The sequence below is a fragment of the Vulpes vulpes genome, chromosome 12, assembly GCF_048418805.1.
Source record: "Vulpes vulpes isolate BD-2025 chromosome 12, VulVul3, whole genome shotgun sequence".
NCBI classification, from domain to species: domain Eukaryota; kingdom Metazoa; phylum Chordata; class Mammalia; order Carnivora; family Canidae; genus Vulpes; species Vulpes vulpes.
In genome coordinates, this window is record NC_132791.1 from 134,515,140 (window position 1) to 134,764,536 (window position 249,397).

The following is a 249,397-nucleotide window of genomic DNA, read 5'->3' on the forward strand; positions in this document are numbered from 1 at the left end:
ACAGATCAGTAAACTGACAGATGCAGAAGCTATAGGCTATAGGCAGGTTCACAGGCCCATGGTCTTCTCTGTGTCAACTGGAGCCCCAAACCTGTGTTCTTCACCCCATGTATCACTGCCTCCACAGAGTAAACCAACTCGGTGGGATTCAAACTCACATCCCAAATCTGAAAGGCTTTTTCCCTGGGGAGAGCTTCTGGGGTCTGAGGTCTAGAAGCCACTACCATCAGGCTGCCCCCAGGGGTCTCTGAATCATTTACCTGTAACTTAAAAGGGAGGTTAGAAAAAAAATTCAGATTGTGGGGTCCCTGGCTGGCTCTTAGGACTGGGGCTGCCACGGTGGGCCCCTCCCCCACTTGACACTCCCCCCTTCCCCCCTCCCCCTCCCCTGGGGTCGGGAATATTCCATGGCAGTTACAGCCCCTGTCCTACTGAGTGGGGCTTTCCCAGATGCCAGGCCCTGCGATGCAAAGTGCTCTGCTAGAGAAAAATATTTAAAAGATGAGGGACCACTGTGCCCGGCGGGGGAGGGGGGAGATGGGGTGGAGGAGACAAGGGGAGATGGTGGGTGTTCAGGATGCGGGCTGCGGACTTTAGGGGCGAGCTCCCTGGGATGGGGGGCGAAGAAAGGATGAGCAACAGAGACCTGGAAAAGAAGCGGGGGGCTGGGAAGCAGGACAAGGAGGAGTGGAGTCTAGAGCAGGAGGTGAAGGTGCAGAACCGGCTGTCGGGCCCGGACCACAACGGGCAGGCGTGCGGGGAGCACTGCTCCGAGCCACGGAGGATCTCTGTGCTGCCCATGTGGTGGAGGATCACGCACAGCTCCCGCTGGATAGCGCAGGTGGGCGCCTCGGAGCTCAGCCTCCTGGCCTTCGCCCTGCTGCTGGTCATGGTCTTCTCCAAGAGGTGGCTGCACCCCTCCCGGAGCCGCTTCTACCAGCGCTGGCCGCGCAACGTCAGCACCGGCATCTACACGTCGGCCCACGTCATGTCCATGGGGCTCCTGCAGATCTGCAGGCTGAAGAGCTGTTTCCCCTCGGAGAACGGGAAAGGTGGGCCCCTCTGCGCCCCCCACCCCACCCCAGGGCCCGGCTGTCAGGGGGAATTTCCATCCTCTAGGCTTGCAGGGCGCCAGAGCTTGGGGAGGAGTCCGCAGGCTGCTCTACCCTCCCTGGCCCTGGCCCTGGTGCCAGCCTGCTTTCCCCCTCTGCCGCAGTCTCTGCTGCTCTGGGCCAGCTCTGGGTTTCCTTGTCTTTCCTTCCCAGCATCCTGTGGCCTTTCACTGCCGGTTCTAGTCCCGGCTCCCAGCCTGCTTTCTCAGCTCTTGCGCCAAAGCAGAGCTTTGGGTCTCTGTTCCAGGTCTTCTTGCTCTTAACATTAAAAAAAGAAGAAGAAGAAAGAAGAAAGAAAAAAAGATTCTTGTTTGGAGACAAACATCTATCATATTATTATTATTTTTTAAGATTTTATTTATTTATTCATGAGAGACATACACACACACACAGGCAGAGACACAGGCAGAGGGAGAAGCAGGGTCCCTGCCGGGAGCCCGATGTGGGACTCGATTCCAGGACCCCGGGTCATGCCCTGAGCTGAAGGCAGGTGCTCAATCACTGAGCCACCCAGGTGTCCCTATCATATTTTTAAAAAAATATTTATTTATTTATTAGAGAGAGAGAATCTCAAACAGGCTCCATGCTGAGTGCAGAGCCTGACTTGGGGCTTAATCTCACCACCCTGAGATCATGACCTGATCCCAAACCAAGAGTCGGATGCCTACCCAACTGTGCCTCCCAGATGCACCCCCATATCCTTTTTATTTATTTTTTATATTTTATTTATTCATGAGAGACACAAGGAGAGAGAGGCAGAGACGCAGGCAGAGGGAGAAGCAGGCTCCACGCAGGGAGCCGGATGCGGGACTCAATCCCGGGACGCCAGGATCATGCCCTGGGCTGAAGGCAGATGCTCAACTGCTGAGCCACCCAGGCATCCCCCCCATATCCTTTTCAAATGAACACACAATGATCCAACGTATGGGTACAGTATATTTAACAAGTCTCTCCTTGGACATATAAGTATCTGTGTAAAGAAGATCCCTGAACACAGATTTTAGTGCCACTTTTGGATTATTTCCTTACCATAAAATCCAAGAAGCATTGTTGAGTCAAGTGGCCTTAACCATTTACATTATTTCTGATATTTTGTGCCAGATGACTCATCAGAAACACTGCCCTGTGGTAGTGTGTGAGAGCACCTCTTCTCTCTAAATCTTTTCCTATACCAGGTATCGTCAATTTTGTCTCCATCTTTGCTTATTTGATAGATTACCAAGTCACATTTACTTTGCGATTCTTTGTATGGAGCTTCATGGGTATATCGGACTTTTGTATTTCTTCTTTTGAGAATTATAGTTCAAGTCCTCTGTCCGTTTTCCATTTTTGTATGGTTGGGATTATCAAACAATCTCCATATCAAGAATCCTGGCCTAAATAATGAGTGAAAGTGATATTCCATTGTTATCTCACATGCACATTTCTGGGATGCCCGGGTGGCTCAGTCGGTTAAGCGTCTGACTCTTGATTTCAGCTCAGCTCCTGATCTCAGGGTCTCGAGATTGAGCCCCATGTCAGGCTCTGCGCTCAGTGAGGAGTCTGCTAGAATCTCTCTCTCCCTCCGCCCCTCCCTCTGCAAGCTCTCTCAAAGAAATAGATAAATCTTTAAGAAAAATGTGCATTTCTTCAGTTAACTTTTTCTCATGTTCACCAGATGACTTTTTTTCCTCTGTGAATCCTAAGTTCGTTCTATTTTCTTGTTTTCTACAGATAGTTTTAAGCTGTGGACGAATCACCCAGTCTTTGGGGTGGCCATTATAACCTTCTGCCTGGCTCTGGGGCTGGGCTTTGTCTTCACCATCTGGCTGCACCTGCCGTACCTACCTGGTCTTCAGAGACTGCCTTTCTTTAGCTGGATTGGGACAATCATGAGCTTCTTTGAAGGTATCCCCTGGCTCTGGAAATGGTCCTTAGTTTCTCCCAAACCACATATTCCTGGTCACTTCTCCCTCTTCCTTTCTTTAGGGGTGCAGAAGGGGTTTGAGGGGTGATGGCTGAACAGAACTGGTAGTCATGGAGAACTGAGTTCCATCATTTCCCAGTCCTTGGAGAGGTGGGGTTGGAGGGGTTGATGGTGGTTTGTGGCTGCGGCCCAACAAGTGAGGGAGAATCCCTGTGGGATCTTTAGGTAAGGATAAGATCTCTCTGGTTCTTGTCTCCTAGTTATCCTTATTTTCTTCACCCTCCTGTTGTTCCCTATTAACCTCTGGATCTTTGAGTTGAAGAAGAATTTATCAATCCCCATCGGCTGGAGCTATTTCATAGGCTGGCTGGTGTTTTTCCTCTATGTCACCTGTGGTGAGTGGCCTGAGGGCCCTGGGAGCAGGGGACTCGGGTGATTAATGGCAGAGGAAGTGCGCAGGGACGGGGCTGGCGATGCCCAGGGACAGGGTCTTGGGGATTTATCTTCCCTTTGGCTTCACCTCACTGGCCACTTTCCTCCTGTTCTTCAAATTTCCTCTTCCCCATCCCTTTGTGCTTTTCCAGCTGCCCTTTGCTACTTCAACCATAAACATTTCTGGAGTGTGATTATGAACCATCCCTGTGGCACCGTGTTTTGCAGCAACAGCTCCAGCCCCAAACAAAACCTTCTGAAGAAGCTGATGGTCTCAAACACCTCGATTAAGCAGGGGGAAATCCTGAATCCTGAGCAAAAGAATCGATCTCTGTAGCCTTTTTGGAAATCCTGGCACCATGTTGTGCCCATTCACCTGAATCCCTGTCCTCATCCTTTCTCACAGCCTTGGGGGGATTGGATTTCATCACTGCAAGGAACTAGAGAGGGAGGACATTAGGTCATCTTTGTGCTTCTCCTCCTTGTTCTGGCCTCCTTACAGCATGTGTGATGTGGAATAAATTGTCTCTTGTTTATCACGTCTGGCTGTTGTTGAGACAACAACTCAAAGAAGGAGAGGAAGGGAGAAAGAACAACTTTGTTTCCCAATTGTTACTGCCTAGGAGCCCCTTGGTTCTTAGACTTGCCCAATTTCTACCATAGCACACTTGTAAACAGATGTTTCAAGAGCTAAGCCTCTTTTAACTTTGCTCCCTCTATCTCAACATTTGTTAATAGGGGGACTGATCAGGAGAGAGATATCACTATTATTTTTTTTTTATTTTAAAATTTATTTAGATAGTCACACAGAGAGAGAGAGAGAGGCAGAGACACAGGCAGAGGGAGAAGCAGGCTCCATGCACCAGGAGCCCGACGTGGGATTCGATCCCGGTCTCCAGGATCGCGCCCTGGGCCAAAGGCAGGCGCCAAACCGCTGCGCCACCCAGGGATCCCTTATTTTTTTAATAATGATTTTATTTATTCCTGAGAGACACAGAGAGGCAGAGACACAGGTAGATGGAGAAGCAGGATTCACGCTAGGAGCCTGATGTGGGACTCGATCCTGGGACCCTGGGATCATGCCCTGAGCTGAAGGCAGACAATCAACCACTGGGCCACCCAGGTGTCCCGAGAGATGACTTATGAACTAGTTGGTTTATTCATAGTGAACAACTCAAGAGCAAACCGGCTCCGAGGTAAGAGGCAGGTACCTGGGGTGTGGCTGTACTGTATGCGTTGGGCAGCAATCCCACCTTCTGTGTCCTGATCGGGTGACTGAGAAGTCCCAGAGCTCTGTACCTGGGTGCCACCTCCACCATACCCATCTCCATCACCCCTTCACCATCACTACCACCTCCATTACTACTACCTCTGCTCTGGCTACAGCTCTCTACCCAAGCCTCCCAAGTTCTCCATCCTGTAACAGCAGTAATAAAACATGACAAGAAGGAAAATATTAAGAGTTAAGACCTAAGCTCAAGAGACAAATTGCACCTTTGGGTTATAAACTCAGTTTCATGAACACAGGCAGCGCCTGTCTCAGGCAGCGCTGGCAGTGACTGTTGGGATTCAGACATCCTGTACAGAAAGGCTGGCCTCCCAAGACAGCAGCTATAACTGATCTTTGTCAGATGGAGCCATCATGCCAGCCAGTTGGAGGAGGGAAGGGACAAATTATGAGTGGATTGGATATGTATTATTAGGTTGAACCATATGATACTGCTGTTCTAGGAGTTAAATGCTGGTGATTTAATATGGTTCAACCTAATATGTATGGCTGATTTCTATTTGGTTCTGAGGCTCTTTTTAAGATTATTTTTACTACACCTGACCTGCAGTAGTGGAATTCCTTTTTTTTTTTTTTAAGATTTTATTTATTCATCACACACACACACACACACACACAGAGGCAGAGGGAAGCAGGCTCCATGCAGGGAGCCCGACATGGGACTCGATCCCGGGTCTTCAGGATCAGGCCCTGGGCCAAAGGCGGTGCTAAACCGCTGAGCCACCAGGGCTGCCCAGTAGTGGAATTCCTAACTTAGTTTCAAGCAAACGGTCTGAGCGAAGAATCAAATATATGGGCTTGAAATTTGGGCAGAATAGGCATTCCACAAATCCCCATTCATGATCCACCTTATACTCCTTCCCCCTGGTAGCAAGGATTTATGGAAGGACTTATTGAATTAATCATCCTGGGGGAAGGGACATCAAACAAAGTGATGTCATGACCTCTGCTATATATACAAAATTGGAGAAGGGATTTTGTAATTTGGAAGAAGCCATAAACTCAAATGCCTACAGAGACTAGGCAGGTAGCCTAAATAGATAAAGGGGGCTATGCTTCCAATCTGTATATAATTTCCCTCCTCTGATAAAGACATGATATATTATCTATTGCTGGATAACAAATTACCCTGAACTTAATGGCCTAAAATAATAAATATTACATTATCTGACATAGTTTCTGGGATCAGGAATCCGGGAACAGCCTAGCTGAATGGTTCTTGCTCAGGGTCTCACATGAGGTTATAGTCAAAATGGCAGATGGGGCTGCAGATATCCGAAGGCTTGACTGGGGCTGGAGGACCTACTTCCATTGTGGTTCACTCATATGATTGTTGGCAGTTCCTTGCCACAAGGGTCTCTTCATGGGCTACTAGATTGTTGAGAGCTAATATCCCCCAAAGTGGTGATCTAAGTGAGAGCAAGGGAGGAGGAAGGAAGAAGAGGAAGCGCCAGTGCCCTTTATGACCAAGTCTTGGAAGAAATATAGTTACTTTCACCATGTTCTGTTTGTTGGAAGCCAGTCATTACATCCACTCTGCACTCAAGAGGAGGGGAATTTTCACCTCTCCAGGGGAAGAATACCAAGAATCTGTGGATATATTTTAAAACTACCACATTCTGCCTTCTGGTCACAAATTATTTACATTTCTCCTACATGTAAGACACATTCACCTCTCTCAAGGTTCTGAAAATCTTTATCCCAGTAGAGTGTCAACCAGCAAAAAGTTCAGAATTTGGGGTGCCTGGGTGGCTCAGTGGTTGAGTGTCTGTCTTTGGTTCAGGTCGTGATCCCAGGGTCCTGGGATCAAGTCCCAAGACCCTTGGGATTGTAGTCCTGGAGGCCTGGGATCGAGTCCTGGGATGGTTCTCCCTCTGCCTCTCTCTGTGTCCCTTATGAATAAATAAAATCTTTTAAAAAGTTCAGAATTCTATTGTGTTGTAAATGAGGAACTAAGTCCTTCTCATAGGGTCTTTAAGGATTATTCCAACAAAGCTGTGGAAGTTGCACTCACAGAGGTATATAAAAGTGGAGGACTCATTATATCCACAGGTCCTAGAACAGGGAGGCATGATGTTCCACATGGAGACCACATAGGAGGAGTGCCCAGAGATCAGACTCAACCACACAGATGCGGAGCTGAGAGAGTGAGGACCCATGGCCAAGTGCCTTTATTGGGACCAGAGTGGAGCATACAAGCAAATGTATGAGGGAATTTCACTAGTGCATTTGAATGTTACTAGGTTTTAGCCAAGGGAGGGCAAGAAGGAGAACTTGTGGCAGGAACCAGCCTCATCACACTGGTGCACCTGCCTATCTGGTGAGGTGTTAACAGCCTAATTGTGGAGATGTTGAGGCATCAGGCAAATATGAGGTTTTAAGAATTTATGATATACTAGCCATCTGCTATGGGCTCAATTGTGTCTCTTCCCAAATTCGGATGTTGAAGCCCTAACCCCCAGTACCTCAAAACATAACTATTTGGAGATGGGATATTTAAGGATGGGATTAAGATGGGTGACTGGCCTTCATTTAACCTGAGTGGTGTCCTTATGAGAAAAGGAGATTAGGAACATAAAAGGACACCAGGTATATGCATGCACACAGGAAGGATCAAGAGCACTACTAAGAAGGTGCTCATCTGCAAGCCAGGTCAGAGAGGTTTCAAAAGAAACCAAGCACTTGATCTTGGACTTCCAGCCTCTGGAACTGTGAGAAAATAAATTTCTGTTGTTTAAACCACCTAGTCTCTGGTACTTTGTTATGGCAGCCTCAGCAAACCAATACACCACCTAAATTAGGTCCAGGTACACATGAGGCTCTTTGGATGTAATGCCTCAAGTTCAGTTGCTCTCAATCTGAATATCTGTGACCTACGGAGACATGTGACCATCCCCCACATATCCAGAAAACAATGGCAGGACAGTCAAGGGGTAACTTTTACAGACGTTACTGCTTAAAAAGGGGGACAGTGACATATAACGAACATTGAGTAGTGTATAGAATTATCAAATCACTATGTTGTACACTTGAAGCTAATATAACACTGAGGGGGCAGAGGAGGGATGAGGAGCACACAGGGGTCACTGGTCCATAGCAGTTTTGAAATCCAGCTGGGGGAAAAATGTTGAAATTTCCTTGATTAAGACTCAGTCCTATTTCTGCCCAGCTGTGTCTCCATGTTTTTTTTAAATTGTTTTTTGTTTTTAGACATAACAAGCATGCCATAAAATTTACCATTTTAAAGTATATGAATTCAGTGGTTTTAGTATATTCATAATGGGCAACCATCACCACTATAATTCCAGAACATTTCACTGATCTTTCCCCATTTCCCATTCTTTTCAGCCCCTGGACAATACTAGTCTACTTTCTGTTCCTATGCATTTGCTTATTCTGGACATTTCATATAAATGGAATCATACAATATGCAGCCTTTTGTGTCTGTCTTTTTTTTGCTTAGCATAATGTTTTTAAGGTTCATTCATGTTGTAAAATGTATCAGTACTTCATTCCATTTTATTGCTGAATAATATCTCATTGTTTGGATATGCCATACTGAAAAAATCCATTTGTGGGGCTCCCTGGGTGGCTCAATGGTTGAGTGCCTGCTTTCGGCCCAGGGCATGATCCTGGAGTCCCGGGATCGAGTCCCACATCAGGCTTCCTGCATGGAGCCTGCTTCTCTTGCTGCCTATGTCTTTGCCTCACTCTCTCTCTCTCTTTGTCTTTCATGAATAAATAAAATCTTAAAAAAAAATCCATTTGTAAGTGGATGGACATTTGGGTTGTTTCTATCTTTGGGCTATTATGAATAATGCTGTTATGAACATTGCTGTACATGTTTTCAATTCTCCAGTGTATCAAACCGGGAGTGGTAGCTCTATGTTAAACTTCTCGAGGAGCCTGTTTCTCATGGCAGCTGTACCACTTTACCTTCCCACCAGTAATACACAAGGATTCCACTCTCTCTATACCCTGGCCAACAGTTTTTTTTTTTATCCATTTTTTAAATTTTTGCCATCTTAGTAGAGTCATTGTGGTTTTGATTTGAATTCTCCTAACACATTTTCCCAAGATACATCTCCTGTGCCTATTGGGCATTTGTATATCCTCCACTGCTCCACCTGTGAGGCCTTTGGTGCTACTTTCTGAGTCATCCTTCTTTCCATGAAAGGCAGCTTGTATTTGCAGCTGTGAAATTTTCCCAGTCTACATCCTGCTAGTAGAATTTTTAGGGTCCAAAGCCTCTCTTTCTTTTTGTACTGTCTCTATCATTTGCAGACCATGCTGGTGGTATTTCGGCCAAACTTCTGTGAAACATTCTGTGGCCTCTTGAGACTCTTATTGAGATTCACTCCACTAGACAAAAATGGCTTCCAGGCAAAGATCAGGGTCAGAAATGTGAGAGCTGCATAGCTGGTTAGTTCCAGCTCAGCATCTCTCATGAATTTGCAGTCAAAGGGTTGGCAGGAGCTACACTTGTCTCCCTCTCAGGAGACTCACCCAGATAGGATTGTTTGCTGGAGGCCTACATTTCTAGCCATGTGGACCAAAGGGCTGCTTAAGAATCCTCATGACATAGCAACTGGAACTGTCAAGAGCAAAAAGTCTACAAGAGAAAGAGATCTACAATCTTTAATGATCTAGTGTCAAAAATCATACATCATCACTTCTACTGTATTCTGTTTGTTAGAAGAGTCACTAACCCCAGCCCACACTCAAGAAGAGGGAAATTAAGCCCTTCTTGAAGGGGGAGTATTAAAGAATTTGTGAAGGTAATACTATTAAATTTATAACTGCATGATTGGAAATGGCAGGGGACTATGTCAGTCCATGTACACATTACTGCTTATTTGCTGGCTCACCTGGTTGGCCTGGGGCAGCCCGCGACCCAATGTTCTTCCAATTCCTGCCAAATTCTCCTTCCACCTCTCCAATTCCTGGGCCAAAATTATGTTCAACTCCATGATGACAGACAGGCCCCTCTCATTGTCAAAGTTGGAAGCTTAGAGGCAGTAGGAGACCAACATAGGTCTCAGCCCATCCTCAGGAGTTCTGTCTCTGCATTGTAGGTTCCAGTTTATTTTTTTCCACTCCCCTTTCACATCTTCCCTTCCTGACAGCCTAGTCTGACAACTTCAGGTTCCAGAATTAGGCACAGAAACATCAGCCTTATATAGATGATCTAACTGGCTCCCCACTTGCAAAAAAGTCCCTTCGTGGTTCTACTTCTTTGGTTGAGTCTTGATTGATATACCACTAACACCATCTGGGCCTGCTATTCAGCCCATCCTCTGAGTTTTTATTTCAGTTATTGTATTTTTCAGTTTTATTTATTTTTAAAAACTTAATTTATTTATTCATGAGAGACACTGAGAGAGAGGCAGAGACACAGGCGGAGGGAGACACAGGTTCCATGCCGGAAGCCCAAGATGGGACTCGATCCCAGAAGTCCGGGATCACACCCTGAGCCAAAGGCATAAGCTCAACTGCTGAGCCACCCAGGTGTCCCTATTTTTCAGTTTTAAAATCTCCATTTAGTCCATGTATCTTCAATTTCTTTGTGGAGGCTTTCCTTTTATTTTTTAATTTTTTTGCTTAAGCATGGTCAGCATTGCTTTGTTGAAACATTTTTGTGATGCTCCTTAAAATCCTTGTTGGAAGATCCCAAAGTCTGTGTCATCTCAGAGTTGGCGTCTCCTGGGTGTCTTTTGTCATTCAACTTGCGATTTTCTGGGTTCTTGGTATGATGCATGATTTTGTATTGTATCCTGAACATTTTGGTATTACATTACAAGACTCTGGATATTATTTAAATCTTCTGTTTTAGCAGGCCCTCTCTGGCATTGTGCCTTGGAGGAAAGGAATGTTTCCTTACTACAGCCGGGTGAGAGTAAGGGTCCAAGTTCTCCACTCAGCCTGTGGACACCCCGGCAGGGGGAGGGGTACTTCATCACTGCTGGTCAGAGGTGGGATTTCCCCAGGCTTCCTTAGGTGGGAGGGGGAAATGTACTTTAATACTGCTCCCCATGTGGCCTCTATTTGGGGTGGGAGCTTTTTTTTTTTTTGACCACTGGATGATACTGAAAGTTCCAGCTTCCCACTCAGCCTCTTCTGAGAGAGGAGGAGAAAGGCCGCCTCATTACCAGGGGGTGGGGGGGAAGTCCAGGATTCCCATGTGGTCTCCACTCTTAACTGTGTGTTTGTAGGGGCTTTGTTACCACCTGGTTGGAATGTAAGTCTTGGTTGCTCACTAGGTCTTATCTGCTACCACTCAGCTAGAGGTAGGGGAAGCAGGAGTGGTAAAAGAGCCTGTCAAGAGTAGAAGTCCAGGCTCCCTGACTCAGGCTCTGCTGATGAGGCTGGCAGAGGGGCCATGGTTTTCTCCATGGTGTTTGGCTGGAATAAGGTAGGTATTTTCTACAAGTTTTCTGTCTTGCTAGGTTGCCTCTTTCCTGGTCCTTTGGCTTAGAGAGAGCAAACTTTATTTTTTAGTTTCTTCTCATTGGCATTTCCAAGTTGCTGGCTTGGCCACCACCCAGTCTGTGATACTCTGAAGGCAAAAAGAAAACCTGGCAAGCTCACTGCATGTTGTTCTTAGGATCCAAGATCCCTAGCCAGACTTTCTTGACTCCACCTTTCAGAGCCAACTTGTATTTGTTTTATATATAACAATCAGGGTTTAAGCTGTAAAAGAAATCTGTCTGTTGCATCCTGGTCTGGGCCAGAAGTTCAGTTATTTCCCCCCCTTTATACTAGTTCCTTTTTCTAACCTCTTAAAATGGGAATTTAGATGATTGATTTTACATGTTTTTAAAAATTTGAATTAAAAAATATAAATATAAATTTCTTATAAGAACTAATCTACAAATTCTCTCCAAGCACTGATTTCCCTGCATCACACAAATTTTGATATATTGTGCTTGTTTTATTCAGTTCAAAATGTTTTCTAATTTCCCTTGTGATTTTTTTTCTCCCTTGACTCATGGGTTATTTAGAAGTGTGTTCTCTGATTTTAAAGTACCGGGGGATTTTCTAGATGCTTTACTATTGACTTCTAATTCAATACTGTTGTGGTCAAAGAATATATTTTGTATGATAATAATCTGTTTAAATTTATTGAGACTTGCTTTATGGCCCAGCGTATGGTTTATTTTGATAAATGTTCATGTGCACTTAGAAAGAATGTGTATTTGTAGTTGCTGGATACAGTGTTAAGAGTCAATTAAGCCAAATTAGTTGATGGTGTTGTTTGTTTTTTATTTTTTTTAAGATTTTTATTTATATATTTGGGGGAGAGATAGAGAACGAGTGGTGGGGAAAGGCAGAGAGAGAATCAGACCCCCTGCTGAGCAGGAAGTCCAATGAAGAGCTCAGTTCCAGAACCCTGAGATCATGACCTGAGCTGAAAGCAGACACTTAACCAACTGAGCCACATAGGCCCCTGACAGTGTTGTTTGAATCTGTATCTCTGGGTATGCAAGCTGGTGCAGCCACTCTGGAAAACAGCGCAGTTTCCTCAAAGAGTTGAAAATAGAGCTACCCTATGACACAGCAATTGCACTACTAGGTGCAAAGATACAGATGTAGTGAAATGAAGGGGCACCTGCACTCCAGTGTTCATAGCAGCAATGTCCACAATAGCCGGACTGTGGAAGGAGCCACGATGTCCATTGATAGATGACTGGATAAAGAAGATGTGGGATATACATACAATGGAATACCACTCAGCCATCAAAAAAAAAAAATCTTGCCATTTGCAATGACATGAATGGAACAAGAGGGTATTTTCCTGAGCAAAATAAGTCAATCAGAGAAAGGCAATTATCATATGATCTCACTCATGTGTGGAATTTAAGAAACAAAAGAGAGGATCACAAGGGAAGGGAGGGAAGAATAAAATGATGAAAACGGAGAGGGAGACAAACCATAAGAGATGCTTAATCATAGGAAACAAACTGAGTGTTGCTGGAGGGAGGGGGTGGGGGGCGACGGGGTCACTGGGGGGATGGGGATTAAAGAGGGCACGTGATGCAATGAGCAATGGGTATTATATGAGACTGATGAATCACTGACCTCGACTTCTAAAACTAATAATACAGTATATGTTAATTAGTGGAATTTAAATTTAAAAAAATCAAAAATCAAAAAAGGAGAGAAAAATCTATATCTGTACTGATTTTTGGGGGGAGGCTACTTGTTCTATCAATTTTTGAGAAGGGTGTTAAAATCTCTAAATTTATTTATTAATTTATTATTGTAGATTTATTTGCTTCTCTGGTTCTGTCAATTTTTGCCTTAAGCATTTTGAAGCTCTATTGTTATGTATATACACATTAAAATTATTTTTATTTATTTTTATTTTTTAAATATTTTGTTTATTTATTCATGAGACACACACACACACACACACACACACACACACACAGAGGCAGAGACACAGGCAGAGGGAGAAGCAGGCTCCATGCAGGGAACCTGATGTGGGACTCGATCCCGGGTCTCCAGGACCACACCCTGGGCTGAAGGCGGCGCTATTACTGTGGAGCCATCTGGTGTGCCCTAAAAATTTTTTAAATTTAAATTAAGTTTAGTTCAATATAGTGTATTATTAGTTTCAGGGGTAGAATTTAGTGTGTATATACACATTTTTAAAAAAGATTTTATTTATTTGAGAGAGAGGGAAGGAGAGAGAATAAGTAGGGGAAGAGCAGAAGGGGAGGGAAAGGTATGAGCTGACTCCAAGCTGAGCACAGAGCCTGACCTGGGGCTTGATCTTACAACCCTTAGATCATGACCTGAGCTGATATCAAGAGTCAGACACTTAACTGGCTGTACCACTCAGGCACCCCAAGAATTCCATTTTTTTAAAGGCTGAATAATATTCCATTGTATGAGTATATCTCATTATGTTTATCCATTCTTCTATTGAGGGGCAGGTGGCTTGTTTCCACCTTTTGGTGACTGTGAATCCTGTTGCTGTGAATCAATCTCATTTATGTGATTTTAAGCCAAAGAGTCTGCTGGATTCAGTAATAGCCATATATTTTCTTTCCTATGAGGGTCATTAATTTTGTTCACCAAATATTTCTAGCTCTTTGCCTTCTGAGGGTATGCTAAGATTACATCTTCTAGCTCCCCTGTTATCAGATGGGGTCCTGCGACTAGTTCTGGCCAACAGATTGTAGCACACCCTTCTACTTCTGGACCAGAGCCTTTAACTGCCAGCGGGAAACCCTCTAGGGATCTCATTGCCTTGGCCATCGTCAAGATGCTGGCTGACCTGTCACCCTGGATGCTAGAATGAGGAGACATGGAAGCTGAGCCTCTAGCTGACCTTTGGTAGATATGTAGTGTTATGGACTGAATTGTGTCCCCCCAGATTCATAGGTTGAAGTCCTAACCCCAGTGTGGCTCCTTCTGGAGATGGAGCTTTGGGGAAGTAATTAAGGTTAAATGAGGTCATACAAGTGGGGCCCTGATCGGATAGGATTGATGTCATTAAAGAAGAGATGCCATAGAGCTGCTCTCTCGCTTCATCTCTGTACACATGCACCTGAGGGCAGAGCTGGATGGAAGCTGCTTGCAAGGCCAGGAACACAGCTCCCACCAGAAACCCAACTGGCTGGCATCTTGATTTTAAACGTCTAGACTGGAGCACTGTGAGAAAGTAAATGTCTGTCGTTTAAGCTTCCAGTCTGTGGAATCTTGTTATGGAGGCCTGAAGACTAAGGTAGGTCGTGTGAGTGAGTGTTACCTTGGTTGTTACAAGATTGTAGGATTTTAAGATTTTAGGGTTCTTCATCCTCTCAGCATAGCTGAGACTATCTTGATTGGCACGATCCCTTTGGCTGAAAGGAAAAGAGAATGATACAGTGAGGCCGAAGCTGCTCTACCTTTAGAAAGGCAACTGCAAATCCAACAGAAGTGGATTTTTGGACCTTGGTTCAATTGACCAAGGTCTGATGGCAAGGCCTGAAGAAGCTGCTGCGATTGCACAAGAGATACCAATACATGTGTGACGTCAGAATGACTAAAGAAACTTTTTAAAAAAGGTTTTATTTTTCAGTAATCGCTATGCCCCAGGTGGAGCTTGAACTCACAACACTGAGGTCAAGAGTCTCGTGCTTCACCAAATGAGCCATCCAGGTGCCTTGCTAAAGAAATTTTTATAAATAATTTTTTAAAAAAAGATTTATATATTTATTTGAGAGAGAGTGAGAGCAAGAGAGCAAGAGAGAGAGAGAGAGAGCAAGTGAGCAGGGGGGAGGAACAGAGGGAGAGGGAGAGAGAGCCCCAAGCGGACTCGATACTAAACATGGAGCCCGATGCAGGGCTCAATCTCACAACCTTGAGATCATGACCTGAGCCAAAACCAAGAGCCAGTCACTTAATTTACTGAGCCACCCAAGCACCCCCTATAAATAATCTTGACAGAAAAATAATGAAAAAAGTTTTTATCACACATGTATACATTTGATTTTGGGGCCCTTTTTCCTCAATGTAGGTTAGGATTTACATTCTTTGTATCTTCAGTCTAAGGTCTTAAAAAATATTCTGCAGTTATTATAGTTTTCTAAACTAACTCACTGCTGGGGCACTTGGCCTGGTCAGTATGTAGAGCATGTGACTCTTCGTCTCAGGGTTGTGATTTTGAGCCTCACGTTGGATGTAGAGATTATTTTAAAAAAATAAATGAACTTGGCGGCACTTGGGGGGCTCAGCAGTTGAGTGGCTGCCTTGGGCTCAGGGCGTGATCCTGGGGTCCCAGGATCGAGTCCCGCATTGGGCTCTCTGCAGGGAGCCTGCGTCTCTGCCTCTCTCTGTGTCTCTCATGAATAAATAAATAAAATCTTAAAAAAAAATGAACTCACTGCTTAGTATGCTGCTTTTCATAGCACTTGAGTAAATAAACTTTTATCATGAAGAGAATCCAGTTGGGTTTTTTTTTTGTTTTTGTTTTTTTTAACCCCTAGGGCTGCTGTTAAGCTTGTAGTCTCAGGCTGTAGGATTGGCAAACCTGCAGTGAAACAGGGAGATATAAATAAGGTGAATAAAAACCAAGTGCCTCCAGAGAATGTGAAAAGAAGCCACAGACTAAGTAAAAAACATTTGCAGAAAATCTATTGATAAAGGACTCTTATCCAAAATATACACGTAACTCTTAAAAATCAACGAGAAAAGAGCAATCTTATTTAAAAATAGGCAAACAATCTGAATACAGATTGCCAAAGGTGACACACAGATAGCATATAAACATAGGAAAAGACGCTCAAGGTCACATGACATGAAGGGATTGCAAATCAAAGCAAGGAGAGGCCACTGCACACCCATTCGCATGGCTAAAATCCAGAACAAGAGCAAATGCTGGCAGTGATGTGGAGACAGGAACTCTCATTCATTGTTGGTACGAGTGCAAAATGGTGCCTTTGAAAGATAGTTTGTCAGTTTGTTACAAAACATACCCTTGCCTTATGATCTGGCAATTGTACTCCTAGGTATTTACCCAGAGAATCAAATATTTATACCCATACAAAAAGCTGCATGTGATTATAGCACCTTTATTCATAATTTTCCCAAATTGGAAGCAACGTAAATGTTCTTCAACAGATGAATGGATAAACTGTGGTCTGTCCATACAATGGAATAGTAGTCAGTGATAAAGAGTAGTGATCTATCAAGCCACAAAAAGACATGGAGGAAACGTAAATGCATATTGGTAGGTGAAAGGGGCCAGTCTGCAAAGGCTCCCTACTGTATTGTTCCAACCATATGACATTCTAGAAAAGGCAAAACCATGGCAACAGTGAAATGACCTGTGGTTCCCAGGCATTTGGAAAGGGGGGGGGGGGAAGAATAGGGAGAGTGCAGGGGACTTCTAGGACAGTGAAACTATTCTGTGACACTATAAAGGTGGATACATGTCTTTTTTTTTATTTTATTTATGATAGTCACATAGAGAGAGAGAGAGGCAGAGACACAGGCAGAGGGAGAAGCAGGTTCCATGCACCGGGAGCCCGACGTGGGATTCAATTCCGGGTCTCCAGGATCGCGCCCTGGGCCAAAGGCAGGCGCCAAACCACTGCGATCAAACCCAGGGATCCCAGGTGGATACATGTTATTTTACATTTGTCGAAATTCATAGGATGGATAACACCAAGAGTGAACCCTAATGTAAACTATGGACTTTGGGAGATAATGATGCATCTTGTTGGCTTATTGACTGTCACAAGCATACCACACTGGCACCAGATGCTGGTGTCGGGGAGATGGTTATGTGTGTGTGGGTCTGTGTGTTGGGGTACCTGGGGGCTGTGTGTACTTTGTGCCTGGTTTCACTGTGAGTCTAAAACTGCATTCAAATATTGTCTATCGGGATCCCTGGGTGGCGCAGTGGTTTGGCGCCTGCCTTTGGCCCAGGGCGCGATCCTGGAGACCCGGGATCAAATCCCACGTCGGGCTCCTGGTGCATGGAGCCTGCTTCTCCCTCTGCCTATGTCTCTGCCTCTCTCTCTCTCTCTCTCTCTCTCTCTCTCTCTGTGACTATCATAAATAAAAATTTAAAAAACAAAAAACAAATATTGTCTATCATTAAACAAACGCACAAAAATTAAACACTCCACCAAGTGCCAACACAGAGAGAATATAGAGTTTAATTTTCTACAATGGAGAAAACACAAGCCTTATAATTTTCTGCCTCCACAGATCATTCGACAGAAACAGGCTAAGAACCCCTGTTTTGCAGAAAGGATTCAGCTAACGAAGGACTACTGTTTGAGGGAGAAGCTGATTGATGAGATAGAAACTGCAGGCACCTGTGAGAAGTCTGGCTCTGTGTAGCTGACTAGGGATTTGTCAGACACTGTATTCTACTAAATCCTTGGAATTCCCAGGCACCCAGGACCCACCAATTGTTTAAAAAACATTTAAAAAAATATTTATTTATTTTAGAGAGACAGAGGGAGATCATGTGGCAAAGGGGCCGCGGGAGAAAATCTCAAGCAGACTCCTTTGCTGAATGAGGAGCGGGACATGGGGCTTGATGCCATGACTCTGAGGTCACGACCAAGAGTCGGATGCTTAACAGACTGAACCACCCCATGCACTCCTAAAAAAATTGTTTTAGACATTGCAGACTTATAGAATACTAGTTGCAAGAACGGTATAAAGAATTCTTTTATACTCTTCACCCAGATTTCCCCAAATGTTAACATGGTTACATTTGCTTTGCTTTATCTCCCCTGGCCTCTATCTCTACACACACACACACACACACAGACTTTCTCTACTACCATTTGAGAATAAATTAAACACGATACCCCTTTCCCCTCAGAGACTCCTCTGTGTATTTCCTAGGAACTCCTACATAACCACAGTACAATTATCAAGGTCAGGAAATTAACATTGATAAAACAATGCTGTAACCTGCAGGTAATACTCGGATTTTGCCAATTGTCCCAGCGATGTCCATTACAACAAAAGAAAAGTCCCGGACCATGCACTGTATCCAGTTGTCATGTCTTGTTGGCCTCCTTTACCTGGGACAGGTCCTTAGTCTTTCTTTTATTTCCTTCAGTCTTTGTCTTCCACACCTTCGATCTTTTTGAAAAGCACAGGCCAGCTGTTTTGCAGGATGGGCCTCAATCTGGGCTTTTCTCTCATTTATTTATTTATTTATTTATTTTTAAATCTTTATTTATTTATGATAGTCACAGAGAGAGAGAGAGAGGCAGAGACACAGGCAGAGGGAGAAGCAGGCTCCATGCAGGGAAGCCCGACATGGGATTCGATCCCGGATCTCCAGGATCGCGCCCTGGGCCAAAGGCAGGCGCTAAACCGCTGCGCCACCCAGGGATCCCCTCTCATTTCTTTATAATTAGATTCAGGTAATGCACTGTGGGTAGAAACGTCACAGAAGTGCTGTGTTGTACAAATGCTGGGGATGTTAATTTAATCACTGGGTTAAGGTGGTGTCGGCTAGGGTTTTCTGGTGACCATCCCGCCAAGCTTATTTCCCCCGAGAGCAGTCCTCTGGTACAAAGTAGGCAGAATGGAGGATGTTCACAGATGAACTGCAAACAATCTTTCAACACTCAGCTTGAGCAGCCTTCATGTGGGGCCATCACTGAACCTTCACTCCCCTTTATTTTTATTTTTATTTTTATTTTTATTTTTTTCACTCCCCTTTATAGACTGGGAAGTCTTTGCCGTGTCCTGAGTCAGCACTTAGCATGCTACCACCGTCACTTCCCTGGTGGTGTCCAAAGACCAGCATGACTGGCACACAGTTGGTGTCTATAGACACTGAATGGATGGATGGAAGTGGGGGTGTGAGGAGAGAGAGAAGAGGAAAAGTCCAGCCTGACGACAGATTTTGGGGAGATTTTTCCTGATACAGAAAGTGTCTGCAACTGGAGAGGAAGCTACCGTGTCCAGCCTGGCCTAACTCTAGTTTAGGCAGAGGGGCAGTGTTTCGGGACTGGGTTAACATTGGTGATCTGGGTAACATGTGGAGGGAAGACCTTAGTGGTCCCTACATTTAAGGCAGCCATTTCCGGATTGCTGCCTTGCAGAAAGGCAGAAAGAGGTGATATCCTTCAAAGAACAGCACACTTGGTGCTGAGGTGGAGGAGAGAAGCAACTTCTGGTCATTGAATGACTCACCAAGGTCAGGAGTGACCCATCTGTGTGAAACTCCAAGAGGCAAGGCTCACGAGAGCTCACGCACACTGTCATGTCAAGGGAAGTGCCTAAAAGTGAGAAGAAATCTGAGGCCAAAGTTTCAGGTGTGGAGAAGCTATTCCGAGCAAGGAGCTAGTCAACAGAGAGGCTGTCACAGTTCAAATTCAATAGAGCAGTGGATTCTATGAAGGAGACTCAGGGAAGAAAAAGGCAAAATATTAGGACTAAATTTTAAATGGGAAAAGGTAAGATCTAATTAGATCCAAATGAAAAAATCTTTAATCAGTTATTAATAGAAAAGGTAGACATAAAATAAGCAAGCTTCTAAAAGGCAAAGTCTCATACTAAAACGGAAGGCCAATTTGCTCAGGAAACTCATATTTCCTGCCCACTTTGTTTGCTTGGAAAACACAGGAGAGCAGACCATCTGGGGTAATTAATTCTGGGGTAGAAATGTCAGAACCTGGGTAAACAGAGATTAGCGCCAAGATAAAAACAATAAAAGGAACCAGGAACTAAAAGAGAAACCACATTTCAATAAATTCAAAGGGGTAGAATTCTGGACAAAACTCAGAAGAAGATTCCAGGGATAAACCTATTTTGCCATTGGTTAACTTTTTGAACAAAAAAAAGTCCTGGTGAGGACTCTTGCTCTTTCATATTTAAATCATCTCAGGTTTTCAATCAATTTCTGTAAAATGTCCACAAGTCAAGAAGAAAGGTGTGTAAATACCATTTAAAAACAAACTCCCGGGCAGCCCGGGTGGCTCAGGGGTTTAGCGCCGCCTTTAGCGTGATCCTGGAGACCCGGGATCGAGTCCCACGTCCAGCTCCCTGCATGGAGCCTGCTTCTCCCTCTGCCTGTGTCTCTGCCTCACTCTCTGTGTCTCTCATGAATAAATAAGTAAAATCTTAAAAAAAACACAAACTCCTCAGAACCTTCCCTTTCAAATACTACAACTCAAAGCCACAGAACTGGAAGAGGTTAAGGTTAAGTGGGCAGAGGTGATTAGCCTCCACGGTGATTGAACTTGGCTTTGGCAAACCGTGCTTTAATGGTCTGTTGCTCTAATGTCCAAATAGCATGCAACATAATTGGGAAGCAAGTGTGTCAGTCAGGTTCTCAGGCAACTTTCTTTGCTCCTCTCAGTGCTAACTAGGGACACTCCAGAGCTTGGCCTCATGAAGCCACTGGGAACAGCATTTCAGAGATAACAGAAGAAGGTGTTCCTTCTAGAACTGCAGAAAAGCATTTATTTCACAACAGAGAGCTAGTTCTGACAAAGTGGTAGGTGGAGAACATTTGCTAGAGCATCTATCTCTGAGTCTCTCATCTTCTCTCACCTTCTTGGAAGCAGAGACATGAGCCCTGATGGGAACCTCAGGCGCTGGGGTTCTCAGAGAGGCAGGAAGTACAAAAGTACAAGAGGACAGTTTCCACATTACACAGAGAGCAGGAAGAGAGCTCTAATCTGGGCTGGTTCAATCATCTGTTTTTGGTTGAGGGAACCAGGTCCTGGCAAGTGTAAGTGACTACAGTGGGAGCCTAGACTGGCTGACAGCCTGACTTTCTCCCTCCTGCCCCCATAAGACAAGCACAATGGAAAGATTCAACATGCCTGGACTTGAGGCCTCACACAGAACCAAATCTGCACATTGTGCACGTGTCATGACCACATTGTGTGCCACATGAGTAACAGGTGCTACTAGAAATTCATGAGCAAGGTCAAGAAGTGACCTTGGACTTAGAAAGACTTGGGTTCGAATCTTGGTATAGATGCCCTTTCTGAGCATCACTTCCTCCACTGTAAAAGAGAGAAGTTAAGTCAAGTGACTTTGCTACTTAAACTTATTCAGCTTCAAACTACTTTGTGGAATTGTTAAGGATTAAATAACATAATTCAAAGCACCTTAGCATTTTAGATAAATCGGCATTCGGTGGTGCTTACTATTGTGAGCAGAGCTTTACTACCAGATTCATGAGGCAGATTGTCTCTCAGTTGAAGCAAGGTAATGGGGGCCTGACTTGGGGAATTGGAGAGAAGGCAACAGATTTAAGAGACATTTCAGAGTTATTATATCAGTTATCTATTACTCCATAGCAAACCACCCCCAAGCTTAGTAGCTTAAAACTACAATCATGTATTTTTCACAAATTCACATCTGCAATTTGGCCAGGGCTTGTCTCTGTTTCATACAGCATCATCTGAGGAAGATCAACCAGGAGCTGGAGGGTCCTCTTTCCAAGATGGCTTACTCACATGGTTGGTAAGTTGTTTCTGGATGTTGGCTAAGAGCTTAGCCAGGGCTGAGGGCTGGAGGCATTGGTTCCTTTCCAAGTGAGCCTCTCCACAGGGAAAGCCTGGGCTTCCTGATAGCATGGTGGTTGGTTCCAAGAATGAGCATTCCAAAAACAGTGAGATGGTATTTGTGATTTCATCTCTAAAGACAAATATCACTACTTCTTCTGTACTCTACTGGTCCAGGCAGGAATGCAGGTCTATCTAAGTTCAAGGAGATGACAAAACCCATCTCTTGATGGGAGTCTAGAAGGGCATGCATCATAGAAGTCGCATCCATGCCTGGAAAACATAGCCTGCCATTGGTAGGGAATGACATGGTCTGCCAATGATTGACTACAGGCAGTGAGGAAGAATGAGTTATTGAGGATTACTGAGGTTTCTGCCTTAGGTGACCCCGTGGTGCCATTAACAGAATTTGGGAACACAGAGGGTATTGTTAAAGTATTCAAACAAGGAGGCCATTAAATTGGGGTGGTGCTAAAACCATAATAGCCTCCATAAGCAAACCAAAACTTAGGCCAGAGCCAAAGAACTCAAATCCAGGCAAGTGAAACTTTAGAACCCATCACAAGCAGCCAACTAGGCTTTCTAAGTAAGGTGACTGCTTAAGTATAACCAATCACATAATTGTCTTGCTTTGCTTCAGTGACTTCCCTGTGAAACCTTGCCCCAGCTCCTATCAGGTGAGCACTCCTAACCACTTTTGGGTCAGCACTGCTCAATTAAAATTGATATTTGTGCCAACAAGCTCTTCCAAAAGCTAATGTGCTTCAGTTTATCTTTTCCAGCATGTCTGGGGTGATTACTGGCCCTGAGAAGACCATAAGTAATGTGAAGACTGGAGCTTGGAAGGGGTTAAGGGAGTTTGGCACACACAAATCTTTTAGCTGATATAGACTAGAAAAAATGGTTGAGGAGGAGGAAAGGGAACAAAAACCCAGATTCTTGGAACACAGTATCTCAGTGGAAGGAGGAATGAACAAGTGGACCTACGTAGGACAAAACCCATTAGATTTCAGTTTCATGGAAGCTAAAAAGAAGGTGAGTTAAGAATTGAAGTGGATTGGGGATCGCTGGGTGGCTCAGCGGTTTACCGCCTGCCTTCGGCCCAGGGCATGATCTTGGAGACCTAGGATCAAGTCCCACATCAGGCTTCCTGCATGGAGCCTGCTTCTCCCTCTGCCTCTCTCTCTCTCTGTGTGTGTCTCTCATGAATAAATAAATAAAAATCTTAAAAAAAATAATTGAACTGGATTTAACATCCCAAAGAAGTTCAAGATGGATTAGGGTTGAGTAAGAGGCTGTGGGCTAGGAAGTGAGGGTACCCTGGTGACCTTTGGGAAAGTAATTCATAGCATGTACCATTTTTTTTTAAGATTTTATTATTTATTTATTCATCGAGATGCAGAGAGAGAGAGACAGAGACACAAGTAGAGGGAGAAGCAGGCTCCATGCAGAGAGCCTGACGTGGGACTCGATCCAGGGTCTCCAGATCACGCCCTGGGCTGCAGGTAGTGCTAAACCACTGCGCCACTGGGGCTGCCCAGCATGTACCATTATATAGCCCTTTCTAGTGTTAAAAAAAACTGCAACACAAGGCTGGAATGCCTTGCTGGAAAATAAGCCACTCCTCGCCTCCCTCCCTCCCCCCGTTAATAGCAAAAGTGAATAGATTAAATACCTAAATGTTCAGACCCAGAACTATAACACTTCTAGAAGAACACACAGGAGAAAAGCTTCATGGCATTGGTCTTGGCAGTGATTTCCTGGGGATGACATCAAAAACACAGACAACAAAAGCAAAAATAGACAAGTGGGACCATATCAAACTACAAAGTGTCTACACACTCAAGGACAGAGTGAAAAGACACACTATGGGAGGAAATATTTGCAAATCATTTATCTGACAAAGGGTTGATATCCAAAAAATATAAGGAACTCCTTCAACTCAAAGCAAAAAACCCCCAAATAGCCCAATTTAAAAATAGGCCAAGGACTTGGGCACCTGGGTGGCTTAGTGGTTGAGCATCTGCCTGTGGCTCAGGGTGTGATCCTGGAGTCCTGGGATCAAGTCCCACACTGGGCTCCCCGCAGGGAGCCTGCTTCTCCCTCTGCCTGTGTCTCTGCCTTTCTCTCTCCATGCCTCTCATGAATAAATAAAATCTTAAAAAAAAAATAGGCCAAGGACTTGAATAGACATTTCTCCACAGAAGACATTCAAATGGTCAACAGGTACATGACAAGATGCTCAACATAATTAGTCATTTCCCTAAACGCAAATGAAAGCCACAGTGAGATACCACATCATACTTGTTAGGAATGTACTATCAGTAAGACACAAAAGGTAACAAGTGTTAGAGAGAATATGGAGAAATGGGAACTCTGGCCTACTGCTGGGGCAAATGGAAAATGGTGCAGCCACTGTGGAAAACAATATGGAGGTTCCTAAAAAAATTCAATATAGATATATCATATAATCCAGCAGTCCCACGTCTACACATGTATCTAAAAGAGGTGAAATCAGGATCTTGAGATGGTATTTGCACTCCCATGCTCACAGCAACATTAGTCACAACAGCCAGGGTGGCAACAGCTCACATGTCCATTAACAGATGAGCAGATAAAGAAAATGTACTATATGCCCCCAAATGGTTTATTGAACCTCAAAAAAGAAAGAAACCCTGCCAAATATGACAATGTGGATGAGCCTTGAGGGCATTATGTAAATAAGCCAGTCATACAGGACAAACACTGCAGGATTCTGCTCCTATGAGGTACCAAAAATATTCAGAATACAGAGAAGCAGAGAGCAGAATGGTGGTTGCTAGGGATTAGGGGGAGGGGAAACGGGGGGCCGCTATTCAATGGGTATAGAGTTTCAATTACGCAAGATGATTAAATTCTAGACATCGGTGTGTTTGCCTGTAGTTAACAATACTGTACTGTATACTTAAAAATTTGTTAAGACGGAGATCTCATGTGAGATATTCTTACTGCCCAAAACCAAACAAGGATCGTCCCTCCCTCAAAAAAAAAAAAAAAAAAAAAAAAACTCTAAAAACCCACACAAAGAAAGCAGAAGTGTATTTGAGCTCCACTGTGTATTTGACTAGCTCCACTGCAACTTCTGAACAGCGAGGGTAGGCCAACGGCCGCGGTGCGCTCAAACTTGAAGGCCTAAACGTGTCCCGACCCAGTGCTCCAGGGCCAGCTGGGCTGAGAACATGCTGTGCGTGTGAACACGCAGAGGGGACGACGGCACGAGGGCACGGAGCCCTGTGCTGACCCATGCCTGTACAGATGCTCCCTCTCTCAAACCTCATAGTGGCTCTGTGATGTGGGGATTATTACTCAACGAAAGCCTTTTTGGTTGAAGTGTAATCAACATACAACACTACACTGGTTTCGGGTGTACATTGTACTGCTTCAACAATTCTATGCCTTTCTTGGTGGTCACCATGGAAGTACCATGTGGGGTCACCACCTGAGGTTGGGGTTATCATCAGCTCCATTTCATGGACGAACTTGGAATTCAGGGGATGGTTAAGGTGGCAGGTGCAGGGTACGTGCAGAGGCAGCACCTGAGCTCCATGGAAGGATGCTATAGAATCCTTCCTTCACTGTTGAGGGGATCATTTTCAGCCTGCTCTCCATTGTATTCTAGGAAAACTGAACTCCACGGGCCTCCTCCCAGAATTCTAGAGATTAGCCCTAAAAGTGCAAGTCTTCATATGTCACAGAGGAAGTCTTGGAAAGATGTGGAGGTAGAAGCCATTCTGCATTATGAAACTGCCTTCCGCTCAGGGCGTGATCCTGGGATCTGGGATCAAGTCCCGCATCGGGTTCCCTGCAGGGAGCCTGCTTCTCCCTGTGTCTCTGCCCCTCTGTGTCTCACAAATAAAGATCTTAAAAAAAAGGGGGGGGGGGAAGTATCAATCTGCTGGGCATCTGGGTGGCTCAGTCAGTTGAGTTGTGGAGATAAGTCTGCCTTCAGCTCAGGTCATGATCTCAGGGTGCCTGGGATCAAGCCCTGCGTCCGGGTCCCCGCTTGGTGGGGGGTGGGGTGGGGAGCCTTCTCCCTCTTTCTCTCTCCCCCTGCTTGTGCTTTCTCTCTCCCTCTTAAGTAAAGAAAATCTTAAAAAAAAAATAGCAATTTGCTGTGCAAAACGAAGATCTGTATGATTTTAATGGTTACTTTTTGTTTTCTATTAGTATAATCTGCTCTTGCAAGTGTTATTTGAATACTGAGATTTGTAAGTAACCCACGACTTTAGAAATTGTTGCTGCACCTCATAAAAATTACCTCTGAAAGAAACTGTCCTTCTAATTGTTGCTATGGGTTCAACAGCAGCCCCCACCTCCACCCCTCCAAAAAGGATGCTGAAGGCATACCTACCCGTACTTTTGAATGTGACCTTACTTCCAAAAAAGGATGCAGATGAACAAGTTAAAGTGACATCACTAGGGTGGGCCCTAATCCAACACAATGGGCTCCTTATAAGAAGGGAACCCTTGGTCATGGAGAGACATACACAGGAACTTCACCTGAGGCTACCCAAAGCTGGAAGAGGCACGGAAGTCTCCCCAAAGCTCTGACAAGGAGCCAACCTTGCTGACATCTCAGACTTCTGGTTTCCACAGCTGTGATAGGAGACAATTCTCTTGCTTTGGCCCCCAGTTTATTGGGGGCAGCCCCAGGAAACTCATACAGCGGTCTAGAAAATAACGTAGCACAATCACTGTATCTCATCAGTAAGGTTTGTTCACTCAAGACAGGATCACCAGCACGTTTCTCCTCTCCCGCATGCACAATGGAAACATTAAAACTCTTGCCCAGCTCGAATGTGTTTCGTAGAAAAGGACGGCCCTGCTCTGATGACAAGCGTTCTTCCTCCACACCGCCGCTGCACACAGGCACATAGGGTGTTAACTACCCGGTTCTTTTTCTTCTGTGGCTAGCCTCTGCTCGCTCTCTACTGGCTGCTCTTTTCATCGTCCCCTTTTAAAAATTAGTAGGTTTTAGATGCCGCAAATATTTTTCATGTATCTTTGCTTTTTATTTTAAGATTTTATTTATTCATGAGAGACACACAGAGGCAGAGACACAGGCAGAGGGAGAAGCAGGCTCCCTGCGGGGAACCCGATGTGGTACTCGATCCCAGGACCCCAGGGTCACACCCTGAGCCAAAGGCAGAAGCTCAACTGCTGAGCCACCCAGGCGCCTCATTCGCTCACTTTTTAAAACAATACCTAAAATTCCATATGTATTTGAGATTTTCACGAGGGCAAATATATGGACTTTTTCTTTTATGCCTTTTGAATTTTCTGTAGTGCTCAGGAAGGCTTTCTCCATTCTGAGATCATGACAATTCCATCTTTCACCCAGTGTTTTTATAGTTTCATTTCTTGTTTAGGAATTAGGCTTCATGTTTTCCCTGATGAACAGCTAGTTGATCTAGCACCACTGACTGGCAGATACCACCCCTCCCGCTGATGTGGAATGCCACTTTTAACATAAATCCTTAAAGGCACAGAGGTCAGTTTCTGGCATTGGTTCGTATTCTGACTCCACGTGCCTTTCTTCAGCAACAGGCACAGAAATACAGGTGCGGCATTCTGCACAGCCAGATGGTGGCCCCTGGAGGACACACATGCAGACTGCCCCCTGGGGGCTACCACTGAGCTCCAGTTCTTCGCTGCCATGCAAAGATGCAGGCCTGGTGTTGCCAGCTCTTCTAAGTTTTCAAGAGGTATATGTGAAATCTCATTTTTTTGTAACTAAAGATTTATTCATTTATTCATGAGAGACACAGAGAGAGGCAGAGACACAGGCAGAGGGAGGTGCAGGCTCCCCGAACGGAAGCCTGATGTGGAGACTTGATCCCAGGACCCCAGGGTCATGTCCTGAGCCAAAGGCAGATGCTCAACCGCTGAGCCACCCAGGCGTCCCTGTGAAATCTCATTTTGAGAGTGATGGCAATAATTTTTCTAAGTTGCACACAAAAGCTGAAAGCAGTTGGTGGTGCACAGGTAGGCCTCTGAACAGATGCTGACAGGGAGGGTTAAGGCCACACTGGATCTTGGTGCCCACCACTCTCTCCCACCACCAAAACTAAGAAGTAAAAGGGGAAGGAAGAGTGGCAACAGCGCAGCTCGGGAAACCTGGGTTATTTGTTGCCCCCTCCCTGGGGAAGACAGGGATGCTGTGCCCCATCTTACCTCTCACCCGCAAGGGTCAATGATGGGCTTCCTGGTTGGCCTGGCAACTAGGAGATGCTAGGTCAGCATGAGGGTAACATGGGTCAAGCCAGGCCTCCCAGACCCTGCCAGGGTGAGTGACAAAGGAGCAATGCCAGGAGTGAGGTCCTGGCCAAGTATGGAGCAAGATTCTGCCCCCCCGAAACAAGCTGGAAAGTGCATGCCTCCTTTCTAACAATAATGCAGCCTTCCTGGATACCCAACTTAACAGTTTAACCAGCAAAGGAAGGAGCGAGGCCTTCTGCTTTCACGTGTGTGTGTGTGTGTGTGTGGGGGGGGGGATGGGATTTGCTGGTAGCAAAGACAACTCACATGATAGAACTTGAGTTTAGAGAAGCTCCTCCACACACATTCCCTCATTGGTCTCACAATGCTGTGAGGCAGGCAGTGTCTCCCCTTCTGCAGGTAGGGGTAGGTACTGCCCATTACGGAGGAGGAAACCAGCTCTAGGGGCAATTCGGATGGGCTCCGGATAGTTCCAGAATATGCAGGAAAGGTACATGGAGAACACAGACTGCAGGCCCCTCTCCTTCCCGGTGTCCTCCTCTGCAGACTCATTCCCACAACAAATCCTTACTGAACACCTCTGATGGATTAGGCATTCATCTGGGCCTTGGGAGCACAGCAGTACACAGATGCAAGGCATTAGCCTTCTCCTTGGCTAGGTCAGTTTTCCTCACTCTGAACCATGACCCTGACTGGCCCTTGCTCTGTTCTTCTCTGGCCAATGTTTGCACTTTGCTCCACAGTCCCTGGCTACTGGTCATTTCCTGGAATGTACTGACTTGTTCCAGAAAGACATGCTTTTCTATTCTTGAGGCAGAGACACCTGGCAGACTCAGACCCAAATCCCATCCCTGACTTCATTCTGATCAACTTTTCAAATATGTTTCAGGCAAGTCCCACAATTCCCTATCCATGCCGTTCTGAGAGCATGGAGGGCACACATGTTTTTCCTTGAAGCAGGAAATAGAGCTGAGATGCTGAGGTGGCCAGTCTCCAGGGTATTTGGAGCAACCTCTTTTCTCATTACTTGTTCTTCATCTACATCTTTTGCCCTGATGCCCCCATCTTCTGGGACATTGTCAGAGAAGCACACTTAAAACCCCATTGGTTCATGTTCTGCAGGCAAACATACACTTCTTACCTGCAGTTGGTAGAACTCTGTCCCCCAGAAAGCTACATCCAAGTCCAAACCCCCAATACCTGTGAATCTGACCTCACTTGGAAAAAGGGTCTTTGCAAATATAATTAAGGTGAGGCTCTCGAGATGAGATCATCCTTGATTGAGGTGGGCCTTAAACCCAGTGACACAGATTTGGTATCCAACGGTGTCCTTGTAAAAGACACAGGAGAACACACACAGTCAAGGAAGGGAGGCCATGTAAAGACCCACACAAAGATGAGGCAGAGACTGGACTTATTTTACAAGCTAAGGTACACCAAGGGTTGCCGGGAGCCACCAGAGAAAGGAGAGACGCATCGAACAGAATCTTCCTCAGAGCCTCCAGAAGGAAGAGACCCTGCTGATACACTGATTCTGAACTTTTGGCCTCTAGAATGGTGTGAGAGAATAAATTCCTATTGTTTTAAGTTGCCAAGTTTGTGATCATTTGTTATGGAGGCCCGAGGTCCTAGACCTGACCTGGTTTTCCCCTTTGAGCAAGGACTGCCATGGACAATATGACCAACCAGAGGGCAGCCTTCATATCCCTTTCCCTGGGGAGTATGGCACCAGTTCCCACATGGCTGTGCAGGGCCCACGGATGCCATGGGTGCCCACTCAGCAGGTGCCCTCTCACCAGCAGAAGAGACCCGGGGCCCCCTGTGAGGTGCTGGGTTCTGCAGCTTCTGGAGCAGTGGGGTCGAGGTCCTCATCCATATCAGATCGGTCTGCCCCAACCTCAGCCCTTTCTTCCTGCCTGATCCAAAGGCTACTTTCTAGCTGTTCTTCAGCAAGTTCCAGCTCTTCCTCTGTTTGTAAAACGGCCACAGTTTCCTGGGGTAAGTGTGAAGAATACAGCCCAAGTTTGGCCTTAAAACCAAACATCGCTTCATATGGACTCTGCTGTAAGGAAACGTCAAACAGCTGATTCTTCACCATCTGCATGAATCTCAGGCCTTCGGCCCAGCGACGTGAGCGGTTACTCTGCATCCAGGCATTTACCATGTTCTTAACATCATGGCTTGCTCGCTCCAGGGAGCTTGGGCCTTGGCCAGGGTGGTGCTTACCACAGACAATCTTTAGGTCCGGCCATACATCATTGAGCTCATTAACAACCTGGTTTGTGAACTCTACGCCACTGCCAGATTCTAACATCCTAGGTGTACCAAGAATTGTGAAGATATCCAATAGGACACTGACCACCTCATGGGCCTGTTTCGCTTTTAGTGGCCGTAAAATAATAAACTTGGTCAAGTGGTCCTGGTAATATAAAATAAACTTGAACTCACCATCAGCATTTGACTGCATGTCAAGTACTTCAATCTGGCATCTGGAGTCAATGTCCTTAAAAGTCATGGGCTTGGGGGCAAGACCTCTCTTAGGTGCTGGGTTCTTCTGGTGACATTGTTTACACAGTGTCAGATACAAGACAATGACTTCTTTGGTGACATTGCCATATTTTCCTTGTAGCTCCTTGAGCATGCGTGTCCGCCCTCCATGTCCAATACTGAGATGCGTATCATGGAGAATATCAAACAACTCTTCCTTATGCACGTAATATCGTATTCGATCATGTTCTCCATGAGTAGCTTCTATTAGTCTCTCTGTGCCTTGCACGGAGATCACGTCGTATTTTGCTGCACGGCGGTAGTCACGTGATGACTTCTTCCCCTTCTCCTTAGCTTCTTTGACTTCCTTTATTGTTTGAAAGTACTTTTCTTTGGAAAATACCTTGCTGTTGTAACTTTTGCTTTCTACTAACTTTGTCACGCTTATGAGAAACTTTTCTCTCATGTTATGTATCTCCATTTCCGTATCACTTGCATTGGAAATGCCAGAGGGGTTACTTCCAGCTTTCTGGGGCATCAAGGAGAACTGCAAGAAGGAGTCTAAGAAGAGGAGAGAGAAACCACATTAAAAATCACTGCTATGCCATATGGAAGACTTTCCCTACAAAGTGCCTCACTCTTCCATCTGATTATTGAAGATTACTACATAAAAGAAAGATAACAGAGTAACAGTACAAGGCAGTAACAGAAAGCAACTAGAAAGCCAGCTAAGATCACCCAAACCAGAGCATGTCAAAAGAATTTTAAATCAGCAAGATACATATACAAAGATGCAGTAATTTTAGACTTTAGGCAAATGGAATAAATCAAACTGTTAGCTCATAAAGCAAAGACTAACTGGTCTTTATTAACTGAATAGGAGAGAGGATAAATGGAAATGCTTAAGATAGTAGACTAATATCCTCCTTCAGTAACTTTTAAAATATAAATGGGAGAATGTTGCTGGAAGGAACACATGATAACAGCAAACTCTGAACTTGAAGTTAGCACCAGGGAGGGCTTTTTAGCCTTCCCACAATTAACATAACCATTTCTTGTGGCTGAAGAGTCTGTCCCCATTTTAGGAGAATCAAGGAGAAAAGTGGTAGGAAATTTTTGAATGATGGTTTTCCCTGTTGACTGTACAGAGGATTAGTGAATGAAGATTCTGAGTCCTTACCCTCAGGGACCACGTTCTCATAACTGTCTAACATCTTCCCCTGCAGTAGTCTTTCCCAGAGGCCTCTGAATACTTCCAATCTTTGGTCATATCCTCAAATGTCACTACCTCTTGAGATGACACCAGCTGCTGCCACAGGAACCATTCTTGGGGCCTGGGCTACAGAACAGCTAGCTACAGCAGGACTTGGGGCGAGACAGTGGAAGGTACCAGGAATGGAGGCATGCCAGCATAAACGGCTCAGAATATGAGTCATGGGAATATTATAAGGAAGATAATAGAAGTAAAGAAATGCTCTCCAATCCAACAGATGAGTCTAGCTTTGTGGGTGAGGAAAACAAGTTTTGGCCTCTGGGAGATCTACAGGCCTAGACTGTTTTGACACTGCCTGAGCTAAGGCCCACATATTTCCGGAACAAAGCAGAGAGTCCAAGTGAACTTGGGTATTCCAAGACTGGGAGACACTTTTGGGTACAGGCTTGATGGCTCTGAAGAGAGGCAGCAGGGTTTGTTTCCAGAAATGGAAAAATTGCACCTATGTGCAGAGAGATTTGTCAGCAGAGTATCATGCCAAAAAGAGGTATGCCAAATGGCCCACACTCCACCATGATTGGAGAATTCTGCAGGGAGAGAATCTGACACTCAACTGAGATTTCTTGGAACTCCCGGTTATAGGATGGTGATGCGGCCCCAGGAAGAATTCACATGACGAAAACAGGAGTTAACAACAATCTGAGGAAAACAAGATCCCTGGGATCCCAGCCATTAAATGTAGAGCCGAGGGGCAGAGCAGAATCCTGAAAAGCAGAGAAAGATGAAAAGGTTTCAAAGCTCTGAGTCTTAGTTAAGCTGGGGTCCTGAAGGTTCTCCACTAAAAAGGCTTCAAACTCCTTTGCTCACCATCACTAGTTGACCATAGAATATTCCTGATTCTAAGACATTATTGACTATAAAACCATTGACTTACTGATGACTTTGAGGGGAAAAAACAGAGAATCTATATTAAACGAACACATCCAAATTACTATATGAAGGCAACATACATTTTAGTATTAAAGAAATAGAATGTTTGCAAATGCTGTTTAAGTCTGAGCTTAAGATCCTCAGTGCAGGGGCACCAGAGTGGCTCAGTGGTTGAGCGGCTGCCTTCAGCTCAGGTCGTGACCAGGGAATCCTGGGATCGGGTCCGCATCGCTTCTCCCTTTGCTTGGGTCTCTGCCTTTCTCTGTGTCTCCCATGAATAAATAAAATCAAATCTCAAAAAAAAAAAAAAAAAAAAAAGAGAGAGAGAGAGAGAGAGAGAGAAAGAACTGCAGTGAGCTTACTAGTGCGATCTGTGACGTGGGGTAACTGATAAGTGACCTTGGTTGGAGGAAACTGGAAACATCTCAGTTCCTCACCTACCTGTGAGTCCTCGCTTCAGCGTCCCAGACCTGTAATGTCCTTCATTGATCTTGCGAATCCCTGCCCAGCTCAACTCAGCCGCCTTCCTGATGCAATCAGCGGCTGGAGCTGACTGCCACCTCTCCCTCCTCCGGAGAGCCCGAGCCACCCACTGGAGCGCTCTGCTTTGCATTTGCAGTCTACTGGTTCAGGTGGACACAACCCAGCAGGTAGGGGCTGAGCCATTTACCCAGCCGTATTCCCTCAGAGGGCCGAGGGGTTCAGAGCTGAGACAGAAGATGCTCAGAGGATGTGAGGCAGGCACTTTCCGTACAGGTGCGTACAGGTGCAGCGCGCCAGGCCGTGCGCGGGGACGACTGAGTGGCGGCTTGGGAATTCCACTTCCGACTCTAGTACGGACTGCGTGCCTGCCTCGGGCAGCTTCTGAGGCTTCAGCTCCCTAACCACAACAGGGGGAGGTACCGGTCGCCTGATGAAGAAGCGAGGAAAAGGCAGATGAAGCACTTAGCACCTGCCGACAGATACTCCGCCAGCTCCCGGAGACCTGCTGCGGGCGCCACCTCCCCTGCTTAGCCTTCCTCCCTGCACCCCCGCGGGGCGCGGCCACACCCCTTCTCCTGCGAGGGCCTCCAGCTCCGAGGCCGGGAGTAGGCAAGGAGGGTCGGCGGCCCCCGAACCCGGGCCGGTCGGCAGTCGGACGAGGGAGGCCCAGGCAGTGAGGGTAGGTGCGCCGGGGGCCGCAGCGTCGGGGCCTGTCCCCCGCCACCACCCGCGGGCCCGCGACCAGCCGCCGCCACACCTCCCGCCGGCGCCGGCGCTCCCAGGCAGCTCGCACCGGAAGCCGCTCGGCGTCGGCCGGAAGCCCCGCCCCCGACGCCGCGGGCCGCCAGGCGCCCTGTCCTGCTCCGGGACGGGTCGCGCGCGGGCCCTGCCCCGCCTGTCGTTTGGCGGTCTGGGATACCAGCGGCCGGTCTGCGTGACCTGGGCAGGGCGAGCCACCAAGCCCGGACCCCCGCGGCAGGACCAGTGATCCCCCGTCGTTGTGGCAAAGCCTACAGCCTGGAAAATAGGAAAGTAAGCTGCATTCGTCATTCTGCACCTAGAAGCTTCACCAAGCTAAGGCAGAAGCGCACGTGCCGTCCGTTTAAAATGAACATTCCTGGGCAGCCCCGGTGGCCCAGCGGTTAAGCGCCACCTTTGGCCCGGGGTGTGATCCTGAATACCCAGGATAGAGTCCCACGTCAAGCTCCCTGCATGGAGCCTGCTTCTGCCTCTGTCTCTCTGTCATGAGTAAATAAAATCTTAAAAAATAAATAAAACGAACATTCCTTTCAAGTGCAATCTCAGCACTTCTTCTGAGACTGCCACTCCTCGGAGCAGCACAGGCACAAACAAGACGGTAAGGGGGCCGGGGCAGTGGTCCAGGCGCTCCTGGAAATCAGCAGCTCCTGTTCCACACAAGCCTTAGCCCACCGGCAAGACTGAACATACACACTGTATGCACATCTAGTTGCAGCCCAGCAGCAGTGAGACAGAACCCGTTCAGGAGACACAGGACCCCACAGGGCTTTTTCTCTGGGGGCCACAGTGCCCCCCAAATACTACCTGCTTCGAAAGGGGGAAACCCCCACTACCTATCAGTCCTGATTCCAGGACTGTGTTAATCTCGATTATTCAAGAGCTGGTGCTCAAATGGAAAACCCACTCTACTTGATCAAGCCACAGGACAGGGTGGCCTGCCTCCAGGTGGCAAACCCACTCACTGGGAGGGAGGATTCTTCCCCAAGCACCACACAGAAAGCAAAGGCTCTTCATTTTAAGTTTTTATTTAAAGTTACATATAAGGTTACTTTACTCCTGCATCTTCTCAATGGTTTCTTCCTTATATTTGCCCTTTTCCTTTCCTACTTGGCGAGATTTGGCTTTACGCTCAAGGATCTTTTTGCGGTCTTTGTCCAGTTTTAGTCTAGTGATAACCACCTGCAGAAAAATAAAACACGTCTAGGCTTTCAACAGTTACCAGCTTCTCGAGCTAACCAAGTCAGACACACGTTTGTTTCTATTGCAATTTGAGGATCATTAAGTTGGAACAGAGATTTAGCTTCAACCCATAAAACCACAGTACAGATGTTGTGACAAATCTGTTAGAGGCCTCCAGATGATGGTAAATTCAGGTCTTCTGAAGGAAGGTGAGGAAAAGGGTAAGGGGGCTCTGAACCAATACAGGTCTGGGAACCTGAACCGAAAGGAAAATCTCTGCCGTCAGAGAGCTTGTATTTCCGCAAACCAATCCAGTGGATGCACACCAGACTTTGATATTCAGAAAAACAGGGCAATATGGGGACACTAAGGACTGCTGCCAAGCAGGGGCTAAATCCTATAGGGTATCAAACGAGGCCCTACTGACAAGGCTACATACAGACACCTGAAACCTTGAACACAGGATAGTGAGAGACATCAGACCATAAGTACTGTATGATGTCACTAATAGGTGGAAATTATAAAGTCAAACTTGTGAAAACAAGAATATGGTCAGCAAGAGATGGGGAACAGGACAGATGTTAAGGGTATATGAACTTACAGTACAGTTGCGATACATACACAATATTGTATCATAATCACCAAGCTTGCTAAGATACTTATATAGCACATTAGAAGTATGAATTATCCCTACAATGGCAATCCTTTTATATACAAATCTATTGAACATCTTACACACCTTTAATTTACACATTATGTCAAATGTATTTCTGTAATAGGAAACATGGGGCACTTGGGTGGCTCTGTTTAAATGTCTGCCTTTGGCTCAGGTCATGATCTTTCTGGGTCCTAGGATGGAGCTCCATGTCTGGCTCCCTGCTCAGCGGGGAGTCTGCTCCTCCCTCTACCAAAGACATAAATAAATCTTAAAAAAAAAAAAAAAAAAAAAGGAAACAATAAAGACAAATACCTGAAAAGAAAGGAATACCTAAAGAAAGTGAAGAGTTGCTTTGGTAAAAGTTACAGCAAGTACAAAGGTGCAGGGCAGAACAACTTGGAAGTTTTACAGGTTGTGTTTCTTAACTTTAAGTGTGCCTAAGAATCAGAGAGCTTCTTAACATAGATCCCTGGACCCTGCCCCCTGTCCCCAGTAAAGCTGGGAACAGAATGTGGAATCTACCAGGTGGGCCAGGTGATACTGCTAACAGAGGACACACCACGATTAGCATGGCTGGAGGAGGAGCCAGGAGGCCAGTAGACCAATCACGAAAAGAGGACATCTACAAGTGGTTGGTGAGGGGATCAAGTAAGACCTTGCAGGCCACTTTGATGGGAACAGATGGGATTCTGGATATAACCTGACAGCAGCTAAGGGGGTGGGGATGAGTGGAGACAAGCTGCCATACAAGGTGAGCATGGCAAATAGTGAACAAATTCAGAAGTCTGAACATATTAGGTTTGCGGTTATCAATTAGAAATCCAAGAAGGCAAAATAAGCAATTGGGTATTGATATTTGGGTTGGAGTCATCAGCCTTTAGAGGTCTGAAGTCCTCAGAATGAAATATAACAGATGAGGACTGAGCCACAGTGAAGGGATGGTATATCCTACACCGTGCTGTCTTAAAAAGACGATGAATGGACTTGGACTGGTGACCAGGACAACAGCCTATCTACTGGTGGACCAAATAGAAGACTGGCGATGCCAAGAAAACGGCCCAATTCCTTGCTCTCAGGAGACACACACTAGAAGAATTAAAGGGAAGGGTCATCACGCCTGTAATCCTTTGGGGATAGGGCAGGGGGGTAAGGAACGTGGGAAATGCTAGTAGTGAATTCCAGCTCAAAGAGATGCAGGAATTTTGCTCCATCAACCCTTCAACTTTTCTGTAGTTTGAAAAAACAGATTTATGGCAGCACCAGAAGATCTTTTAAAAATTGTTAGAAAAAAACCTAAGAGACTGCAATATCAGAGAATTCACATTCAAGCCTCAGACAGGCACCTACTATGGCAGACCAGAATCTCTATCCTTGCTCAAACACTACCACTATCGACGAGATCTTAGCTTCTGGGCTTTGGTTTTCCCATTTGTAATGGCTTAATTCTTTGCAGGGTTATAAAGTTGCCATACTACTTACTTGGCTTTATTTATTTATTTTTAAAATATTTGTTTTAGGAGGGGAGGGAGGGAAAAAGGAATCTCAATCTGACTGTGCCAAGCAGGGAGCCCCACAGGGAGGCTCAATCCCAGAATCCTGAGATCATGACCTGAGCCAAAACCAAGAGTCGAACGTTTAACCCACTGAGCCACCCAGGCACCCCTGCTTACTCAACAGGGTATCAGCTCCATTTACTAGAAAAATTACTGTATTTCCGAGATTTTAAGATTTGTTCACTGTGACTTTTGAGGAAAAAATACATAAAATATATACGATGACTGTTAAAGACCTCTTGATTTGAAAAAATTTCCAGAACTCCATTCAAATACTGTATGTTTAAGACTAGTTCCTAGCATGGCAAGCCGTGCCCACGTTGGGATGTTGGCTGGACAGGGTCCGGTGTGGAGAACCCCTCTTACCAAAAACCGCTTGGTCAGAAAAGGGGCTACCCCCTTGCCTGTCAAGCAACACAGGGTCATGGAGAACCTGGTCCTAAACCACTCAGACATCCAGCTTCTGGGTTGGGGTCTTGAATGTAGCAGAGTGGCTCCCTTCCTGCGATCTACTGAAAGTCCGCCCTTGACACAAGGGTTTGTAAAAGATAAAAAGAAAAAAAAAATATTGCGTTCTAGAACCTCTAAAATCAGGGATTCTATTTCTTTGGGAAGGTTCTGCAAACAAGCTATCACATTTGCTAACACTTCCAGGAACTTCCTTCTCTACCCTCGAGCATTCTCAATAATACCTACCTTGCTAGGGTGAATGCCCACGTGGACAGTTGTGCCATTTGCCTTCTCTCGCTGTACTCGTTCAATGTAGATGACATACTTCTTCCTGTAAACCTGGACTACTTTGCCGATTTGCTGACCTTTGTAGTGTCCCCGCACAACCTAAATTAAAAAAAAAAAAACAACAAAAAACCCCCAGAAATATTAAGATTAACCTTGTGAACCAAGAAAGCTACAAATCACATAAACATCAGATCTGCAAGACCTTTCAATCTTGAAAGACTTAACAGTTAACGGAAACGTGCCAGTAATTCTCTCTGGCTTTAACCTGCAAATAAACCAAAGTATAGTGATGGACAGCGCATCCATCAACTGGTGGTCAATAAGCAGCAGTGGGCTTGGTAAAAGGTTAAAAACGAGCACACTTCAGCTTTTAATAGCAGGTTGACAAGGAGCTTTTACTTCATCTCGAAGGAAGCAAGAGGCTGTAAGATTAAATCCACAACCCATTCAAGCGTCCATCTCAGTGCCAGACCGGCAGCAGCAAATACGCATGGGAACCAATTCTTTCCCAGTTTCAGTTTCCTACCCAGGAGTCCTAGTGATCACATTTCTCAGGCACAAGCACATCTGTGCTTCTGCACAGGTAGTTCTTTACAGCTGCAGATTTCCTCGCATTAAGAGATCTGGAAAACAGAGACTACCTCCTGCATCCACTGGCAATCCTGGCACCAGCACAGTAGCAACCAGTGGCTGTTCTCAACCCAAACCACTATCTGAGGACGTTTTTTTTTATTTATTTATTTAAATAGGCCTTAACCTCATCCAATAATACTGGGGACAGGCAAGCTGCTTTAGAGACTTGCCTGAATCTTATCAACAGCGGCTGCAGGTTACAGCTAAGAAAACAGAGATCTTCACTTAAATGGATTTGATGACTTATTTACTAGGTAAATGTAATACCACCACGTAAAACTATGGTTCAGTTAGGGCTTCTGCATCTGGGTTCTGATTCAGACTTCTGTATATTGTCCTCAAATGCATCTTTGGTGACCAACCACACCAAGAAAAAGCTCATCACAAAGTAATGTCCTGGGGCAGGCCGCCTGCGTGGCTCAGTGGTTGAGTGTTGGCTTTTGGCTTCAGGCATGATCCCAGAATCGAGTCCCACACTGGTCTCCTTGCATGGAGGCTGCTTCTCCCTCTATATCCCCGGCTCTCTCACGAGTAAAATCTTAAAAAAAAAGGGGGGGGGGCAATGCCCTGGCTCTGAATCATCTCTCCTCTTCTGATTAATTATGTCCACATTGTGATGTTTGGAACAATCAATACTTTTTCCTGTTAGATTTTCTAAGATTTTATTTATTTAAGAGCGCCAGTGAGACAGTACAAGCAGGGTGAGGGTCAGAGGGAGAAGCGGACTCCCAGATGAGCAGGGTGTAGGACATAAGCCTCGATCCCAGGACCCGGAAATCATGACCTGAGCTGGAAGGCAGACACTTCATCGACTGAGCCACCTGGGCGCCCCCCACCTCCCGTTTCATTTTTCAGTTTCCTGTTGCAACCCTGCTCTGGTGCATCATTCCCCGAACACAATCCCTCTTCCAGGCCAGATGTGCAGGACATCCGCCAGGATGACCTGTATCACTGCACCCACTTGCACTTCGTCATCCTTCCGGATGGGCATGGACCGCACGTTGTACTTCTGCCTCAACTCTTTGGAAAGCGGGGAAGACATGATCTTCCTGCGAATGTGGGAAGGCGCATTGAAATGCCGCTTACGATTCTTGCTCCGGTCAGAAGTCACAAACGGATTGAACTTCATGTTGGCTGCAGAGAAAAAGCAAAAGACGCGTTAAAAACCCTTAAAATGATTGCACGATGTCGTCCGGTTTCCAGACAGGTCACGGCAACAACGTCACCTTGAGAGGGTGAGCAAGCCCAGGACACGGTCACGTTCTCCCGGGATGCTTCCTCCACAAACATACCCGTTCTAGGTCACACCCTCCGAACCTCCGAAATCCCGGCGGAGGAAGTGAAGACAATTCGCACCTCCATGCGTGAGAGCAAACCGGACCCACAAACTCAGTCACTCAACTAGCACGTCACGCTTTGCAAAAACCAACAACGTCCACACGCTGTGAACTCGAGTGAGAGGACACCGAGCTCCCGACAAAGTGCAGCGTTTCCTCCGTCCCCAAACCTGGGAAATCCAGGGTCCCAAAAGCCGCCTCTCGGGCAAGCGCGGCCTGGAAGGCCCCCCGGCTTCAACAGAAAGCTATTTCGAGACCATTCTTTAAGGAACGACGCCGACTAGACTTCTCTCCATCCGCACAGAGCCCTTCCCCTCCAGGCGCCGATGCCGAGTTCTCAAATCCCCTCTCCCCGTCCCTTCCCGAGTCCGGCGGCCCTCAAGCTAGCGGGAAAACAGGTCCAGATCATCTTAGCCGCTCTCCCTGGGTGCTCTTCGTTCGCCGGAAGAGTATCGAGCCTCTGGGGTCAAAAGACACCGCGCCCGCGAAAGGATGGCCGCGGATTGCTCGCGCTCTCATCGCCAAAACTCACCTGCAAGCGCCCCAGCGATGGCCGCAGAAGGGAAGAGAGCCACACGCTACTTCCGGTTCTGTAAGTTTATGAGAAATCTCGCGAGACTGATCATCGCCAGGAGCGAGAGAGGCGCGGGATTTGAATGACAAGAGGAAGCTGGGAAAGAAATGGATGACTAGTGCCTCCCGCGGCCTGGAGGGGAACTGCAAGGAGCTGCGAAACCGCGTCTTTCAGACCCTGGTGCCTCCCTGGGCAGGTCCGGGAAGGGTCGTTCCCGGGCAGGTGGCAGGAGCTGCTCAGAGCGTGACTGTCCCCCCGTGCGTGGTGAGGGAGCGGGCGCCCCCTTCTCCGAGAAAGGGCAGGTTGTAGTAGCGGCCGCCAGGTGACGCTGGGCCTGCGGCCGCGGGTCACCTGGGTTCCGTGGACACCGAGCTCGCCAGCCCTTCGATGAGGGGCCATGGGGTGGGGGTGGGGCCCGCCCCCGCCCCCGCCCCCGCCCCAGATTCGGCTGCAGCCACACACCCGCCTTGCGAGGCTGGGGACCCGCGATCCTTCCCTCGCCCCAAACCCCGCGCCGGGAGGCCTGAACCTGCATTTCTAACGAGCTCGCAGGTGTCGGATGCCCAGGGTGCAGGTCCGAGACCACACTTGGAAAGAGCCTTTGCAAGGGGAGAACTGTGCCCCTTTCTGAGTGTTACTGTCCGCTGTCATTCAGTTCAAGGTCTGGTGGAAGCAGGGCAAGGGGGTGTGGTGCCTGCAAACCGCTTCTGGGCAGGCGGCAGTGCTTGGGGTTAACTCCTGCAGCTTGCCTGGCGGTGCAGCCGGTGGGGGATCCGTTTCCTTCGAATGAATAAAGCATTATCATTGAATGAATGATGCAGTGTCAAACTGATGGAAGACACGCATTTCATGGTCATAATAGGACGTAGTGAGCTTGCTGAGTCCTGGAGACACTTTTCCACTCACTCTACATTTCTAACTCATATATATATATATATATATATATATATATATATATATATAGGAGTTAGAAAAATAGAAAAAATATATATAGAAAAAATATATATATTTTTAAAGATTTTATTTATTCATTCATGAGAAACAGAAAGAGAGAGAGGCAGACATAGACGGAGGGAGAAGCAGGCTCCTCACAGGGAGCCAGATGCAGGGCTGGATCCCAGGATCCCCCCAGGATCACAATGGGCCAAAGGCAGACACTCAACCCCTGAGCCACCCTAGCATCCCTTTTAACTCCTTTACTCCACCAAATAGCCTTGTGAAGCTGGTACAGTATTATCATTCCCACTGTACAGATGGGATCATTGAGTCACAGAGAAGTGAGAGGAACTTGTACCAATTAAGTTGAACCCATAGGTTATAGATGAACCCATGTAAGCTCTTTCCAGTCCCTTCCTGATTCGATCCTAATTTCTAGGACTCCATTAGGTCAAGTCAAAGAGTAAGGAACTTGGGGATGCCTGGGTGGCTCAGTGGTTTAGCACCTGCCTTCGCCCCAGGGCGTGATCCTGGAGTCCCAGGATGGAGTCCCACATCAGGGTCCCCGCAGGGAGCCTGCTTCTCCCTCTGCCTGTGTCTCTGTCTCTCTGTGTGTCTCTCATGAATAAATAATTAAAATTAAAAAAAAAAAAGAGTGAGGAAACATGTCTTTGAGGAGCCAGAGTTAAGTCAGTAAAGAGCACAGGGTTTTCGTGATTTAAAAAAGTTGTGTTTTAAATATACTGTCAACAGCCCCAGATTTTATTCTTAACTGAAAAATTCAGTGAGACTACCTCTATTGCAATTCTTTTTTTAAAAAAAATTTTTTTAAATGTAAACTCTACACCCAACATGGGGTTTAAACTCACTATGCCAAGATCAAGAGCCATATGCTCCAGGACTGAGCCAGCCAGGTGCCTCTGCAATTATTTCCAACAAATGTTTATGGAGCGTCTTTTGCATGCTATCCCTAAACTCGACACTGGACTTAAAAAATGAAATTAGTTAGAGCTTCTGCTTGCAGGAAGCTCATTGTCTAAGAGGAGAGATAAACAGTGAAACTAGCATTCATGGGACCCCAGGAAAAGTGCTTTATGAGCTGGCTGCCCTTGGTGGGGTTTTTTTCTTCTTTTTGAAAGAGAGCACAGGGGGAGAGAGAGGAAGAGAATCTTAAGCAGGTTCCATGCTAAGCCCATTGCTGGGCTGGTTCTCATCATCCTGACATTATGACCCTGAGCTCATGACCTGGGCCGAAATGGAGAAGTGGTTGCTTAATGGACTGAGCCACCCAGGCGCCCCGCTTTTACTAGTTCTGTGCTTCAGGAATAGGAGAGCATTCTGGGGTCAGGGAAGACTTCTGGGGTGAGATCACCCGTGGCTGAGTTTTGAAGAATGTTAAAGTTAGCTTCATGAGGCAGTAGGAGTAGCTCTCAGGAAGGCTTGGAGCTGTGAAGCAGCATGACGTGTTGTCTCCCGGAGCTAGGTCCTTGTGGCTGGAGTGAGCAGCCTTCAGAGAAAAGCCCATGAGGCTCCCACCTGATCTGAATTTCATTTGGCAGCTGAAAGTTACAGGGAGATGCTCAAGGCTCCTGCCTTCCTACCTTGTCTTCCTCTCTGGTCTTCACAGATTCATCCTCTCTCTTTTTGTTCTTATTAGATTCCCTAACCCCCTCTTTTCTTTCTTCCTTTTTAAGTGTTATTTATTTAAGTAATCTCTATGCCCAGTGTGGGACTCGAACTCACAACCCCAAGATCAAGCATTGCATGCTCTTCTGATGGAGCCAGCTGGTTGCCCATTCACCTCCACTTCTTCGGGTCCCCCCTAGCCTCTTCCTCTCTTCCCACAAAGGCCCTCTCTGTTCTCTCATCATCCTCATCATTCTCTGCTGTTGCCCTCCCCTCTGGAGGCCTCCTTAGCTCCCTCTCCCCATGCAACACTGAGTCATTGAAATTAAACCTTCAGGCCACTATTTGGACAGCACAGCCACTGTGCAGTGCGAAGATTGCCAGGGTACAAATTGCATGCACAGATGCAAATTACTGGTGGCCTTGTTGTGAAGTCTGTTTACCTGCATAAATGTCTTGGCTCAGCCCTGCATGATCCTCTGGCCACCTAGCCTGGCTGCCCCTCCACTTCCTTACATGTCTCTTACATGATTTGACAAAGGTCCTTTTATTTGTTTTTTTAAAAATTTTATTTGTTTATTAGAGAGAGAGAGAGAGAGAGAGAGCACAAGCAGGGGGAGAGGGAGAAGCAGGCTCCCCGCTGAGCAGGGAGCCCAATGCGGGACTCCCTCCCAGGACCCCGGGATCATTACCTGAGCCGAAGGCAGACGTTTAACCCACTGAGCCACCCAGGTAATGGTGGTGGCTTTTAAATGGACTCTGTCAGGTTGTTTCGAGGCTGGTCTTTGCGAAGCCCTAAGACAAACTGGCTATTCAGATTCTACATCTACATCCCTTGGACTAAACTTTTTTTTTTCTAGACACCAAACCATCCCATTTCTTCCTTCCTTTCTCCCTGCTTGCCTGCCTTCACTCATGCATTCTTCAAAGATCTCTCCAACTCTTACTCTTTACCAAATCCTATGCCATGCAAGCTTCATATACAAAGACCAGTAAGATACAAAGACCAGTGAGACCTAGCCTCCCTCGAAGGGGCACGGTGTCTAGAAGGAAGAAATGGCCCTGTCAACAAATGGGCATAACACAGCGTCCCTGGGAAGATGACTGGATGCAGTCCATTTTTTATATTAAAAATTATTTATTTATCTATTCATTCATTCATTCATTCATTCATTCATTCATTCATTCATGAGAGGCACACAGAGAGAGGCAGAGGGAGAAGCAGGCTTCCTGCAGGGAGCGTGATGTGGGACTCAATCCCAGGACCCCAGGGATCACACCCTGAGGCAAAGGCAGATGCTCAACCACTGAGCCACCCAGGTGCCCCAGGATGCAGCCAATTCTAACTGAAGTTGGATGTGGTGAAATTTTTACAGGCGAACCCTTAAACTGTTTCTGAAAGCTAGGTGAGAGTTTTTCAGGTAGACAAGAGGGGAAATATGTTCCAGGTAGAGGGAGCCACCCAAGCAAAGGCCTCGAGTCCTACACCAACAGAACTTGTTGGATCTACAAATAGTTTGTGTTGCGAATCAGTTTGTCCCAGGTAAGAGGAGGATGAGGGAAGTTGTGAGGACGAGGCCAGGTTATTCTGCCCGCCCCCCCACAAAAAAAAGGGTATCTGGACTGATGAGGGTGTCAAAGGGAGAAGTGAAGAGACTCACAGGGCTGCCTGAGTCATTGCAGGCTTTGCTGAGGGTGGAGGTCATGGGATGGTATCTGAGGGGCACAGAGATTCCTGGGAACCCTGGTCCAGGGCTCACCAGAAATGTATGGATCCTTACATTTAGCTCGGTAGGCTTATACTGTGCAAGTACGTATTAAAAGTAAAGGTTAGGGACGCATGGGTGGCTCGGTGGTTGAGCAACTGCCTTCGTCTCAGGGCATAATCCAGGGGTCCTGGGATCGAGTCCCGCATCGGGCTCCCCGCAGGGAGCCTGTTTCTCCCTCTGCCTCTCTCTCTGTGTCTCTCATGAATAAATAAAATCTTTTTTTTAAATTTATTTTTTATTGGTGTTCAATTTACCAATGAATAAATAAAATCTTAAAAAAATTAAATTAAATTAAAGATTATTGTGAGAGGAGGTAGCAAAATGTGTGTGCGTAATACCAGGCATTCATCCACCCGTCTATCTATTTATCTAATGGCATCTTTCTGGAGTGTCCTGACCTCAGGGTGGTTGCTTAAAGCAAAAGCTTATACTTGACAAAGGAAAAGAAGGCAGAGAAAAATCCAAACGGGCACATTAAATGATCCGGCCCAAAGATGTCCATAGGAACTGAGAAACACTGAGTCAAATATGAAGCTTTTTTTTTTTTACCTTCCTTCCTGTTAAGCAGGAGATGTCACACCTCTAACCAGACAAACCAGCCCTGCCAAACTGGTCGGTAGCTGACACTCTTGAGCTGCAGGACAGGTAGTCAGGGGCAGTTCTTGAATGTTCTTGGGGCCAGCACCTCACGGAGCAACAAGTGTGGATGCTGAAAATATCCCTAGCATCGGATAGCATTTTTCAATTTAATTTTTGAATAAGTAGTACCTTTGCTTGTTTCAGAAAATATCAAAGCAGGGGCGCCTGGGTGGCTCAGTGGGTTAGGCATCTGCCTCAGCTCAGATCATGGTCTCGGGGTCCTGGGATCGAGACCTGCATCTGGCTCCCTGCTCGGTGGACCGTCTGCTTCTCCCTCTCTGCCTCTCCCCCTGCTCATGTTCTCTCTCTCTCCAAAGAATTTTTTTTCTCCAAAGAATTTTTTTAAAAAAGTATCAAAGGGAAGGAAATTCCCCATCCTGTCCCATCAGTTATCATCCCCTTGCACAGTTAATCACTGTGACTAGTTTTTTTGTGCGATCTTCTCAATTTCTTGATGCATAAATAAGCACATAGGAATGTGAGGGGCACCTGGGTGGCTCAGGGGTTGAGCATCTGTCTTTGGCTCAGGTTGTGATCCTGGGATCCTGGGATTGAGTCCCACATCGGGCTCCTCACAGGGATCTTGCTTCTCCCTTTGCCTGTGTCTCTGCCTCTTTCTCTGTGTCTCTCATGAATAGATAAATAATATTTTTTAAAAAGCACACATAGGAATGTGAATTCTTACTCCCCCCACCCTTCCACAATGTTCCACACTGTATTTTTCCCACTGGCCACCGTATCTTGGAGATATTCTGTGGCAATATCCACAAGTTGATCTAGAGGATACATTTCTAGGATAGGACTTTCTGGGTCAAAAGGTGGAAATGTTGATAGCTAATGTCAAATTTCCCTTCCCAGGGGTTTTACCCATATACATCCCACCACCGAACCTGCTTTCCTTCCTTTGGCGGCAGAGTGGGTTTTGAGTCCTTCAGGGTTTGACAGGCTAACAGGTGAAAGTTGGGACACCTGTAGAAGTTTTAATTTGCATGTCTTTCACAAGTGTCACCGACTAGATGCTTAAGATCCATTTGCATTAGTCTTTTCTGAGCTGTCTCTTTCATCTAATGTGGATTATCCGGAAAGTCCAAGCTCAGCGCTTTGCACGTGCATCGGTGATGTCTCTGCAATCTTTGAGAAAATATACATATACCTTTATTTATAAAATAGCCATGCGACATTTTCTGAAAATAAAAGAAGTGCCGTCTGGGAGTCGCCCCTGAACAATATGAAAACACTACGGGTATTTTGAAATCAACTTTTGGCAAATGCAACGGAATCTGAGAATCACATCCCCAGAAATTCATGATGTTGTTTAAAGCAGCCTGGCTGAGGTTAAAACAAGACTAATTGGAGTCTTTGTAAATTTAGCATTTTTAGTCCTATAATAAATATATTTCCCATGAACCCACCTGTATCCCTCCCCAAATAGCACCTATGTGCTTCTCTAGTCTTGAAAAGAGCATAAAGAAGACCATAAGTGTTTTCAATCAGCTCTCCATGTGTCCCAAATATCCCCTCTGGGGGGGAACCCCATTCCCCAGGGGTCCCCAAATAGACACCACTCTGGGGACTTGGGAACCAGATAAAAGGCAGGGTGCTGTTTCTTTCCCCACCGATAGCGACCTTTGCCGAGGGAGGAATAGGTTGCAGGGGGACTTAGCTGCTGGCAAGCCTGGCCTGTGAACAACCACCTGTTTGAGAGAGGATCTGGAAGTTTTTGTTGTTTTTAATTCAAAAATAAAGATCATGGCCCTTACTAAATAGAAAACAGCTGTCTGCAAGTGACTTGCCCCACAGGCAAGACCCAGTCTGAGGCTTCTTGAGTGGCCGTCCCCACGGAGCCCTAGCACAGCCCAGGGTGGGGTTGGCAGGAGCTGGGGTTCAGCGTTTGTTGAGACAGTGGCGTCCCTGACAAGCACAGCTGTTTTCTTCCCCACCCATCCTTGCCCAGCTGGGAATCCGCCCAGGGAAACTGGCCCAGCTGGTGTGGCCTCTAATAAGTGGTTGGGTCATGAGGAGGAGGAGGAGGACCTGGGCTAGGAAGGAGTCGGGGGAGCCCCTAGGGGTTAATTTGCCCGCATAGCTCTCCGCTGACTCAAGTCTCGGCCTTCAGGCTCCCCCTGTGCTCCCGGCCCACCGGTCCATCCTTGGGAACTCCAGGATTCAAACTTTGGACCACTCCTTGGGCTTGGGAGGCTTGCAGAGACCTCTAGCCTCCACTCCTGTGCCTTGATGTTGCCACATTCCCCGGGACGATGCTTTCCTGTCATGTCCCCCAGAGATCCTAGGCCACAGCCTCTGAGATCAGCTTTTCCACCAGCGAAGACCTTACAGGCTGGTGATTTGGGGGCAGGAAGGCATATGCTTGCCCAGCTGTAGGCTCATGGGTGGTTGCTGAGATCCTGGGAAAGGTGCTTTGACCCCTGAGCCACTCCTTCTGTTTGTTCCTGCGAGCCAGCTAGAGAAGCCTGGGTGGGAACTCTGACCTGGACGAGTCCTGCCTTGGAGCCCCCATCCAGCCACTATAGGGCCCCATCTGGCCCCACCTGACTTCAGGTGGGTCACCTGGCAGATAGGGACCACACCTCAGGGCTGGTGACCCCATAGTACGAGGGGGACCACCTGTCTTCCCACCTTGCTCAGTTCCAGCCCGGAGGAGGGGGAAGTATCTGTTGAGGATAGCCCCCCATCCAGGGGGGGACATAGCTGTTGCTCCCAGAAAGGGTAGGCACCCCATTTTGTACCCTGGCCTGGAACATGGAGTTTGGGTTTGGGCCCAGAGCTCAGCTCCAGCCGCAGAGATCATCAGCCCCCAGCCGCCCCCAATGAAGCAGGTGGTGTGGGAGGTGGGGACGCCATCCAGGGTCCAGACTGCTGGCCCTGGGGTCTCGCCCCATCCAGGCTCCCCCCTCCCCCACCAGCCACGCTCAGCCCAGGGTGGCGCTCAGGCCTGCTTCCTCACCAGCAGCACCCAGGGCAGGATGGCGGCCACCACAGCCACCACGGCGACGAGCGTGATGAGCAGCAGGGCCCGCGAGCGGCAGCAGAAGGCCCGGCCTGCGCTGGGGGCCGGTGATGCCTCAGACAGCTCGGCCAGGCTGCGGCGGGGCAACACGCTGTCCTGCTCCCCCAGGGGCATCCCGTGGCGGCTGATGACAAAGACCTGGGGCTCCCGGACCAGGCCGGGTGGCAGGTCTGAGGGGGGCTGGGCGCCCTGGCTGGGGGCCGGCCTCCACACCTGGGGGTTCGTGTGGCCCAGGGCGTCGGGCAGGCCCACGGGCACGGCCAGGGTCTGCGAGCTCCGGTCCAGCACCGAGGGCCAGCGGGAGCTCTTCTTGCTGAGGAAGGTGACGTAGCGGCAGATGGGGCAGACGATAGTCCTCTGGACCTGGCCGTCCACGCGGGTGGAGAGCAGGTACTTGACCAGGCAGTCGTGGCAAAACACGTGGCCGCAGCTCAGCGTGCGGCTGGCACCCTCTAGGTCGCGGAACTTCTCGTAGCACACGGGGCACTCGCTGCCCGAGCTGTCTTTGCTCTCTCCTTCGGACATGGCCACTCTGCCAAGGCAGGGCCTTAGCTGCGGGAGGGAAGGGCCGGGAGCCACCAGCCCTCTCCCTCCTTCCCAACTCCCTCCCACCTGCCTTCTGCCCCCCTCTCTCTTGTCCTCCTCTGCTGCCCCTCCCCAGGTGTCTACTTGGCTTACACTGAGACTAGGACCTAGGGCCCAGGCCCCTTAGGAGGAGATGAGGGGGGCACCTCTACAAGGGGCTTTGGGAGACCCATAAGGAGCAACTCCAGCCCCGGGAAACTGGTTCGAGGTACATGGAATGTGTTGAAGTCTGACCTCCCTGATACCTCACCTGGGGACACTGACTTGGTGAGGTCATCACCTCACCTCTTCCTGCTTGGATGCCTGCAATGAAGGCAGCAGGATCCAGTTCCTAGGGGAAGCAGGCAGCTAAGCCAATGCTCCCCCCGACTCAGCCCGGTCTCCAGTATGGCTGTCCCCAGAGTGGTCATTTCCCAGAAGATCCTCTGCTGCTCCTCTATCTCCCTGCTCAGGGATTGGCTGATCCATTGGATTGCATCCAGCCATTGGATTGCATTCCTCTGTGCTAAGCGTGGCTATAAAGCAATGACTGTTTTGAAAATAAAGCTCAGAACTTACACATCCAAATGCCTGCTGGCCCTCTGTGTAGTCACGGCAGGGAGCTGTGGGCTCGTACCTCCGCCTGCCACAGCTCACTCATTCTTCACATTCTTACTGCGCTGCCTGAGGCAGTGAGAGAGAACCTCCTGGTTAACCTTGGCAAAGGCAGATTTTCATCCTTTGAGGATGTGTCTGATATGTTGGAAATGGCCAAAGTCACTGGGATCGAAGCCTGGTGAGAAAGTACAGGAGTGATCAATGGCATGATACTGTTTTAAATTGAATATACGGAGTCACCATAAAGTAATTAGGTGGGTTTTAAACATAATCTGAGACCCCAAAGGTGTTCTCAGCAACAGCAGAATTGTTGGATTAAGTACACAGCTCCTCAAGATGCTGGCTTTGAAGGCAGACACCAGCTTGGTATGTCCAAGTGTCCTCACTTAAGAGTCCCCCATATCAGGGCACCTGGGTGGCTCAGTGGTTGAACATCCTGGGATCAAGTCCCGCATCAGGCTCATCTCAGGGAGCCTGCTTCTCCCTCTGCCTGTGTCTTTGCCTCTCTGTCTTTCATGAATAAAGAAACAGAATCTTAAAAAAAGTCCCCTGTATCATAACTGTGTAGAATAAACTCATCTAGGTTAGCCTCTTTAGAAGGAATTGTGATCACCTGTCTTTGACATTTTCTTCCATCAAGGATGTAGACAAAAGACACCTGAACACACTGACAAATAGAACTCTGTGCCAGCCCCTAGACCCAAGAGATGACATAATGGGAACCAGATCAGTTACTAGAAAAAACTGTAGTTTCTCAAATCATAAATATTTTGGCATCTCTCTCCTCTCTTGGCTTGGTCCTAAGTGCATTTTGCCAAGTTGAAAATGCCCCATAAGGAATAAGGAGCAAAAATATGTAAAGGTGGGGATGGGGGAACTGGGACCTTGAAGACAGCTCCAAAACCTTTTCAAGCTTTGGTCTCTGGGTGATCAGTGTGGCCCCCAGGCTGGGGGTGAGGGTTTCAAGTGTTCAGACTCTGGAACTGAGTTCAAATCCTTGATATACCTATTATTGTCTGTATGACCTCAAGCAAATTGTTTAACCTGAGCCTGTTCCCCATCTCTAAGATGGGGGTAATAGTATTGTTTTCCTCTCAGAGTTGTTCAGAGTAATTTTTTTTGAGATTTCATTTATTTGAGAGAGACAGCGAGCATGAGCAGGGGGAGTAGTAGCAGGAAAGGGAGAAGCATACTCTCCGCTGAGCAGAGAGTCCAATGTGGGTCTCGATCCCAGGGCCCCAGGATCATGACTCGAACCAAAGGCAGATGCTTCACCTACTGAGCCACCCAGGTGCACCTGGAGTTGTTCAGAGTATTAAGTAAGCTAATGTGAGTGAAGAGTTTGGCGCACAGTACATGCTCAACAAATGGTAGATGTCATTGTTAAGGCCAGCCAAATCCTCTAGCATCTATCTTCTTCTTCTTTCCAGTTGTTCTTATTATGTAGACGATTAAAAAAAAAAATAACACACATCTCTGACAGAGGGAAGCCCCCGTCAAATTAGAGTAACTATACAAGATGATGAAGACCTGTGGCTCCCGGGGCAGACGGGGCAACAGGTCCAAGGAGGGATTAGATAAATGATGGGCAGTAGATAACAATCAAGATGGTGAATCCAATGTTTCTGTCATTTCTGTTTCATAACACACTTGCAGATGCCTAAACTAAACTGGGGTTTTCTCAAGGATGACCATGATTCTCTTAAGCCAACTTCTAATATGTCCCCCTGTATCTCACAGTGCCCCACAGGCATATGGCAGCAGTTCCATCCATCCACTGATCCGTTGATCCCTCCATTCTCCCACCCACCCATCCACTCATCCATCCAATTATTCAATAAATAGTTATTGCGCTCCTGCTGTGTGCTAGGCACTGACCTTTGGCATTGAAGATAAGCAGGTTCAAGAAGGTCCTTCATGAAACTTTAGAGTAGTGGATATGTATAACTGGTTTTGAAAAAGAGATTTTTTAAAAAAAGATTTTATTTATTTATTCATGAGAGACACACACAGAGAGAGAGAGAGAGAGAGAGAGGGAGGGAGAGAGAGAAAGAGAGAGAGGGACAGGCAGAGGGAGAAGCAGGCTCCAGACAGGGAGCCTGATGTGGGACTTGATCCTGGGTCTCCAGGACCAGGCCCTGGTCTGAAGGTGACGTTAAACCGCTGAGCCACCTCAGGTGCCCAAGATTTTTTTTTTTTTAAAGAAGGAATGGTGATAGGCAGCTGAAGTTGTTTGAGTAACTGAGAAGTAGGTATCAAGGTAGGCAAGAGAATTAAAGCAGATAGTTAAGAGAATGCTAGGGGAAGGAAGGGCTTTTGAGGTCATTTAGTCAAATCTAGTCTTATAGGGGAGCAGACGTAGGTCCAGAGAGGAGGAAATGACTTGGGTGAAGTCACTTGGGGAAGGTGACAGAGAGGGAGAAGGCTGAGAGAGAGAGAGAGAGAAGGACGCAGAGAGGAAATTCTATAGATGACATAGAGAACATTAGAGGAGTTCTATAGCTATATAGCTGAGTCAGGAAGCACTATCCTCTTCAGGAGGAGCAGGGGAGGGGGGAGGAGAGCCTCTAATAGTCATTGGAGTTTGAAGAAAAGTAAAAGGGATCCAGGGATACAGAAGACATTCCAGGTCCCCACTGGTGGCCTCCCTGGGCAATCCTTTCTTCTTCCTAGGCTTCAGAAGAGGCACGTCACTCATGCCTGGACAGTGCCACCCATCCCCACCTTCTACTGACCTCTCTTTCTCAGTCTTTCCCTGCCCACTCCCTCTCTTTCTCTTGATTCCACTCATTTTTGCTCCTTGAGTTCTTTTCCTGGGCATGCCTCTGTCTTGGGTGCTGGGGCCAGGGTTAAGGCAACAGAAGAAATGCAAGGACCATGCTCTAGTTTGGGTGCACTCTAGCTCAAATACAACATGAGATGTTCTATGCCAAAAGGCAACCCCACTGGTGCTTTAGGAAATGGTGGGAGAGGAGGGCTGGAAAGTCTTTCTAGGTGAGGTGGGACCAGTGTCGAGCTAGTAATAAATAATTATAACAGCGACCATTTATTGAACACTAATTATGTGCTTCGCATGTCGCATCCCTTCCTCATGCAATCCTGACAACAATTCTGGGAGGTAGATATTATCCTCATTTTACAGATGAGGAAACTGAGGCCCAGGGCTTAAGTAACTTCTTCAAAGTCACATGGCTGGGGCAGGATAGACCCAGGGCGCTAGGGATTGCCAGCTCTAGTGGGGGTTTGGATGTGCCTCCAAAGGAGAGCAGAGTGATGGAACAGGAGGTCCCAGCCCTCATACCTGTGCAGAAATACTGATTTAACAAATATCCACAGGGGGCACCTGGGTGGCTCAGTGGTTGAGTGTCTGCCTTCACCTCAGGTTGTGATCCCAGGGTCCTGGGATCGAGTCCTGCATAGGGATCCCCGCAGGGAGCATGCTTCTCCCTCTTGCCTATGTCTCTGCCTCTCTCTCATGAATAAATAAATAATTTTTTTTAATCCACAGATGAAAATACCTTCTGGGAGCTCCAGAATCCAGCTTTTTTTGTGTCTAGCATATCTTGTAAAGTGGTTTAAAAAAAAAAAAAAGAAAAAGAGGAAAAGATTAAACTTGCTTCACCTTGGTAAAGTCCCTCCTGAGAGTGACTCTAAACAAGGTTGTCACTCCAGCCACCTGTGAGGCAGGGTTTGGGCCAGCCAAGGGGCGCTGACCTCATGAAGCCCCAGTGCCCCACTTCACCCAGAGCAGCAGCCTATCGAGAGGGCTGTTTGGGGGAATCATCAGCCCAGGAGATTCCTGCCTCCCCACTTCGGGACTGTGAGCCCCTGAGGCAGAGAGATGCTTCTGGGCTTCCCTCCTGGATTTCCAAAGCAAGGCCCTGTGGCTTCGGCTGTGACCACTCCCTAGATACCACACACACACACACACACACACACACACACACTCCCACACCCCTGTGTTATTCCAGTTTCAGTCCAGAACCTCGCCACGCTCTGGCTGGATCCCACTCCTTCCCCGCCCCCAGCCAGGCCCCCAGACTCACTTTGCTGGGATCAGCATCCACCTCTCCACCACGTCCTCCACGGAGCAGATCTGAGCCACCCACAGGTGCTGGGCAGACAGCACGTCTTCCTGCTGCTGTTACTGTGACAGCCGCCGCTGAGGCATTTCCTAATGACTGAGCAGGTCTGGAGGACAGCGGAGGGAAGTGAATGTCGCCCAACCCGTTTGAGGCCAGGAGGCTCTTGGCGTTGCCCAGGGCTTTGGCAGCTGCTGGAGTCAGGTGATCTTGACCGGGATGTTCGGAGAGGAGCCCCCGATCTAAGGGGGAGCCCAGGGATGAGTCTCCCAGTGGAGGCAGTGACCCAGGACCCAGGGTGGGCTCCCTATGGGTGGGTCTCCCGATTCCAACAATAAGAAATTTATCCTCATGGTCCTTCACCCTCCCGGACCCATTTCAGTGATCCTCTTCCCAAACCCCTGCTCCGTTGCCATGCACTGGATGGGGCGGGGGGTCACAACAGCCTCAGGGAGGCCACAACACCCAACATCATATACAAATATCTGGGTGGTGTGTCCATATGCATTTGCCATTCATCGAGCACTCAAAGGGACTCAGAGCTCCCAAGACCAAACACCATGGTGGTAAAGAATGAGGCAGAGTAGGGGATCCCTGGGTGGCTCAGCGGTTTAGCGCCTGCCTTTGGCCCAGGGCGCGATCCTAGAGTCCCGGGATTGAGTCCCACGTCGGGCTCCCGGCATGGAGCGTGCTTCTCCCTCCTCCTGTGTCTCTGCCTCTCTCTCTCTCTATGTCTATCATAAATAAATCTTAAAAAAAAAAAAAAGAAGAATGAGGCAGAGTAAACCAATGAATTAGAAACATGAACCTGCCTGGAAAGAAATCCCTGACATCATGGGGAATAGGGATAAATTTCCAAACAATTTGTAAAATATGATTCTATTTATGGAAATTATATATTTTTATAGCAAAAAAATCTGGAATATGATATATCAACCTTGAAAGTAGTTATCTCTGGAGGGACTTTCTAACTTATGCATTTCTGTGGTATTTGAATTTTCATCCTGCTTATTTTGTGATGAGAAATAATCAAGAATAAGGCAGGAACAAAGAGGGTGACAGAGAACAACTGGATACCATTTGAGGGATTCTCTCCCAGTTTTCTCAGGGCTGGAGGCCCAGTCCTCAAAAAATTGGTTTTCTTCTGAAAAAGGAGCTTCCTGGATCCAAGGCATAGTGTGCGACTTGCGTGAGTGTGACTCAATACGGTGCCCCAGGATGGCCCCTCCTGACCTGTCCCATCATGGTCTGTCTCCACAGGGACCCAGAGGCCGGTTGGGTAGGGTAGTCAAGGCGGTGCACCCAGCCACCTCGCCCAGGGACATGGGGATGGCTGAGTGCCAACTGTCACGACAGTCTCTTATGTTCTTTCTCCAAGAGCTGAAGGGGAGGAGTTTCAGGCAGTCCTAGATTTAGCAAATAAAAATGCAGACTGCCTTGGGGAAATGTGTATTTCAGACAAACAACAAATACTTCTTTTAAGTATGAGCATCCTCAGTTCAGTAATTGGGACCTACTTATACTAAAAAATTATTCGTTCTTTATCTAAAATTCAAATTTCACTGGACAATTTTGTATGTTTCATTCTGCATCTTCTCTCGTCTGAGAGGGCTCCCCAAATTTCTGTCCTTCCATCAGCACTACCAGGGGTCCCTTCAATAGTGGGGCAATAGTTTGGCTTATGACTCTGCCTAGGGCTTCTGGGAGAAAAGGAGACTTATCCTCTGTGCCCTGTATGTCCCTGGGGGAGGGGACTGATCCAGGCTGGCCTGTCTTTAGATTAATGTGATGTGACCCTGGGGTGACAGGAAGTTCCTGGAGCCCCCAAATCTCTTCTACTAGCTCTGCCATGAAGCTTGACTTTGAAGATAACTTCGAATGAATACTTATTACCATAGTCTGTTATGGTTTTGTGTTCCAAAATAAGAATTTAACTTTGGAATTTATATATATATGTATGTATAAATAAACATGTGCACATGTGTGTGTGCACATGTACCCCTCCCGCCCGAGACAGGAAATACATCAGGTGGAGAAACCTTAGCTTTACTTTGTCAGGTTGGCTCTATCATCTTGCCCCCGAGAAGGTGGGACATAGGACTATTAGGTTTTGACAGGCAAAGGGGAATTAGCCATCAGGGAAGGTTGAGATCACAGGTAAGTTAGCCAGAAGTACACTTGCTCTGTGTTTATATAAAGAGAATGTGCCATGTTCCTTTGGGTAAGTTACTTAATCCTTTTGTGTCTCAGTTGCTTCATCTGAAAAATGGGGATAATATTACCTACTCTCTAGGATCATGGTGATTCAATGAATGGGTGCAAATAATGTGCCTGAAACCACGCCTCTTATATGTTAAGGGCTTGGTCAACCTTACCCCCTACAATCATCATTGTCATCATCACAGCAAAAAGAGAAGGCTGAAGAGCGATAAGAGGACTTGAACAATTTTTACTTCGAGGGTCTGAGCCGATCAGTCCTGCCAATCTCACCACCCCAATTTATAGTGTCCTGTCTTTCTCAGCAGAGAGGACAAATGGACGCTGAAGGGTGGAAGGCTAGTTTTCAGCTCAGGGAGGGATGGGACCAGTGGCTTTTGCTCTGGTCGGGCCACATTGGAGAGTTGTGTCCAGTTTTGGGGACACATTAGGGGTGGTGTTGCTGGGGGACCAATGTGTGTTCTGGGGAAGAAGCCAGCTAGGTTAGGGATGGGTCTGGGGACCATTGCGACCCCATAAGACCTTCCTTGGAGAGACCTCTCTGAGCATAGGGAGCCTCCAGACAAGAATAGAATCCTGACTGAGGCTGGCTGACTTGACAAATGACTGGAAGTATAGTTTGTGCATGCAATGAATGGCTGGATCAGGACAGAGGTTCTCAAATATCAGAATCATCTAGAGAACTGATGAAAGATACGGATTCTGAGGTCCTACCTCAGGACCTAGCAGACCTTGGGAGAGGCCTAGGAAACTATATTTTATATTAATTTTTTAATTGGATGGACAAATGAGTGGATGGATATAATGTAAGAATACTGCATGCTAGTGGAATCTGAGTATTGCATGTATGGGTTCTCCATAAAATTCTTTGAACTTTGCTGTATGTTTGGAAATAACAATAAATGCTGGAAAAATGATTTAATTTCTTGAATAAGTAATGTATCCAGATGATTTTTAAAATGTGGGGCGCCTGGGTGGCTCAGTTGGTCAAAGCATCTAACTCTTGGTTTCAGCTCAGGTCATGATCTAATGGGTCTTGGGATCGAGACTTGTGTCAGACTCTGTGCTTGAGGATTCTCTCCCTCTGCCCCCCTCCGCTCCCCCGTATTTGCTTGCTCTCTCTCACACATTCTCTCTCTAGAATAAAGAAATCTTTAAAAAAATTTTTTTAAAAAGAAAGAACAAGTGATAGAAGTCCTGCAGTAGAGATTCTCTCCCCTTCTTTTTCCTTCCTTGTCTGCCCATTTTCTGTGTGTCCCAAAAAGTCACCACTAACTCACACCCAACAGGGTGGCTATTATAAAAAACAAAGAAAACAAAATACCCAGAAAGAACCAATATTGGCAGGAACGTGGAGAAATTCAAACCTTTTGGCACTGCTGGTGACAATGTAATATGGTGCAGCCACTGTGGGAGACATTGTGATGGTTTCTCAAAAAAACTAAATGTAGAGTTACCATATGCTCCAGCAACCCTACTTGTGAATCTATACCCAAAAGAACTGAAAGCAGGGATGCAAACAGATATTTGCATACCCGTGTTTATAGTTCACAACAGCTGGAAGGTGAAAGCAACCGACGTCCATTCACCAACAGGTGAATAGGTAAATAGCACGTGGCATATGCGTGTAATGGAATAGTACTCAGCTTTAAACAAGACGAACATTCTGACACAAGCTCCCACATGGATGAATTTTGAGGACACTATGCTGAGTGAAATAAGCCAGCCATGAAAGGACAAATACTGTATGATTCCATTTACATGATGTTCCTAGAGGACTCTGATTTATAGGCACAGAAAGGGGAATGGTGGTGGCCAGGGACTGGAGGAGGGGGTATGGGGCATCATTTCTTAATGGGTCCAGAGTTTCAGTTTGGGAAGAAGAAAAATGTTCTGGAGATGGATGGTGGTGGCCGTGCAGCAATGTGAATGTGCTGAATGCCACTAAACATGGTTAAGATAGTAAATTTCATATTGTACGTGTTTTGTCACAATTCTTAGAAGAGATAACCACTGTCATTAGTGGTTATTCTTGTGTATCTTCTTTATATCTGCAGAGAAAATACAGATCTTGATTTGTATTCCTTTCTCACTTTTTTTTTTTTCGCCAAAAGATAGCGCTCCACATGCACGCTTCTGCATCTTGCATATCCTACTTGAACTGACATCTTGGAGCTTTCTCCATGATCACACATGTACAGTGCGGTTTTGGAATCCAAGATTTTAGCAACTTCTCCAAGTAACGTCAAGGGGTGGCCTGTCTGGGAACCTCTCCCAGGCCAGAGGTTGGGGTTGGGGTCCTGGGTAGCTTGGACCTCCATCCTCACTCCTTCCTCTAGGATGGGTAGAGGAGGACCAGAAGCTGAGGTGGCTCTTTCAGACAGAGGCATCCCTCTGTAGCATCCCCCAGGGAGATGGGATTCCCTGCAGATCTTGGCTCTCTTGCTCCCCTGGAGAGACTCCAGATGTGTGGTAGCAGGGGCACACTACACCCTCTGCTCCACCTTCTCTCCACCTGCTGTGGGGATGGGTGGGGCTGCTAGGCAGGGGCTGCCCTAAGAGAATGGAGTCACTCCTGCCATTCAGAACCTTATGCCAGGGCCAATCATTTAAGGAGAATAGTAAAGTGGGTCACCCTAAGTATTGAAGGCTAAAAAGGATGGAGGGGCCAAGGGGAGGAGACCTGGAGCTAGAGGCAGTGGAGGGTGGAGGGGGTAAGAGAGGAGAAGGAAGAATGGGATGAAGGTTAAGGCCGACCTCTGCTAGAACAGAGGCTCTTGGTCTTTAGATCACTGCCATCCGTGAACAGACACCTGACAATGATCTTCCCCAGCTGAACATGCAGCTGTGGGCACACCTGGAGCAAGGACTGGGACCTGATCAGGGGTACCGAGGGCTGTGTTTGGTTAGGAGGCAGGAGACCATTGCCCTGACTGTCCATATTCCGGCAGTGGAGGTTTGCTCCATCCTGGCTCTGGATGAGGCTGGAGTCATATAAAGGGGGGCAGGGTAGGAGATGGGGGGCAATTTGTCTGTGTCCCTGTGCATGCTCACAGTGGTTGTAATTAAATGATGCCTGTGTGGCAGGAGGTGGGTGTCTCCTTGCCGTGCTTGAGCGTGTGTGCGTGTGTGTATGTGTGTGTGTACATGACCCTCGACCCCCCTCCTGCTCTGCCTCCACTCGTCAGCTTCTTGATTGGCCTGAGGAATGTGGGCAGATGGGAAAGGCAAACCCAGGAGGGCAGAGGACCCCAAAGTATGGAGCAGAGGAGCCTCTGGTTCCCAGGGAAGCCCATGCAGAGACTAAGGCTTTAGTCATCCCTGAAGATCCTCTCCGGCACCAGCCAGCATAGTCCAGCCACTTGGACCTCCTTGGTGAGGCCACACACACCACCCCTGCCCAGTGTGGCCAGAGGAGGACCCAGAATTAGGTGCAGCCCTGGTGGTCTCCCCATCCCCGTGCATCCGTTGGACCCTGGCCCTGCTTCGTGCCAGCTAACTCTGGGACCTGCTTTGGGGTTTCAGTCATTCACACTCCTATAAACTTCCTGGGCTCACCTCCTCCCCAAAGGCTGCCCAGGCCTCTGAAATCTCTGCCTTCCCTGTTCCCTTCATTCTACCTCCTTGGGCTCTCCTCATTTATGACATAGCCTAGGGCTGCTGGTAGCACAGGTGAAACCAGGGGCCTTTGGACAGAAAACAAAGATGCCCCTTGTCTGGGTTGAAAGCAGCCCTGCCCAGGCACACGGCTTGGTAGGCAGAATAAGGGCCTCTTTTCATTCCTAACTACCCCCTTGGCCCTCAGCCTTCTTAGCCCAACTGTACCATGGTATGCAGCAGCCACAGAGCATTTTCACCGGTGTCTCCCCTTCCCTCCCTCCCTCCAAGGACTTCTGTGGCTCCCTACAGCCCTCCGTGCAAAGCCCACACTCAGCCAGCCCACAAGGCTCTCATCACCCTCCCCTTGGGTGCCTCATACCACACACTGTGGCCACAGAGATGGCTCTCAGTTCATCACCTGCCCCTCCCACCTGCATCTCTACCTTTTAAGACCTTCAAGGAGGGGTGCAGGACAGTGGCCAGGTATCCTTAGAGACCAATAAATCAATGTTTTTTAAATGAATAGATCTACCTTCACAAGCCTAGTTCAAGTGTGTGGGGCTAGGGGCTGGCGTGGTGTGCAAGGCAAGCCCGGGAAACATGGTTGTTCAACTCTCTGTTGGACACCCCTTTGGAATCTACATGAAAGTTCCCTCCTCAAAGTCATAATAGACTTGAGAACCTCCAATGTGGCTGGACACAGGAGAATGAGCCCACCTTCTGGTCAGAGCCTTACGTTAGCCTTCTTCCTTCACTAATGTTGTCTTTGAAAAGGCATGGTCCTTCTACAGGAGGTGAGTGTGGGAAGGGGAGGGATGATGGTCTGGGGAAGAGGGAGGAATGCCCCACTACCTAGCGGTGTGTCTTCAGTGATTTTTGCAGTATCAAAATGCCATGTGTACAATTGTTTACTTGATTTGTCTTTTTAAAAAAAGATTTTACTTTTTTATTCATGAGAGACACACACAGAGAGAGGCAGATATATTGGAAGAGGGAGAAGCAGGCTCCCTGTGGGGAGCCTGATGTGGGACTCGATCCCAGGACCCTGAGCTGAAGGTGTCAGACCCTCAACCACTGAGCCACCCAGGTGCCCCACTTGATTTGTCTTGAAAAAAGAAATAGAATCACATTTTAAACTTAAGTATGTATTCTGACCTCCGAAGCACCTATACCTTTGAAATCACACTTCTGATACTCTAATTATACTTTTTTTTAAAAAAAGATTTTATTTTATTATTTTTTTATGATAGTCATACAGAGAGAGAGAGAGAGAGAGAGGCAGAGACACAGGCAGAGGGAGAAGCAGGCTCCACGCACCGGGAGCCCGACGTGGGATTCGATCCCGGGTCTCCAGGATCGCGCCCTGGGCCAAAGGCAGGCGCCAAACCACTGCGCCACCCAGGGATCCCTAAAAAAAGATTTTAAAAAAGAGTAAGTTCTATACCAAGCGTGCAGCTCAAAGTCATAACCCAGAGATCAAGAGTGGTAGGCTCCACCGACTGAGTCAGCCAGGCGCCCCCAATTCTATTTTTAATAAGTAGCACATTTAATACCTACTGTTGAATAGGAAAAAAAAAAAAAAAACTAAAACAAAACAAAAGCAAGGTTTTCCAAGAGCCCTTTGGCCCGGAAGCGCAGAAGCCACAGAGTACGATCAAAGTAGAGAAGTCCTCCTGAAAGGAGACAGCTTGGGGGATCCCTGGGTGGTGCAGCGGTTTAGCGCCTGTCTTTGGCCCAGGGCGCGATCCTGGAGACCCGGGATCGAATCCCACGTCGGGCTCCCGGTGCATGGAGCCTGCTTCTCTCTCTGCCTCCCTCTCTCCCTCTATCATAAATAAAAAATAAAAACTTAAAAAAAAAGGACGTGAGGCTGAGATTGGCAAGGACCGGGGTGCGGGGTGTGGGCGGAGGCAGAGAAGCAGGAGTGGGGGCAGCGGGCGCGGCGAGCAGGAAGGCTGGGAGGAATGCCCCAGCCCGCGGGTCTGCCCACCTGCCGCTCACCTGCTCCGCGAGAGCTCCCGCCCCCTTGCCTCTGAAACTCACTGGCCTTGCGGGTCTCTAACCCCAGGTCCTGAAGCGCTCTGAGACAGGTGCGGAATGGGAGCCCGAAGAAGCAGGCAGGGAAGTTTGATTTCAGGGCTCTTAAGTAGAAGAGAGACCTCTCCCCACTTCCTGGTGGTGGTGGCAGGAGAAAGAGAGCTGGGAAACAAAACAAAACAAATAACAACTGAGGCTTTGATGGAGGATTTACTTGAGTCTTCGCTCTTTATCCCAGAACTGAAAACCTCCCTGACAATTGAGAGTCCTCAGTGCTTGAGACGGGTGAGGCCAGAGTCAGGGGCAGACTCGGGAGTGAAAGAAAATTATATTTTTTTCTGATTATAAAACGAGAACTGCCCTTGGAGAGAAAATGTAGAAAATTCATAAAAGCACAAACGAAGAAGAAAACACATAAGCTCTACACCATCTCTCCAGGTAGCTTCCATAAATATTTTGGCGTTTATTCTTCCAGCCTACTTGGATATAATGATATATTTACCATAATTATATATTATATAATATATGATTATAATAAGATAATAAGTGGGAAGGATCGCATTGTGTAAATACTTTTAGGACCTGATTTTTTTCAGTTGTTGTCTTGTGGTCCCCAATAAACAGTCTTTTACGCCCTCATTTTTTTTTAAGAGAGAGAGAGAGAGAGAGAGAGAGAGAGAATCTTAGGCAGATTCCAAGCCCAGTGTAGAGCCGGAGGAGGGGCTTGAACTCACCAACCTGACAGAAAACAAAAGTTGGTACTTACCTGACTGAGCCACCGAAGCACCTCTATGCCCTCATTTTTAATAGATGTAGTCACTTATTTAATCTATTGATTGATACTTGTTTTCAATTTCCCCTACTATAAAAAATTGTTGCAGGAAGTGTTTTTTTTTAAGGACTTATTTGAGAGAGAGTGTATGTGAGTGGGGTGGGGTAGAGAGAAAGGGAGAAGGGGAAACAGACTCGCTGTGGAGAAAATGATATTAGTATTATTGTACACAGACTCTACTGTATTCAAGAAAGTAAAAGGATAACTAGAAATAGTTTTCAAAAAATTTTTTAAAGGTTTTGGTTTTCCAATTTATTTATTTATTTTGAATGAGAGAGAGAGGCAGAGGGAGAGGGAGAGGGAGAGAATTCCAAGCAGTCTCCATGCCCAGTATGGTGCCTGATGTGGAGCCCAATCTCCTGACCCTAAGACCGTGACCTGGGCTGAAATCAAGAATCAGATGCTCAACCATATGAGCCATCCAGGTGTCCCTAATTAATTTTTAAATTTGAGTATTGTTGACACACAATGCTACATTAATTTTAGATGTACAACATAATGATTCAACTTCTTTATATGTCGTGCTACTCTTCACAAGTGTAGCTATCACCTGTCACCATACAATGCTAATACAATATCATTGACTATATATTCCCTATGCTATGCTATTTTCCCCATGACTTATTCACTCTATAACTGAAAGCCTGCACTTGCCATCCCCTTCACCCATTTTGCCCATCCTCTATCCATAGAAACAATTTTTAAAGAGAACCAAATAGAGGGATGCCTGAGTGGCTCCCCCATTGAGCATCTGTGTGCCTTCAGCTCAGGGTGTGATCCTGGGATACTGGGATCAAGTTCTACATTGGGCTCCCTGCAGGGAGCCTGCTTCTCCTTTTACCTGTGTCTCTGCCTCTGTCTGTGTGTCTCTCATGAATGAATAAATAAAATGAATAAATAAAATCTTTTAAAAAATAAAGAGAACCAAATAGAAATTCTAAAACTGAAAAATACAATTACTGAAAAAAAAAACCCCACTATAGATGGGTTTAAGGTTAGATACAACAGAAGAGAAAATTAGTAAACTGAAAGATAGTTCAGTAGCAAATAGACAAGCTGAAGCATGGAGTGGGGAAAAAAGGGGGGCAAAACATGGAGGGGGGAAAAGCACGGACAATATGTACATCAGAGAATATGGAATGTGGTGTAAAGATCTAGATACATTTAACTGGAAGCATTCAAGTAAAGGAGTGTTAGTGATCAGTTTAGAAGCAGTGGTTGAAGAGTTACTGATCACAAATGCTACAATGTTAATGAAGATGTTAAACCACAAGTTCAACAAATGACAAATCTCAAGCAAAATAAAAAAAAAAATTCCCGCATAGGCACATTGTAGTAAAACTTCTGAAAACCAAAGACAAAGAGAATCTTTGAAAACTGGCTGAGAGAAAAAAAAAAAAGACAAGAAAAAGAAAATTGGCTGAGAGAAAAAAGACACCTTACTTTTAGGGGAGCAGTAACAATATTGACGGCTGATTTGTAAAATAAATGATGGGATTCAGGAGACAGTGGAAGTCAAGGCTATGTTTTATAATCTTTAAATGAGGGATCCCTGGGTGGCTCATTGGTTTGGCGCCTGCCTTTGGCCCAGGGCACGATCCTGAAGACCCAGGATCGGGTCCCACGTCGGGCTCCCGGCATGGAGCCTGCTTCTCCCTCCTCCTGTGTTCTGCCTCTCTCTCTCTCTCTCTCTCTCTCTCTCTCTCTCTCTCTATGTCTATGGTAAATAAATCTTTAAAAAATATATAATCTTTAAATGACTGAAAGAAAACAACTGCCAATCTAGAATTTTATATGGAGAAAAATAGTTTTCAAAAAATGAAGGTGAAACAAAGAGGCTTACAAATGAAAGCAAAGAGTATTCATTGAGAAGAGAACTATGCTAAAAATACTAAAGGATTTAGTATTTAGGCTCTTTAGGCTGAATGAAAATGATCCCAATGGGAGCAAAGAATGAATGAATGAATGAATGAAGAAGGTACATGTGTAGGAAAAATATATGAATATTGGCTGCACAGAAAAAAAATCTTAAGAGTTTAAAAATATGTGAAACATTAAAATACTCTACATTAATAACATAAAGCAGGCAGGGGATAGATAGAATTAAACTGTAAGATTCTCGAATTATTTGGGGAGTGGGAAAAGTATAACTTCTAATGGATTAATAATTCAAAGATGCACATAGTTTCTTGATAACCATTAAAAGAATAGTAAAAGAATGTACAATTCATTATGAAGCTAATAGTGGAAAAAGAGAAATAATTTTAAAAATCAAATTTAAAAGAACGTAAGAAAAGCTTGGGGGCACCTGGCTGGCTCAGTCAGAAAAGCCTATGACTTTTGATCTTGGGATCATGATTTTGAGCCCCACACTGGATGTAGAGATGACTTAAATAAGCAAATAAGCTAAAAAAATAGAATATAAAAAGGTTTAAAATAGGGACATTTCTTAAAAATGCCCTTGCTATTTGATTTTCTTCTGCCATGAACTTACTATATCTTTTGTTCAGCTTTCTAGCTGGTTGCTTTCCTTTTCTTTTTTCTTTTCAGTATTAGTAGTGCTTTATTTCTTTACATTACTCTTTACTGGAATTTATATTAGTGTAAGTGGATGAGAATTTCAATTAAATTGTTTTGCCAAATAGCTAATGTTTTTTTTTTTTTTTTATTGGAGTTCAATTTGCCAACATATAGCATAACACCCAGTGCTCATCCCGCCAAGTGGGCTTTCCTTTTCTTATTGATTTTAGATGGATGTAAATAGAGGTAAATAGAGATATGTGGGTGTGAATGTTGTAAATACCTTCTGGTAGAGATCAGTTTTAAATTCTGATGCCTTAGCTCGAACACTATGCTCCTGCTTTGACCACTCGCTCTGATGTCAGTGAGAAGAGGAATGAAGTCGGTTGAAGTCTTATGTTCTGCATCCAGTAGGAGCTCAAGAAATGGCTATTGAAATGAACTGAATTGAGAAGGTCATTATGCTCATCCACTACCGGGCCCCGCATTGTTATCACGTATAGAGGAAGGAGTTATCTGAACCAGTGACAAGAATAGTGGAGAGTGGATGTGGAAGGCAGGAGCAGAAGTCAACCAGGTTGGCAAGAACTGAGAGAACCCCTGAGAGACAGCTCAGCCAGCCCCAGACACTGACCTGGGGCTCTCACTCAGGAGGGGATGCCTGGAGCAGAAATGTATGGTGCATACCTAAGCAAAATCAGCAGGTGGCACTCTAAAGACGTGCCGTTGCCATCCAGGCTTGGAGGGGGCCAAAATCTTGGTTGAGCACCTAGGGAATAGAAACTGAGGCACGAGGAGTCTTGAGCCCTAACTTTTTGGCTCTGTGCTTCCTCCAGAGGTGAGACCCCCAAGATCAAGAGCCCTGTAGAGGTTTTCCCCCTATATTCCTCTCCCCCATATCCCCTATGTTCCCCTGTGGGTACCTGTAGAGCACCATCTGTTCAATTTAATTTGGAACAACATGGGTCCAGATGAGCAAGCCAATCACCTACGTGGTTCTTTTGTGAAAATGCAAATTCTGGGACGTGGGTGGCTCAGTGGTTGAGTGCCTGCCTTGGGCTCAGGTTGTGATCCCAGGGTCCTGGGATCGAGTCCTGCATCGGGGTCCCCACAGGGAACCTGCTTTTCCCTCTGCCTGTGTCTCTGCCTCTCTCTGTGTACCTTTCATGAATGAATGAATAAATAAAATCTTGAGAGAAAAAAAAGAGAAAATGCTCGTTCTGATTCAGTAGCCCTAGGGTGGGGCTGAGATCTGCATTTCCAACTCCCTGGTGATGACTCATGCTCAGTAGCTCTGACATCTAGAACACACTGCCCATAAGGTCTCATTTCTGTGCACTACAGGAGGTGGAAGAGGGCTCTGCCCTTGGGGCTTGCAGCTTTCTGGAGTAAAATATCACTGAAATGTCTCCCATATGGGTTAAGGTGTGAGTCCACTTGCTGGGTGAGTTTGGGCAAGCTGTGTGACCTCTTAGGGTCTCAGTTTCCTGATCTGTAAAATGGGAAGAGGGGCGCCTGGCTAGCTCAGTTGGAAGAGTATGTGACTTTTGATCTCGGGGTTGTGAGTTCAAGCCCCACATTGGGTGTAGACATTCCTTAAAAAATAACAAATTAAAAAAAAATGGGGAGATTAACAGCCCATTCCTTAGAGAGTGGTTTGAAAGTTAAAGCAGGATGTCCTATGGTAAGACACTTAGTACTGTGCCTGGCACATAGTAAGCCTCAGCAAGGCTTGGGGTGCACTAAAAGAAGAAGCTAGGCACCCACCCTGGGGGAGTGGTAAATTGGAGGGAATAATCTTTTTTTTTTTTTTTTTTTTTAAAGATTTTAGGGATTTGTGAGTGGTGCTAAGAGGAGCCAAAGCTCACCCTGGCCCTGCCCTCATGCAAGGCTTTGCCTTGGCCTCTATAGCCTCACTCCACTGCTGTGGGGTCCCCAGCCCAGGCTCCTGAGTTTGCCTGCGTGCATTAAATAGGGTGGTGTTTCCACAGCATCTCAAAGGCTCACGGACATTTATGGACTGACTTCCAGTGCTCTGCTAGATGTTCTGGGGGAATCAGAGACAGATCCACACAGCCTCTACCCTCACTGGGTGTCCCTAGGGAGGTAACCCATCACTATGGAAAAGGAATGGTCAGCCAGTGCAGGGTCTCAGTAGCAGTTCTTAGAAACAGTGCTTCTTCGGGGCGCCCATGTGGCTCAGTCAGTTGAGCATATCAGATCATGACCTCATGGGATCCAGCCCCACATCAGGCTCCCTGCTTGGCGGGGAGTCTGCTTCTCCCTCTGCCCCTCCCATTGCTTGTGCTCTCTCTCTCAAATAAAATAAAATAAAATAAAACAAAATAATGTAAAGTAAAATAAAATAAAATAAAATAAAATAAAATAAAATAAAATAAAATAAGGGATGTCTGCATGGCTCAGTGGTTTAGTGTCTGCTTTCAGCCTAGGGCGTGATCCTGGGATCAAGTCCTACACCGGGCTCCCTGCGTGGAGCCTGCTTCTCCCTCTGCTTGTGTCTCTGCCTTTCTCTCTCTCTCCGAGTCTCTCATGAATAAATAAATAAAATACTTTAAAAAGTAAAATAAAAAAGAAGCAGTGCTCTTCCTACATAGGGAGACTAAATGATAGCTGCTGTTTGGGGTGAGTCTCCAGACCAGAACCAGACCAAGGTTGTCCAATCTGATATAGATTGAGGAGTGGGCCAGATTCGCAGAGGCAGAAGGGAGGAGGGACAGATAGGGACTCATGGGACCTGTGTGAAGCCTGTTACACACATTATGTCATTCAAGTGTAAACAGACCTGTGTGTACCGGTGCTAGAATTACCTCCATTTCACAGATGTGGAAAGTGAGACTCAGACCCCAAGAGCTCGTTCAGGCCTCCCAGCTATAAAAGTGATGACGGCCCTCTGCCTTCAGTTCATCCTCTTCTATGCCACATATGTGCTATGCCAGGTGCTGCGCAGCTCCTACCTTTAGCGAGTGACAGCTTTTCCCTCATTCTTCTCCAGATACAGGGACCAGAGCATACAGGCATGTTGCGACAGGGAGCCTTGAACGCCTGGCTGAGGGTGAGGATCTGATCTCTCTCTCCCCTTCCTCCGGACCATGGAAGGAAGTGTTGCTCGACTCCAGCTCAGTGAGGAGGCTGACAGGATTGCCTCACTTCCAGATGACAGGCCCCAGCCTTCGCGGGCTGAACCCACTTCCTGTCCTTGTGCCTCTTTTGTCATACGGTGATTTCTCATGCTTCCTGTTGACTTCTGCTTGGTTTTCAGCTGGTTCAGCGCTAGGAACCGTGTTCTGCTGGTGGTCTGATTGGTGAGGCACAGGACACAGGACCAGGTACGGTGGGGTGGTGAGGAGCAGGGGACCGGGGAGCTCTGACTGGAGGAGGTCTGGGCCAGGTGGGGGCCAGCATGAGACACCCCAACATGGGGGACGCCTGGTGGCCTGCGGACCTTCTCTCCAACCACGTAGTAGGAGGGACTGTCAAAGGCTGAGGTCAGCTTGTCAAGCTGGTTATGCCTCTGTGGGAGTGACACCAGCCACTTGTTTTGGTGGCGTCCCAACACTGTGTTGTCTGTCCACATCTCCCTAAGATCCCATTGCCTTGTTGTTTCTTTTTGCTTCCTGGGCTGCCTCGATGGTATTTTCTAGGCTTGCAGAGAATTTCCTGGGTTCAGACAGGTTTATCTGGTGCTGCCTGAGATATACATAGTCCATGTGATGCTTAACATCACACTGAGCTGACCAAGTTAGGAGATTGCCAGGAGTCCGGGCTCCTTGTTTCACTCATGGCCAAGTTACTTCCCTCTGAACGTGTTTTCTTGTCTACTAAATGGCAATGGCACAGTGTCTCTGTTTTGTGGGATTTTTGCGATGCTTAAGCAGGACAATGATTATGAAAGTGTTTCATAAACTGTAAGATGATATCCTTAAAGGAGTTGAGGTTACTTTTATTTCATTTTCTAAATGGAACTCAACTTTTTTTTTTTCTTGGCTCAATAGTCGATATAAACCCCCACAATACAGAAAAGTGAAAGGTTTTTTGTTTTGTTTTGTTTTTCATGATTTTTGGACTTAAAAATGTATTGTGGTAAAATATACATAACATAAAATGTACCATTTTTAGGTACACAGTTTAGCATCAAGGGCATTCACATTGTTGTGCACCCATCATCATCATCCGTCTCCAGAATTCTAATCATCTTGCAAAATTGAAACTCTGTCCCCACTAAACACCACCTCCTCACTCTCTTTTTCCCCAGCTTCTGGAAACCACCATTCTGCTTTCTGTTTTTGTGAGTTTGACGACTCTAGGAACCTCATATAAATAGAATCATACAGTATTTGTCCTTTTGTGACTGGCTTATTTCACTTAGCCTAATGCTCTCAAGGTTCACCCTTATCGTAGTATGTGTCACAACTGCCGTCCCTTCTCAGGCTGAGTATGATCCTATTGTATGTATAGACACCATTCAGTTAAGTCATTCGTATGTTCATAGACACTTAGGTTGCTTCCACCTCTGGCTATTGTGAATAATTCTGCTAGGACTATGAGTTCACAAATATCTGTTTGAGTCTCTGCTTTCCATTCTCTTGAGTATATGCCCACAATTGGAATTGCTGGGATCATATGGCAGTTTTATTTTTAATTTTTTGAGGAATCGTGTTACTTCATACATAGTGGCTGCGTTGCTTTATAATCCTACCAGTGGCGCACAAGGGTTCCAATTTCTCCACATTCTTTCTGACACTTGCCACCTTCTGTGTTTTTGATAGTAGCCATCCTATTGAATGTGCAGTGGTATCTTACTGCAATTTTGATTTGCATTTCCGTAGTAATCAGTGATGAGGAGCATCATTCCATGTGCTTGTTGGCCATTTGTATACTTCTTTGGAGAAATGTCTATTTGAGTCCTTCACACATTTTTCAATTGAGTTGTTTCTTGTTGCTGTTGAGCTGTAGGAGTTCTTTAAATATTCTGGAAGTTGACTAGACTTTTATTTTATTTATTTATTTTTGACTAGACTTTTTTTTTAAATTTTTATTTATTTATGATAGTCACAGAGAGAGAGAGAGAGAGAGGCAGAGACACAGGCAGAGGGAGAAGCAGGCTCCATGCACCGGGAGCCTGACGTGGGACTCCATTCCGGGTCTCCAGGTTCGCGCCCTGGGCCAAAGGCAGGCGCCAAACCACTGCGCCACCCAGGGATCCCCTTGACTAGACTTTTAAAACAAATGTTTCTTATGTCAAATTCTGTCCTTTAAACTTTTTTCATTTGAGATGCCTGGGTGGCTCGTGGTTGAGCATCTATCTTCAGCTCAGGGCATGATCTCAGGGTCTGGGGGTCGAGTTCCTCATCAGGCTCACCGTGGGGTGCCTGCTTCTCCCTCTGTGTATGTCTCTGCCTCTCTTTGTGTCTCTCTCGTGAATAAATAAATAAATCTTTAAAAAAGACTTTTTCATTTAATATCATTTGAGTATTGTCTAAGGTTAATTTATAAATATCTATCTTGCCTTTTTTAAAAAAATATTTTATTTACTTATTTATTAGAGAGAGAGAATGTGAGAGCTCATGAGCATGAATAGCAGGAGGGAGAGAGGGAAAGTATTGTTCTCTGAGCTATCTACTTTATTATTATTATTATTTTTTTTTTTAATTTTTTATTTATTTATGATAGTCACAGAGAGAGAGAGAGAGGCAGAGACACAGGCGGAGGGAGAAGCAGGCTCCATGCACCGGGAGCCTGATGTGGGATTCGATCCCGGGTCTCCAGGATCGCGCCCTGGGCCAAAGGCAGGCGCCAAACCGCTGCGCCACCCAGGGATCCCCTATTATTATTATTATTATTATTATTACCTTCATTTTGTCTACGTTTTCCCCCCTGGAGTTGATGGTTGCCTCAGTTTTTTATTTTCTTAGTTTTCACATACATATCACTGTTTCCTCTCCAACGGGGCTTTAAAATTTCTCTCAATAGGATCAGAGAGATCAGACAATCTCTCTGTTTTCATCTTGTTTTCAACTGCCACATATTTTAATTTCAACTCTCATCAAAATCAAAAGGTTTTTGTCTTGCTCCTTTTTGTAACGCCATGTTCTTGTTTTATGGATGTAGTGATACCTTTTTTTTCTCAGAAGATATTAAAGTTTTTCTTTTTCCAGTTTACTTCTGCTTCCTCCATTGTATCTACTACTCTTGAATTTCTTTTGTGTGATTTTGTTCTTTTTTCACATTGGAGGCCTTTTCTGTGTTTGGTGGTTCCTTGCTACACGTTCATTTTTATGATCAAGGAACTAGAAGCTGATTGGAGGCTCTGTGTGTACGGGGATTGGGCAGGTGGGAGGGGGTCTTGTTGGCTGTTGGGCTTCTCTGTGAGGTAATCCAGAGCAGACCATGTGGTTGGGAGACCTCTCTTGAGCCAGTTGGGTTCTGTTGAGAAAAACTCTCTGATCTCCTGCCTGGGGGTACAAGTCAGGCTGCAGGCATTCTGGGAGGCTGTCAGGGGAAGGAAGCTGGGATCTCATCATTCCATATGCAGCCTTTGAAGAATCTACCTTCCCTCCATCTGCCTTCTCTTTGTAGTATGGTGACTTAGCCTTGCCCTCCAATGTGGCCCAGTGTCCCCTGGTCTGGAGCTTCTCTGGTTTGGTTTCTCTAGAGTAAACGTCCTCCTCCTGCTAGAGTGAGTGACTTGTCATTGCCTAGGCTGTGAAGTCAGCCTCTAAAATGCTTTGTAAACATACCATAATTTCAACAGATCTTCTCCGCCCCACCACACCTTCTAATGCAGCTGCCACCTCCAATTCCCGAGCCTGTCTGTGGGTCAGAGGCATAACACTTTTTGCTTTTGGTTGGCATTCGGTTTCCAGCCTTCTCTGATCCACTCCATCAGCTACCACTCACCAGTCTAACTTTCCATTTTCTAAGATCCTGTTAACACCTTGTGTCCATCATTGTCTTCTCTTCTGTACTGTGTCTTGGTGGATTTATGCCTATTAGAATTCTTGTCCTTTTTTTTGTGATTTTTTTCTTTTTTAAAGATTTTATTTATTTATTCATGAGAGACACACAGAGAGAGGCAGAGACACAGGCAGAGGGAAGAGGCTCCCTGTGGGGATCCCAATGAGGGACTTGATCCCAGGACCCTAGGATCACTACCTGAGCCAAAGGCAGATGCTCAACCACTGAGCCACCCAGGCAGCCTTTTGTGGTGTTTCAAGAGGAAGTGAAGATACAAGTATTCAATCCACATGGTAACTGCAATGGTTATAACATTTGCACTCACCAGCATTATACAAAAGTATTGGCTTTCTCATACTTTTAACAACAATGAGCATTATTGTTTATTTTAAACTTTGCTAATCTGATAAGGAAAAAGTGATATCTCATTGTTATTTTAATTTACATGTTCAAAACTTACTAATGATATGGCTGAGTATCTTCCCACATATTTATTGACTATTTGTGTTTTTTTCTTCTAAACCACTTATTTATATCCATTGCTCATTTTTCTAGTGGGGTAGCAAAATTGTTAAATTGTTGATATATGGCCAGCTCTCTGTAAAGAGGCAAAGTCAATCTCTTCTTATATATTCAGTCTCAGAGAACAGGCTTCAGAAAACAGTGGATTTTAATGACTATGTATACAATTTTAAATGATATTTTTCCTCTCCCTTTGATTAAGAAAATAACCTGTAGGGGTGCCTGGGTGGCTTGGTTGATTAGGCATCCAACTCTTGATCTCAGCTCAGGTCTTGATCTCAGGGTTTTGAATTCAAGGCCAGCATTGGGCTCTACACTGAATGTGGAGCCTACTTTAAAAAAAGGAAGGAAGGAAGGAAGGAAGGAAGGAAAGAAAGAAAGAAAGAAAGAAAGAAAGAAAGAAAGAAAGAAAGAAAGAAAAAAGGAAAGAAAGACAGGCAAGAAAGAAAGAAAGAAAGAAATCTACCTGTGTTCACTATGGCAAATTTGGAAAATATAGATGAACAAAAGAGAAAACACGAATCACCTTTTCTATAGTTATGTGCTTATAAAAGAGCCATTTTAATGTGTATTCATGTTTTCAACTTACTAAGCACAATTTGTCCTTGTATTGTTATACATTGTTGTATGACATCATTATTAGTGGTAACATGGTATTCCATTGTATAGGTATATGATCGTTTATTTAGTCAATACCCTATTGATGGACATTTAAGTTCTTTTGGGTTAAAATCTTCACTAACAAGTTCTCCTTTTGATCATGACCTCATCTAAGCTTGTTCTACTATATTATCTGCTTAGCAATCTCTTTTTGGGAGGGGGGAAGGATAAAAGGCAAACTTTAATCCTTTTCTAGTTAAATGATTACTAATTCCAAATCAGTGAATACGGACTCACAGAGATTTTCAAGCACTTTGTCTTTTTTTTTTTTTTTTTCCTGTGAGTTGGAGGAAGAGATGGAGAAAGGTCACTGGGGGTTCTCCTTAGATTCCTCCACAGCTTTCACCCCGGGTGAACAGGATGGAGGCCAAAAGACTAGGGAAGAGGGATGTTTGTAATGATGAGACAACAGTAACATATCAGGCAGGTGTCTGAAGAAATAATCCAAGAAATACTATCTTAAGAGAGAAAATCAGAAAGAATGAATTGATCTGAGCGTGGAAGAAACCTGAATCTTGTCCCTGAGCCTGTCACCAACTGTGTTTCCTCAGGCAGATTGCTCAGCCTCTCTGGGTTCCCTACCCTCCTTCCTCATCTCTGGTGGATTTTTAAGTTCTCCTGTATCTTCCAAGGCACTATGAATACAGACTTTTCACACTTGCCGTGTGATCTGGATACGCTACTTACCTTCTCTGAGACTTGGTTTTCTCATCTGTAATGTGGGAACACTAATAGCTACTTCATAGAGTTGCTGTGTATGAATGTTTGGCAAGCACTTATCACAGGGCCTTCCCATACCAAGTATCCAATAAATGAAAGCTATTTTTACTGCACGCCGATCGTTATGTAAGAGGAGGGTAATTATTCCATCCCACACTGTGTGGATGGAAAAGAACTTTGTCATCTCAAAAGTGGTTTTCGAAGTGCAGTCTGCAGCTGGGACAGATGCCAACGAGTCCAGTATAAAGTCACCACTGGCCACTGACCTTCTTTTTCAGATCATTCTTCCCCAGGGCTTGGACGTTGTCCAGATGCAGGCCAAGTAGACATGCAACTGTTGAACATAGATAAGTGGAATGTACGAATGCTAGTGGACAGGGGAAGTAATAGGAAACTCCACTTTCTAAATATAAAATATCCATGAGTGTAACAGGAGGGCACCTGAGCACAAGGTGATATGAATCACCAACGTAGGGATGCTATTTAGAAAAAACTGACACACTTTCAAGTTGTGATGAGTGAGCACGGAGCAGGGGGAAGAAGTTGTGGGTGTGGCTGAAATTTTGCTCTTTGCGGCTATACATTCTTGGACAAATTACCCTTTTCTGTAAAACCAGCAGGCTGGATTCTATCTTTGTTCCCCAAAGAGTGTCCTTTATATGACTGGTAGCAGGCAAAGTGATGTTACATGGCACAGACATGGACGCTTGACATTTTATTTTATTTTATTTTATTTTATTTTATTTTATTTTATTTTATTATTTTACTTTTTAAAAAGATTTTTATTTAGTTATTCATGAAAGACACAGAGAGGCAGAGACACAGGCAGAGGGAGAAGCAGGCTCTCTGTGGGGAGCCCGATGCGGGACTCAATCCCACGACTCTGGGATTACAACCTGAGCCAGAGGCAGATGCTCAACCACTGAGCCATCCAGGTGTCCTGACGCTTGACATTTTAATTGTTATGTATTTATTTTTCAGAATACTAGGGAAAATAGGACTGGGATCAATTCCACGATTTCATAGATATGATTATTTAGGATGAGGCTAATGAAGGATTTAGGTCTATTTTTTTTTAAAGTGAGTCAATTTAGGGATGCCTGGGTGGCTCAGTTGGTTAAGCATCCAGTTCTTGATCTCACCTCAGGTCTCGATCTTGGTGTTATGAGATCAAGACCCATGTTGGGCTCCATGCTGGGCATAGAGCCTACTTAAAAACTAAAAAGGACTCAATTCAAAGAAAATTCAAAGATGATATGCAGAAATGGCAAATATTGTGAAGAGTGTAAAATGAGAACATCAGATGTGGTAGCCAGAATAACAGCCCCCCAAAGATATCCACACCTGAACCCCCAGAACCTATGTGTTGCCTTATATGGCAAGAAGGGCTTTGCCGAGGTGGTGAAAGCTTTTGAAATGGGGAGATTATTCTGAGATATCAACATGGGCCCCACGTAATCAAAAGGTACTCATGAGAAGAAGGTGGGGGGGGGCGGTGATGGTCAGAGTCAGATAAGGCAACGTGACCCCAGAAGCACTGCTGGAGAGAGGTGGCCACCAGCAGGAACCAGCCCTGCCAACACCTTGATTTTATCCCTGTAAGTCTCATTTTGGATGCCTGACTTCCCACAACTGTAGGAGGATACAGTAGTGTTGTTTAAGCCACTAAGCATGTGGTAATTTGTTAGAGCGGCCGCAGAAGTCGAATACACCCGACTTGGGATGCCCTTGGAAGTGGTTCATTCTGCAAGGTCAGAGACTCTCTAGAGCATAGCAAAGGAACTTGGCAGGAGAGTTAGACTCCTCAGTTGCCTGCCCGCACTGAAGGAGGAGGGGCCTGACCCTGCCATGACTGTAGGGTAAATTGGCCCGGGAGAGGCAGGGATTTCACCTCCCCCATGAGGGTGCTGGGCACCTAGAGGGCAGGACTCGTCCTGACTCATGGGAGCTGCCAACAACCTGCTCGTTTTATAGAGAAAGAACCCGAGACTCTCAAGATGTGGGCAAAATCACCTGTGATGGGGCCCAATTTGACCGAGTAGAAGAAATTCCTGGATGTCTAAGGTGGTGGGAGGGAAGGGCTCCAGGCAGAGACTGCAGGTTCTCACACCAGGGTGAGGAGACCTGAGAAGGGGCGGGGCTCTGGCTGGGGGTAGAGGGTGGGTCCTTCCACCCTTTGATGCCTTCTCTGTGTGTCTGGGCTTCTTGTTCTCACAGCCCTGCCTCTAATATCTTTTTATCAGGGTTTTAATAACTGTCCTGTCAACACATGACTTTTGAAAATCGTTGAAACAGAAACATGCTTGGGGAAAAGGCTTTCCTGTCCTCCTCTCCCCCCACTCTGCTCTAACCCACACCTGGGTCCTGCAGCCAGCATTTAAATCAACATCTTCTCTGCCTGGCCCACTCTCCTCCAAAGGACATGAATTTCATGGCAGGCACATTTCTACCATGATTTTTTTTTTTTAAAGATTATTTATTTATTTATGAGAGACACACAGAGAGGCAGAGACACAGGCAGAGGGAGAAGCAGACTCCCTGCGGGGAGCCCGACACGGGGCTCAATCCCAGGACCCTGGGATCACAACCTGAGCTAAAGGCAAATGCTCAACCACTGAGCCACCCAGGTGTCCCTCTACCATAATTAACACAAAACCTGGGATGTTTCGTTTCTGCACTTCAGTATTTGTGAGTCAAAATCAGCCTCCATGGAGCATACACTCCTGAAAAAAGCCCAATCTAATTTCGAGCAGAAAATGTTTCTCGTGTTCAGATCACAAACTCCCCTTCTTCAGTCTGCAAAGTGGATATCGGAACCTGCTCTGCATTATACTGGGTAGGGATGGATGAAGGCTAGTGGCAATTTCCTCCAAGATCCCAGAGACTCAGGTTAGTTTATAATTTTTTTTAAATAACACTTTTTTAAAAAAAGTTTTTATTTATTTATTCATGAGAGACACAGAGAGAAAGACAGAGACACAGGCAGAGGGAGAAGCAGGTTCCATGCAGGGAGCCCAATGTGGGACTCCATTCTGGGACTCCAGGATCATACCCTGGGCCAAAGGCAGGCGCTATACCGCTGAGCCATTCAGGGATCCCAAGTTAGTTTATAATTATACACGGTCAGGGTATTGTTCCCCTTATTGAGACTCCTCCCCCTCACCCCCCACCTCTCACAGAAAAGCAATCCTCACGTTCCAGGTTAGTTCCAGGTAGTTCCAGGTAGCTCCAAGGTAGTTCCACCATTCAAAATCCCAAATATCATTATGTTGTCAGTTAACAGGTGTTTAGGTGATACAAAGTTGAAAAAGATTGTAGGGTGGAAACTGATCATGTACATGCTTATGGGAGGGAATCACATCAGATTGGGCCAATCAGGGAGTCTTAGCAGAAGAAGGTATTTCCTAAGATCAGTGCCACACCACTAGGAGCCCCCCTATTTTTTAAAAAAGATTTTATTTATTCATGAAAGACACACACAGGGAGAGAGAAGAGACACAGGCAGAGGGAGGGAGAAGCAGGCTTCCTGCGGGGAGCCTGATGTGGGACTCCATCTTGGGTCTCCAGGATCAGGCCCCCGGGCTGAAGGTGGCGCTAAACCACTGAGCCACCCAGGCTGCCCAGGAGCCCCCCAATTAAAACTTACTGATCCCAGTGTATCCACATCACTCTTGTATATGCTGGAAAGACTTGGCTGCAAGGATGGAGTTTAAAAAGGTCCTAAAGCCACAGACTGGAGAAAATCACTTGCAAAGAATTTTGAGGAAATTATCTTAAGTGTGGCTGCTTTCTTATGTTTTTTGAATTAAAAAATATACATTTAATCATTTTTGGTTCAAAGGTACAGAAAAGAAACAAAAAAGGAAGGAAGAACAGATGACAGAGAGAGAAAGAGAAAAAATATATAACCTGTGATCTCATCTCCCAGAGCTGGCCACTGTTAACATCATCTACCTTTCCAAACTTTTCTATGTTTAATGTATACATGTTTTTCTTCTTCTTCTTCTTCTTCTTCTTCTTCTTCTTCTTCTTCTTCTTCTTCTTCTTCTTCTTCTTCTTCTACAATAGTGGGATTGTATTAACAATATGTGTAATTTGTTCATTTAAGCACGTATCCGTGAATATCTTTTGTTTTTATTTTATTATTATTATTTTTTTATCTTTTGTTTTTAAATATTCGTCAGTAACATTGTTACCAGTTGTGTACTGTGGTATGGTGGGGCAATCACATCATTCCACTCAACTCACCTCTTTGCCTAGTTTGCTTCCAAATTTTTGCTAAACAATGCCTTGATGAAAATCCTAATGGAAAAATCTTTGCACACATCCTTGCTATTTCTCTTTGGATAAATTCCGAGGGGAGGCTGGATCACAGGGGTTGCGCATTTTAAAGTTTTTAATTCCTGCTGCTAAGCTGTGTACCAGAAAAGCTCTCACCTAGGGACACCCCCTGGGCGCTGCACACGGCAGTACTAATTTTTATGTGCTCTCATCTGCATATTGGAGTCTACTGTTTTAAAATCTCATACATTTGTTGGATGAAATATGGAATCTCTTCCTTACTGCTGCCATTCTTCTTCTTCTTCTTCTTCTTCTTCTTCTTCTTCTTCTTCTTCTTCTTCTTCTTCTCCTTCTCCTTCTTCTTTAAAAGAAACTCTCTCGAGCTTCTCCAGATTTTTTTCTTTTCTTTTTTTGATATGAGAGAGAGAGAGAGAGAGAGAGAGAGAGAGAGCACAGGGGGGAGGAGCAGAGGGAGAGGTCAAGAAGCAGACTCCCCACTGAGCAAGAGCCTGATGTGGGACTCCATCCCAGGACCCTAAGTTCATGACCTGGGCTGAAGGCAGATGTTTAACCAACTAAGCCACGCCGGCACCCACCTTCTTTGCTGTTCTATTTGGAATGCTTTTGATTAGCAGCAAGGTGAATATGATATGCGCGTTAGTCACCTGTATTTTTAAATTTTGTGAGCTGCTTCTTCTTGCTTATTTTGTTTTATGGGAGAGTTCTTTACTGGAGTTCTAAATAATAAAAAGTGATTTGATTAAAGGAAGAAAAAAGAAGGGGCACCTGGGTGGCTCAATTGGTTGAGTATCTGACTCTTGATTTGGACTCAGGCCATGATCTCAGGGTTGTAAGATGGAGCCCTGCGTCAGGCTCTGCGTGCAGCAAGGAACCTGCTTGAGATTCTCTCTTTCCCTCTTTCTCTGCCCCTCCCCTTGCTTGAGCGCTCTCTCTCTCAAATAAATAAATAAATAAATAAACAAATAAATAAATAAATAAATAAAATCTTAAAAAAAACAATAAAAAAAAGAGGAAGGAGCAGCTGAGAGCAAAGAAAATATCCCAGAACTTAAAAAACATTCGTCGCAGGGTATTTGTTCATTCAACAATTAAGCACCTGCTACGTGCCAGGTGCTGTCCTAAATGCCCCCTGAAATAAAAAAATATTAAAAATTCTAGCCTCTTTGTTTCTCCTCAGTACTTATCACTACCTGATGGGCTAATGTGTCTCTCTTTTCTGTTTCCTGTCTTTTCTGTGAGCTTGTGTCATTAACTGCTCTATTCCTGGATCCTAGAACAGGGCGGGCACTCAAAAGACGATCTGTTGGATGCTTGCGTGCATGATCATTCAGTCCTGGTAACTTTGACTCACTGGCTTCCCCAGTAATGGGAATTTGGCTGAAATTGCCTAATATGATTGGCTCAGCTTGGTAAGAAACACTCCATTTCTTTTCAGCCTTGTCATTTCATCAGAATGGTTTGGGAGTGAACAAAATCAGTGCCACCTTGCCTGTGTAAAGGTATGTGAGGAGATCTTTTGTCTGGGGATGGTCACATTGTTTATGTAGGTGTGATGTCAATAGCCCTTGGGGTTGCCAGGTGTTAACCATGCTAGCAATTAACAATGTCGTGCCATCCTCTCCTGCGGAGGCAGCTATCACTCAGGGGTGTGGGTAGTGACACAAGGGGCCGGCCGGTTGGGAGCCAGGGCTGACAGTGAAGACAGAAGCTTGGGGGGAGTGGAGGCTCTGAAGCCAGGAACGCCACAAGGCTTCAGATAGTTCCAGAACGGGAGGAAGCCCACAATTCAGGTAGGTTGCTGGGGAATAATTAGGGCAGCTCCAAGAGATTCATGGGAGCATGGCAGGATATCAGGTTCCATTAATGGGGAGGAAAAAAAGGCTAAGCAAAGACTTTTTTTTAAAAGATTTTATTTATTTCTGAGAGACACACAGAGAGAGGCAGAGACACAGGCAGAGGGAAAAGCAGGCTTCCTGTGGGGAGCCCGATGTGGGACTCAATCCCAGGACCCCAGGGTCACGCCCTGAGCTGAAGGCAGATGCTCACTGAGCCACCCAGGTGCCCCAGAAGTGGGTATTCTTGAATCAGACACGAACTGGTTATCATGCCTTATCTTAGAAGGGGGAATTTATCATCTGACCGAAGGCTGGGCATTCTGTAGACCACTTAGCAAGTGGTTCACCCAATCGGTATTTATTGGCTGCCCACTCTATGCCAGGCACTGTGATAGAAAGTAAGATGAGCTTCTCTATCTAGAGCATTGGCATATATTATTATGTTCTTAATTCCACATCTCTGTTGCATTTTATATAGCAGTCTTCTATTTTAAGGGTCTTGTCAGTTTTATAGAGAAGATGATCCCATGTCATTAAGCCCGATATTCACTCTGGGAGCAGCCCCTGCCACACCTTATGCTTTTACCCTGGGCATCTTTCTTCATAGCATCTGCATGATCTGACAGAAATAAATTGATCTGTTTGCTTATTATCCATCTTCCCCATTAGAAGATAAGCTCTGTGGAGGTGGGGTGCTTTAGATAGTGATGACAGCTTGAACCCCAAGGCCTAGAACAGAGCAAGCACTAAACTCCTAGCTGATGAATGAGAGACTTACCTCTCTCTAGAAAACTACTTCTTACCTCAAGGTCCAAGAGTATATATATTTTTTTGCCCCAGGAGTATAATTTTTAAATAAAAAACCCTATTATTATTATGACTATTCTTTAAAAAATTTTTATTTATTTATTCATGAGAGACACACAGAGAGAGAGGCAGAGACACAGGCAGAGGGAGAAGCAGGCTCCCTGTGGGGAGACCGATGCAAAACTCCATCCCAGGACCCCAGGGTCATGCCCTGAGCTGAAGGCAGATGCTCAACCACTGAGCCACCCAGGCGTCCCTAATTGAAACACATCTAACTGAGAGTTTGCTAAATACCTGTTGCCGGGGAATAGTAGGATAATCAATAGTAGGACAGACATCCCCTGTGCTCAATGAGCTTTGACTCCCTGGGGAGAGCTTAGACACCTCCATGACCAAAAAGTCATGTTCAGCAATTCTCCTGTGAACTATGTGGGGTTCTACTTGAACTCAGTGGAAGGAGCACTGATTTGGGGGCTTTAGGTATAAGGTAAGGCTTCCTGGAGAAGGAAACTTATGAATGTGACTTCAAAAGGCAGAGAGGAAGGTTGGTTGGCTGGGCTTAGGGAACAGCTGTAGTCCATAGTGCAGTGGGAGACAATAAGAGGCCCGGAGAGGAAGGGAACTGTTTGGGAGACACAGTGGAGGGTCTGGCCAGACCCAGATAGGTGAACTTCAGGAAGTAGACTGTAGAAGTGGGTTAGAAGGACCTTGAATGCTTGGCTTTGTAGTTTGTACTTTATCACAAAGGCAACAGGATGCTGAAACAAGTTTTGGAACCAGTGATGCTGTCTATCGCCAGAGGGATTTTAGCAAAAGTTATTCTGATGGCTGCATGGTCTAAACTGGGAAGATCTAGGAGGAAAATACTGTGAAAATGGATTTGAGAGAGTTGATGATGGGAGAGTCTACCAGGGTTTGGTGACCTCAAGAGTGAAATAAAAGCTGGGAAAACCCTGGAAATGAAAGCTGGGAAAACCCTGGGAAAGGGGATAATTAAGGGGATCGGAGGAGGCCTTTTGTGCCTTAGTAACTAGGTGAGTGTCAACACATTGTCAGAAACATGAAACTTATTTTGGAAATTTCCACTGGGGCAAAGGGAGGATTTGTGTGGGGTTCAGGCAGAGTTGGAGGTGGTGGTGGGATGTCTGGTAGATGTATCCAGCTGGCTTTTAGGAACCAGCCACCCTTTGGGAGTCCCTTGGCCAGCCTGGGCACAAGAGATCTATGCCCTGAAAGGCCAGCAGAAAATATTGGCCAGGGCATCCCTGGGTGGCTCAGTGGTTTGGCGCCTGCCTTTGGCCCAGGGCTCGATCCTGGAGTCCTGGGACCGAGTCCTGCGTCGGGCTCCTGGCATGGAACCTGCTTCTCCCTCCTCCTGTGTCTCTGTCTGTCTCTGTCTCTGTCTCTGTCTCTCTGTGTCTATCATGAATAATAAATAAACAAATCTTAAAAAAAAGAAAATATTGGCCAAAAAATTATGGAGAGATTATTAGGCTGAATCAAACCTTTGATTATGATCTCTGCTTACCTGATTCAATGGAGGGTTACATGGACCTGATCTCTCCAGCGTTTTCAAGGCAGGCCTGCAGGAAGCAGGTCTTTTGTGTGTGATGTGGCTGGAGTCCTACATTCTCATTAGCTGGAGTTTTCATTTGTGGCCAAACTTCTCCTAAGGCAACTGGTCAACCCCTACCTCCCCCAGTAGAAACTGGCCTCTGTTTCCCGAGTCTCTGAGGGGGTGGGAGGGAAGGTGAGATGCTGTGCATGGTCAACTGTGATATTGACCCCTTTGGCTCCAAAGACCCGAAGAGGACCTTGTGCCAGGACCCATGCCTCAGGAAACCCCTACTAAAGAGTTTATGAAGGCAGAAGATGCAGCAACCTCACTCATCTTTTACCTTTACAAAGCTGATTTTGTCACTTCTGTTCCCCTTCGAGACTGCTTTCTGGCTTCACTTCCACTTTACTTTTCCTGGAAGGGCATACTGGAAACAGGGAGTGGGGCAAAGGTTGTTGACTATTACTTGGGAGAAAGCGCAACAGCACAGCGGAAGATCAGTAAAGGGCTTTGATATTATTTATTGAGAGCCTGGCCAGGCAGAGCCCATTCATTAAGATGGGGCCAATGCACGAGTCCTGACAAACACCAGCTCTGGATCCAGACTGAGTAGGAGGGGTGGTGGCCTGCAAGATGATGCCAACATTTTCTGCAGGGCCTGGCCTGCCATTAGGTGACTCAGTGTATTTCCCAGGACTTCAGCCAGGAGGCGGGGACAAGACTCGAAGACTTTGTTTTTTCCTCTCCGGGTGGGACTGCTATATCTTGGCTCCAGGTCCACAGGAAGGCCTCCCTGCCTAATTATCTCTCTGCCTGTGATCTCATCGGTCAGACCACAGCTTTGACCAGGGAAGCAGAGCCTCAGACCTGAAAGAGCTTCCGCAGTGTCCCACAGGTCACTGGGCTTGGACACTTAGTTTAAACTCCACCTTGGGTTTAGACTCCAGTTCCTCTGGGCCTCACTTTTGTAATATATATACTTGAGGTAATAATTCCAGCTGCTTGTGAGGACTGAGGAAGGCAATTTATATAAAGCACTTAGCACAGTGCTCTAGCCCAATAAATGGTAGTTATTGTGAACAGATCCCCTTAGTTGAGTGGCAGTATAGTAGAGGTTAATAATGTGGTTTCTGGAATGAAACCATCCAGACATCTGGGTTTGGATCTTGAGTCCTCTTTTATATTTTATTCTTTTTCTAGTTGATTGACCTTGGGCAACACCATTTTGCTGACTCTCTGTAAAATGGGATTTTTAAAAAAAATTTCATCTATTTATTCATGAGAGACACACACAGAGACACACACACAGAGAGAGAGGCAGAGACACAAGTAGAGGGAGAAGCAGGCTCCCTGCAATGGGCCCGATGTGGGACTTGATCCCAGATCCTGGGATCATGCCCTGAGCCGAAGGCAGACACTCAACAGCTGAGCCACTCAGGCGTCAATAAAATGGGAATTCTAACAGTACCTATTTCACAGGGTCGTTGTGTGGATTAAATCATGCACACCAAACTTTCACATCATTGCCAGTGCATACACACAGCACAACAAAAGTGGACTACTCTTACTGTCATTATCATGATCTTCTCAAGCCTCTATCTTTCAGAGTCTAGCTCAACATGCCATCCTTCTCATAAATCCCATTCATCACATCTCCAATTTTTATTGATTTGGACCCCTCTTCCAGTCCATCTTGCATTGTTCTCATTTATGTCCATTTGCCTCAAAAAACATAACTGGATCTCCCACCCTCACCTTGCTTTTGCCTTGAGGCCTGTCTTTCACATGATTACCGTGTCCAAAAAACCCACAGATCCAATTCTGAGAGCACTGACATCAGAGATAATTACACTGCACGTTATGCAGTAAAAGTTCCTAGAGGTGTTTTTAAAACAGCTCTACTCAAGTTGCTGCTCCCCAAGCAGTTGCTCATCCTCACCTCTCCACTTTTTGAGCTGAGTACCCCCTCAGCCCTCTTCCGTCTCAAGTCCCCTATGGATGTGAGAGTCTTCAGGGGCCCCAGGGGGAGAAACCCACAAATAACATACACTTAGAGATGCAAAATATATAAGGGGATGTATTTGTATGCCCCTCAACGAGCCCATTCACTCTGATCAGCAAGTATCTGAATGCCCACTGTGTGTCCAAGCTCCTTGGACGGGGTGGGGGGATGGGGGCTCAGCCCTCATGGAATTTACAATCTGCCAGAGGGAGACAAGTCGGGGCGTGCAATGTCAGCTGGAGGGAGTGCCGTCAACACCATGCAGGCCTCGGTGGGAGCGACGAGGGGGACCGGGGTGCTGGGGGTGCGCTCCGAGGTGAGTCCTTATAAACGAGCTCCCTGAGACTCACACTCGAAGGGCCTCGCTGGCTGTAAGACGGGGAGGCAGGAGGGTGTCACCCCTCTGGGGGTCGGCACCTCCCCGGAACAGCGCACCCCTTTCGGGGGAACCGCGAGGCCCGGGAGCGCCTGCGCAGAGGCCGCCGCCAGCCAGACGTCAGCGCGCCGCGCCCGCGCGCCTCCTCCCCGCGTCGCCCTCCGCGCCGCAGCCCCGCCCCGGCCGCGCGCGCGCTCTCGCGCATGCTCCGGGCCCCGCCCCCGTGCGTCACAGAATGGCCTCGGACCCCTGGCGGCCCCTGACGTGTCGGGGAGGAGCCGGCGCCGAGGTGCGCGGAGGGGAGCCCCGGGCCGCGGAGGGGAGCGGAGCCGAGCGGCTGGGCGGGCCTGGCCGGGCCAGCGGAGCGGAGACGTCGGTCGAGCGGCGGCGAACATGCGCTTTTGACACACTGGAGGTGAGCGGGCGGTGCGGGGCCGCTCCCGAGGGGTCGGGTCGGGCGGCGCCGCCGAGGCCTGTCCCCGGGGAGCCGGCCGGGCCCGCGGGCCCGGGCCCGGGCTCTGGGGGCGGCCGGGCCGGGGCGGCTGTTCCAACCGCTCTAACTGCCCGCCCCGGTGCGCGGTGTGGCCCCGGGAGCCGGGCGCGGGCCCGGGCGCAGGCCGGGACGTGGCGCCGCGGGCCGGGGCGCTGGTGGCCGCGGCGCGCCCAGCCCTCCCCCGCCTCCTCCGCGGCTGCCCTCGGCGGCCAGGGCTCGGGCCGGCTCGGATTCCCGGCGCCCGGGGCCTCTCCTGGCGGGGGCGGCCACGGCGGGCTCGGGGGCGTCCCCGTTGACTCCCCGCCGCTCCTGGAGTTGGCAAAAGTGTCCCCGCACCGGGGACAGTTTCGAGCTCTCTGTGCTCGCCTTCTTCTTCTTCTTCTTTTTTTTTGTTTTGCTCGTAAGCAACCGAAGTAACCTTTTAAGTTTTGCGGAGGAAGTGAGGGGTTCTTTCGGTGCCGATAATGACATTACAATTCTGCAGCGCCTTGACGCATTTCAGAACACTCCTTGCTGTCTCTTGAATCTCATCATCCTGTGCTTGTGCCTGATTGTGTGACCTCCATTTGACGGATGGGGAAATTGAGCCCCGGCGGGGGTAGGGGTGGGGCTGGGGGGAGGAAGTAATTTATACGGTGCTTTGGATGCTACCAGTTGGCGAATGGCTTCGTTTGAATGGGATTTTACATTTTTGCTTCGAAATTACGGTGTGTGTGTGTTTGTGATTTTTATACCCTTCTCAGCAAGAAAAGCACGGCAGAAAATTGGACCTGACGAAAATTTGCTAGAACCTAGTAGAAGATGCTTTCGAATATTTTTTGAGCAGACTCATCTGGGATGAGAACTGCTACTCGCGCATCAAGAGAATCCTACTCTGTCTGAAACCAGCTCTTGGGTCGCTGGCTGATTGTTCTGCGTGAAAAATTGTGCTGCTCTTGATCCACTTCTGAAGTAGGGTAATGCCTTTGCTAAATCATGAGGTGCGGTAAATGCAACCTTAAGTCGTGGGTTGAAGAGAAGTAAAAGGGGAGCGGAGGAAGGTAACTCTTCCAAATTTTTATTAGAACTAATATTTAAAATTGGGAGATTATAAGGAACAAAGAAGACCTTGGGTGGCTCTGGTTGGAGGTTGACTTGGTCCACATAGTTGCTAAATCTTACAAAGCTATTCTTTTTCAGTTCAATGTAGACTCCTTTAACTTAATAAATTTGAGTTGGGTAAGGGACATTAAAAATAAGTGAAAACCTCAGTAAACAATTACATCTGGGTTTCATGACATCTGCAAAACTTATTTTTATTCTCCTTTTAAATCATGCTGAGATAAATGTGGTGACTAAAGCTTAAAATGACTTCTGACATAAGTTCCTGATCACTTTGTAAGGCAGAAGAAGAAGTTTGGTGGTCAGGACCGAGACAGAGATTGTATTTATGATCAGCTTTGGAAAGGAAAAAATTCTGTAAATGTCACCTTTGGGAGAAGTAGAAGATTTTGGTTAAAAGGCATGTATTACCTACAGTGAGTTCCAGAACTCTCTCAATCTCATTCATCGATAGTAGAACTATTAATAGGTTGACCAGGGCAGCCCCGGTGGCTCAGCGATTTAGTGCGGCCTTCAGCCCGGGGTGTGCCTGGAGACCTGGGATCGAGTCCCACGTTGGGCTCCCTGCATGGAGCCTGCTTCTCCCTCTGCCTGTGTCTCTGCCTCTCTCTCTGCATCTCTCATGAATAATAATAATAAAAAAAAATCTTAAAAAAAAAATAGGATGACCATATCACGTGAGATGGATTTTCTTACCATTGCACAAAAAGTAGTTCTCAGTGAGTATAGCATTTTGGACAGGCTGTTTTTCACCCAAATGAGTTGATTTGTCAGTTGCTAACTGAAGGTCACATAGAGTGTGATATGCCCTATGTGAAAGTTGTCATATTTTTGAGATCCATACTCCCATTTGTGTGAGACATGGTATGGAGGGAATATTTGGGGAGCAAGGGAGAGTACATAATTATCTGCTTTCACCAGCCTCATAAGATTGTTGATGTATTGTTAAAGCTTTTTAAAAACATTTTTTAGCAGTGAATTTGTCTGTATTGGCTAACTTTCTATAGCCTTCATATATCCAGTTACATAGTTTCAAATAACACAGTGAACACATCCTCCCCCTGTAACCTGAAACAAACTGAACAGACTATCTCCACAGCTCCTGAGAAGATCTTTTGAATATCTATGGTAGTAGCAAGTTTTGATCATTTGTAAAAATTCTGATTTTTTTTTTTGGGAAGGGTACTTCTGATGAATAAAACCAGAGTGGTAAAACAGGTAATACCAATCAGGAAGCATTAAGAATGAGGTGTGACCACAAATACTTTTTTTTTTTTTCCCTTCAGTTTTTATTTTTTTATTTATTTACTTATGATAGTCACAGAGAGAGAGAGAGAGGCAGAGACGTAGGCAGAGGGAGAGGCAGGCTCCATGCACCGGGAACCCGATGTGGGATTCGATCCCGGGTCTTCAGGATCGCGCCCTGGGCCAAAGGCAGGCGCCAAACTGCTGCGCCACCCACGGATCCCCCTCCCTTCAGTTTTTAATCTGGCTCTTGAAGGCTATTCCAAAACAGGTTTTGAAAAATGTTTTCAGTTATGGTGGTATCATTGGACTATGGATATAGCTTCTGGAAGAAATTAAGGAATCATTTATATAAGTTCTGAAGCACATTTATTTTGTGGTCATACTTCAGAGGCCCACTATTAAACTTTTTTTTTTTTTTACAATTTAATTAAATTTATGCTGTATTTACAATGTGCCAGGCTCTATACTAATTACTTTATAAATATTAATTCCCTTAATCTTCATAACGGCCCTATTTTAATTATTATCTCCATTGTGCAGGTGAAGAACGGGGGCATGGGGTTGTTGAGTAACTTGCCCAAGGTCACCTAGCTAGTGAATATAGGAGTCTCGCTCCAGTGTCTGGGCTCCCCACTACTGCTGTGTTGGTTCTCCCACTTATTCCCGGGTTAAATGTTTTTAATTGGTTTCTTCTGGAAAAGGCAATGGTCATTTTAGTAAAAGGCTTCAGTTGTTGATTATACTGTTTGAGGAGCCAATAAACAAGTTGTAAAAGTAGCCTGTTAAAAATTGTAGTCAACTTTCAATTTGTGTAAGATTCAGCAAGAAGGGGATCCCTGGGTGGCTCAGTGGTTTAGCGCCTGCCTTTGGTCCAGGGCACCATCCTGGAGTCCCGGGATCGAGTCCCGCGTCGGGCTCTCGGCATAGAGCCTGCTTCTCCCTCCTCCTGTGTCTCTGCCTCTCTCTCTCTCTCTATGTCTATCATAAATAATAAATAAATATTTAAAAAAAAAGATTCAGCAAGAAAATAGGAGATGCATGTGTGAAATAAAAACACATATTAGTTTTGCTAGCATTATTTGACACTGAACTAGGTAGTTGGACAAGGAGGACAAGAAATAGAGCTAGATATTGAAGAAGTTTCGCAGGAAAGTCTATTTAAAACCCAGGTCACCAGGGGATACTGATGGAAAAGTTGGTGGTTGTATTAAGAATATGGCCCTATTTAGGAACCAAAAATCAGGGACAAATGAATATAGCACACCCAGAAGTGTAAACAGGTAGATTCCTTAGGGAACACTACTTAGCTCAGTGCTTCTCAGTGTCTTTACTACTCATGAGTCTTCTGATACTGAGTAAAGAGCCAATGTCAACAGAAGAGCCTCACCCAGAAAAGTTTCACATTGAGCATGTGAATGATAATGTCTGTAGATTAAAAACTGTTGAGCCAATTCTTCTACAAATAAGATTTATTTGTAGAAGGATTGGCTGCACATTAAAATACATTCAAATAGGGATGCCTGGGTGGTGGGGCTGCCTTTGACTTTTGCCTTTGGCGGGGGTGTGATCCTGGGGTTTAGGGATCGAGCCCAGCATCAGGCTCCCTACATGGAGCTCGCTTCTCCCTCTGCTTGTGTCTCTGCCTCTCTCTCTCTCTGTCTCTCATGAATAAATAAATAAAATCTTAAAAAATTCAAATATTAGATGCAAGGACAGCATCTGATAGTCATTATAACTTCTGCAAGGACTCTGGTCCATGGACCACACAATCCACCCCTAGCCGTTACTGCCTAGAAACAGGAAGAGTACTGAAAACTTTAAAAACATCCTACCCATGAATAAAATGTTGAAATACTGAGGAGACACCAGTCCCCAATTCCAGAAAGCCATATATGTAATCTAGAGAAGGTCCGAAGCATGACAGTGACATATTTAAGGGACAGAGATGGCTGCCAGGGGACTATAAGCTACAAAGACAAGAAATATTCACCTTGAAAAGACCATGGTTGAGAAGTATTATCATCAAAGTACAAAATTAAAAAGCCTAAAGAAATAATACAAACCCGTGCATCAAATTTTAGAACCTTACAGAAGAGCAACACACAAAAGTTAGGGCAAATTTAAAGCCAAAAATAGGAAATATACTGATGGCTATAAAATATGGAACTTGTCTCAAATGCATAAATAACATAAAATCAGCAAATTAAAAATTTTAGACTTGAGATATTTAATTTTAAAATAGTATATATAAGGGTCAGGACCTTAGATTGTGTTTTCATTTCTCTGGAGGGTTTTTTTGTTTTTAAAGATGTTATTTATTTGAGAGACACTGAGCACAGGCAAGGGGAGCAGGGGAGGGAGAAACAGACTCCCTGCTGAGCAGGGAGCATGATGCAGGGCTCTTAAGGATCTCAAATGCTTAACCAGACTGAGCCACTCAGGCACCCCTCTGGAGTTTTTAGTTGCTTCTTTTCAAGATTTTAAAGTAATCTTTGCATCCAACATCAGGCTCGAACTCACAACCCTGAGATCAAGAGTCACACACTCTTCTGACTGAGTCAGCCAAGTGCCCCCACTTGCTTTTTTTCTGATTGGCACAAGAGCTATGTGCTTTCAACACAACCTCAGATTTCTCCAGCTTCCCAGGCTCCTTGTTTTTCCTGGAGCCTTCCGTCTGGCTGAGGTACTCCCTTGGTCTGATGGGTAGACTAGGCTTCTTCATCTGGGGACCTCTGTTCTTTGCAGTCCTAAGCTAGAGCCGCTGTTTTTTGCACCCTGTGCTGTGGGGGTCTTGGTTTTCTCTCCCTTCTGTAACTGTCTCAGGAAGTGTGTGGGAGGTAACCCTCCTGAGTTCTTGTAGGAGAAAAAAAAATTCTCTCACTGTCTGAATTACCTGTTTCCTCTCAGTTCAGTAGGTCCTAGGATCTTCTTATTCATGCTCCTGGGTTTTGTCATTTGTCCGGTGGTACTTGGTTGTCCATTTATATTTAAGACTGAAGAGCTGGACAGTGATTATTTTAGGTAGCGAGTACGTGGTGGAGTCTCTAAGGCTCTCCCCAGTTAGTCCCGTCCACTTTCTATTCTTTGGTGTGGAGCCTGCGTGGAGCTTTTTAAGTGACTATGAATGTGGCTTGGCATGCATCAGACTGATAATTTTGTCTAGCCGAGAATGATAGGTTTTATAATCCTGGTTTAATACAGGGTGGTGCAGGGCAGCCCAGGTGGCTCGGCGGTTTAGCACTGCCTTGGGCCCAGGGTGTGGTCCTGGGGTCCCGGGATCCAGTACTGCGTCGGGCTTCCTGCATAGAGCCTGCTTCTCCCTCTGCTTGTCTCTCTGCCTCTCTTTCTGTGTTTCTCATGAATAAGTAAATGAAAAATCTTAAAAAAACAAAAACAAAAACATGGTGGTGCATTGTGAGAAATAAATTACCCACACATCTTTTTCTTACAACATTCCTGAAATAGGAATTTAGATCTTAATAAAGGAAAGCAGTGCTTTGGAAAGTAAAGAGGTTATAAGTCCCTTCAAACATTTGTTGAATTTCTACTGTGTTCTGTGTTCTGGTGATGCAGATGGGATTTATAACTAAGACACTGGTCCTGCCCTCAAGGGGCTGGCTAGAGAGACTTACCCTTTCATTATGATTCTATAAATATTTCTTACTTGAGCTAGAATAAGTGGCAGCAAACTTTGCCTCTCCTGTCCCGTAATTTGCAAAAACCATAATTGGATTGTGTATCAAAAACTGGATATTTGAAAAAAAAACCTGGATATTTGAACTATACATTGATAATATGGTTGCCAGTGTTCAAAGGATGAGTGCATTTCCAAATTTGAGGACCTGTGCCCATGACCTTCTTTAGGGCTAGATTCATAGATTTCAGATGTAACCAGCATTTTTTTTTTTTTTTTTTGGCATTTGGGGAAAGACCTTATGTGGAGCATTCAAGGGACACGGAGATTGTTACTTCACCTTGAGATGCCTCTGTGCTGTAATTATACCTTCATCTGGATTGTTCATACAAAATCTGCCCCTTCCCTCAACGAGACTTAGGCAGGAGCTCTCAAGGGTTATTGAGAGGTTGTCACCACATGGTGATGCCTGTTCAAGGGCTTTTGGATATTCTGAAATACAGATACTTCTGCTGGACTAGCCTCATCCTCATGACACTTTATTACAAACTGTAGCTATAAATGAGATTACTGCTACAACTGGGAAAATGGAGTGGGAATTGGGAACTCTGATGAAAGGATAGGATTGTAAAATTAATCCGTAATATTTACTAGTGAGTTCACATATTTGAAGAACCCTGTCATCTGGTCCAGACTCTCATTAGATGAAAAAACAGAGACCTTAAGGGGTGAGGCAGATAGCTTAAGGAGCTGGATGGCAGAGTCAGAACCCTAGAGCCTGGTCTCGGCAGAACTCCCCACTCTGAAGTTTATATTTTCATGTGTTATTGGACCCTAAGAGCATGGTACAGACAGGAGTGTACTAGTGTAGGGGTGATGGCATTGGAGGAGGGCACAGCTGGGGTCCTAAGTACTCCTCCAGTACTTAACAGTGTCTGACACTGTTGCAGTTGCTCAGTAAATGCTTGAAAGTGTTAAGTACTTTCTCTGAGCAAAGTATTATGCATGAAGGGATGCAAAGCATGTCAAGAATCCATCTCTTTCCTTTTTTTTTTTTTTTTGTAAAGATTTTATTTATTTTAGAGAGCACACATGTGCAGGTGGAGGGAGGAGGAGAGGAAGAGAGAGAATATCAATCAGACTTCACACGGAGCATGGCTTTTGATGTGTGGCTAGATCCCATGATCCTAAGATCGTGACCTGAGCTGAAACCAAGAGCTGGATGTGTGGCCGACTGAGCCACCTAGGCACCCCAAGAGTCTGTTTCTTTTCAGAGAGCTCTGGGCTGATAGGGAATTTCAGATAATCAGATGATTGACTAACTTGTCAAAAGTCAGAAAGTGGTATGGTCAGGAAGACTTGGCTGAAACAGAATACTGCAATCAGCCTCAAACTAAGTATATGAAATGATATGTCAATATTAGTCAGCGAGAAATCACTCTCAGACCTCTTCGGCATACCCATCCTGAAGTTGGAGTTTCTGGTCTGTTACTTCTTGCTCAGCCTTTGCCAGTGGATTGTGCTGTGTGAACTCTGGGTTTCTATTAATTTACTTTCAAAGCTGGTTTAGTTCTTGCTGCCCAGTATAGATTAAGTTGATTCAATTTAGGTGTAGTTTAGCTAATATTATTGAGTCTCTGCTATTGTGCAGACATCGTGCCAGGAAAGAAATAATAATACACAGCCTAATAGGGATGCAGGTTAAAGCAAATGCATTACTGTGTGGTAAGTATATTCAGGGGTAGTCTGGTAGGCAAGAGTGTGGGGGATTTTTGTGCTGTCTGGGTGAGGGCAGGAGAGACTTTCTGGAAAAGATGACAGCTAGGTCATTATTTTAAAGGACAAGCAGGAACTTTCCAAATGCACAAGGAAGGGAGAGCCATTCCAGGTAGAGGAAGTGTCCAGACCTGATGTCGCGTTATGACGGTTTTGAACAGTATTGCTGGAATGTGAAGTGGAACACTTTGGGGCGGCGGCGGTGTGCTGTAGGAATAAGACATTTGGTCTAGGTGTGAGTGGAGGGTGAGCACAGTGTCCAGCCAGTTGGGGGTTTTTGGGTGGTTAGTCTAAATGCAATGTTAAATAGAACCCTGGCCCCCAATGCTTTGGGAGAGCAACCAAGATGAGAAAATACTGAAGCTGGGGATTAGTGAATTTATGGAGGAAGCTGTGGGGTTAAAAGATAATTAAGTTTTTAGAAATGTAATGATGGTAAATTATTGAGAATGTGGTACCTGATTTCCTAGTATGGTCACCTGGCATGAAATGTTTCAGAGAGGCCTTGTGAAGCAGTTGTACAGCAGGGAGGGATGTGCAGTAGTAGCATCAGCTCCTGTCACCTGACTCCCAGAAGACTGGCTGGCTGTAACCCAATTGCTGGAGCCCCATGTGTGGGATGATTCTGTGGGGCCAGTTCACCTAGAACCTAATGCTTCTACTCAGAGTGCCTCATATGCCTTCATACCTGAGCACTTTGTGGATCTCCTGTCCTGCCTTTATCCACAATACTTGTGGTCCCTAAGGTTGGGGCAGTAAAGCGATTCATGTGTCTGACATATAATAGAGAGTTAATCACTCTCAGAATCTGTCATGTTTAACTCCATCCAGAATGCTGCAGATTTAATGTCCCAGATTTTATACTTCTATTTAGATTCCTATGTTCTCTATTTTTTTAAAATTTCATATGGTTTGTTTTTAATAGCTGTCATTTATTTATTTATAGTGAGCTCTCTGCCCAATGTGGGCCTTGAACTCATGACTCCAGGGTCAAGGGTTACATGCTCCACCGACTGAGATAGCTAGGTGCCCCTGTTTCTATTTAATTTAAAGATTTGTCTTTAATATTTCACAGGCTTTCTTGATCATGGATGGTGAAGATATACCAGATTTTTCGAGTTTAAAGGAGGAAACTGCTTACTGGAAGGAACTTTCCTTGAAGTATAAACAAAGGTAATGTTGAAAGCATCCTGGAAATAGGGGAGGGAATTTGGAATATAGCAACTCTAGCATGTGTGGTTTTTGTTGTTTTTAACCATCAGCTAAATTTAGAGTTTCAGATTTAGGTTTAGGATTCTGGAAATAGTCCTAGCATTGCTTGTGTTTAAATAGTATAACAATACCATAAGAAAACTTCATATTTGTGATTTCTTCTGGTAGTTTACCTGCTTTTATGCTCATTACATTTGGTTGTCCTTGGCCTTCTGTGTGTGCCCTGATTCTGCCTCATGATGTGGTCTTTGGAGATTCTGATAAGCTGTCCCGGGTGCACACAGCAGAATCTAGTCTCTTCAGGCAGGTTCAATCAGTGTCGGGAGCCTGCATCATTGTGAAGTGGGGAGAAGAGTTTCAGGGGTATGGAGCATTTTATAAAATCTCACTTATTTTAATTAGTTGGGAAAACTTTTATATAATAACCTTCAAGCACCAAAATTTGTCTTAGATTTCTTTTTAAAACATACCGTAACATACACATTTTTCTGCTTTGGTTTACAGAGCTTGCTAAGCCTTATCACACCTCTTATTGCTGTTTCATTGTTATTGTTGAAGGCAGTTATTGGGCCAGTGGTTGTAGAAGGGGTCAGTCTGTGGTAGGGGTTTGTAATCTTTTTTGTGCCATAGACGCCTTAATAGGCTGGGGAAACCTGCAACCCCTTCTCAGAATAGTGCTTTTAAACGTATGAGATTAAATAATAGAATTACAAAGGAAAGCAACTGTAAGTATTAGATGACTTTGTGGTATCGTAGTATGTGCTGCTTTATTAATACCTTAAATAAGAAAGACGTACGAGTCTGTAAAATGTGAGTCCTTCGGGGCCTTTTAACTCACTTTCACTGAACCCCAAGTATAGAGTACGAGTTGCTGAACAGATTGTCTTTATTGTGTCGTCTACTTGGTGGTAGTGCCACATTCAGGCCAAATTACTGAACTGATACATGAGCTTCTTCAAGCTGACTCTGTGATTCTTGCTCTAACTCCTCTTTCCCACTTTATCTCTTTATCAGCTTCCAGGAAGCTCGGGATGAGCTAGTTGAATTCCAGGAGGGAAGCAGAGAATTAGAAGCAGAGCTGGAGGCACAGTTAGTACAGGCTGAACAAAGAAACAGAGACTTGCAAGCTGATAACCAAAGACTGAAGTATGAAGTGGAAGCATTAAAGGTAACCTTGGAAGTAGAAGGGTATCTAATGTGCTGGCTTAGATTAAAATGAGAAATAGATCTTTCTAGGTGGAGCTTCAGAGCAGCAGGCAACCACAAAAATAGAAAAGGCTTTTATTGTATTTTTTTTTTTAAAGATTTTTATTTATTTGACAGAGTGAGCATGCACCTGGGGGTGTAGGGGGTGGGAGAGGGAGGAGCGGGAGCCTAATGCAGGGTTCCATCCCAGGGACCTGGGATTGTGACCTGAGCTGAAGGCAGATGCTTTATCAACTGAGCCACCCAGGGACCTCCAAAATAGAAAAGGCTCAAAATAAATTTTCTTTCTTTCTTTCTTTTTTTTTTTTTTCAAAATAAACTTTTCTTTCAGGGAGCCAGGGAAAAGGTGGTTTAGAGTTTTGGAGTTCACTTAGAAACTCTGTAGCTGTCAGTTTTTTAGCAATACTATTCTTGTAATAATGTAATTCGTTTCATTTTCAAAAGCTGCCTGATTTGACAGATTGCCTCACTCCAGGGTACTTTAAAATTATATTTGTATGAAATACACATTTATTTCATTATTGTTCATAGTCTCTTTGGTTTTGAAGTTTAGTTAGGGTTAAAAAAATTCCTTTTTAAATAGGGATTTCCAGGAGTAAAAGGATTAACCCCTTTTGCTGCTGTTCAGCACCTGCCTTAGCCAAGTGCTTGAGCTGTTTCTGTGCCTGGGGAGAGCATGGTTCTAGGTAGGTGGGGATGGTGGATAAGAGTGAGGGAATTGGAACTCAGAGTGGCAATCTCCTTTCTGCTTCCCCGGGCTGCGTTTAAGCCTGAGAATGCAGAGGTCCTCCCACCAACTGTGGGATTTCTGAGGTGGCAGTTTCACTATTGTACTTTTCAGAGAGATCATTATTAGATTTCTTTCTGAGAGGAGAATGGTTGACTCTCTAAATTTATGAATTAAAGTAGTTGGGATGAATGTGTCTTTTTTTTTTTTTTTTTAATTAATATTACAAGGAGGAGAGGGATACCATCAACTCAGATTGTGGGTAAATTCCTTGGATTCCCCGCTACCCCGCCACCTGCACCCATAACTTGGGTTACTTCCTTTGTTAAGGAAAACTATATATTAATGACTTCCACTCCCCTTCCTATATCCGTGCCTTCAGGAGAAACTAGAACATCAGTATGCACAGAGCTACAAGCAGGTGTCAGTATTGGAAGATGATTTAAGTCAGACTCGGGCCATTAAGGAGCAGCTGCATAAGTACGTGAGAGAGTTGGAGCAGGCCAATGATGACCTGGAGCGAGCGAAAAGGTAAATGGAGGATGCTTGTTTGGTTAGAATAAGTGAAGGTGGCCATCAATGACAAAAATCTAGGTCTGTGGGCTCAGCCTGTCACCTGGGTCTTAGTCCCAGGACATCTCCTTTTGGTGTTTCACGTCCCCTGTAACTGGTCATATTGACACCAACCCCAAATCCCTATCTTCACAGATTGTGCCCTTCTAGGGTTTTCTTTCCCTCTGTCCTTTTCTTTCCCTGCAGGTCTGGTGCTCGGTCCTGTTGGTTTTTCTCTAAAACATGTCTCATTCATCTCTCTCTTTCCCTCTGTGTTCTCTCAGCACTCCCACACTTGTCATGGGCCTTGGATCTTCTTCCCAAAGTCTGCAGTTTCTTCATGGCTGATCTGTCTTTACATCTCAACTCCTTTTTGTTCTCTTTGGCTTTAACACGAACCGATGGATTTTCTCAGAGTGCCGCTTCCCTTACGATTGTGCGGCACGGCCTAGAGCGGCTTGCTGTTACTGTTGCTAAGCTATTATGTAATTATAGTGTTTCTTAACCATTCCAAACTTAATTCCTGTTACTTTGCAATTATTAATATGTGAGTGACTCTTAAATGCCTGACTCGATGCTAGAGTTGAGGAGATAACTCTACTCCTGGGGGGTGACAGATGTAGACATTTCACCTGAGAAATACTCTGGTGAAGAGAGTGTACAGGCAGCTCTGGGGCCCCGAGGAGGGAGCCTCTAGAGTGCCCTGGGGGAATTGGGGGAAGTTTGCCGGTATTGAAGCTGACTTTGCAAGGAGGAAAGAAGCCAGCCAAGTGAAGAGAGAGATATGAAGGCAGAGAGGCAGAAAGGCTTAAAAGGTAGGAATATTTCACTTTGATTGAAGTGTATAGAGATAGTGAGGCTGAATGGGATGAGACTGGAGGGTGGTCAGGGCCAGATTACAGAGAACTTTGCTCTGTTTGAAAGCCATTCTGTAGGCAATGAGGGGCTCTTTAAGAAATTTAAAAAAAAAAAAAAAAGAAAATAAAAAAAAATTTAAAGAATTTTTTTAAACAAGGGAGTAAGATCAGATTTTGAGCTGAGAGGATAATACTGAAGAATTGGAAGTAGAGAGGAAGGACCATTGAGGAGTCATCTAGGTGATGGATGAAGGATTAAGCCAGGGCACAAAACTGGAGGAGAGCAGATGGAATTGAGAGACATCTTTTTTTTTTTTTTTTTTGGGTATATTTTTTAATTGGAGTTCGGTTTGCCAACATATAGAACACCCAGTGCTCATCCTGACAAGTGCCCCCCTCAGTGCCCGTCACCCAGTCACCCCATCCCCCTGCCCACCTCCCCTTTCACTACCCCTTGTTCTTTTCCCAGAGTTAGGAGTCTGGAATTGAGAGACTTCTTGATAAAATTGGCCAGGGCATTAAGAGTTCTGACTGGAGGTTATAGAACTTTATTTCTGTAGCAGATAGCACATATTGTCAGGGTGGTGGTGGTTGTGGTGGTGGTGCATAGTAGGTGCTTGTTACTGTTTCCTGAATAAATGAGTAACAAAAAATGCAGAAAGAGGAGTTAGGAAGTAAATGGAGTGGGAGCTAGGACTTGATGTTTCAAACAAATCACTAATTCTTAGTGTACTCTAAAATTGTTGAAAAGTTTTCTTCTTGAAAATGTGTAAACTTTGATTGTTTAACATTCAGTGGGGAGATATAATGCGTAATAATGGCCTTCCTTTAAGGAATCATAGGGAATTTTGGCGGGAATTTAAAAGAATATATTGAATGGCCCGAACTAATAGCAGAGATACTAAATGCCACCAAAAGTCAGAAGGCATTGAGATCATTCTCTTTCAACTGGGCCAGGCTTTCTAGGTCAGGAAATGGCATGAGATCAACTGACATTTTTCTTTTGTATTAGCTATTTGCATGCTGTTTATTTAATTTGTGGACTCCAATTTTTTTTTTTTTTCTTAAGGGCAACAATAGTTTCACTGGAAGACTTTGAACAAAGGTTAAATCAGGCCATTGAACGCAATGCATTTTTAGAAAGTGAACTTGATGAAAAGGAATCTTTGTTGGTCTCCGTACAACGGTTAAAGGATGAAGCAAGAGGTAAAAACTGACAACTTAAAGTTTATCCTTTACCTTAATGTCTCTAAGTCCGAGTTCTAAGTTAGGTTTGGGATCTGCTCTGAAAGTTGTGCACATTTGTATACTTTTGTCAGGCACTACACTAAGTGTTTTTAGTCTCTTAACACCTATGAGCCAACTCTGAGAGGTAGGTAGTGTCCCCATTTTGTGGGTCAGAAAACCAAGGCATGGAGAGTTTGAGTTTTGTCCAAAGCCTTAAGAGCTTTTCAGTGGGAATTCAGACACTGGTCTTTTTTCCAAAACCTTAATTCTGTTCCCACTGTTCATGTCCTGTTTGGTTTGTTTTGGTGTTTTACATTTTGCTTCTGTGTAAATAATTTTGTTATGCACATAGTAACACTGCATATGTGCACATATTATAAAGAAGAGGCTATTTTCGTCTTTATGATATTCTGCATTCTACCATGTATTAAAAAGAGAGGGAGGGAAAGAGACTTTTAAAGGAAAGTGTATAATCACCACATGCATAAAATGTGTACAGCACTCTGACTTCCCTCCCCCTTCCTCCAGCCCCTGGAAACACCATTCTCCTTTCTGTGTCTATGAATCTGATGACTCTAGGGACCTCATATACGTGGAGTCATACAGTGTTTGTCCTTTTGTCACTGGTGTTTTGTCCTTTTTCACTTAGCGTAATGTCCTTGAGGTTCATCCATGTGGTAGCACGTATCAGAATGTCCTTCCTATTTAAGGCTGAATAAGATCATATTAAATACTTGTATTGCATTTTCTTTATCCATTTATCCATGGGCAGACATTTGGATATAATACTCAGAAATGGGATAACTTTGTATCCTTTTTAAATGTGTGTTCTGTAGGTCAGTTGCATAACTGGAAAAGAAAGTGTTAATTTTGGCTTAAAAATTCAGTATTTAAAAGCAAGAAAAAATTTGCAACTATTTCGAATACTTCTTTTCTAAAACAGAATAGTACATTTTGACAACTAATAAAAAAATACTAATCCATATAAAATTACAAAAATGTACTTCATTGATTTTGCAGTAATTGCCAAAGTACATCATTTCAAAATAAAAGCAAATGAGTTGAAAAGAATATTTATTTTTGTGTCATATAGGCTCACTGCGAGTTGTTCTTTGGACTCTGCCCTATTTTTATATAATGAGCATAGTTAACTGTTCTCTTAGATTATAGCATTTGTATCAATTCTAGCATTTAAAAATTATTCTCAAAGATCATTTAGACAGTAGGGTTGTCATTTTTATACCCTGAGGAAAAAAAGTGTTACGTAGGAAACTCTTCTTTTGAGATATAATAATTTTGGAAGTTATGGCATTTTAGAGGTGACTTTGCTTGGGTGATTTGCTTCCTCTGGTGAGTTCTATTACCTGTGCCCCATTTTGCAGATTTAAGACAAGAACTGGCAGTTCGGGAAAGACAACAGGAAGTAACCAGAAAGTCGGCCCCCAGTTCTCCGACTCTTGATTGTGAAAAGATGGACTCTGCTGTCCAGGCGTCACTTTCTTTGCCAGCCACTCCTGTTGGCAAGGGCACAGAGAACAGTTTTCCTTCACCAAAAGGTTTGCAGTTTCTTTTCTTTCTGAACCTGTGGTAGATTATCCAACTGAGGAGGGTTTGCTGGGGAAGCAGGGCAAGGCACGTGTAAGCGATGGTTTCAGTGGAGAAGTTGGGGAAGTCAAGCGCTCTGTGAGGCAGAAGAAGAAGTTTCCACGGTTGCTCCCACACGGAGAACGGGGTGACGGTGGCCACATGTAAAACAGGAGCATCTCAATCGAGATTTTAAAAAGAAAGGTTTTCAGGCAAAGTCAACCTTTTGATGATGGCAGTAATATACGCTTATGCCAAAAAATTGAGAAAGAAAAGAGAGGGGCCCATTCTGCAGTCCTGCCCCTGAAAGCCAACTACTCTTGACACCAAATTTCCCTGCCATATGTGCCTGTTTGTTTTTGCACATGCCTACTTGTTTCACGTTTGGGGATCATTTTTATATATGGTTTATTTCTCTTGCCACTGAACCGATTGTAAAGGACTAGAAGCCTTCCTACACAGACTGTATAGAGACTCGTTGAGCTGCCATTCAGACTCATGTAAGACTGGCTCAGGTGGACACGCTGTTCTTTTACATGCTTACATGCATACATGTTCTTTTACATGGCTGCCGTTTTCAGAGGTGACGTTTGGAGTAACCAATGACTAATACATGGAGAATGTTCCTTTTTCCATCAGCAGAGGTGTTTTTTTTTTTTTTTTTTTTTTTTTTTTTAATCCAGATAAGCAGAGAAAACACTTAGCAGCCACTATACACAGAACCTTACAATGGAACCCCAAAGCTCTTAATTCAGATTTATTTTGTTTTTGAGCTTATCGCTATTTCAGCATTTCCTATTCCTCCATACTTTTTTTCTTCCCAAAATAAGTTCTTTCTTCCCCTCTCTTTTTTAAGTAAAGGATTTTATCTTCCAGCGTGATAGAAGGATTTTTCTCTGGGCAGTTAGTGAAGTAAGTGCTCTGTGTCTGTGCCACCCATTCCAGTAGCCACTGGCCACATGTGACTGTTCACATTTCTATTAATGTTAGTTAAAATTTAAAATTCAGTTTCTCAGTTGCATTAGCTGCATTTCAGGTGCCCAGAAGCCCTTGAATGGATAACTACTCATCCCACTTTCATCTAGGTATTAGTGTGAAAATACTGTAGAGTCAGAGGTGGTGTTATTTGTACTCATGCTGAGTGTGCTGCTGAGGATGAGAGCAGGCAGGGTAGAGATGACAGCAGCCATCAGAAACTCACTGTCCACTTTTCAGAAGGGCTACTTGGGCATTTGAGGATCTCAGAATTGCTAACATTTGAGAATTAACAAAGATTTGCTTTTAGGTACTAACTAGAATTCTGCAGGTCAGTTCTGAAAATTTGTTAGTTGAGTACTAATCTTCTGAATAGTCTGGAACTTCAGTCAAGGTTAATACCCAGGGAGGTGCCCATTCTCTAATAGCTGATTAGAGTTTTAACTCAGGGACTTGGCTGCAGTGAGCCGGGCAAGGTCAGTGGGACACAGAGCTTGCTTGCTCTGGCAGAGGATTAAGACATGTCAACTCCAAGGCAGGAAATTTGTCCAAGTAGACAAGTTTTTAGACTGGAACTGATGGCATGAACTTTCACTAACCTAAAAGCTGCTGTGCACTGGATCACAGCAGTTGAATGACAAATCAGTCAGGACAGACCTAATGAGAAGCAGGAGGTTAGAGGAATTGGTGCAAATTGGAAGGGCTGAGCCCGATGAAGTGGTCTGTCTTTAATTGCATTTTATCGATAACAATGACTGTTTCCAAAAAGCATTTAAGACAACTTACCATAAAAGCACAGATTTCATAATTTGTGGAGAACAGGGAGAACTGAGATCTGGAAATCCTTGCTGGGAAAAGTACAGCAGTTTATTTATATCCTGTCAAGTGCCTGTTCTGTGCCACGCACTTTTCTAGGCGGTGGGGGTTGACTGGTGAATAATAAGGTGAAGTCCCTACCTTCAGTGAGATTATCTCCTGGAGGCTGAGGACAGAACAGCAGCAGCAACAAAGCATTTACATACTGAAGAGCACTCTGTAGAAAACGGATGAAAGAATAACAGCTAACATTTATTGAGTATTAACTATGTGCTAGGTATTTAAAAAGCATAGTAACTGAAACTTCATGATGACTTTATAAGTACTGTCATTAGCCCTCTTCTACATATGGGCAACTTACTAAAGCTCACGCAGTTACTGAATGGCAGAGATGGACTTGTCTCTTGCAGTGTAGCCTAAGAGCTATTAACCATCGTGTATATGACTTCAAAAATAAATTGAAGAAATGTGCATGACTGAAAACCTTTGCCGAGAGGCGTGCAAGAAGATGGGAATGTCACCCTGAATGGCTCCGATTCTGAATGGGAAGCCTCTTACAGTAGCCATTGTATCCAAATCAGTCAGCTGTTTAAATTCCTAATGACATCAACACAGGGTTTAAGTTGGCAGGTTGATTTTAAAGTTACTCTGAAGAATAACTGTGCCAAGAAAGTTCGAAATAAGGTGAAGACAAGAGGCTTTCCCCTTCAAGATACCACAGTATGTTTTAACTTTGTAATAATGAAAGCAGCATGTTTCTGGTGAAATAGACTAATAATTCAGTGGAACTAAAATATATAGGGAATTCAGTATATGTAAAGTGCCATTTCAGATGAGTCTTCACAACATGGTATTAGGATGATTGGCTATCCATTTGGATGAAAAAAAATTTAGATATTTGATGAATTAAGTGACCTAAATGTAAAAAAAAAACTAGGAAAACAAGGTGAGGAAGCCAAAACTTACCTCATCGAAACAGAAAGTTTGAAAGATAAATGTCACATTGAGAAATACAAGATCTGGGGAATCCCTGGGTGGCTCAGCGGTTTAGTGCCTACCTTTGGCCCAGGGCATGGTCCTGGAGTCCCCAGGATCAAGTCCCACATCAGGCTCCCTGCATGGAGCCTGCTTCTCCCTCTGCCTGTGTCTCTGCCTCTCTCTCTCTCTGTCTCTCGTGAATAAATAAAATCTTAAAAAAAAAAATACAAGATCTATGAGAGAAAGGGTGAATATATATAGCATTTAGTGCCCTTGCCCACTGATTAAAGGAAAGACAACCCGGTAGACAAAGTGCAGAGGATAAACATGATTTCTAGAATAAGATATTAAAATAATTAGTTAAGGAAACAAAAGAGAAAATAAAATGACTATCAAATTGACCAAAAAAAAAAAAAAAGTAACGTCTAATATTATTGAGGGCACAACCATAGAGATTGCTGACATTGGCACAACCTTTTCAGAGAGTGTTTTGGCAGTATCTATTAAGGTGAAGAAAATGAGCATATCCTCTGATCCAGCAGTTCTATTTTTAGGAATCTCTTCTCTGGAAATACTTGTCTAGATGCTTTAAGGATATGTGTTCTTTTAGCATTATTCATGATGTAAAATTGGATATATTCCAAATATCCATCAGCTGAAGGAGACCGTTCAGCATACTTAGGGTGTCTCCACTTTAAACATTATACCCATAGTTTGGCATACTATATTGATTTGTCATTGAGCATATGCTGCACAGTGCACCCAACAACAAAAGGGACCTGCAAGTGTAATCACTCACCTTTTCTTTCTCTCTAGCTATACCAAATGGTTTTGGTGCCAGTCCACTAACTCCTTCTGCTAGGATATCAGCGCTAAACATCGTGGGAGATCTCTTACGGAAAGTAGGGGTAAGCATTCCATTATTTAGCACTCAGTACTGAAGCTGTCAAGGTGTGGAGTTCTTAATTTGGAGTGCGGGAAGAAAGAAGGGTTCCTTCCTGTAGTGAAGGCTGTAAATCGGCAGAGAGGCAGGAGCATCCAGTGACCACTGAGGCAACTCCCGGTAAACAGCGCCTGGGCTTGGGCTTGCTGGTGCCTCTGCAAAAGGCCCTGTGCTCTGTCCTTGAGATCCCCCTTGGGCACTCTTCGGTTTCTCCATGACTGTTTCTCCATCACGACTCCTCTGTCTTTTCCTAAGATAACTGCTCTCTGGCCTGTTGTGTGTTCTGGACCATTCCTGTATCCTGTGCTTGCCGCAGTCTGCCCTCCCTGGGGCCGCCCTGGAGCTTTCTCCTTGTAGGACTTCAGCACTGGCTCCCAGATAGGACTTGGGGCTCTCAGTTACTTATGCCCGTCTTCTTGCTCCTTGGAAGAGGAGCTTTAGCTTCTGTGCTGTCTCCTCGGCTCTAATCTTGGATTCCAGAACAGTTGGGCTTTGGAAATATTAAACTTGTTTTTCTGTTTATTCAGTTTTTTCCTTTGTAGAATACCTACTCTTTGACTTCATCAACAGTAGGACTCTGGGTTTTTTAGCTATCTCTTACTTTTGTTCCTTCCTGCTCATCAGTGATCCCACAGGTGGCTTCCTTTGTCACTGCTGACTCATGGTCTTTTTGGCCATGGAAGAGACCTACAGTCTGGATCAGTCCAGCAGTTGGAGCTTTCCTTCCCTGAATCTGGAGTGCAGGAAACAATTACATAACTGTGGACTCACGCCACTGTGAAGTTAGCATCTCCTGCGTGGGTTCCCTTTCCTGTTTCCCTGGGCAACTTTTACCTCTCCCTTCAGTAATTTACCTCTGAAACTGCCTGCGATCCACCACCCCTTCACTTGTTTGTGAGAGACATCTGCTGAAAAAAGCAGAAATTGCATTATACTTTACATAATGAGGAAATGGGAGGCTGAGGTACAAGGCCCTGTGCTTGCTTTTTTTGACTTATAGAATTATTTTCTGATCATTAGATTAAATTCTGAATCTGCAGTTCAACGTTGCTATAAAAAGCAACACACACAAATTATTTCACACAGTCTATAGAGTAATTTTCCCTCGTAACATAACGATTTTTTAATGCTATTTGTTGTAAGAGATGTGACAGGTGGCTCCATAACTCAAAATGATGTGTTTATTTTTTGGTGTCTTGACTTACCAACTTTAAGCAAAAAGATGAAGAATTTAACTCCCACTCTCCCACTTTTAAATTTTCTGTTCTTTTGATAATTTAAAGTCTTTGGCATGCTCAAACCTCTGTTTCTGAATTTATTAGACTGCATCTTAGCTCCCTGTTGTATGTTTGTGTCTTTCTGTCTCTCCTGTCTTGAACCCTGCATTGGTTGGTTCTGAAAATTGAAAATTAGCAACTTCTACAATGTTCTGCCCATGTATAGATTGTAGACTGCAGAATCAGGTGGAGCTGGGGTTCTTGGGTCGTTTTATCTGTAACATCTCAACAGATGTTTCATGTATTAAGTTTTTTATCATTTACTCAAAATCATACCAAGGGTTTTTATATTTGTATCAAAGCTGCCTCGTGTACACTTTCCTTTTCCACATCTTCTCACTTACCTTCTTTTTCTTGTGGGTAGAAGAAACCACTATCCTTTCTTGGCTCCATCCCACGTCTGCAGCTTCTTTCTCTCCCTCTGCTGAGCACTCTGAGGGGCTCGCAGGGCTGGCATGCTGCCTCATTTCTCTTCCTGAGTTACTTCTGTCTGTTCCTTGGCTTCACGTCTGCAGCTTTCTCTGTCCCTTGTTTGTTTTGCTGATTAAGTTATGTAATTTATTCAGAAATGGTGCATGAAAGGTGATCTTGGGAGTCCTCCCTCGGTTTGTCCTTTGGGCTGACCTTCCGCCTCCAGGATATCATTGGGACTTCCGGTCTGCGGTTATCAGCCAGCCTCCGCTTGCTCTTCGAAGTGTTTCCCTTTCTACTTTTTTGCCTCCTTTGTCCCATGACTTGAACTGGAGGCTCCATCCCCACCCCTGCATCCTCTAACATTGAGAATTCTAGGCCATTTGATTCCCACTTGTTTGTTCTCCTCTCTGACTTCTTTTATTACGCTCCTATTATTGGCTCTGTTTATAGCCATTCTTCCTCTTTATCTCAGTGGTTAAAGGATCCTGTTCCTGCCTGTGGCTAATTTTGTCCCTCTGTGCCTTGGATCCCATCCCTTCCAGCCTTCTCGTTGATGTCTCCTGTATTTTCAGCCTTTTACTGTATTTTAGTATTTATATGCATAATCTGTATGGATTACACGTTATATATGATACACATACTTCATATGTAATATTTGTGTATTACATATCATACAATTTTTTAATTAAAAAAAAAAAAAGCAAAAACAGCTATTCTTTTACCCTGTATCTCTCTTTAGCTGTCACCCTCTTTCTCTCTTCCCTCATAGCCAAGCTTTTCGAAAGCATGTCTTCATTTATAGTTAGCATGTCTGACTGTACCTGCTCCCCAGACATCCTGGTCTGGACTCAGTTCCCTGCTCACTCCACCAGAACTGCTCATTGATGATCTCAGCACTACCAAGCCCGGTGGATGCTGTTCTGCCCTACTTTTACTTAGAACATTCAATACCGACTTTTTTTTTTTTCCAATGCTTTTTTTTCCTTTGCTGCTCTGTTGCTGTGTCAGGTCTGCTTCCTGCCCATTCCTTTCTGCCATCTCATTGGGTCTTGATCTGCCCACCCTTTCAGGTTGATTTTATTCAGAGTTCTGTCCTTGAATTCCTGATCTTATCATTTATAGCCCTGACTTTGTTACCTGGTATGAAATCTAAGTCTGCATTTCTTTCTTTTTTTAAAGATTTTATTTATTTTTTCATTAAAGACATGAGAGAGAGAGAGAGAGAGAGAGAGGTAGAGACACAGGCCAAGGGAGAAGTAGGCTCCATGCAGGGAGCCCGACATGGGACTTGATCCCAGGTCTCCAGGATCACGTCCTGAGCTGAAGGTGGCGCTAAACCACTGAGCCACCTGGGCTGCCCTAAGTCTGCATTTCTTGACCACTCTTTCCCCCAGTGCTGGACCTGGTGCTTCCCTTTATACGTCTCTTACCGATGCCTCAGACACAGCTTGTACCTGCTAGATGATCATGCTCAGCAGGTGTTTGAATGAATACAGGAAATTAGTGTCTCTTTAACAATCCCAACTTAGAAAGGACCATGGGTGTAGGTCAAGAGCCCTGGGATCTGTCTACTTGTGTTACATTTTTCTAAGTTGTAAGGTCAAGATTATATCTGTATTCATCAGTAATACCGAGAGAAATTAGTACGTTATTCTGAGCTCATGAGATCGGAGTCAGCAATAAACATTCCCTCTTTTCTATCAGAGGTGATTGATTGTGGCTTGAATGGCTACCATTATCAACACAGAGTAATTTTAGTCTTGAAATAGAAATGGTTTGAAATGCAGATTTTTATGTACAGCTACTGTTTTGACAACCATATCATTCCTCCTCCTTTCTGTAGGCTTTAGAATCCAAATTAGCAGCTTGCAGGAATTTTGCAAAGGACCAAGCATCACGAAAATCCTATATTTCAGGGAATGTGAACTGTGGGGTGATGAATAGCAATGGCACAAAGTTCTCTCGATCAGGACATACGTCTTTCTTTGACAAAGGGTAAGTATTGGACATTTTAAACGATAATTTATTTTTGAGTAGTAAAGTTGCACATTATTAAGTGAGCTTATTGGACTCTGAAAAGGTAAATTCAATTTGATAAACCTACCTGAAGTAGGTATCATTCAAGTCTTAGGAGACATAAATCTGTTGTTGTCTTCTGGTCCCCATGGAGTCTGTTGCCCTGAGAACTCTGACACTTCTGTCTTGGGAAGCAGACTCTTGCAGGGCAGCAGTGTTAGGCTCTGGGAGTTAAAGACAACCGTGTTAATATTTCTTGTTCCCAGGGCCCTTAAAGGGTCTTGGCCAATGATTGGTAATGGTAGAAGAGAACACTGTGATTGTGTATGTGCATACTTTGCAAGAAATGTTTTGTTGGAATATTTTAGAAAAGTATGAAAGCACTGGATCAAATACAGCTTAGAGGATGCAAGTTGTATGATTCGAAGATTTTTTTTGGAGGTGGGGGTGTATTGACAAAAAGTGGCATAAGATTGAAGCATCCTTAATGCAAAAACATTTCAGTTGGTACGGAGGTGTATAAGTGAAGAGTAAATGTTTTCTGTTTTCACACCATTTTTGCATCTTTATGCTTGTTTTTAGGCCTGTAAAATCATATTTTTATGCATTTGCTCTGCCTTAAATATGGCTCTGCAACACCCCCATCATGACTTATAGTGCCAGTATCTTTCCTTATCAGTGCATTTTGATCTATCTCAAGTTTAAAAAAAAAAAAACTAAAAACAAAACTGCATGGTTATGCTTTGATTGAATGTGCCTTCATTTGACTAACAACCAGTCAGAACCTGCAGTCTAGGTGTGTTGACCAGATTCCCAATGGTAGCTGTTATTGGAACAGTAAAGAGGCCCTGTGGTCCCTTGCTCCTGTCTGTGTTTTGAGCTGGGGCACTTGTTTATTCTTGTTCTATGAAAAAGTGTAAATACAAGTCTAGAGATGTTCGCAGTTTCTTAAAGGAGCTTGTCCTTTCTGCTTTCCTTGATCACTGTGGCACATTGATGGAGGACTTGACTTGGCACACCATCTGCTCTGAAAAGCTCCTTTTTGGTCACCCTTGTGGAGTGGAGCATCCCGATCCTCTCTTTCCCTTAAGGGATGTCTACCATAAGGGGTACATACTTCATTAAGGAGCACATTCTAAAATAGCAATACATAAATCAGAACTTCACTCTAACCATTGGGGTTTCTTAGGGGGAGTAAGTAGAAAGTTAGTTTTCCTCAGGTTTAGGAGTTTCAGGCAACCTTGAGGACTAATTTTTATACTATAATGGTAAGTGGAATACATATTTCACATTAAAGTTGCCATTTCTCTGAATAATGTAGGAAACGTTTAGAGGTAGTCTTCACGAGCATTGAGAACAGTACCTAATTATTTTGTCTGACTTGTAATTTTTCCAAAGTGTAATTAACCTCCAGGTAGAGCAGTTATGAGTCCTTATTTGGAATCCCGTTTCTTGCCTCGGATGCCCTATGACATAAGAACAGAGAGGAACCAGAAACACATAGGTTGGGGTGATGCCTCTGTACACAGGGATTACTCAGAACAGTCTCAATGAGGGAGGGATAACTCAATTCAGGCTCACTGCTCTTCCATGTGGGCCCTGGTGTACGACCCTGGCTCAGAGACGGACCGGGTCTCAGGTAGATGCGGAGGATTCAGAGTAAGCCGGAACTGGGAGCTTTGGGCTCCATCACAGAGCCCCCCAGCCCCTGAGGAACATCCTAGATGCATGTGGAGGCTTTATCTTCTGAACTGAACCTGGAGACGTACTTCCCAAGAGAAACAGAGATGATACCTAGTTTTGCTTTAAATAGTACACATTTTTAACTGTACTGTTTCTTAAGAATTAAATAGGCTTTTGTGGGCCATCCTCTTCTTAAGTGTTTAGTTTATATGCTAAATGGATTGTCCATCCCCACTCATGTATTAACCTACTTCTTGAATCATGTGCGTCTAGTTGCCATATTCCTGAAGCTAACTCTCATGGTTTGGCTGTGTTTATACTTCTTGCTGCTTTGCTTCGATTCTGGCTTCCTTCTGGCCTGCCTGGCTTTAAACTCTGGTCTTTTTTTCCTGCTGACCTGTTGACTAGATAGTAAAAATCAGGATGGTATGTACCAGCTGGGACAGGAAGGGTGGGGGTATGTCCCAGTCCTCAGCTCCATTGTTGAGTCTGGCAGTTAAAAGAAGAAATGCCATTTCTTACAGAAGCATAGAAGTGTGTAGTTTTGAGTTTTATCATGAGAGAAAACTCATGCCTGCCCTGCCTTTCACTCCCAAAGAGTGTGTCTGTAGCACTCCCAGAGACCTGTGGGGAGAGTTCATCAGGGGAGGTACGTGTGCATGCTTGTGGACATGCATGTGTCCACTCCGCCATGCCCCTCCCTCAAAGTCCTGTGATGCCATGAGGCTTGACCACGTGAAGCCAGATGATACATCTCCTCATTAGATATCAGCACATGTGGTTTGAAAATAATCTGTAAGTTTTGGTGGTTTGAGGGCTTCCTAGAAATGGTTTTATCTAGTCTGTGATCACTTCTGCCAGTTTTTAGAATGTGGCTTGCTGGACCTCCTTCCTGGCATTGCTGTGTGTCCTCCAGCCACTGACAGCCCTTCGTGTCACTTCTCTAAACCTCATGTGTAGTACGGTTACTTGTCTTCTCTGAAAAACATTTTTTCATCATCATTTTCATTCAGCAAGTATCACTTACCCTGATTCTGTAAGCCAGTGTGATTTTGTTTGGGCTGTGTGTACGTGGGCGTAGACTGATTGTAGGGCATGCTGTGAAAATAGTGCTTATATTACTGTTTAATGTCTTTTCCTTTTTTTTATTAGGCAAGAAAAAGTCATATTTCCCACGTTGTTCATGGGTAACTGAATTTGTTTGCTGTGCTCTTTTTCCTTCTTTCTCAATGATGGTGTGTGGTGTAAGACGCATTAACAAACTGGTTTTACTAACTGCATGGGGCTGACTCTGCTTTAACCAACTTACAGCCCGTGAGTGAGTTTTCAAGCTCCTGTCTGACCTGACTGTACACCATTATTACCGGTTCAGCTGTGCAAAACGGAAGGAATTCATGGTGTAGGGGTCCTGGGGTGGTTGTGACTAGCAGGCCTGGTGGTGCTCCTGACACGGGGTCGGAGCTGTAGTGATGCTGCGAGGAGTCTGGGCATGAGGGTCAGGTGCCACTGTCGGGCCCCGGGATCACATTTGACTTGACTCCAGGGGAGAGCAGGGTTCTTCCTGTTGCCCAGTCTTCTGTTTTCTCAAAGCAGGCACCAGTGGGTCATGGAGCCTTGCTGCCTGGGAACTCTCCTCTGCTCGCTCCTGTACAGGGATGATAGATGGTGACGTGTCTACCTTTTCAGGAACATACATTTCAGTCTATGGAGCTGCTGGAGCTTGCCTGAGACTCCACTCTCCTGTCTCGCTAGGGTGGCGGATCGGGAGTGTGTCTGCTAGTACTCCTGCATCTGCTCTGGCCTTCTCTCATCCTGTCCTTGCTGCGCCGGGTACACCTGCCCTTGCTGCTAGGATGGGTTTGGCCTGGTGCTCTGTCTCTGTCATGTTAGATGTGTTCTCCTGCTGACTGGCTCTGTCCCACTCCTCACTTCTGTTGCTGTTTTACAGCTGCCCCGGCCCCTGTTCTTAGCAAGATTGTCTATTTTTCAGACTCTCGAGCTAAATTGAACTAGATTTTGGTGGTATGACCATGACATTTCATAGCTTCTGGAACCTTTTTTGTATAGCTGATTTCCCAGATCTGCTTCTCCATCCTTGCGTGCTCACTCTCCGTTCAGTCCTGTGTTGTCCACTGGGACATTCCCCTGCGGCTCTTTTGCTGCTTCCCGAAACCCAGTTTGGTGAGTGTAGAGGCTTTGGTCCTCTTGGAACCCCTCCCCCATTGCACAGCTTTGCAGTTGGAGGAAGGTACCTCACCAGACTGCTGCTCCCACCCGTAGGGTCAACCTTCTTCTGGCCGTTTACTTCCCATTCCTCAACTCAGGGGATGGGTGCTAGGTACATGACCCTGGCAGGTGGTTATTCTGTGCTCCATTGGACATTCACATCAAGAATTCTCACTTCTGTCCACAGAAGGGAAATTGCCTTTCAAGTGTCCTGTTCTCCTTTTCTTTGCTTGTGTGCTCTGCTGCTTTTTCCCATTAGAGTGGAGCTGTGTCGGGAGCAGGAGAGTTCTTGTTTGCTGAGGGCTCTCAGGTGTCTGCTGGCAAGGAGGAGCTGGGGAAAGGAGAATGTGGCCCCGGCATCCACTGACGCGTTCAGGGGGTGACCTCGGGCTGGACCTCTGCTTGCTTTGGTTTCTTTAGCGGTAGAACAATAGGGATGAACTTGATATTTTTTAAGGTCCATCTAGCTTGAAAATGTGGGAATGCCAGCCCTAGAACTACTGCATGTGGTGCTGTTCTTGTGGGGCTTTTTGCATGCCCCTGTGGAGCAGGCGCTAGGTTCTTCTTGGTGCCCGGTGGGGCTTGTCCTGCCTGCTGCCATGCTCTCAGGAGCCGGCAATATGATGTTCCCGTGTTTAAATCTGAGGCCATGTGTGAGGCCTGCCTTGTTCCCACTGAGGTTCTCGGACCAGCCAGACAAGTGGCAGGTGGGGCTTATCCTGTGAAGGCTGCAGGGGCATGTGGGGTATGGCCCCCAGCCCAAGAAGGGGTGCATCACTGAGGGAGACAGGTGTGCAGCAGGGAGAGATTATGGGCCTTGGAGCCCCTCCTGTTGCTTTTGGCCTGGGTGGGGGGTGACTCACCTTCCAGTCAACATCTACACTCTTTGTTCAAAGTAGTCAGGGGTCATCTGTCTCTGCATGTCTGTTCCTCTGAGATTGCACTTCCTTCTGCAGTCTGTGAAGCAGTTATCTTTGCAGGAAATGTGTCTGCCCCCCCACCCTACCTTTTTTTTTTTTTTTTTTTTTTAAGAGAACCTCTCTCCTGAGCCTGTATTCAGGTCCCTGGACTCCTCCCGGGGAGCAGGTGGGAGGACAGCGATGGCTTGTGTGGTGCAGTGCAGCCCTACAGTTGGCTGCACCTTCCAAATTGGTAGTGGGGCAAATCTTCCCGGGAAGGGTTTTTGTGTGAAAGGGCTGAAGTGGCTTCCTGAGAGAGGTTCTAGACCTGCACTCAGTCCCTCGCTGCTTCCCTGGGTGGCTGTGTAGGTGGAGGACGGGGTGGGGCCGAGGGCGGGGGGCAGGGCACTCACCCCTCTATTTGGCGTTGTTTGCCAGACAATTTAACATAGTTATTTTTCTCCTCTTTATTAAGATATTCACGTACATTGTAGATTTGGAAAACAATGAAGTGGGAAATAGTAAACAAAATTTACCCACTCCCCAGATGGAAGAAAAGTAACTGTTGTTAAATTTTCTGTCTGTAACATATGATTTTCTGTACATATATGTGTGTTTGTGTAGCCCCCTACATTTGTAGATTTAGTTACAGAGGAGTGATGTCCATATAAGAGGTTGTAGTTTAGAATCTAGAATGTATACCATTTAATTTTTTTCTTTCACATCATCGAACCATATAGTTTCGTGACCTGCATTTTTTTGACCTAGCATTGATTGCATTCTGAGTATTTTCCCATGCTGTTAAAGAACTCGAATTTGTTTTTAATGGCTGCGTAATACTTCTCATTTAATTGTATCATTTATCTAGCTAGTTCCCTACTGGCAGACATTTAGACCAGCTCTGGGGGGCAAAGTCAGGGCTCTGTGGCAGTGACTGGCAGGATGAAGTCATCAAGAAGGGAGCACGTGATCGTGTTGCTCTTGGACCTCAGATTTCTCAGGTCTCTGTCCAAATGATGCTTTCCAGGCAGCCACTCTACCATGGGCCAGGAAGAGGAGTAGTTACAGAGAGCAAGTGCATTTCTTGTTGTGAGTCGAGTGATGCTAAATGACCGTTTCTCTCTCTCTCTCTCTCTTTTTTCTCCCTTCCCTTCCCCCTCTCTGGTCCGGTCACCCCCACAGGGCAGTAAACGGCTTTGACCCAGCGCCTCCTCCTCCTGGTCTGGGCTCCTCACGGCCGTCGTCAGCACCGGGTATGCTGCCTCTCAGTGTGTGAGTGCCCGGCCTCCAGGTGGGGGCTCCTGCCCTCCTCCAACAGCCCAGGACGCCCACGCCTCACCCCTTGGTGCCTGGGCCCAGCCTGGGCCCCTGCGTCTGCCTCCCCATGGCCGGCAGAGGGCAGGCTGCATGCAGTGGCGGCTGCCGGGCCCTGTCCAGCCCCAGGACTCTGCGCGATATCAATGCTGGCTCTTTTCTCTTCTCGCCGTGGTGCCGTTGGTTTCACATGATTGCACTTTTGTGGGTCACAAGGTGATACGTACGTGTATTCCTTGGTCACTGGATGCAGAAGTACCCATTCATCACACCTGCCTCATAGCTCCCACCCTGCTGTACTGATAGGATTTAGTTGTGTTTAAGACATTGCAGATCTTCTAGAAGTTCTCCCCCAGATCAGGTCAACATGTGCCCTCTTCCCGAGTTCCCACCCAGGCATCTCCAGTGCTCACGATCATGTGTCCCCAGCTCCACTCTTCCCAGTTTGGCCTGTTGCTGGCACAGAGTCAGGAAGGTCACTGAATTAGGGAACATTTTCTGCACCTTCTGATTTTACTTTCGCAGTTATCATTCCATAGACTTGCCTCCCAGAGCAGCGAGATGCCCATCTGGACCCCAGGTAGCAGGAGCTGCTGAGGCCAGGGCACACACAGCGCTGGGTCTCCTCCTCCACGTGCCTCCACATGGGGAGCAGGGGCCACCTCCTCGCCAGCTTTCTGGTCCTTCAGTTAAGTGACATCTTTCAGAGCGTTTTGTTTTGCCTTCGGAGGGCCTGTCCAGTTGTGTTAGGAAGGGTCAAGTGGCCTGAGTCAGGGGCTGGCAGGCGCCGGCTCCTGGGAGGCAGACCGGCCATACGTGGTTGTTTTTGTGTGTCCTTCGATTACTCTCATGCTGCATTTACTGTTTACATTTGTTTTATTGTACATAGGTTTGTAAACATTATTGCCTAAGATATTTATATATAACTTGGGCTTTGTAGCTTTTATTTATTCAGAATTCATATGGCATGTTCATGACTGATGGTGTCCTACTCTGGGCAGCTGTATAGGATCATCATGTGGTTAAAAGAGGAAAAAAAGAAAATACTTCCCCTCAAAAAAATCTTTTAATGTGGAAACAATAAATTTCACAGAAAACAAAGGATGGAGGGTTGCTTTATTGGGTTTCTGCCAGCCCGAGTGAGAAGACTCGGGAGTTCCAAAGCCGGGTTCAGACCTGCTGCTTCTGCTCTGACACAGGCATGTGGATGGACAGCAGCCACAGACTGAGGCAAAGAAAAGTCCAGTGGCTTCTCGAGGTGTCTCGTGCCCCTAGCCAGCATTCTCATGCTGACCCCTGGTGCTGGTTTCTGCTCGCAGCTGTGATTTCCAAGAGTGCCCTGAGAATGGCCTGGCCTTGCCTGACAGTTTGGGAGGAGGGACTGGGACGTTGGGGGAGGCTGTGTGCTAGGTTGTCGATTCAGGAGCCAGTCGGCCTGCTGCACTGCCTTTCATGACACATGTCCGTGTTCCGGGAGTGGGAGTTACCTGGGTCTGGGCTCCTCTCCTCTTTCCTGAAAATGGAGGCCGGGTGAGGAGGCATCCTTGTTGGTCATTTTCCTGTGACCTAGAGCATCTCTGAAACCTGCTCCTACAACTATTCCAGATGAGACCTAAGGTAAATATGGTAGCTCTTTTTCAGTTTTAAGGGAGAGCACTAACCTTGAGTGACTATTAACATTGTGGATTTCCTTAATAGGATAGTTCTGAGAACAGAACACAGCTTTTTAGTGCTGGTGTCTGCGGACTGAGTGGGGTTTGTGCCATGTGAGCTTAGGATTTGGAGTCTCATGTCATCCTGTGGTGCTTCTGTCTGCCGGGGCCCACAGGTGTTATGTTAGGGTTTCCTGTCAGCTCGAAGTCTTCCCCGAGGGAAATGAGGGGATCAAATTTGCTGCCCCCATCCTGCATGGGTCATGATTGTGGGTAGGAGGCCTGGGCAGTCATGGGTTCCCTGGCAGGTGCTTGGACTGCAGTCCTTTGAGAGAGGTCTGAATGAGCTCAGAGCCCCACTGTTTCCTGTAAGTGGACGATGGAGTTAAGAAACACTTTCATTTCAAAAAATAAAGATTGCTTTATCTAGGGGAAAAAAATCAAATTCTACTGTCACCTAGAATTTAGGGGAATAGGTACACTTTGGTGTCACCAAATTATCCTCTAGGTCTGGGGACCATGTAACAATGTGACACGCTATGAAAACTCTTCTCTTTTCTCCTTTTGGGAAACTTGCCCATGGTAGTAAGAGCAAATAAAATAATCTCGATAGCAAATAACATGAATGTCTCATGGCTGGGGAATGGTCAGGATGACTTATCCACAGGGCCATTGTGTGCAGATATGCCAATATATGGGAATGGAAGTGGCTATTGGGAAATAGTGGACACAGATGAATGGCTTTATTTTTAGAGATTTTATTTATTTATGAGAGAGAGAGAGGGGCAGAAACACAGGCAGAGGGAGAAGGAGGCTCCCTGTGGGGAGCCTGATGTGGGACTCGATCTAGGATCCCAGAATCACGCCCTGAGCCAAGGGCAGATGCTCCACCACTGAGCCACCCAGGCATCCTGATGAATGGCTTTATTAAAAAAAAAAAAAAAGATGTAAATGTTTTGTGAGTCCTCTAAATTTTTCTATAAAGTTGCCCAGATTCGGGATCCCTGGGTGGTGCAGCTGTTTGGCGCCTGCCTTTGGCCCAGGGCGCGATCCTGGGGACCCGGGATTGAATCCCACGTCGGGCTCCCGGTGCATGGAGCCTGCTTCTCCCTCTGCCTGTGTCTCTGCCTCTCTCTCTCTCTCTGTGACTATCATAAATAAATAAAAATTTAAAAAAATTTAAAGTTGCCCAGATTCATTTTTTTTTTTCCCCAAATTCACTTTTTAAAATGAAAGTAATGAAATTGGTTTTCCTGGATTGTCCAAATTGGCCCGAAGACCTGGGGTGAGAAGCTTGGAGATTTCAGCCAGTAGCACAGGGCAGGGGCTCTCTGACCTGCTGGGTGACCAGCCATCACCCTTGAGGAAGTTAAAAATACAGGTCCTCCCAGGCTCTGCCCCTGTACCGGCCTAGTGAGGGGCAAATTTGCTACAATCCCAGACCCAGCACTTAGGAGGCACACCTTTATTCGGTGAACCATTAAGGAAAATGTGCCAGTCAGAACCATGGAAACGCTCGTTTATAAACTTTTTATATTTACCGAAAGAGCTTTACTTAGGCTTTAGACAGATTTTCATATCGCACTTCTTAATTAGAAAGTAAAATGTAAGAGATATTCCTAAAACTTTGCATTGTGATTTGGTGCTCTGAACGGTTTGGGCCAGGTTGTCTCTGTTTTCCTAAACTGTTCTCTGTGCTGTGGTGAGTGCTTGGGGACGCAGCACTTCTGGAAAGCGTATTCTGCTGTCGGCTCCAGAAATTTCCTCCCAAGCTGCTGATAATCATTCTGCAAGAACTGATGGGCTCTCTTGACCTTACCAGGAGGAGCCCGGCCGTGGCAACCATGGCACAGTGGCCCCCCCACTGATGGCGGTTGTGGGAGGCCTGAGATTTTACATATGTGAGAACACGGGCATCTTAGGACCTACGCGGTGTGGTGCTTGGAGGGATGGAGTGCTGTTTCCATCAGACCTGCTGTGTCATACATGACATCACTAAATGAGGTCTGGTGACATCCAGGCAGCAGGGGCAGAGCCATTAGGCTCCTTTGGAAAAATAGATCTCGCTGGCATTAACTAATCAAATGTGAATTCTAGTTGTAGTAAAGGTGGAAGGACGTGTTCACACTCTTTTGCATAATTACAGCTACTGTGGTCTTTGGCATCATCGTGTCCATATACTGAGTCCATATACCATCGTGTCCATATACTGAAACATTACTGAGTGTTTCATACTCAATTTCCAGCAAGGAGAATCGTGTCCCATGATTTGCCAGGTTCCCAAAGGCCAGCTGGCTGCACTAGGAAATGGGAGTGCCCTGCCTGGTCCTTGCAGCCGGCACAGGGCACAGCACCCCAGCACATTTGGGAAGGCTCCTGGTGTAGACGTTGCCCTCACAGAGTGACGAGGAAGCCTGTGTGGATAGGGGCTCTCCTCGAGTCTCAGCTGTGGGCTCTCTGTCTTGCCTGGAACCCGGGGAGAGAAGTCAGCCTCTCCACTTTCCTAAAGGTTCCATCCTGTGGCCTGTTGCAGCATGGCTTTTGTCAGGTTCCACCCGGACAGGACACGGTGTTTCCTGGAGTGTGACAGACGTGAGCGCATTAATTCCCTGGTCTTGACACGGACCCGTGTCCCGGCAACACTGGCTTCAGGAGGCAGGGCCATAGGTCAGACCCAGAGCCATAGGGAGGGCCGGCCGGGAGGTGGCTTGGCTGTCTGGTTCATACTTCATCTAAGGTGGAGTTTCCAGGGATGGGGCAGATTGGTGACGGTAAGGGACTGTGACAGGGCTCTGGTCTGATGTCTGGGCTCCAGAAGTATACCTTCTGGCCAGCCCGGCTAGGAATGGGTGTGTTTTCCTCAGTAAAGCAAATGAAGATGATCCCTGGGACATCTGCTGTGATGTGGTGGGGACAGACAGGGCATTTCGTGTGGGAAGCAGAGTGAACACTCCCGCAGAGCCTCAACGCATCTCCGCTCCATCTCAACAAGCACTGGGCCTGAAGTCTTCCTGATGATGCGCTGCACTGCTGCTGGGTGGCAACCCGCTGGCTTCTCTGAGTCTCCAATGCACTGGGAGCCCAGCTCCCATAAACCCTCTTCCTGGGGCTCTCAGTGCCCAACAAAGGCTTTATGAACTGCCTTTCCCTGGACCACAAAGCAGTGGTTTGTCACGTGAAGTGAGGTTCCTTCTGGTTAGCATCTCTGTAGAAACAGGAACTGGGACAATTCCATGCAGATCATGTTTCTCCTGACTAGGTTGGCACAGGACAGCTAAGCTGGCGGCAGACAGTGCTGGCGTTAACACCCCCTAAACCAGCCAACAGGGAGGAACTCTTACTTTCTGAGGGAAGCCAGACACACCTGGGTAAGACCCTGGATACAAGGGTGAGGACACGCGAGAGGGCATCCTGCACTTTTGCCTGTGTTTTTCACATCCCCACCACGGCCAAGCAGCATGGCCAAGCAATACCAGCCTGGCCTGAGAACATCATAGAATATTGAAAACAAAAATCCGCATTCTCTATGGGATCATACGTTGTCCTAGTGTTTCATTCCAGACTATCTGAATTGGCCCACACTGGAGAGGCCGCTCTAGGATCTCCCTGAATTCTCCCCCAAGCATCTTCAGCATGCATCCTGCCCGAGAGCATAGTCTGAAACAAAACACGCTGATCTAGTAATGAGCTGCGCTGGTCCATGACCAGAACCCTCCCGAAGGGTTCATCCTGCAGCCCTAAATGGCTCCCTTGTCCACTAACGGCTGGGTGTCTGGCCCCAGTGGCCCTGTCCTTCCCCCACATATCTGCATGCTGAGGCCACTGCGAGAACAGGACTCGGAGCCAAGACCGCCCAGAGAGCTAGCCTGTGTCTGCCAGATTCTGGGACCACAGCGCCCTCAGCAACCGTGGGCCTGGCCTCTGCATTTTTAAGTCTGTGGGGTGCCCAGCCTCCAATCAGATCACAGAAGGTGAGAAGATAGATGCCACATTCACGTGATTATTCTTGTTTATTGAGGTCTGTTTATTTTCAACGGGTGCTTTTTCCTCCGAGTAAACAGAACAGGCGTAAATATCTATAATGAATAAATTTATTGTCTTACAAAAATCATTGTCTAGAAATATGGGAATACAAGAAAAAAGATATTTGCAGTCAGGTGTCTGGTGGTCAACAGCCAGTACAATTCATAAAGGGGGAAAACCAAAGATTCCAAACCCACATGACAAATTCTTCCTAACAGGTGTTAAAGCTTTTAACCCAAAAGGTTTGTTTTTCAAGCACGTTGCAGAGGATCAAGGATTTATAATTAACACTGATTCATTGTCACTGAATGTTTATAATACCACTTCGACTAGAGAGGTACATGATATGAAGCACAGTTGAATTGTTACAGAGGCAAATAATATATTTAACATTGTCTTAGTACTGTAGTGTCTAAGGCACTTTCTGTAATGTCAGTTTGCTTAACTATCAACCAAAAACAGAATGCTAAATGTTCACTGTAACACTGTCCAAAGGGAAGGAGAAATGAAAAAGGATTCACATCCACTGGCATATCAACATTCAGGCAGATGGCATCTGTTCTGGAGGATCCGTAAACCTCCCGGACAAACTTGGAATAAGTGTGGGACACAAAACCAATATTTTTCCATTTTGGGCTCAAAGCAGTGGCTGAATTTGCAAGGTCAGCATGCGAGCCTGGCTGGAGAGGGAGGGCCCCCTACTGGCCCGGTGAGTGCCCTGTGGCTGCTTGCTCCTGGGGCGAGGGGGCAGCGTGCTGGCCAAGCCAGAGGGCATGGGGTTGGCGCGACGGCTGCCACCTGCGGCCTCGTGGCCGCTGTCCCTTCAGTGCACAGGCCAGCCCTGGCCGGGGACGCTTCACAGGAAGAGATGCGGGGACAACCACCAACTCGAGGGTGGGAGGGGCGCGGGGGCCCCAAGTGGATGCTGCAAACCCACTCCTCATCTTGCCAAAGCCCCCTTCACAGTTTGCTCACTGAAATAGTGTTGATCGTCATCGGAGGAAGGACAGGGAGATGCAAGTGTGGGTCAGGTTCCACAATGTGCTAAGAGACTCGACGTGGCTGAGGAGTCGGGGCCACATCAACACAGAACGAAGTTACCTGTCTGTAGACAGAGCGCATGCAGAGAGAGCGGCCACCATGGGGCTGCCCCAAGAACCCAGCCACCGGCCACGAGGATCTGGAGTTGGTCTGCAAAGGGGTTCTCTTAACATGGATTATAAAATGGTCTCTGGATGAGTATATGGAAAATAGATGCAAGGAGGAGACTCTGCTGAGTAGGTGTGTGTTCTGTGTGTATATATAGAAAAAGGGGAGCAGTTGTACTTAAATCTGAAGCAGGATACGGTATGTGTGGGCTGGAAAGCTGTAAGACACGGTTGATCTGTCAGGAAGCCCAAAGCTTGCTCAGTTCCTAAATGTCGGAGGCCCCCAGGGCAGGCCGGCGCCGGCCGAGTACCTGCATGTCCCGCTGTGTCGCCTCCGCTGGCTTCCTGGGGCTCTACTCCGACTGTGGCGGCTGTGTCTCGTTGACGTCACTGGTCTTACTCTCCGTGTCATCGTCTGACAGCTCCAGGGAGGCTCCCTCGATGTGTAGCTGGCGCCGGCCTGATCGGCTGGATGAGAAGCTTATGGGGCCACCTCGTCTGGGGGATGGGAAGTGGACACGTGTGGATAAAGTTGGTGATGTGTTCCGCTGTCTAGGGGCCCCCAAACCTGCACCCCTTCCTCAGGACACGACCTAGGGATGGGGGGTTGGGATTCGGGAAGGCCCTGTGCTGCTCCAGTGCCACCTGGCCAGCACACAGCAGACCCTGGGCGGTGCTCAGAGGGCTGGGTGGCTGCGTGCAGGGATGGGATGTCATGGGAACAGGCGGGGCTCTAGGGAGGGCAGATAGTCCTCATTTAGGTTTTGTGGGCCACGTAAGGTCTGTTGCACATTGTTTTGGCTCTTGTACAGCCCTTTGTGAGTGTAAAAAACCCTTCTCAGCTCACTGTGCAGAAAGCAGGGCACCGACACACTTTGACCAACGGGCTACCATCCGCCGACACCTGTGTTAACCTGTTCTTGGCGGGGGCGATGGGTGGCTTTCACTCCCACCTGTCCCCACTGTGGGAGGAGGGCCAAGGGCACCAGGTGGCACCAGGAGCTGCTGCCCTGCTTTTCCCAGAGGCTGGGACCTCCGCACAGGGATGGGACACCTGACCTGGCTCTCAGGCCTCCCGCCATCCTGGTGGAGTCTACTCTGCACAGCACAGAAAGGGAGTGGGCCTGGGCCGCCTGTGCTGGAAATCCTGACCGGATAAGCGCACAGCGATCCCGGAGCCAGAGGGAAGAACTACGGGGATCTGAGGAATCCTCTGGGCCAAATGCAAAGCGACAAATGCAGCTGTTTTCACAAAGCTTGGGGCTCTGCGACCCAGCGCCTCTTGTGGGACATCCCCATCCAGACCCTAACCCGGGTCGCTTACCTCAGCCGGTTCTTCAGCGTGCTGACCTCACGGCTCAGGCCCTCGTTGGCCTCCGTGGCATCGTCCAGTTCCCGCTGGAGCTTACGCCGAGATGCGTTGGCACGCGTGGCTTCCTCCTCTGCCTCCTCCAGCTGCCGCTTGAGCTGCTTCATCCTGGCGTTGGCCTTCTCCATCTGGGGGATGAGTCGCACCAGCCGAGTCAGACCAGACGGGAGAATTCGGTGTTGGCATGGCCATATCCCGAGCATGTCCCCGACAAATGTGTATGTGTGTGCATGCGTGCGCGTGCACACAATAACAAACACACACATGGCGGGGGTGGGGGGTGGATGGTCTGAGGCCTTCTCATCAGCCTGCCAGTCCCAGCACAGCCAGTGTCTACAAAGCAAACTGCTAAAGGAAATCTAATGTCAAATCCTATTTTCACCCTCGTGTTTTCGGTAGGGAAAAAAAACGTACAATTGAGTAGCTTCACATGAGTGACCTAGGGGATTAAGAGCAGGAACCGATTCCTGCAGAATACAAAAGAGCCAGACGGGGGCACAGTCTCCCACCCCAAGAGGTGGTACAATTGGTTTTGTACCTCTATTCAGCACGGGTGTTTCGCTTTGATTCAAGTACAAAGACACCCTGGAAGAGCGAATGCAAGAATGCAGCAATGCAGATGCTGGCCAGCGCCTCACAGGTCGCTCACGTCTGCCCAGAGCTGCCCTCAGTGGTGCTAGGTCCTGGGGGTGGGATAGGGAGAGCCAAGGGCCTCGGCATTCTCCGCCCTGGCCACCTTCCCTCCCAGCATCTGCAGGGGCCACGTGTCATCACAGCAGAGTGGGGAGGCCCAGAGGGAGAGCACGGCCCCCCTAGGCAGCAGGCACTGTGGACCCGGCCATGGCAACCAGTCCCATTAGAGTAGCCCCTTGATGCTCAGACCAGGGTGTGGCTGGGTGCAGACGAGGGAGACCAGGCGGGTCCCGCACACAGGGCCAGTGCCCAGTGAGTGCCGACAATGCCCAGGACTGTGTTCTGGGCACTTAGGAGAGTGAGTGTCACAGGCAGAGGTGTCCTCCCCCATGGGGCACACATGCTCTGGAGAAAACCACTAACTGTAAGACTGCGTTCAGGCCTCTGGTCCAGGCTCCCCACTGCCTATGTTGGCTGCCCTGGGAGAGCCCTGAGGGTGGGGGCTGTGTCACAATCATCTCTGTGTCCCCTGCACCCCAGAGTGTCTGCTGAGGACAACAAACAGCACGTTTGCTAGAACACAAGTGTTAGTTTCAAACAGCATCTTCATGTCGCTAGTCAGATGGTGACACTTGGGCTCATTGTGCATGAGTGTCCTTGCTGAGTAAAGCTGCTCTAAGGCGGGAGGCATCGTCATCCTGCTCTTTCCCCTTCCTTACCTGTTCTTTATACTGATCCGCATGTCGACGCTCATCTTCAACCTGCATGAAGATCTCTTTCAGCTTTTTCTCTGTGCGACGGACTAGTTTGTTGGCAGCTGCTCGTTCCCTATTAAAACGACCAACGTGTTAGTTTTGGCAACTCCAGAAATGACGGTGGAATGGGGAAACTATTTTTTTTAGTCTTTTGTCTCTGGAAGAGGACACACGCTGGAATGCCTTCCCAGACCTCTCTGACCACAACAATATAATTAACATGGCCCAGAAACTCTTCCTTTCTGATGTAACATATCCTAATGCAGGTGGGTAGAAAAAGCGCATTCGTTATTCCTTCACACACAGAGGTCGATCGTGTTGGTGGCCTTCTGAAGATCACAGCGACCTGCCCCAGGGGCATCTGGGCGGCTCAGCTGGTGAAGCGCCTGGCTCTTGGTTTTGGCTTACATCATGATCTCAGGGTCCCGGGATCAAGCCCTGCGTTGGGCTCCCTGCTCAGTGGGGAGTCTGCTTCTTCCTCCCCCTGCTCATCCGCTTGGTCTCCTTCACTCTCTCAAAATCTTTTTTTTAAAAAATAAGCTACCTGCCTATATATTCAAATCTTCTGCGGATAAAAACCATAATTAGTCACTCTCATTACCTAACTTTTTAGCATGGAAACCCAAACAAACCGATTTGTTAACTGTTTTAGGTTAAAATTAATGGGCTGTCGCAGCTACTAATGAAACAGAAAAAAAAAAAAAATCTCACACTCCCTGTTTAGTTAAAGCCAAGCAAGTAAGCATGCTTCCTGAAAGGCCCACACTGGCCATGCCAAAGAGAAGGAACTTAGTGCCACGGAAAACAGTCTTTTTTGTTCCTTCTCAAATGTTACCAAGAATGGCCAGTCCCTGCAGTTGGCTGGAAAGGGTAGGTCACAATGACTGTGACGGCGAATAAGCCCTATTCTCTGAGTGCAGTGGGGTCTGCAGAGTGGGAGACTGAGGAAGTGGGGCCTGGGTAGATGCTGGGGGCCCTGCAATCCTGGGCCCCCAGCTGCCCATCGGGAGGGCAAACGTGAAGCTCTGCTCTAACCCAGGGTGGGGTCAGTGGCCTCTAGAGCTGCCTGTGCAGCTCTCCAGATGCTTTACTACAACACAACGGGAAATGCCAGGCAGTCCTTTCCTATAGGAGAAGAAAAGCTGTTTGGTCAAACTGCATTTCCTCTCTGCCAACCAGCTGTAGCATTTCGTGTGATGTCAGCCACTTGGGACATTGACTGGGGAGAGCACCTCTGGCACCCAAGGAGGTCAGGGGCATAGTAGGGTTAGCCCGCAGGTGAGCCAGCCATCCCTAAGGGCTCACAACACCTCAGTCTCCCGTTCTGGGTACGTCTGTCCCTGTCGTGGCTTCTTCCCAGGCTAAGGGAGCCCTTGCAGGGCCGCGGAGTGTGGGTTGTGTCTGACTCACAGGCTCAGCCCGGACCTGGCCTGCAGCAGATGCAGGAAGTTTGGGTTTACGACAGCAAGACCCTCTTACTTGGCTTCCTGCTCCAGCTGCTCCTCTAGCTGCCCAATCTTGGCTTCCAGGGCGGAGATGGTGGCCTTGAACTTGGACTTGACGGCGCCCTCCAGTTCCTGCAGCTTGGCCTTCAGCTCCTTGTTCTGCCGCTCTAGCTGCTGGCGTGCGTTGTCACTTTTCTGGGCGGCGCTGCGCTCAGCCGCGAGCTCGGCGTTCAGCGTGTCCACCTGGAGAGGAGAGCCGGGTTTAGTCACTCGGGCCAGCGGGCACCACAGCCCTTCCCAGGCGACAGGCCGCTGCGCGGGCCACCTGCAGCGTGGTCTTGCGGAAGCGGTCATTGAGCAGCTCCATGTTGCTCTGCTCCTCTTCCAGCTCCTCCTCCAGCTGCGCGATCCGTGCCTCCAGACGCCGCTTCTCATCCAGCAGTGCAGACCTGGCCGGGGCAGGAAGAGAGGGAGATGACTCAACACCGGGTCTGCCCGGCCTGGGGGTTGGGGGTGGGGTGGGGGATGCAGGGGGGCTGCTCCACACCAGCATCATTCTTGATTATTGACTTTCCCCCTGCTCCCGTCCCCCAGCCCGTCAGCAAGTCCTGGTGATGACACTTCCAAGCCTCCAATGCTAGTGAGGGCTCTGTCACTTCGTGCTGGACCACCTCGGTCCCCTTCCAGCTGGCCTCCCTGCTGCACTCCATCTGCCCTCTGCAGACAGCGGCCATGGTGACCTTCCACAAGGGCAAAGTGACCCCAGTACGCCCTAGCTTAGATTCCACTGGGTTTCCAGTGCACTGAGATAAAACGTCAGCCCTCATCCAGGCTACACAAGGGATGTTGGTCTTAAGGGATCTGCTTGCCAAACCGAATGACCTGGAGGGTGAAGACTTAACTGGGTTAGTTTCAGGTGTATTTCCTTCCCGCCTAGTGTGGGAATGACTGACCCGCGGGGGTGTGACCTACTGGGTTGTGCTCAAGGCAGTTTGGAAGCCCAGCATCCTCTTTGCCCAGACTTGGAACTGAGGAGCAGACCAACCTGACTTCCAGATGTCTGATCGCCTGCCTTTCCCCGGGGGCGGTGGGCATGCCCCAAGGGGGACAGACCACAGGTGCCCAAGAGGACAGATGGGACTGCTCCAGGTCTCTCGCCCGCCCCGGCCCACTGGCTGCCGGGAGACTCACTTGCCAGAGGCGCTGTTGGCGATCTCGTCAGCCAGCTCATCTCTCTCCTGCTCGGCGTGGCGGCGCGCTCGCTCAGATGAGGCCAGTTCCTAAGGAAGACGAGACGGGATTGAAGCTCTGGTGAAGCATCTACTCCATGGTGAGGTCTGACCTTGCCCTGCTGACTGCAGCCTCCGTGGATCCAGCTCACTCTGTACCTCAAGCTGCTGTTATATTTGAGAAACGAAGCCAGCCAACCAGGCAGTGTGCTCTTGTCAACATCCTATGAAAAACTGACCCCAGAGGGGAGTCCTGGTCTGTGTAAGTGCTTTGCTGTCACTTCCAATTTAAGAGACAGCTTTATTCCTGCCCTCCTGAGAAAGCTGGGGTTTCTTAATCACAGACTGAGCATGAACTTTATTCAAACCCAGAACTAGACCAGCTCATGGTCTTGGCATGACTCTATCACATACACGGATACACGGGTCATACAGTTTGGAGGAAGGACACTAGTTAGACCAGAAACATCAAAGGCCCCAGGAAACTGGGCCGTTGTGCGGCACAGTCAGGATCACAGTGCCTGTGAGGAGGAGGGGGGCGAGTGTGAGGCCTCGGGCTTTGCGGTGAGCAGGGCTGCCTCCCAAAAGGGCATGGAGGGGGTGCAGGACACACGGTTCTGCACCTGCCAGTTCTGCAGGAAGAATGGCCCTGTGGCAGCCCTTCCATGGATTTGTTTGGAAAGAGGACCTGCCCCAGGAAGCAGCCAGGGCACATTTCTCACCACCCATGGGTAAAGGCAGAGCTACTCTCAGGATGTGAGAGTACCATTTCCTTTTTTTTTTTTTTTTTTTTAATTTTTTTTTCTTTTTTTTTTTTTAAATTTTTGTTTATTTATGATAGTCACACACAGAGAGAGAGGCAGAGACATAGGCAGAGGGAGAAGCAGGCTCCATGCACCGGGAGTCCGACGTGGGATTTGATCCCGGGTCTCCAGGATCACACCCTAGGCCAAAGGAAGGCGCTAAACCGCTGCGCCACCCAGGGTTCCCAAGAGAGTACCATTTCCATGAGCGTATGGATGAAGTGGCTTGCCAAGTCTAAGGCTGGTCGACAGCGGAGAGTCGGGGTCCTGACACCTCCCTATCCGGTGCCTCTTCCCCTGCAGCTAGCCCTCCCAAAAGATCTCTATTTGACAAAGGTACAGCTTTAAGATGCCTGTGGGGCAGGGCTGCATAAAAAGGATTTCACCTGTGTGCATGGCATGCAGGTTACATTAGTGCCCAGGATGTAGGCCAGAGGCCCTTGCACGTGGGACAGAGTGAGCCTGACTGTGAGGGCAGCTGGTAGGATGCTCTGAGCCTGACCCAAGGGCCGGCCTTAGGTGTTCCATCCTCCCGGGCCTAGCAAGGTGCCCTTCCTGTCCACCTGCTGGGTGAGCTGCAGACAAGAGAGAGGGGAGGAGCCTGGGGCCTGTGAGCTGAAGGACAAAGGGGTCTGGGGGGAGAGAGAGAGAGAGAGAAAAAGAGAGAGAGGTGGAGGGAAGGGTGGGGCTTGCTTTCTCTGTGGGATGGCTTCTCCCTCTTGCAGCAAACCCCTGTCTGAAGGCCTGGAATACACACTTTCTGAAGAGGCTGCGTTGCTGCTGGGCTTGGGTACAGAGGCAGTGCCCTGGCCCTCAGGGCCCCGTCCCCTGTGTGTGTAGCCCTGTAAGCTCTATCATGAGCATCTACTTTTGCTGAGGAATGCATATTCTTTTAAGCACTTGGAGCATTTTTAAAGATGGACCACATGCTAGGCCCTAACGCTGCTCTGCTCTCAATATTCTTAGCCATGATGCAATAAAACGGAAACCAGCTATGAAAAGCAAAAAACAAAACCAAACAAAAAACAAAACCAAAAGTAACATATTGGAAGCTTATACCACACTTTTAGACTATTCATGGAATAAAGAAGAAACCATCATTGAAATTAGAAAAATTTAGAACTAGGGGCACCTGGGTGGTTCAGTTGGTTGAGCAGTTGAGTGGGTGATCTCTGAGTCGTGGGATCAAGTCCCACATCAGGCTCTGTACTCAATGAGGAGTCTGCTTCAGATTCTCTCCCTCTGCCCCATCCACCTCTCACATACTCTCTAAAATAAATCTTTTTTAAAAATTTAAAAGATGGCAATGAGAGCACAGATTTTTGCAGGACACAGTGAACACAGGAGAGGAATTTCCAGTGTTCTAGGAGAATGAGACGAGAAAAGCCTAAAAAATTAATGTGTGCAACTCAAGAAGTCAGAAAAAAAAGATTCAAAGGAAATAAAGACAAGAGGGGAGAAAAAAAATCAATGAAATTGGAAATAAAGAAGGATCCAAACCAAAAGCTGCCTCTTGGAGGAAGCCAAGGGTCTGCTCAGTGTTTACTCACCTGGTCTTCAGTTCCTTCCATTCCGAACACTGAGGGAATTCCCTTCCTTTCTTGCAAGGTCTACCCCTCATTTACAGTTGTCTTTGCTAACACCAAATCCAACATTTCTAGATGGTGGTAGCTTTTTTCTCATATTAATTCGTAATCATATCTCAACTTGAGTTGCTTTTATCTTTCTCAATTGGAATAAATGTTGATCACTGTTTATACAGAAATGTGTGTACACATTGAATATGTACAGTTCCTTTGTATGTCAGTTAACCTCAATAAAACCATTATAATGTGTGTATGTATTCTGGTGTGCCCACCATGGATAGAACCCCAGACCCTCTGTATCCCTTCTTTAGTCCCTCTTCCTGAGAACTTAAAAACGAGATAAACGAAAGAATCCATCACAAGATGATTCACTTAGGAACTCAATGAAACCTACTTTTCCCCTTGTAAGCATCATATGCATAAACAGGGCCATCTCAGGACACTAAGATTAGAGTTAACAGTCCTGATGCTTTACCTACACTACAGAAACACCACTGCCTTTGTTTACACACGGAATGAGGCCTGGAAAGTTGCCTGAGCAAGTACTAATCCAAGCCTCAGCCTTTGGTCAGGTAGAGAATTGTATATGAGCAGTGTCATAGGCTGGACTGAGTGGTAAGATGGTCCAGTATCTTATTACAAATGGGCAGTGAAATTGTATACTAGGCTATAAAGACAGTGACACGTATTTCCTTGCCCCTGGAGAAATTTTAAGGGGTAAATATATATATATTTTAAAGATTTTATTTATTTATTCATAGAGACAGAGAGAGAGAGAGGGGGGCAGAGGCACAGGCAGAGGGAGAAGCAGGCTCCACGCAGGGAGCCCGATGTGGGACTTGATCCAGGGTCCCCAGGATCAAACCCTGGGCTGCAGGCGGTGCTAAACTGCTGCGCCACTGGGGCTGACGGGTAAATATTTTTTGAATAAATGGATGAATAAGTACACCAACCTCCTGCAATTGAAGGATTTCTGCTTCCAGACTCTTCAGTTTCTTTTCACTCTCTTTGGATTGAGCAAAAATCTCATCCCGGGATGCACGAGCTTCTTCTAATTCACGTTGGTAATCCTTCATCTGAGCCTAAAATTAAGTGGGAAGAAGGTTTTAGAGTAGTTTTCATTGTTAGATTTTAAACATGTATTTTTTTTCAGATTGTAAAAGTAATATATAGCCATTGGAAACATAAAAATAAATGGAAATGATGAAGGTATTACACGAAAACATTTAGAATAATATCCCTTATGAACATGGATGCAAAAATCCTCAGCAAATCCCACAACAAATTACGAACATAACGGCAAACTGAATCCATGAGCATATAAAAAAGAATTACACTGTATATTTATATACCATTATATCCCAACATCCAAGTAGGATTTATCTGAGGAATGCAAAACCTAAAAATGAATTAGTATAGCTGTAGGATCATCTCAAAAATGCAGAGGCAGCACTGGACAAAATCTAAAACACCCTTTCATTATAAAAACACTTAAGGAAATAAATAGATTTCCTTTAACTCTGATAAATGGCAGCCACAAAAAACCCTAGCTAGGGCAGCCTGGGTGGCTCAGTGGTTTAGCGCCGCCTTCAGCCCAGGGCCCAATCCCGGAGACCTGGGATTGAGTCCCATGTCGGGCTCCCTGCATGGAGCCTGCTTCTCCCTCTGCCTCTCTCTCTCTCATAAATAAATACAATCTTGAAAAAACAAACCCTAGCTAATATCATACTTAGTGGTTCAAAAACTGAATGCTTTCCTCCTAAGATCAACAACGAAGCAGGAATGTCTGACTTTGCCACTTTTGTTTAACACTATCGTGGAGAGTCTTGTCAAAGTAATTACATCAAGACAAGAACCAAAAAAAAGACATCCAGATTAGAAAGGCTTTAGGCAAAAATAACCAGCTTGATTTGCTGATAATATGATCTGGTATACTGAACATCCTAAGGAATCCAGCAAGGTTATAAGATACAAGATCAGTATACAAAAATCAATTGTATTTCCATACACTATAAACATTCAAAAAATTAGGAAAGCAGTCACCCACCCTGATAAGCATCAAAACCAGTAAAATATTTAGGTATAAATTTAGTTAAAGTAGTATCTGACTTGCACACCAAAGATACAAAATATCACTGAAAAAAGAACCGCTAAATAACTGGAAGGATCATTATGTTCATGCCCTGGAGGACAATACTGTTAAGATGGTGGTCCTTTCCAAATCAGTCCACCTAAGTCAACACATTATCAACATTCAAGCTGGCTTCCTTTCCCTCTCATTACAGAAATTGACAAGTTGATCCTAAAATTCATATGGAATTATAAGGAACAGCTAAACAATCTTGAAAAAAGAATAAAGCTAGAGAGTCACATTTCCCAATTTCAAAACTTACAGAGCCACAGCAATCAAGACTGTGATTCTGGTCTAAGGAAAGACACAGAGATCAATGGAATAGAACGGAGTCCAGAAATAAACACCTAAGTCTATGTCAGTAGATTTTTGACAGGAATGCCAAGACCATTCAATTTCACAAGAAGCATCCAGAATACATACAGATACATCACAACTCTGTTTATTAAAGAAATCAATTGAGACGAGCAGAGGGTTGAAAGATATTTTTCCCAAATAAGATAATGGGCAGAAGCACATGAAAAGATGTTTGTCATCAGTCCTTAGGGAAACGCAAATTAAAACTACAATGAAATACCACTTCACGCCCACTGGGATGACTATAAAAGATGGGCAAGAACAAATACTGGTGAGGATGTAGCGACACTGGAGTCCTCATACTAAAACGGGACAGTCGCCGTGGAAAGGTCTGGCCGTTCCTCAAGGTTAAACAGAATCACCATATAACCCAGCACCTCCACTCGTAGGTACGGGCATACCCGAGGATTGAAAGCACGTGTCCACACAAATGTTCATGAATGCTCACAGCAGCAGTATTCTTAGTAGCTGAAAAGCCAACCCAAATGGCCATAGCTGATGCATGGAAATGTGGTGCATCCATACAATGGAATATTCTTCAGTAATAAAAAGGAACAAAGCACTCATTCAGGCTACAGCACACGGAGGCAAAGCAGCCAGTCCGCAAAGCCACGTTTGCTAGGATTCCATTTATATGGATGTCCAGCTCAGGCAAATCTAGAGCGACAAAGTGGATTTGTGGTTGATCAGCGCTGGACGCAGCAGACCATGGTGGGGGGGACAGCTAATGGCACAGGGTTTCTTTTCAAGGGAGTCAGAATGTCCAAACTTAGTGGTGAGTCTGTACAGTCCTGTGAATATACTAAAATATACTCAAAATACTTTAAATAGGTAAGTCGCACGGCCTGTGAATTACATCTCCCTAAAGCCGTGACGTAAATACAGCCTAACTGATGTTCTCTACCAGGTGCTTCATAACCTTTGTAATTATCTCATCCAAATAAAAGCTTTGTACTTAAGCTTTTTTAAAAAGTAGGAGGAAGCAAATAAATTACTTCTGAACCCATTATCCAGAGTTGACTTTTCCTTTTAAAGGTTTTTTTTTTTTTTTTTTTTTAATATACACGTGTGTGGGCTTGAGCAAAGCTGCCCTATGCTGCTTCCTCACTCAGGCTCTGTCGCCGTGTCCTTCTCCCCAGCATCGAAATGCCTGGTGGTCAAATACATTTCAGCTCTGATCTTTGTATAAAAATACTTCTTCTCATCTCTGTATTTTGCTAGAACACATTCTTAAGATGTGGAATCACCACAGTCAGAGAAATGGATGTTTTCTAAAGCGTTTGTCACAAATGACCAGTGTCCCCCCAGAGAAGCTGTGCCTTTTACGAGAGAGGGCCCATGACATCCTGCCAGGAACTGGGAGTTATCCTAGAAATCACCTTGACATCATGATAGTGACAGCTGGCACAGCATTCAAGTAGCAGAAGTGCCGATGAAATCAGACTGGGAAGAGGACTGAAGCTCATGGCCAAAGCCACCTTCCTCCCGGGTGGCTCCACATTGTCACCGGGGGCTGTTTGGAGCCCTGAAAGCATGACCCCCCCCTCCCCCCCCCCCCCCCCCCCGTGGATGCTGTGTGACCCCCTGCTCTGTCCAGGACCTGCTAGGTGGGGCCATGCACATCCTGCAGACACGACAGATACACTGTGGTCCTTCCAGCCTTTGTCCCAAGCCACAGCCCAGGTCACAGGCTTGGTCCCCACAGGGCCACGGGACACCCTCAAGGACGCGGCCACACATACCTGAAGCTTGCGAAGCTGCTTGATCACTTCGTCCCGCGCTTTGTTCGCAGCCTCAATCTGGGCTTCAAGGTCCTTCAGGTCTATTTCCAGTTTCTTTTTAGAAGCGACCGCCAGCGCCCGCTGCTTCCGCTCATCTTCCAGCTCTGCCTCCAGCTCCCGCACCTGGTGGGTGGCATCAGGTTAGGCCTGCTGGGACCCAGGTGTCCCCTCATGGGGCCAGGCAGCCTGTCACTACAGAGGGTTACTGTGGGGGGCTCCCTACTGCCAAGTAGGTATTATTAATGGAATAATAATAACAGCTGAACTGTGTTCAGGGAGGTCTTTAAACAGTGGCACCTCATATGCACCGTTCCCACAGCCTACCCATGAGGGCACATGGGAAGGCAGAGTCCTTGGTTTCAAGGTCACAGACAAGGTGACACCATACAGGTGAAAGCTCGGAGACATTTTCATTTTCTTTGTTTTTCTTTCTTCGTATTTTTAAAAAGTTTTATTTGAATTTAGTTAATTAACATATAATGTATTATTGGTTTTGGAGGTAGGTCAGTGAATCATTAGTCTTATATCACACCCAGTGCTCATCATATCATGTGCCCTCCTTCATGGTCACCGGGAGATATTTTCTCGGGGTGGTTTCCTGTGGGGGCACTCAGGTGACCTATGGAGAGGCCCATGTGGCAGGGAGCTGGGGTCTCAGGGCAGGACCCTGGTGGGGGGGTGGGGGTGGACAGCCAGCCTGGACGCCGGGCTTCTGGGCCAAGTCAGGCCTTCAGACAATGCACCCTGCCACATCAATTCAGAATTCTGGACCCACAGAAACTGGGAGTTAAGTGAGTTCTGCTCTAAGTCACTAAGTCTGAGGTAATTAGTTATCGAGCAATAAATGGTTAATATATTAAATATCAGTACAATGAAAACAACAAATCTATCCCAGATCCAAGATTTGATACCACGAACTTCAAAGGACTGCCAAAATATCCATAATTTGTTTTTAAAAGTGAACTTAGAAATTAGACCTACATTCAGGAAAGTATACAAAATTGTAAGTGCCCAGCAACATTTTAAAAACCAAAACCAAAACAAAACAAAACAAAACAAAACAAAAAGAATCATCTGGCTTTTTTTCCTTTTCAAAGTGATTTCATGAGGACATGTGATGTCACCTTCAGAAAAGTGGAGACCCCCCATCAGGTGTGTATGGCTTCTCTCCTTTACCCACATGTTTGCAACCAAGAATTGGAACTGTACTATGTATCCTCTGGGGATCCCACTGAGGAGTATGGAATAAGCGGTAAACATTCTGGCTTGTAAGCATCACTGGTGGTGTTTGGGAAACAGGAAATCAAGAACAAGTAAGCTAAATTTTAAAGAATAATCAAATGATCGACTAAATTAGTTTTACTTCTGCTAACATGTTCTGACATGAATGGACAAGACATTGACCCACAGGCAGACTTCGAGAACAAACATGTTCCCATTCCCAAGACTATGCTTCCTCCCACCTACCTGCTTAACCAGGAGCCGCTTCTTCTCTTCATTCTGCTCGTCCCTGGTTTGTAAGTCCCTCTCAAACTGGGCCTTCATGGCCTGCATGTTGACTTCCAGGCGAAGCTTGGCGTCTTCTGTGGCCTGAAGCTCGTCCTCCAGCTCTTCCAGCTGTGTCCTCATCTCCTCCACCTGTTGCTCCAGGGCCCGCTTCGATTTTTCAAGCTCGTGCACCTGGACCATGGGACACAGCAGGGAAGAGATGACCCTGGCAGAGCCATAGACAAGGACTAGGACAGCCATCTGTGTCGTCTTCGGTTAGAAGCCCCCACACGGCACGAAGGCCGCTCTGGTCCCTCCCAGGCCAGCTTCCCCACACATCATGGTCCTTCCCTATCCTGCTCCAGCCTCCGCTCCTCCTCATTTTGGAGTAAGCCATTAGAGAACAGTAGGGAGCTCTTTACTGACGTGCTCTGTAATCAAGAGCAATTCTCCAGTGACCCTGAGGCCCAGTGAGCTCTGGGAGCCAAAGAACAATGAGAGGAGTGCAATGTCAGAGGTGCTGGTCTGCAGAATGGCCACCTGCCTGCTGTCGGTGTGTGAAAGGTGCTACGGTATGTCCCGTCTTGCTCTGGGCAAGATGGCTCGTACCAAAAATGCACGTGGAAGCTTTTACATATTAAGGTGTAGGCCCGTGAAGCAGCATACAGGTAACACAGGCCTGGGCTTTCTCTGGGCAAAGATCCTCATCACCAACCTCCATCTACCGCTTCCACCCCACGTCCCCTCTCATCCACCCCAGAGACACCCTGGAGGTAGCAGGTGCAGGTGCTGTGCTTCCCCTTGGGGGTTTGTGGCTGCGCCAGTTCTCATGCAGCAACGGGACAGACGCCTGGCATGAGGCAGCCCTGCAGGTCTCCTCAGGGTCTGGTGCTTCTCAAAAGAAATGTGTGTGGAATTAATGTGTGACTGTTGATTAGTCTAGTGAATGACTAAGGGAAGAAGAAAACAACAGAGCACCTGGCTGGCTCTTGACCTCAGGGTTGTGAGTTCAAGCCTTATGTTGGGCAGAGAGCTTGCTTGATTAAAAAAAAAAAACAAATCCCAAAACAATGAAAGCAACTGTGGAGTTCTTCCTCTATATTTTACTGTGTAATCACAGCCATTTCTGCTGTAGGTGGCCTCTTGTCCAGGGGGCTGATCCCCTGGGCTGCAGGAGACCCAACGGGAAGTTAGGATGGTCTTCCCCCTTTAGGACGTGGCCAGAGAGCCCACATCCCATGAAAAGGAGACTTGATGTTTTCAAAGCATATGTGCCATAGTGTTGTGAAATAGGGGGAGTGTAACGTCCAGCCGGCAGATGAGCAAACCTGGGCTTGAGAGGTAAAGTGGCTTCTCCTGCCGAGAACGGGAACTGAGTGAAGAGCCAAGCCCCAAACCTGTTTCTGAGCCGAGGCCTGGCCTGGCCATCCTCAACACCTAAGGGAGGGACGTGGGGCACAGAGAAGTGATCACAGCTCTTGTGGCATGTGTCCTAGGGGGAGGGCGGTATCACAGAAACCTTCAGACCCTGAATGAGTCCCCAAAACATCTGAAGCCTTCGGGGAAGATGGTGGTCTGGGAGAAAGCTGTTGCCACAGGCTCCTCCCCAGGTGCCCGCTGCCCTCGATCTGAGGGATCCCTGGTACTCGTGCTGGTAACTGCTGTGACATCCTTGCTTCCACGTCCCCTGCCAGGGCGCAGGGTAGGGCAGGGTGGGCCCAGGATGTGACAAGAACAAACAAGAACTCCAATCTGGCTTTGGCACTGAGAACCCAGAACAGGCCACACATCCCAGAAGATGGCGCTCCCATCCTTATGCACAGGCCTGGGTCCTCCCAGGCCGCTCCGCTGCTGGGTGAGGCCCCCCTGTGCCCCTTCTGAGGACCGGTCCCTAGGGACACTCACGTTCTTCCCCACGTCATCCTTAGAGCTTATCAGGTCCTCCATGTCTGCCCGCAGCTGCTTGTTCTGTCTCTCAAACTCTTCCTTGGTCTCCAGGGCCTCCTCGAGGGCTCGGGCCAGGGACAGGGCTTTGGTTTCCTTCTCCCTGGCCTCTGCCTCTGCACGGTCTCGCTCTTCTGCATAGCGGGCGGAGATGTTCTTCTCCTCTGCCAGCAGCTGTGGGGATGGCATTGGGAAATGTCAGGAACGCTCTAAACGGCACGAGAACCCCTTCTGCCTCACCCTGTGTCTGACTTATTGCTGAGCACAGTACCGTCAGATTAGGGGTGGGCTCTTAGTTCTCTTTGCTTTTCTCCTTTTCCGACTTTCTATAAATATGTGCAGCTTCTGAATAAGATTATTTTATTTATTTATTTTAGAGAGACAGAGAACAAGTAAAGGTTGGGGCAGAGGCAGAAGCAGACTCCCTGCAGAGCAGGGAGCCCAATGTGGGGCTTGATCCCAGGATCCTGGGATCATGACCTGAGCCAAAGGCAGACGCTTCCCTGACTGAGCCCCCTAGGGCCCCCCCCTGAATAAGATTATCTTAAACCAAAAGAACCAAAGGGAGAGCTCTGCCAGGAGGAGACCACGTGGCACTGGCCATGGAGCCTGGACATGGACGCAGAGGACCCACCTGGTCAAACTTCTTCTGCTTCTTCTCCAAGTTGGAAGCGATCTGGCGCTGGTGATCTAGGTCCACCGTCAGGTCGTCGAGCTCCTGCTGCAGGCGGTTCTTGGTCTTCTCCAGCTTGTCATAGGCCAGAGCCTTCTCCTCCAGGCGCTGGCCCAGGGCCTCCACGTCTTTCAGAAGCTTCTTTCTGGCTTCTTCTAAGCTCTCGATGGTTCCTAAGTCATCATCTACCTTCTTCTTGGTATCGGCGAGCTAGGTTTTCCGTGAGGAGAGATGTACATTCAACAACCCCGTTGATTTTTACAGGCAAGGGAGAAAGAGAAAACGAGTTTTCGATATTTTGTGAAAAGAACTGCAAATCACCGCTGTGGGGTTTTGAGTCAATGACTCTTCGACTGTAACTGAATTTCTTAGCTAATGATCTAGAAGGGGATGAGTGGTTTAAACAGTGGACGCCGTCCTAGGACTTTATTTTGGACACTTCCAATGCCATGACTGGTGTAGTATCAGCATTTGGCTGGTTCAAGGGAAAAACCCCTTAATGTGCTTAATTTAGGACAACCTGGTTAACTGTCCCCAGTGGAGGAGACAGTGTGAAACCTCGGCGGCTAGAGACGCACATCTAGGCCGCCGCGGCCACCCAGGGGGACACACGTACCTGGGACTGCAGCACCAACACCTGCTTTTCCAGGTTTTTCCTGGCCTCCTCCTCCTCCTCCTGCTGCTCCTGGAGACTGTTCTTCTCCTCCTCTAGCTGCCGGATGCGGCTGCTCAGGTTCAGCTTCTGGCGGGTCTCCTCCTGAAGGAGCTCCTGTTTGTTGTCACAGAGGCCAACACTGAGGTTACATTAGTCACCAAAACAGAAACTCTATCTATCATCCATCCATCTATCTATCTATCTATCTATCTATCTATCTATCTATCTATCTATCTATCATCTATTTATTTTAACACCTCTATTTAAAAAAAAAAAATTCATGTCACAAAAACCAGAGAGCCTCAGTGTCCCAGAAATACCCAGGGATGTGAAGAGACAGAAAGGATTCAAAACCACACAGGATCATTTTATAAATGCCCTGAACAGAAATACCACTCTGACCTGGCTGTCGAGCAACGGCGACCCCATCCACGCCTCCTGCATCTCTTAGCTCCGGGCAAACCTTCCTCTCCACTCCTGCCCCTCAGAGTTCAGACACTTGGCATTTCTCACCATGGTAACCTCTAGATTCGGGACACCCCTCAATCGTCTGTCCTTTATGCTTTTTGCCAGGCTCATTTTTCTAATATGTCAATGCGAATGTATTGTTCCCATGACTTTCAGACTTGAAAGTTTCCAAAAGCGCACACGGGGCTTTCTGTGTGGTCCAGGATGTGCCTTGTCACAGCCTAAGCCCCAGTGACACTGGACTTGTTTGTCTGAGATTTCTGACCCCCATGTCCCCAGCACATAGCAAATAAACATTCATATCAAATTAGAAAATGTAATAAAAATAAGATGTCAGACTCCAGGTACTACATTATTTTTGTATCAGTCACTATCCTAACTTCTCTCAGGCTTAAAGACAATCATTCCTCGGTGAATGTTTCGGTATGAGATTTAACAGTATGACTTAGTAAGCTTTAACCTGTCCTTTTACGAAAGGGACTCTTCGTTCAGTCGGGGTAGTCAGATTTCAACCACAACAAAATAGTCTTATTTAAAGTGGGCAGCAGTACTTGTGCGTGCAGTAGGACCACGCTCAGTGAACCATACCCCAGGCAAGGCCAGCCAGAGCTGCCACCCAGAACCGCTGCAGCTGGTATCAGGGCCCTTACCCCGCCTGGGATACCTGAGTGTCCTGTAGTTGAGACTCAAGACTAGCTGCGTCCTTAGCAAACTTAATGCCCTTCTTCTCTGCTTCTTCCAGAAGACTTGAGACATTGTCCAGTTCATTCTGTGAGGAGTAAAAGATTCAATTCATGAGTAAGCACATAGAAAGGGTCCAGAACCACTGCTCTTACATGCACACGAACAGAGCAGGATCGAGGGAGGAGGGGCGATCCCGCAGCTGCCAAACCCCATCAAGGAGGACTTCCATCACTGGGGGGCCTGCTTCCCCCAGCCGCGCGCCCAAGGTGGCAGGCATGGCACCAGCCGCCGAGGGACAACCTTTGAGTCTCTGTGGAAAGGACCGGGGCGGGGCGGGGCAGGGCAGGGCGGGGGGAAGAGTTCCAGTGGCAGAGCCCACACATGGATGGAGTGTGTTCTAACCCCGGTTAGCATCTTGCTGTTTTATCACAAAGAGACAGAAAGTACACTAAACCCTCCCAGTGGTTGCCTTGCTGCGTGAAGAGGCTCTAAGATGAGCAGGTGTTGCGTTTTGGTCCTTTTTCACACTAAGACGCATGAACCCTGTGTTGGGGGGCCGGTGCAGTCACTTTCTTATACAATTTGAAAACTTGATTAGAGTCAAAGTTTAACTCCCAGTATTTAGTCTAAAGTACTTTGTAAGCTTAAGAATCTGGTGATGTGCATTTTTGTGAATATTTAGCTATTTCTTTTTTTTTTATTTTTTTATTTTTATTTTTATTTTTTTTAGCCATTTCTAATGGTCAGATTTCATGAGTAATGTGGTAAAAATCCTCTCCGCCCCCAATCACCATAGCATACGACCTTCTGTAATCTTTGTGAGCGCTGTCAGGACTGGGGAGAAGGGGAGGTGCTTGGCACAGACGGGGGGGGGGGTACCCCTCACTCTGGGTTGTCCTCTGGTCATATCAGCAAAGGGGAGGTGCACGGAGAACATATCTACACACGTGATTCAAGCCAATGACATTTCTGTTTCTGCTCATTTTAACGACATCCTTTGGAGAGCCCAGGTGTCCACAGTCTTGGCAGCAACATAGTGGTAAAGGGCTCTGTACTCAACCGAGACCTCCAGCCTTCAGCTCTGGTTCTGTGAACCGCTTGGGGAGTCGCCAGAGGGTGGCGTGCTCCTCAGCTTCCTTGACCCTTCCAGACTCACCGTGGGGGATGATGTGAGGATTGAAGGGCGTGTGCCTGGGGCACCATGGCCTCCCCGCCCCATACATGGTAACACATGACGATGGTTTGTAACACTGTTGAACATCTCTCTCGAAAACACCTTTCTGGATAGGCGAGAGCGCATGCATGACCTCACACGTTATCTCGGGGCACGCGTGTGCAGGAAAGAGTTAACTGAGGCGGCTGGAGACTGCTCTCCTTAGAAAGGCCTGCTTGGGATGTTGGCCCATGGCTCGCGGCTGGGAACTTACGACTTCCAGAAAGCGCCTACCATTCCCTAAAATAGAGTGGCTCAGTGTGCCGGAGTGGCTTGTGTAAACACGGTGTTATCCTGAGCACCTGCTTCCCTCTGGGAGCCTGATGTGTTGGGAGTGTCAGGCCGGGGGGGCCTACGGGGCGGCCCCCACCCGAATCACGGGGCAGAGTTTCCTCGAGCTTCCCCGGGAGATGGCACTTCCCAGGCACACTGTCCCAGCTGCTGCTGGAGGAATGGGGCGCAGGGTAGGCCTGCCTGCTGGAGGGCTGGAGCTCGCACCAGGCTTCCTCAGGGTCCCCCACCTTTCCCCCTTTATGGATTTGCTTTGGGTCCTTTCACTGGCAGAAATACAGCCGTGAGCAGGAGTCGCCCAGTGAGTCCCCAAACCATGGCTGGTCCTAGTTATCATAAGTCACGGTCAGCAACCTGTTTTTAGCACAGCAACACGTAACGTACATCACTCCTTGCCTTCCACTGGCTGCACGAGTACATGCTAGGACATTACAGTTAATTCTATGTTCTTTTACATATATTTTTTTCTTTTTTTTTCATATATTTCTTTAGTGAACGTTCTTAGAAGTTGGATCTGTATGTACATCCTTATTTCCCTGGGATAAATTCTAGACATGGATTTATGGGATTGTATGGTCCTCAGATACACACACACACACACACACACACACACACACACACACACACACACATATTTTTAGATCATTGCCTGCCCAACATGGGGCTTGAAATCACAGTGCTGAGATCAAGAGTCGCATGCTCCACTGACTGAGCCAGGCAGGCGCCCCAGGGTATTCATATTTTTAAGATTTGCAAAAAAAAATGGCTGAACTGTCCTCTAGGAAAGGGTAGTAGTAATTTACCCTGAAACCAGCAGTGTATAAACAATCCAATTTTCACAAATCTTCCCCAACACTAGGTACAATTTTTTTTGCTCACTGTTCCTGTTCTCTTATTGACCAGATTAACAGAAAAGCTGTAATTGTGCCTACAACCAGTCAAGAACTATACCCTCCCCTCCAGTGTGGGATTGATTTATTACATTTAAGGTTAATTCATGCTGAGGGCTTGTGGTGGCACCTGCCAGGTGTTCAGGAGAAGCACGTGCTCCCAAAGGGCCTGCCCAGAGCCCAGGCCTGGGGTTCCCAGGCTTACCTGTAACTTGTTTGCCTTCTCGGCCAGCTCCACCCTGAGCCTGTCTCCTTCTGAGACCTTGGCGTGCAGCTCCTGCACCTGGGCGTCGAGCTTCTTCCTCTTGTGCTCAGACTCAGCCTTGACCTGCTGCAGCACCTTCACCTCACACGCCAGCTCCTTGTTGTCAGTCTCCAAGCCCTGCTTGTTCTTCTCCAGATTCGCTTTGAACTAGGGGGGAAAGGGAAAGAAATGTGCTATTTTTAGAACACTCCATACAAGGTGCTGTTTTTTGTATCCATGGGATCGAGCCTGATACGTGGTCTGCTGTCAACGTCTGACTGAAAACCTGAGCTCTTCCCCGAGCATGAAGTTTCTAGGGCAGGAACACGTCGGCATGTGCTACCTAGGGGACGAGATCTGGATATCTAGGGGCTCACCGCACTGCGGACTTGATTCTGGTCAGCGCAGTGTGGGGGTGACACTCAAGGTGCATCCCACCCAAAGTGTAATCTTTCATTCATGTTAGGCCTTGGTGTAAAACACATCCCGTTAGTTCACAGAATTGTTTTTAATGAGGAGCCGAGAGTCTCGATGATGGAGTGAGACCACCACGGGTGTGTTCCACGAGTGCACGCATGCCAGTGCAGGGGTGATCACATCAGGCCAGCTGGCTGCGGGGACCAGGGGGTGGGCCTCCAAGGCCAGGGGATTGGTGGGGGCTCTGGGGCCAGACCTCCTGGCTTCCCTCTGCTGTCACTTAGTGGTTGTGTGACCCTTCGTCAGTTTCTGAACCCTGCTGGGTCTCCCCCACCAGGTTGGGATAAAAGTTAAGGGAGCCAATGCATGTCGAGTACTTAGCGCGGTGACGATGCAGACGTCCAGCCATTGTTGCTGCCGTGAGTGCAGAAACCAAAGGCGGCGTGTGCGCAGGCGGGGCAGGCAGGGGGAGGCAGGGTGAGAGGAGAGTGCTTGAATAGGACGACAGGGGATAATGAGCAAGACAGCTATCTGCCCAGGAGTCAGAGGGTGGACGAGATGCTATGTTGTCAGTATGGGGAGGGGACGGTAAGGGGCACATGAAAGGCCAACAGGACCTGGGAACTGGCTGGCAGCATGAGCCAGGGGCTTCAGGCTGCTGAAGGGTTCAGAGCTCAGTCACTGGGGGTGACACTGCTGGAGGGACACCTGGGGAGGGACATGGCGTTTCAGACGGTGGCAGGACCACCCCGTGACTAGAAAACACATGCACAGCCAAGGGCCTATGGCTCTTCGCAGTAGGCCGTGTGCGTTTGGGTGGCAGCCCCCCGAGAGCTGGGGCCCCATCAGCCTTAGAATTCATTGCACTGAGCGGACGGATGGGCACCTGCTGGTGGATTTCCCACGGGATGCAGAGGCGCGGCGGCCTCCCCTACTCACCCTCTTTGCCTGTTCCAGCTGCTCCGACAGCTCCTCCAGGGCCGTGGCGTGTCGCTGTCTCATGTCCTGGATTTGAGCCTCGTGGCTCCTCGTTTCCTCCTCCAGAGCCTTCTTCAGCTCTGCCACTTCTTGTTCACGCTTCGTGCTAGACAAACATATTTGTAGAGAAAGCAACTCAGAATTAACTGAATGAAACAAAAGTACATTTTTAAGGTGGTGTTTTGTTTTGAACATGATAGCAGTTTTCCCCAGAGTCAACAGACGTGGATTCCATCCACTTGACAACCCTTGACATTGGTTCCTCCATCCATGACACGGGGGTCACAGGGGCACCAGCCTTCGGAGGCCACTGTGAGCATTGCATGTGGGAAGCACGTGGCAGGCCTGGTCCCTAACAGCCCTCAGGAAATCTGGGGTGTTACTGTTGTCAGGAAAATGTATCACATTAATTCCTTTGATAGTTGTTTGATATGTTACATTTCAGAAGGCCGTACTGTTGTTTCTGCGATACGGGAATCCTTCCAGAACGAGCACAGCTCCCATTCCCCGGCTGACTCAGATCACAGTGTGACATCCCTGTGGGCCTTCAGAATGTTCTGGGCAGTCTGGCTGCTGGCAGGCCGGGTACTGCTTCATGAGAGAGGCCAAACTGCCCACCACGGCCCCAGCTACCTCTCAATGAAACCGGAAAAGATGGATCCTGAAGAGGCTTCAAAAGCTAAGGGGTGTGAAGGCCCCACGAGGGGGGGGGGGGGGGGGAACGGGGACACCACGTTCCAACAAAGGCGGGGACTCTTGGCATCCTGGGGAGTGCCTGTGGTTCATCAACCCCCTCCCAAAACTCTACCGGAAGGAGGGAGGGCTGAGGGCTAGGAGGAGAGGCCATACTCCTGGCTTAGAAGGTCTCCAGAGTTTGGAGGGACAGCCTGGCAGGTGCAAGACCCTGGACTCTAATGTCCTGAGACAAACTCATGTTTCCTCTCATCTCAGCATGGGGACTGAGGATTATGTTAGTGTTAAATGACTTTATGTGGCTTTTTAATTTATAATTTGCTGTAACATACGTGGGGGAACCTGCAAGATCACAGTGGTCTCGCTAACTGGGAGAGACTTCTCAGACCTGTCTGAGCACACCAGCTTAGTTAAGGCCCAAACCAGCCAGGCCGCCCCCCACCCTGACCCGCCTGCTCAGGGCTGTAGGAGATGAAGCAGCTGTGACCTGATGACCATCACAAACAACCAGCTGGCAAACTTGCTCTACGGCTCCAGACCTGCAACTGGGGCAGTGACTGGGGTGTGGGCCTGTGGCCACGCTCTCTTCCCTTTCCAGCGGGTTGGGGGGCCTGGGGGCTGAGGTTGCTGTGCTGAGGGGCCCAGCGGCAGCTGGCTCTGGCTCACAGGCGCTAGACAGCAGTGATCACCACCAGCTCCTGGAGGCAGGAGACGTGCTGGTCGGGCCCCGTCCCTGAGGTGGTCTCGAGAGGAAGGGATCGGCAGAGGGGGTGGACCCCAGATGCAAGCACCAGCCCAGACAGACGGACACGCTCCGTCTGGTTACCTGAGCTCACCCCAACGAATGACCAGCACCATCCAGGATTAGACGGCAACAGCAGCCGTCTCTCGGGTGAAGAGTTTTGCTCCTAACTCCGACTCGAAACCACGAGTCCTGGGAGCCCTTCCCTTCCCATCTCCACGCTCAGGAACCCAACCGCTGTGAGGCTCTCATGGCAAGTCCTATGGAGAGTTATGGGCTGAGTCTGCTGAAGGGTGTCGGGGGTGCTGGGGATGTCACTTTCACATGAGCCCTGGGGTTCACCGTGCCGGGAGGACCAGTGGGGAGGCAGGGGTGTCCTTAGCCAGAGTCAGCGCTAACCCGCCAGAGCCTCAGGCAGTCGGGAGTCTTCATGGAACAGCATTTATTAAAACCAGGGTTTTTCTACTGTGGCCAAGAGACCAGCTGAGAATGGATATTTCAAGGTCTACTCAGTGGTTTCCAGATCTTGAAAAGCAGACATCTCACGGAGCTGCTCTGCTGCAGGGGGGTTGGAAGCCTCAGGCCTGCCAGGTGCACACAGGCCCCAGCTGTCTTGGGGGAGCAGACTCCGTGAGGCTGCTGCAGGTGCATGTGTTCATGGGCCAAGTCCCTGACCCGCCGTCGGGCTCCCCACCTCTGGTCACTCCCCCAACACCCGCAGTCTGACCTCCGCCTCACCCCCAGCGGCCTTCTCTGCACACCCAGTGAGGTCACTCTGTCCGGTTACACCCCCGGAAGAGCACAGCCTTGTCCAGGGAAGGGCCCCCTGATTTCACCACAACACACTTCCCTCCTGGTGGCTCCAGGCCATTTCTTATTTCTGCCCCCACCTGTCTTGCTAAGGGATTCCCCTTCCTGTTTTATTCCAGGCCTTTCCTTAGCTACCACCTCAGTGCGAGGACACACAGGAGGATCCCCAGCAGGTGTGTGTGCACGGCAGATGTGTGTGCACGGGCACCAGCCAGCCACAGCCACGAGCTGAGGCGCCTGGGGGGCCTCATGCCCCTGGCCGCTTGAGACCTGAGGCAGGAGCCGACGGCCAGGAAGAGGCCGAGAGGTAGGAGGTTCCAAGTCAGCAGCTCACGGGAGCCCGAGACCCGTGTGCGGGCAGGAGCCACGCTGGTCCCCTCTACCCGGCCTGTTCCCCAGCTGGCCCCTGTGACCTCCTGGGGGCTGATGTGCTCAGGCCAGGGCGCATGAATCCCCTGGGTGTGCACCTGTGCCTGGCCATCGGCTCACCTGTTACACAGGACACACCTCTGCCCCGTGCGCACTCTGCATAGTGCCCATCTTCGCGAGCGTGAGCCCGTACCTCCATTCTCAGCTGCCCGCCCAACCAGTTCACACCAGCTGGTGCCGCAGCAGGTGCCCAGGTGCGCCTGCATCTCCTGATTCTGTGTCTGAGCCTCCCGCCCCTCTGATCTTCTCTCGAGGTCTCACGCCTGGTCTGTGTGCAGGTCTGCACCAGCTCCTCGTGTGCCAGCCCCGTGTCTTTCCTGTGGGTCTCTCCCTGAGCAGGGCTTTCCTGATTGCACCCTACCCTCTCACCCTGCACACCTCACCCCCGCACGGACACCAGTTTGTTTCTGACCACGGCTATTTTGTTCCCTCTCTAGGAGGAAGAGAAATACTCAGAATGAAGACAGCAAGAAAACACCCCACCCCTCAAGGAAGGTCTGAGGGGTGGGGGGCACATCTGCCGGACACCAGGTGACGCACCACCTCCCGCCACTCACCGAAGTTCCTGCTGAGCCGCGGTGGTGTCCAGGGTGTCCTCCAGCTCTGTTTTCAGGGCCTCCAGCTCCTCACTCAGGTCCCTCTTCTGCTTCTCCGCCTTGTTCCGTGAAGCCTTCTCTGATTCAAAGTCCTCCTGAAGCTCGGCGATTTGGGCTTGCAGCTCTCGCACCACCTTGAGGGCATTGTTCTTATGGAGCGTCTCATCATCACCCCTGTTGAAACATCCAGGCAGGGGGAGCAGTCAGTCTGCGCCCAGGTGGACAGTGTCCGGGCCAACCCACCCGAGTGAGGACCTCTCCACGAGGAGACCCAGTTACCCATCCCCGGCCCGTGGGACACCGACCCAAAGGCCCGGACCCGGGAGCAGCAGAGCCCAGGCCCTTCTCCAAGGGGCTACAGTCCTCCACTGAAAGGAAGGACAAGCTCTTGTTAATGGTCAGAAGAGAAAAACATTTCCTCTCCAGTGAAATGTTAGAACGAGAACACAGTCCATCCCTTCAAACTGTCCAGCCTACGGTGCATCCCCCTGCGTTCTCAGGACATAGCCGGAGGTGGAGACTCACCACCTCCCCCCCCTCCTCTGTCCCTTCCTCCTTCCTGCAGCCTCCTCCCCACTCAGTGGTGGCAGATCTTCTGGACTGGCAGGGCTGGGACATGTGGGGTGAGGGAAGGGGGCCCCGGGGTGACGCTGTAGTCCTAGACTCTAGCTCTCACCGCTGAGAGAGAAAGCAGAAGGTCTGGACAAAGTAGGTCCCACTGTGATGGAGAGCAGGGAAAAAATTTGTTATGAGATGTACTCAGTTGTAATAAATTATAAATTAAACTCCAAGTTCTCTGACCACATAGCCAGATGATTATAAATATATTTATTATATGCGATTTCCATTCTAAAACGGGATTTCCTCTCAACTTCTAGAACACGCTGTGAGGGGCGCCTGGGTGGCTCAGTTGGTTAACGTCTGCCTTCAGCCCAGGTCATGATCCCGGGGTCCTGGAATCAGGCTTACAAAGGACGTCCTGCTCAGTGGGGAGTCAGCTTCTCCCTCTCCCCCTGCCCCTCCCTCCCCCTGCTCGTGCTCTCTCACTATCTATCAGATAAACAAATAACACCTTTTTAAAAAAAACCTGTTTGATATGGTAAAATAACTTCTGGGATTGAAGTTCCAGGGACTCTGTGACATGACTGCTGATTCTGAGCCTGGACACCCAGGGCGGTTTACGAGAGCTTCCTGCTGCCTGGACACAAGTCCCAGGCTCCGCCGTCACACCCACAACAAGGAGACTCCATGTCCGCCTCCCCAGGTTCCCATCCAGCCCCAGACACGAGGCTCTGCAGAGAGCAAACCCCGCGGTGCCGGCTCAGGGCAGAGGCCGGCGAGCCAGGGGCAGACCTGGCCAGCGCGCCCTGCAGCTCCTCCTCCTTCTTGGCCAGCTGGACCTTGAGCTCGTCGATCTGCGCCTGGAGCTCCGCGATCTGGTCCTGCAGGTCGGTGGTCTCACCGTCCAGTTTTCGCTTGGCCTTCTCCAGCTCCTGACGCGTCTTCTCTTCCTTCTTCAAGCGTTCTGTAAGGCAAGAAAGAGCCAAGAAGCTCAACCCACGAACGGTGCGCCGGATGAACAAATTCAAATATAAATTGAGGTTGAAAATCAGCCACTTGATTCAGGAGCAGGTCACCGCCTTGTCACCACTGTGCCAATGGCTCAGTCATCTGAAACCCACTGAGATCAAACTGATGGAGAGAGATGTTGGTGAGAGGATGGAATTTTTGGGAAGAAATCGGGGGTGGAGGGACTCTAAGGAGGTCCCTTTGTGGGAAGTGAGCCCACACGCCTGGAGTTGAATAACCCAGGCCCTCTCATGTTGCACCCATCACCAGGCCCACAACAAGCAAAAGGCTCATTGGAGGCGAGGGTGGTGTGTGCAACTGCCCGTCACTCTGTGCCCCTTCCCTGGGGATCCCTGCCTGGAACCAGGACCACAGCTCCAAAGCAGGAGGGAGGGGACAGTGTGGGCAGAGGGTCCTATGTCTTCACGCCCTCCCTCCACACTCTGCAGGAAGGGGTCCTCGTGACACTGAGCCCCATACACCTTGACATTCTCTGGCACAACCCATACTCAGAGAGGAGACCGAGCATCACAGGCCGGTCACATGTGTGAGAAGGAAGAGGCACATCTGCCTTGTGTTCTTCCCCAGCAGAGGAGCTGCGGATTGGCAAAACTGGTTTGTGAACACCTCTCATGCTGGCATCCTCCCTTGTCTGTGCTCAACAACAGTATAGCAAAGCCCTGAGGTGGTTTTTAGACAGCCACACTTCCGCCACACCAGGAGAGCAGCGCGTTGAGAAAGTGCGGTCACAACTGCACGAGCATCGCACGACCCGGGGGATCGAGGGCTGTGCCCTTGCTCCTCCAGTGTACATGCCAGCCCTGGTTGCTTGTGTCACAGCAGAGGCTTCCAGGCTCCTCCCCAGTCCTACCCCTCTTTCGTTTTCAGAAAACTAGGATCTAGTTTGCAAACGTTCTAGGATTCCCCGAGGCTATTCCGGCTGTCACCATGCGGTGCGGCTGCCCTCAGCAGTGGCTCCAGTCCCTGCCAGTTTTTGTGGCAGTAGGGGCCCCTCATGCAGCTTAGAGTCGACACACACAAAGTCCAGCGGCATCCACGACTCAAACTTAATTTAGAGCCCTGCTGGGTCCATCCCAGGGGAGGCTACGTATTTCACCAGGGGATCTCACTTAAAAAAATAAAATTAGGGGCGCCTGGGTGGCCCAGTCAGTGAAGCATTTGCCTTCATCTCAGGTCCTGATCCCGGGGTCCCGGGATGGAGCCCCACATCGGGCTCCCTGCTCAGCGGGGAGTCTGCTTCTCCCTCTCCCTCTGCCTCTCCCCCTGCTTGTGCTCTCTCAGTAAGATCTTTAAAAAAACTAAGTTAAATTAGTACTATCCCATCATAAATGCTTGGAGACTGGGCAGGAAATAATAACTCAAAACAGACCTATTTTAGTAATTGACTCCAAATGGATTGACCCACATGCACATTTTTTACAGCCTGTTCTGATGTAAGTAAAATCTAAACGCTCACACGTCCCAGCCCTCCATTTCTCTGACGCCAAACACTAACCTTCTAAATCCGAGATCATCACTTCCTGCTTATTCCTGATTTTGGCCAAGTTTTTGGCCTTTTCTTCCTCCTCAGCCAGCTGAGAGGAACACTCTGCAATGCGATCTTCCATGAGTTTCTTTTCCTGAGGAGAAAGAATTGACGGCTTCAGAGCAGGCTTCCAAACCACACCTGGGGCCTGGTCTCGCTCAGAAAGCAGGTGCTTGTGGCCCGCCCCTGGATCCCCTTGCTCTGTAGATGAGGTCACTGAGGAGGGCTCAGTAGGTGTGAGACATGCACGTCAAACATCTAAAAGATGAGAAGGCTATTAATTTGGTGGATTAAAAAAATTACGTTGTTTCTATCTTTAGAAACCTTTACGGGTAGAGCCTTGGAGAGAAAAGTAAGTAAACGAACCCGAATTCTTGAGAATTTCCCATTGGAAGAAGCCCCTTCCAGTGAGCGCATCAACGTATGTACTTCCCAGGTCTAAGACCAACCCTGTAATGCAAATACTCTCTTACTTTGATAAATTTGGAATTCTGGTCCTCAAGCAGCAGGATCTCCTCCTCCATCTTCTTGATTTTTGCTTCCGCTGTCACCTTTTCCAGCTGTAGTTTCTGGCGAGCGCCTTCTTCCTCATCCAGTTGCTCCTCTAGATCCTTGGGAGGCAGAACACACAGTCAGCTGCCCACCTGCTCCACAAAGTCCTGCCGCACGCGAAGCATCAGAGGAACGTGTGTTAAAAGTCAAATGCCAACTTTTGGTTTTCAAAATGGCAAGGACATTTGTATAAATAGGAGGTGCAGACATGTATCTGCTGCAGGCTGGAGTACAAGCCAGATCCTTCTGGAAGCCAACATAGTGACGCATGGTAAGCTCTGAAAACGAGCGTGCCTTTTAAACCAGGAATTTGAGGAAATAATCGCAGATGTGATTTACGTAAAAGAAAAAAAAAGCAAAGCGTTATTTATAACATCGAGGAACAGTGAACACACTACGAAATATCCTGGTAGTTCAAAGTGGGTAGAAGTTGGTGTATTTTTCAAAATGAGTAACACAGTAATTCAAACTCATACTGTGGTCACAGGTCAGTGAGGTGGGTGGTCTCCACTTAAGCCTGACTTCCACAGCGTGAGCCCACCCGCAGGCGGGGTGGGATGCTAGTGTCTACAGCGGATTCGGTGAACTACTCTTCTGTCTCACACCCTACCTTATGTCTGTAATAAACAGATGCAACGGAGCAGGGCTGTATGTACACATCAATGTTCAGGAAATTTCAGACACTGATCATGGTTGATTCTGGAAGGACACCCATGTAAAAGCCTCGAACACACATCCAAGAGCTCAGAGCAGCACAGAGCCTGATACTGACGCGGCCACTGGCTCTGCCGTGACAAGCATTGATTCTGGCCCATGTCACTTCTTCTCCACCTGAGTGCCTCACCCCCCCCGCCCCAGGTCCCCCTGAGGTTATTTTATTATTTTTTTTAAAAAAAGATTGTATTTATTTATTCATGAAAGAACACAGAGACAGAGGCAGAGACACAGGCAGAGGGAGAAGCAGGTTCCCTGCAGGGAGCCCGATGCGGGACTCAATCTCAGGACCCTGGAATCACGCCCTGAGCCCAAGGTAGACACTCAACCACTGAGCCACCCGGGTGCCCCCCACCAAGGTTATTTTGAAGCAACTCCCAAACCTCACATTTTATTCTGTAAAACCTCCAGCTGTCTTTCTAAGAGATCAAGACTGCTTAAAAATACATTTGTTCGTTTGTACTGGAATCCAAACAAGGTGACTGGTAAGCCTATAAAGACTCCTTCCTTCTCTAGGCCCCCTTGGGTCTCCCCCTCCCTCCCTCGCCACTTGTTTTTAAAACACAACAAAATAGGTCATTTGCCCTACACTTTCCCACAGTGGGGTTTCTGAGGTGCACCCCTGCACCAGACACTCCTAAGTTCACAAGAGCAGTGAACATAACCTATGTGTTCAGTATCACTTCTTTTCTTTTTTAAAACTTATTTGAGGGGGGAGGCACGTGGGGTGGCTCAGTGGTTGAGCGTCTACCTTTGGCTCAGTGTGTGACCCTCGCATCCTGGGATCGAATCGTGCATCAGGCTCCCCGCAGGGAGCCTGCTTCTCCCTCTGCCTGTGTCTCTGCCTCTCTCTCAATCTCTCTGTCTCTCATGAATAAATAAAATCTTTAAAAAAAAATTTGAGAAAGAACATGAATGGGGACAAGGGAAGGAGAGACCCAAGCAGACTCCACGCTCAGCGTGGAGCCCGACAGGGACTTGATCCCATGATCCTAGCTAAAATCAAGAGTCAGATGCTTAACCAACTCAGTCGTCCCTAGAATTTCAATTAATAAATGAATCTGCGTAATCTGCTTAGAAACCCATGTAAGCAGACAGAAAAGCAGTAATGGGGCTGATGGGAGGGAGGAGACCAGGAGTGCTGCTGTGGTCACTAGGTTTTTCTACAATAATCGCTTACTGATAACGTCATCAGGAAATTCATCTTAAAAAACATCAAATCCAAAACCAGCTCCAGTAGTTTTGGTTGCAAAGGGCACAGGTCAGAAGCCCCTCAAAGCCTCCCAGGTCAGAAAAAGGACAGGAGAGACCAATGAGGCTGAGTTATCTTCCAGGGGCCGTGCAGGGACCATAGGGCCCAGGAGGTCCTGGCTTCTGATACCTCTACTTTCCTCAGAGAGAGGTAAAAGGCAAAAGAAAATAATAACTATCACCTTACTGTTTTTAGAGTATGTCTGAATGAATTTACGTGTCACAGAAGGAAATAATAAATTCAGATAGCCATGCCAAAAATCTAGGGTCTAGAGAAGAGAGTCTAGAGAAGAACGAAATAGAAAGTACTGGAAAAGCAAAACACAAATGCAAACTCTGCTGCTCTATAGGGACATCTTTGTTTTTCTAAATAGACTAAAAAAATGCAAGCATTCTGGGGCACCTGGGTGGTGTAGGTGGTGAAGCATCTAACTCGATTTTGGCTCAGGTCGTGAGATTGAGCCCCTCATCAGGCTCCATGTTCTCTCCTTTGGCCCCTCCTCCCTCTCTCTCAAATAAATAAGTCTTAAAAAATATAAGCATTTCATGTGAGGGTGTTAAAATCTGGAGTATAAGAAACTAGGCTGAGGACCCTGGTGGGGAGTTTGGGTGTCCTCCTGCCACACGAGACAAATGTTATTTCTAAGACGAGCACATGGCTCTTAAAGAGGAAAAAAAAAATCAAAACTGTTGTCACCACTTAAGGAGAGCTCATTACTGTGAAGAGTCAGGGTCTCTGTGTCTTCTCATATGAAATGATGTGTATGAATTTGTTACGGAAATGCATTTTTTGGTTGGATCTGTACAACGATCCTTAATGCGTTAATGGATAGCCATGGAAATAAACTTATTACTCGTAACTGGATGGTACTATCCCAGTTTAATAAACCCCCAGTTGTTAAGATAATTAGATGGCTTGCACAAATTTCTGCTTAAAGTCCCAGAACTAGAATTGCTGGATTAACATGTACTTTTCCAGGTTTGGTGATACTCCGCTCACCTATTAGGCGGTACTTGGAAAGCATTTCTGCTGAAGAATGGAAAGTGTCCAGATGAGTTACCATGTGAGATATCTGCCAAGGAAGTAACCTGATATCTTTTGTGCCTCTGTGAAACAGCTGAATTGTCTATGCTTTGTCAACATAAGCTACAGGGTGAGAACAAACTCAAGGCGAGACCTGGAAGGAGGTTTGGTGCTGGGCCCGTGAAGGAAGAAGGTATTGGGGAGGTCTGGGGTGGGAGCCCAGGGGAAGATGGGGGTGCGTCCTGGGTGTGGGCAGGGAAGGGCTGTCTGAGCCGTGTGCCTGGACACTGACCCCACCAACCCCAGTACAGCTGCGCTTCGCGTGAGGACAGCTTGTGTCCCGGTAACACAGCCCAGGAAGGGCCGAGTGTTTCATCCTGACTGTTGGCCACCTCCTGGGTCAGACCCAAGCCCGTCTCAGGAACCAAGCCACCTGACAGGTGCCTATAGGGGGAACAGGGTGAGCAGTGCCGTGATTACTGACAACACGGGCCAAATGCGGTCCCAGAGTGCGGGAGACCCTGGGCTGTTCCTACTGCGAATCGTTGTGTGTGCCCTCAGAACACAACTACAACAGCTCTGTGCGCAAACAGGATCTATCCCTGTGCACTTCCAATGACGGTCCTCCGTTAGGGGCAACACCTTGACTTGGGGCTCCCGTCCAGATCCACAGCCTCTATTGACCTAACAGATCCACCTGCAAAGCCCACAACAGAATCCTAAATAAAGACTATCAGATGTACCTGAATGTGAGCTTGCATTTTCTTCTTTTCATTTTGGAGGATTTGGTTTCGTTCTTCTTCCTCTTCGACCCTGGATTCCAAGTCATGGAGAATCTCCTCCAGCTCCTGCTTCTTGGCGGCGAGCCTGGCTCTCATCTCTTCTGCTTCAGCGAAGAGCTCTGTCTCTGCTTGGAGCTGCTCTGTTAGGATGTTCTTCTCTTCCAGGAGCTGCAATCACAGCGGAGCACCCGGCGTGATCATTTGCCCCCCATGCCCACACCAGACACAGTCTCCAGGATTTCAGAGGCCAAGGGCTCGCCACCAAAGAAACTGAGGGTTCAAGCTATGTACTGTCGCTGGGGAAACTTGATATTCTGTAGCTACAGCAAAAACCAGCTAGATGAAAGCATTTCTGGTTGTTTCTATGGTCTCGGACTATCCTAACACTATACTCACATTGTTTTAATGACTGTTCTTCTATTAAGATAATGGACAAAGAGGGAAAATGTTATTCAAACATGTCTGTGGGGATGACTGTGGTGATTTGGCATCAAGCGAGTACAGTGACCTTGGTGGTTCCCCTTTGTGGCCCCAAGCATCCCACTGTTGTGGGATGCTTCCTGGGGCTCTGCTTTGCCCCTGAAACGTAACCAGCTGGGACCCAAGGGGGCCTGGTGCAGTCCCATCCTCATTTTGAGGTCCCTCGCATGCACTCTCAGGCAGGAGACACTGCTGGGAGCCTCAGGGCAAAGAGGTGTCAGACACGCGCCCCACCACAAACGTGACCGCCCACGGCTCCATGAAGGACCAAGGCAGGAACACACGGGGCGGGCTGACTTTACACAAGCCCGAATGCGGGGGGCATTGTGTCTGTCATCTCTCTTCCCAAATGCCTGTGCTTTGGGGAGCAGTGCCAACGACACATGGGAAGACATGGGGGCAGGCCCACAGGCTGGGCACACACCTGCTGGTGCTTCCTCTCCATTTCCTCCAGCTCGCCCTCCACCTTCGTCTGCCTCTCCTTCACCTTTAGCAGCTCCTCGTCTTTGGCCTGAAGCTCTTCCTCCTGGCGGGTCACTTGCAGGAGCGGCTTCACCTGCGACACAACGGGACTGTGAGCGTCGCCGTGCGCCCTGGCTGGGGGCCCGCTGTCCATCCCCCACTGCCACCTCCCGGGGCCCACCTTCGTGAAGACACGCCACCACTGCCAGTGCCGGAGCTTCAGGTATGCGGCGCAGTTCCGCTGCAGGACCTTCAGGGCGCTCAGCTGCTGCTGCTTCTTGGCGAAGGCCCTGGAGACCGAGAGCAGCTCAGCAGGGACAGAAAACCACGCTTTGACGGTGTCCACCCAGTGAGACCCACCCTCCTCATCCTCCCCTGCTGGCGCCCCTCGACCTTCCCTTTTGGGCTGGCACTTTCTCTTTCCACCTGGCACAGAGGAAGCGTCGGCCCCCCTTCCTCCCAGGGCGACCTCCCTCTACAGCATTTTGATGGTTGGGTGAATGCCTCCTGTTTGGAGACCAAGGAGTCAGGACACACGGGTGCTTCTCGAACTTGTTGTCACCGAGTCTGGGCTTTCCCACCACCCTGTGCTGTCCGGGCCATGTGCCCTGAGAGCCACCTGCTAATTGTGCTTATGAGTCTTTTCAATTTCTCACATGCCTTCAGGAACAGGGCTCCCTTTCTGATGTCCCAGCCCCATCCTCGTTCATGGTCCTGTGCTGCCTCCTCCTAGGAGGCCGCTTATCTTCTGCTCACGGTGGCGCTTCCAGGAGACACAGCTCCTGGCTCTGCCCATCACCTCCTGACCCTGTATTTCTGATACTGGTGACAGGGTTCGTAGATTCAAGCTTTTCCATCAGCCACGTCTGCTTGCCTTCTCTGCTTCACACTCCTGTGGACCACCTGCTACTTCAAACATTTGGTTCCCTGGGGTTTCTGGGTACTGGTGTGACTTGTGGCCTCCTTCACTCCCTGTCGCAGCATCAAGCACCACTCTGTCCATGAATGTGGCCCCTTTCCAAGCAGGTGCAGCTCCCCAGGAGTAAAGAGCCATGTACTCGAGGCCCCTCAAGTCATGTCTTCCGGGTGAATGAACAAACACCTGGGCTCCTTGGGACCTGCGATTATTCCTCTCGAGATCTTTCCAAAACTCTTTGCAAGACTGGCTATGGGGTTCTCCCGGGAAAGAGGGGCACGTGGAGGATGGGAAAGATGGTAAGAAACATTTATAATTACTCGCTCACTGCAATGACCAGCATGCACTGGAGTCATGTAGGATGGCCTTGGCAGCAGAAGGTTCTAGGTCCAAGGCACAATCTGAGACTTGTTGCCCTTCTGCTGTGGCTCACATTTCCTTACAAGAATCCCTGCATAGGCCGTCCTCCAGTCCACTGCTCTGCTCCCTATAAGACCTTCCTCCTCCTAATATATGCTCCCCAGCCAAGCAAGCTTGGCCAAGTCTTAATTTTAAGTTTCTGCAAGAGCGATAACTTTAAGTATGTTGAGACTACAAAATAGCATCTGCCTCCCAATCCTCACTGCGTCCTTCAAGACTGCAGTGAACATCCCTCAATGCCCTTACTGAGACCTGCTGTCCTGTTGCATCCGGGGGCCCCTGGGAGAAGACGGTCAGAATGGGTCAAGGACACGCCAGTCATTCTGTCTCAATGAGGAGTTCCTTCCCCGCAACACTCATTGGAACTGGGACGCCTGCCCCGCACCTGAAGCACATCGTCAGGAAGCCACCTGTTTCTTCAGTCTCTATACGCTTGTCCTGGTGACCCCAAGGTGCTCCAACCTCAAGGTCACGGGTCACGGACACACGCTTACCTTTCCTGACCACTGTAAGCACTGCTCTGCTTCTTGCACGTTCTACTCTGGCTCCTCTGAGCCCCTCGCTCTAGGTCCACCCCAGCCTGCACGGAGCATGACTGAAGGGGCCGCAAGTCACAGAGCTGCTCCTTATGCAGCAGTCACACAGGCATCCGGTCTCTGTCCTCGAGACGAGATCTTTGTTCCTGAGGACTGATCCCAACGACAGTGTTGCAGGGTTTAGACTTTGGTGAAGCAGTGGCACATGCTCTCAGTGTATGCAGCTCGTTCCCTGTGCATCAACTGTTCTAGTTTCTGGAAGCTCTGGAAGCTGTGGATGTGCTCCCAGCTCAAGGCACGAAGGAAGGCACCTGGCTGTGCTCAGTCCTGTCCCCTTGGGCATCCTGTCAGCTGGCGGCCATGGGACGGTGATGCTGCCAACAGTTAACATGCTGCAAGCAACAACAGGTAAACCCAAGGCTTCCACTCCTCCTCACCCATGGTGTCCTGCTGTGAACCACTGAAGACACCATCATTTTCCTTGACCTTCTATGCCTCCTCCTTAGCTCGGGACCCTGTTATGTGTGGGCAGAGACTCACAAACACCGCCTCCTCCTCATTTGGCAACAGTGTCAGGGGCAGACACCCTGAGCCCAACGCTGTGGTCCCAAGCCTCCAGCGGGGTGCTATTGGTGCTGCTGGCCTCAGGGGCCTGGACGGCAGGCTGTGCCCTCCTCCCTCCCAAGCCCCGGCCTCCTGTAGGAGGAGATAAAGGAAACACCATCACTGCCTCTGGTTCTGCGCCCGCCCTGAGGCCTTGTGATTGGATCTTGAGTCCAGTAACCACTCTGGGTCTCCATCATCTGCCCATGCGGCCCACCTGATTCCTCTCTGGCCCCATTCCAGTCTGCTGTGGCAGCTGGGAGACCTTGAAACTCCAGCAAGCCCGCAGGGTCCCCCACTGCCCCATCATGCCCTTGACATGCTGGGCTGCCGCACCTGCTCAGAGGATGCTGATGCTTTCCAGAACTACAACTGTGCTCCCCTCCCAGACAGCTGCTCTGCCCCTGCCCCCTTCCCCAGGGTCAGCACTCTTTCATCCTGCAGGTTTCACAGCCTCAGAGAAACCTTCGCTGAGAACCCACGCTGAAGTGAGCCCCTGAACCCTTGATTTTGTGCCTCGACTCATCTCTTCCCTCATGGCCGCATGTCCTCCGGTGGAATATCCATCTGCACACCTGGACACCCATCCTGCTGTGGGACGGGGATCTTGCATCCCTCACTTTTGCATCTCCAGCACAACGCCCAGCCCAAGCACATGCTTAGCGAACATCTAATTTGTGAGTCCCCACTTACTTTCTGGCCAGGTAGCCTCTGCAGACAGCCTGGAAGAAGATAATGATGTCGGTGATCTTTAGATCCCTCTCTTCCTCTAAGTGTGCCAGCACGCCAGCTCGGAAAAATATCTTGCTCTGTCCGATTCTGTACAAGTTTGGGTCCAGTTCTAAAGCCCGGATCTAAAAGATAAAGAGTCCATTTACTGCTGGCTATGGGGCAGATGCTATCGGTAGCCCGCAGGGCAGTGGAGTCAGAGAAAGCTTACCATTCGTTCACAGGCCTGTTTGCCGTCCATGAAACCCTTAGGGATAGCATTTGGAGTTAGGATCTCGTATCTGTAAGAAAAACAGCCCCAAAATCTTCGGTAAAAATTTGTGGAAACATCTCCCTGCTGTGAGTTACATTTCTTTAAGACGCAAGAATGGGATAGGTAACCATGTCACAGGAAGAATAAAAACACGACAGGGTGATGATCTGAGATTTTCTGCAGATCTAGCTTTTCTTTCCCAAAACAGGAGGCAAACTGAACAGGACATGAATTCTCCAAAGACAAACACTAGGTCTGAGAAGTTGTGGCGGAGAAGAGTAAGGCATGGTGTTTGAAAAAAATCTTTTGTTTTTTATTTTCCCCCAAATGTTCACAGGCCTAAACTGCAAGGAGAAACTGCTCTCTGTGCGGTGATTTGCAGGCGTTTATTATGTAGTAGAGCAATGCCTGGAGGCCTCTACCTAGAACATTGGGAAGAACCAGGGTGATGCTCACGACGGCACTGGCCTGGGCATGCGTGTACTCGCCAGGCTGCACACCTAAGATCTGGGCACGTTGGGTGGGTCGTACCTCCATAAAACACATTTTAGCAAAGAGACAGTGGCTGCGTGAAAGGATGAATCCTGGCTGCGTCAGTCAGTACCAACTATGGTGCTTTTTCTCCTACCAACAAAAAGCAAAATTCTACCATTGGGGGCACACAGCAGGGCCATGGTAAGGCCTCCCCCAAACCCGTAAGGACTGGAATAATCTCTCAGCTGGATTCCATCTGGACTGGTAGCAGAATGTGCCCGTCTCTGACCTGCAGACTTGCTTATGTCACAGGACAGCCAATGCATCATAACTGAAGATCTCATTTCCAAGTGAAATATGAAAAAAGCAAATAACAGAAATACCCAATGATACACAAATTACACGATATGTTAGAAAAAATCAGTTTCTCATGTTTTTATTCATTTGTATCGCATCCACTTCGTTGATCTTTCTTTCTTAATCCTTTTCTAATCTATCCCGGTCCCTCTCCTATGTTAGTAAAAGGACTGTGAGTGGACCTGTGCACACACACACGGTGGGAAACGTACACGTACGTTCACACATAAACACATCTACATGGATATACTCATTGAAAGGTGGAGAAAAATAACTCCAATGTTTGCAGGAGTCACTTCTGAATGATTTTTACCTCTCACATATTTTCAAATGTTTCTAAAGGAACAAACATTACTCATATTTTTAAAAATTGGTCAGAAAATAATCATGTGTGAATCCTGGGCAGACCCATGTGCACATGAGTGCAGGGCCGGCTCCCAGCCTCAAGGATCTAGCTCACGCTGCCGGGAGCTAGACTTTCAGGCACCTGTAGTGGCCACTGGCAAGTTAGCGCTCTATAAAGACAGTGCTCGATATTCTTGGCTAGTAACGAGGTAATGATTATCCCTTCCCTATATGAAAAGGCAACTCAGGGGCACCTGGGTGGCTCAGTGGTTGAGCATCTACCTTCAGTTTGGGTCGTGAGCCTGGGGTCTTGGGATTGAGTCCTGCATCGGGCTCCCCGCAGGGAGCCTTCTTCTCCCTCTGCCTGTGTCTCTGCCTCCCTCTCTGTGTCTCTCATGAATAAGTGAATAAAATCTTTATTTAAAAAAAAAAAAAAGAAAGGCAACTCAAACATCCCGGAAACAAGGAAACATTTTTCCTCATCAGCTCACTGTTTTGATACCTGTCAAGATAAGCTATGAAACATTTGGGAAAAAGGTCAAAATTAGCAATACCTCTGTCTGAATTCCTGGAAAACTATCCGGTTGGGGAACCCCTGGCGACAGATCCTGATTCCTTCCAGAACGCCGTTACAGCGAAGCTGATCAAGCACTAGGTGCGGATCCAGTTTTCCAGCCTAATCAAGCAAATGACAGTTTTATGCTTTCATCTTTGTTACCTGACCCGGGTCCATTTCCAATACCAGCATTATGTTCCATGTGACACGTACTCGCTTCTCGTGATTTGGAATGATGCAGCGGACGAAGTTAGGGTTGGTGTTCCGGAGAGTTGCCATCAGTTTGGTGAGGGATTCTTTGTAGAGCTGCCCGACAGTCCGAAACATGCCCTTCTTGGTTTTATACGCAGAGCCAAAGGCTGTCTCCGTCATGCCTGTGACCTGATCCAGACCCACGATACGGTCCACTGGTGAAAAGAAAAAAGAAAAGGAAAATAAGCCAACTGGAATTGTTCCGCAGGGAAAGGAAAGACACAGTGATAGTGCAGCAGCACAAGCTTTGTGGGACAGATGATAGGATATGCCGTGTGTCGGTAGGCAGTCAGCATATTCAGACACCGCACAAGCCGTGGAACCAACAGCCACACACTCCCATGGCAGGATAGTCAGTGCCCGGACAGCTCCACACCACATAGCAGGTGCCTTCCGCTGCGCTACTTTGGGAATGCACTGCATTTGGTAACATCTTGCCTGTTACGCGCACCACCCTGTGGTAAATGCGGGATCACCGCGGGCATTATTGATACACAAAAGGGACCCTGTGACAAGTCTCGAAAGAGGAAGCAGCTTGTGAAAAGACATGACCCCACGAAGCAAATCCCTTAAGGATATGCTCGGGGCGGAGGGATCAGAGTCTTCTCATCTCCGTCATCAGATTGTCAGTTAAAATCATTAAGTTTCAGGAACACACAGAGGAAGACCGGGTGAGGGGTGAGCAAGTGCCAGCTCTGTCCTCTAGGCAGGAGTAATGCTAAGGGATGAGTGCGTGGAGCGGGAGGAAGCCCCCCAAGAGTCAGGGTCTCAGCTCCGTGTGGTGGTGGTGGAACCACTCAGAGGCCTCGCTCTGGTGGCAGCAGTAGACATGACCAGTGACCAGGCGGACCTAATCCTTCCGAGCACAGGGACTTCGAGCGCAGCTGCCAGCGGAGCATCCTGCATGTGACGTGCTCTGATTCACAACAGCCGTGAGATAAATGAAACTCGGTACTGGGATGTTTTAAAAGCACTCAAAATGTCCACTGAACTATCCCCACTGACGCCCGGTGGGCCCTAGCGGCCACCTCCATCTCTGTGGTCTGCCCCTCATCAGGCAGTGGTGGGGACCTGGCACTGGGTGAAGCACAGAGAGGCTCCCACGGGACAGGACCCCAGGACACCAGTGGCGAGGTCACGGTTCCCAGCATGCAGGCCGTCAGTGTGGGCCAGGTGTAAGCTGGGGAAGGAGGGGACTCATCTGTCTCTAGGCCCGGGCATGCACCCTGTCCTATGACATCTGCGAAGCAGCACCACTGGACTCGAAGGTTGGGGTGGAGGCTATCCTGGCTCGTGTCCTGCCCCAGTCCGCCCACTGCCCACCTCAGAGACTGCCGTCTGCCATCCTTTTCTGTGCCTCCGACAACCCACTTCATGTGTTCTAGCAGAAAACAGCGCCCAGCCCAGCGCCCAGCCCTGCATGCACCACCAGACCAGGGATGGCCCTTGACCCTGAGTCCACCCACTTCCTGGTCTCCTCAAGGGCAGTTCACAAACTTGGCACCCCGCATGCCTCCCGCTTGCTTCCCAGTCCATGGCAGCTGACTGGCTTCCAGGCCGCCCTCCTGCCCCTGCCCGAGGCTGCACAGGCTGCCCAGCATTGACCTGACCTCCATGCACCTGCGTGTTGCCGTCCTGACAGCACCCTAAGAACTCCCTCTACCCCTGGGGCTTCCATGTGAACACCACCTGCCCCGGACCCCCACCTACTGCTACGGTGACTCTTCTTGTCCTTTTCCTGAGCATTGTGGTGCTCACTGGAGGTCCAAACTCCGCTCACCCCTGAAACCCTCAAGACAACCTATGAGTAGGGGCATTTACTACCTCACCTGCTTTTCTTGTCCTGGGAGCTCTCGTCATCTGACTCCAGCACGAGCCACCAAACACCGGAGTCTCCTATCTCCCTGCAGTCACAAAGGTGTCTCTGCCTCCTAAAAATTCTTGTTAAGTGCCCAGCACAACGTCTGGGGTCTGGCCTGTCACAGGACTGATGCGCATGCTAGTGAATAAACGAAGCAAACGCGGAGTACGTTGACAATGACCGATAATGGGAAGAGCACGGAAAGAAAACAAGATGCCATGAAAGAGACGCGTGGTTGGGGGATCTCTCTGGAGAAAGTCTGTTTATCACCCACAGGGTGAGAAGGAGCCAGCAGGGAGCAGACCACTCCAGGCGGCAGCTCAAAGGACCAGGGGTAGAAAGGACAGCAGCCCGTGGAAGGAAGCAGGACAGCAGGGATACACAGGGTGCCCATGCCGGCTGCTGCACAAGGGATGGGTGGGGAGGGGTCTCTGGGGAGGTGATGGCTGTGCCAGGCTGGGCTCTGAGCAAGAGGAGGGCAGGCGAACTGGTGATCGCAGAGGAGGGAGAAGGAGAAGGAAGATCCAAGACATCTTTCGGTGGAAGGACGGACTTGTGCTAACGATCAAGCTGATGTGGAAAATATGGCAGACAGATGTGTCAAGAGTAAGTCCTGGGACTTTGGCCAGAGCAGAGGAGTGGCTGGTGGTGCCACTGCCAGACCGGGGAGACAGGCTGCAAATCCTGGAAGTCTGGGGTGGTGGGCAGCTGCCAGGAGGAGAAGAAGGCTCTAGGAAGGTGGATGTGGGAGCTGTCAGCTGTGGGTAGTCGTCATGGGGCCAGATGGGCCACCTTAGGGTGACTGGCAAGGGATGGGGGACCTGAGACCAAGTTGGGGAGAGTGGAAGAGCCAGCCGGGAGGATGAGGAGAGCCAGGAGGTCAAAACCCTGGGGTGGAGAGCATATTCTCTGCCTCCCACACAGAAGGGACCCACAGGTACAGAGGCCGGAGACCAGGAGGCCCCTCCACTGCCCTTGGATCGGCTGCTCACCAAAACCGGTCCAAGCCAAACCTCAAAAGGTCTTTCCACCCATTGCTCTGCTCCACAGCTCTTGTCTGGGCTCTCACTCTCCCCTGGACTCCTCCCCTGCAGTAACCTCCCACCTGCTCTTGCCTCGGGCTCCACTCTGCCCCTGGGTCCTCTCCCGGAGCCACCTGTGGTGCTCTACATAGCACCTATTCTCTCCACGTAGGCCTCTGGTCCCAGGGTCATGATTAGCAGGGATTTATGAAAGACCCAACTGAACTGGTTCCTAATCCCTATACTTCAAATGCTTCCGTTTCTCCAGCAGCTTGTAGGGTACAGTCCACATCACTGAGCCCCGTAGTACAGCCGGCGATGCAGAGCCTAGCGCTGAGCCAGAAACGCCTGCCCCTCACCAGCTGTGGCATCTGGAGTCAACTCACCTGGCTGCTCCCCGTCTCAGCCACTTCTTCTGCAGATGGAGCCATAGTGACTGACCTCAGTGTGAGGGCCTGGGGAACATTCCAGGGCTCAATGGAGGGACCTCTGGCCACCCTCCCTGCTACCTGAAGCTCCAACTATAAACCAGGTGCATTTTCGCAAAGACATAAGGCACTGTGCAAAGCGCGTAGCATGTTCTCGATACTCATTCCAAAAAATTACAACAATTCTACTCTAGCCTATGGTAAAACGCTACCAACAGTTAAGCACGGGTTTGGAAACAAATATAATTGTAAGTGCTTGAATTCCCAGAAACAATCTTAACATCAAGTAGCATATCTCCATGTAGCCCCAACATGTAATAATAATACATTTGTTCTGGTTTTACTGCTGGGTGGTGGAACTGATCTGTTAGTGGTTCTGGCGTATTTGGAAATCCTGAGAATTCATGTAAGTCTACAGGTTGCCTGGGAGCCTGTGATTCTGTGTCTTCCTGCTCCCAGGCCCTGGTGCTCACCTGCACTTCAGTTTTTCTCCTTTCCATTCCTCACCTGTCCTTTCCCACCCCCGGTGTGGCCCTGGCGCATGAGAGGAAAGGGGACTTGCATCAACCAACCCTCAAGGACACGGACAGTTACTGATTTTGTTTCTCAGAATTAGAGCAGCAGCAAAACATTGAAGCCAAAGGCAGGCTCTTAGCCCCTCATGTGTGACACTCATGATAGCCCTGGGAGCAAAGTGTCACTGTCCCCACGTGACCTCAGGGACACAAGTTACAAAACCAGAAACCTATTTCTCTCCCAGCTCCTGTTAAGACTCAAGAGTAAAGAAAAACCAGGACAAGGATATTTTGTGCGGCAAAGAAACCTCCATCCACAATCTAATGCCACACACAACTGTGTCAGATCCGACCCGCAGAGTCTAAACTGGCACAACAGAGATCGTGACCGAAGGACACAACTTATAAGGAGATTAAAATGATTGCCATCTCATCAGTCATGCTCCTCAATTCTAAGTGGAACCTCTTTAATGACTTCCTGGGCCAAGAAAGAAAGACTGGTTCAGCATTTTTTGAAGCCAGCACATCATCTCGGTTGGAAGCATGGCTAAGGGAGAAGCTTCCTCCCAGAACTGTGACAAGAAGGAAGGGAAGAATTCAGTGGATATCAGAGATGAAGGGAGACCCTGTGAGCCCGTGACAGACAGGAAGCCCTCCCACAGCACTGGCTAGCCTCTCCTGGGTGAGTCCAAGTGAACTGGGATCCCAAGTTCAAGGGCTGCTTCTATGGAAGACTGGAAAGGACTAGGGTTGCGTGGAGGTGGGCTGGTACTCTAGCAACAGTTAGAACTTGCTCTGTGTTCTTCTCAAGCTTTCTCTGGTGGAGCCCAGCCTTCCAGAGCTGTTGGAGGCCTCCTGGCACTCGCAGCAGTTCAGAAGGACACAGCAGGAGTGGAACTGGGGTCACGGCCAAGGACGCACAGCCACCCTGTGGCACAGACACACTACCTAGAATTCTGAGGTTACAAACCCTCTTCACAGGCTCATTGTTGGGTTAACTCAGAAGGTCTGGACTTTCAAATCAGGTTTGGAAGAAACAGCCCCTTGGTTTACAGCAGAAACTCTCTGACCTCCCTATTCTGCCTGTGGGGATGCTGCTCCTTCCTCTTGTCCACTTGTCTGCTGATGCTGCTGGAAACCTGTCTTTACTCTAGCCTCTCACCTTTCTCAGGGCCTCCATGTGCACCATGCTACTTCCCTGACCCTACAGGAGTGCCCAGAAGCCCATGGTCTGCCGTGCTTCATGTTCTCACAATCAGAAGGACACGCACTGCGTTACCAGCACATCAGAGATGACTAGACCACAACTTCGATGCCCAGAAACTCCTTCACCCTTGGTCTTCCAAGAACTCATTGACTAAAGCCCCACATTTCCATTTAATGCCGACTACCTCTCCCCGGGGCTGGAATCCATAAACACTTGTTGGGGAGGAAGGCATTTTGTGGTAGAAAGACTACATGCAACCTCAAGGACCAGATTTTCGCCATGGTGGATGGAAGGCTCCTCCCAAGGAGGAGGAGAGATGGAGGCCTGATGCTTGGTTCAGCCATGTAACTGCACCAAAGGCCTCCAAGATATCAGAAGCTCAAGAGTCACAGAGGGTTAATTTAAAGAGAGCACTCTGGGAGCACCTGAGTGGCTCAGTGGCTGAACGTCTGAGCACCTGGGTAGCTCAGGGTGTGATCCTGGGGTCCTGGGATCGAGTCCCACATCAGGCTCCCTGCTGGAAGCCTGCTTCTCCCTCTGCCTGTGTTTCTGCCTTGCTGTGTCTCTTATGAATAAATAAATAAACTCTTAAAAAAAAATAAAGAGGGCACTGTATTTTGGGACAAAGTCCAGAAGATCAAGCACTAACCTTCTAACAAGAGCACATGTCTCTGGCAGCCTGTTAGCTTAAAACTACCTCCTACTTCTCTGTCCCTCCCCAATGTCCTCAACTCAGGCAGGATGCCCCAAGGCCAAGGAGGGCTGCATCAGAAGTTCTGGGTCTGGATTCTTTGGTGGAATGTGCTTTCCAAAGCCTGGAACCACCTCTGGCATGAGCCACCCCGCACCCCGGCCCTCAGCACTCCTAATGCGCGTCTCCCCCAGGACGGAAACTAGAGCTCATGGTGGTGACTTGGATTAAGATGGGCACGCTCCTTTAATCTTATGGGTAACAAACTTTTGAGATGGATTTAGGTCTCAGCATTATTGTGTTCCAAAAAAATCATAAAGGAAATTTTGTAAGATGAATCTGACTTTGAGCGTCACTTCCTGACAGTTTTGGTACATGATTACAAGGCTGGCTAGTACATTCTTTTTTAGGTGGAGCTTTTTTTGGGGGGGGGGGGGCTCTAGCTGTGCATAGGCGGTATTTAAACACAGGGCTAAGGCTTCAGACCACAAGGCTCATTCGTGTGAGCTCATTTTTGGGTTCAGGACACAGATTTGACCATTGCTGCACTGCCTTAGTCTCAACTTGCATTATCGAGCCTTGTGGATAGTTTCTCCATCTCAAATTCCAAAGAAAAGCCAAGTAGCTAAATATCCACATAAAGTTCCAAATATAAGGTATAATGATGAGACCAACATGTGACAGAAATGTGGAATTCTCTATTCTCCGAAATGTTCATGACTTTAAAAAAAAAGAAATCCATCCCTCTCTCTGGAGTTCCTTGGCGTGGGAAATGCAGAGGTGACCCAGAGACAAAGAAGACATTAATTATTAGCACATCCATTCCCAGCATTCCCTCCGAGGACTGTGTATCAAAACGGCACTGTTGGAAAAGGTAATGACATACCTTTTAATATGCAGTGCTGTAGGCGCTATGCATAAAATAAGAAGCAATGTGTATGCGGTAGCAATCGAATTGTTTATGCACTCAAACAGTTGCCTTGAAGTATAAGAAAAGTGAGCATGAAATGAAAGGTTCATGCAGGTCTATGAGCAAAACAAAAACAGAAACCCAGGAACCAACCCCACCCCCAGTTACCCTGCCCTCCCGGCCACCCTGCCAGCCCCCCCGCGAGCTCTTCCTGTGGGCTTAGAACCCTTCTGTGTGGAAGACCTACAGACTTTATACATTCACCTGGTGGCTCATGAAGACCAGAAACACTGTCATAGAAAGAAGCTCTCTGAATATTCTGAATCTCTAAAGCAGAGAAACAGCAAAAACAGGAGGACAGAAGAGCAAATACACAAACACTTCAGTTAGTGTGAGAGACATTTGAGATTACAAGTCAACTTTGAAATTGGGCTATGACAGTAGCTAGAGTCCGGGGCAGAGCCCATGCAACATTACTGCCCAGAGAATTTGCACATTTGGACAAAGTTCTTTATAAAATACACTTAAACTGAATCAAAAGAGCACATCCCCCCCTGCAAGTATGAGCATCATATCATTATCAATGTTACGTGATTAGCCCCCTGAAAACGCAGGGGGAGATTTAAGAGTAATGAGGTCCTATTTGTCTTTCATAAAATTATCTTGCAACTAGAACATCAGGACGAGACTGCGTAAGTTTGAGCACTCTGGTAAGTGGGTACAGTAATGGCTTGTACTGTTAAAAATTCACACTGCTGTCTACTTTGACTTCCAATACAGATATTGGAAATACAATTTACTTCAAATAGGAATTAGTAACAGATAGATAGGTAACTACTATTAAGGGAACAAAATTCAAGTTCTGTTGCAGCAAAACGTTAAAACAACTTTAAGTCATAAGGTGACACTTGTTGATCATACTGTTACCCGTGAATATACGCGAGGAGGCACATTTACACGAAAATGCAATTGTTAAGCTTTTTTTTTTTTCTGTATATAAAGCCCCAAGAAGTGGCAAGGGGTCCTGTGCAGTTGGTAGAGAAATCCCAAAACACCTTTTAGCAAAAAGCAGGGCATTATGAATCCTAGGGCAGGGCTGCCACCAAAAATCTCATTGCTTCTGGTTTGAAGCCTTGAGAGAACTCCGTAAAACCCTAAAAGTCCATTTAACACAAATGTTTTATACCCTGGGGACTGTGACTTCAAAGGCAGGTTATATTCATACATCCTACTTTTTTCCAGGTTATATTCTTTCCTACTTTCATGGTCAATTTGTCATTTTCTGCTTTTGTGTTTATGTGGCCATAAAAAGAGAAAAATAAGGACATGTTTTTCTAGGGTTATTTTCTTTTCCCACTGAGCTCCCCTTATGCCAAGAGATCACTACACCCAGGGTGACTTCCAGCCTAGAACCCTCACCAAACACTGCACCTGCCACTGACTCTCTGAATGAAACACGCAGTCCTCAAAACCGTCCGCCTGCCCTAGGCCCTGGAGATTGGTCCCGTGCTCTGCGGCACTGAGCGACCTCTGGGATCCTGGCACTCAGTTAAGTAATGACCAGCTAAGCTGATGGGAGGCAGGACTTCCACTCACAATAGCCATTGCAGGGCAGCAGCCATGAGGGTGATTCCGGGGTAGATGCCAGCACGGCCACATGAGGCTGGGGGCACACATGACTCCTCTCAGCCTATTGTGACGGCAGTGGCCACACTCACTCCCAAGCGGCTAACTTCACAAAGTCCAGGTCCACAACAGGGCCGAGCAAACACTACCATCTGGGGGTCCTGAGCCGAGGATGAGGTACGGATGGACAGGGCTTGCACCAGGCCCAGGGGAGCCCGCAAGGCTGCTCAGTAGACCTTAGCTTCTCCACGGGCACAGACAGCACTGGAAAGCAGGTTCGACCCTCCGGCCATGGTCCTTCCTGAGAGACACATCACCTGGGCTCTGAGGTGGGCACTGACCCTGCTGCCCATGCCTGCCACCGGCTCCTCCCAAAGCACAGGGGTAGAGGAGGAGGGGAGAAAGAAGCCCGCGAAGGGAGCTGGGAGCCAAGATAGAGGCTCCCTATCCTAACTGCGACCTCTGTGTGTGTCCCCAGTGTCCCGCTGGACTGTAGGCTCTGTGGACAGGGGCAGGGCCCTCATGGACCCCACATTACGACCGTGGTGAGCACAGGGCAAGGTGGCCTCGTCCAGATGGGCCAGGAGTTTCCCACCATTATGGTTTTTGGTTAAGAAATTCAAAAATGTGGGCCGCTGGGGTGGCTCAGTGCTTGAGCATCTGACTTCAGCTTAGGGCGTGACCCCGGGATCCTGGGATCGAGTCCCATACCGGGGCCCCCCCCGCAGAGAGCCTGCTTCTCCCTCTGCCTGTGTCTCTGTCTCTCTGTGTCTCTCATGAATAAGTAAAATCTTTAAAAAATATACTGAAAGAAAAAAAGAAAACTAAAAAGGTCAAAAGCAGTTCACAGTATCAGAACCGGTGTGTTAGCTGAGGATTGGTTGCTCCTGTAACATGGTCATTATTTCTCCAATACTGGATCCTCCTTACATTCAGAATTAAGATAAAGGCAGGTTTTGAGGCTCTGGGAGTAAAAAATGCCGGCCTCCTCTGTCCCCAGCTCCATGGGCATTTCTTCCACAGCCACTGCCTCCTCAGCCACCTCGCACTCAGCTCCCCAGTCAGACCCATGCTCCTCCTTCCACTCCTCCCGGGGTGCCGCCCTCGTGCACACCTGCTAGAGCGAAGCCCACCTGAGAGCAGCAGGCAGGGCTCCCTGTGGCCTGGTGGCCACCCTCACCCCCAGGTTTCCTGCTGGCACCCTCCTGCCTGGCCCCCCCGCAGGATGCCCCGAGCTGGGCTTCTCGCTTCCATGCTGCAGTAACTCATCCAGCGTGACCCTTCTTGATCGTGCGAGCCCGCTCACCCCCAGGCCACGCGTGCTCAAAAGGCAGTGCTGGGAAACCACGTGGCGCCCAAGATGTGCCCAGTAAGTGTCAGCCTTCATCACTCAGCAAAGCGTGATCCTTCGAGGACAAGGAACTCTGCGCCTCCAGCTCCACAACAAGACGCCTTGGCACCCAGGCCAGAGGGTCACCCTTCCTCTACTGTACACTGCCAAAAGCTCATTCCTGGCACTCATGAAGCCTTTGTCACAGCAGCCGCTGGTGCCCGACTATCTGTGGGCATCTCCTGTCTCCCCTTCCTATGCTCAGAGACCTCACCAGGGTGTGGGCAGGAGGGGAGGGCCCGGGGCCTCGCAGAGTCACAGCCGAGTAAACGGGTGCCACTGCCCCCTCGTCTCCCTGGGACACCAGACCCCTTGCACCCGGAGCACTGGGACAGCCACACTCAGACTGGGTTTGTCTGCTCTGGTTCCAGTGTCTCGCGTCCCTGGGCTACCACTCCCTGCACCAGATACCACTCCCTGCACTAGACTCCTGCCACTTCCCTCGGCTGCCCAGGAACACTAGGCATTCAGCTGGATGCTCTCACCTGAAACACAGACTCCCTAGCCTGCCCCCCAGTCCTGAGCATGCAAAGGCCCCGGCGCGTCCCCTCCTGCAGGCCCGTGTCCCTCCCCTCCGGCCTGGCTCTCTCCCGCCTCGGCGCTCACTGTGCTCTGCTCCTCTGCCTCAAGAACCTTAACCCTTCTGCTCCCTGGGTTTCTTTCTACCTCTGTGAAGAAGGCCCAATCACCAGGTCTGTGGATGTGACAGAAAGAGCAGAAGCGAGCCAGTTCCCTGAGGCAGCCTGGCTGTGGTCGAGGCAGGGGTGGATCCGGGGTGACGGGCTGCGGGGTGCAGCTAGGACGGACACCACAGTGAGCACACAGCTCTGGAAGGCACGGCCTCCCACTGTGCACACAGCCTCACAGGTGCTTGGCTTCTGTGGGGCCAGCCTGACCTCCTAGGCTGTGACGAATCAGCCCAAATCTATACCTGAGGCTCATGTAAGTGAGAGAACTACGGACACAGACGGGATGGGGCGGGGGAATACGAACTGATCTCTATGCAGGGTTCTTGAATTTATTCACCAGCCACTTTGTGAGCCAATGGAGGGCTGCCACTGGAGCAGGATGCTCTCCGCTGACCTGCATGAGACACCGACAGCACATGCGGGGCTCCTCTGGCCTCATGTCCCTATACCCCTGGATCACAGGCGAACCGGGCCCTAGAATGTTCCACAGTTCCCACAGCATCTGATCAAGAAGGCAGATGTCCCCTTACCCATGTGTTCTAAGAGTGGGTAACTTTGCTATAGCGGCAGCCCTGCTCTAGGGAGAGAGAGTTTTAAAGTAAAATCTACGTGCACATACCTACGCAGCAGAACCACCAGATAGCATCTTAATTGGGAAAGCTTCCGGCCAAGCCGAATTACAAACGTAAGCGCGTTCTTACCATCCTTCCAAAGCTCTGCCACGAATCTGTCAGACGACTGGTGCAGGAGGGTGGCCACATTGTCGTTCAGGGGGTCCATGTTCTTCATCAGCCACTCATCGGCCTTGTAGTCCACCTGGCCGCAGGCCACGCGGGGCAGATGCAGGGACACACAGACACAAGGAACATTTTCAGCCTCAACCAAGAACATTCACAGAACCACCGGACGAGTGGCCCGTGTTGAGGGCCATGCATTCATAACATGCACGACATTTAGGGTTAGCGACCATTTATCAGGACATCTGTCATCAGCATCATCGGACGCACCAACGTTTCCAGCCACAGGTAACAGTCACCTGGCCCTTACCTTGCCCGCATAATGGATGATGCAGAAGTCAGCTCTGTCTTTCAGTTGCCGGGGTTTCTGGAACTTGGAGTGAGAGCCTTGCTCTTGAACTAGTTTTTCAACAAAGGTTTTGTCTGTGGCCTTCGGGAACCAGCACTCTTCATCCAAAAGGGCCAGCACACCGGGGGGGTTAGCCTGATAACAAGAGGCAGCGAGAGTGGACAAGTGTGGCGCCACCAGGATGCTCTTGGCCATTGCGCTTGGCAGCTTAACTTCTAAAATGATTAAGAGTTTTAGGAAGATCTAGGAAACTGAGCCGCCAGGACAGCATGTCACAGAGATACCAGATCGATGACTCAGGCAGAGGATTGAGCTGCTGAGGAAGGGGGGAGTCACTTACTCTGGAAAACTTACAGATCTCCAAATTTTAAGTCAACGAGTTCCCCCAAAAGCAGCAAATAAAAGATTCCGGTAAGGAGCCAGGAGTGGAGAGACAGAGCAAAATATTGACATCTGATGACTGGCCAGATTAATTACCCTAAAACCTCCACCAGAACAAAGCGTGGCTGCCAGAAGGAGGCAGCAGGTGCAAGATAAAGGGAAGTTTTTAAAAATTAAAATCAAAACAAAAGCACACCTCACCTAGATGGAACACTTCCAGCATCTTAACTCTTAATTGATTTAATTTCCTGTTTAAGGGATGATGAAATAAAATGTGTCACTTCATGCTTGGTGCAAGAGTGAAACGAGCGTATCGTAGGGGATATAAAAGGTGGGGTAATAATAGGTTATCAATTGTTTTACGTTTTTATTTCAACCAATACTTGGGAGGCTATTTTATCTCACTCAACTAGTTCACTGAAGAGAGGCCCAGAAAGAATGACAGAGAGTGGATCTGTGTAGCCGGGGGCAGGAGAGGGCCCGACGTCTCTGCCTAGGACGATGAATATGTGCCATTAGGCAGTAGGGTGACACATATGGAAAACACTGAGCTGCTCCTGTGAAGAGTGGATTTTAGGGCACGTGACTTATGGCTCAATAAAGAAAAAGCATAGAGTTTGTGCCCAGACGTCCCCCTTGGAGGCAAGTAGACAGTGCGTGAAAGCAGCATGAATGCTTTGATTGGGAAGGCCTAGGTCAATGCTTCTGGGTCATCCCTCACTATCACCCCCTCAATACGGGGGTGAGTGATACGAGGCTGAGTGAGGCAATTCTGGGGCATGCCTACGAAATCAGCTGTTTGCTTCAACTCCTGTGGCCTTTGTGGCCATTGGGAATGAGCCGGCTTCAAAGCAGAGGATAACGCACAGGGGAGTCAATGTGACCGTGTGGTCAGAGGAAGGCAGTGACTGACTTCACAGAGGCCAGCAGGGAGGAGCCGGGGTCCTGCAATGAGCCCTGGATGGCTAACTGGTCCTGAAAGAACTGCTAGGACTCAGAGCAGCTCGAAGAGCAATAATCCAAGGCAGGCAGGATTCAGGTGATCTCAGAGAGGTAGGTAAGTCAATATGCCTCATTCACCAGACTCTGAAGATCCGTAAAGGGATGCCTGGGGGCTCAGCAGTTGAGTGTCTGCCTTTGGCTCAGGTCGTGATCCTGAGGTCCTGGGATTGAGTCTCGCATTGGGCTCCCCGCAGGGAGCCTGCTTCTCCCTCTGCCTGTATCTCTGCCTCTCTCTGTGTCTCTCATGAATAAATTAAATCTTAAGAAAAAAAAATCTGTATTAACATTAATAAGGACACATTCATCTTTCTACCATCATTTTTACGTTTTAATCCCTCTCAATGAAAATATTCCTAAATTCTGAAATAGGATCCCAAATGTAATTTAATCTTTCCTAAACGGCTCAGTGACAGCACGATTATGAATGTCCACGGTTAGGTCTTTTTATTTTTGCTACTCCATCCTTCAATGTCAAGTCCTTTGTTACCGCTTCTCCTTTAATTGGGGATTTCTACAGAGCTGGAAATCTGGGAGACTTTCCATCTGAGGCCGGAGGCAGCATCAGGTGTTCTATAAGCGGCTTGCTGAGCTTCCTGACTGCCAGGGAAAACAGCCAAGTCATTATTTGTTTGAGATCATGAGTGAATGAGTTCTACGTGGTCCTGTATTTCTTTTTTAAAAGAGTTTATTCACTTAAGAGAGAGAGAGAGAGAGAGAGAGAGGGAGAGAGGGAGAGGGAGACGGAGAAGCAGGCTCCCCACTAAGCAGGAAGCCCAATGTGGGGCTTGATTCCAGGACCCTAGGGTCATGACCTGAGGCAAAGGCAGACGCTTAATCAACTGAGCCACCCAGGCGTCTCAGTCCTGTGTATTTCTGTGTTAACACTAAGCCAAAAGGGAAAGAATGCCTGATGCTTGCTAAACTTGCTGTAAAAAATACATCTGCCCTGGGAGCCTGGGGGGCTCAGTCGGTAAAGCATCTGCCTTTGGCTCAGGTCATGATCTCGGGGTCCTGGGACCAAGGCCCATATTGGGCTCCCTGCTTCAAGAGGGGCTTGCTTCTCCCTCTCCCTTTGCCCCTCTCCCTGCTTGTGTGCTCTCTCTCAAATAAATAGTATTAAAAGAAAAAAAAATCTGCCCAAAAAAACCCCTGAAACTTCAAATTAGAAAAAAGAACCCTGCCAAAATAAGGCCTTTATACTCCCCCGGGGTAAGCTTTAGTTATGTGAACAAGTCTGGATGCCCTGTCTTGCCCTAGGCCAATGGCAGCGGCCTCTGTGGCCCTGGCAGGTGTAGGGAGATGGGCTGAGCGGGGAGGGGGCAGGACGCACTGTGGACGGTGGTTTGTGAGCCACAGGCTCACACGTAGGAGGGCTGAGGATGAGCCTCCCTGGCTGCTTGCTTACTTTTTAAATACGTATTTTATCAAAGTAGCACCTTCCTACAGCATTGATGTCAGAAAATTGTCTTAAGGCTACTTGCCTGGGGTGGGGGGTAGGGGGATTGCTGTCTAGGTTTGTGGGTAGAGTAAGCAACTCTTAACCTCACGCTTGTGAGTTCGAGCCCCATGCTGGGCGTGGAGCCCACTTTTTTTTTTTAAGAGGTTAATTAGCGGGGGTTAGTGCCAGAACTGCCTGGAAGCCCTGCCTGCGCCAGAGTGGAACGCGCCCTTACGGGTCTCTCGATGAGGTCAATGCAGGGCTGCAGGTCGAGGCCAAAGTCAATGAAGCTCCACTCGATGCCCTCGCGCTGGTACTCCTCCTGCTCCAGGATGAACATGGTGTGGTTGAAGAGCTGCTGCAGCTTCTCGTTGGTGTAGTTGATGCACAGTTGCTCGAACGAGTTGAGCTGCAGGTGGGGATTCCAAATGTGGGGAGAGAGGGAGGAAGAACACGAACATGAGCCACCTACATGGACGCTCTCAGCCAGGGGCCCACCATGTCACCGGCTCCATGTGATGAGGGTGACTGAGCCCAGGGGCCTCAGCCCGTCCCTGTGTCTTTCTCCCCCGCCCATGGCCCGGGCCCGGCGACTTCACCAAAACGCTCAACTTGCTGCGCTAAGTACATGATCGACACAGAAGACAACTCCAATCCTACTGCTACAAGGTTCACGGAAAGAAGTGAAAGAAGCAGCAAGAAAGGCAGAGGGAAAAGGAAGAAAACCAAAGGCTCAGGAAGGCCAGAGGCCGCGTGGCACATGCGTCCCTAAGCTGGGAGGAGGGAGATTGTGGACGTGCTCCTGTCCCATCTTCTCTTCAGCCGTGGACTCTGGGGCAGCTTCAGAGAAGTCCTGTTAGTTCACAGGGACACTGATGAGATTCTGGCCGGGCCCGACAAGACCCCTCAGGACGTGTGAGGCTCCAGGCTGCCTCTCAACGCCTTCCTGTCCCTTAGCAGCGGCCACGCTGTGCGATGACCGAGGGTGACCACGCTCATGGCCTGAGCCCTGAGTGGTGTCTGTACAGCAGTATCGAATCAAACTGCACACCTGGACCTGATACAGCCTTGTCTGCTCGTGACAATTCAGCAGAAACAGTGCTAGCGTGTGGCCCTCAGGAAGTGAACTTGAACACTTTTCCCGTGTTATAGACACGGCTGTTTCCTTCTCTGCAAAGTCTGCCCATTTCTCCACTAGGCTGCTGATGGGGTGGAGGGATGGGGGGGGTGGGAGGGTGAGGGGCCGAGGAGTGGAGAGATGGAGGGATGGAGGGGTGGAGGGCCTAAGGAATGGAGGGATGGGGGATAGAAGAGTGGAGGGGGGATTGGGGAAGAGGTGAAGGGATGGAGGGATTGGGGGCTCTAACTTTTACAAGTGATCACTTTATATGTTAGAGGCCCTCAACCCCTTGTCTGGCCTCCACGCTGTGCTCGAGCAGCACATGCCTGTAAATAACCTCTTTCCATAGAAAGAGGGCTATTCCCTTCAGGGAAGGTGCAAATCAACTCCAAGAATAGATTCACAGCCAGAAGAAGCCACTACGGCCTCCGCCCCGCCAGAGCTGTGACATTGTTTCAGGAGGCCACGCTCGGAGGGCAGCGCTGTTGGCTGTGCTCCGCACCATGTCTCCGGGAAGCATGAGGACCGCCGGTGGTGCTTAGTCACATCTCAGTACATGGATGTTGTCCTGCCTTAGGATCAGGAGACCTTACTGCTCCCTTCAGCCTGGGCGGCTGTGTGCAACGACATTTCATAACAAATTAGATTTCTGCTTTTCCATATTTAAGCTGCCAGCTATGGTTTTATATCATTGGTTCCTACAATGGTCACGCAGAGTGTGCAATTACAAATGGATGAAGAGCAGTGATGCCACGTCTCGTGTCCCGTCATCTGCTTGTGCTCCCTGTGGTCAGCCGCTGACACCTGCTTCTCAGGACCCTTCCAGAGATGTCTGGGAACGTAGGTGTGTGTGTTACCAACTTTTCTTTAAAACTTAATGTGCCTTGAGGTCTTTCCATGTGAGTAAATAAAGGCACCTCCTTCTTTATAACGGGTCCCCAGCATTCCGCTGTATGGAAATGCTGTAACTGCTTTAGCCAATTTCCTCATGGTGGACATTTAGGCTTTTCCCGTTCTTTCCCCAGAACAAATAACGTTGGCTAAACAATTCTGCATCTTTAGCTTCTTATATTTTTCTCCTGTCTGTATATTCATAGGTCAAAACCATACTTCTAGTTCTACAGCTTTATAATGTTTCACATCATTTCATATCCTTTTCATTTTCCAGAATTTTACTATTATTTTTCATTAATTGTTTTCAAGTTGGTTTTAGAAGAAGGTGGCTTTGTCCTCTCCGGCCCCTTAAAATTCCCACCGATGGGCTTTGAACACGTATGTTCGACTTAGAGATAATCTGGGGAAGATTTACACCTTTACGATGCAGAATTTCCCATAGGAGAACAAGGCACATTTGCTCTGTTGTTTCTTGGTAGCACCCGGAGATTGCCTTCAACTACATCATGCCCATTTCTTCTTCACCTGATTCTTTGGAATCTTATGTTTACATTGTAGTTAGAATCGGGGATCTTTTCTTTTGTTGTATCTGATTATGTAGAGGAAGGCGACAGATTTTTTTTTTTTTAAATGTGACACGTAGCTAGCCGCCTTCCACAATTTCTCAAGGTTTTTTTTTTTTTTTTTTTTTTTTAAATGAATCGGTACATGTCAACGCAATCTTGCACAGTGGCACTCAGTGGATAAAAGTGCTTGGATTGGTAACAGTTCTGATCTTTTTGGGCAAAACTGAGTATTTTAAAGGAGTTCATTTTAAAGCAAGGCCATTCCTCTCACAGAAGCGGCCAACGTGGTACACCGATCCCAAGGCGAGTTTAATGTAGTATTTGTCCCCAATCATACAGTCAGTCCATCAAAGAGACACATTTTTAGGAGCCCAAAAGTGCATTGCCTTTCTTGCAAAACCACAGTGGATGTGTGTCTACACACCTGGAATGGATGCAGGGTGTGTGGACACATCGGTCAGAGCGACAGCGAAATACACAGCAATCCACTGTCAGATGCTTCGGCTGGATCTTCAGGACACGGAGCATGATCTTTCACGATCTTTCTGAGGTCCTCCATCTGTCCACTACTGCCCTCACCCTCCATCAGCTGAGTCTCTGCCACGCTGGCTTTCTAGCAGTTTCTAGCATTTGACAAATGCTCTCCTGTCCAAGATCTCTGGGCTTACTCTCATTATGCTGGGAAACCCTACTGAGGCTGGGGGGGGGGGTCTCCTCCACGATGCTCACCTATTAGCGCTGCAGAGAACCCCCCCTCCATGATTCTGCTTCTATAGCTGCCCCCCCAGGTCTTCCTCACAGCACCCCTAGAAAGGTGGGGACCACACCTGCTTCTCTGCCATTATGGCCCTTGCTTGGTGCTGCACCTGGCACACAGGGGACCTGCATTAATATTTATTGGAAGAATAAAAAATAGGAGGGGGAGGGAAGGAAAGAGAGTGACATGGTGACAGAGTGACATACCTCAAATATTTCGAATCCAGCGATATCCAGGATTCCAATAAAAGATGCGCCCTGACGCTTGGTCCTGTCCAGAGCTTTGTTGATACGGTGAACGAGCCAACGGAAGAGCCGCTCATAGGTAGCTTTTGCCAATGCTTCTACCGCAAAATCTGCCTAGAATTAGACAGTATCAACTATTTGTTCTGGAAACGATCTCAGCAAAGCCTTACAGGGTGTCATCTGGAGCTTAACTGTTCTATAGCACTCCCGAAACCTAAAAGAGCCCTTGCTACTTAATCGTGTCTTGATTTTATATGGCAACGGAGGGCATTAGTTCAATGGAGAACTGTACACTAGAACTGTACGCTAGAGATAACTGTACACTAGAGATTTAGGGGAAAGGTGAAGATGCCCAGGAGAAATAAGCCTGTCCCTATGCCCTCAGGGCTCTGTGCGGCCTATCTAGTCTGAAAGGAGTCTGCCATGAGATGGGTGCGCCTGACTCCTACATCTTTGGTGCTGGGGCCACCCACACAGGGACCAGGGGACACTGTGCCCCACCAAGGAACGGGCATCTACCGCTTTGTCCTCCTAGATGATCTATTGACCTGGGGAAAATCTAGGGTGACATTTCACATTTACTTTTTAAACAGTCACCTTTAAAATATGTCTGAGAAAGAGAACACTGTATAAGAATAAAATACACGGTACCAAGAAACACCTGCTACGGAGAGCTTTCATTAATGTCTGTTACTCGCCAAAGCGGAGGGTCTTAGGACGCCGGTTTGTCATTCAAACAAATGGGTAACGACAATGCTAAACTCACTTGTTCTTTGGTCTGGGCTTTCTGCACATAGTCTCGGCCGACCTTGATCCGGGGGGTGAGGATGGCCCGAGTGAACTCCATCACGTTCATCCCAAGAAGATGGCAGAGTTTCTGTGCAACTAGAGCGTGAAAAGTCTCCTAAATACTAGACTTCTACCTACGATCTGGTCACAACATCCTCCCTAAGAAGCCTTATCAAGAAATAAACTGAGTAAGTCTTAAAGGAGGACAAGGTTTAGGCCTTCATCCTTTCAAATGAACAGTACCCATTCTTAGATCATAGGAGGCAGGCCGCAGATACTAATTCTGGGTTGTTTAATGTAAGTCACGGAGTCTTAGAACCCACCGATGGTACACAGGAGAGTTAAGTCCACATTTAACATTTCAAAGCTGGAAGGTTTCATATTAAAATCTGGATTTCCTTGAAAAATAACATCTGGAAACACAGGCCTCTATTCCCGGCAAGGGAACAACTGGCCAGATTCTACACCTGCAGCCCCCATTCCGATGAGCCGCGTGTTCTCCACAGCTCGTGGTCTACTGGCCCCAGTTCCCAATGCACCCCCAGTGCTGGGGCCGGGTCTCCACTGCCAGTCTGGCTTGCCCCTCACTCACGGAACTGGTCGGCCTCCATGTGGGCTTGCAGGCCCCCACTCTGCTCCCGACAGCTTGCAGGAAAGCCTCAGGAACACGTTTACACTCACATCACAACATGCGCTTGTGACACCACCACCACCACAACACAACAACAAATGTCCAAACACAAACAAAATCCCTACTGGTCCGCTTACCTGTGTTCTCTGGCATGGATGCTTGATCAGTATTTCGCTCCTTTTTGAAAGAAATATTTCCGAACTGTAGCACTGATGACACTACTTTAAGCATTGCTTTATAAGGACATAAAAAGAAAAAAAACAAAATTATTGCATCAGAATGTAGTAAAGATATCTCCTCATTTATTTTGTGCTCAAAAGCAGCTACATGGAACTTTTCAGTATCTCAGGTCCCAGGAACTCATACAGGTGGTTCTTGTTATTTCCTTGGTTGTTTCCTGGCTTTTGTTCTCCACCCCCGTGAGTCCTATTTAAGTGGGCAGCAGAGACTCAGGGAAACCCCACATACACAGAATCTCCTCGTGAGAGAAGCCCATGATGTGCATCGCTTCCATGGTCTCCTGAAAGTTGTCCTTGTCTTGCTGTCCCGGGATGGGAATATAGCCGTTGGAGAGGAATCTGTAGTTATTAAATCCTTCGAGGAGCAAATCCGCTAGAAGAAAACAGAAATAAGTTACAGTTTAATGCCCCTGCAGACCAAACACACCCACCTGGGCTGATCCTCACTACCACGCACAGTTTCCTGCCATATCTGTTCTTTCTTTGCAGATTCATTTTATTTTTTTAAGATTTTATTTGAGAGAAAGCAGGAGAGAGAAAGAGCGAGCACAAGCAGGGCAAGGGGCAGAGGGAGAAGGAGAAGCAGACACCCTGCTTAGCAGGGAGCCCGATGCAGGACTCCATCCCAGGACCCTGAGATCATGACCTGAGCTGAAGGCAGATGCTTCACCAACTGAGGCCCCCAGGTGTCCTTCAGCGAAGCAGTTGATAGCGACATGGACCTGAAGACCCTCATGTCGAAGGTACAGACTTCCAGCCCAGCCAATGCTCTGAAACCCTTTCTCTTGAGCCAGTTTGTCCGGTAGTGAATTTGCCTTTGCGGGTGATGCACAACCCCTATTTATGACAGGCTATTCTAACGGCCACCCCCATTGACCACTGATGCTTTAGGGTCCATGAGTTAGAACTTAAGAGAGCAGTGGGATGTTTCTCAGGAGGGATGAGCACAGACAGGGCTCTCTCCCCTCACATGGGATGTTACCATGTGCTCTCCTGCAGAGAATTTCTGCGAGCACACCTCTCTTAATTCTTACACCTGCTCTGGGTACTGACTGCTTTCTTTTCCTACCTCCTTCTTTTAACACTTTGATCCCCCCCTTTTTTTTTAATTCACATTACTAGCACAGAGTTACTGCCAGTCTGAAAGCCTGCGGGTGTCCTCCTCTCCAGCATTACACATGGTCATCGGCTTGAATGCTTAGTTTCTAACAGCAGTGACTCTTACTTTTTCTTGCATGTCTTGGTCTCATTTCTGGGCTCAACGCCTGCACAGGTATCTGTGGTTATTAGCAAGAGCCTGGACCCTATATGACAAAAGCAGTACGAAGCCTGTGTCTGTTGGTATCTCTGGAGAACATATGTAATGTCGCAGAGAAGGAATCAGGAAGTTGTACATCCTCCCCTCACCCTCAAATATCTCTGATCCAGCAAATTTCTGCTTGGGAACCTTGCCCCACCCAGTCCCTAAGCTTCCAGTCCTTAGGATTTGTGACAAAATAAAAGTCCATGATAAGCTCCTTCTTGTACTAGTGGAAGCATAGCATATATTTTCTGTTATAAGCCTGGGAACAAAAATATTTAACTTAATTTTATAATTTTTTTTCTGACTTTTTATCCTTGTAAATGTTGAAACAGAACTTGTATAAAACTCCATCATTTGTCCTCTAATTTAAAACTTATTTCTTTACTTATTATTTATTTGAGAGAGAGCACAAGCAAGTGGAGCGACAGGCAGAGGGAGGAGGAGAAGCAGACTCCTCATTGAACAGGGGGCCCAATGCAGAGCTTGATCCCAGGACCCCAGAATCATGACCTGAGCTGAAGGCAGACATTTAACCAATTGAGCCACCCAGGCACCCCTGAAACTTTTTTAAAGAAAAGAAATATACATACTGAAAATAATGTAACACGAGCCATGTAACTGCCATTTAAAATAAAGTATTTATCCCATGGAATGGAGGTTAAATTTCATTTCCATTTGGTGTGTATACAAATGACAGTCAACCCTGGAACCCCATGGGTCTGAGCGGCATGGGTCCACCTGCGCACGAGTGTTTTCTGATAGAATACGGTTCTGTAAATGTGTGCTTTCTTCCTTATGGTTTTCTTAGCATTTCTTCCTCTATTTCCTTTATTGTAAGAATACAGCATATAATACACAGAACATACAAAATACGCATTAAAGGACTGGTGATCGGTAAGCCTTCTAGTCCATCATAGGCTCTCATAGTTAACTTCTGGAGAAGTCACAAGTTATTTGCAGATTTGTGACGGTGCAGGGAGTGGTGCCTCTAGCACCACCACCATTTGTTCTGAGGGTCAACTGTACTGTTTCCCCAAAATGTTCTCTTTCAATAAAATTATTACTAAAAAAAAAAAAAAAACTCAAATAAGTATAAAATAGTAAGAAACTTTAGAACTTACACTTTAGGTGTTCTCCTGCTCCAGATAACAACTGGTAAAAGATATGAAAAGTACGCTCATCTTTTGCTTGACGAACAGCACGAGATTTTTCCAGAAGGTCTGAGTGAGGATGGTTAAGGATGGAATAGAAAAGGTGGCCTCCCCTCTGAGTCTATACAAATGTAAGGCATAAAACATTTTCTTTCTGGGATATATATTAACCCTCCTGTGATTAACCACTCTGAATGATGAAAAATGGTAAGTGAAAAAGGAAAATTCAGGCACTCATGTCCCTAGCTAATCTGCGAGAATGGTGGATGGGAGGGGGATAGAAGATCAGGGTGCTTCCCTCGCCCCACTCCACCCCACCCATACTCCTAATCCGAGTTATTTTCAAAGAACACAGCGCTAAACCAGGAACTCTAAGAAGCTGTAAAAAGGAAGCTGAGCTGTTGGAGGCAGAGTCAGGAATCAAAGCTCGGTTCAACCCCACAACCCATGTGCTTGGCCCATGCCCCCCAAGGACCCCTCACAGAAACCCTCATGCAAGTGGCGCCGGCCCCTCTACATCCACGGTCTTGCTCGGACTTCCCAAATACTCTTGAGAGCACCCCGACCTGGTGAACCACTGGCCTCCTCTGGCTGCTTCTCCAGAGTCAGCTGTGGCACCCCTCACCTGGAAACGTTTTATTTCTATCACTGAATCTCTGGCACTTGCCAGAAGTAGCTGAGAACTGTCACCTGTCTCCTTCCTAACTGTCACACTATCATTCAGAATCATTTCTGTTATTTCTCTAATCAAGTTAATTCTACGTAGACTGAGCATTTCTGACGGCCACTTGAGGCATGTGACATTTCCTAGGACTATTTTATGTGTTGGACATTTGTTTTTCCTCTGGTCTTATTCTGTGTAACACTAACCAAAACTAGTAGAACTCTGTACTTTTACAAGGCTTGTCTTGGGGGTATGTGCCCATCCCAATACTACCAGAAGCAGATGGTAATAAAGGGCTAACCCGACACCCAACAGGAAACTGAAGGGTGGTTCAATAGGATGGGCTTCACCTGGAGGTCCTCTCCACTGCCCCCGCCCTGTGAACAGGGTAGGACCTGGTGTTAAAAACAAACCCCACCAACAAAACAATGCTGAGGGATTAACATTCCTCAGCTGGAAGTATCTGACCAGGTTACCATCTCTCCGGGCTTCAGGCTGATCATCTGGGTGGTGATGGCAGTGATGCCAGAGGGTCACCTCAAGGCTAGACAAAGATGAAATCCCTCTTTAGTTTGGATTATGTTATTATGAAAAGGATACACGTTTCAATGTTGGCCCCAACAATATAGCCAGTTACATCAAAGTTGATTCGAATAAACTTGCCCTGAAAACAAATCACAGCAAGAAAATTAAAAATAAGTAAGGACACAGATGATACGAACACTGTAATAAGATGATAAATCAAAGTGCCCTGCCAAGTATCCGTTAGTTATAAAAAAATGGGTCTTAAATATTGTCTCCAATAGAAAGAGAAGGAAAAACCTCAGTAAATTCCCCCAAAGCAGCAACAGGACAGGCGACCTTCCTGAGCTGTAACATAATAAAAACGAGATCCTAATCATTTACAACTTTTAAGAAGCTCTTCCACATAATCTGAGATAAGAGGTTTAACAGCATTAAAGGAACACTGTATCCCACCTTATAATGACAGGCTTGAAAAACAGAATAATGTAATTCCCTAGGAAAACAGAAATCCATTCAAGAAAAAAAAAAAGAGAACTTGAATAGATTGTAATCATAAAAAATGAAATATAATTACTTATTCAAAAATGGTGGGTTGGTCTGATCAAACAGTTTTGCCAGTTCCTAAGGAATATTTAATGGCCTTACTACACATAACTGTTTTAAGGAAATAGAAATAGTGGCGATTTCATAATTCATTTCATAAAGTTATCATTATACTAAATATCAAAGCTGGTAAAGTGATCATTAAAATGAGAAAGCAAAAATAAAATAAAAGCAAGTATCTCACAAATTAAATCCTTTGCCTGACAATGGCAATGAACGGTTTATTCCAGGACTTAGTCCTTCAAAGCTCACTTGTCACACAAATGGTCAAGGGAGTGGAGGGCTTTCTATGGGGAAATGGACAAGCTGATTCCAAGATTTACAGGGAAATGGAAAGGACCTAAAAAAGTCACAACAATGTTGAGGAAGAGCAGAACCTCAAGGACTCACACTACTAGATTTCAAAAAGGTGTAAGTTTATTAGGACAGGTTGGTATTGGTGGGAGGACAGAGATACAGATCAATGGATTTGAAGAGTCCAGAAATAGACCACACGTATACGGTCAATTCATCTTCACAAAAGGTGCCAAGATAATTTAACAGAGAAACGACCAATCTTTAAAAACAAACAAAAACCAAAACAACAACAACAACAAACGGGTGCCTGAAAAATACGTAAAATGAAACCAAAATAACTTACAGCCTTCCTCACACCATGTAAAAAAGGCAACTCAAAAGAGATCATAAATGTGAAGTACAGGCTAAAACCATAAAACTTCCAAAAGAAAACAGGAGAAAATCCTTATGACCTTAAAGTAGAGAAAGACTTCTTAGAAAACATGCAAAGAGCACGAACCTTTAGTTTATCAACTAAAAACTGATAAACTAGATTTCATCAGAATCTAAAGCTTCTAATTTTCAAGACACTGCGAAGAAAATGAAAGGAGAAACCATAGACTAGCAGAAAATATTTGCAAACTACCTACCTGGTAAAAACTTGTTCCTAGAGTATATTAAAAAACTCTTACAACTCAATAACAAGACAAACAACACAAAAAAACCACTGGGTAAATTATCTAAACAGATTATTTCATCAAAGAGGATATGTAAACAGTCAGTAGTATATAAAAGGATTGCTCAATGTCGTAAGTTAAAAAAAAAAATCACAAGACAAAAATGACAAGTTGCTTGTTTGGGTAGTTCTGTTTTTTGGGAGCGTGGGGAGAGAGTTTTGTGTCTTTTTTTTTTTTTTAAAGATTTTTATCTATTTATTCATGAGAGACAGAGAGGCAGAGACACAGGTAGAGGGAGAAGCAGGCTCCCTGCGGGGAGCCCGTTGTGGGACTCGATCCCAGGACCCTGGGGTCACGTCAAGCCGAAGGCAGACGCTCAACTGCTGAGTCAGCCGGGTGCCTCTCTCTCTCTCTTTTTTTTAAACAGAAGAAAAACTTTCCCTCCTTCTAAGATAGGCTGTTGTGATCTCACAGAAGTACTACTTTCATGCAAATAATCATTTTACACAAATTGTATGATCATGGCATTGAGAGATGCTAACTTAATGTCCTCCCCGAATGGAAGCAGAATCCTGGGGTTGTGTTCTTCCGACACCTGAAGGACATCGTGGTAATATGCCTCCAGAGGACAAACAGGTGCTATGGGGACACAGAGGAAGGCTTGAAGAAGGATCACTATTTGAGTCAAGTGATCTTATAGCTTATAAATGTGTTAGTTTGCTGCTGGCTAAATGCTACTAAAGGGAGGTTCTGTGCTTCTCCACTTTAAGCTCTCTGTTGGGGTACCTGGGGGGGGCTCAGTTGGTGAAGTGTCTGCCTTCAGCTCAGGTCATGATCCTGGGGGTCCTGAGATTGAGTCCCACATTGGGCTCCCTGCTCAGTGGGGAGGGTGCTTCTCCCTCTGCCTCTCCTCCTGCGCACTCTCTCTCTTAAATAAAAATGTTTAAAATCTTTAAAAAAAATAAAAGCACTATGAATGGCAGGAGTCCATGACACATGACAACCCGATTTTGATTTCCCATTAGTAAGCATTTCATAAGAGAGAAACCACTCCATACTTCAAGGGAAAATTAGGAGCTTCTGGCCAACAGCTACTTCAAGTGGCACCTGGGGGCCCCTCTATGCTCCTCTGCCAACAGGGTCTCTTCGAATGGTACGTGGAGAAACTTGCACTTACGCTCTCCGCCCCACATCTGACTGCCACACAGGCCAGATTATTCAAGTCATCGTAATATCTGGAATCTACTTCCAAACATCGCAGCATCGAGGGCGTGCTCTGTGTGTGAGCTCACACCACTAAAAATCCTCCAGTCTGGGAGCAGCTTCTGCCCTAAATGGGGAAAGCCATCCTAGAAGTAATGAGCTAGATTTAACCCGAGACCAGATGGCGGGGTTGAAGGCTTCAACTATCTTCATCTCCAAACTGTACCAGAAGCTTTGTTCATGAGTAAGGGGAGTTAATCAAGTGGTCTCGTTGCTTAATATAACAGAGAGGAGGATTCCCGGGGTGACATGGAAGGACGCAGACACCTCCACTATGGTGGGAACAAGGTGCAGAGACTCCAGAAAGGCCTGGAGGCCGTGGTGTCTGTCGGGAAGGCTGCTTTGAGCTCCAGGCTGAAACGGCTGCATGCCGGGTTCCTACTGCAGGTCACACTGTCTTGTGACAAAGTCACATCAGCCCCCAAAAGTCTTTAGGAGGAGGGTGCGAGCGCTCAAGAACACAGCAGGGACTGCATTCAACTGATTTCACAAAACCATTTCTAGTGTCTGTTTGCTAACAAGTACAGGCAAGGGCCCAGGGCTCTGGCTTGCGTCCGCCATTCTCTGCTCCCCAGAGGTAGGGAGGGCACCTGAGCCTTTACTGACCTCTACTGTGGCTAGTTATCTCCCCAAAGGTACGTAACACCAGGGGTTGCCAAACTGGCTTAATTCTGTCCAGAGGAAAGAAAAAAAAACATTTGCATAAAGACAGAGAGAGATTCTTACCAAAACTTTCTGGGAGGAGACGTCTCTACTGATACAAGTCAGAAATTGAAGTCTCTGTTTTAAAAGTTTCATTACAAGAGAGTCATTTGACATCAATCCCCTCCATCTGGAACGCATCTGACTTCTCCATAAACAGAATGGGACTAGCTGTGAATGATTATTTTCGTAAGGCTAATGTTCTCCTCAAAGAAGCCCCTCTAATACAAACCATACGCTAGCATCTTTGAAAGAAAAGATACTCTTCAGGAAATTATTCATCTCTATCAGATCAAAGAGAGGGAAACAAATGGATTCTAAAAGCTTACAGAGTTTATAGTTCCAAATATTTCCACTGCAAGCCTGCGTCCTGTAAAGCCTCCACGCAGCTCCACCGTACATGCAACGTGTTTCTCACCCATCACGTTGCTCTTCTGGTGTGACGTGCGACATCCTTCCTGGTCCCAGGCCTGGCCTGGCCCCAAAGCTGTCACTTCCCAGGTTACCTTAGACTGCTCAAGCTTCCAAAACCAGGGCACGCGTGTTCCTGGAGGGTCCAGCCCATGCAACACACACTCCCTGGGCTCAACTGTGCACTATGGCATGTCATTGAAAATACACTGAGGTCAAAACCCAGATGGAAAAAAAAAAAAAAAGACCCAGATGAAGGCAAGCTCAAGCCCGAGGAGGCCACAGGCTCTTGCTGTGTAGGTAACCACATTGTAATTAAATGTATTCCATTAATGTGCACCTACTGTGTACTTCCATGTGCAAGGCACAGCGCCAGGAACTATGGATCCAGAGAGCAGGGAGACAGTCCCTCATGTGAGATACAGGGGTCACCAGGAAGCAGCCTGCTCACCCACAGACTGTGAGTACGTGAAAAAAGCCAATAGGACACCATGCGGAGCCACAGAGAGACTGTCTCGGGTAGAATTTTAGACCAAGCAGGTGTTTAGGAGAAGTGGAAGGAGAACTGTGGACTGATCTGGAAGCGTGGCAACAGGATGTGCTCCGGGCTAGACAGGGGCCACAAGGAAAGGGTGGGGCCTGGGGATTCCTAGCTATTTTATTTTTCTGGGTTTTTGTTGTTGTGTTTTGTTTTACACTTATGCAACTGGGGGGGGGGGTGGGCTGATGGGACCACATCCTGACAGAAGATGTAAGGAACAGATTTCAAGTAGAAAAGGTTCCATATGGAACACATGACATCTGAGAGACCTATTCCGACATCCCAATGGAAAGAGCATGTGCACACCATAGTGCCTGGCAGAGGACAGGAGCTCAAGAATTTACTGGAGTGCCCGGCAGCCAAATGTGAATTCTGTACAATGTGGTTAGAAGATGAGTCCAGAGCGCCCCAAGAAGCAAAGCATCGGCCACGCTTGCAGAGAACTGCCAAAGGGACCTTTCAGCTGCATGAGCTCCTGTCCACAGTGTAACCAGATCCTTCACTGTTTTTTTGTGGAACCACTAAAACCAACTACTTGTTGTGGCTTTGTACAGTGAATGCCTTACGATGGGTTAGTAGCTAGCTACTGCTGTTTCTTAAGAAAAAAAAAAAGTCCTATATACCAACATAAAACTGACTTTCTAAGGATTGCAACCTGAAGCCAACAATGTAAGGACATGTTTGTGTCTCCGTTGAACTAGCTACATGTAAGAACACTGCCTTAGTGAAAAATCTTCTTTCCTTAAAAATGATGAGCTTTTAATAGATTAGAATGAGTAGACTTCGAGATTATCACCCAGTAGTACAAGTGCTTTGGGAGCTGGCACTCCAGCTGACACCGGGCTTACTAAGGATTTAGATTAGATGCGTGATTCTCACTGGAATCCATCTTGTTAGAAAACCATCTAAGAAATTCTTCCTGCCAGTACAATGTAAAGTTAGTTCCGACCAGAATTATTTACACCAACCTTTGGAATAGGATGCCTAAATAGTAAGCTTTAAAGAGACTCGTGTATAGTAATTATTTCGCAAATAAATTTCAAAAATGATTACCTTGCTTTAGACTCCAATTTGAAGAAACAAGCTCGACAGGGGTTTCTTAACCTCGACAGTTTGACACTTTGGGCTGGATAATTCTTTGTCGCGGGGCCTGTCCTGTACAATGTTGGATGTTTAGCAGCATCCTTGGCCTCTCCCCACTAGATGCCAGAGGCAGACCACTAAGTGTCACCCAAATCGAACTACCAAAAATGCCTCCAGATGATACCAAATGGCCCCTGAGCATCTCCAACTGAGAACCACTGATCTAGAGTAATGCAAATTACAGGTCACAACTTATATTTGTCAGGGATCCCTGGGTGGCGCAGCGGTTTGGCGCCTGCCTTTGGCCCAGGGCGCGATCCTGGAGACCCAGGATCGAATCCCATGTCAGGCTCCCAGTGCATGGAGCCTGCTTCTCCCTCTGCCTGTGTCTCTGCCTCTCTCTCTCTGTGTGTGACTATCATAAATAAATAAAAATTAAAAAAAAAAAACTTATATTTGTCAATACAGAAATCTCTCTAATGACGTGTGGGAGCCAACTTCCAAGATGGTCTAGGTAATCCCTAACCTTGGCGTTCCCATTGTTGTGTAATTGTGCAGTTCCCTTGCTCCCACTGTACCACTATTCTACTGGTCTGAGTGACCAGTAGAATACATCAAAGGACTGGTGTGTGACTTCCAAGGTCATAAAGAGTGTGGCTCTGTCCTGTGCGGCTTCTGTCCTGCTCTCTTGGATCATCTGCTCTCGGGGAACACCAGCTGCCAGGTCATGAGCGGGCATGCCTCCAGAGAGGCCTCAAGGTGAGGAACCAAGGATTCCTGCCAAAACCTGACCAAGTCAGCTTGGAAGAAGATCCTGCAGAGGACTACAGCCCCAGCCAACACCACCTTAGTGGTGGTGAGAGGCCCGGAGTCAGAACCACCCATCACACAGACATGCCGAGTGATACAGGTTTCAGGTCACTAGGGTCAGGGCAATTTGTTATACAGCAACAGCTGACTAATACAGAATACTACTTCCATCTGCACCAAACACAAAATCGCTGGCAGGCAGATGGATCCCGACCACTTAGTGACAGACTCACGACATTCTTTACCAAAGAACAAGGACTGGTTGGCTGCAATTTATCTTTTCTAGGCAAAGAGGGGACACCTAGTCACAAAATGGTTTCTCCTGAATTTAAAGTGTGGTTTGGGGCAGGGGGGAATCAGAATAGATTGGTAACTTCACATTTATGTGGTAAAATGAAACATTTTCCACTAAGAAATCCTTGTAAATCTTCATAGAGATGCACATACCAAAGCTGGTAGCTCACTGTTTCTTCTATCCCATGATATAGCCACTAAACACAGGGCTTTCAAGTGGGAAGAATTTAAGATTTAAATGTGGCTCAGGCTCAATGCTGAAGATCCAGGGGATGATGACAAAAACTCTATAAGTGAAGCTTAGTGCCCCCAAATCTTTTATAAACCCCAAAGTCACACCCAGACTTTCTCCTGACACAGGTATATTCATATCCCACTCTGTATGTAAACCTAAAAAAAAAAAACACTACCTAATGAATTCGGATTAAATGAATCTTCAAAATTTATCTTCTGGGAATAAACAATGTCTCAAACAAATAGATCCCTATTTCTTCTGTAACTTGACAGCCTCTTGGACCCTCTGAGGGTGCCATGGGCTCAGTCGGATGTCCTGCCCCCAATTCTTATGTCAAAGTCCTAAGTCCCAGTGCTTCAGAACAGGACTATATTTGGAGACAGGGTCTTTACAAAGATAATTACGTCCAAACGAGGTCACTAGGGCCCTAGTCCCACAGGACTAGTGTCCTTAACAAGAAAAGAACAGGGCATAGGCACACACAGAGGGAGGATGTGGCCACCGACAAACCAAGGAGAGAGGCTACAGAAGAAACCAGCCCTGTTCTCCCTTAGTGTTGGACTTCCAGCCTCCAATACTGAGAAAATAAAGCTCCTCGGTTTGGGAAGCTCTTTATGGCAGTCCTGCAGACTCCTACAGATGGTTATCTGGCTACCTTTGGGTTCACTGGGTCCTCTGTGATCCCATATCTGGCTGTTTCCACTAACCACCCCAATCTGTGCCATCAGAAAGTCAACACGAACACCATGACTTCACATCCTCAGGGTAAAACCGTACATCATAATGGTACTAGATTCCCCAAAACTACCCATCAGAGAGTCATGAGAATTAAAGCCTCTCTTAACGTGGCCTTCTGAGCTTTTACAAATACTTCTAGTATCAGAGGAGGGAGAAAAAACATAGATATTAACTCAATGATTTAAGGAGAAATAACTGAAATTGAAGCTCCCTTCCAACCTCACTGTGGAAATGGTTATTGCATCTTGAGGACTATAATCCAGGGTGAGGGCTTTACTGCGGGCAGGCCCAATTTGCTGAATATGGTTCTAGAGAAGATCTGCCACTGATGAGTGGGCTGGGAGTAGCTGAACGGGAAGAGCTGATCTGGCCATTGCCTAGAAGGCCAGCCCCAGGCAGTCAGGGACAGGTGATCCAATGGAGGGAGAGAGGAAAGCTCTCCAGGAATTGAGCAAGCCAAACAGCTGAGAGGATTTTTACAGAGAAGGAACAGAACAGACTCATTATTCTGACCTCCATATCCTGTAGAAACAGCAAGTATGAACAGGACAATTGACGACACTGAATACCAACTCGGCAGAGCGTGGACATTCCTAGTGCTGTGTGCTAAGTCCTCCATGCCCAGCCAGCAACGAGTGTTACAGATTGTCCCCAAAGATGAAGAACGAGTCATGTGCCATCCAGTATAATTATATGTGGTAAATACATCATTACGATGACTTCCATATTTTTTCCTTTCTAAAATGCGACCACTAGAAAATTGAATATTACGTGAGACCCGTCAATATTTCTACTGGGCTACGGTATCGCTCCATACTGCATTGATTAGCCTCTCCCCAAAATCCAGGAAGAAAAAAGTACTCTAGCTGCTTAATCCCAATAGACATTTAACTAAAAATCAGAGAAATTAAAAGTTTCTGGTGTTTTCAGACTTACAAAGCGAGATGAATTATCATTTTTCACAGTCTTCGCATTTCCAAAGGATTCCAGGATTGGATTTGCTTGCAAAAGCTGCCGTTCAAGTTCCCCCTAAAAGACATCACACACACACACACACACACACACACACACACACAGCATATGAACGTTAATCTCATGTCTTTACTCCAATCCTCGGGGGAAAATACAAAACACATCTTTTTTTTCCCCTCAGTGTTTTCATTTTTTTTGCCACCCTGTACCCTTTTCAGCTTGATTCTTGGTCCCACTGGGCTCTGTCAAAGGAAAACAATTTATAAAGTTTATAAAGTGATCAGAGGGATCAGAAAAGGTTACACTGAGCACAGAAGAGAACTCTAAGGGCAGGGCACATAAATTAGGTGGAGAATTGTGAAAATAAAGCAAACACGTTTTCATGAAATGAAATCTAGCAGGACGCTGCGATGAAGAACATATTAACACTTACGCTTCTGTTCATTTGTCCTCTACCTTGTTCCAGTGACTTAAGGCAGCCAATTCTAATAATCACCACTAGACTGTGGAAGATGTGCCAAGGGCTTCACGCAGTGTCTTAATGATGCAGACAGGGCAATGTCCTCACCTCCACTTTCAGACAGGACAGAGATGCAGATGCTGTTACGGCCTTTTGCTCAAATTTTAAGGGCTAAGTAGAGTCTGTGATAACCTACATGCTTTATCAGTGTCTTTAGTTATGTGCAGCAAATTCAGCTAGAAGGCAGGTTTTTACAAACAGAAGATGTAAGCACGTTAATATGTGCCTTGATCATGACACACAATAGGAAGCTGTATGAGAAAGCATGATGCCATCACCGGCCACAAAAAGCACTAGAAAGTGACGTTGTGTTCCTGGAATGTAATTTTAGAATTATATCGTAGGACTTAGAGAAATCTGCTTTTTCCAAACACAGATCTTACCCCTGTATTTTAGAATACCAGTATTCTAGACCTGAAGAAAGCCTTACAAACCACCAGGCAAATGGGATTCTCTAAGCAAGAGAGGGATAAAGGGACCCTCACATAAGATTCTTAAACTCATGGCCAGCTGCTGCATGATGCAGAACAAATGTGTGCCATACACTCAGTCTTAGCATCTAGTGCAGCAGGAAGGGTGGGGAAGTGCTATGGAGGCCCAGGGCACAGGGAGGTACTTCCCCACAGGTCTACACTTTAGCATTTATCTCAATTGTCCAGATCTTTACAGGTCTCAAGCACAACATACATCTGTGCTATGAACTTCCTTTCTTGGCATTAGATAGGATGCTCCCTTGCAGCGCATCCTCTGGTTTATGGACTTTAAAACACCAGATTATTTCTGATGTAAATCTTTCTAACCATTATACGCTCCCCAGATTTCTTAAATTTGGTATCCTGGGGACCAATTTGAACAACTGAGAAGCATCATTAAGAATGGCAGTTATTGGGGTGTTGGGCACTCCATTGGTTATATGTCTGCCTTCAGCTCAGGTCATGACCCTGGGGTCCTGGGATCGAGCCCCACGTTGGGCTGGCCATGACCAACATCTTACAAAGTCTTGGGTATCCTAGCGCTGTGCAAACTGGGCTCCAGAATCCTCCTTACCTCATGTGGTTTGTGTGATCAGAATGTAAAAACTGTCAGAAAAACCCTGAATTTTCATAAATGGGGCATTACCTTTACACTAAACATCTACTGTTAGATCAGGGAACTAGAATCTAGATTCCTTAAAATGACACACTATCATCCTGTCAAATCATAAGGTAAAAAAAATACTTTAGGGCACCTGGATGGCTCAGCAGTTGAGCATCTGCCTTCAGCTCAGGGTTGGGATCCTGGAGTCCTGGGATCGAGTCCTGCATTGAGCTCCCTATGTGGAGCCTGCTTCTCCCTCTGCCTGTGTCTCTGCCTTTCTTTCCTCTCTCTCTGTCTCTCATGAATAAATAAAATCTTAAAAAAAAACTTTAATATTTTACCTTTCAGATGTTTTCCTAATCTGGAGGTAAAACGAGTATGGCACATCTCATTTCAATATTCCCTAGAGGTGGCCACAAGGATTCTTTCCTTCTTTGCGTATGTGGGTGTGCTTATGTGAGTGATCTACTGATTCTAGTCCTTCTGCTGGCTTGTGATAACTGGTCGTATCCTCTGCACTGAGCTCATTGTTGGGTCAGAAGGATGCTCCGGGAGTGTCTGCTGAATGAATGTATGATCAGAAGTCCCAAAACCTTCTAGTAGGGTTTGGGGGTGGAATGGTGGTGAGCCAAGGGTGGTGGTAAAAATCGAGTCAAGGGTCTTCACTGGCACCATGGTACCTGCCAACTGAGGCACTCCTGGTCTCTGCTCTTGGGGCCACTATGTTAACAGGGTCGTGGTATCACTTTTCTCCTAATAGACTGGTGACATCAATGGGACCAAGTAAAGATCTCAAAAATAACACCAGAAAACACATAAAAAGGGTCTTGAATTAAGAAAGTACCATGACATTTGATCATCTGGGTGTCATACAATTTCACATTTTGATCAAACAGCACTAACATCTTTCAAGCAAATTATGGAGCCCCTTAGAAACCATCAGGGGATGGTGGCTAAGTGCTAACCTTTCTGCTAGAATCAGGGGGGCAGTGTCCCTTGTTTGTATTCTATAGGACAACGAGAAAGGTCTACTGGGAACATAGGGGGAACACTTAGCATTAGCTACTGACATTATTTTTAGAGTTTTAAGTAATTAGAATTATATCATGCTTTAAAGGATTACAAATCCTGATGAAAGCCATGCCCTTGCATTTATTATATAGTAAATTAATATATGCCTGCTATGTGATAGATGGGAGACGAGTCTGAAGTTGGTATAACTCCAGGTCAGCCGGCAATGGGATGTGGGCTGGGATCGTGCTGGGCTCTGCGGGCCCGGTGGATAAAGCTGCAGGTGTCCCGCTGCCCATAAGGACCTGAAAGAGGTGGTGGGAGCTCATTAGCCATGCTGAGGACCAGACTTAACATCCACTGGCGGCTCTAACTTCCATGCTGGCTGCCGGCTATCTGCCCCCATCTTGCTTTAGCTCAAGGCAGTCTAGACCAGCAGGTAGGAAGGCATCCTGAACCTGCCATCCACGTGTGGAAGACTCAAGAGTCAGCAGGGCAGGTAAGCTGGCCAGAAGGGGTCATTCTTAGGGGATGGTTCAGTGTTAGGAGTCAGCTGTTAAGAGCTGCTCTGAAACCAGCCTGGGGCCAGGCTCTGGACACTGCGCCAGACTCTTGAGGGTGTGGCACAGCCAGCTTTGGGGAGGGAACACAGAAATCAAACTACTTCCAGCTGACATGAGTGGGGGGTGGACAGAGCCAGGTAAGACCTAACTTTGTTCCAAGAAGTACACCCACAGTTTTATTTATTTATTTATTTAAAAGATTTTATTTATTTATTCATGAGAGACACAGAGAGAAAGAGAGGCAGAGACACAGGCAGAGGGAGAAGCAGGCTCCATGCAGAGAGCCCAACCTGGGACTCGATCCTGGGATTCCAGGTTCATGCCCTGTGCCGAAGGCAGGCACTAAACTACTGAGCCACCCAGGGATCATCCACACCCACAGTTTATAATGCTATACTTTAAATGCTGATTACCATTCACTGCTTAAACACTGTGAGCTTCATTTTGAAAATGGGTTTATATTTCCATTAATAAGGATTAAATTTTAAAGGCAAGTACAGGGTGCCTGAGTGGCTCAGAGGTTGAGCATCTGCCTTGGGCTCAGGGCGTGATCCCGGGGTCCTGGGATCGAGTCCCACATCGGGCTCCCCGCAAGGAGCCTGCTTCTCCCTCTGCCTGTGTCTCTGCCTCTATGTCTCTCTCATGGATAAATAAATAAAATCTTTAAAAAAATAATAATAATAAACAAAGGCAAGTACAAAGGCATGCGGGGACAGCTCAAACGGAACAAGGAGGAATGCACTAGCCACAAGATGGGGAAACTAACACCCTCATGAATTGCTGGTGGGGCGGGATGCCTAGCAGCACCATCACTCTTTGCTCCTGAGAATGGTGGGGCAGGGCCTCAAAATGGTCAGTGGAACACTACTGGGACCCAGCTCCTAGGTGCATGCCCAGGAGGATGGAAAACATAGGTCCACGCAGACAACTGTACACACGTTCACGGGGGCATCATTCAAAGTGGCCAAAAAATGTATACAATCCAGACATGTGTCAGCTGGTGGATGGGCCGTGTGACTGATTTCATAGAACGAGTGGCATCCAACTAGGGAAAGGTAGGGCATGTTTACACGTGCTATGACACGGATGAACCTCACAAACGTCATGCTGAGGGGAAGGAGCCACATACGCTAGGGTTCCATTCACAGAAGGTACGCACAGTAGGCAAACTCATAGAGACACAAAGGAGATGATGATGAATGGTTTCCGGGGGCTGAAGGGAGGTGGAAGGGGAGGCCTCATGAGTTTCTTTTTCTTTTTTTTTTTTCCTCATGAGTTTCTTTTTGGGGTGATAAGAAGGTCCTCAAGTCTGCAGCAGGGACAGCTACATAACTCAACATACTAAAAAAAAAAAAATGACAATGCTGAACTGTAGAAATGCATGAATTTTATGGCATGTGAATTAAACCTCAATAAAGCTGTTTTTAAAAAAAAAGAATGAGCAAGGAGACAAATAAATAAAGGACTCACAAAATCAGGAACCCAAAGACGCCTTCCCCTTGGTTCTGATGATTCACGCTACAGTCTGATGAAAAAATGCTAGGAACATATACAAATGGTGCCTGGCACTCTGAGCAAGTTTTGCCCGCACAGTTCAATGTAAATTCACAAACCAGGGATCTCAAACCAAAAGAAACACCTTGCAAAGTACAGACTTTTGGTGGCCATTCCCAGAATGGGGCAAGGGGGTCCCTGGGAAAGGGGAGGGAGTGTGGGCAGAGAAGAGGTCTCTTGACACAGTCCCCTCCAGGGTTGCTGCTGCTCATGAGCATCCCGTTCCTCAAGCTGAGAACCAGCACCCTTCTCAGGTTTCTAAAAACATAAGCAGAGCTGGACTAGACGACTGTGAAAATAAACGTGGAGAAAAGCAGCTCTGGAAAGTCCGCGCAGCAAGTTCATGCAGGCAAGACATGCACATCAGCGGCCAGAAAAGCTGCTGCCTTTGAGAAGACCTGCTCCGCAGGGACTCCTCTGACCCAAAGTCAAACCCAGGGGTAGGCATGCGACTCACACACCATGGGGATCCACTCTGTAGTTTAAAATGACATCGAAACAAAATGTTAACAACAACGATGTGCGTACTCCACGGTGGATTTGGAAAACCCAAATCTGGCCGTTAATCATCTAACACTTTTCACTAGTGACCTAAGCACGCATTAAAAGGTCATTTTTAGTGTGTATCAACCAGGCACAAAGAAAAGCTAATTTCTGGTCTAGAGATTCCTTCTGTTATTGATAAAAAAAAGCCTTTAAGTATTGTCTAGGATAGCAGTTATTTCATTAACCCTTCCAATTTATATTCACTTGTGCAAATCTGCTCTACAGCGGAAGGAACAAAAGCACACTGTAGGCACCCCCACAGGTGTAATGTGGCTTTGCTGTCTGACAGCTAAACAATTTTGAGAAAGACATCTGAAAATCTTGGTATCTAGGACTGTGCCTGCAGAAACTAAGATAATTTCTATTAATAGATCATTTTTGTAGCATCACTCTTCCCTGCTTCAACTGAGCTTGAAATCATCACGCCTGTGGCAGACACTCCAGTGCCTGGGAAAGGGTTAAGTCCAGGACACACATTCTTTTCCTTCAGAGGTGTCTGGCTTGGCACTGCCCTTCTTGTCCTCCTGGCTTGTCACCTGTCCCTTGCTGTGCTCTGGGGAGCCAGGAGCAGGGGCATTCTCTAATCAGGAAGATCTAACATGCCTCCACTACCTGCCCTGGATACAAAAAGTGCTAACTTTATATAGGAAATCATTAAAGCCTTGAAGGTTAAACCGTTTATGGGCTATAAAACTTTAATAGATTAGAAATGTGTGAACCCAAAAAGGTACAACTTTTCGAGCTGCAGCCCAGGACTCAAAATGTAACGTCTGGCACAGAGCGAGCCTCCTGCGTATTTGAGGAGAATCAAAATAATTCCACCTGGTCTTTGAAATACAAAACCCTGAAGGGACAGGCTTCATAAACATGTGATTCAATGTCATGATAAAAGGGCAAATAAGTATCAAAACTCGTCTAGAAAACAAATTTAAAAGCAGGAGGGCATGCTGCTTGCAAAAGAATACATCTGTAAGCAACAACACTTTCAAAATTAAGTTTCCACAGTGAATTTCACTCAGAGCTAACTGTACTTGTTTCTAATGGAGACTCAATCTAGAGACAGAAATTAGTGCAAGCATTCAAGACTAAGAAGCAGAAAGAAAAGCACTTGCCTGATGTTTCACTGGTTTAGGCGATTCCTGCTGTTTGTTACAAACAGATAAATGCAAATGTTAGCGAGTTTGAGTCTTTCCCTGAGCAGTGAGCCACATCCAAAGCACTGTGTCAATGTGCAGCTCAGAACCGTGAAAGCAGGTCCAGCTGGCATTCACTCAGCAGGGGCACCTGCCTCTTCTGCACACCTACAGATTAGCAGTAACGGACTCTTCTGTCCTTATCCTTTTCTACCATCAATTGACCCCAGGTCTCTCTCCTCGCCTCAAGCTGCAGTGGACAGTAGCAATGGGCTGCTGTCTACTTTGCAAAAGAACTGCTAAAGATACCTGAGGACCCTCCTTTGGTGGAAATAAGAAATTTTCATAAGCACTGCTTATCGATCGCTAACAATTCTTCCCACAGCTTTGCCAGAAATTAGGCTTCAAGCTAGAACCGTTAATTCCAGTTGGCCTGTTCAGATACCCAGTTAATAGCAATTTCCAGGTCAGCGTGCTCCCTTTTGAGCAGGGGGAGGTGTCTGGGTGAGAGTGGAGGAGACCAGGGAGCTGTTATCCCACCAGAATGCTGGGCCTCCTTACGCTTGCTTCTGAAATTATAAGAGAGTAAGCCCAAGAGTTCAACAAACAACAGAAGAAAAACTTACAGGAATATTATGGTCCTTCCGTCCTTTATGCGAAGAGGCAACATGAGCAAGGTACTGAATGACTTTCTTGGTATTTTCTGTCTTCCCGGCACCCGATTCGCCCCTGCAAGAAAACAGTACACAGGCCGCCTTAAAGAAAGCAGAGCATACACATTCCCGAGTCATAACTGGCAAAATGAGGTGGACTTGGGACAAGAATTGGCACCATGGAAGTCAGGGGAAAAAACCTGCCAGCACAGGTTAGAAAAATTATTATTCTTTTTAAAATGGTATTAAATTAACCCAACCTTTTTTTTTTTTTTTTTGGAAGATGCCAATAAGATGGAGGCAAGATAAGGATAAGGTTCACAACACAGTTTTTTTCTTAGGAGTTTGGTGGGGGGTTCCACCAGAGAAGTGAAAGTTCTTTTATTTAAAAAAAAAAATTATTATTCATGAGAGAGAGAAGCAGAGACCCAGGCAGAGGGAGAAGCAGGCTCCATGCAGGGAGCCTGATTTGGGACTTGATCCCAGGATCCGGGGATCACGACCCGACTGAGCCAAAGGCAGACAGACACTCAACCACTGAGCACCCAGGCACCCCACCAGTATGCAATAACACTATGAATTTTGTGATGAACTTGGACTTCATGCCACCATTTTATCTGCTTTGTGTTTAAAAACCAGACTGGCACATTTCGAAAGATTTCTATTTCTGCTCAAGGACTGACCTTGACATTCAGGTAAGCTGCTAGGCACAGTGGTGCGTTAGGGCCTTTCTGTTCAAATATTTAAGGCTCCCTAAGATCTGAATAAAGTGAATCTATCTTCATAGTCAATAAAAATCTCAATTTGGATTAAAATAACAATTTTAACATCTAATTAGGTTTTTTATTAAAAAAAAAAAAAAACCAAGAAAAAAACCAAAAACTCCCAGAAAACAGAAGAAAAGCACCAGAAACCCAAAAGTATTATACACATGGCTGGCTAATAATCCTCTAAGCTCGTTTTATCCAAGGCTTAAAAAAGTCTAATTTCTCTAATAAACTCTGACCCTTCCTTGGAAATATACTCAGAATTATACTATTTGAACTGGCCATAACATAAATTTTTCAGGGTTACTGGTTGCATTATCTCAATTCTCTGTATCCCAATACCTACTATCTCAACTGCAGAGGGTATGAGCAAAGAGAGCTTTGAGCAAGGGAACTACCTTCTCTGGGCCTCCATGCCACTGTCTATACAATGGAGGAATTCTCTTAGAGCCTCTCTAGCTACCAAGATTTGAAGATTCTAGAAATAACCTATTTACGGGTTTATAAGCATATTTTATATATGAAGCTCTTTAACCACCATCCATTATTATATTAAAAATAGTCCCCTTGTGTGTTTTACCATCTAGAAGTTTTGAATTGTATGTATTTAAATAGACCAAATTTTTACTTTTTAAGGATTTTATTTGTTTATTTATGAGAGACACACACAGAGAGGCAGAGACACAGGCAGAGGGAGAAGTAGGCTCCTTGCGGGGAGCCCGAGTGGGACTCAGTCTCAGGACCCCGGGATCACACCCTGAGCTGATGGCAGATGCTCAACCACTGAGCCACCCAGGTGCCCTGACCACATTTTAAGGGTTTTATGCCCTGTTGTTCATGCTTAAAAAAGGTCTTTTCTGCACCAAGATTATAATCATCTATATTATTTTTGTAACACCCATTATTCTTAAATCCATCAGTATTTTCTTCCAGAACTTTGATGGTTTCACTTTTTACAATGCAATCCTTAATTCATCTGGGGGAAAAAATTATAGTTGAGGTAAAAAATATAATCTAATTTTTTCCCCTAAATGATTCAGCCCACATCCCAGTATCAATGCTTGACAAAGATGCTCATTATCCAGTGATCCAAAATGTTAGCTTGTATTTACTTCTTATACATACAGTTTATTCCAAGTCCAGAATCATGTTGCAGTAGTTTTGAAATAGCACTAACCAGAGCAGCCATCATTGCTCTTCTTTAAAAAAGCAAAAAACAGGGACATCTGGGTGGCTCAGTGGTTGAGCATCTGCCTTCAGATACTTCTCCCTCTGCCTATGTCTCTGCCTCTGTGTCTCTCATGAATAAATAAAATCTTTTTAAAAAAAGCCTCTGAAGTTTATCTTTTCAGATAAACCTCAGTAATTTTGTTCTGCTATCCCTCCTTCTCTTGCCTCACAGACAAAAAGAGGTAGAATTTTGAAGTTATGTTAATACATTTTTTTAAAGGAGATATGAGGTCTTCATCTCTCTCAGGTAAATTTTGTGTTTTCTAGGTTCACAACAAGCAAGGACCATGTTTGTCTTCTACATCTTTGAAATCCTAGCGCCCAATGCAGTAGGTGCTGGGTAAATACCACTGAATAAAATGAATGCAGGTCCTGTTACAAGTTTAATTGAAAAAAAAAAAAAAAAAGCCTAGGAATCCACTTATTTTAAGATTTTATTTATCTGAGATGGAGTGAGCACAAGCAGAGGAAGCAGCAGTGGCAGAGGGAAAAGCAGGATCCCCGCTGAGCAGGGAGCCCAATGTGGGCCTGGATCCCAGGATCCCGGAATCATGACCTGAGACAAAGGTAGATGCTTCACTGACTGAGCCACCCAGGCGCCCCTCCTAGGCTCTAAATATTTTTTTTATTCCTGCTATTCACTGGTACCGGGATAAGGTAATAATTTCATTCACTCATTTCAACAAATAGAAATCAATGGTGGGCATGCTTCTAAGTGCAAGAGCCAGGGCAGGGAGCAAAGTCTTTGACCTTGCAGAGCTCAAGGTCAGGAGAACAGATGGAAGATAAACCACAAAAACAAACAAGGAGAGCAGGATGTGAGGAAGGCCTGAGGAAGGCCGTTAAGGCAACTGGAGAGGGAGTGCAGAGAGGAGATGCAATGGTCTGCTAGAGACTCCTAAATAGGGAGAATAGGCCAGTGAAATGGGGGGACACCCCAATCAGGTGATCATGCAGATGGAGACAGGAATGCAAAGGTCAAAGGTCTTTGCTGAGAACTGGGGGGTGGGGGCACTTGGAAATGTAGGATTTGGTGCAAAGTACCAGCAAGGCAGAGAGCTGCAGGGGCTCGGTAGGCAGGAAGGGGGCGGGTAGGAGGGGCCCCAGCCATGGGGGGCGGAATCCGGATTTTATTCAAGCGTGATTTCTCAAGAGCTAGGAGAGCAGTTTTCTCGGATTTGTTAACTTTTATTCAAAAACACTTAGCATTTCCAGGCTAATCATGATGTTGGCAGTTGGCTTCAAACAAATAATTTTTCTGTTACGCGAAGAAATGAGCCTCTCATTTAAGCTGATGATGCCTTGTCTGGAAAACAGCTCTGATTGTTCCCCTTCTGCTTCGTTTGCCTGTGTGGCTGCTCAGCTAACTCCTGTCGATCAGACATGCTGATTCAGGGTGTCTTGACCACGTTTCTTCCCTCCCTGTCACACTCACCGGGCGGTGCCTCGACACCTGCTTATAATCTCTGCTACGGTTTCTTGTATTTCAGGTCTAAGGAAACTTTGATGGAGAAGCCACTACTTGCAAAGACCTATTGTTACCAGGGAGCTCCCAACAGGGGAGATGGAGAACCTCATATTCCCCATCTTAAAATGTGGAGAGATTATTTGTTTTAAAGATTTTGTTTACATATTCATGAGAGAGACGGATAGAGAGGCAGAGACACAGGCAGAGGGAAAAGTAGGCTCCCCGCTGAGCAAGGAGCCCAATGTGGGGCTCCATCCCAGGACCTCGGGATCATGACCTGAGCCAAAGGCAGATGTTCAACCACTGAGCCACCCAGGTGCCCCTGGACAGCAGCTTCTAACATATGAGATTGTTTGAAGAACCATGCCCACCGGAGGCACATAATAAGCATATGATGGACATCTCTAGTTCCTGCCCACTTAGCTACCCCCCACTGCTCAGGAGTCAATCTGGGTTATGAAGCCCCGAATTACTTTACAAATCTATAGTGTCTGCAGAATGGCTGAGAATGTGGGCTATGGTGTCCACATGACCCCTCTAGATCCAAGTCCTGTCCACCACTTTCTGGCTCTCTGGGTTTCAGCTTATTTCAAGGAGAGGTCAGCACCTCACAGGCCTGAGAGCACGCACAGGAGCCCAGCGCTGCCCCGGCCTAAAGGCTCTCAGTAAAGGTAATAGTGCTAGTAAGTAGGTATGGGGAAGAGGAAGGTATTAATTAAAAAAAAACAAACAAATAAACCCGGAAACAACCCAGATACTATCCCCAGTGTGTATATGAAAGAAGTGGCAGGATCAAAGGCACAGTATGAGAATTCTTGGAAACGATCTTTTTATAAAGGGAAATGGCACATCCATCCCAGGCAGAGGCAGAGAAATAAAAGCAGCTTGAACCTAAGTAAAGATGAGAGGGAGCCAAACAGAAAGCTCGGCAGAGGTCTCCTTGAGAAAGTGAGTCAGGAGGATCCTCAGAGAGGAGAGCAACAGAACAGGATTGCAAAGAGCAAGGACAACAAAAGGATCTGATCTGGTTTCACCAACAAAAGAAGATCCACTGAGGAAATAGGTCTACACTGGAGACACTGCAGGCTTCAGTGCTGGTCCATGCAGAAGAGGTTCAAGGTCAACAAGAGAGCACAGCAGGGAGCCTGAAGGGTGGGGTGCCCGCATCTTGTGCAGGACATTGAGACACCGAAGATCAGGGGTTTCTAGCCTGGAGGTATTCCAGCTTTCTAGAGAGGTCTATGGCCTTCGGGGCTTCCCAGGTGCACTATCCAAAATGAAATTTAAAAACCAACAGTGCTGAGAAGCGGGGAAGCAGATCGTCAACACGTGATCAATCCTGAGGTCTTTCTCTGAGTCCCTTCTGGACCAGGGGTGCCTTTCCCCAGCAAGAAACTCCTCGCCCAGATCTTCACTGCTTCTGTTGGTCTTCTCGAGATACATCAAATCCAGCCCAGTTCCAAAAACACCCTGCACTGGAAGTTCTTGCTTCAGACGACCTCTGCCAGAAAACCAACAGCTCCTATCACCCATGGGACATTAGCTGAGGATTTCCCCCAGTTTCAAAATCCTGTTCTGCCAGGAAGCAGCTCATGAGCAAGAGCAGAGGTTTCTGTGATCAAGATGGGCGCAGGTTCCAGTCCTGCATCCCACTAACATTAGGGCCAGCCTCGGATAAAGCGACATGTGATTGGGGCTAACGGGGCTGCTGCAAAGATGAATGGAGGGAACATTTGCAGATGTTAGTTCCCTTTCCTGGCCTATTTGCTGGGAACATCTTAAACTTCTATTTACCAGTTGATTTGCATACTTATCCCCCTACATCCCCCACCCCCAGAACTAAGCTATCATTGAGATGCACCTAGAATATCTAAAAATGCCCCAGTTTTCAGACTTGAGTACTTCCAAGGCAAAGGATCATCAGAAAAAGCAAAGTGGGGGATCCCTGGGTGGTGCAGCGGTTTGGCGCCTGCCTTTGGCCCAGGGCGCAATCCTGGAGACCCGGGATCGAATCCCACATCGGGCTCCCGGTGCATGGAGCCTGCTTCTCCCTTTGCCTGTGTCTCTGCCTCTCTCTCTCTCTGTGTGACTATCATAAGTAAATAAAAATTAAAAAAAAAAAAAAAAAAAGAAAGAAATCTGAGACCAGCCTCAGTTTAAAAAAAAAAAAAAGAAAAAGAAAAGTGTGTTCTAGAGAAGCCTACGGTTGGGCCTGGGGTCACAGAGTAGCTCAGGGTATGAGATAGAACACCAGACTTCTGTTTACTTTTCAACTACACCACACTGTTGCTTGAGACATTTTTTGTTTTTGTTTTTAAGTATATTTTAAAAGCAATTTTAGGCTTACAACAAGACTGAGAGGAAGGCAGAGGTTTCTCATCTATCTCGTGCCTGCACATGCACAATGTCAATTATCAACATCACTAAAATGGGACATTTTTACTAACAATGACACTACACGGACACATCATGGTCGCCCAAAGTCCATAGTTTTGTTATGGTTCACTCCAGGTGTTGTACATTCTCACCTACAAATAAGTGACGACTTGTGTCTACTATTGTAATACCATATGGGATATTTTCTCTGCCCTATAAAAATCTTCTGTACCTTGTCTGTTCATTTCCTCTCCCTCCTACACCCTCTGTACTCATTGTCTCTATAGTTGGAATCAGACAGTATGGAGCCTTCTCAGACTGGTTTCTTTCACTTACTAATATGCATTTAGGATTCCTCTGGGTCTTCTAATGGCTTGAGAGCTCATTAGGACTCCACCGCCTGGACGTACCACAGTTCATCCATTCACCTACTGAAGGGCAATCCTGGTAGCCTCCTAGTTTGGGTAATTATGTACAAAGCAGGTTTTTCTGTAGACGTTAAGTCTAACCCCAAAGGGTAAATACCAAGAGGTGTGATTGGTGGGTCATTGGCTTAATTTTGGGGTGCCTGGTGGCTCAGGAAGTAAAGCGTCCAATTCTTGATTTCTGCTCAAGTCATGATCTTGGGGTCATGATACCAAGACCCACATCAAGTTTCACATCAAGCCTGGAGCCTGCTTAAGATTCTCTTTCTCTCCCTCTGCTCCTCGCTTACTCTCTCAAAAAAGAGTATGCTTAGTTTTATAAGAAACCAAATACTCTCCCAGAGTGGCTGCACCATTTTGCATTCCCACCAGCAATGAATGAGTGTGTGTTCCTGTTGCTCCACATCCTTGTCAGCATCTCGGGTTGTCAACATTCCAGATGTTGGCCATTCTAGTAGGTGTGTAGTGAGGATACGGGACACGGAACACCCTTCCACAGGCTCTTTTGCCATCTGTTATGTTCTTTAGTGGGTGTCTGCTAAGGTCTTTGGCCCATTTTTTAATGGGGCTGTTTCCTTATTAAGTTTTAAGAGGTTTTTGGTTTATTTTGTATAACAATCTTCTTTATCAGATGTGTCTTCTGAAAATACTTTCTCCTAGGCTATGGCTTCTGTTTTCATTATCTAGACATGTCTTTTGCAGATAAGCTTTTTTTTTTAAGATTTTATTTATTCATGAGAGACAGAGAAAGGGGGGAGGCAGAGACACACAGGCAGAGGGAGAAGCAGGGAGCCTGACGTGGGGCTCAATTCCGGGTCCCCAGGATCAGGCCCTGGGCCGATGGTGGCACTAAACCGCTGAGCCACCAGGGGGCCCGACAAGTTTTTAATAGTAATGAAGTCCAACTTATTATTTCTTTCATGGATCACGACGTTAGTGTTGTATCTAAAAAAGCATCATCAGACCCAAGATCATCCACGTTTCCTCCTCTCTAATCTTTAAGTAGACTCCATGCCCTCTGTGGAGCCCACGGTGGGGCTTGGACTCATGACCCTGAGATCAAGACCTAAGCCGAGGTCAAGAGATGGCTGTTTAACCAACTGAGCCCCCTAGGCGTGCCTCTTCCTATGTTATCTTATAGTTTGGGTTTAGTTCATTTCTGTGAAGGGTGTAAGGCCTGCACCTGGATTTTTTTTTAACATGTGGATGTCCAGCTGTCCCAGCACTGTTTGTTAAAGGGCCTATCTTTGCTCCTCTGTCAAAGATCTGTTCACTACATTCATGGGGCCTATTTTTGGGTTTTAGCTAGTTCATCAATTCTTCTGAGTTATGTTAAAACTTTTACTTTTATTTTTAAAAAATATTTATTTATTCATGAGACACATAGGCAGAGGGAGAAGCAGGCTCCCTGAGGGGAGCCCAATGTGGGACTCGATCCTGGGACCCTAGGATCAAGCCCCAAACCAAAGGCAGATGCTCAACCGCTGAGCCACCCAGGCTTCCCTGTTAAAGCTTTTAATGCAGATTACTCAGAGCAGGCTGGCTCGGTCACCACCACTTAATGTATTTGCACGGGATAAAATTCCTTAACAGAAAAAAAATCTCATCACGTCCCAGTGGAAGGCTGATGTGAAGCAATTACAATTGTTACATGATCAAATAACTTAAAAGGAGGAAAAACCTGAGTTAACCAGCAGTTAGTTCTAAACAAATTATTCTTTAAAGAGGGAGGGTTTTGTTTTTTTTTTTTTAAAGATTTTATTTATTCATGAGACAGAAAGAGAGAGAGGCAGAGACACAGGCAGAGGGAGACGCAGGCTCCAGGCAGGGAGCCCGATGTGAGACTTGATCCTGGGACTCCAGGATCACGCCCCAGGCTGAAGGCAGGTGCTAAACCGCTGAGCCACCCAGGGATCCCCTGAAAAGGGAGCTTAGAGAACAGAATCATTTTCTTACCAAGGTGACTGCCCTGTGAGTTTCAATGCTAATGAGAGGAAAGTCAACATGAGGACATGTTCTTAGTAGGACTTCACTGCTGATGACCTGGGATGCAAGTGTGGAGAACACGGCTTTCTTATGATAAGAGAAACTCTGAACATCATCACTAAAGACCTTGGTGAAACAGGAGAACAAGGACCGTGCAGGGGGCTGAACCCTAAGTGGAGGTCTACACTGTCTGGCCTGAGTCTGCAGAGGGAAAGGCTGGGTGGTGGTAGTAGGCAGATGAGACCAGAGGAGAGATGAAGAGGTTTGTCCTTTTGGAGGAAAAGTAGAGAGTAAGTGATTAAAATGGTAAAGCTTAGAGAGAACTTTGATATCTAATCAATACCTAAGTATTGATTTTTTTTTTTTAAAGTTGCTTCTGGGGTGCCTGGGTAGCTCAGTGGTATAATGTCTGACTCTTGGTTTCAGCTCAGGTTGTGATCTCAGAGTTGTGGGATCAAGCCCTGCATCAGGCTCTACACTCAGTACAGAGTTGGCTGGAGGATTCTCTTGCTGTGTCCTTCTCACTGCTCGGCACTCTCTAATATGAATAAATCTTTAAAAAAGTTGCCTCCAACTATATTTTTCTTTGTGATACTATGCAAACATGAGTACTTAATAGAAAATAAGCACTAGGGGATCCCTGGGTGGCTCAGCAGTTTAGCACCTGCCTTTGGCCCAGGGCACGATCCTGGAGTCCTGGGATCGAGTCCCACGTCAGGCTCCCGGCATGGAGCCTGCTTCTCCCTCTGCCTGTGTCTCTGCCTCTCTCTCTCTCTCTGTCTCCATGAATAAACAAATAAATAAATCTTAAAAAATAAATTTAAAAAAATAAGCACTAGGTAAAATTGACTAAATAGTTAATTTCACACAGGAAATGTAAGTAGCTTGGCTGTGTGCTAAATTTTAAAGGATTCCAGTTATACACTCTTGGATTTCTTTATTTGCTGGGTACTCAAAGGCACCACTGAAAGGATCCTATTCTCTCAAATCTGAGATACATTGTTTCACATTTTCATATTTCTCAAGTTACAATGTAGCTTATAATAGATATGAACAACAAAAATGTTATTAAATATCATAACTGGGGCATCCAAGAATTACTGCAAGTGTGCTAAGGCTAAAAGAGGTGAGGGTAGGGATCTGCTGGGGAAATTTCTTCAGGGCAACAGTCACGTTCTCTAGCTCTCTCTTTTTTAAGATTTTATGTATTGATTCATGAGAGACACAGAGAGGCAGAGAGACAGGCAGAGGGAAAAGCAGGCTCCCTGTGAGGAGCCCAATGCAGGACTCGATCCCAGGACCCCGAGATCACGTCCTGAGCCAAAGGCAGACACTCAATGAGCCACCCAGGTGCCCCACATTCTCTATCTCAATACAGGTTCAGGTTACACAAATAACTCTGCAATCATGTATATATTTAAGACTTAAGCATTTCATTACATACAAATTTTACTCCAAACATAAACATATAAATATTGGACTTTAATGTTACACACACTGAAGGTTTTAAGGGGAAGTGTACTGACGTCTACAATTTAACTTGAAATAAATCAAATGAAGGGATTGATAGCTCATCAAAGTGGTATAAAAATTACTTTGAACTGGAAAATACCTGATCAGCAGCCAACAGAAGGAAACATCACCTAACCTTAAGCAGAGCCTCCTGAGTTTCAGCTGCCATTCATCCCAGGGAGCATCCTGATGGGGGAACAGACAGACCCAGGAAGTGCTAAGTCAGAGGTCTTTCAGCATTTGGTAAAGAGAACCCTCCATGCTTTTTCCTGGAAGACCTAATTCTCCTTTTTTGTCATGTTTAGTACATATGCCTTTTTATTTCCGGTTATTCAGCAAGATACTCATCACTGAGTACTCTCGTGTGTGCAGGTAAACAGTCTTTTCTCCTGTTAATCTATGGCCAGTTAATTTGCAAACCCCCACTTGCTGGACATGGGGTGGAAAAGAAGAAACTTCCCTCCCAACACAACAAAATGGATTGGTGGATGGAAAGAAGATGAACAGATCAATGTATCAAACAGCAAATAGAGTGAAACATGAATCTAGGACCTAGGTTGAGGGATATATGGGTCTTAAAGTGGAAGGGATTTTGAGTCATGTTTGGAAATATTCACAGTAAGATGCTTGGACTAAGTTAAAGGGAAGAAAAGGAAAGAAGGTACTTGCTGACTGCTACTTTATGCTCAAGAAGAGAGAATCAGATGCTAGGAGACTCACCTCATACATCCAAACCTATTCATTGATGACAAAGCTGTCTAAAATGACCCTAATTACAAATGCCCACAAAGGTCACTTCCGGTGACAAAAGTAAATTAGCATTCACTAACCTTTCATTATATCAACAGCAGTAATTCCCTCCGAGTGTTTCCTGCTTTCAGATGTTACAAAAAAAAATCCTCATCAAAAATAGTCATCCAGGGGCGCCCAGGTGGCTCAACTAGTTAAGTGCCTGACTCCTGATTTCAGCTCAGAGCATGCTCCGGGGTCACAAGATGGAGCCCCAAGTTGGGATCCACTCAGTGTGGAGTTGGCTGGAGAGTTGCTCTCTCCCTCTCCACCTGCCCCTCCCCCAATCATGCTTGCTTCCTCTCAAAAAAATTTTTTTTTAAATTAAAATTAAAAAAAAAAAAAAAAAGGTCACCCAAGCTCCCAAACTGCCCAGTCAAGGGGAGAGGTCTGAGTCTTGCACCTGGCTCCCTGCTTACTGTATGTGGGGTTATTATGATCCCCAAGACACTGAAGACCATGAATACACAAATTCTCTTCTTTCCTAGCATGTGAGCAGAATGCAGCTTCCTTATCCCCTCCTTCCACAGAATCTTCCAGTACTCAGATTCCTGTGTGACTCTAACTGATGGTGTACAATGAAGAATGGGACTGGTCTTTGTCCTTGGCTCCTGGAAGGGAGCCTCTTAAGTCCTTGGAAAGTCTCCATCATTCATGGTGGGTCCTGAGAGCTTGTGCTAACGAGGGGAGTAACGGCAGGCCCCTGGAAAGTTCCAGGAGGGGCACTGGCCATCCCAGAAGACCAACCAAGTGATTGGAAGCATTGAGTCATGTGAGATCATCCCAACATTCTGGGAGGGGAGAAGGGCTGGAGATGGAATTCAAATACATGGCCAATGACTCAATCAATCATTCTGCTTCAGGAAACCCCATTAAAAACTCTGGACTCCAAAGCTCGGGTGAGCTTCCTGGTTGGTGATAAACATCGACATGCAGGGAGAGGAAGTATCCAGAGGATATGGAAAGTTTATGTTTGAGACCCTCCCAGACCTCACCCTAGATGTCTCTTCTGGCTGGCTCTGATTTGTCATCCCCATGAACCATCAACCTCCAGGGGGTAGCAACCCCCAAATTTGTAGCCAGCTGGTCAGAGGTACAGGTGGCCTGGGACCGACTTATGTCTGGGGTCCGCAGTCGGGGCACTGTGTGGAGGAGTGAGCTCTGGGTGGTCCATGTCAAAACTGCATTGCCATGGATCATCTTTAAAAGATACTTGCAGATCAGGTTCTAAATAACTGACTTTTTCGAAGAACACAAGCCAATGAAACAAACAAACAACAAAAAAGTGAGACTATTCTAGAATACAGGACTGAAATGAAGAGACTTAATGCAAGAAGTTAACAGGATCGTGGATTTTCAAAGTTATACGAAAATGCGTTGAGAACCACTACAGGAAATTGAATATGGATTCCACATTAGATGTTACAGAACTGATGTTGACCTTCTAAGGGTGATAACAGCCTGTAGTTCTCATCCTTGGGAGACACATGCTGGAGAAGTTCGGGGTGTCAGGAGGTCTGCAGTCAACTTGCAAATGATTAGAAAAAAAAAGGGCTCATGTGCATAGAGAGAAAACTGACAAAGTAAAGGGTATGTAGCATGGACAGTATTGCAATTTTTAAAATAACTTGGGGAAATGCATCAGCAAAAGTTTTAAAAAGGGGAAAATATGAAGATGTGGTAAAAATTTTAAAATCACGGGAGCTGGGTGATGCACGTGGAGGGTGGGGGGGCACGTACCATTCTACTCATGCCTCTTAAGAACAGCAGCAGCAATGTTTTCCCATGAAAACACATAGCCTTGGGGATCCCTGGGTGGCTCAGTGGTTTAACACCTGCCTTTGGCCCAGGGCTCAATCCTGGAGTCCTGGGATCGAGTCCCACGTCAGGCTCCCGGCATGGAGCCTGCTTCTTCCTCCTCCTGTGTCTCTGCCTCTCTCTATGTCTATCATAAATTTAAGAAAAAAAGAAAACACATAGCCTCACCAGTTCCTAAAATTTCTACAGTGTAGTCTATTATCTGGGTTCCTGCTTCATTAGATTTGTTCTTTCGTTTGAAATTTTATCTGTTTCTGAAGCACGTACTATGTTCAGAATAGCGTGCCAGGGTCTCAGGGGTCATGAAGAAGCAATTGAGGAAGTCAGAGTATCCCCCTTATGGCCTAGTTGTGAAACACGACACGGGTGACCCAAAGAAGGGACCAAGAACAGTAGTGAATGTGAAGAAAGGTCCAAGGAGAGAAAACCAATGTGGATTGGAACAGGTCATGTAGGTGTGACTCAATTTGCAGATTTCCTCCCTGGAGGGAAGAAGAAGCTAAAGGGCACAAAGTCTGCTGGGATCCACATAGAATGGGCCAGACATGGGGCACCCAGGTGGCTCAGTGGTTGAGCATCTGCCATGGCTCAGGGCATGATCCCGGGGTCCCAGGATCAAGCCCTGCATCGGGCTCCCTGCATGGAGCCTGCTTCTCCCTCTGCCTGTGTCTCTGCCTCTCTCTCATGAATAAATAGCTTTTAAAAAAATATATTAAAAAAGAATGGGTCAGACGTGAGGTGTGGGGCTAGGACAAGACAGAAAGAACTGTCTGACCATGTGACTAGAAACGAGGGACACCGTGAGATGTGGGGCTTTGAGTCCTAAAACACAGGAGCTGATGAGAAACTGTGTGATTCTTGTACAGGAATGTAGGGTTTTTTTCAGCACTTTGAGTTCAAGCTGGCATTTGTACCCTACTTCACACCATATGCTCCAGTGACACTAAAACCTTGACAACTGCCGGATGCCAATTCTCACCTGCTGTCCTCCCCGCCTGGAGGCTTCAGGGGATCGCCCTCATCCACCTGGCACACTGGTTCTTCAGGAAGCCATCAGGGAGCGTTAGAAGGATCAGGGTCTGGAAACTCACCTGGCTGGGGGCCTCACCTGAGCTAGCAATGCACCAGAGGTACCAGGAGGTACCAGCTGCGGCCACAGCCTCCAGAGGCCCCAGGCCCCCTCCCCCCATGGACTCCTGGGAATCCTTCAGGCTCACAGCCTAGCTGTCCTTGTGCTTGTTCAGTGCCAAAGACATCAGCTCCTCTGGTCACTTTGCATTCTCACAGTCTCTCCCCACACTGCCCTCCCCTGACCCCAAACCCTGCTATAGTCTGACCCCCAGCACCCCACCCCCAGTTTTCTCTGCAGACTCCGGGATCCCCCACTCCAGAGTGAGCAGAGTCACCCACATCCTCTACCTCTTCAGTGAGCATGCCCTAGACTGCCCTCCCAGGTGAGGGCCACCCCTCTCTCTCCTGCCCACCCCTCCCCCCCAACTGGAGTCAGGAGCAAAGTCATCCTGCTCACTTACCCTCATGCCATTTCCAGAGCTTTGCATGGGAAAAAGCCCCTGCCCCTCCCTGCCTCCTCCTCTCACCCAGGAAGATGGTTAAAAACAAAAACCTCTACTCTGGTCTCAAAAAAGAAAGCAGGGATCCCTGGGTGGCACAGTGGTTTGGCGCCTGCCTTTGGCCCAGGGCGCGATCCTGGAGACCCGGGATCGAATCCCACGTCGGGCTCCTGATGCATGGAGCCTGCTTCTCCCTCTGCCTGTGTCTCTGCCTCCCTCTCTCTCTCTCTGTGTGTGACTATCATGGATGGATGAAAATTAAAAAAAAAAAAAAAAAGCAGTTTTTATCCCCCCAAAATGGGAAGGATATTATGTTGGAATAAAGGGCTCTCCTTTAGATGAAATCATTTAGCTTAATGAGGAGCTGGCACTTCAGCGCTGGTGTGTGCGTGTGTACACGCATGCGTGTGGCCAAGACCCTCCTCTCTGCATGTCAAGGACACATCACCCGGACCCCTGACCCTGGGCGCCCTCAATTCCATCAACACCTCCTACCTCTCCAGCCACTCACTCCCATGACCGCACGCCCACCCTTCCTGCACCAACACCGGTGTCCCCAGCATTATCTGCTCTATTCCATGAAGACCCCTGGCACTCTGTCCCGACCCACCTGCTGCCCCCCACCCAATCTGTCCACTCCCCTCTGCCCACATCCCCCTGGGATGACTCTGCTTGCCAAGATTCTCCATTCTCTCCCTCCACCGTCCCCCACTTGCAAAAACGGCAATCACTCCACGTTCTGATGGACTGGATGGAGGACGGTCCACGGCAACGTAGCGTTTCTCACACCGACTCTGGCCTTGGCCATGTGTCTGGCGTGGGAACAGGAATTTGGCAAACGTGACACGAGCAGAGACCTGAACGACGCTTGCATGCTGGAGCTCGCCCTCCCGCTGCTCCTGGAGTCCTGGCACCATGTTGGGTGCCCAGGAGGAGACGTAGGGGCAAGACAAGGCACCTGGCTATCCCCACAGCTGGCTGCCGGTGGGAGAGCCCAGGTGCGAACACTCAGCCCGACCCAGATCCGTGCAACCGCCCAGCTGAGACCAACCCAACTGCTGCTAGAAGTCTTTCCAGGGCAGCCTGGTGCTCAGAGGAGCAGACCTGTAGAACCCAGAGCCCAATGACGCCAGGAGAGAAGGTACACAATAAGCAGACGGGTGCCAGCACTCCCACCTCTCCACATCCCCATCAGATACTGGAGTGGTGACATCATTGAAGACAGAAGCCATTGGATGAGAAGTTTCCAGCCCCCATTTAATCTCTTCCACATGGGCACCCGGGGGGCTCAGTGGTTAGGCGTCTGCCTTCAGCTCAGGTCATGATCGAGTCCTGCATCAGGCTCCCTGCTCAGTGGGGAGTCTGCTTCTCCCTCTGCCTCTCCCTCCCCAACCCCCCCCCCCCCGCCCCAATTGTCCTCTCTGTCAAATAAATGAATAAAATGTTAAAAAAAAATCTCTTCCAGTAAACACTCCACCGTGAACAGCAAGACTCTGTTGTCTCTCACAACCACCCTTCATGCTTCCTGCTATTTGAGAGCAGCAGGCCTATACTCAGTGTTTTGGGTGTTAACTTTATCACTTCCCCATCATGCCTCAAGCATAGTCTGGCCTCTGCCTCCCTCTTAGCCCCCAGGTGCTGGAAGGACACACACAACGCACTGTCTCCATGGGGCTCGCTCTGCCGACACACACCCTCCTGCCTCCTCGGCCCCCCCTGAATGTGTCTTTCCACCCCTGGCCTTCTCTCTCCCTCCTCTTGGAAGGAGCCCCTCTCACAGGCCTGCACCGACAGCTCAGGTCTCAGTGCCTGGGGCAGCCCTCTCCTGAGCTCCACCTCCAGGCAGGCAGCACGGTGGCCGGTGGGCAGAGATGGGAAGATAGGCTGGCAGCATCACAGCCAGTGTCCCCACCCACACCCAGTATCCTAGGGCCAGTGGGGGAAAGACACTCCGACCCCTTCACTAACTCCCCCTGCATACTCGGTGTGTCTCCTCACTCCCTTCCTGGTGCGGTCACAGTGCTGCCTGAAGCCATCAGCCAACCCTTGCCTGCAATGCCCAACAGCCTCCAACCGGTCTTCCAATTCATTTTCCACCCACACCATGGCCAGGCTGGTCTTTCTAAGCCAAACTAATGGTGTCCTGCTGTCAATAAGGCTTCATTCGATCCTGGTGCTCCAGCACTCAGCTCACAAGGACATGACTGCTGGTCACATTTACCAGGTAACATGGACGCATTGCTGGAACATGCAGGAGGCCACAGGTGTACACAGGGACTACACACGCAAGTTTCGCACATAAACACTGCGAAATGTCGGAGAAACCAGGTGTGACAGCCAAACAGTGATTTAAGCAATCTGCATCATCTCAGTCTTAGAATTACTGCAAGCTTTACATCGAATTCTGCTCAACTTTCCCCCCTCTCCCCAAAACAAAAAACACAATTGCTTTTGTTTCCGACAGAATCAAAAACAAGTCTGAACGTTCATATTTACTTACGTGCAAAGAATGGACTGGTCCTCACGATCTATAAAAAACAAACAAAAGAACAAGGTGACCATTTGCCTGGTTTTTCAAATATGCAATATAATAAAGCTGCAATAAAGGCCCTCATCACGTTAGTAACTCTGCTCCCCACCCCCTTATGTAGCCCTAAACCCAGTCTTGCTCGCTCACGATAATGCCAGATTCCTAAGGGTAAATGAGGGCCCTGGCTTCTCTAAGGCTTATTATATGCCTGTCAGCCTTGATGCACAAGCCCTGTAAAGATGCGACCCCCAGAGCTCCTCCCTTACTGAATCATTTTCAAGGGGGCAGGGACCGAAATGCCCTCTGTAAATAGGCTCCCCAGGTGATTCTGATGCAGGGTCAGGTTTGGAAGCCACTGCCTTTCACGGAGGCTTCCAGGACACCCATAACCAGAGAGGAATCATTATTAACTTGATCTTAAAAGAGGAAAAAACAAAAAATCACACTCTGAGCAGAGAAGTGGCAGGTGGACAGACACCAATATAAAGTTTAAACAGTCTCAAGTTCATGCGGTACACATCCCCCAAAATAAAAGACATGTACCAGGAAAAAAAATCGAACATGATTTTAAAGTGATGAATGTTTGAGTCTTCAGCTCGATTTTTTAAATGAAAAGGTGAAGTTCAAACCCATGTCTAGCCCACGGATGAACCTGCAGTGTGGGATGTATGACCTCCAATCACTTGTGAACCCAAATATCTATCTTACAGATGAGAAATGCTCCTGGAGGGGGGTCAGGGGAATCCACCCAGGCTCCACAGCTGCAGAGGGCCGAGGGCCTGTGTGTCTGCCTCTGGCACCTGTGTGGTCTACGCCACTAACCAAGGCTGCCACTGCTTAGAAAGGACCTGTGCTCATGGGGCCGGGCCCAGCTACGTCTTTTGTCACTCCCTCCTGTGCCTGCTGTGCCTCAGGTGGCTGCCACCGGGGACCCAATGGGGGTCTCAGCAGTTTAGGTGTAAAAAGCCTTTATTAGAAATAAAGAGTTTGTGTGCTCTGCCATATTGTTATTAAAATAAACAAACCCATGCATATATTCTGTGTATAAACCGAGTTCTGCAAAGAGCATGTTTAACCGCAGTCCTTCCTCTGGCTGCACAGGTGACATTCCCAGGACCGGGCTGACCACTGCCTCCTTTACTGGGGTTACTGGCTGGCTTTCCCGGGGGCCACGCCAAGCCCTTCCTTCCACCTGCTTCCCCCAGACCCACAGCCACTGTATCTCCCCTGCTACAAGGTGCTGCCTGAGACTGGGCTGTCTTCTTTCCTCACTCCCACACTGGCTACGGTTAGCCTTGTTTGGGGGGCTGAGGGAGAGTTAGTGCGAGGGCCCCCTACCCTGGGTGCTGGCAGGATGGTGGGGACTGAGCTCCTGTGTGCTGGTTCTCTCTCTGCTGCAAACTCACTTCGCGTCTACACATGTAACGCTGCAACCTTGCTGGCGTCAGGTTCTTCTCCTAGGGTGCTAGGATTTTATCAAGTCCTTGCTTATTCATTGTAAATATGAGCCCCCAGGCCCCTAAATTCTCCAGGTCTCAGCAACTTCTATAGAACTTCACTAACTTTTTTATGGCTTTTCCAAACTGGTTCATACATCAAAAGGTGTAAAAATTAACCAAAACTCAATTGCCACCTCATTAGTTCAGAATGGCTTTCTTCCTGCATCTGTATGTACTTATTATCATTGTTTGAAATCACAGACCTACACAACCACCTACCCTTCAATCCTGCTCCATACTTCATTCTCCACGCTTCTCACCCCCAGCCCAACCCAAATCCAAACAACTCCACTAGTCAGACTTATCACCCATCCTCCATGTCTGTCTGTCTGGTCTTGTATGGCTTTGGGTCTCAGCTTCCCTACCCATGCGTAAGGGTTTGGGTTTGACCACCTCCAAGATTCTCTCTGACTGTGACCCCACGACTCCTTTCCTTCACCCTACAAGGGCCGGTGAAAGCATTGTCACCACACACAATGACTCAGCTCAAAAATCCTATAAATGTAACCACAGCCTCATATTGTTATTTAAGGGAGACAATTTCACTTTGAAAAATGCAACTAGCCTTCTGAAGACTACAGACTCTTCTCCTAGCTCAGTGATTTCCAAAGCACCTCCCAGGAATCACAGACGCAGCTCCTTGATAAATCTACACCAAGCTAAATCACATTTCAACAGTGGAAGTGGTTTCCAATCAATGACCTCAGCTCCTACCTTAAAAAAACCACGAAAGAGCATATCGAATTCAAATTAAACAGGCGAGGAGGGATCCCTGGGTGGCGCAGCGGTTTGGCGCCTGCCTTTGGCCCAGGGCGCGATCCTGGAGACCCAGGATCGAATCCCACATCGGGCTCCCGGTGCATGGAGCCTGCTTCTCCCTCTGGCTGTGTCTCTGCCTGTTTCTCTCTCTCTGTATGACTATCATAAATAAATAAAAAAAATTAAAAAAAAAAATAAACAGGCGAGGAAATGAGAAAGCACAGAAATCAATGAAGTGGGGAACAGGAAAAAGAAAAAAGAAATGAAACCGAATCTTGGTTCTTTGAGAAATATCATACAGTTGATAAACCTCTAGCAAACTCATCAGGAAAAAGACACAAATTACCAATATCTGCAAATAACTACCTTGAACCCCACAGGCCCACTCTGACAACTAAGACGAAAGGGACAACTTCTTAAAAAGATGTCAACTGCTAAAGCTCATTCCGAAAGAAATAACCTGATTGGCCCCATGCCTTTTAAAGAAATTGAGTTTGTGGAACTCACACAATGTTATACGTCAATTACACCTGTTAAAAAAATGAATTTATAATTAGAAACCTTCCCACAAAGAAAATATACTCCATCTGTGAATTCTATACACCATTTAAGGGAAAAAACCAAACTTTTCAGAAAATCGAAGAGGAAGGAATATCTTCTGATCCATCTTCAGAGACAAGCCTCACCCTGAGCCTCCAGCTAAAGAGACATCATAATACAAAAAAATGACAAATGTCTGTCATCAGCAAGGGCACAAAAATCCTTAACGTGTTAGCAGATCCAATCCAGCAATACACACGGGGGGAGGGGGGGAGGCAAGGGGAGGGCACCCAATAAGCAGGTGGCATTTATCCCTGCAAGGTTAGCTCAGCGTCTAAAAGCAAACAATCTGACTCCCCGCATTTACAGACTAAAGAACATCCTAGTCATCTGGACAGAAGGAGAAAAAACATTTGATAAAACTCAACATCCACTCAGGATCTAAAAAACCTAAGCAAGCAACAGATAAAGAGAATTTCACACATCCAATAAACAGCATGTACCAAAAAAAGCCCATACAGCGAACACCATCCGTAATGGTGGAAACCTGAAAGCTGTCCCCCTGAGACCAGAATAAGGGGGGGATGTCTGTTGTCACCACAGCTATTCAGTAGTATAAGGCAAGAAAAAAGTCCAAAGCCTAAGATGGGAAGGACATAGCCACCTCTCTAGTTGCAGAGGACATGATGATTCTACACAGAAAATCCCAATATTCTATCAAAAAAACCTTCCAGAATAAGTGAGTTTTGCAAAGTTGTAAAAATATATATATATATATATATATATATATACACACCAATACATATATTTTAAAAACCTTTCTATATATCAACAGTGCAAGATTGGAAATTTTTATATTTAAAGTTTTTTTAATATTTTAAGTAATTTTTAAGTAATTTTTATATTCATTTAACGCTAAAAAACCACAAAACCCTTATTTAGGTGAGGGTATATATTTTATTTAGGTATGAATCTAACAAGAACGGAGTCTGTGATTTTTGCAACCAAGTTTATGTCCAGGAGGTCTCATTCATTCATTCATTCATTCATTCATTCAATGAACATTTCTTGAGCAACTACTATGTGCCAGACACACTCTGCATTTTATTAAAATGGTATCCTCTAGCATCCAAACTTAGGGAAACAAGTTGAAGCTCTCTTCTGGCTTTGTGCATGCAAGACACAAACTGTTCAGTGGGACCCTGTGCTCTGAGTTGTCCCCTGGTCCCTTCTCAGATCCTCTTCACAGGCCCAGTGGCATTTAGTCTAGTGTGAGTCCCAACTCAGCTGTATTGTGTGGTCCATGAGCATGCAGCCCCCCCACCTACAGACTGGAACGCAATGAAATTGTTTACAGTGGGCTTTTCTCGGTTTTCATTTTGTGTCACACTTTTCAACTGTTATGTAATCAAAACTATCAACCAGTTATTTTTATTCTTCATATGGAATTTTATTATTGTGGAAAAGAATGTGTCACAGTGCCCTGGTTTTAAGTCCTAGTTCATAACCTCTAACTCTCTATACTTTCGGGGGTCAAGTTTTTAACTTTTTGTGCCTCCGTAAAAGCAGGACAGTGATTCTTTTTACTTTATAAGACTGTTGTAGATTTTATCACACACACAGAACACCTAGCCCAGCGCCTGGCACACAATAATATTCAATATATATCATTCTAGCATTAATGATGGTATCAGTGAGAAAACAATAGGTTGGTAAGCCACATCTTCCCCACTCCGTATGCATAAAGCTGGTCTGGCAACATTAATGGCACATTAACATTTAATCCCTGTTAACTGTTTTGTTAGATTCGATTTTTCCATTCAACCTGTCAAGATAATTTTTAAGATTGTTTCTTTTCCTCAAATGTATCTATGGCATGGAAGTTTCAAGTCATCTATACGTTGCATGGGCATGCATGCATCCCTTATCTTGAAGTATCCTGAGACTTCAACGGGATACCCCTTTGTGGACATCCTGACAAAGCTGGACAACCTCCATCACCAACCAGCACCTCACGTGCACCTTTCCCACCAACAGCCATGAGGACATCACAGGAGACTGTGGGAGGCTACGTGGAAGTCCTGATTCTCAGCAAACACTTTCCACTATAATTTCCCTGCCCACTAAGCTAAAGGAATGTGGGGCATATTTTCGTGTTGTTCTTTGACTTTTAACAATAGATTCTAGAATCCTTCCTGGCAGGTATGTAAAGCTCAGTGGCCTGAAGCTTCTTCCCCTTTTGAAAAGTTAGGGTTGTATATGGGACTCTGCCCCCACTTTCTGGAAACTCCCCTCCTAGATATCACAGTTCAGGGACCCATCTCAACTGTGAGAACGTGCTTGTTTCAATGAGGAAATATGGATTTAATTAGAGAAGGAGTATGCTTTCTCCAATTTCTTCTCCCATATAAGGCAAAGTTTGTTCATTCACACAAATTGCTTTTCTGCATATATAAAGATTCTTCTTCACAGAGACACAGAACCGAAAGCAAGAAAGCTGACCATCCTTTCTCCACCATCAGCAATTCACCAGAGCTGTAGGCATTTCTTAGGATTCTCTGGCTCTGGGAATCAGAAAGAGTATTAAATGTCATCTTAGCCTGAGCTGACTGTGGATATTCACCTGTCCTTACCAATCGATGACAGTCTTCTAGGTGGGAAGGACCTCCTATTTGCCAAGGGACCTGGTATAAGAAGCGTCTAAGTAAAACATGAAATAAGGGATTGAGACCTGCTCTTGATTAATGGCTTCATGCTACCCTTAGATTCAGACCCAGCCTCCGTGAACCGCAAGTCAGCGACAGCAGGAGGCAGCCTATTCTGTTCCCCAAAGATCACCGAACTATCTCATAAGAACCAATAGGTCTTAGGGCACTTTAAAAGTTTCTTTTTTAGGGGATTCCTGGGTGGCTAGCAGTTTAGCGTCTGCCTTTGGCCCACGGCGTGGTCCTGGGGTCCTGAGATCGAGTCCCACATCGGGCTCCCTGCAGGGGGCCTGCTTCTCCCTTTGCCTGTGTCTTTGCCTCTCTCTCTCTCTGTGTGTGTCTCTCGTGGATAAATAAATGAAATCTTAAAAAAAAAAAAGTTTACTTATTTTTTATTTTATTTTTTTTAAAGTTTCTTTTTTATTTTTATTTTTTTTTATTTTTATTTATTTATGATAGTCACAGAGAGAGAGAGAGAGGCAGAGACATAGACAGAGGGAGAAGCAGGCTCCATGCACCGGGAGCCTGACGTGGGATTCGATCCCGGGTCTCCAGGATCGCGCCCTGGGCCAAAGGCAGGCGCCAAACTACTGCGCCACCCAGGGATCCCTAAAGTTTCTTTTTTAAAAGACAAGAGGAGACGCAGCGTCATTACAGGGGATCTCACACAGCACTAGGAAGGCCTATGTTCAATGCAGTCTTTTTGAGCAATAATATGCAATGTGTTCAAAACTGTTCTGATTTTCAGGAAAATGCCATGTCTAAATGCACCATCATGCAAGTGAATGACTCCAGATTTATAATTCATCCCAAATCCAAAGGGAATCGGTTGACATCAACCAACTTGCCCTGTGCTTTCTAACTTCTGTTGCTCCCTTTACATGTATTTAAGACAGAAATATCTTATGACCTTTCTTTTCCCAACGAAGCCTCTACCCTTTCTATCATTCCTCCTGTGGCTCCTTCTGTGGGTTCTGAAACATACTGTGAGAGAGCTGTGACCATACCGGCATGTAGTGAAGAGCAAATTTATGTAAAAACTAGATGCTTTTCACTCCTAACTCGGGGAAACGAACTAGGGGTGGTGGAAGGGGAGGAGGGCGGGTGTTGGAGGGGAATGGGTGACGGGCACTGAGGCGGACACTTGACGGGATGAGCACTGGGTGTTTTTCTGTATGTTGGTAAATTGAACACCAATAAAAATTAATTAAAAAAAAAAACTAGATGCTTTTCAATGAAAAAATTAATGTGATGTAGCTATGAAGCCACAATCATCCTTACCTGCTTCCCCCAGAAAATGACCACACTGCCCATTATAATCTGAAGAATTCAATATTCTTCCGCAATAAACATTTACCTCTTTTCTTTTTAATCTTTTTTTTTTTTTAAGCGTAAAGCCCTTTGGAGAACAGATCAAGGTACACACAAAAATACTAAATCACATTTAAGAAACTGAGTACTGAGGACTCTATCACTTCCAGTTACCTTGAAGCATGCATCTGTAAGCAGATTCAGATATAGCATAGATGTGTGGAGGCATCTCGTGGCGTTTCTTCCCTCTGTACATTTCAATAATATTCTCAGAGTAAATTGGAAGATTCTTGTAAGGATTTATGACTACACAGAAGAGTCCAGAGTAAGTCTAGAAGAAAAATAAAATACAGTGGTTAAAAATAAAAAACCCTAAACATATCAGCCAGTCAGAAACTATACAGTGACTGGAATAGAGGCCTTCATCTCTGAAGTAACTTGTCTATTCCCCAATTAAATCTAGCCAAGGATGGGCAACTCTAAGCCACAGGAAGGTCTCCCACAGATGCTTTACTAAGTGGCACTCTCCTGGATAAAATGGTCATAATCACATATGCTTCCTGACCTCCTAGGGCTATTACTAGAAGGTTGAAAAGATAAGGTTATTCACTTTTCATGGTCACTCTTTCCTGAGCATAGAAGGTATGAAAGGTCAGTAATATAGTTCCAGATTCCACATTGCAACTAATCTTTAAGAAAATACCATTTGTTAAGTTTGGGTATAGTATCAAAGAAGAATGATCTGAAAAGGTGGCTGTTAAAGAGATTTGCAAAAGTGTAAAAACTTCTCTGAATTTTTTTGCTCTGTAAAGTATAGGTTAAAAAAAGAAAAAAAGGAAAGAAAATAGCTTTTTTCATGAAAGATACTTATGTTAACTTGCTACACAGTTATTTTATGAATTTATTTAAATAAATAAATGCTTTATTATTGTCAACCAAACTGAGAAATATTTTTTAAATTTGCTGTAATTTCAAGTACAGTAAACACTGATAAATATAAACCACACAAAAGAGTTGTGTGCTCCACCCGTTCACCCAGTCAGGTGCTTGATAATTTTTAAGGACCATTCATTTAAGTTACAAACCTTTCCTGATCAGGAAAATAACCCTGATTCAGAATTGACAGTAAGAGCATTTTGATATGGGGGAGTTTTCTCAATTCACTAAGAATGATTTCTAAGAAGAAGGTGCCGAACTGCCCCTGGGGTGGTGGAAGAACCAGAGGACTCCAGCCTACTGAGGGACCAAGGCATCTGGAAAGGGCAGTCTGTCACACTGGATGGATGCAGGCCTTTAATTTAAGGTGATGTGGGTGATCTGGGCGATCTACGTATCTGGGCAATCTGCTTATCTGGGCGACTTGGGTGATCTGGTGATCTGAGTGCCCAAGTCTACAGGCAAGAGGACATGAAAAAGACTGAGGACTGATGGTGTTCATGCCACAACCCGCTTCCCCAGAGACCCCAGGTGCTTCTCAGCAACAGCTGTGTTCATAAAGGCTGAACCCCTTGGCAGCTGCCACCAGAAGGCACTCAAGAGACTGCTCTCCTGTGAACCCTGCAGTTAGGTTACTAACTAACACTCCAACTAGGGAATGCAGGCCTGCCAGGAGAAGTTAAGTGATCAGAAGCATGTCTAGAGCTGTTCTCCCTGCAGCTTCCCTATGTAACAACCAGAGGCTCGGATGTGGATCACACCTGCCACCTGGGTTAGGGGTAGAGAGAGGACAAAAGGCCAAAGGCTCTGCCTCAAGTTCACCAACAGGGGCTGTGTGCCTTCCTTCTGAGCTGATCCTGGGCCTGAGGCCAAGAGTAAGTGCTTGCCCATCCCCAGCTGACCACTCGGGTCTTCAGGCTGTGGCTCTCCTGTCCGGGGAGCTCCTGGAGAGGCCTGGGCAGCTCAGCTCCCCACTGTGGACAAGCCCCTTGTCTTACTCACCCAGTCCAGCCTCTCTCTGCCACCACATGACCAAAAGGCAACAGGAGGCAAGAAAAACAGGGGTTTTATTAAGGGTGAGAAAGCTAAGGCCAGGCAATCTTGGTTTCATAGTTTATTGAGCTTAATTTGTACAGGGTCAAGTTAACAAGACATTAACTACACCTCAATGAATCTTCATATATTCCTCGCTTTTCCATTGGAAAATTAGATCACAGTCTGTCATGAAGTTACAGATTCTACACTTCACTTTTATAAGAGGTAAATTACCAATCGGCCAAAAAGAAAAAATCAGAAACCAAACCAAAACCAAAACCAACCAATTAACAAAAAACCCCAAGAAAATCAGAATATGGAAGTTCCATTTGACATCCCACGGCATGTATGGCATGGTTAGCAGAGCATAACAATGACATTTAAATCAGAAATAATTCAACATATGTGTCTCCCACGTGGTGGGTACTTTTCTGAGGTCTAGGGTTACAAAGATGACTCAGTCTCACAAATATGAGTACGTCATCTAAAAACAAGGTTAAATAATCATCAGAAGCCTGTGCCTGCCAAAGAGGGGGAGTAAAAAATGTTTATGTGGAAATATTATTCAATTTCAGTGCTTAAAGAGCTCACTTCAAACTATCTGGAAACTGGCTCCGATACCAGGCTCCTCTAGAACTGATAAAGGAGGCGACACTGTGTCATCTTTATCTTCCCCAAGGCACATGGCAGGAGGGTGATATGTTATTAAAATAATGTCTCTGAGAGCCTGACATTCCAATTAGACTTCATTCACTGTCTGAATACACAAACAGGACATTATGTACCTTTCAGAAATACCACACTCTGGGTATGAAAACAATATATATGCACTAAACAAACAAAACACAAAATTAGGCACTAAAAAAGAAAGGAGTACGAAAAGAAAAGGAGAAAGACAAACAGGATTATAATAGGACAGAAACTCCAGAGCAGAACATACAACCAACCCCAGGCCCTGAAAGTCATAGCCATCTCGTCAGAAATTGTAAAACGAGGAAAGAAATTCAGACCTAGATGGTCTCTGATGTTCTTTTAAAGACTATTAAAAGGTCAAAAGGAGGGATAAAGAAATTCCTATTAAAACTAGGAGAGCCTAAAACTTGGTGCCAGGATATAGCTGAGGCAGAGGGGGAAACTCAGCTTCACTGAAAGTGGTTTGAACCATGGAATGTGTGCGGCAGGAGCTTAGAAAGGCAGACTCAACTATTTAGGTTATGTCCTGCGAGGGTGATCAGCTATTAGAAGTTCAGAGGAGAGGAGCAATGAAGGGAAGAAGCATGTTTGCAAAAGTATAGATATGGAGGCTCCATGGAAAAAATACTGAAGGGAGAGAGGTGAGTATTGGGGGGAATAGAGACTACTGCATTAGTCCTAGCACAGGGAGAGGGCCCAGGTGAGAGGGAGACTGTGGGTCATAAGAACCCACTCAGGGGAGGGAGACTCAAAGGTACTTGGAAGCTCTTAGCATAAAAACCACCAAAGAGGCAAGCTAAAAATTGCCCCAAGTTTTTAAGCTTGAGAGGCTAGAAATGCTACTGACGAAAAGCAAGAATGATTTGATTCAGGTAGCCCGGATGGCTCAGTGGTTTAGCACCTGCCTTCAGTCCAGGGGGTGATCCTGGAGACCTGGGATCGAGTCCCACGTTGGGCTCCCTGCATGGAGCCTGCTTCTTCCTATGCCTGTGTCTCTGCACCCCACCCCCCCCATCTCTCATGAATAAATAAATAAAATCTTAAAAAAAAAAAAAAAGAATGGGGGATCCCTAGGTGGCTCAGCGGTTTAGTGCCTGCCTTTGGCCCAGGGCACGATCCTGGAGTCCTGGGATCGAGTCCCACGTCGGGCTCCCAGCATGGAGCCTGCTTCTCCCTCCTCCTGTGTCTCTGCCTCTCTCTCTCTCTCCCATAAATAAATAAATAAATAAATAAATAAATAAATAAATATCTTTAAAAAATAAAAAGGAATGATTTGATTCGTAGGGAAGATAAAGACCCCCCTCTGAGCACAGCAAGATCGTGGGAAGCTGAAAGGCGATTCGCTATAGCAGGTGAGTCCAGGAAAATGCCCAGCGAGAGCTGGACACACTGCTGAAGCCATGAGGACATTCTGCAGAACTGCATAGCCTTTAAGACACCAGCTGATGTCATCACATACCTTACCTAAGGGAAACAGACAAAAACCTGTGTATTTAAAAAAAAAAAAAAAAAAAAGCAGGGGCACCTGGGTGAGTCACTCACCAGGTGAGTCACTGGGCTCAGTGGTTGAACATCTGCCTTCAGCTCCTGTTGTGATTGATCCCAAGGTCCTGGGATCGAGTCCCGCATCGGGCTCCTTGCAGGGAGGCTGCTTCTCCCTCTGCCTGGGTCTCTGCCTCTCTCTGTCTCTCATGAATAAATAAATAAATATTTTTTTAAAAAATCAAACCAAAATCTGATATAAGAAGGAAAAAAAAAAGAAGGAAAACAGCATCCAAAGGTTTCAGACAAAGAATGTACCCATGGAAACTACCTATAAAATAAGCTAAAAGAAAAGTTTAGGAAACTGATTTATAGCTACAAGGGGATGTAGGATAACAGGGACTCTAAATACCGGAACAGACACACATAAGAGAAAAAGAGGTGGCTAGGCAAGCGAGGAAAAGCTGTAAGGAATCATATGAAATAAAAAAACAAAAAGTCCCAGCGGAGAAAATAAAGAGCAGAATGGGTATCAGGAAATGGAGTGATACAGTGGACACATTTCTTCTGAGAGCTTCCCTCTTAATGACAAAATAGAACAAAGGTACAATAATAAAAGGAAGGCATGAGGGTAAAACAACAAAAATACTTCAAGGACAGATGAATCCAGAAAGTAAAGCAACGATCGCTAAAATATTAATCATTATTGCTTCTCTGGGGGAAGAAAGGCCAAAATTCTGTAAAAAGAGCAATCATCCAAAAACAAATTTGAAAATGTAGTATGGGCATGCGCGGGGTGATGTATAACATACACTGAGTCAAACAGAATCCACCAAGCCAGTCCACGTAGAAGGGGTGCAGGCCTCACGAGATGACGCATCTGGACAGTGCTCCCCACGGCTGCCACACTCTCAGATGAATGGCACACGAAGACACTCCTACTGCATGAACTTCGCCAATAAAACCCCAGACTCTGACTGACCCTGCTTTTCAATCTCAACACCACAACTTGAGAGATGACCTGGCATTAAGGTCATCCCAAATCCACATCTGGTCAAGCCTCTGGACGCGAATGCAATCAACAAAATCCAGACTACGAGAGGCTCTACAGCACAATGGACCAGAGAAGAGGGGAAATGTATAGATCAGAAGAGACAGAGCAAGTAATTCCAGGATGGTGACCATGCCTGCACCTTGATGCAAACAGACCAAAGCAACTATGATAAACATTCATGAGAAATAAGGACAATGTGAATGTGATGGAGAATTTGACAACACAGGATTATTCTTTCTTGCTTATGCAGATGAGAGTTACCAACCCCAAACATGAGGCTAGAAAGCAAGAGGCTGAGGGGAGTGGCTGGCAACAGCCCTGATGTCCCCCTCTCCCCCACCCTGGCCCCTTGAGTCCTTGGTGGCTACACCATGAGGGTTGGGGTGTACCAGGAACACCGGCCCCGCACAGCCCAAAGCCCAGCCGGGGGGTGTCCATCCCTGATGCTAGTCCCTGTCATCCTCCCACCCACCTAGAGCAAACCTCCAGAAAGAATTTCATGGCACCAAGAGCTGCAGATCACCTCCCCAGTTTCTCAGGTCCAATAACTGGCACAGAAGCCATCACCTGTGACCATAATCCAAGATAATCCTCACACCCCTGTGTCGCCTTGTGTTATCATCTTGGATATGTTCAAGTGATTAAAAAACCTGATCAAGGATTCTGCTGGAGTTTTGGGAACTGTTAAAAGAAAAAAGCCATAAGAAAGAAGCCATAAACAAACAAACAAACAAACATAGAAAGCCTTTTAAAGAAATCACAAAAAGAAAACCCAAAATGAAAACTGCAACACAGAGTAACTGAAATTAGAAATTCACCAGATGTGCTTAATGGCAAATTAGACACAGTTGAAGAAAGAGTCAGTTACTCCACAATTTATCAGAAGCAAATATCCAGGCTGAAGCACAGAGGGGAAAACAGGATTAAATAGAAGTGGCTCCATGGGACATGGTGAAAGGTGACTCAAGACGCCTGAGTCCAAGGTGGACGGACAGTGTGGGGGCAGAAGAGTCTCTACAGAGACAACTAAACTAAGAATTTTCCAACACTGACCAAAGGCATCCAGCCGCAGACAAAAATGCTATAAGCTCCAAACCAAAGACAGAGAAGGAACTTGATCCAAGTACGTTGGGGCAGAAAGCCCACTGGCTCTCGATCTCGGGGTCGTGAGTTCGAGCCCCATGCTGGGTGTGGAGCGGACTTCAAACACCATGAAGGAGGATATAAAGGTGTTATCACACAAGGTGGCCCTTCCTAAAAGGAGGAGGGGAAGTAAAAGGTGGAGAGGAACATAGCGACAAGAGAAAGCTAAGTGAACACTGACCATATGGAGAAGTGGGAAGCACCTCATGGGGTTTAATTTTTTTTTAATTTTTTTTATTTATTTATGATAGGCACACAGTGAGAGAGAGAGAGAGGCAGAGACACAGGCAGAGGGAGAAGCAGGCTCCATGCACCGGGAGCCCGACGTGGGATTCGATCCCAGGTCCCCAGGATCGCGCCCTGGGCCAAAGGCAGGCGCTAACATGGGATTTAAAATGTAGACACCCTGGGGGGCCCGGGTGAGGGTCTGACACTGGATCCAACTCAGGTCGTGATGTCGGGGTCATGAGATTGAGCCCCCCTCAGGCTCCGTGCTCAGCGAGGGTTCTCTTCCCACAGATGTACCATCTGAAGTAGACACAGGAGGGACACCTGGGTGGCTCAGTGGTTGGGCATCTACCTTCGGCTCAGGTTGTGATCCCAGGGTCCTGGGATCGAGTCCCACACCAGGCTTCCCATAGGAAACCTGCTTATTCCTCTGGCTGAGTCTCTCTCTCTCTCATGAATAAATAAAATCTTAAAAAACAAACAAACTAATCCTTTGCGAGAAGCATCACTGCTAAACAGCATTTCATGAGGATTCACCAGAGAGATAGAAACATCCTGCATTTGCATATATGCAGTAACACAGCTTCAAGTGTATACAGCAAAAATGACAGAACTAAAAAAACAGATTAGCAGGAGCAGAGAGAGGATAACCAGTGGATAACCATGGAAAACTGTGATTATACTCAAGACAGAGTGATACTGTGCACAAGGGACCCGTGCCCAATGGCTGACCTTGTAGCCGACCCTAGCACATGATGGGCCAGACAAGCAAGTCTTCCAGGGTATGGTCTCTGACCAGGGGGGAGCTGATATTAGAAATAACCAAATAAACCTGAAAATCCCCTTACGTTTGGAAATCACAAGCCATCTACTCCTAAATAACTCATATGTACCACGAAGACACCCCCATTATTTGGACTGAATGGTAGTGAAAATACAACACACTAACACCTGTACAATACAGCTCAACGCTTATGACTTAGACCTTGGTGCAACTCCAGCAGATCAGGGATGAGAGCGAACAGTACTACAAATCCTACAGAAATTAAGATGGTATGACGAACAACTCTATGCCTAGAAATTTTGAAAATTTATTTATTTATTTATTTATTTATTTATTTATTTATTTATTTTTTATTTATGATAGTCACAGAGAGAGAGAGAGAGGCAGAGACACAGGCGGAGGAAGAAGCAGGCTCCATGCACCGGGAGCCTGATGTGGGATTCGATCCCGGGTCTCCAGGATCGCGCCCTGGGCCAAAGGCAGGCGCCAAACCGCTGCGCCACCCAGGGATCCCAAATTTTGAAAATTTAAAAGAAACAGAGAAATTCCTAGAAAAATATCATTATCAAAACTGACACAACAAACCAAAGATCTGAGAAGTTCTACATCTATTAAAGAAAAACTTGCCCACAAAGAGAGCTATAGTGTTATGTTAAAAAAGAAATAACATGAATCCTATATGAACAGTGTCTAAGAATACACAGAGTTGAGATATTCCAATTCATTTTTCTAAAACCCACATAATCTGGATAGCAAAATATAATAAGGACCGTACAAGAAAGGAAAAATTTTAAGACAATCTCACTCATGAACAAAGATGCAAAAATCCTAAACAAAATATTAGCAAACAGAATCTAGGAATCTAGGAGTATAGAAAAAGAATACTTGGTCCTTGCCAGGTTAGTTTAAAACTCAAATATATATGTATATATACATATATATGTATATATATATATATTTCACCACAATAATAAAATAGCCAGAAAAATCACACTATCATCTCACTCGATGCTGGAAGAACATTTGATAAATTAATATCCAATAAGGACTTTAGAAGTTTATCCATTCAGATAAAAACTAGGAACAGAAGGAAACTTCCCTTAATCTGATAAAGAATATTAAAAACAAACCAAAATGGGAACAACCATCATTCTTAATGGTGAAATGTTGGAGCTTTCTCTCAGAGATCAGGGATGATACAAAGATGCCCATGATCACCACTTCTTTCAATGAATACTTACTGAGGGTCTTAGTGCAACAAAGCAAGTAAAAGAAATGTGTAAGAACTGGAAAGGGGAAAAATAAAACTGTCATTCTTTGTAGACAACATGAGTGCATTCATAGAAAATCCAAAAGAATCTTCAGCTAAAGTGCTGTAACCCATAAGTAATCTTAGTAAGACTTTTTTTGTATTTTTAAATCTAATTTAATCTACATTTTATTTTAACTTTTTTAAGTAGGCTCCATGCCCTGCGTGGAGCCCAACATGGAGACTGAACTCACGACCCCGAGGATCAAGACCCAAGCTGGGATTAAGGGTCAGATGTTTAGCACCCACGTGCTCCAGGCTGGCTCAGTCAGAGAAGCAGGCAACTCTTGATCTCGGGGTTGTGAGTTTGAGCCCCAGGTTGGGCAAAAGATTAAAAATAAAATATATATTTTTTGAAGATTTTATTTATTCATGAGAGACACACAGAGAGAGGCAGAGACACAGGCAGGGGGAGAAGCAGGCTCTCTGCAGGAAGCCTGATGCGGCACTAGATCCCAGGACCCTGGGATCACACCTTGAGCTGAAGGCAGATGTTCCACTGAGGCCCCCAGACGCTCCTCTTGTCTTTATCTTACACCACACACAAAATCCAATTCCAAATGGACCCGAGGCCAACCCCAAGTAATCATCACATCTCCCTCCCAGACCAAGGCAAGAGGAGAATGAAGTCAGGACCTTTGCCACCCAGGCCTAGACCCAGGCCTCCGTGTGAGCTGTCAGGAGGCCCCACCTCCTACGGGAAGGCCTGCCCACACAGCCACCCTCCACCAGCCGAGGCATCAGCTCTGGCCCAACACGCCTTTAGAGATGGGAGACACAGCAAGGACCCAGCCATCACCATGCCAGGGCATTGTCCTCTCCTGCGCTTGTTTTCTGAACTCTGCCTGCATGTTTGTAAACTGTCCCCTTGTTGAGCTCTCAGAACACCCGGTTCAAGGGCCTTCTGTATCCTGCTGGAAAGTGGCTAAGTCAGGCTTCACCTAGAAAAGCTGAATGCATGAGTTACAGGGACACAAACCCAACCACCCAGGATATCCACTCCTTCTTACCCACTATATGGAAAGGCATGCTTGTATGCACCGGGTACCAGCCCCAAACTGGAAAATGCAAACGCCCAGAAGTAGTTGAGTGGATAAATGGGTCAAAAAGCTTACATTGGAACAGTACGCTCTAACAAGATGGAGAAAATAACACAACCTTTTCACTTTCAGGGCCCTCTGACCTTGGAAATTACTAAAAGACCCCAAAGATCTTGTTATGTATAGCCATACACAGAGAACCAAGTTTTTACATATGTAGATCTATTCATTTTTAAATAACAAAATATGTTAACATAAATAACATTTCTCATGAAACATAACCATTTGTTTTTCTGAAATGAAAGTATGAAGGGGGTGGTTGTTTCATATTTTTGTAAATCTATTTTATTATCTGGCTTAACAAAAATAGCTCAATTTTCATATCTGTTTTCACATTCAATCTGTTGTGTGATAATGTTTGGATTGAAGCACATGAAGAAAATTAGACTACGCAGATATTTCGTTGGAAAAGGAAGGTGTAGTTTAACTGACTTTTCAAGTGATCATGGATATACCTCCTTGACACTACACCAAAATACAACAAGTGAGAATTAAAGATTTGATGCGATGTGGCATCTGAAACCCATGGATGAACTTTCATACTATTACGTACATCAAAATCCATTAAATCCATGGGCTCATCTTGCGTGTGGAAAGGTCTTTTACCCACATGTGATTTTGTTACAATGTACACATCATTTGGAAAACATTAGCTCAATAAATTATGCAAGTCTTCCAAATGATGACATTTCACTATATGACATTAAAAAAAAAAAAGAAAAAAACAGTCATTAATGTCACCATCCATCTCACCAGAAAGGGTTTTAAGTGCTGAGAAGCTGTCACGTTCATAGTGGTAAATACAAATTTCCCTGAATCCTAATTTTTTTTTTAAATCTTAAAAGATTTTATTTATTTATTTGAGAAGGGGGGCGGTGACAGAGTGAGAGAATGAGAGCAAGAGACAGAGTATAAGCAGGGAGCCAGGCAGAGGAAGAGGGAGAAGCAGACTCCCTGCTGAGCAGGGATCCGGATGCAGGACTCAATCCCAAGACCCTAGGATCATGACCTGAGCTAAAGGCAGACATTTAACTGACTGAGCCACCCAGACACCCCTCACACAGTATATCAAAAAGACATGTACTCAAGGGTTGACATTTAATAAAATCAAGCTTTTCTCCTGCTTTCTCAAGGACATTCTCCAGTGGAAAGATTAAAATGACCACTAGCACAGTCTGGGGTCATGTTATGATGCATGCGGTTTTCCCCACCATGACTTTTGTACCATCGGTACCAACGCCAACAGTGGAAAGTGCAGATCATAGCTTCAAATAATCATGAGAACAGTTGTGATCTCACAGATCGCCTGGGAGAATCTCAGGGAAACCCCGAGAGTCCACAGGCCACACTTCGAGAGCTTCTAAATTATACCAGCACAAAGCAATACAGATGGACCTTAAAAATGTAATGCTGAGAGAGAAAGCAGACATGGAGGCAATATGCTGTGAGATCCATTCATATAAAAGTTCATAAGCAGAAAAATTAAACTATATTGGTCAGGGAGGCACACTTAGTTGATAAAACACACCAAGGGATTTTAAGACACTTCTCTGTAATTAGCAGACCAAGCAGACAAAAATTGGTAAAGAAGATTTAAACAGAATTAAAAAGCTTACTCCAATGGCTACAAATAGAACCCTACACCCAGCAATAACGGAAGGGATGCTCTTCCCAGACACAGAGATGGCGCATCAAAACAGACAATTCGGGGGATCCCTGGGTGGCTCTGCGGTTTAGCGCCTGCCTTTGGCCCCAAGGCGCAATCCCAGAGTCCTGGGATCAAGTCCCAAGTCGGGCTCCCGCCTGCTTCTCCCTCCTCCTGTGTCTCTGCCTCTCTCTCTCTCTATGTCTATCATAAATAAATAAATAAATATTTAAAAAAAAACAAAAAGACAGACAATACGTCTCACACAGCAAGTCTCAACAAAAACAAAGCAGGATATTAGCTGAACTATATTCTTTGCAACACAATTCATTTAAAACTCAGTAATAAGGGGCTGCCTGGATGGCTCAGTTGGTTGAGCGTCTTGACTCTTGGTTTTGGCTCAGGTCATGATCTCAGGGTCGTAGCATTGAGCCCTGCATCAGGCTCTGCGCTCAGCATAGAGTCTACTTAAGAGTCTCCCTCTCTCCCTCTGCCCCTCCTCACCCCTGTGCTCGCCCTCTGAAAGAAATAAATAATATCTTTAAAAAAAATCAGTAGTAAAAAGGTAACTTAAAAAAACCCATATTTAGAAAATTTTAAAGTATCCTTTTAAATGTTTCACACGTCAAAGAAGAAATCCTAACACAAAACAGAAAATATTTAGGATCGAGTAATAAAAATACCATGCATCCCCACGTGTGAGGTGAGCTAAAATCATATTGGAGGAGACATTTGCAGTTTTCAAATGGTTTTATTAGGAAAGAGGTGAAAATTAATGACCCAAGAAGTTAGGAGGTCAGGGAGAATCAATCCAAAGAAAATGTAAGGAACTAACATAAGCCAAGCTGTTAGCAAAGTAACTTATTTAAACGAACATACGTTAGCTCACCTCTAGAAATGTGTCTGAAAGGTCCTCCCCAAGTTACTATGGTCTTTACATCACACAACTCCATGGCTCCAGTTCGACTGACTGGGGAATCTCAACACCCAGGCACATCCCTCACAGTCTCGGGCACCCACAGCCCTACTTTCCTACTAGGATTCTTTCAAGTCAAGTGTTCCAACTCCAAGGAACCCTTCCTCCGCCTCACTAACTGCACACATGATCACCTCAAATTCCCAGCTTCCAGAGGAACTTAGATTGTCTGTCTGTAAAGAGTAAGGGGGGGGGCATGCTTTGAAGAGAAACTCAGATATCACCTGAGTTATCCCTGAGTTCAGCTGGAGAAAAAAAATCAGACAAGCTCAATAAAAGGCACAAGTCTTAGAATCACAGTGAAGAATGGCCACAAATGAACCAAGTGTCTTTTGTCCAATTCCTTCTCTTTCCCACTGTCTCCTCCCCTCTTCGTCATCTCCTCCCCTCTTCGTATTTCTCTTCTCTCTCTTACTTGCAGGAACGCACAAAGTCCAAAGAGGGGAAGCAAGGTGAAGATGCTGGCAGAAAAAGCACCTGGTTCCCCTCCACACTGCAATTCCCCACAACTCTGGCGGTATCACATGTCCAGCACCAGGTGGCACCCAAAACTGACTCCCACTCAGATCTAAGCTGTCAACTCACTGACACCCACCCAGAGCTGAAATTTCAACTCGTGATCCCACCCATCCCACTCCCGCACTCCCTCACCTCCTCTCCAGACCCCTTCAACCTGCTGGATGAGGGACAAAGGGAAGAACCACGTGGGCACTAGAGACAACAGCCAGGGGTCCCCTGCCTTCCCAAGCCTGTGACTTGGCAAAATCACGGGCGCGGCCAGGATATGGTGGCCCCACACGCTCTGCTGCGCAGGCTTGGCCGGATTCTCAAGGCTGCTATCCGAGTGATGTTCTTACTAGTGGCTTCTCTTCCCCAAGCCGTTTCCTTTCTCAAGCCACCTTCCCAACCATGGTGCCTTTTAAACTCACCTTGCACCTTACCTCATAGGGGAAAAACAAAAATGAGAGACCATCAGGCTTGATGGTATCCACTCTGGTAAGGGTCATGGGAGCACTATTCAGTTCTCAGAGCTTCCCATGGCTAGCTCCCTCCTAGCAGAGAGAGTCCAGCTCCAATGCTACCTTCTCAAAGAGCCCTGCACAGACCCGCTGTGGAAAGCCATTCCCTGACTCACTATATCCCCTAGTCTGGCTTCATTTCCTTATGGGGTGTATTGGGAAGGCAGGGACTTGGCCTGGCCTGTTCACCACCCTCCTCAGCACCTAGAACCTATAGGTGTTCAGTAAATAGGGTCACTTAGTACACCCATTTCTATGGGAAAGCTCGTTCTGATTTGCAGAATTTCTGAATGATTGTGAGCCCCAGGTGCATACCCCTTCAAGAAATTCAACTGCTCTCCCCCAAATGCAGACCATACAAAGTCAACTCTTCTCTCTGCTTCTTTTCATTCTACATCGAAGTTTCTATGTCGCCTCTTTAACTTGCTGCCACCTGCATCTATGATCCCTCAAACATGTTTTGTCATTCTAGAAGCTCTGGCTCCTTGCCGAATCCCCTCCACTCCATGCTCCTGGACGGACGCTGACTTCTCACCGGTGTGCGGTCGCTATCCTACTATACACACAACTCTTACCCCACGTCCGCCTCCCCGGTCCTCCCGCCCCACGCTCTCCCCCTCTCATCGTGCTCCAGCAAACCGCTCTAGAAGTCCTCAACTGCCCTGTCAGTATGCTTAATCGCAGATTAGATTATTCAAAATTATGCGTTCAGATGTAAAGCGGTGCAAGATGGGTAAGCAAGAGACAATCTTTGTCTTTAACTCGAACAGTAACGTGAAACAGAGAGGGTGGGCATCCCACGTTCTGTTTGGCTCTGACACCACGAGTAACCGACACTGACAGCCAGCCACCCCATCCCTTGATTACTTAGCAGCGAGTACTCACATAGATCAATCCCGAATAGTAGCGGTCCTTCAGGTTATGTAGAACAGAAGCTTCGTTCAAGCACGTCAATTCTGCCATATCCTCCACCTTGGAAAACTTAGGTGGGTTCATCTTCTGAATATCGTCTTTGTTGACCATGGCTTTCTTGCCGTTCTCCGCCAACTCCACCATAACCTCATCTCCCCGCTCCTCTTTGATACTTGCTGCCTCGAAACCATGGCGCTCTGATGGAATCCACACTAGCTTTTTAGCCGTCCAGTCGGCCTGGGTGGCAGGGTTATAGATGACAGCCCTGTCCACAAAGAGGTACCTCTCTGGGTCTTCAAGTCCAGTTCTCTGGGCCATTGTAAACAGGAGGATCCAAGGGCAATTGCCTCTAGGAGAAGAGGGGGAGGAGGACCAGGTTAGATGTTAAAAAACATGCAAAAATTCATAGGTTTTACTCTTGTCAGGAACTTAAAACGGAACCCTGGGTAAACAGAAAGCATAACCTTTAGTGGAGGAGCCAGGGTAGTGCTCTTCACGGCCATACTAACCGAGAGTCCAAGGTAAATTTCAGGGGTGACCACAAATTATGCCTCTGGTTGTCTAAAGACCAGGCAAGATGTGCCGGCAGTGGCTGAGGGCTGAAAAACCAGCAAGGGGGAGAAGGCAGGGCTCCAGTTGGGACTTCTTTTTCCTCTTCATTCCCTCTTGCACCTTCACCACAAATTAAACAGGGAGTTAAGAAGGCAATGAGGACAAAGGAAGAGAGTCATAATAAAAGGTCTGGGAAGCAGCACAGGAATTAACGTGGCCACAAGGATGCAGCTACAAAACACATGGCAGGTCCCAAAAGTGTAAAGCGTCAGGTCAGGTCTACACAGGCCTCCCATTCTGCCTTCAGATAAGAGACTCGAAGTTCTTCCCTACAAACACCCCTAAACTCAGTCCCCCGTAGCTTCTCTATGGCCCGTGTGGTCTTAATGCAATTGGAGGATGCCAGGGAGGGACAGCTACTCAAGCATGTGATGCGGGCTCTCCAGGCCTCACCCCCATTCTGCAGCTGCTCCCGCTCCCCATCTTCTCTGCGAGCCTCCATCATTCATCAAGACTCACTCCACTACCCTCCCAACATGCAGCGTGCCTACTTATCCCCTGGCAGGCAGGGCGGCCCAGAGGCACACTTGCATTCCAGATGTGGTTTGACCAGGTGCAGAAGAAAGACAACCACTAACACTGGGAAAAGCACTGTTTCTGTGATGCTCACATTTGACCTAAGTCAAGACCTAACTGGTGTACTTAGCCCTCACTTACCATTGGCTCATGATGAGCCATCAGCTATGGTTCCATATGCACTACTCTCAGCTACGAGCCATCCGATGCTGGTGCAACAGACATTTTCAACCAAGTGGCAGGATTTTACAGTCATCACTCACCTTTCTTTTTTTTTTTTTATTTTTAATTTTTTTTTATTTTTATTTATTTATTTTTTAATTTATTTATGATAGTCACAGAGAGAGAGAGAGAGGCAGAGACACAGGCAGAGGGAGAAGCAGGCTCCATGCACCGGGAGCCTGATGTGGGATTCGATCCCGGGTCTCCAGGATCGCGCCCTGGGCCAAAGGCAGGCGCCAAACCGCTGCGCCACCCAGGGATCCCTTCACTCACCTTTCTGATGTGACTCATCACTCCTGCCTGATAATATCTTTTTGGAATCTGATACCATCATTAAACACTTTTGTTATTACCCCAGATTCCACATTAGTACAAATCTCACAAGTATGGTTTCCATGACCTCATCCGAGTCAACATAAGAGGCCAACTGAGTAACTAGTCCTGCTTCTGTTACCTCTTCCCAGCTTTTCCCTCCTCCCAAAATGATGGGGATTCTTAGTAGGCAACAGACAGAAGGCTAATCACAGAACAGCCTGGGGTGGGGGTGTCTGGCTGACTCAGTTGGAAAAGCATGCAACTCTTGATCTCGGGGTCATGAGTTCAAGCCCCACATTGAGTATACAGATTACTTAAAATAAAATCTTTGAAAAAAAAAAAAAAAAAAAGCAAAGTGGTTACAAGGATCTTAACCTTGAGTCCGCAAATTTCAAACTCCGTGAAGTCACTGAAATGGTATAAAAATATATACTTCAGAAATCATGTTATAATGTAGTGCATTATAAACATGCATGCCCTAGAGCATGGTTCTCAAACTTTGGTGTGTGCACGGGCAGCCCGTAGGACGCTTACAGAAATACCGACCAAAGCCCCATTGCCAGGGTTTCCAATTCAGTAGGTCTGGGGCAGAGCGCCTGGTAATTTGCATTTCTAAAAAGTTCTCAGATGCTGCTGGTCCTGGGACTACACTTTGAGAACCATCACTCCACAGTTCTCTGGTTGCCATGGTGAACCAATGTCGTTAACAGGTATGCTGGGATAGAAAAAAAAAAAAAAAAGGCTGAAAACCAATGTTGACCAATTCCTAACTGATTTAAAGGATATGCGAATGTTTTTTAAATTATGGGTTTGAATAAAACAAAAATCACAAAACAAAATGAAACAAAAAAAATCACCAAAGATGTAATATTAAGACTTCTACAAATAAAAATGCTAATACGTTTTATAAATCAACTTGTAATTTACCTTCTAAGGCATTCACGTGGGGGTGGGCAATTCAGAAAATATTCACAGGGTATGTGTACATTCTGAAGAATGGTTTCCAAAGCCCATCATTATCTCTAGGGACTGGCTTTCGTAAGACTATTAACACACTTTCTGTCTTTCCAACTTATACTTTGCAAACTGCTAAAAAGAAGGGAGGCATGGCTCTGCGGTGGGAATCGTCCTAGATAAATCTGGACATGGACAACAGGACACACATTCCACCTTTAAGATTGAGAGCCTTTTAAAAGAGAAAATATCCCACTATAACAAAATATGGTAACAAGTTACTCTTATCCTTAATAGGTAGGAACTGTATATCCCATATGACACCTAGGAGGAGGTCTTGCTGCTAGGAGGCGTGTGCACACACATTTCTTTAATTTTACACTGGGCATGTAATTATATGCTTAAATTTAGTGGATGGCTATAAATTAGGGTAGCCCAACAGGTCATTTCTGCAGTAGACCTTTATAAAAAAAAAAAAGTAAATGATATATTTAAAAATTAGTTCACCAAATTGGTACACTTAAAATTTATCAGTATTTTTCCTAGGTGAGGAAATTCTTATAATTTATGGGAAAGAAACCAACAGATCACAAAAACATAATTGCAAAATGCTCCCGACTTTGTGGGGGGAGATTACCTAGACACTTTTTTTTTTAAGGAACAGATAACAATAAATAAATAGATAGATAGGTAGATAGATAGATAGATAGATAAATAAATAAATAAATAAATAAATATTTTTAAAACGAACAGATATTCATTGGGTCTTCACTGGGCAGTGAGATTACAAATTACTTTTACTTTTTACTTTTCCAGAGTTTTCTACAACTAATCAGTCATTGAGAGGACACTTTCCTGTCCCTGGCTATCTGGTGAGCACCTAGGTGGCTCCCAGGTCTGCATGGGGTGGGTGGGTGGGTGGGGTATCTCTCCCTTCCTGACCAAACCTCATACACGTGGTCCCTACCCCCACAGTGAGCTTCACCTTCTCCACAAACACCTACCACTCCTTCCAATCCTGACCCAAATGCCACCCTCTGAGAAGTTCTTTTCAGGTCATTCTGGCAACTGCCCCCTTCTGAACATTTCGACTGCTCTTCTGGTTTTTTCTTGCCCTCCCCAGCACCCTACTTGAGGGCTTATTAGCACATAGCAGGTACTCCAACTGCGATTTAGTTGGATAGAGTTTGGGAGGCCAGTGAGGAGGTTTTGTCCACTTTAACTCTTCACTTGTGATTGCCAAGTATGTTGTATTTTTTTCCATTCTACTGTACATGTGTATCTGATCTTGATAATGCTGGTATTTACCAGTGAACCCCTCCCAAATGCTCAGCTTTACGGCATGGGGGAGTACCACAATTTTAAAAACAGCAAATACAGTTCTGTATCATTAATTATGGGCAGGAACCATGCTAAGCAGTTTACCTTTATCAACTCAATCCTCACAACAGCCCTATGAGGTTCGTACTATTAATATCTCTATTCTACAGATGAGAAACCTAAGGTAGAGACAAAGCCGATAACCAGCCCAAGGTCACGGAGCTCCCAGTAGCAGAGCTGGGCTAACCTCAGAGTTCCTGCTGGAATGCCCACCACAACAACGGTGGGGGGGGGGGGGCGATTTTGAAGGATTTTGAAGGGTGTGGAGGGCACTCTACGCTGCCTCTCCACTAAATAAAAATCCTATCGATTACAGTTTCAAGAATGCAGGCTCAGCAATCAACATGCCAGCACAATCTGGCATAGGTTTTACATTTAAGAGAAAAAACACCTATATTTAGGAAAAAAAGGAATAAAGAGCAAACTCTTTGCCACAGACAGAAAGATAATCTGGAAGGTTTTTGGTGTCATTTTGAAAAGAGTGTTTAATTATACCTAAGTCATTATTCTGTATATGAAAGAGCCCCTTCCAAGGCAGAGCCCCATCCCTTTCATTGGTTTTAGACATACACTCCCCTGCAGCTCTGTCCCCTCCCCCACAGCCATTTTTTTACTTCCAAAAAAATGCCACCCCGTAAACTTCTGGGTTGCCTGCCTCCCAGCACCTACCACAGGTACAGAGACAGGAAAACAACTCAATTTTGTGACTACCTTGCACATAACAAGCAAAACACAAATGATCTATAACACATCAACTAAAACAGAATTGTGCCACTTGGTTTAACGACCCCACTGCGGTCACTGACATGACAGGGATGTGCAAACCAAATGTATATTTACCAAAATTCAGCTTAGCCACATGAGCGCAGATACCAACCAAACACACAAGGGCACTACCGCTCTGTATGGCCCGCGCCATCTCAGTGAACATCTTCACACTGGGTTAAAATCTTTCTAAAAATGTGGACGCAACGCCAGGAATTTCAATCCTTCCTACAGAATCAGAAAGTACATAACCCGCTGAAGCACCGAGTCTTCCCTCTTGCACAATGTGCCCTTCAGAATTTCTCCATCTGGTCTCTTATCATCTTATCCAGTCTGTCTTCATTGTGATGATTTCCCTAAGGAGCCCAAATAAAAAGCCAACCTCTAGGGTCACATCCCTTCACTGCCAAAGCCTGCACTGTATAGCGCCCCATCACAGCATATGCTGTCTCCAGATAAGGATGGGAAAGAAGCAAATTTAAGATGCACAAGTCAAGAGATGCATCAAATAAAATGGCCACTTTTTCGGGATCTGAGACAGACAGGGCATACTTCAGCATCAAGAACAGGGGACCCCACGAATACTTGGGGAGGGCAGACGGAGAAAGGAAATATCACAATAAATAGATTAAAGTTTTCCAGACTGAGGAGGCTACGGAGAATAATGAAGCCTGACTCAAAAGGATCCTCACTTCCAGCGTGGAAAAAAAACAAAATCTCGGCAGAGCCCAAGTATTACATCTAGTATATTATATTATTCAGCGAAAACAGCAGCCTTTGTTCCGTGGGCAGGCTGGATCTCCCCCGCCTGCTCTCCCCTACCCCACCCCACCCCTCCCCGCCCCCCTGCATCCACCGCAGTGGGCTCGCAGGCAAGCCGCAGAGGCCCGGAGACACAGATAACGGTCACAGGCAGCGGCCACGCCACCCCGGCCTCCGCGGCTGAGCCCAGACCCGCCGACTGGCCGGCCTCCCTTCCCCAGGCCCGGGCTCCCAGGCCGGCCAGGCTGGGGGGGTGGGTGGAGGGGGCTCCCGGGTCGCCGGGCCGCACCCGCCCACCGCGGGCCCACAAAGCGCCCGCCAACGCCACGACTCCGCCCCGACCCCATTCCGGTCCCATTTCACGGGATCAGGGTGTGACCCCAGCTGCAGAAGGCCAGCGAGGGAGTCCGCGGCGAGCCGTGCCCGGATCGCTTACACAATAAAGGGATCCCGAGCGAGCGCTGACCCTCCCCCCGGCCGCCCTGCCGCAGCGCGCCCCCGCCACATTTCCCGCCCGGCCCCCCGCCCCGGCCGAGCTCAGGCCCCCTGCCCTCGGGGGCCCCCCACCCCACCCCACCCCACGGGGCCCGGAGCGCCGCCCGCGCTCCGACAGCCCTGCGGAGCCCCGACCGCACCCGGGCAGCCCCGCCGGCCTAACACGCCCAGGAGCCCACCCTTTTCTGTCCGGAGCCCCCCACCCGCACCCGGGTCGCGCTTCCCCGCCTGCCCCGCCCGGGAGCCCCGAGACCCCCACCGGGGCACTAGGCCTCCCCCACCCCCGCGTCCCACGGACCCCACACCCCGAGCACTAGCTCCCTGCAGCCCCCGAGGGGTCGTTCGCCGGCCCACTCGGGCCGCGATCCCTGCAGGGGTCTCCAGCCCCAGGCCCCCCCTTGCCCGCCGCTCCTGAGGTCTCTCCACCCACCGGGGTCGGCTCGCTCCCCGCCTCCGTCCGCGGGGCCGGTCCCCGCACGAACCTACCGCCCTCCGCCCAGAGCCCTCTCGGGCGTCCCCGTGCTCCCGCTCGGGCTGCGCTCCAGCCCTTGCAGAGGCGCCCGGCGGCCCCCGCCCCCACCAGCCCGGGACCCTTGCCCCCCCAGCGTTCCCCGCGTCCCCCACCCCCACCCCCGCCCCCCGCGGCCGCCGCGCTCGGACCCGGGCAGCCGCCCCTCTCACCTTCACCGAAGATGGTGGCGCCGGCGCACGTCCCCAGCCGCGACCACAGAGCCGGCCCCTCAGCCCCAAACCCACCGCTGCCTCCGCCGGGCTCCTTTAGCACTGCTGCTCGGGGCTGCCCCACCCACCCCCACCCTCATTGGGCCAGCTCCACGCCCGTCACCGCCGCCCCCAGACCCACTGGTCCGTTTGCGCGCCCATCTCCAAGGGAAGACGTTAGCAACGCGAACGAAGCTACCTTCCCGAGGCCGCTCCCCCACCCACCTGGAAGGACGCTCATTGGCTCCCGCTCCCGGCCCAGGCCGCCGGGGCGCCCGTCTCATAGGCCGCCCCGCACGTCCGTCAAGGACTCCGGGAGGTGCGGCCGCGGCGCTGGTCGGTGATTGGCTGGCGCCCGCGGAGATGAACAGGCGCCGCCACCCGGCGCCGGCGAGCCCGCGGGACAGCGCCTGCGGACCCCGCAGGGGCCTCGGCTGCGCGGCCGCGGGGGCAGGTGTGCGGTGGCCGGAGCCCGGCCCTGCGCCCGGACGCGCCCCCGCCGGCGTCCGGCCGCACAGAGCCCCCTCGGGCGCCTCGCCGCCGCCTCCCCCTGCGGCAGCCGGCGTGTCCCGCAGCGGCACCGGCTGCCACCGCCGAGTCGCGGGCCCCCCGGCGCTGCCTGCAGGGGCGGGGCGGGAGCGCGGTCCAGAGGCCTTACGTCACCCCCGGAGCTGCAGGGGGGCGGGGGGGCCGCGGCTCTGCGGCTCACCTGCAGTGGGGGAGGGGGCGGGGCTCGCTGCGGCTCTGCGCCTGCGCACAGGCTCTGCGGCGGGGGGGGGGGGGGGCGGGGGGGGGCGGGGGGGCACCGGCGGCGCTCCGGGGCTGCGGGGCTGACCCTGCCCGGGTCGGCGGAGCGGGGGATGCCTTCCAATGCTGCCGCAGTTCTGTTGTTTCCCCTCCCCAGGCTCCTGGCTGGCCTGAGATTCCAGAACAAGGACAGAAGACTTGGGAAAGGACCTCGTTCACCTCATCCATTCATTCCTAATTTCATTCATTCGTTCGTTCCTCACGGGGAGCCCCTCCCGCCCCCCGCCCCCGCCTCCACTGCGTGGGAAGGGCCTGTGAGGAGGTTCTGCAGAGCTGTCAGAGCCCCTAGGACCCGTGAGCTCTTCGAAGGCCTTAGAAAATGTTTGAGAACTGGGGGGAGGGGAGAGGAAAAGAAGGTTCCAAAATAAGGAAAGGAAACTAGAAAAATTGAAGTTAATAAATAATGAAATATCTGCAGAATCTAGTCTACTGCAACAGGAAGGGCTCTTACATAATTACATATAAATATTATAAAGTTGGAGTCTCAAGAGCAAAATGACTTATTCTTGCAAAAACTGCAAGTTAGCAGAAACGCCTTCAAAAATGTTTACAGCAAAATGCGATTACACTTCATGTTGGGAATGGGTGCGTAGCAATACGTTATGACAGGGCAAGTGGGTGAGCCTCCGAAACGTCCAGTCTGGTAAAAAGTGAACAAAGCAAAAAAAAAAAAAAAAAAAAACAGGAAATGATAAGGAAGGGTTGGTGGAATTCACAGAGGAGGCTCCAAGAGGCAGCCGAGTGCAGAGTCCTTCCTGGGGAAGTCAGAATCAGGTCCTGTCTCTGTCCTTTGTCCTAGTGCATCTGGTTACACACCCCCGCCCCCCAGCCCACTAAGGTAAGCTGCCCCTTGTCCAGGTGTCTTGTGACTTGGCTTGGAGAAGAGGTCTGCCCTTAATGCAGTCTGCACATGGAGTACAAGTGAACGGTACAAACTTTGAATGATGGTGGGGCGCCTGGGTGGCTCAATGGGTTAAGCACCTGCCTTGGCTCAGGTCTTGATCCTAGGGTCCTGGGATCAGCCCCACATGGAGGCTCCCAGCTCAGCGGGGAGCCTGCTTCTCCCTCTGCCCCTCCTCCTCTCCTCATGCTCTTTCACTTTCTCTCTAAGAAATAAAATCCTTACAAAAAAAATACATGAATGATATCCCTCTTCTGAATCTTTAAGTGTGTTTAGAGAAGACCAAAGACTCCATCTGCACTCCATCTCGGCTTTGTCAGTCACTGGGCATTTCCCCCGATGTGGTGTGCGTTGCCTAGAGCATCCATACACACACAGCCCTATTAGCCACCAAGTCTGTGGTTTCTCCCAATTTTAAAACAAACCCAGTGGATCAGCAGCAGAAGAGGGCAGGAGATTCACCAGAATTAAACATCACAAAGATGTCAGTCTTAATTATTGAGAAATCAATAATAAAGAGAAAGTCCCCAAAAGTATCTCTAGCCCTGGTGACTCTCCCAACATTTTTTTTTTTTTTAAAGACTTTATTTACTCATGAAAGAGAAGGACGCAGAGGGAGAGGCAGGGCTCGCTGCTTCATGGGGACTCAATCCCAGGACTCTGGGATCATGACCTGAGCCCAAGGCAGATGCTCAACTAACTGAGCTAAGTGAGCCACCCAGGCATCCCTCTCCTGACATTTTTAACAGCTTGCTGGAAATCTCTACCTGAATGAAAGAAAAACTGCAAAGCAGTAAACCTCAAATCTCTTTTCTTCCCATTTCCATTTCAGCCTACAACTCAAACTCACCCTCTCCCCAACCCCTTTGTTTGTTAATGAAACCAACCTTAACACCCCTGCTTCTTCCTCTCTGTGACTTCAATATTACATCCCTCTATCCCTCTATCATCCAGCCAGTCAGGTTTCTGTGACTCCATTCTCACCCCATGGAACTCTAGCCCAGAATCTGCTGCCATTTGGATGAGGAAAACACAGAATTTTTAACCAGGTAGACCTGGCTTTGAATCCATTTCTGCCATTACTAGGTGTCTAACCTTTGACCAACTCCTAAACCTCATCATGAAAAAGGAGATATGAATGGATGCTTCAAAGACTCATTCAATGGATGTGTAACAGGATAATGTGCTGGGGTTGAGGGGAAGAGGAATTATGAAATATAATAGACTGAAAATTGTTTCTTAGTCTACAAGTTCATTACAAGGGAGAGAGATCTTTCCCCTCTTTCTCCATAGTAATTTTTTTTTCTCCATAGTAATTTTTGCTGGCAGTCTAGGCTGCTTTGCCCCCAAAAGAGAAAGTTCACAGACCATTGTTTTGCACAGTCAGGTCATAAGTCCAAGTCTCATTCCCTCAGGGTGGTTCCGGCCCATGAACCTGTTTTGTTCTAAACTGTTTTGTTCCATCTGCACAGGGCTGATATGAAGCTTTTTTTTTTTTTTTTTAAATTGAATGAATTCCAACATTTGCAAATCAAGAGCTGTCCAACACCATTAGCCAGCAGGCAAATACAAATCAAAAATCATAATAAGATACCATATCACACCCACTGAAATGACTAGAATCAAAGAGACAAAAAAAAAAAGAGACAGACGATAACAAATGTTGGCGAGGACGTGGAGAAAAAAGAACCCTCAGTCATTTCTGGGGGGAATATAAAATGGTGCAGCCACTCTAAAGAGTCATCTGCCAGGGATCCCTGGGTGGCTTGGCGGTTTGGCACCTGCCTTTGGCCCAGGGCGTGATCCTGGAGTCCCGGGATCGAGTCCCACGTCGGGCTCCCGGCATGGAGCCTGCTTCTCCCCCTGCCTGTCTTTGCCTCTCTCTCTCTGTCATGAATAAATAAATAAAATCTTAAAAAAATTTTTTTAAAAAGACTTGCATGTCAATGCTCATAACAGCATTATTCATAATAGCAATAAATAAATAAATAGATAGATAGATAGATAAATAAATAAATAAATAAGGGAGTCCATCAATTGGTGAATAGATAGAATGTGATAGGTATGTCCATACAGTGGACATCAATGCAATGGAACCCAACACAGTGGTGCCTGGCTGGCTTAGTTGGTTGGGCGTCCAACTCTTGATCTCAGCTCAGATCTTGAACTCAGGGTCCCAAGTTCAAGTCCCCCATAGGGCTCCACCCTGGGCATGGAGCCTACTTCAGAAAAAAAAAAAAGAAGCAAACTATAATATGTGCCACAAATTAGGGAAACCTCAAAAACACTACCCTCAGTGACAGAAGTCAGAAACAGAGACACATTTTGTATGATCCCATTTATATGAAATACCCATAAGAAGCAAAGCAAGGAACACAGAAAGTAGAACAGTAGTTGCCTGGGGTGAGGACCAGGGTGGGGAGAGAAGTGACAGCACTGAGATTAGCAGAAAATATACATGAGGAATTTTACTGGGATGGTGACAATGTTCTATTTTTTTGTTTTGTTTTGGTTTTTTTTTGGTGATAATGTTCTAAAATGGATTCACTGTGATGGTTGTACAATGTACTAAAAAAATAAAAACCACAACACTGAATTCTATAGTCTGAATGACATGATTTGCAAAACATACCTTATTAAAGTACTTTTTTAAAAATAGGGGAGAAAGAGCCATTGCACAAAAATCCAGATTTCTGGTTTCCCTGGAAAAATGGGAAGATCTGGAAATTCGATGTCAGTGCGGTGGTACCTTAACTGCCACTCATTCTTTGACAAAGCAAGTGTCCCCAGGGTACCTCAGCCACAGCTAATCCCTGTGGTCTCTCAGAGCCGACCTGCTTTATTCACTGACATTCTTTGCTTGGCCTTTTAAGGCATTTATTTGAGGTTTTTCACTCCTTGTTCTGCCTGTTGAAGAATTTCAAACCAGATCACCTCAGAGAGAGAGGAGAAGGGTGGTATTTTTGAGTTGTAGAGCTGTTTCCCTAGGGCGTTGGCAGGCTCTGTTGGTGGAGCACTCCATTCTTGATCTCAGGGTTCTGAGTTCAAGCCCCACATTGGGCGTGGATCCTACAAAAAAAATTGTTTTAAAAAAGCTATTTCCCTGATGGTGGTGAAGGAGTCAGAGGGTTAGAGGGTCCGTGAGAAGTACAGAGAGGGGCCCCCTTTCAACATGATTCCTGGGCATTGAGGCACAGACTATTATAGTGACTCTATAATAAACAGCTCTCCTGGGGGAATAATGCCCGAGCAAACTAAAAGAACACTGCTCAACTATTGACATCTTCAACCAGCAGAGGAAATGGTAAAAACAGAGACTCCAATGAACTGAGAAAGAAAAAAAAAAAAAACCTTCCAGAATTTCCTTGGGCCCCTTAAGCTCTGGAATTCTGGGGGAAAGAACAAAACCAAATAAGTGAGCCATGAGAAGAGGTTCCTGAAATTTCCTAATCAAAGATTTCTTGCCAATCGTGTAGAATAAGTTAAGTCAGATTCGATGTGATAAAGAGAAATGAAAGTGTGAGAGTCCCTGTATCCTAATGTCCTAGAGTTAGTCATACCTGCGGCAAATACTTTTAAAAAAATTTTTGGCAAATGCCTATCAGGCGTCTTTTGTGTCTGGGGTTTGTGCCAGGTGCCAAGAAAATGCTACGTCAACATAGGCATGGTCCCTATCCTTAAGGAGCATACAGTCTAGCAGGAAATAAAAGCAAATAGGCAGAGAATTATAATTATAGATAAATATATAATTATAGAGCAGGGGCTCTTAATGTGGAGTCCATGGAGAGAATTTCAATTGTACAAAATTTTGAATTATATGCAAAATTTATTGTGTGCTTTATTCCTACCCACCCCCACCCCCCAGGGAGAAAGATCTACAGGTCTTAGTAGATTCTCAAAGAGGCATCTCATCCAAAAAGGTTGAGGAAATGCAATATAGTACGATCAGTACTATACTCAGAAGCAGGGTAAGATCCAGGGATACCTAAGAGGGACACTTGGTGTCAGAATGGTGGCAGGGGTGGGTCTGGGGAAAGTTCCAGAAAGTCTCCTTAGAGAAATTTTTTATTTTGAAAATATAATCTGAGTAAGATGTTAACCAAGCAAAGAGAGGAGGATAATTCTTTGAGAAAACAGTGGGGAACTACAGGCGAGTTTTAATTTGGAGAGTAACATGGCCAGGTTTGTGTTTTGGAAGGATCACTCTGGTTACAATGGAGAGGATGGATTGAAGCGGGGTATGAGGCCACTGCAGCAAACAGTTCTGCGTAGAGATGCCGATGACCTGATCCAAGCATGCTGGAAAGGTGTAGTCTGGTTGTGGTGATTGTTGGTGCAGGGATTAAGGGAGGTACTTTAAATGCCAAGCCAAAGCCTGAAGATATTACAGTGCCTCGCACTGTGCACAAGCATATCTACAGCGCCTCGCACAACACTTGACGCATGAGAAATGGGTTCCCTTGCTCCTTCATCTCCTGGCCTCCTGAACTAAAAATACTCCCCCACTGAATCCTGCACACACCTTTTTATAGAAGGATCTATCTAAAAATCCTTACACGTTTTTGCCCTGTCCCTGTACCCTCATTCAAGACTAGTGCTGTCCCATAGGTATGGAAGGTGAGCCACCAATGCATACCACATGCCTGAGCAACCTGAAGGAACATGACTCAGCTATTGACATCTTCAATCAGC

The 249,397-nt window shown here is 46.9% G+C and overlaps 5 protein-coding genes, 1 long non-coding RNA gene and 1 other non-coding gene across 38 annotated transcripts; 2 read left to right on the forward strand and 5 right to left on the reverse strand.

Moving 5' to 3' along the window:
• The first annotated feature begins 577 nt into the window (after positions 1 to 577).
• On the forward strand, positions 578 to 3,844 carry ODF4 (outer dense fiber of sperm tails 4). Its single transcript, XM_026005683.2, has 3 exons — positions 578 to 1,052; positions 3,279 to 3,413; positions 3,603 to 3,844. Exons 1-3 carry the CDS (start codon positions 578 to 580, stop codon positions 3,785 to 3,787), a joined length of 795 nt encoding a protein of 264 aa, XP_025861468.2. The 3' UTR covers positions 3,788 to 3,844.
• A 9,239-nt stretch (positions 3,845 to 13,083) lies between these two features.
• Positions 13,084 to 15,758, reverse strand: LOC140594725 (uncharacterized). The gene is made up of 2 exons (XR_011995931.1): positions 15,613 to 15,758; positions 13,084 to 14,589 (listed from the first exon to the last, which is right to left on the reverse strand). It is a non-coding gene; the product is annotated as an uncharacterized lncRNA (long non-coding RNA).
• Positions 15,759 to 26,776: 11,018 nt separating this feature from the next.
• Positions 26,777 to 33,901, reverse strand: LOC112924879 (uncharacterized). The gene is made up of 3 exons (XR_011995932.1): positions 33,059 to 33,901; positions 32,302 to 32,451; positions 26,777 to 31,035 (listed from the first exon to the last, which is right to left on the reverse strand). It is a non-coding gene; the product is annotated as an uncharacterized protein (transcript).
• A 965-nt stretch (positions 33,902 to 34,866) lies between these two features.
• Positions 34,867 to 40,553, reverse strand: RPL26 (ribosomal protein L26). Of its 9 annotated transcripts, none has more exons than XM_026005476.2 (4): positions 40,490 to 40,553; positions 39,582 to 39,754; positions 37,946 to 38,086; positions 34,867 to 35,038 (listed from the first exon to the last, which is right to left on the reverse strand). In XM_026005476.2, the coding sequence occupies exons 2-4, from the start codon at positions 39,747 to 39,749 to the stop codon at positions 34,910 to 34,912; spliced, it is 438 nt and encodes a 145-aa protein (XP_025861261.1). In that variant the 5' UTR covers positions 39,750 to 39,754; positions 40,490 to 40,553; the 3' UTR covers positions 34,867 to 34,909. The 9 variants fall into 9 exon arrangements, with proteins under 9 accessions (XP_025861261.1, XP_072586412.1, XP_025861262.1 ...); XM_072730311.1 differs by having other exon boundaries at positions 39,564 to 39,754; XM_026005477.2 differs by having other exon boundaries at positions 39,913 to 40,503.
• A 6,080-nt stretch (positions 40,554 to 46,633) lies between these two features.
• On the reverse strand, positions 46,634 to 53,900 carry RNF222 (ring finger protein 222). 4 transcript variants are annotated; one of them, XM_072732057.1, is made up of 4 exons: positions 53,758 to 53,880; positions 51,590 to 51,658; positions 49,673 to 49,886; positions 46,634 to 49,061 (listed from the first exon to the last, which is right to left on the reverse strand). In XM_072732057.1, the coding sequence occupies exon 4, from the start codon at positions 49,052 to 49,054 to the stop codon at positions 48,449 to 48,451; it is 606 nt and encodes a 201-aa protein (XP_072588158.1). In that variant the 5' UTR covers positions 49,055 to 49,061; positions 49,673 to 49,886; positions 51,590 to 51,658; positions 53,758 to 53,880; the 3' UTR covers positions 46,634 to 48,448. The 4 variants fall into 4 exon arrangements, with proteins under 4 accessions (XP_072588158.1, XP_072588161.1, XP_072588157.1 ...); XM_072732060.1 differs by having other exon boundaries at positions 46,634 to 49,081; positions 53,758 to 53,827; XM_072732056.1 differs by lacking the exon at positions 51,590 to 51,658 and having other exon boundaries at positions 53,758 to 53,900.
• Positions 53,901 to 68,256: 14,356 nt separating this feature from the next.
• Positions 68,257 to 115,015, forward strand: NDEL1 (nudE neurodevelopment protein 1 like 1). 4 transcript variants are annotated; one of them, XM_072730330.1, is made up of 11 exons: positions 68,257 to 68,346; positions 79,614 to 79,677; positions 94,084 to 94,181; positions 95,235 to 95,388; positions 96,536 to 96,684; positions 98,632 to 98,768; positions 100,172 to 100,345; positions 103,959 to 104,050; positions 107,620 to 107,771; positions 110,628 to 110,662; positions 113,783 to 115,015. In XM_072730330.1, exons 3-11 carry the CDS (start codon positions 94,096 to 94,098, stop codon positions 113,788 to 113,790), a joined length of 987 nt encoding a protein of 328 aa, XP_072586431.1. In that variant the 5' UTR covers positions 68,257 to 68,346; positions 79,614 to 79,677; positions 94,084 to 94,095; the 3' UTR covers positions 113,791 to 115,015. The 4 variants fall into 4 exon arrangements, with proteins under 4 accessions (XP_072586431.1, XP_072586430.1, XP_072586429.1 ...); XM_072730329.1 differs by lacking the exon at positions 110,628 to 110,662; XM_072730328.1 differs by lacking the exons at positions 68,257 to 68,346; positions 79,614 to 79,677 and adding an exon at positions 85,003 to 85,171.
• A 4,624-nt stretch (positions 115,016 to 119,639) lies between these two features.
• Positions 119,640 to 243,502, reverse strand: MYH10 (myosin heavy chain 10). 18 transcript variants are annotated; one of them, XM_072730316.1, is made up of 44 exons: positions 242,760 to 242,820; positions 236,766 to 236,928; positions 236,230 to 236,605; positions 222,115 to 222,271; positions 215,097 to 215,124; positions 198,628 to 198,730; positions 197,981 to 198,010; positions 191,562 to 191,654; positions 183,068 to 183,131; positions 181,774 to 181,872; positions 179,579 to 179,722; positions 179,248 to 179,343; positions 178,457 to 178,575; positions 177,652 to 177,804; positions 174,344 to 174,517; positions 171,249 to 171,422; positions 170,903 to 171,017; positions 166,761 to 166,823; positions 159,824 to 160,017; positions 159,609 to 159,730; positions 157,837 to 157,906; positions 157,590 to 157,750; positions 154,603 to 154,711; positions 154,384 to 154,515; positions 153,441 to 153,647; positions 149,630 to 149,767; positions 149,127 to 149,250; positions 147,395 to 147,566; positions 146,003 to 146,215; positions 142,733 to 142,877; positions 141,338 to 141,544; positions 138,719 to 138,823; positions 137,548 to 137,700; positions 136,893 to 137,141; positions 136,220 to 136,432; positions 134,294 to 134,506; positions 132,788 to 132,949; positions 129,511 to 129,639; positions 126,131 to 126,219; positions 125,265 to 125,388; positions 124,974 to 125,182; positions 123,459 to 123,567; positions 122,062 to 122,234; positions 119,640 to 121,235 (listed from the first exon to the last, which is right to left on the reverse strand). In XM_072730316.1, the coding sequence occupies exons 3-44, from the start codon at positions 236,572 to 236,574 to the stop codon at positions 121,091 to 121,093; spliced, it is 6,024 nt and encodes a 2,007-aa protein (XP_072586417.1). In that variant the 5' UTR covers positions 236,575 to 236,605; positions 236,766 to 236,928; positions 242,760 to 242,820; the 3' UTR covers positions 119,640 to 121,090. The 18 variants fall into 18 exon arrangements, with proteins under 18 accessions (XP_072586417.1, XP_072586419.1, XP_025861273.1 ...); XM_072730318.1 differs by having other exon boundaries at positions 242,708 to 242,782; XM_026005488.2 differs by lacking the exon at positions 242,760 to 242,820 and adding an exon at positions 238,297 to 238,327.
• Positions 243,503 to 249,397: the final 5,895 nt, after the last annotated feature.

Excerpts from the sequence above, each read along its gene's own strand:
- ODF4 (XM_026005683.2), top strand. The coding sequence starts at position 578 with ATGCGGGCTGCGGACTTTAGGGGCGAGCTCCCTGGGATGGGGGGCGAA. Across the intron at positions 1,053-3,278 it reads CCCCTCGGAGAACGGGAAAG|TTATCCTTATTTTCTTCACC; the intron begins GTGGGCCCCTCT and ends CTTGTCTCCTAG. Across the intron at positions 3,414-3,602 it reads TTTCCTCTATGTCACCTGTG|CTGCCCTTTGCTACTTCAAC; the intron begins GTGAGTGGCCTG and ends GTGCTTTTCCAG.
- RPL26 (XM_072730308.1), bottom strand. The coding sequence starts at position 39,910 with ATGTTTGTGGAGGAAGCATCCCGGGAGAACGTGACCGTGTCCTGGGCT. Across the intron at positions 39,755-39,846 it reads GGCTTGCTCACCCTCTCAAG|CCAACATGAAGTTCAATCCG; the intron begins GTGACGTTGTTG and ends TTTTCTCTGCAG. Across the intron at positions 35,039-37,945 it reads TGGGCATTCACCCTAGCAAG|GTGGTTATCACTAGACTAAA; the intron begins GTAGGTATTATT and ends ATTTTTCTGCAG.
- RNF222 (XM_072732056.1), bottom strand. The coding sequence starts at position 49,054 with ATGTCCGAAGGAGAGAGCAAAGACAGCTCGGGCAGCGAGTGCCCCGTG.
- NDEL1 (XM_072730329.1), top strand. The coding sequence starts at position 94,096 with ATGGATGGTGAAGATATACCAGATTTTTCGAGTTTAAAGGAGGAAACT. Across the intron at positions 94,182-95,234 it reads TCCTTGAAGTATAAACAAAG|CTTCCAGGAAGCTCGGGATG; the intron begins GTAATGTTGAAA and ends TCTCTTTATCAG. Across the intron at positions 104,051-107,619 it reads ATCTCTTACGGAAAGTAGGG|GCTTTAGAATCCAAATTAGC; the intron begins GTAAGCATTCCA and ends TCCTTTCTGTAG.
- MYH10 (XM_026005481.2), bottom strand. The coding sequence starts at position 243,281 with ATGAGACGGGCGCCCCGGCGGCCTGGGCCGGGAGCGGGAGCCAATGAG. Across the intron at positions 141,545-142,732 it reads AGCTGGAACAGGCAAAGAGG|TTCAAAGCGAATCTGGAGAA; the intron begins GTGAGTAGGGGA and ends TTTCCCCCCTAG. Across the intron at positions 136,433-136,892 it reads AGCAGAAGAAGTTTGACCAG|CTGCTGGCAGAGGAGAAGAA; the intron begins GTGGGTCCTCTG and ends CCATCCCCACAG.